General features: G+C 40.5%; 1 protein-coding gene across 27 annotated transcripts; it reads left to right on the forward strand.

Moving 5' to 3' along the window:
- Positions 1–86,608: 86,608 nt before the first annotated feature.
- On the forward strand, positions 86,609–230,179 carry HUWE1 (HECT, UBA and WWE domain containing E3 ubiquitin protein ligase 1). Of its 27 annotated transcripts, XM_089904493.1 has the most exons (85): positions 86,609–86,701; positions 86,901–87,001; positions 92,795–92,931; positions 113,653–113,721; positions 117,841–117,939; positions 118,642–118,848; positions 120,516–120,668; positions 133,660–133,722; positions 135,567–135,644; positions 136,526–136,573; positions 136,654–136,722; positions 137,181–137,280; positions 138,531–138,652; positions 138,948–139,098; positions 139,238–139,365; positions 139,924–140,064; positions 140,279–140,384; positions 141,641–141,766; positions 142,291–142,392; positions 142,851–142,931; positions 152,394–152,500; positions 153,039–153,216; positions 154,074–154,165; positions 154,787–154,998; positions 160,757–160,814; positions 161,820–161,996; positions 165,504–165,749; positions 166,900–167,033; positions 167,795–167,889; positions 173,596–173,787; positions 176,334–176,550; positions 177,137–177,259; positions 178,042–178,279; positions 178,674–178,904; positions 180,188–180,310; positions 180,753–180,848; positions 181,417–181,686; positions 182,909–183,061; positions 184,563–184,690; positions 184,916–184,997; positions 185,680–185,856; positions 186,330–186,489; positions 186,779–187,137; positions 189,993–190,188; positions 191,610–191,777; positions 192,976–193,121; positions 193,535–193,601; positions 195,885–196,099; positions 199,367–199,578; positions 200,061–200,243; positions 202,599–202,771; positions 203,121–203,269; positions 204,025–204,100; positions 204,983–205,081; positions 205,670–205,803; positions 205,992–206,160; positions 207,506–207,734; positions 208,363–208,541; positions 208,825–208,914; positions 209,048–209,229; positions 210,399–210,444; positions 211,954–212,241; positions 213,238–213,493; positions 213,688–213,818; positions 214,348–214,562; positions 214,640–214,928; positions 215,069–215,171; positions 215,978–216,524; positions 217,238–217,841; positions 218,547–218,665; positions 218,779–218,935; positions 220,160–220,292; positions 220,557–220,759; positions 221,362–221,489; positions 222,786–222,882; positions 223,756–223,911; positions 224,321–224,566; positions 224,909–225,026; positions 225,666–225,806; positions 226,788–227,075; positions 227,199–227,304; positions 227,929–228,046; positions 228,345–228,526; positions 228,812–229,002; positions 229,541–230,179. In XM_089904493.1, exons 4-85 carry the CDS (start codon positions 113,677–113,679, stop codon positions 229,641–229,643), a joined length of 13,299 nt encoding a protein of 4,432 aa, XP_089760619.1. In that variant the 5' UTR covers positions 86,609–86,701; positions 86,901–87,001; positions 92,795–92,931; positions 113,653–113,676; the 3' UTR covers positions 229,644–230,179. The 27 variants fall into 27 exon arrangements, with proteins under 27 accessions (XP_089760619.1, XP_089760621.1, XP_089760638.1 ...); XM_089904495.1 differs by lacking the exon at positions 92,795–92,931; XM_089904492.1 differs by lacking the exons at positions 86,609–86,701; positions 86,901–87,001 and adding an exon at positions 89,211–89,397.
- The last annotated feature ends 58,179 nt before the right edge of the window (positions 230,180–288,358 follow it).

Raw genomic sequence — 288,358 nt, forward strand, 5'->3', positions numbered from 1 at the left:
TTTTCCGAAGTCCTGGATCATCTTCACTATCATTATTCTGAATTCTTTTTCTGGAAGGTTGCCTATCTTCACTTAATTTAGTTGTTTTTCTGGGGTTTTATCTTGTTGCTTCATCTGGTACATAGCCCTCTGCCTTTTCATCTTGTCTATATTTCTGTGGTTGTGGTTTTTGTTCCACAGACTGCAGGATTGTAGTTCTTCTTGCTTCTGCATTCCACCCTCTGGTGGATGAGGCTATCTAAGAGGCTTGTGCAAGTTTCCTGATGGGAGGGACTGGTGGTGGGTATAGTTGACTGTTGCTCTGGTGGGCAGAGCTCAGTAAAACTTTAATCTGCTTGACTGCTGATTGGTGGGGCTGGGTTCCCTCCGTGTTGGTTGTTTGGCCTGAGGCAACCCAACAGTGGAACCTACCTGGGCTCTTTGGTGGGGCTAATGGCCGACTCTGAGAGGGCTCATGCCGAGGTGTACTTCCCAGAACTTATGCTGCCAGTTTCCTTTTCCCCATGGTGAGCCACAGCCACCCCCCGCCTCTACAGAAGACCCTCTAACAATAGCAGGTAAGTCTGGTTCAGTCTCCCCTGGGGTCACGACTCCTTCCCTTGGTTCTTGATGCGCACACTACTTTGTGTGTGCCCTCCAGGAGTGGAGTCTCTGTTTTTCCCCGTCCTGTCGAAGTCCTGCAATCAAATCCCACTAGCCTTCAAAGTCTGATTCTCTAGGAATTCCTCTTCCTGTTGCTGGGTCCCCAGGTTGGGATGCCTGACATGGGGCTCAGAACCTTCACTCCAGTGGGTGGACTTCTGTGGTATGTGTTCTCCAGTCTGTGAGTCACCCACCCAGCAGTTGTGGGATTTGATTTTACTGTGATTGCGTCCCTCCTATCAACTCACTGTGGCTTCTCCTTTGCCTTTGGATGTGGGGTGTCTTTTTTTGGTGAGTTCCAGTGTCTTCCTGTCGATGATTGTCCAACAGCTAGTTGTGATTCTGGTGTTCTCACAAGAGGGAGTGAGAGCACATCCTTCTACTCTGCCATCTTGGTTCAGGAGCAGTCTAGACCCATTTTCAAATGTGCTGATTTGTTCTCTTGCCAACACAAATCTGCTATTAAGTCTCTCTAGTGAATTTTTCATTTTAGTTATCATGCCATTAAAATGCAAGAATTTCTATGTGGTTCTGTTTTATAATATCCACCTCTTTACTGATATTCTCTAATTGATGAGATATCATTTTCATACTTTCTTTTAATTCTATAGGCAAGTTTACTTTAGTTCTTTGAACATATTTATAACAGCTGACTTAAAATATTTGTCTTCTATGTCCAACATCTGGGACTCCTTGGGTTGTTGGCTTTTTTTAACCTATGTTTAGGCCCTACTTTCTTGTTTCTTTCTGTGTCCCTTAATTTTCATTTTAAATTGAATATTTTAAATAATATAATGTGGCAGTTCTGGAAATCTGATACCCCTCTCCCCAGAGTTTGTTGCTGTTTTTCCTGCTGTTTTTGCCACTTTATGTTTGTTTAGTGACTTTTATGGACTAATTCTGTAAAGTCTGCATTTTTTGTTGTGTGTAGTTACTGAAGTCTCTTCTCATTTATCTTAGTTGTCAGCTAATGATTGGAAAGATATTTTCTTAAACACACTGAACAAATAAGTGTTCTATTATTTGCCAAGGGGATTTGTATGTGCTGGGACATGCCTTCAACAATCTGGCAGTTTAAAACTATGACTTAGCTTTCACTTCTTTCTTGTTTAGACTCTCAAGGCCAGCAGGGGGTGATTAATATTGGCTTTGTCAGATATTTCCTGGAAACACTCACAGCCCTGGACATGCACTTCACCTTCTAGATTCCTAGGAGTATGTTGGCGCTCTTCAAACCCCTGTATGGACATTTAATTCACTAAATTTTTATTTTAAGGGTTTTGGCTAGCCTCTTATTTGCAACTGGTAACTCATTCTTAGGTGTCTGAAATATTAAACAATTGTCACTAATTATTTTCTAGAAAAGACCTCTGAATAGAGCTTTCCTCATTGAGTGAGCAAGATAAAATCAAGACAAGTCCTGAGAATGAGGCTTTTCCAGGGAGCTGCTAAACAGATCAAATAGTGACAGTTTGTGGGAATGGGGCTTTGAGTACGTGAGGGAAATTATTGGGGGGATAAAAATGTTCTAAAACTAATTTATGGTGATGGTTGCAAACTCAGTAAAGTTACTTAAAATCATTGAACTGTGCAGTTGAAATGGGTGAATTTTATGATATAAAATATAGCTCAATATAAATGTTGAAAATAGTTTAGATTAGCCATTAGAAGAAAAGACATAAGTGTATAACTTCCAAGATTAGAAGGAGAATTGAATTTGGAATGAAAAAATCTTTTTAATCAACCCATAGCAAGGCAAACAACAATAGGAAAAGAATCATTTAAAAGGTGGTTTTGATATGGAGGGAAGGGCTATAACACCTTGAGGTGTAAAAAAGTAAGGAATTGCTCCAAAAATGATGGTGACATGTCAGAAGGACCCAAGAGCAAACTTGAGAGAGCTCCCAATGTCCAAATCAGGGACAATTTGAGAAAAAATAAAAGTATAAATAAATATCCAAGAGTCCATCTTGACATAAATAATTTAATAAACAAAAGATAGGGTAGAAGGGAAAGTTCTTCCTTACAGTAGAATTCCAATTATTAATGTAGACAAAATAATAGAAATAGAAGACCTCCATTTGCCAAATATCACAGGAACAATTGTTTCAGGTAAACATTCTCAGTGAATCTCAGGGGATGCTAAAATTAGTGGGCTTATGATGAGAAACAAGATATTTAGATAGTCTTGAATTATCTTTTCACAAGATATTTATTAATTACAAAGGGGGAACTTTTCAGTAGACAATCCTGGCAGACACTGACTTTAACCAAGTGGTCAGGATAATTAGCTATATGGAGAGCATGTATCCCCTAATAGTGATGTACTGAGAAGGGCATAACATCACTGCTATCACATTCTTGCCATGAGAAAATATCAGACAAACCCAAATTGAGGGGCATTCCACAAAATAAGTGGCCAGCACTCATCAAAAGTATCAAAGTCAGGGCTTCCCTGGTGGCGCAGTGGTTGAGAGTCCGCCAGCCGTTGCAGGGGACATGGGTTTGTGCCCTGGTCCGGAAAGATCCCACATGCCGTGGAGCGGCTGGGCCCGTGAGCCATGGCTGCTGAGCCTGCGTGTCTGGAGCCTGTGCTGTGCAACGGGAGAGGCCACAACAGTGAGAGGCCCGTGTACCACAAAAAACAAAACAAAACAAAACAAGAAAAAAAAACAAAGTCATGATATACAAAGAGAGATTAAGGAACTGTCAAAAACCAGAGGAGATTGACATCTAGGTTGCTTACATGCCCTGGCTATTGTAAATAGTGTTGCCATGAACATTGGGGTGCATGTGTCTTTTCGAATTGTGGTTTTCTCCAGTTATATACCCAGTAGTGGTATTGCTGGGTTATATGGTAGCTCTATTTTTAGTTTTTTAAGGAACCTCCATACTTTTCTCCATAGTAGCTGTACCAATTTACATTCCCACTAACAATGTAGGAGGGTTCCCTTTTCTCTACACCCTCTCTACCATTTACTGTTTGTAGATTCAACAGAGGAATGGATAAAGAAGATGTGGTACATATATATAATGGAATATTACTCGGCCATTAAAAATATGAAATAATGCCATTTGCAGCAACATGGATAGATCTAGAGATTGTCATACTGAGTGAAGTAAGTCAGACAAATAGAAATATCACAGGATATTGCTTATATGTGGAATCTAAAAAAAAAGGGTACAAATGAACTTATCTACAAAACAGAAATAGAGTTACAGATATAGAAAAGAAACTTATGGTTACCATGTGGTAAGAAGAGGGAGGAATAGATTGGGAGATTGGGATTGACATATACTCACTACTATATATAAAATAGATAACTAATAAGGACCTACTGTATAGCACAGGGAACTCTACTCAATACTCTGTAATGGCCTATATGGGAAAACAATCTAAAAAAGAGTGCATATATGTATGTGTATAAGTGATTCACTTTGCTGTACACTGAAAACTAACACAACATTGTAAATCAACTATACTCCAGTAAAATTTTTTAAATAAAAATAAAACAAAAGTAAAAAAAAACAGAGGAGATTAAGGAGACACGACAACTAAACAAAATATGGAATCCTGGATGTCACATTAGTGGGACAATTGACAAAATCTGAATAAGGTCTACAGACTAGTTAATGATATTGTATCAATGTTAATTTCCTGTTTTCCAGAATTGTGTATCAATGTTAATTTCCTGTTTTCCAGAATTGTATTGTGGTTATGTAAGACGTTAACATTTAGGAAAGCCAGGTGAAAAGTATTCACAAATTCTTTGTACTAAATTTTTAACTTTTTCACAAATCTAAAATTATTTCAGAATGAACATTTAATTTGTTAAATAAAAAAATGAAGTAATGGGCTTACACTTCCAGTATAATGGGTGAGTAGGAGCTCTGAGAGGCTCTCTACAAAAACTAGACTCCAGATATGTTACACCGTGCCTCTAACAAAAGGTAGAGGAACTTTCCAGCAATACCCCACACTGCCGCCACCAAGCAATATGAACTGGACATGGGGTAGAATTAGGAAACCTGCAGTCTTGGTGGTAATACTCTGAAGTAGTGGTAATATCCAGGAGTCACCCACTAGGGAACAAAGCCTCAAAGGCAAGAGCTTGGCCAGGACAAAAGTTCCAACATCTGTAGAGCCAGAGTGACAGGGACCAGGGAGGGGTTGAATTTCCATGAAAGCTGAGTCCTCTAGCAACCATTTGTATGGATAATGATTATTGGAATAGCAAGGAAATGGGAAGCTGAGTCTGAGACTCCAACTCAGAGCCAAACCTTGAAGAGAGAGGCTGATGTGATCCTTTCTTTTGGGAAGAAAGTTTTCCCCAAGTTAGGCCTTACACAGATTAAATGGAGGATGATCTCACAAAGATTACCAAACACCAGATCTCATCCATTAGTAAGAATCAGTAGAAATAAGACAAAAGAAAAACACATGTAAATCCTCAAGACAATAGACGTTGGAACAATCTAGTACGTAATAGTTATGTATCAGATGTTTAAAGAAATAAAGGATACAATTACAAAGATAAGCATGCAATAAAAATCAATAAGAAAAGAATAGACGTGAAGAAAATGAGTTGAATTTTGAGCAATGAAAAATGTAATTGTTAAAATTTTAAAACTAAATGCATGGGTTAAACATCAGATTAGAAACAGGTGAAAAGATAATTATTGAATTGAAAGATACATGGGAAGAATTTATTCCAAAAACAACATAGAGAGATATAGAGAATGAAAATGTTAAAGAGGGGTTAAGAGACATGGAGAATAGAATGAGATGATCTAACAAATGTTTGGAGTCTCAGGAGAAAATGGAGAGACAGTGAAAGAGAGACAATATTTTAAAAAAATAATGGCAGGGATTTCCTGGTTGCAGTAATGCCAGGCTAGGCTACTTGGATCAACTGTCTTACAGAAAACTAAAAAGGTTTAAGGTATATATCACACACACACACACATTATATATATATATATATATATATATATATATATATATATAGCATGTATGTAAATGCGTATGCATATAAAAATCTTAGAATACTGAAGAGCTGAAAAAATAGTTGGTAGACTGCCATATTATATTTGGGGGGAGTGGGTGAGGGTGAAGCCAAGCCCAAATCCATAAAGGTAAGGAGAATATTAGAGCATCAGAGAGGCTTTTGCCTTGAGGGTATTTGTCCACAATCACACCTAGCTTCTGTTCAATGGTGAAGGTGATGGAAGTGAAGGCTCGGCTCCTCCTTCTGGGTGGGAGAGATAGAGGAAACTCTCCCCACATTTACTGGGGACTCCAAAGGTCTGCATTGTCTGGATAAGGGCAAACCAAAACTAAATTCCTTTTTTTCAACCCCAGGGTTTTTTGAGGAAGCCATTTTAGTCTGCCAACCTATAATTATATACCCAGCTCTTTCTCATTCAAGAACAATAGGAAATGAAGACATCTTCTCAGAAACAACAGACTTAGAGAGTTCACCATCATCAGGTTCCCACTAAAGAAGATCCTATAGGATGTACTTCTGGAAGAAAGGAAGTGATCCCAAATGGAAAGTCTGAGGTGCAAGAAGGAACAAAGAGCAAAAAGAGTGGTAAATATGTGGGAATATGTAAGTAAATATTAGCCATATTAAAAAGTAATAATAACATCTAGAAGGATTGAATAATTAAAGTACCAGACAATACCATGTGGGTTGGGAGGGAACAAAGGGAAATGTCTGGGATGAGGTTTGATGAACCTTAGACTTTGATCAGATGCAGGGTAACCAGTGAAATAGAAACCAAGGATATTACTTCCAAACTAGTAGAGAGAAAAAAGTGCAGAAATGAAAATATTCAATCTAAAATAAATGAAGGTCTTTTGAGACCTGAGCTTGGAACTGACACACAGCTACAGTATTCCCTTGACTGAAGCAAGTCCCAAGACTGGTCCATATTCCAGAATAGGGAAATTGGCATGACTGACACATCTCTTGATGGTAGTAGCTGCAAAGTCATATTGCAAAGGGATTGATGAAGAATTGAGAACATTTTTGGAATTAAGAATCAAAATGGATTGTTGGCCTGGGACAGTTTGATTGTCCTTGCTAGCTTCAAATATCCTCCATTTTTCTCTAATGAATTAATAGGTAAAATTTAGCCTACTTCTTTTTCTTTCTTAAAAATATTTATTTATTTATTTGTCTGCACCAGGTCTTAGTTGTTGCACGTGGGATCTAGTTCCCTGACCAGGGATCAAACTCAGGACCCCTGCATTGGGAGCATGGAGTCTTAACTGCTGGACCACCAGGGAACTCCCTAGCCTACTTTTGTTTGCCCCAATAATACTAATCCAGGCTGCTCTATTCTCCTCAAGTCTAGCCTTTCTGGATCAGTATTATCTTGTAACCATAAGCACTTCTTTTACTCTATGAAAGGGAGCAGCTAGAAGGGGAAAAAAGAACATATTAGAAATTTGCTTGCTCCTGGAGAAAAGTTAGACTCTTATTCTCAGGTGACCCTCCCCCATTAGGATCCCCCTGCCTTTCTTCCCTCTATCTTTAGTGTGCTGGTATGGCCAGCCCTGTGTATTCACAGGCTCTGCATCTGTGGGTTCAAAAAAAATAAGATAAATAAATAAATAAATAAAATGAAAAGCAAGAAGGGAGAGAAAAAGAAACACAATGGAAGTCTGAAGAGAATGCACAAAATAAGATGGAAGATTTAAACTCCAAATATCAGTAACCATTTCATAGATAAACAGACTTAAATGGTCCAGATAAGAGATAGAGATTATCACACTGGATAAAACAAACAAGCAAAACAACCACAAAAACACCAAAGTCCTTACCTTGATAAACAGTATCTGCAAAAACTTATAGCAAGCATCATACTTAGAGAATTAATGGCACCATTTCATTTAAGTCAAGAAGAGGACAAGAGTTCCTATATCAGGTGGGAGAGCTGAGTTCAGGACATTTGTCCACCTGAGACCTCCCAGCTCCACATAATATCAAATGGCTAAAGCTCTCCCAGACATCTCTATCTCAATGCTAAGACCCAGCTACACTCAACGACCAGCAAGTTACAGTGCTGGACACCCTACGCCAAACAACTAGCAAAACAGGAACACAACCCCACCATTAGCAAAGAGGTTGCCTAAAATCAGAATAAGGTAACAGACACCCCAAAACATACCACCGGATGTGATCCTGCACACAGAAAGACAAGATCCAGCCTCATCCACCAGAACACAGGCACTAGTCCCCTCCACCAGGAAGCCTACACAACCCACTGAACCAACCTTACCAACTGGGGGCAGACATGAAAAACAATGGGACTATTAACCTGCAGCCTTTAAAAAGGAGACCCCAAACACAGTAAGTTAAGCAAAATGAGAAGACAGAGAGACACACAGCAGATGAAGGAGCAAGATAAAAACCCACCAGACCTAACAAATGAAGAGGAAATAGGCAGTCTACCTGAAAAAGAATGCAGAATAATGATAGTAAGGATGATCCGAAATCTTGGAAATAGAATGAACAAAATGCAAGAAACAGTTAACAAGGACCTAGAAGAAATAAAGATGAAACAAGCAGTGATGAACAACACAATAAATGAAATTAAAAGTACTCTAGATGGGATCAATAGCAGAATAACTGAGGCAGAAGAATGGATAAGTGACCTGGAAGATAAAATCGTGGAAATACCTACTGCAGAGCAGAATAAAGAAAAAAAAATGAAAAGAATTGAGGACAGTCTCAGAGACCTCTCGGACAACATTAAATGCAGCAACATTCGAATTATAGGGGTCCCAGAAGAAGAAGAGAAAAAGAAAGGGACTGAGAAAATATTTGAAGAGATTATAGTTGAAAACTTCCCTAATATGGGAAAGGAAATAGTCAATCAAGTCCAGGAAGCACAGAGAGTCCCATCTCATACAGGATAAATCTAAGGAGAAACATGCAAAGACACATATTACTATCAAAAATTATAAATAAAGAAAAAATATTAAAAGCAGCAAGGGAAAAACAACAAATAACATACAAGGGAATCCACATAAGGTTAACAGCTGATCTTTCAGCAAAAACGCTGCAAGCCAGAAGGGGGTGGCAGGACATATTTAAAGTGATGAAAGGGAAAAACCTACAACCAAGATTACTCTACCCGGCAAGGATCTCATTCAGATTTGACAGAGAAATCAGAACCTTTACAGAGAAGCAAAAGCTAAGAGAATTCAGCACCACCAAACCAGCTTTACAACAAATGCTAAAGGAACTTCTCTAGGCAGGAAACACAAGAGAAGGCAAAGAACTACAATAACAAAACTAAAACATTAAGAAAATGGTAATAGGAACATACATACCGATAACTACGTTAAATGTAAATGGATTAAATGCTCCAGCCAAAAGGCATAGACTGGTTGAATGGATACAAAAACACGATGCGTATATATGCTGTCTACAATAGACCCACTTCAGACCTATGGACACATACACACTGAAAGTGAGGGGATGGAAAGATATTCCATGCAAACAGAATCAAAAGAAAGCTGGAGTAGCAATTCTCATATCAGACAAAATAGACTTTATTTTTCTAAAAACATTTTAATTGGAGTATAATTGCTTTACAATGGTGTGTTAGTTTCTGTATTAAAACAAAGTGAATTAGTTATACATATACATATATCCCCATATCTCTTCCCTCTTGTGTCTCCCTCCCTCCCACCCTCCCTATCACACCCTTCTAACTGGTCTCAAAGCACCGAGCTGATCTCCCTGTGTTATGTGGCTGCTTCCCACTAGCTATCTATTTTACATTTGGTAGTGTATATAAGTCCATGCCACTCTCTAACCTTGTCCCAGCTTACCTTTCCCCTCCCCGTGTCCTCAAGTCCATTCTCTAGTAGGTCTGCATCTTGCCCCTGGTTCTTCTGACCATTTTCTTTCTTTTTTTTTTTAGATTCCATATATATGTGTTGGAATAAGGTATTTGTTTTTCTCTTTCTGACTTACTTCACTCTGTATGACAGATTCTAGGTCCATCCACCTCACTACAAATAACTCAGTTTCATTTCTTTTTATGGCTGAGTAATATTCCATTGTGTATATATTCCACATCTTCTTTATCCATTCATCTGTTTTTTAACATCTTTATTGGAGTATAATTGCTTTACAATGGTGTGTTAGTTTCTGCTTTATAACACAGTGAATCAGTTATACATATACATATGTTCCCATATCTCTTGCATCTCCCTGCCTCCCACCCTCCCTATCCCACCCCTCTAGGTGGTCACAAAGCACCGAGCTGATCTCCCTGTGCTATACGGCTGCTTCCCACTACCTATCTATTTTACATTTGGTAGTGTATATATGTCCGTATATACACTACCACTCTCTCACTTTATCCCAGATTACCCTTCCCCCTCCTCGTGTCCTCCAGTCCATTCTCTAGTAGGTCTATCTCTTTACTCCCATCTTGCCCCTGGGCTCTTCATGACCTTTTTTTTTTTTTTTAGATTCCATATATATGTGTTAGCATACAGCACTTGTTTTTATCTTTCTGACTTACTTCACTCTGTATGACAGACTCTAGGTCTATCCACCTCACTACAAATAACTCAATTTTGTTTCTTTTTCTGGCTGAGGAATATTCCATTGTATATATGTGCCACTACTTCTTTATCCATTCATCTGTCAATGGACACTTAGGTTGCTTCCATGTCCTGGCTATTGTAAATAGTGCTGCAATGAACATTGTGCTACATGACACTTTTGGAATTGTGGTTTTCTCAGGGTATATGCCCAGTAGTGGGATTGCTGGGTCGTATGGTAGTTCTATTTTTAGTTTTTTAAGGAAGCTCCATACTATTCTCCATAGTGGTTGTATTAATTTACATTCCCACCAACAGTGTATGAAGATTCCCTTTTCTCCACACCCTCTCCAGCATTTACTGTTTGTAGATTTTTTGATGATGGCCATTCTAACTGGTGTGAGATGATATCGCATTGTAGTTTTGATTTGCATTTCTCTAATGATTAATGATGTTGAGCATTCTTTCATATGTGTTGGCAATCTGTATATCTTCTTTGGAGAAATGTCTATTTTGGCCTTCTGTCCATTTTTGGATTAGGTTGTTTCTTTTTTTGCTATTGAGCTGCATGTGCTGCTTGTAAATTTTAGAGCTTAATCCTTTGTCAGTTGCTTCATTGGCAAATATTTTCTCCCATTCTGAGGGTTGTCTTTTCATCTTGTTTATGGTTTCCTTGTTGTGCAAAAGCTTTTAAGTTTCATTAGGTCCCATTTGTTTATTTTTGTTTTCATTTCCATTTCCCTGGGAGCTGGGTCAAAAAGGATCTTGCTGTGATTTATATAATAGAGTGTTCTGCCTATGTTTTCCTCTAAGAGTTTGATAGTGTCTGGCCATATATTTAAGTCTTTAATCCATTTTGACTTTATTTTTGTGTATGGTGTTAGGGAGTGCTTTAAATTCATCCTTTTATGTGTAGCTGTCCAGTTTTCCCAGCACCACTTATTGAAGAGACTGTCTTTTCTCCATTGTATATTCTTGCCTCCTTTATCAAATATAAGGTGACCAGATATGTATGGGTTTATCTCTGGGCTTTCTATCTTGTTCCATTGATCTATATTTCTGTTTTTGTGCCAGTACCATACTGTCTTGATTACTGTGGCTTTGCAGTATAGTCTGAATTCAGGGAGCCTGATTCCTCCAGCTCTGTTTTTCTGTTTCAATATTGCTTTGGCTATTCAAGGGAATCCCAATCGGAAAAGAAGAAGTAAAGCTGTCACTGTTTGCAGATGACATGATACTATACATAGAGAATCCTAAAGGTACTTCCAGAAAACTACTAGAGCTAATCAATGAATTTGGTAAAGTAGCAGGATACAAAATTAATGCACAGAAATCTCTTGCATTCCTATATACTAATGATGAAAAATCTAAAAGTGAACTTAAGGAAACACTCTCATTTACCACTGCAACAAAAAGAATAAAATACCTAGGAATAAACCTACCTAAGGAGACAAAAGACCTGTATGCAGAAAATTATAAGGTACTGATGAAAGAAATTAAAGATGATACAAATAGATGGAGAGATATACCATGTTCTTGGATTGGAAGAATCAATATTGTGAAAATGACTATACTACCAAAGCAATCTTCAGATACAATGCAATCCCTGTCAAACTATCATGGGCATTTTGCACAGAATTAGAACAAAAAATTTCACAATTTCTATCAAAATAGACTTTAAAATAAAGACTGTTAGAAGAGACAAAGAAGGACACTACATTATGATCAAGGGATCAATCCAAGACAATGTAACAATTGTAGAATGTATATAATAACAATTGTTAATATTTATGCACCCAACAAAGGAGCACTTCAATATATAAAGCAAACGCTAACAGCCATAAAAGGGGAAATCGACAGTAACACAATACTAGTAGGGGACTTTAACACCCCACTTTCACCAATGGACAGATCGTCCAAAATGAAAATAAATAAGGAAACACAAGCTTTAAATGACACATTAAACAAGTTGGGCTTCCTTGATATTTATAGGACATTCCATCCAAAAACAACAGAATACAGTTTCATTTCAAGTGCTCATGGAACATTTTCCAGGATAGATTATATCTTGGTTCACAAATCAAGCCTTGGTAAATTTAAGAAAATTGAAATCGTATCAAGTATCTTTTCCAACAACAATGCTATGAGACTAGATATTAGAAGAAAAAAATCTGTAAAAAATACAGACACATGAGAGCTAAACAATATACTACTAAATAACCAAGAGATCACTGAATCAAAAAATACCTAGACCAGCAATCCCACTACTGTGCATATACCCTAAGAAAACCATAATTCAAAAAGAGTCATGTACCACGATGTTCATTGCAGCTCTGTTTACAATATCCAGGACATGGAAGCAACTTAAGTGTCCATCGACAGATGAATGGATAAAGAAGATGTGGCACATATATACAACCCGATGGTACTCAGCTATAAAAAGAAACGAAATTGAGTTATTTGTAGTGAGGTGGATGTAGTTTGTCATACAGAGTGAAGTAAGTCAGAAAGAGAAAAACAAATACCATATAATTACACACATATATGGAATCTAAAAAAAGAAAAAAAAGTGGTTCTGAAGAACCAGGGGCAGGAAAGGAATAAAGATGCAGATGTAGAGAATGGACTTGAGGACATGGGGAGGGGGAAGGGGAAGTTGGACCGAAGTGAGAGAGTGGCATGGACATACATACACTACCAAATGTAAAATAGATATCCAGTGGGAAGGAGCCACATAGCACAGGAAAATCAGCTCGGTGCTTTGTGACCACCTGGAGGGGTGGGATGGGGAGGATGGGAGGGGGATGCAAGAGGTAGGAGATATAGGGATATATGTATATGTATAGCTGATTCACTTTGTTATAAAGCAGAAACAAACACACCATTGTAAAGCAATTATACTCCAATAAAGATGTTTAAAAAAACTAAAAAAAAAAAAACCTAGAGAAAAATGATAATGGAAACTTGACAACGCAAAACCTATGGGATGCAGCAAAAGCAGTTCTAAGAGGGAAGTTTATAGCAATACAATCCTACATCAAGAAACAAGAAACATCTCAAACAACTTAACCTTACACCTAAAGCAATTAGAGAAAGAAGAACAAAAAAGCCCCAAACTTAGCAGAAGGAAAGAAGTCATAAACATCAGATCAGAAATAAATGAAAAACAAATGAAGGAAACAATAGAAAAGATGAAGAGGACTAAAAGCTGGTTCTTTGAGAAGATAGACAACATTGGTAAACCATTAGCCAGACTCATCAAGAAAATAAAGAAGACTCAAATCAATAGAATTAGAAATGAAAAAGCAGAAGTAACAACTGACACTGCAGAAATACAAAAGATCATGAGAGATTACTACAAGCAACTCTATGCCAATAAAATGGACAACCTGGAAGAAATGGACAAATTCTTAGAAAAGCACAACCTTCTGAGACTGAACCAGGAAGAAATAGGAAATATGAACAGACAAATCACAGGTAATGGAAATGAAACTGATTTTAAATCTTCCAACAAACAAAAGCCCAGGACCAGATGGCTTCACAGAAGAACTCTATCAAACATTTAGAGAAGAGATAACACCTATCCTTCTCAAACTCTTCCAAAATATAGCAGAGGGAGGGACACTCCCAAACTCATTCTGCAAGGCCACCATCATGCTGATACCAAAACCAGACAATGATGTCACAAAGAAAGAAAACTACAGACCAATATCACTGATGAACATGGATGCACAAATCCTCAACAAAACACTAGCAAACAGAATCCAACAGCACATTAAAAGGATAATACACCATGATCAAGTGGAGTTTATCCCAGGAATGCAAGAATTCTTCAATATACACAAATCAATCAATGTGATACACCATATTAACAAATTGAAGGAGAAAAACCATATGATCATCTCAATAGATGCAGAAAAAGCTTTTGATAAAATTCAACCCCCATTTATGATAAAAACCCTGCAGAAAGTAGGCATAGAGGGAACTTACCTCAATATAATAAAGGCCATATATGACAAACCCACAGCCAACATCATTCTCAATGGTGAAAAACTGAAACCATTTCCTCTAAGATCAGGAACAAGACAAGGTTGTGCATGCTCACCACTATTATTCAACATAGTTTTGGAAGTTTTAGCCACAGCAATAAGAGAAGGAAAAGAAATAAAAGGAATCCACATCGGAAAAGGAGAAGCAAAGCTGTCACTGTTGGCAGATGACATGATACTAAATATAGAGAATCCTAAAGATGCTACCAGAAAACTACTAAAGCTAATCAATGAATTTGGTAAAGTAGCAGGATACAAAATTAATGCACAGAAGCCTCTTGCATTCCTATACACTAATGATGAAAAATCTGAAAGTGAAATTAAGGAAACACTCCCATTTACCATTGCAACAAAAAGTATAAAATACCTAGGAATAAACCAGCCTTAGGAGACAAAAGACCTGGATGCGGAAAACAATAAGACACTGATGAAAGAAATTAAACATCATACAAACAGATGGAGAGATATACCATGTTCTTGGATTGGAAAAATCAACGTTGTGAAAATGACTATACTACCCAAAGAATTCTCATTGTCAGTGCAATCCCTATCAAAGTACCAATGGCATTTTTAACAGAACTAGAACAAAAATTTTCCCAATTTGTATGGAAACACAAAAGACCCAAAATTGCCAAAACAATCTTGAGAAAGAAAAACGGAGCAGGAGGAATCAGTCTCCTGGACTTCAGACTATACTACAAAGCTACAGTAATCAAGACAATATGGTACTGGCACAGTCGGTACTATCCTGGTACCATCCTTTCTACAGGATAGAAAGCCCAGAGGTAAACCCACGCACATATGGTCACCTTATTTTTGATAAAGGAGGCAAGAACATACAATGGATGAAAGACAGTCTCTTCAATAAGTTGTGCTGGGAATACTGGACAGCTACATGGAAAAGAATGAAATTAGAGCATGCCCTAACACCATACACAAAAATAAACACAAAATGGATTAAAGACCTAAATGTAAGGCCAGACACTCTAATACTCTTAGAGGAAAACATAGGCAGAACACTCTATGACATAAACCACAGCAAAATCCTTTTTGACCCACCTCCTAGGGAAATGGAAGTAAAAACAAAAGTAAACAAATGGGACCTAATGAAACTTAAAACTTCTGCACAGCAAAGGAAACCATAAAAGTATGAAAAGACAACCTTCAGGATGGGAGAAAATATTTGCAAATGAAGCAACTGACAAAGGATTAATCTCCCAAATTTACAAGCAGCTCATGCCACTCAATATCCAAAAAACAAACAACCCAATCCAAAAATGGGCAGATGACCTAAATAGACATTTCTCCATAGAAGATATACAGATTGCCAACTAACACATGAAAGGATGCTCAACATCACTAATCATTAGAGAAATACGAATCAAAACTACAATGAGGTATCACCTCATGCTGGTCAGAATGGCCATCATCAAAAAATCTACAAACAATAAATGCTGGAAAGGGTGTGGAGAAAAGCGAACCCTCGTACACTGTTGGTGGGAATGTAAATTGATACAGCCATTGTGGAGAACAGTATGGAGGTTCCTTAAAAAACTAAAAATAGAACTACCATACGACCCAGCAATCCCACTACTGGGCATATACCCTGAGAAAACCATAATTCAAAAGGAGTTATGTAACACAAAGTTCATTGCAGCTCTGTTTACAATAGTCAGGACATGGAAGCAACCTCAGTGTCCATTGACAGATGAATGGATAAAGAAGTAGTGGCACATATATACAATGGAATATTACTCAGCCATAAAAAGAAGCGAAATTGAACTATTCGTAATGAGGTGGATGGACCTAGAGTCTCATACAGAGTGAAGTAAGTCAGGAAGAGAAAGACAAATACTGTATGCTAACACATACATATGGAATCTAAAAAAAAATGGTTCTGAAGAACCTAAGGGCAGGACAGGAATAAAGACGCTGGCATAGAGAATGGACTTGAGGACATGGGAAGGGGCAGGGTAAGCTGGGACGAAGTGAGAGAGTGGTATGGACATATATACAGTTCCAAATGTAAAATAGATAGCTGGTGGGAAGCAGCTGCATCACACGGAGAGATCAGTTCTATGCTTTGTGACCACCTATTGGGGTGGGATAGGGAGGGTGGAATGGAGATGCAAGAGGGAGGAGATATGGGGATATATGTATATGTATAGCTGATTCACTTTGTTATAAAATGGAAACTAACACACCGTTGTAAAGCAACTGTACTCCAGTAAATATGTTAAAAAAAAAAGTTCTTATATCTTCTGTCACAATGTTGTGCTAAAGCACTTTATGCAAAAATTCAAAAAAAAAGAGAATTAAGAGGTATAAGAATTTGAACATAAAAGACAAGATTGTCATCATTATTATTCAGTATGATGGTCCACATAGAAAAATCCAAGAAAATCTGCAAATTATTAGATCTAACAAGAGATTAAGAGAGTCACTAGGGTTGCTGGATCCAGGGTTGCTGGATCAACATATAAAAATAGCACTCCTATAACCAGTAATAACCATTTTTAAATGAAATTTTTAAGATAACCCATTCACAGAAAAAAGGAAACAAACCCATTCACCGTATAAAGGGGGGATAAAATGAGATACCTGGTGGATTAATTTTGTATTGCTTCATTGCAATTTATCATAAACTTAGAGGCTAAAACCAACACACATTTATTACCTCACAGTTTCTTTGGCTCACAAATCTTGGCACAGCTTAGCTGGATCCTCCATTCAGGGTGTCAAGCTGAAATCAAGGTGTTGGCAGGGCCTGTCCTCTCATCTTCGGCTCAGGCTTCTCTTCTAACCTTACATCATTGTTGGCAGAATTGTCGTTTTAGTACTGAGGGACTTATTTTCTTGCTGAATGTCAGCCAGGGGCTCGCTCTTAGTTCCTAGAAGCCATCTTCGGGTCCCAGCTACAAGGCCCTCTCACAGCATAGCAGGTGACTTCTTCAAAGCCAGCAGGAGAATCGCATCCCAGTCTGCTATGGTGGAGTCTTGCATAATGTAACATAATCATGGGAATGATTATCCCATCACCTTTGCCTAATCTAATCAAGGGAGCAACTATCCCGTCATATTCATATCCACACTCAAGAGAAGGTGATTATACAGGGCATGCATACCAGACAGCTGAAATCTTGGGCACCATCTTAGAATTCTGCCTATTCACTTAAGAGTAAATATAACAAAAAATGTGCAACATACCTTTGAGAAAAAATATGAAACATTATTGGCTATCAAAGGGAATGTACCTGAATAAAAGGAGATCTATAACAAGTTATTGTATGGTAAGACTCACTATAATAAAGCTATTAACTCTCCCCAGTTAATTTCTAAATTAAATTAAATTCCCAAGCTCAACAGGATTTTTCATGAAATTTGTCAAACTGATTCTAAAATTCATATGAAATAGATTTGTTCAAGAATAATTAATGCAAATCTGAAAAAGAATGGGGGGAGAAGGTGACTTGTTTTACCAGATATCAAGATTTATTTTAAAGCTATAGTAATGAGAACAGTGTGAGTCTGGCTCAGGAATAGACAAATGGATTACTGAAAGAGAATAAAAAAAACCCAGAAACAGGTCCGTGGAACTTAGAATGTTATATAAGTGGCAGTTCAAACACTGGGGAAAAGAATGAATATTCAATAAATATTCAACACCAATAAATGGTGTTAGAACAACACATTTTTACATGGAAAAAAATAAATTAGATCACTACCTTGTATCTAACACAGAAAACAAAGCTAGATGGACTAAAGCTCTAAATGTGAAAAGTAAATTTTTAAACCTATTAGAAGAAAATATAATATTACCTTGGAGTAGGAAAGGTTTTCTTAACCAAGTTACAAAAAGCTCCAACCATAAAGAAAAATAATTAATTTGAATGTATAACTGATTCATTTCGCGGTACACCTGAAACTAATACAATATTGTAAATCAACTATGCTCCAACAAAAATTTTAAAAAAAGAATTAGCTTGACTTCATTAAAACTAAAACCTCTATAAAATAAAAGCTCCATTAACAAATTTATAAGACAGGTGATAACCTGAAAAAAGGTATTTGCAACACACATAACAGACCGCCCCCCAAAACACTGTTGCAAAGAATTCCCACAGCACAATAAGAAAAAGACAAACAAAACTCAACAGAGGAAGAAGCAAAGTATATGAAAAGGTTATTACAGAAAAGGAAAGCCAAATGAAAAGATATTTAACCTCACTAAATATCAAGAAAATATAAGTTAAAACAATGAAAAACTATTTCACATCCATCATATTGGCAAAATTTTTAAGTCTTCTGTTACAGGATATGTGGAACAACAGAAACCCTCGTGTACTGCTGGTGGAAGTGTAAATTGAGACAAGCACTTTGGAGATAATTTTGACTCTGTTTAGTAGTATAAAAGGTGTATTTACCATATTACCCAGTAATTTCACTTCCAATTATTTTCCCTAGAGAAATTCCTCAACGTGTGCACAAGGAGAATGTACTAAGATGTTCATTGCAGCATTGTAATACTGTAAAATTGGACAATGGGTGAACGTCCTTCAGTAAATGAATGAATAAATAAAACGTGGTATAGTCCTATAATCAAATACTACACAGCAGCTAAAAGAAATGAACTGGATTTATGTATTATCAACATTTGAGTAAAAAATAAGTTGTAAAATAAGATATATTATAAATATATATTATGCAATAATATATATTATATATGTATGCATAGTCTGAAACTATTTCTGTAAAATTAAAAAGCTCACAATGCGGAACTTCCCTGGTGGTGCAGTGGTTAAGAATTCGCCTGCCAATGCAGGGGACATGGGTTCAATCCCTGGTCCGGGAAGATCCCACATGCCACAGAGCAACTAACTCCGTGTGCCGCAACTACTGAGCCTGTGCTCTAGAGCCGTGAGCCACAGCTAATTAGCCCACATACTGCAACTACTGGAGGTGGTGCACCTAGAGCCTGTGCTCCGCAACAAGAGAAGCCACCGCAATGAGAAGCTTGCACAATGCAAAGAAGAGTAGCCCCCACTCCCCACAGCTAGAGAAAGCCCGTGCACAGCAGTGAAGACCCAGCGTAGCCAAAAATTAATTAATTAATTAATTTTTTTAAAGTGTGCAATGCAATACTTTATTGCTTATAGAGATATAAATGCTTGTAAATAGTATTAAAACATAAATACCAAATTCACAATAGTGTTTGCATCTGGGTGGAAAGAAGGGAACAGGATTGAGGATGGGTGGAAAAAGGGTACTTCGACTTAACTCCTTAATTGCCATTATCACTTTTAAAAACACAGATTTGAAGTAGATGTAATAAAATGCTAACAATGAAGAATCCTGGATATATGGGTGTTTGTTATATTATTCTTTGTACTTTTCTGTATTTTTAAAATTATAAAATAAAATATGCCATAGAAGGCAAAATTGGAGGCTCTTCCCAAATGATGCTGACAGGGTAACATTTTGGAGCCAATTCCAGGATGTTTGGGCTGAGCAACAACGAAAAGTGTAAGGAGAACGAAAGGAAAAGGAGATGATATGCATAATCACCACACTGTTCCCATGGACACGCTACTCAAGTATTCTTGTCTATTTGTAAATCATATCAGTCCTCCCAAAGCTCAAAACGATACAATGAGATGACTAATACACCATTAATATTCTCATCTGTTCTACAGGTACAAAAGTCTTAGACTCTGAGCAGCAACTGTATAAAATTTCAAATTTCTAGGAAGATAAAATTTATAGGTACAAAATTATTGAAAACCTTGCATATTAAAACAAGACTTCTAAAGAGGAGATTTGGTAGAATAGAAGCCCCCTTACCAAGTGCTATTACAACTGTCATCAGCCAGTGAATGGAAAAAGTTAGTAAAGCAGGGAATCATAGGCATGACACATTAATATAGTAAAACTTTTAAGTTAAAACGTATAAATGGGGGCTTCCCTGGTGGTGCAGTGGTTAAGAATCCACCTGCCAGTGCAGGGCACACGGTTTCGAGCTCTGATCTGGGAAGATCCCACATGCTGCGGAGCAGCTAAGCCCGTGCTCCACAACTACTAAGCCTGCGCTCTAGAGCCCGCATGCCACAACTACTGAAGCCTGTGCACCTAGAGCCCATGCTCTGCAACAAGAGAAGCCACCACAATGAGAAGCCCATGCACCGCAACAAAGGGTAGCCCCTGCTCGCCACAACTAGAGAAAGCCTGCGCACAGCAATGAAGAACCAACGCAGCCAAAAATAAATATATAAATAAATAAATTTATTTTTAAAAAAATATAAATATACATTCATTCACCAATCTTTATTTAAGATCAAGGCCTTTTCTTTCTGTATGCTCCTACCAATTGACCTTCTGTCTCATTTTCCCTACATAAACCGTACTCACAGGGAATTATCTATGAGTTACAGTTTTGGTTTCTTCAAAGTGGAGCAAGAACTTAAAGAGGATTCTGAAGCAATCTGAGAGACAATCCTTTCAGAGTTTTAAGAGCAGGTAATGATATTGAATGTTTTTTGAAATGCTCCTGTCCCATTCCTCCTCAGTGAAACCTCTTCAAGTGTGTTTATTTTTTTATTTTTTAAATTTTCTTTTATTTATTTATTTATTTATTGGCTGTGTTAGGTCTTCGTTGTTGTGTGCAGGGTTTCTCTAGTTGTGGCGAGCGGGGGCTACTCTTCATTGCAGCGTACAGACTTATTATTGCAGTGGCTACACTTGTTGTGGAACATGGGCTCTAGGCTCATGGGCTTTGGTAGTTGTGGCTCACTGGCTCCAGAGCGCAGGCTCAGTAGTTGTGGTACACGGGCTTAGTTGTTGTGCGGCATGTGGGATATTCCCAGACCAGGGATCAAACCTATGCCCCCTGCATTGGCAGGCGGATTCTTAAGCACTGCGCGACCAGGAAAGTACCTCGCCTGCATGTTTTTCTTAAACCTTTATCCCTCTGTTCATTTTTTTTTACATCTTTATTGAAGTATAATTGCTTTACAATGGTGTGTTAGTTTCTGCTTTATAACAAAGTGAATCAGTTATACATACACATATGTTCCCATATCTCTTCCCTCTTGCGTCTCCCTCCCTCCCACCCTACCTATCCCACCCCTCTAGGCGGTCACAAAGCACCGAGCTGATCTCCCTGTGCTATGTGGCTGCTTCCCACTAGCTATCTATTTCACGTTTGGTAGTGTATAAATGTGCATGCCACTCTCTAACTTTGTCACAGCGTACCCTTCCCCTTCCCCTTCCCCATATCCTCAAGTCCATTCTCTAGTAGGTCTGTGTCTTTATTCCTGTCTTACCCCTAGGTTCTTCATGACACTTTTTTCTTAAATTCCATATATATGTGTTAGCATATGGTATTTGTCTTTCTCTTTCTGACTTACTCCACTCTGTATGACAGACTCTATGTCCATCCACCTCATTACAAATGGCTCAATTTCATTTCTTTATATGGCTGAGTAATATTCCATTGTATATATGTGCCGCATCTTCTTTATCCATTCATCCAATGACGGGCACTTAGGTTGTTTCCATCTCCGGGCTATTGTAAATAGAGCTGCAATGAACATTTTGGTGCATGACTCTTTTTGAATTTTGCTTTTCTCAGGATATATGACCAGTAGTGGGATTGCTGGGTCGTATGGTAGTTTTCTTTGTAGTTTTTTAAGGAACCTCCATACTGCTCTCCATAGTGGCTATAGCAATTCACTTTCCCACCAGCAGTGCAAGAGTGTTCCCTTTTCTCCAAACCCTCTCCAGCATTTATTGATTCTAGATTTTTTGATGATGGCCATTCTGACTGGTGTGAGATGATATCTCATTGTAGTTTTGATTTGCATTTCTCTAATGATTAATGATCCTGAGCATTCTTTCATGTGTTTGTTGGCAGTCTGTATATGTTCTTTGGAGAAATGTCTATTTAGGTCTTCTGGCCATTTTGGGATTGGGTTGTTTGTTTTTTTGTTATTGAGCTGCATGAGCTGCTTGTAAATTTTGGAGATTAATTCTTGGTCAGTTGCTGCATTGGCAAAGATTTTCTCACATTCTGAGAGTAGTCTTTTGGTCTTCTTTATGGTTTCCTATGCTTTGCAAAAGCTTTGAAATTTCACTAGGTCCCATTTGTTTATTTTTGTTTTTCTTTTTATTTCTCTACGAGGTGGGTCAAAAAGGATCTTGCTGTGATTGATGTCATAGAGTGCTCTGCCTATGTTTTCCTCTAAGAGTTTGATAGTTTCTGGCCTTAAATTTAGGTCTTTAATCCATTTTGAGCTGATTTTTGTGTATGGTGTTAGGGAGTGATCTAATATCATACTTTTACATGTACCGGTCCAGTTTTCCCAGCACCATTTATTGAAGAGGCTGTCCTTTCTCCACTGTACATTCCTGCCTCCTTTAACAAAGATAAGGTGTCCATATGTGCGTGGGTTTATCTCTGGGCTTTCTATCCTATTCCTTTGATCTATATTTCTGTTCTTGTGCCAGTACAATACTGTTTTGATTACTGTAGCTTTGTAGTATAGTCTGAAGTCAGGGAGCCTGATTCCTCCAGCTCCATTTTTCGTTTGCAAGATTGCTTTGGCTATTCGGGGTCTTTTGTGTTTCCATACAAATTATGAAATTTTTTGCTCTAGTTCTCTGAAAAATGCCAGTGGTAGCTTGATAGGGATTGCACTGAATCTACACATTGCTTTGGGTAGTAGAGTCATTTTCACAATGTTGATTCTTCCAATCCAAGAACATGGTATATCTCTCCATCTATTTGTATCATCTTCAATTTCTTTCATCAGTGTCTTATAATTTTCTGCATACAGGTCTTTTGTCTCCTTAGGTAGGTTTATTCCTAGATATTTTATTCTTTTTGTTGCAGTGGTAAATGGGAGTGTTTTCTTGATTTCACTTTCAGAATTTTCATCATTAGTGTGTAAGAATGCCAGAGATTTCTGTGCATTAATTTTGTATCCTGCTACTTTAACAAATTCATTGATTAGCTCTGTAGTTTTCTGGTACCATCTTTAGGATTCTCTATATATAGTATCATGTCATCTGCAAACAGTGACAGCTTTACTACTTCTTTTCCGATTTGGAATCTTTTTATTTCCTTTTTTTCTCTGATTGCTGTGGCTATAACTTCCAAAACTATGTTGAATAAGAGTGGTGAGAGCGGGCAACCTTGTCTTGTTCCTGATCTTAGCGGAAATGCTTTCAGTTTTTCAGCATTGAGGATGATGTTGGCTGTGCGTTTGTCATTTATGGTATTTATTATGTTGAGGAAAATTCCCTCTATGCCTACTTTCTGCAGGGTTTTTATAATAAATTGGTGTTGAGTTTTGTCAAAAGGTTTCTCTGCATCTATTGAGGTGATCATTTGGTTTTTCTCCTTTAATTTGTTAATATGGTGTATCACGTTGATTGATGTGTGTATATTGAAGAATCCTTGCATTCCTGGAATAAACCCCACTTGATCATGATGTATGATCCTTTTAATGTGCTGTTGGATTCTGTTTGCTAGTATTTTGTTAAGGATTTTTGCTTCTATGTTCATCAGTGATATTGGTCTGTAGTTTTCTTTCTTTGTGACATCCTTTTCTGGTTTTGGTATCAAGGTGATGGTGGCCTCGTAGAAGGAATTTGGGAGTGTTCCCCCCTCTGCTATATTTTGGAAGAGTTTGAGAAGGATAGGTGTTAGCTCTTCTCTAAATGTTTGATAGAATTCGCCTGTGAAGCCATCTGGTCCTGGGCTTTTGTTTGTTGGAAGATTTTTAATCACAGTTTCCATTTCAGTGCTTGTGTTTGGTCTGTTCATATTTTCTATTTCTTCCTGATTCAGTCTTGGCAGGTTGTGCATTTCTAAGGATTTGTCCATTTCTTCCAGATTGTCCATTTTATTGGCATAGAGTTGCTTGTAGTAATCTCTCATGATTTTTTGTATTTCTGCAATGTCAGTTGTTACTTCTCCTTCTTCATTTCAAATTCTACTGATTTGAGTCTTCTCCCTTCTTTTCTTGATGAGTCTGGCTAATGGTTTATCAATTTTGTTTATCTTCTCAAAGAACCAGCTTTTAGTTTTATTGATATTTGCTATCGTTTCCTTCATTTCTTTCTCATTTATTTCTGATCTGAGTTTTATGATTTATTTCCTTCTGCTAACTTTGGGGGTTTTTTGTTCTTCTTTCTCTAATTGCTTTAGGTGCAAGGTTAGGTTGTTTATTCGAGATGTTTCCTGTTTATTAAGGTAGGATTGTATTGCTATAAACTTCCATCTTAGAACTGCTTTTGTTGCATCCCACAGGTTTTGGGTCGTCGTGTCTACATTGTCATTTGTTTCTAGGTATTTTTTTATTTCCTCTTTGATTTCTTCAGTGGTCACTTCGTATTCAGTAGTGTGTTGTTTAGCCTCCATGTGTTTGTATTTTTTATACATCTTTTCCTGTAATTGTTATCTAGTCTCATGGCATTGTGATCGGAGAACATACTTGATACACTTTCAATTTTCTTAAATTTACCAAGGCTTGATTTGTGACCCAAGGTATGATCTATCATGGAGAATGTTTCATGAGCACTTGAGAAAAATGTGCATTCGGTTGTTTTTGGATGGAATACCCTATAAATATAAATTAAGTCCATCTTTTTGAATGTATCATTTGAAGTTTGTGTTTCCTTATTTATTTTCTTTTTGGATGGTCTGTCCATTGGTGAAAGTGGGGTGTTAAAGTCCCCTACTATGAATGTGTTACTGTCAATTTCCCCTTTCATGGCTGTTAGTATTTGCCTTAGGTATTGAAGTGCTCCTATGTTGGGTGCATAAATATTTATAATTGTTATATCTTCTTCTTGGATCGTTCCCTTGATCATTATGTAGTGTCCTTCTTTGTCTCTTGTAACAGTCTTTATTTTAAAGTCTATTTTCTCTGATATGAGAATTGCTACTCCAGTTTTCTTTTGGTTTCCATTTGCATGGAATATCTTTTTCCATCCCCTTACTTTCAGTCTGTATGTGTGTCTAGGTCTGAAGTGGATCTTTTGTAGACAACATATATATGGGTCTTGTTTTTGTATCCATTCAGCCAGTCTGTGTCTTTTGGTGGGAGCATTTAATGCATTTACATTTAAGGTAATTATTGATATGTATGTTCTTATTCCCATTTTCTTAATTCTTTTGGTTTTGTTATTGTAGGTCTTTTCCTTCTTTTGTGTTTCTTGCCTAGAGAAGTTCCTTTAGCATTTGTTGTAAAGCTGGTTTGGTGGTGCTGAACTCTCTCAGCTTTTGCTTGTCTGTAAAGGTTTTAATTTCTCCATCAAATCTGAATGAGATCCTTGCTGGTTAGAATAATCTTGGTGTAAGTTTTTCTCTTTAATCACTTTAAATATGTCCTACCAGTCCCTTCTGGCTTGCAGAGTTTCTGCTGAAAGATCAGCTGTTAACCTTATGGGGATTCCCTTGTGTGTTATTTGTTGTTTTTCCCTTGCTGCTTTTAATATGTTTTCTTTGTGTTTAATTTTTGATAGTTTGATTAATATGTGTCTTGGCGTGTTTCTCCTTGGATTTATCCTGTATGGGACTTTCCGTGCTTCCTGAACCTGATTAACTATTTCTTTTCCCATATTAGGTAAGTTTTCACCTGTAATCTCTTCAACTGTTTTCTCAGTACCTTTCTTTTTCTTTTCCTATTCTGGAACCCCTATAAGTCGAATGTTGGTGCGTTTAAAGTTGTCCCAGAGATCTCTGAGACTGTCCTCAGTTATTTTCATTCTTTTTTCTTTATTCTGCTCTGCAGTAGTTATTTACACTATTTTATCTTCCAGGTCACTTATCCGTTCTTCTGCCTCAGTTATCCTGCTATTGTTCCCATCTAGAGTCTTTTTCATTTCATTTATTGTGTTGCTCATCATTGCTTTTTTCATCTTTAGTTTTTCTAGGCACTTGTTAAATGTTTCTTGCATTTTGTCTATTCTATATCCAAGATTTTGGATCATCTTTACTATCATTATTCTGAATTCTTTTTCAGGTAGACTGCCTATTTCCTCTTCATTTGTTAAGTCTGGTGGGTTTTTATCTTGCTCCTTCATCTGCTTTGTGTTTTTCTGTCTTCTCATTTTGCTTATCTTACTGTGTTTGGGTCTCCTTTTTGCAGGCTGCAGTTCGTAGTTCCCATTGTTTTTGGTGTTATGTGGAGCTGGGAAGTCTCTTGTGGACCAGTGTCCTGAAGTTGACTCTCCCACCTCAGAGGCACAGCACTGACTCCTGGTTGCAACACCAAGAGCCTTTCATCCACACAGCTCAGAATAAAAGGGAGAAAAATTAGAAAGAAAGAAAGAAAGAAAGAATGAAGTAAAGAAAGAAAGAAAGGAAGGAAGGAAGGAAGAAAAGAAACAAGGAAAGAATGAAAAAAAGAAAGAGGATAAAATAAAATAAAGTAAGATAAAATAAAGTTATTAAAATAAAAAATAATTATTAAGATAAAAAATTTTTTAAAAAGAAAAAATAAAAAACAGACGGAGAGAACCCTAGGACAAATGGTGAAAGCAAAGATATACAGACAAAATCTCACACAGAAGCATATGCATACCCACTTACAAAAAGAGGAAAAGGGGAAAAAATAATAAATCTTGCTCTCAAAGTCCACCTCCTCAATTTGGGATGATTCGTTGTCTATTCATGTATAGTCCACATCCTCAATTTGGGATGATTCGTTGTCTATTCATGTATTCCACAGATAAAGGGTACATCAAGTTGATTGTGGAGCTTTAATCTGTTGCTTCTGAGGCTGCTGGGAGAGATTTCCCTTTCTCTTCTTTGTTCTCACAGCTCCCAGGGGCTCAGCTTTGGATTTGACCCCGCCTCTGCATTTAGGTCGCCGGAGGGCGTCTGTTCTTCGCTCAGAGAGGACGGGGTTAAAGGAGCCACTGATTCAGGGTCTCTGGCTCACTCAGGCCGGGGAGAGGGAAGGGTACAGAGTGCTGGGCGAGCCTGCAGCGGCAGAGGCCGGCGGGATGTTGCACCAGCCTGAGGCGCGCCGTGCGTCCTCCCGGGGAAGTTGTCCCTGGATCCCGGGACCCTGGCAGTGGCGGGCTGCACAGGCTCCCTGGAAGGGGTTGTGGATAGTGACCTGTGCTTGCACACAGGCGTTTTGGTTGTGGCAGCAGCAGCCTTAGCATCTCATGCCCGTCTCTAGGGTCCGCGCTTTTAGCCGCGGCTCGCGCCCGTCTCTGGAGCTCCTTTAAGCAGCGGTCTTAATCCCCTCTCCTTGCGCACCAGGAAACAAAGAGGGAAGAAAACGTCTCTTGCCTCTTCGGCAGCTCCAGGCTTTTCCCCGGACTCCCTCCTGGCTAGCCATGGTGCACTAACCCCCTGCAGGCTGTGTTCACAACGCCAACCCCATTCCTCTCCTTCCACTCCGACCGAAGCCGAGCCTCAGCTCCCAGCCCTGCCCGCCCCGGCAGGTGAGCAGACTAGCCTCTCAAGCTGGTGAGTGCCGGTCAGCACTGGTCCTCTGTGCAGGAATCTCCCCGCTTTGCCCTCTGCACCCCTGCTGCTGTGCTCTCCTCTGCGGCTCCGAAGCTTTCCCCTTCCGCCACCCGGAGTCTCTGCCCGCGAAGGGGCTTCCTAGTGTGTGGAAACCTTTCCTCCTTCACAGCTCCCTCCCACTGGTGCAGGTCCTGTCCCTATCCTTTTGTCTCTGTTTATTCTTTTTTTTTTTTTTGCCCTACCCAGGCACGTGGGGAGTTTCTTGCCTTTTGGGAGTTCTGAGGTCTTCTGCCAACGTTCAATTGGTGTTCTGTAGGAGTTGTTCCACGTGTAGATGTATTTCTGGTGTATCTCTGGGGAGGAAGGTGGTCTCCACGTTTTACTCTTCCGCCATCTTCCCCAATCTCCCAAGTGTGTTTAATAACACCTTATTTAATATATATTACTGATTCATTAAATCTGAACTCACAGCCAACAGCGCTATAATTCATGCCTAAATAAAGCTTACCTAACATGTATAATTTCTCTATAAGGCACATCACAGCCTTCTTGTGCTTAGAAATACTAGATAGCACTTCAGCACTATTCTTGGGGGGCATTTTTAACAGTGAAATCACCAACAAAATTCACAAAATGTGAAAAGCATGGCACTAAATACACCACAGAAAGTATACTTGCTTACAGTATGATCATTGAAACAAGAAGACATAATGTCACCTTGTTTGACCTCAACTGGGAACATGCACATTAGGCAACTCAAATTTTTTCACTCTGTTCATGTGCATATCTGCAAATGACTGTGAGAGTACTGTGAGTATTGATTTAGGGTTACAGATAGATTTTAAATAGTAAGTGAATTCACAAATACTAGATCCAAGAATGAGAATTGACTGGTATATCTAAAATCACTCCATCATAAGTTTGGTAAGGATGCTACTCCTGGCATGCCACCACTGTCAATGGACTCTTTTTTTAAAATAAATTTATTTATTTATATTTGACTGTGTTGGGTCTTCATTGCAGTGCATGGGCTTCTCATTGCGGTGGTGGAGCATGGGCTCTAGGCACGCAGGCTTCAGTAGTTGCAGCACATGGGCTCAGTAGTTGTGGCTCGTGAGCTCTAGAGTGCAGGCTCAAGTGTTGTGGCGCACAGGCTTAGTTGCTCCACGGCATGTGGGATCTTCCCAGACCAGGGCTTGAACCCGTGTGCCCTGCATTGGCAGGCAGATTCTTAACCACTGCACCACCAGGGAAATCCCTGTCAATGGACTCTTGATGCTGCTGTAGGTTCTGTGAATAATTTCTCAACAGTCTCTGTACCTCTGCATCACTTTGTTGTACAGCAGAAACTAACACAGCATTGTAAAACAATTATACTCCAGTAAAGATATTTTTGAAAGATTCAATATTGTTATGGAAGCATCTTATGGGAAGAGTCCAAGGTCCTTTCTCTTACTAAGACTCACAATAGGAGATGATACTTGCATAGAAAGTGTGCTCTGATATGATACCCATGATTATAAATTCCCACTGAAGTTTACCAATTTGCTCAAAGTCTACATACACCCTTCTTTCCATTTCACTCTTTGTGCCCCAAACTGCTCCAACCTAAACTCATGCAGCTAAAATTCCTACAGCTGAAAACAGACTCATCCTTTCCTTAAAATGAAGGACATTTCAAAGTCTCATTAGTTACTGCATCTGACTCCAGTTCCAGGATCTCTGGGTAATATTCATCCCTCTTCTAGTTCTGATGCAATACTAACTCAATATTAGGCAACTATGGTGTAAATTGTAAAGTTCACTCTCACTACCAACATCTCCCACATGAAGTAATGGGGGGAAAAAGGAAAAGAAAGAAAAGGGAGATTACTTAAAATATATTAAAACATATATGACTTCATAAAAGTAAATTCAGGTGGAGTCGACAATTCTTGGTTTTACATCTCATAAAAATGTAATTTCTACAAAAATAATGGTACAAATGGGAGGGAGAAACAGGAATATATTGGAGCATATTTTTTATATCATTGAAATTAGGCTGGAATTAATCCCAACTCAAGTGTTTAAAGTAAAGATGTTAATTGTAAACCTCAGCACATTCAATAAGAAAACACCTCAAAATATAGTAAAAGAAACAATAAGACAATAAAAATGGTATACGAGAAAATATCAATTTAACACAAAATCAGGCAGTAATAGAGGAATGGAGGAACACAAAACACATACAGAAAACAAATAATAAAATCCTACCTTGTGAATAATTAAATTAAATGTAAATAGATTGAGCACCCCAATAAAGAAGCAGAGATTGGCAAAGTGGAAGAAAAAAATATGACTCCTACATGCTGTTTACAAGAGACAAACATTAATTCTAAGACACACATAGATTAAAAGCATAAAGATAGAAAAATATATACCATGGAAACTGTACCCAAAAGAGAGCTATAGTGACTATACTAACAGCAGGCAAAATAGACTCAAAGACAAAATCGTTACTAGAGACAAGAAAGGACATTTTATAATGATAAAAGGGTCCATCTGTCAAGAGTATATAACAATTTCAAGCATAGGTACACCAAACAACAGTGCCCAAAAATGTATGAAGCATAAACTGCCAAGATTGAAGGGAGAAACAAACAATTTAATTATACTAATTGGAGACTTCAATCCCCCACTTTCAAAAATAAATAAAACAACTAAGATAAAACAACTAAGCAGAAGATCAACAAGGAAATAAAAGACTTGAACAACTACATACAAACACCACATAAGAGACATCTGGAGAACACTCCACTAACAACAAGAAAATATACATTCATCTCAGGTATGCATGGAACATTCTCCAGAATGGAGCACATTCTAGGCTATAAAACTGGCCTCAATAAATTGAAAATGTTGAAATCATACAAAATATGTTCTCTGAATATAATGGAATGGAATCAGAAATCGGTAACAGAAGGAAGTTTGAGAAATTCACATATGTGTGGAAATTAAACGCTATACTCTTTTTTTTAACATCTTTATTGGAGTATAATTGCTTTACAATGGTGTGTTAGTTTCTGCTTTATAACAAAGTGAATCAGCTATACATATACATATATCCCCATATCTTCTCCCTCTTGCATCTCCCTCCCACCCTCCCTATCCCAACCCCTATAGGTGGTCACAAAGCACCAAGCTGATCTCCCTGTGCTATGCGGCTACTTCCCACTAGCTATCTATTTTACACTTGGTAGTATATATAAGTCCATGCCACCCTCTCACTTTGTCCCAGCTTACCCTTCCCCCTCCCTGTGTCCTCAAGTCCGTTCTCTACGCTTGCGTCTTTATTCCTGTCTTGCCCCTAGGTTCTTCAGAACCTTTTTTTTTTTTAGATTCCATATATATTTGTTACCATACAGTATATATTTTTCTCTTTCTGACTTACTTCACTCTGTATGACAGTCTCTAGGTCCATCCACCTCACTACAAATGACTCAATTTCGTTTGTTTTTATGGCTGAGTAATATTCCATTGTATATATATGCCACATCTTCTTTATCCATTCATCTGTCGATGGACACTTAGGTTGCTTCCATGTCCTGACTATTGTAAATAGAGCTGCAATGAACATTGTGGTACATGACTCTTTTGGAATTATGCTTCTCTCTGGGTATGTGCCCCATAGTGGGATTGCTGGCTTGTATAGTAATTCTATTTTTAGTTTTTTAAGGAACCTCCATACTGCTCTCCATAGTTGCTGTATCAATTTACATTCCCACCAACAGTGCAAGAGGGTTCCCTTTTCTCCACACCCTCTCCAGCATTTACTGTTTGTAGATTTTTTTGATGATAGCCATTCTGACTGGTGAGAGGTGATACCTCATGGTAGTTTTGATTTGCATTTCTCTAATTATTAGTGATGTTGAGCATCCTTTCATTAAACACTATACTCTTACATAACTAATGGTTCAGAGAAGTAGCCATAAGGTAAATTAGAAAATACTTTGGGATGAATGAGAATGAAAACACAACATTCAAAAACTTATAGAATGCAGCTAGAGTATTGCTTATTATAACTTATAATATGGTTATAAATGCCTATATTTTATTTGTTTTGTTTTTTTAATTAATTTTTATTGGAGTATAGTTGCTTTACAATGTTGTATTAGTTTCTGCTGTACAGCAAAGTGAATCAGTTATACGTATACATATATCCACTCTTTTATAGATTTCCCTCCCATTTAGGTCATCACAGAGCATTTAGTAGGGTTCCCCATGCTATACACTAAGTTCTCATTAGTTATCTATTTTATGTATAGTAGTGTATATATGTCAGTCCCACTCTCCTAATTCATCCCACCCTCCCATCCCCCTTTGGTAACCATAAGTTTGTTTTCTACATCTGTGACTCTATTAATGTTTTGCAAATAAGTTGATCTGTACCATTATTTCTAGATACCACATATAAGTGATATTATATGATATATGATATTATATTATGTCTCTCTCTTTCTGACTTACTTCACTCTGTATGACAGTCTCTAGGTCATCCATGTCACTGCAAATGGCATAATTTCATTCCTTTTTATGGCTGAGTAATATTCCATTGTATATATGTACCACATCTTCTTTATCCATTCCTGTGTTGATGGACATTTTGGTTGCTTCCATGTCCTGGCTACTGCCAATAGTGCTGCAATGAACATCTAGATGCATGCCTCTTTTCGAGTAATGGTCTTCTCCCGATATATGCCCAAGAGTGGGATTGCTGGGTCATATAGTAGTTCTACTCTTAGTTTTTTAACAAACCTCCATACTGTTCTCCATAGTGGCTGTACCAATTTACATTCCCACCAACAGTGTAGGAGTGTTCCCTTTTCTCCACACCCTCTCCAGCATTCACGGTTTGTAGATATTTTTTATTGTAATCTATTTTATATTTTGCACATCACTTAACATTTCATCATAAATTTTCCTTCACAATCTTATAGTCTTCAAACATAGAAGTTTTTAACTTTTTATTTTATATTGGAGTATACCTGATTAAAAATGTTGATAGGTTCAGGTGCACTGCCAATGACTCAGCCATGTTTGTAAATTTTTTGGTGATGGCCATTCTGACTGATGTGAGATGATACCTCCTAGTTTTGATTTAAATTTCTCTAATAATTAGTGATGTTGAGCATCTTTTCATGTGTTTCTTGGTCATCTGTATGCCTCCTTTGGAGAAATGTCTATTTAGGTCTTCCGCCCATTTTTTGATTGGGTTGTTTGATTTTTTGCTATTGAGCTGTATGAGCTGTTTGTATATTTTGGAGATTAATCCTTTGTCAGTTGCTTCATTTGCAAATATTTTCTCATGTTCTGAGGGTTGTATTTTCATCTTGTTTATGGTCTCCTTTGCTATGCAAAAGCTTTGAAGTTTCATTAGGTCCCATTTGTTTATTTTTATTTTTATTTCCATTTCTCTAAGAGGTGGGTCAAAAAGAATCTTGCTGTGATTTATGTCATGGAGTGTTCTGCCTATGTTTTTCTCTACGAGTTTTATAGTATCTGGCCTTACATTTAGGTATTTAATCCATTTGGAGTTTATTTTTGTGTATGGTGTTAGGGAGTGTTCTAATTTCATTCTTTTCCATGTAGCTGTCCAGTTTTCCCAGCACCACTTATTGAAGAGACTGTCTTTTCTCCATTGTATATTCTTGCCTCCTTTGTCATAGATTAGGTGGCCATAGGTGCGTAAGTTTGTCTCTGGACTCTTTCTATCCTGTTCCTTTCATATATATTTCTGTTTTGTGCCAGTATCATACTGCCTTGATTACTGTAGCTTTGTAGTATAGTCTGAATTCAGGGAGCATGATTCCTCCAGCTCCATTCTTCTTTCTCAAGATTGCTTTGGCTATTCGGGGTCTTTTGTGTTTCCATACAAATTATGAAATTTTTTATTCTAGTACTGTGAAAAATGTCATTGGTAATTTGATAGGGATTCCATTGAATCTATAGATTGCTTTGGGTAGTATAGTCATTTTCACAATATTGATTCTTCCAATCCAAAAACATGGTATATCTCTCCATCTGTTTGTGTTGTTTTTGATTTCTTCCTTCAGCATCTTACAGTTTTCTGGTGCAGGTCTTTTGCCTCCTTAGATAGGTTTATTCCTAGGTATTTTATTCTTTTTGATGCCATGGTAAATGGGATTGTTTCCTTAATCTCACTTTCTCATCTTTCGTTGTTAGTGTGTAGGAATGCAAGAGATTTCTGTGTATTTTTTTCGTATCCTGCAACTTTACTAAATTCATTGATTAGCTCTAATAGTTTTCTGGTGGCATCTTTAAGATTTTCTATGTATAGTATCATGTCATCTGCAAACAGTGACAGTTTTGCATCTTCTTTTCCAATTTGGATTCCTTTTATTTCTTTTTCTTCTCTGATAGCCATGGCTAAGACTCCCAAAATTATGTTGAATAAAAGTGGAAAGAGTGGACATGCTTATGTTGTTCCTGATCTTAGAGGAAGTGCTATCAGCTTTTCACCACTGAGTATGATGTTAGCTGTAGGTTTGTTGTATATGGCCTTTATTGTGTTGAGGTGTGTTCCCTCTAAGCCCACTTTTTTGGAGAGTTTTTATCATAAATAGGTATTGAACTTTGTCAAAAGCTTTTTTTGCATCTATTGAGATGATCATATGGTTCTTATTCTTCAATTTGTTAATGTGGTGTATCACAATGATTGATTTGTGTATATTGAAGAATCCTTGCATCCCTGGAATAAATCCCACTTGATCAGGGTGTATGATCCTTTTAATGTGCTGTTGGATTCAGTTTGCTAGTATTTTGTTGAGGATTTTTGCGTCTATGTTTTATATCAGCCTGTAATTTTCTTGTGTGTGTGTGTGTGTGTGTGTGTGTGTGTGTGTGTGTGTGAGACATCTTTGTCTGGTTCTAATATCAGGGTGATGGTGGCCTAGTAGAATGAGCTTGGGAGTGTTCCTTCCTCTGCAATATTTTGGAAGAGTTTCAGAAGTGTAGTTGTTAACTCTTCTCTAAATGTTTGATAGAATTTGCCTATGAAGTCATCTGGTCCTGGACTTTTGTTTGTTGGGAGTTTTTAAACCACAGTTTCAATTTCAGGACTTGTGATTGGTCTGCTCAGATTTTCTATTTCTTCCTGGTTCCGTCTTGAAAGGTTGTACCTTTCTAGGAACTTGTTTCTTCTAGGTTGTCCATTTTATTGGTGTATAGTTACTTGTAGTAATATCTTATGATCCTTTGTTTTTCTGTGGTGTCCATTGTAACTTCTCATTTTTCATTTCTAATTTTATTGATCTGAGTCCTCTCCCTTTTTTTCTTGTTGAGTCTGGCTAAAGGTTTATCAATTTTTTTATCTTCTCAAAGAACCAGCTTTTAGTTTCATTGATCTTTGCTATTGTTTTCTTCATCTCTATTTCATTTATTTCTGCTCTGATCTTTATGATTTCTTTCCTTCTACTAAGTCTGGGTTTTATCTGTTGTTCTTTCTCTACTTGTTTCAGATGTAAGGTTAGGTTGTTTATTTGTGATTTTCCTTGTTTCTTAAGGTAAGATTGTATTGCTATAAAATTCCCTCTTAGAACTGCTTTTACTGTGTCCCATAGATTTCGGATTGACGTGTTTTCATTGTCATTTATCTCTAGGTATTTTTTGATTTCCTCTTTGATTTCTTCAGTAACCCTTTGGTTATTTAATAACATATTGTTTGACCTCCATGTGTTTGTGTTTTTTACATTTTTTTTCTGTAATTGATTTCTAATCTCATAGCGTTGTGGTCAGAAAAGATGCTTGATATGATTTCGATTTTCTTAAATTTATTGAGGCTCTATTTGTGACCCAAGGTGTGATCTATCCTGGAGAATGTCTGTGTGCACTTGAGAAGAAAGTGTATTCTGCTGCTTTTGTATGGAATGCCCTATTAAGTCTATTTGGTCTAATGTGTCCTTTAAGGCTTATGTTTCCTTACTAACTTTCTGCCTGGATGATCTGTCCACTGGTGTAAGCAGGGTGTTAAAGTCCCCCACTATTTTTGTGTTGCTGTCGATTTCCCCTTTTATGGCTGTTAGCGTTTGCCTTATATATTGACGTGTTCCTACATTGGGTGCATATATATTTACAATTATTATATCTTCTCCTTGTATTGATCACTTGATCATTATGTAGTGACCTTCCTTGTCTCTTGTAACACTCCTTTTTTTGTGTGTGGTACGCTGGCCTCTCACTGTTGTGGCCTCTCCCGTTGCAGAGCACAGGCTCCAGATGCGCAGGCTCAGTGGCCATGGCTCATGGGCCCATCCGCTCCACGGCATGTGGGATCTTCCCGGACTGAGGCACGAACCCGTATCCCCTGCATTGATAGGCAGACTCTCAACCACTGCGCCACCAGGGAAGCCCTAACAGTCTTTATTTTAAAGTCTATTTTGTCTGATATGAGTATTGCTACTACAGCTTTCTTTTGATTTCCATTTGCATGCAATATCTTTTTCCATCCCCTCACTTTCAGTCTGTACGTGTCCCTAAGTCTGAAGTGGGTCTCTTGTACACAGCGTATGTATGGGTCTTGTTTTTGTATCCATTCAGCCAGTCTGTCTTTTGGTTGGAGCGTTTAATCCATTTACATTTAAGGTAATTATCAATATGTATGTTCCTATTGCCATTTTCTTAAATTTTTTTTGGTTTGTTTTTGTAGGTCTTTTTTCTTCCCTTCCTCTTTTGTTCTCTTCTCTTGTGTTTCCCTCCTAGAGAAGTTCCTTTAGCATTTGTTGTAAAGCAGGTTTGGGGGTGCTAAATTCTCTTAGCTTTTGCTTATCTGTAAAGCTTCTGATTTTTCCATCAAATCTGAATGAGATTCTTGCTCAGTAGAGTAATCTTGCTTGTAGGTTTTTCCTTTTTATTACTTTAAATATACCATGCCACTTCCTTCTGACCTGCAGAGTTTCTGCTGAAGAATCAGCTGGTAACCTTATGGAGACTCCCTTGTATGTTATTTGTTGTTTTTCCTCTGTTGCTTTTAATATTTTTTCTCTGTCTTTAATTTTTATCAGTTTGATTACTGTGTGTCTCAGTGTGTTCCTCCTTGGGTTTATCCTGGAAAGGACTCTCTGCACTTCCTGGACTTGGGTGACTGTTTCTTTTCCCATGGTAGGGAAGTTTTCAACTATAATCTCTTCAAATATTTTCTCAGGCCCTTTCTCTCTCTCTTCTTGTTCTGGGACCTCTATAATTCAAATGTTGGTGCATTTAATGTTGTCCCAGAGGTTTCTGAGACTGTCCTCATTTCTTTTCATTCTTTTCTCTTTATTCTGTTCTGCAGCATTGATTTCCACCATTCTGTCTTCCAGCTCACTTATCCGTTCTTCTGCCTGTTATTCTGCTTTTGATTCCTTATAGAGTGTTTTTCATTTCAGTTATTGTATTGTTCATCACTGTTTGTTTGTTCTTTAGGTCTTCTAGGTCTTTGTTAAACATCTCTTGCATCTTCTCAATCCGTGCCTCCATTCTCTTTTTTTTTTAAGATCTTGGATCATCTTTACTATCTTTATTCTGAATTTCTTTTCAGGTAGATTGCCTATCTCCTCTTCATTTAGTCGTTCTTGTAGGTTTTTATCTTGCTCCTTCTTCTGCAGCATATTTCTCTGTTGTCTCATTTTGTCTAACTTATTGTGTTTGTGGTCTCCTTTCTGCAGGCTGCAGAATTTTTTAAATTAATTTATTTATTTTTGCCTGTGTTGAGTCTTAACCACTGCACCACCAGGGAAGTCCGATTTTTGTATATTAAACCAACCTTGCATTCCTGGATTAAATGCCACTTGGTCAGGGTGTATAATCTTTTTTGTGTCCTGCTAAATTTGATTTGCTAATATTTTGTTGATGACTTTTGCATCTATATATATAGGGGATGTTAATCTTGAGTTTTCATTACTGGTGATGTCTTTGGTTTTGGTATCAGGCCTCATATAAGAAGTGTTACCTCCTATTCTATGTTTTGGAAGAGTTTGTAAGGATTGGTGTTAATTCTTCTTTAAATGTTTGATAGAATTTACCAGTGAAGGCATCTGGTCCTGGGAATTTCTTTGTGGGAAGTTTTTTGATCACTAATTCAATCTCTTTACTTGTTATAGGTATATTCATATATTCTCTCCTTGAGTCAGTTTCAGTAGTTTGTGTTTTTCTACAAATTTGACCATTTTATATAGATTATTAAATTTGTTGACATATTTCCATAGTATTAATCTATAATCCTTTTTATTTCTTTAAGGTTGTGAGTGATGTCTCTTTTCATTTCTGATTTTAGTAATTTGAGTATTTTCTCTTTTTATGTCAGTCTAGCTAAAGATCTGTCAATATTGTGGAACTTTTCAAAGAACCAATTATTGATTTTGTTGATATTCTCTAGTGTTTTCCTGGTCTCTCTTTCTTTCATTTCCTCTCCAGTCTTTATTATATTATCCCTCTGCTTGCTTTGGGTTTAGTTTGCTCTTCTCTGGTTAGTTTCTTAAGGTGGAAGGTTAGGTTATTGAATTGAGATCTCTCTACCTTTTAAAATATAGGCTTTTAGGGACTTCCCTGGTGGTGCAGTGGTTAAGAATCCACCTGACAATGCAGGGGACATGGGTTTGAGCCCTGACTGGGAAGATCCCACATGCCATGGAGCAACTAAGCCTGTGTGCCACAACTACTGAACCTGTGCTCTAGAGCCCACAAGCCACAACTACTGAGCCCGCGTGCTACAACTACTGAAGCCCACGCACCTAGAGCCATGCTCTGCAACAAGAGAAGCCACTGCAATGAGAAGCCCATGCACCGCAATGAAGAGTAGCCCCTGCTCGTTGCAATTAGAGGAAACCTGTGTGCAGCAACAAAGACCAAATGCAGCCAAAAATCAATAAATAAATTTATAAAAAATAAAATATATACAAAAATCAAGTAATGTAACATAGCACAATAATAAAGGAAAAAAACCGTATGGTCATCTCAATGGACACAGAAAAAAAGCATTTGACAAAATACAACGCCCTTTCACAATAAAACTCAGCAAACTAGGAATGAAGTGGAACTTCTTGAACCTGATAAAAGAAGGCCATTTATGAAAAACCTACATCTAATATCATGCTTAATGGTGAAAGACTGAATGTTCCCCCTAGGATCAGAGAGAAAACAATGATGTCCACCCTTGCCCCTTCTATTCAACATTATACTGAAGGTTCTAACCAGTGTAATTAGGCAAGCAAGGAAATAAAAAGCATCTAGATTGTAAAGGAAGAAGTTAAACTACATGTATTCCCAGATGACATGATCTTGTATTTAGAAGATTCTAAATAATCTACAAAAAATTTATTAGAACTTATAAGTGAGTACATCAAGGTCACAATATACAAGACCCATATATAAAAATCAATTGTTTTTCACTGGTAATAAATAATTCAAAAATGAAATCAAGAAAACAATTCCAGTTATGAAAGCATCAAAAGAATAAAATACTTAGAAATAAATTTAACAAAAGAAGTGCAACACTTGTGCACTGAAAACTACAGAGCATCATTGAAAGAAATTTTAAAACTTAAATAAGTGGAGAGAATTCTGTGAAAATTTTAATAAAGAAATCAATTCTCCTAAAATTGGTGTACATACTTAGTGAAATTCTTATCAAAATCCCAGCAAGATGTTTTGTACATATAGGCAAGATTATTCTAAAATTTGTATGGAAAAGCAAAGGAACTATAATAGGTAAAACAATTTTGGGAAAGAATAATAAAGAGGACTCACTCCACTTGATTTCAAAACATAGTGTATAGCTACAATAATCAACACTGTGTGTTATTGGTGGAAGGATAGACACATAGATCAATGGAACAGGTAGAGAACCCAGAAGTAGGTCCACACAAGTCCAGCCAACTGATTTTTGACAAAGATGCAAAATAAATTCAAAGGAGGAAAGAGCCTTTTCAACGAATGGTGCTGGAGCAAATAGAGGAGCCTCAACCTAAACCTCAAACCTTACACAAAAATTAACTAAAAATGGATCATATATTTAAATATAAAATGTACAATTATATTAGAAGAAAACATAGGAGAAAAATCTCCAGAACCTAGGACTTGTTGAAGTGTTCTTAAGCTTGACACCAAAAAGATGATCCAAAAAAGAAAAATATCAACAAATTGGACTTCATCAGTAATTTAAGCCTTTGCTCTGCAAAAGAGTTTGTTAAAATGATGAAAACATAAGCTATATACTAGGAGAATACATTTGCAAACCACATACCTGATAAAGGACCTCTATCTAAAATTTATAAAGAAATCTCAAAACTCAATGGTAAAAAATAGACAATCCAATTAGAAAATAGGCAAAAGATATGAAGAGACATTTCACCAAACAGGACAAGAGGATGGCACATAAGTTTATGAAAAGTTGTTCAACACCATTAGCCATTAGAGAAATGCAAATTAAGATCATAAAGGGATGCCACTACACAACTATTAAAACAGCTAAAATAAAAAATAGTGGCAAACTCAATGCTGGGAAGGATGTGGAGAAACTGGATCTCTTATGCATTGCTGGTGGGAATGTAAAATGGTACAGCCACTCTCAAAAATAGTTTGACAGTTTCTAATAAAACTAACCTACAATGACCCAGGAATTGTACTCTTGGACATTTATCTGAGAAAAATGAAAACTTATGTTTACACAAAAACCTGTACACAAATGTTCATAAGAGCTTTATTCCTAACAGCAAAAATGTTGGCAACAACCAAAATATCTTTCAATGAGTGAATGGCTGAGCAAACTCTGATACATCCATGTAATGGGCTAATACTCAACAATAAAAAAGGAATGAAATATTGATACATACAAAAACTTGGATGGACCTCAAGGACATTATACCAAATGAAAAAAAAGCCAATCCCTAAATATCACACACTGTACAATTCCTTTTATATTACATTCTTCAAAAGACAAAATTATAGACATGGAGAACAGATTAGTGGCTACCAAGGGTTAGAGATGGTAGGGGGTATAGAAGGGATGGATGTAACTATAAAGGCATCAGGGGATCATTGTGGTTATGGAATAGTACTGTATGTTGATTGCAGTGATGGTTACACATATCTAGGTACTTTATACTAATACCTATTAGGGAAACTGGGTGAAGAGTACACTTCACCTCTTTGTACTATCTTTTTACCTTTCTGTGAATCCATAGTTAGTTCAAAATAGTTTCTTTAACAAACAAATCAGGTTGCTTACAAATTAAGCTGACCTTCTCTTAAACACTAAATGCCAAAAAACAAGAGACTTTTGCCTCTATTTTTGAATGGAAATGCTTGTGACCCAGGAATTTTATACTTAGCCAAGTTGTCTCTCATATGTGAAGGAAATATAAATATGTGTTCAACTTCATTCATTTGTTCTACAAGATATTTTGAGCTCCTATTCCATAACAGGGATTGTGCTATGTGTTGCAGATAAAAGAGTGAAAATAAAGATATATTTTCTGCCCTCATGAAACCCCCCAAAAGTACTGTGAAGTAGGTTTAGAATAAATAAGCAAAGAAACAAATGAAGAAATACTTTAAAACTGGGATAGATTCCATAAAGGAAACAAATAGAGTGCCATGATTCAGAATAACATGGGAAAACCTAATTTAGAAGATGTGAACTTGCACTTACACAAGAACTAGTACTTACTATTGGTTTCCTGTTCCAAATCATTCCCAGCCCCTTTATTTGTTGATAGAGACACGTTCTCATCACAGACGCTGAGAGAGCTAAACACCCACTTTCCCAACCTCCCTTGCAACTAAGGGGTGGACATGTGAACCAATCCTGGCCAATGGGACCTGAAAAGTCAGCTGTGAGGCTTCTTGGAAATGTTTCTCTCCCTGATAAAATGCAAAAGAGAACTTTTTCTTTTCTATTTTTTGATGTGGTTGTATGGGAGTTTGATGTCCGAAGCTGTGGCAGCCCCCTGAGGAGACTGGGTTGAAAACAAAAGCCAAAAGTTTTTCTGCTTTAGGCCACTATTTCCCTAGTCCTTTGGCTAGGGGACCAGGCCATTCTTGGAGTTTTTGTGTGTGTGCCTATTGGCAATTCAGGGTTGGAGGTTTCTGCAGTGCCCTGTCCAATTGGGATATATGGGAGGCACTAAGGAAACCCAGGGAACTCACTGCTGTGTTGTTCCTCAAGTCCCAAGGCCCCTAGGCAGTCTATCTTCTTTCCACCTTTCAGAGTCTTCCTTTGATTATTTGCTGTGTTATGTCCAGGGCTTGTTAGTTGTAGGAGGGAAGATGGGAGGAATGGGACTATTCCATCTTGGATAGAAGTGGAAGTCCAAAAATTAGTTTTAAATGTTTCTTCTGGCTGCTCTGTAAGAGTTTGGCTTATATAGAGGCAAAGATAGTATAACATTTATACTTGTTAGGAGACCATTGAGTTGTTCCAGGGCAGAGATGGTAGCTTGGACTAGAGTGATGGCAGTGGAATCAAACAGACACAGATGGATCTGAGATACATGTTGGAAATAGAATTAGATGGACTTGCTATTGGACTGGGTATGAGGAATGAGGAAAAGAAAGGAATCAAACAGAAACTGTTCAATATCTTCGGCATTTTCTGAGATAGAGGAGACAGAGGCAGAGATGGGTTTCAAGGGGAGGAGTGAGGAAAACAGCATTTTCATTTTGGACATGTTGAATTTGAAATGTCTGTATGATATCCTAGCAGAGATGTCATGTAGGCAATTGGATGTATAAATTTAGAGCCTGGAGGAATGGTCTGGGCTAGAGAGTTTAAATTGGGAATCTTCAGGTTAAAGCCATGAGAGTAGACAAAACCACTTAGGGAGGACATGTAGAGAAAGAAAGGGGCCAGGACAAAGTCCTGAGGAGCTCGAATATGTAGAAGAAGAGAAGTCATAAAAGAAATATGGGAAAAGAAAGCCAGTGATAATAGGGGCAAACCTACAAGTCTTCTGTGACTGTGTTGTCACAGAAGATGAGAAAAGAAAATGCTTCAAGAAGGAAAGAATGATAAACTACCAAATTCTGATGAAAGCAGGAATTAGAAGTCAGCAAGGTGGCCATTGGATTTGGCAACGTGGAGTCCATTTGTCATATTGACAAGAGCAGTTTCTGTTAGATTATGAGGGTGGAAGCCCAATTTGAATGGGCTGATGAGTAAAGGGAAATCAAGAGGTGGCAGCAATAAATAAGAGTATAGAGAACCATTTTGAGAAGTGTGGCTGTGAAGGAGAACAGAGATATTCATTCATTCACTCTGCAAGTCATTACTGAATGACTAATATAGGTTAGGCATTATTCTAGGTTCTGGGGATATATCTGTGAACAAGACAGGGCGACACATGTCCTAATGTGGAAAAGTATCTGGATAAGGACTCCAAAGAGGGTTTTTAAGGTTGGATAAACTAGAGTATGTCAGTAATCTAGTGGAAAAGGAAATACTCTTATGCAGCAGAGGGGATGACCCAAGGAGAGAAGTCCTTTAGAAGGCAAAAGATAATGATGGGTTCAAAAATATACATCCTCATTACCTGCTTGTGAAAATTACTTGAATATGATCTCCAAACAAATGATGAAGCAAAGTTTAAGAATTGGCTTCCAGTTTGAAAATAATTATTTTTTAACATTTTATTACGATTTTTTCAAACATATAGAAAAATCATAAGAATTATACAGTGAACACTAACATATCCACCACCTAGATTCCATAATTAATATTTAGCTATATTTGTTTTATGATATATCTATCCATCAACCCATATTACTTTTTGATGCATTTCAAAGTAAGTTAGAGACATCAATATACTTTTTCACTAAGTATTTCAGTATGCATAAAAGATAATGATTTCAGCACATGTGTTTGTCTTTTTCCTTCATAATCCCACTGAAACAACCCAAGAACTATAAAAATAGGACAAAGTCTTTATGAGTTAACAATGAATAGATCATAAACTTTTTAAAACAGCTACAAGACAGTTTGATAAAAGCAGTGAGTAACTACAATTCAATTCAGGCAAAGTAGTAAGAAGTAAGAGAGCTATTCCCCAGAAGAGCTTTGGAAATGTCCAAAGTCGGCATCAGGGCCTGGGAACAGAGGCAGGCCATAGGACAGATGCCAGGGAGAAAATCAAAGGACTGGGGTAACTGTTCCAGCATGCCACATGTGAATGAACTGGCTGAAGTCTGACTCTAGCCTTCATTTGCTGCAGATGGCAAGCAAAGTTGGAGGCATCACCATAGCAAGATTCTAAAATAGGTAGTTGAACCAGTTAGAGAAGGGCTGTTGTGCCCCAACTAGCTTCAGGCTATCACAATAAGCACCGGCACATCAGGAACATTCCTTGTTGTACTGTAGGCTCCCTATTTTCCATGGGCATTTAGACTTATGACCAGTCACAGGAGTTCCAAATCTCAGACAGTAGGAGCCTGAGGTGAAGGGAATGAAAGGTCACTCTAGGGAGAAAATTCGAGTCATGAGAGACATTGGGATATGGTGCTGGCACATGGAATGGTTGGGGGAAACATTGATCATTTTATAAAACAGTTAACTTCCCCAGCATATGATCATCTTTTGGTAGCTCATTCCATCCTCTTCGTGTCCCAGTTGAATTCCCCCAATATAGCAAAATAAAACTAAAGGAAATATAAACGTTCTTTCTTCCCCTTGGTCTTGGATAGCATCTATCCTAGACAGAGGGAACCAATCTCTAACATCAGTAATAGACAAATATAGGCCCCCTCTTCAGAATAAGCAGTCAGAGACAAGTAATGAGCTCACAAAAAGATTCAATAATTTAAGACAGGAGACCATTCTGAGGAACTGTTTACCTTTGATAATAGGTGACAACTTTAGAAAATTGCAAATAGGTATTCTCAATGAGATTTGAGAGGACATTTCAAAAACAAGTCAAGCTTACTTTCAGATGAAAATTTTAATTATCAAATTTGAAAACACAGTGGAGATAGTGAACAGTACATTGGATCCCGCTGCAAACCAGGTCTGTTATTCTTGAAAGAAATTCTTCTATAACCTAAAAAATAAAAAGATGATAATAATGAGTAAAAAGAAAAGCAACATGAAAGAATTTCATGAGTAAGGGAAGAAATCCTATAAGAATCCAGAAAGAAAAAAGCAGGTTAACAGCAAAGGGGGAAAAAAATCATGTCACCCTCAGATTTTCTTTCACACCACAAAATGTGAGAGGACAATTGAGCATTATCTATGGAGCCAAGGTTGTGATGCCAGAATTCTATATCCCACCAAGCTATCACTCACGTATAAGGGCAGAAGAAGAGACATTCCCAGATATGCAGGGACTCAGAAAGTATACACATTCATTTCCTCTATGTCTAATCCTGTTCTGTAGAGAAACTTCCCTGTGCACAGACCATGCAAGGTGGCCCCAGACAACTCGCCACAGCTCTTTGGACCAGTGCTGGACACATGTCCCAAACTGAACCAACCAGGTTATTCTGAGAGCTAGAAATGGGACCCTGAGGTATTGGTCAAAGAGATAACTCTGGGCATTTGAATTGAAAGGTCATTTAGAGTCAGCGTGGGAGTCACCAGCATTGTAGACCCTCAAGCTGAAATTATGGTGGAGCAGTGGGGCTTTGAGAGGGAGGAAGAACCTGATTTGCAGAAGGAAAAGGAGGATGGAGTGGATCCAGAGAGAGAAAGGAAATAAAAACAATGATTTATTTTCCTGTCCTTGATTATCTAAAGAGGCCACCTGTTGTTTTTGTTTTATAAAATCCACTTTTGTCATTTTCATGTTTTATTTCTGTAGTAGTTAATGTTCTTATAGACGCAAGTAACAAAAACAAATTCTAACTTATGCAAGAAAGAGAATACTTTATAAAGATACAAGAGTAGCTAAAGAAATCCAAAGACAGAAACTGGGCCTCAGGAAGGAATCAAATTCTCAAACACCCAGGAAGTCCTCTCTTTCCATCTCTAGTCTCTGCTACTCTACACATATTTGCTTCATTCTTCTCTCTCTTACTGCCAATTGATTCTCGCTGCTTCCTGGTCTACAGGGTGGGAAATGATTATCAACAGCTCGAGAGTTTCCATCTCCTCCATCATTTAAGAGAGTTATCAAACTGAGACTGGAATCTCTTAGTCTCAGTTCCAAGGGCCCCACGGAAAGGGCTTATTGTTTCTGTTTGGATCCGATGCCCACTCCCAGTCCAATCATCTGTGGCCAGAGAACAGGGTCATGTTTACAAACTTGGTGTCTGGAAGCCCACACCTGTGCATCTAGGGTGGTTCCAAAAGTCCTCCTTAGAGGTGTCTACTGTAGATTATTTTAATAACAAAAACGAATACATTGGACAATGACAAATGTTGGTGAGGATGTGGAGAAATCAGAACCCTCATATATCGCTGGTGGGAATGTAAATGGTGCCACTGCTTTGGAAAATTGTTTGGCAGTTCCTCAAATAATAAAACATAGAGTTACCATATCACCCAGAAATTCCACTTCTGTGTATATACTCAAATGAATCGAGAACACATGTCCACATGAATGCTTGTACACAAATGTTCATAGCAACATTATTCATAATAGCCTCAAAGTGGAAATGACTCAAATGTCTATTGGTTGATGAATAGACAAACAAAATGTGGTATATTCATACAATTTAATACTATTCAAGCATAAAAATGAAGTGTTAATGCATGTTACAACATGGAAAACTCTTGAAAACATGCTAAGTAAAAGAAAGCAACATAAAAGGCCACATATTGCATGATTTCATTTATATGAGATGTTCAGAAGAGGCAAATCTATAGAGACTAGAAGTGGTTGCCAGAGGCTGGGGGAAGGAGAAATGGGGAGTGACTGCTAAGGGGCATAGTGTTTCTTCATGAAATGAAGAAAATATTCTAGAATATTCAATACCTAGAATTAGATATTAGTGATGATTTACACAACCTTGTGGACACACCAAAAATCATTGAATTGTACACTTTAAAGGGATGAATTTTTGGTATGTGAATAATAATTCAATAAAATCATTGTATGAGAAAACATAATGAAAGAGACCTTTTAGGACTTCCCTGGTGACACAGTGGTTAAGAATCTGCCTGCCAATGCAGGGGACGGGGGTTCAACCCCTGGTCCGGGAAGATCCCACATGCTGCGGAGCAACTGAGCCCGTGTGCCACAACTACTGAGCTTGCGCTCTAGAGTCCGTGAGCCACAACTACTGAACCCGCATGCTGCAACTTCTGAAGCCTGCACGCCTGGAGCCCGTGCTCCGCAACAAGAGAAGCCACCACAATGAGAAGCCCGCGCACAGCAATGAAGAGTAGCCCTCGCTCGCCACAACTAGAGAAAGCCCACGCGCAGCAATGAAGACCCAACGCAGCCAAAAATAAATAAATAAATAAATATTTTTTTAAAAAATAAAATAAAAGAGACCTTTTTTAACATCTTCATTGGAGTATAATTGCTTTACAGTGGTGTGTTAGTTTCTGCTTTATAACAAAATGAATCAGCTATACATATACATATATCCCCATATCTCCTGGGATAGGGAGGGTGGGAGGGAGAAGCAAGAGGGAGGGGATATGGGGATATATGTATACATATAGCTGATTCACCTTGTTATACAGCAGCAACTAACACAACAATGTAAAGCAATTATACTCCAATAAAGATGTTTTTAAAAAATCATGTTTTTTAAAAAATCTAAACAATAAAGAACTCCACAAAGTAAAAAGTAGAAGTAGTTTCCTTATCACCTCTAAAGAGTAACCACCGTCAATTGGTTACTGTATATTCTTCTAGACCCTTTGTTATGCATATAAAATGTATATATACTCTCCATAAATAGGTTTGGTGAGTTTGTTTTCCTTTTTCACAAAGATCAAATAGATGGAATCATACTGTATGCTGATTTTGAATTTTCTCTGAACCTTGCATGAGTGCTACATTGTGTTAACCAGAGCCTGCATTCAGTGTTAGGGTATGGGGTCAGGGTACTGCTGGACAGAGTACACTCCTAGGTAGTCTTCTGAGGATAGGAGAATTCCTTGCCTTCTGGGGGCATCAGCTGCCTGGATACTACCTTGCCTCTGCAGCCCAGGTGCTTCTCCTCACACAGCTGCCTTTGTTTCATCCTTCAAGCAAACATCTTTGGCTCTCTTTTGCTACAAGTTTCTATTATCTCTAAGCTTGGAACATCTCCTCCTCTAAGATGCCTCTACCTTTTGCAACAATTTTTGCCTGTTTTTGCGATTCAAGGGTTTGGTTTCCTTTGTCTTTCCAATTATATTTGCCTTCCATCTTCCACAGATACCTCATAATTCTGGGTCTACTGGGAGTGCCTTTTCCAGTTTTCAAGCACAATATTTATTTCTTTTTAAAATATATCATTTTTGTCCTTTGCAAATACTTAGAGTAGGAGCAGGATGCTGGAGCATGTGCTTAGTCCTCCGTCTTGATCTACTCTCCTTCATACTGCTTTATGACTTGCCGTTTTCACTCAACAATATATACTGGGGTATTAGTTAGGGTCCCTTGATTGCAAGCAACCAAACCTGATTTATTCTAACAAAAGAACCAAAGGAATTTACTGGAAGAAGAATGAGATAACGCATAGAATTAATGGAAAAAAAACCCAACAACTGAATCTCAGAAAGAACAAGAACCAGGACAACTCCTAGGATCTAGCTAGTCAGTTCTAATTGACCATATGCCATTGTCAAGATGGACCTGCTCCAACGATATTTTTCCTATCTTTGTGTTATTACACAAAGGTTCAAGTTCCTGAGAGAGTCTTACTGACCTAAACTAGATCACATGCTCACCCTTTCACCATGGGAAATAAGAGGACTTAAATGGCAGTTTCATAAAGAGTGTGTGTAGGTACATATATACAATAGAATGTTACTCAGCCATAAAAAAAGAATGAAATAATGCGATTTGCAGCAACATGGATGGACATAGAAGTTATCATACTAAGTGAAGTAAGTCAGAAAAAGAAGACAAGAGTGTGTGTAATTATTGGGGTGGGATAGTTCCCCATAGGAAAAAGGAGGAGTTAGTACTGAAAGAAGGATGCTGCACAGGCACAAACAATTGCTGTCCACCACAGGCCACTCCTTGTCTGCCCAATAGCCACCTTCCTATACTTGTAATTTTAAAAATTGCATAATGCAACCCCTTATATAACACAACAATTCCATGTACAACTGAAAGTACATTTACTCCTTCTTCATAGACAATCAACAAAAGTCTCACCAGTTACTATATCCAGCCCCAAGTCGAGGATCTCTACGTGATGTCTTTCCTTTTCCAGTTCCATCCTGATCTTATAGTCTGTAACCTTCGGAATAAATGATGAAGTTCACCATCACATCCATCACGTCTATATAGAGCAATGGATGAGAGTGAAAGAAAACTAATTAAAAAACATATATAGAGAGGACTGGGGTTGGTGGAGTGAACACAGCCTGCAGGGTGTTAGTACGCCATGGCTAGCCGGGAGGGAGTCCGGGAAAAGGTCTGGAGCTGCCGAAGAGGCAAGAGACTTTTTCTTCCTTCTTTGTTTCCTGGTGCACAAGGAGAGGGGATTAAGAGCGCTGCTTAAAGGAGCTCCAGAGACGGGCGCGAGCCGCGGCTAAAAGCGCGGACGCCAGAGACGGGCAGGAGACGCTAAGGCTGCTACCGCCGCCACCAAGAAGCCTGTGTGCGAACACAGGTCACTATCCACACCTCCCTTCCGGGGAGCCTGTGCAGCCTGCCACTGCCAGGTTCCTGGGATCCAGGGACAACTTCACCGGGAGAACGCACGGTGAGCCCCAGGCTGGTGCAACGTCACGCTGGCCTCTGCCACCGCAGGCTCGCCCCTCACTCCGTGCCCCTCGCTCCCCCCGGCCTCAGTGAGCCAGAGCCCCTGAATCAGCGGCTCCCTTAACCCCATCCTGTCTGAGCAAAAAACAGACGCCCTCCGGCGACCTACACGCAGAGGCAGGGCCAAATCCAAAGCTGAGCCCCTGTGAGCTGTGAGAACAAAGAAGAGAAAGGGAAATCTCTCCCAGCAGCCTCAGAAGCAGCGGATTAAAGCTCCACAATCAACTTGATGTACCTTTATCTGTGGAATACATGAATAGACAACGAATCATCCCAAATTGAGGAGGTGGACTCTGAGAGCAAGATTGATGATTTTTTCCCCTTTTCCTCTTTTTGTGAGTGTGTATGTGTACGCTTCTGTGTGAGATTTTGTCTGTATAGCTTTGCTTCCACCATTTGTCCTACGGTTCTATCCGTCCGTTTTTGCTTCTTTGTTTGTTTTCAATTTTTTTCTTAATAATTATTTTTTATTTTAATAACTTTATTTTATTTTACTTTATCTTCTTTCTTTCCTTCTTTCTTTCTTTCTTTCTTTCTTTCTTTCTTTCTTTCTTTCCTTCCTTCCTTCCCTACTTTAGACAACGAATCATCTGAAATTGAGGAGGTGGACTTTGAGAGCAAGATTTATGATTTTTCCCCCTTTTCCTCTTTCTGTGAGTGTGTATGTGTATGCTTCTTTATGAGATTTTGTCTGTATAGCTTTGCTTCCACCATTAGTCCTAGGGTTCTATCCATCCGTTTTTTGTTTTTGCTTTTTAAATTTTTTTCTTAATAATTATTTTTTTAATTTAATAACTTTATTATATTTTACTTTATTTTATTTTACTTTATCTTCTTTCTTTCTTTTTTCCTTTCTTGCCTCCTTTCTTCCTTCCTTCCTTCCTCCCTCAGTCCCTCCTTCCCTCCCTCCCTTCTTTCTTTCTTTCTTTTCTTCTTTCTTTCTTTCTTTCTTCCTACTTCTACTAATTCTTTCTATCTAATTTTTCTCCCTTTTATTCTGAGCCGTGTGGAAAAAAGGCTCTTGGTGCTGCAGCCAGGAGTCAGTGCTGTGCCTCTGAGGTGGGAGAGCCAACTTCAGGACACTGGTCCACAAGAGACCTCCCAGCTCCACATAATATCAAATGACGAAAATCTCCCAGAGATCTCCATCTCAATGCCAGCACCCAACTTCACTCAACGACCAGCAAGCTACAGTGCTGGACACCTATGCCACAAACTAGCAAGACAGGAACAGAACCCCACCCACTAGCAGAGAGGCTGCCTAAAATCATAATAAGTCCACAGACACCCCAAAACACACCACCAGACATGGACCTGCCCACCAGAAAGACAAGATCCAGCCTCATCCACCAGAACACAGGCACTAGTCCCCTCCACCAGGAAGCCTACACAACCCACTGAACCAACCTTAGCCACTGGGGACAGACAACAAAAACAACGGGAACTACGAACCTGCAGCTGCAAAAAGGAGACCCCAAACACAGTAAGATAAGCAAAATGAGAAGACAGGAAAACACACAGCAGATGAAGGAGCAAGATAAAAACCCACCAGACCTAACACATGAAGAGGAAATAGGCAGTCTACCTGAAAAATAATTCAGAATAATGATAGCAAAGATGATCCAAAATCTTGAAAATAGAATAGAAGCACGAAAACATTTAACAAGGACCTAGAAGAACTAAAGATGAAACAAAAAATGATGAACAACACAATAAATGAAATTAAAAACACTCTAGATGGGGGCTTCCCTGGTGGCGCAGTGGTTGAGAGTCCACCTGCCAATGCAGGGGACACGGGTTCGTGCCCCGGTCTGGGAGGATCCCACATGCCGCGGAGCGGCTAGGCCCGTGAGCCATGGCTGCTGAGCCTGCGCGTCCGGAGCCTGTGCTCCACAACAGGAGAGGCCACAACAGTGAGAGGCCCGCGTACCACAAAAAAAAAAAAAACTCTAAATGGGATCAATAGCAGAATAACTGAGGCAGAAGAATGGATAAGTGACCTGGAAGATAAAATAGTGGAAATAACGACTGCACAGCAGAATAAAGAAAAAAGAATGAAAAGAACTGAGCACAGTCTCAGAGACATCTGGGACAACATTAAACGCACCAACATTCGAATTATAGGGGTTCCAGAAGAAGAAGAGAAAAAGAAAGGGACTGAGAAAATATTTGAAGAGATTATAGTTGAAAACTTCCTTAGTATGGGAAAGGAAATAGTTAATCAAGTCCAGGAAAAACAGAGAGTCCCACACAGGATAAATCTAAGGAGAAATACGCCAAGGCACATATTAATCAAGCTGTCAAAATTTAAATACAAAGAAAACATATTAAAAGCAGCAAGGGAAAAACAACTAGTAACACACAAGGGAATCCCCATAAGGTTAACAGCTGATCTTTCAGCAGAAACTCTGCAAGCCAGAAGGGAGTGGCAGGACATATTTAAAGTGATGAAGGAGAAAAACCTACAGCCAAGATTACTGTACCCAGCAAGGATCTCATTCAGATTTGATGGAGAAATTAAAACCTTTACAGACAAGCAAAAGCTGAGAGAGTTCAGCACCACCAAACCAGCTTTACAACAAATGCTAAAGGAACTTCTCTAGGCAAGAAACACAAGAGAAGGAAAAGACCTACAATAACGAACCCAAAACAAAATAGAAAATGGGAATAGGAACATACATATCGACAATTACCTTAAATGTAAACGGAATAAATGCTCCCACCAAAAGACACAGATTGGCTGAATGGATACAAAAACAAGACCCATATATAGGCTGTCTACAAGAGACACACTTCAGACCTAGAGACACATACAGACTGAAAGTAAGGGGATGGAAAAAGATATTCCATGCAAATGGAAACCAAAAGAAAGCTGGAGTAGCAATTCTCATATCAGACAAAATAGACTTAAAAAAAAACTATTAGAAGAGACAAAGAAGGACACTACATAATGATCAAGGGATCAATACAAGAAGATATAACAAATGTAAATATTTATGCATCCAACATAGGAGCACCCCAATACATAAGGCAAATACTAACAGTCATGAAAGGGGAAATTGACAGTAACACATTCATAGTAGGGGACTTTAACACCCCACTTTCACCAATAGACAGATCATCCAAAATGAAAATAAATAAGGAAACACAAGCTTTAAATGATACATTAAACAAGATGGACTTAATTGATATTTATAGGACACTCCATCCAAAAACAACAGAATACACATTTTTCTCAAGCGCTCACGAAACATTCTCCAGGATACATCATATCTTGGGTCACAAATCAAGCCTTGGTAAATTGTAATTGGTAAATTGCAATTTGGTAAATTGAAATTGTATCAAATATCTTTTCCGACCACAACGCTATGAGACTAAATATCAATTACAGGAAAAGATCTGTAAAAAACACAAACAAATGGAGGCTAAACAATACACTACTTAATAACGAAGTGATCAGTGAAGAAATCAGAGAGGAAATAAAATAATACCTAGAAACAAATGACAGTGGAGACACGACAACCCAAAACCTATGGGATGCAGCAAAAGCAGTTGTAAGAGGGAAGTTTGTAGCAATACAAGCCCACCTTAAGAAACAGGAAACATACTGAATAAACAACCTAACCTTGCACCTAAAGCAATTAGAGAAAGAAGAACAAAAAATCCCCAAAGTTAGCAGAAGGAAAGAAATCATAAAAATCAGATCAGAAATAAATGAAAAAGAAATGAAGGAAGCATTAGCAAAGATCAATACAACTAAAAGCTGGTTCTTTGCAGAGATAAACAAAATAGATAAACCATTAGCCAGACTCATCAAGAAAAAAAGGGAGAAGACTCAAATCAATAGAATTAGAAATGAAAAAGCAGAAGTAACAACTGACACTGCAGAAATACAAAAGATCATGAGAGATTACTACAAGCAACTCTATCCCAATAAAATGGACCACCTGGAAGAAATGGACAAATCCTTAGAAATGCACAACCTGCCAAGACTGAATCAGGAAGAAATAGGAAATATGAACAGACCAAACACAAGCACTGAAATGGAAACTCTGATTAAAAATCTTCCAACAAACAAAAGGCCAGGACCAGATGGCTTCACAGGCGAATTCTCTCACACATTTAGAGAAGAGCTAACACCGATCCTTCTCAAACTCTTCCAAAATATAGCAGAGGGAGGAACACTCCCAAATTCATTCTACGAGGCCACCATCACCGTGATACCAAAACCAGACAAGGATGTCACAAAGAAACAAAACTACAGGCCAGTATCACTGATGAACATAGATGCAAAAATCCTTAACTAAACACTAGCAAACAGAATCCAACAGCACACTAAAAGGATCATACACCATGATCAAGAGGGGTTTATTCCAGGAATGCAAGGATTCTTCAATATACACAAATCAATCAATGTGATACACCATATTAACAAATTGAAGGAGAAAAATCATATGATCATCTCAATAGATGCAGAGAAAGCTTTTCACAAAATTCAACACCCATTTATGATAAAAACCCTGCAGAAAGTAGGCATAGAGGGAACTTTCCTCAACATAATAAAGGCCATATATGAAAAACCCACAGCCAACATCATCCTCAATGGTGAAAAACTGAAAGCATTTCCACTAAGATCAGGAACAAGACAAGGTTGCCCACTCTCACCACTCTTATTCAATATAGTTTTGTAAGTTTTAGCCACTGCAATCAGAGAAGAAAAGGAAATAAAAGGAATCCAAATCGGAAAAGAAGAAGTAAAGCTGTCACTGTTTGCAAATGATACGATACTATACATAGAGAATCCTAAAGATGCTACCAGAAAACTACTAGAGCTAATACAACGAATTTGGTAAAGTTGCAGGATACAAAATTAATGCCCAGAAATCTCTTGCATTCCTATACAATAATGATGAAAAATTTGAAAATGAAATCAAGAAAACACTCCCATTTACCATTGCAACAAAAAGAATAAAATATCTAGGAATAAACCTACCATAGGAGACAAAAGACCTGTATGCAGAGAATTATAAGACACTGATGAAAGAAATTAAAGATGATACAAATAGATGGAGAGATATACCATGTTCTTGGATTGGAAGAATCAACATTGTGAAAATGACTCTACTACCCAAAGCAATCTACAGATTCACTGCAATCCCTATCAAACTACCACTGGCCTTTTTCACAGAACTAGAACAAAAAATTTCCCAATTTGTATGGAAACACAAAAGACCCCAAATAGCCAAAGCAATCTTGAGAGCAAAAAGCAGAGCCGGAGGAATCAGGCTCCCTGACTTCAGACTATACTACTAAGCTACAGTAATCAAGACAGTATGGTACTGGCACAAAAACAGAAAGATAGGTCAATGGAACAGGATAGAAAGCCCAGAGATAAACCCACGCACATATGGTCACCTTGTCTTTGATAAAGGAGGCAGGAATGTACAGTGGAGAAAGGACAGCCTCTTCAATAAGTGGTGCTGGAAAACTGGAGAGGTACATGTAAGAGTATGAGATTAGATCACTCCCTAACACCATACACAAAAATACGCTCAAAATGCATTAAAGACCTAAATGTAAGGACAGAAACTATCAAACTCTTAGAGGAAAACATAGGCAGAACACTCTATGACATAAATCACAGCAAGATCCTTTCTGACCCACCTCCTAGAGAAATGGAAATAAAAACAAAAATAAACAAATGGGACCTAATGAAACTTCAAAGCTTTTTCAAAGCATAGGAAACCGTAAACAAGACCAAAGGACCACCCTCAGAATGTGAGAATATCTTTGCAAATGAAGCAACTGAAAAAGGATTAATCTCCAAAATTTACAAGCAGCTCATGCAGCTCAATAACAAAAAAGCAAACAACCCAAACCAAAAATGGCCAGAAGACATAAATAGACATTTCTCCAAAGAAGATATACAGACTGCCAACAAACACGTGAAAAAATGCTCAACATCATTAATCATTAGAGAAATGCAAATCAAAACTACAATGAGATGTCATCTCACATCAGTCAGAATGGCCATCATCAAAAAATCTAGAAACAATAAATGCTGGAGAGGATGTGGAGAAAAGGGAACACTCCTGCACTGCTGGTGGAAATGTGAATTGGTAGAGCCACTATGGAGAACAATATGGAGGTTCCTTAAAAAACTACACATAGAACTACCATATGACCCAGCAATCCCACTACTGGGCATATACCCTGAGAAAACCATAATTCAAAAAGAGTCATGTACCAAAATGTTCATTGCAGCTCTATTTACGATAGCCAGGAGATGGAAGCAACCTAAGTGTCAATCATCAGATGAATGGATAAGGAAGATGTGGCACATATATACAATGGAATATTACTCAGCCATAAAAAGAAATGAAATTGAGTTATCTGTAGTGAGGTGGATGGACCTAGAGTCTGTCATACAGAGTGAAGTAAGTCAGAAAGAGAAAGACAAATACCATATGCTAACACATATATATGGAATCTAAGAAAAAAAATGTCATGAAGAGCCTAGGGGCAAGGTGGGAATAAAGACACAGACTTACTAGAGAATGGACTTGAGGATATGGGGAGGGGGAAGGGTATGCTGTGACAAAATGAGAGTGGCATGGACATATATACACTACCAAACATAAAATAGATAGCTAGTGGGAAGCAGCCGCATAGCACAGGGAGATCAGCTCGGTGGTTTGTGAGCACCTAGAGAGATGGGATGGGGAGGATGGGAGGGAGGGAGATGCAAGAGGGAAGAGATATGGGAACATATGTATATGTATAACTGATTCACTTTGTTATAAAGGAGAAACCAGCACACCGTTGTAAAGCAATTATACTCCAATAAAGATGTCAAAAAAAAAAGATGTGGCACATATATACAATGGACTATTACTCAGACATAAAAAGGAATGAAACTGAGTTATTTGTAGTGAGATGGTTCGACCTAGAGACTGTCATACAGAGTGAAGTAAGCCAGAAAGAGAAAAACATATACCGTATCCTAGCACATATATATGGAATCTAAAAAAAAAAAAATGGTCAGAAGAACCTAGGGGCAAGACGGGAATAAAGATGCAGACCTACTAGAGAATGGACTTGAGGATACAGGGAGGGGGAAAGGTAAGCTGGGACAAAGTGAGAGAGTGGCATGGACATATATACACTACCAAACCTAAAATAGATAGCTAGTAGGAAGCAGCCACGTAGCACAGGGATATCAGCTCGGTGCTTCGTGACCACTTAGAGGGGTGGGATAGGGAGGGTGGGAGGGAGGGAGATGCAAGAGGGAAGAGTATGGGGAGATGTATATGTATAAGTGATTCACTTTGTTATAAAGCAGAAACTGACACACCACTGTAAAGCAATTATACTCTAATAAAGATGTTAAAAACAAAAAACTCCCATCAAGGAGGAGCACAATTCTCTAATTTTTTTCACAGTAGGAGTGCCCTCTGTGTCATTAAAGTTGCAGCATATTTGTTCCTCATGATTAGGTTATATTTATTTTTCTGTTAATTGATCAGTGTGAAGCATCTATAAGTCAAATATGACTACTTTAATCTATAAAAACAAAACAAAACAAAAACTCAATAATAAAAAAAAAAATTAAGGGACTTCCCTGGTAGTGCAGTGGTTAAGAATCCACCTGCCAATGCAGGGGGCATGGGTTCAAGCCCTGGTCCCGGAAGATCCCACATGCAGTGGAGCAACTAACCCCATGCACCACAACTACTGAGCCTGCACTCTAGAGCCCCTGAGCCACAACTACTGAAGCCCACGCACCCTAGGGTCCATGTGTGGCAACTACAGAGGCTGCGTGCTGCAACTACTGAAGCCCGTGCGCCTAGAGCCTGTGCTCCGTAATAAGAGAAGCCACCGCAATGAGAAGCCCATGCACCGCAACGAAGAGTAGCACCGCTCACCGCAACTAGAGAAAGCCCACATGCTGCAATGAAGACCCAACGAAGCCAAAAAACTTAAAAAATTTAAAAAGAAAAATTTAAATTAAAAACAGGCAAAATATTTGACCAGTCTACCACAGAAGATATATGGATGGCAATAAGCATGTAAAAATGGCACTCAACACCTTTAGTCATTAGGGAAATGAAAATTAAAGCCACAGTGAGATACTACTACTACCATATAGAATGGCTAAAATTTAAAAACTAACCAACCCAACTGTTGGAGTATGTGGAAGAACTGGAACTCTTACACACTGCTAGTGGAATATAAAACGGTCCAGCCACTTTGGAAAACCGTTTAGCAGTTTCGTAAAAGTTAGCTATACATCTGCCATATGCTTCAATCATTCTCCTAGGAATTTATCCAAGGGAAATGAAAGTATATTTTCACACATAAAGACTTGTACAAGAATGTTTATAGCCACTTTATTTTTAAGTCTCCAACTGGAAACAAGCCAAAGGTCCATCAACAGGTGAATTGGATTTAAAAAAATTGTGGTACATCCATACAATGGAATTCTACTCAGCAATAAAAATGAGTGAATTACAATACCACAACACAGATGAATCTCAAACTAAAGTGTGCTGAGTAAAAGAAGCCAGACAAAAATGAGTACATACTGCATGACTCCGTTTATATAAAGGTCTAGAAATTACAGCTAATCTATAGTGACAGAAAGCAGAGCAGTGGTCGCCTGTGGGGGCAGGGGGGCAAGGGTAGGTGAGAGGAATTACAAAGGGGCATAGGGAAATTTGGGGTGGTGATGGATATATTCATTATATTGATTGTGGTGATGATTTCATATATGTATGTGTATATATATGTATATATATATACATATATATGTCAAAACTTATCACAATTGTGCACTCTATATATGTGCAATTTATTACATATCAATTAAATCTCAATAAAAGTATTAAAATAATAAATCTTTGTTTGCTTACACAAGTTCATATGGGTTTTCTATCATTTTTAACTAAAATTTTTAACTGATACAATTGTCATAGTTAGGCAAATTATGTCTAAATGATACATTTAACCAACCTCTAATATACCCAGTTGCACAATGGTGGAAGGAAAACCAGATAATTGAAATTAAAACTAGCATTTGGAAAAGAGGAAAGGAAACAGCACATAGCAGTCAGCTACCAGTCCAAAATCCAGACTCTGCTGGGGTAGCAAAGGTTCCCTTCCTCTGCCAGTAGAATGCATCCCTTGATCAACCAATCTGTCTGTTCCCACCTCTGGGTCTGTCTTGGGAAAATTTCTCCAGCCTGTTGTCCCCCTTGGCCCCATAGAAGAGGATTATTGGGGAGAATTCCTTTTCTTGGGGCTGTATCACTTTAGTGGCCCACTTGTTGTTGGCAGATTCAGTGTTTCTGAAAGTATGATCCCTGATGTGTCTGAATCAGAATCACCTGTTTAAAATGCAGGCTTCTGGGCCTCACTCCTGAACTACTGAATCAGAATAGCTAGGGGCCTAGGAATTTACATTTCACTAAGCATTCTAGGTGATTCTTAGGTATATTGTAGTTAAGAAACATTGGATTAAGCCTTGAATTGTCACTCTCATTTCATACAAAGAAAAGCCCAATTTAGGTTTCAATATTATTTCATCTCATATTGATAATCCCTTCTGAGGTTGTCCTAACCTAATGTTTCTCAAACTAAGTTCCATGGCCTGTGAGGGGTCCAAAAGCATATTCTCAGTTGTCCACATATTCTTCATAAAATATTTTAATTTTGTATTTTTCTTTTGATGTTAATCTAATTACAACAATTATGATTCTAGATTTGGATGATTATCTTATAGTCAAGTCCAGCCAAATAATTTTAATACCCATGTTACCACTGCCTTTGGTACTAAGGTTGATACTAAAACATATTATTTCAGTTGTCAGGTGTATAACAGTGTCTATACCCCTCTGTCCCTAGCTAGTGATATATTAACATGCCCCAGTTCTTGTCTCAAAGAGCTCCTCTCTGACACCTGTAGATGTCCAGGGTGACCAGAAAGCACCCCTTCAAGTGCCATGGCTAAGGGTCCTCACACATTGGCTAGATGATTGTGGTACAAGGTCGTGAGGCACAGACAGGATCTTGTTTCCACTCATGTAATAAGAAGGCAGTGAGAAGGTGAGGTTTGGAGGTACAGGCGGGGCAACAGTTCACTTATGCATATGCTCAGGTGGCAAGATGTCAAAGCACAAATAAGGTGATGTTTCCATTCATGGGATGGATACTCTTGAGACTTAGCTCCCGGACATGGTTCTGGGTTTGGTTCTCCGGTCCAAATCAGTGTTTCTCATGGCAATATCCCTCATCTACTGACCTCGCCTTTCTCAGGCCACTGATCAGCTTTGTAACTACACCCAGTGGCTGGTCTCCATTACCTTAAAAGACAGGTAAATGTTTTTATTTTTTCATGATCTCAGCCTACCCCCAAGAAGGACTTCTTGACACAATATGTGTGCCATGATTTGAGCTCTCATAATCTACTACCCTATGCTCCCAGTGAAAATCTTTATGCCTCCACAAAGAAAACTCACTCTACATCCCACATCCGTCTCCATGAGAAAATGGAAAACATCATTTCTAAAACTGGTTCCAAAATTCCTCCATGGTAGTTTCAGGGTTGATTGATTCAGTAATCAAACGACATCATCAAAGGCACAAGGGCTTCCATTCTTTTTTCTCTGCCTTCCTCTACTGACAGCAGATATTTCCTCCTAGTTGTAAGATGGCTGTAACAGTTCCAGCACTGCATGCAGACATAGCAACATCCTGTTAAAAAAGGGGGGAGTTTCCTCCTATACATCTCCTTTTATTACTGAGGAAAACCATTCCAAAATTCCCCCAGTAGACTTCCCCTCAGGTCCTAGGACTGGGTCACATTCCCATACCTAAACCAGTCACTGGCAAGGAGAATCAGGCCATCAGTGATTGGCATTGACTATTCAAGATTCCACCACCACCGCAACATGGGGCTGGGGTACGACCCATCCCTAAGCACAGGACCACTTCAGGACCATACCAGCAAGGAAGAAGAGGGAGAAATGGATGTAGGCAAACAAACAACTGGCCTTATCAGCTTTACCCACCTACATCCAGATTCCCCACATATGGACTGTTTGGTTCAAAGAGTGCTGCACAGGATTCTCCAAGGCTGTAGGTGGGTGGGCAGCTTGATAGGTGGCTGTCTCCATATTCCCACTTGAATTCACCACCCAACTTCCTCACTCTCTGATGGTTAAGGTGCTGTTTCCTTCAATTTAGTATAAAGCTGAATCCCTCAAAGGATTTGTTCTTGCCTTCTGTTCTGGGTGTGGAAAGATTGTTCCCTGTCTACACTGGGGTATGTGGGGGTAGTTCCTTTATGAGCAATAAGTTATTTTGGTAGATCACTTTATCTGGACTTGCCCCACTTTCTGACTACACTTTGTACACAGCAGAGGGACCCAAGTTTCCTTACCACATGCTAGGAAGTTGCTGCTCACAGGGCAGCCCCAAATTTCACAGCGGCACCCAGGCCCCTTATCCTGTAGTTCCCCTTGCTTTTTCCTCTTGTTCACGGTAAGAGGCAGTAGTGGCTAGCTTACCAGCCACTACTGAGGATACTAACGGTAGATGAACAATGAGTGAAGTTCCCTGTAGCCTTGTCTCCCTCACCCATTCCAAATCAGAGATCAGTGAACAGCCAAGTGTATTTTCCAAACACCAAAAAGCAGCAGCAAAACTTATGGCATTAATTCCTCCTGGTGGCATTTCAGATGTGTGCCAAGAATGCCTCATATTGGTTTCACTGCATTTTCTGATCAGGCCTGAGCATCCCAAATATATTTAATAAAAGTTAGTTAAGGGCTTTCCTGGTGGCGCAGTGGTTGAGAGTCCGCCTGCCGATGCAGGGGATGCAGGTTTGTGCCCCAGTCCGGGAAGATCCCACATGCCGCGGAGCGGCTGGGCCCATGAGCCATGGCCGCTGAGCCTGCGCGTCCGAAGCCTGTGCTCCGCAACAGGAGAGGCCACAACAGTGAGAGGCCCGCATACTGCAAAAAAAAAAAAAAAAAATTAGTTAAACCCCTCTGGTTGTGGGTCTCCCCAGGCACAGTGGGGCTCAGTCCTGAACCTCTGCACCCTAGTTAATTGAAGTACTGTTGTCAGCAAATGTCAATCTAGGGGAGAGTTCGTTCACTGAGAATTTTAGGGCAGGAACTTCCTAAAGCTGTTATGCATAAACCTCTTAGTTTTGGAACCAAATGGCTATAATCAGAACATATACTGGGGTGCCTGATTTTGTCCCTAGGTACGTTCAGGTGCATCTCATCAAAGGATCAACGGCAATGGCTTGCTGATAAAAGTACTCTAAATTCTCTCCCTCCACCCACCACCACCATCCACTTGCTCCCAGATCACCCAAGTCATCAAGCCATGGTCTCTAGACAAGGAAGTTATATATTCTGAGGGTGACACTGATTGCTTCCTCTGCCTTGTACAGGGCACTGAAGCTCGGGATACATCCTCCACCTCCAACGATTAGGCACTTCTCATTCCCTCCAACCTTGCAAGAAAATATTAAAGCCCCAAGGGAAATAGAGCCCTTGTTTCTTTCTTTGATCACTTTCCTCAGCTCAGGGTCAGCCCACTCTGTCTTCCTGTACTCTGCACCCAAATGAGGTAGCAATGACTACTGACTTGGTGCCACGTGACAACAAGCAGCCCCCCAACCGTCAGCCTGTGCTGGATCTTTTGCTACTCTTTCTGGGTGTGCATTTGAACCCACTTCCTCTGGTTAGGGACTTCCCCATCTTACGATTCTTGGAAGGAGGCAGAGCCTGCCTCCCACTACATACTTGAAAATGCCACATTTACTCTCCTTTGCAGCTAGGGTGTTGGCACATAACCTAGACCAGTCACCCTAGATTTTGTCAGAGTTAGAGACAAAGAATCAGGGACACAGGCAGAGTCTCTGTCGTGGGCAGCACTAGCATTCACAGAAAGATAGAGCTCTTTGCAGGGCTACAGTGGTGAAAGCTGCAGACGAGTGCTCAGAGGTGCTGCAGTGGGCTCCTTACCAGGCCAGTTCTGCAGCGTGGTTTGAGTGCTTGTTCCTGTCTGAAACCTGCTTCTCCAGACCACCTGCAGATTCTGGGAGCTGCCCAATAAATATCCTTTTAATGAATTCTTTTCCTGCTTAAATCAACCAGAGTCAAATTCTGTTGCTTACAGTCAAAGATCTGGACTGATAGACAGCTATATCTCCTTCAAGAATTTGTTCTACTTCTGAGAAGCCCCTAAGGGCTTTTTTTGTCCCTAGGGAGAGTTGAAGGGGATTCTTTGTAGATGTCCATTCTGTTATGAGGGCTAAAATTAGAAACAGTAAGTCTACCCACCATTGTCCCACAGTATCTCGTTTAGTATCAGTGAGCATATATGTTCTGAGCAATGTTGGAAAGCCCCTTTTAAAGATATTTTGCCCCAGCAAAAAACTTTACAACGCTTCTTGAAATAATTAGTTTCATGACATCCTTTATATAGTAGACCTGATCTCTGTGAATACATTATTTTGAAATGTGTATTTAAAATGTACTTTGGCAGGAACTAAATATTCAAATATAATGAGTTTAATTGATTATGAGTGTTTCTTTCGAGATGATGCAATAACTGCCTGGCATTGAGTCTGCTGCTCCAGAGTGCACTGGCAGGAAGGCTTTCAAAATTTAGCTTGATACATTTGAAATCTGGTAAGCGATTGGTTCTCTCTCTAAGCTCTGGTACAGAATCTAGCCCTAAATGATAAGGTACTAACATTTCCCTAAAACCTGACCAAAATAGGGCCACCCCTTGCTAAAACTTTGAATTCCAGCCATGTGGGTCTATCTGGGAAGGCTCTGGGGTCCCCCCCCCTCGCATGACTACCAGGACTCACCTTTCGTATTTATCTCCACCTGCTGTGCCCACTTCAGGACGGTCAAAAGTGGGCTGCACTGGGGTTTGTGCCAAAACTGTCTACAAAGGCTCTAAGCATCTGGGGCTTGGGGGGATGCATACCAAGTATATATGTGCTGGTAAAGGAATTTGGGGGGGTAAAGGAACTGTTCTATACCTTGATTGTGGTGGTGGTTATATGACTCTAGGCTCTGCCTAAATTCATAGAAATGTATACTAATAAGAGTAAATTTTATTACATGTAAATTAAAAATGAATTGAAATATTTTAAAGAATATGAGTGCTATAATATCCATTTTCGTGAATTATGGCTGTGCAGTGGCACAGCATGCAGGCACAAGACCACAGTGGAAGACAGTGTCTCCAGCTAATCTGAAAGTACTATGTGGCTATCAGTTCATGCTCAATAGCCACCTCAAACATGAAATTCTAAGACCTGTGAGTGACTGCCCTTTTTAGGGCCAAGAATTCAAATTTGTAAGGAGGGTAATGGGCATGGCTTTTTTTCAGGCTCCTGCGGAAGGCTGAATCTGTTCCTCTTTTGTATTGCTATAGTACTATTTACTCCTAGACCCTAAAAACTGACATCTATGTGCATAATAACAGGCTTGGTAGAATCACTGAATGCCAGGAAAGCAGTTTGCACTGAACAACAGTCCACAGGATCCAAATTCCCAGTAATAGGACCAACTTTCCCTAAATGTTGTATGGAGTGGCTGGATTCCTACCATTCTCTTGCTTTGTTGGTGAAGCCCTGGTTTCATTCATCTCCAGTTGCTGTCCCACACAACTCTTGGTTGACCTCCTATCCTAACAGTTCCCAAACTCTCAACAGTTTAGAATTACCTGACACCAAGGACACCACCCAGACTAACTGGATAAGAATCTTTGGGGTCTGGAGCCCAAATAGCAGTAGTTTTTAAAAGCACTTCACGTGATGTCTATACTTCTAAAAGGGGGTGAGTTTCTATATCATGGACTGACAGGAACAAAGGAAAAAGAATACCACAGACTAAGTGACTTAAACAACAGAAATTTATTTCCTACAGTTCTGAAGGCTGGAAGTCCAAGATCAAGGTATCAGCAGGGTTGGTTTCTCCTGAGACCTCTCTCTTTGGCTTGCTGCCTCTTCACAGGGTCATCCCTCTGTGCTCACTTGCCTCTGGTATCTTTGTGTGTTCTAATCTCCGCTACTTATAAGGACACTATCAGATTGGATTAGGGCCCACCCTAACAGCCTCATTTTAAGTGAATTTCCTTTTTAAAGGCCCTATTTCCAAATATGGTTACATTCTGAGTTACTGTAGGGCTTCAACATATGAATGGAGGGGGTTATAATTCAGCCCATTACAAAGGAGAGGTTCCTCTAAGACTTCTCAACCTTTTTGTTATCTTAACCTCTTGGGTTTAATAGCCAAACCGATGATTCTTTGGGAGTATGGCTGCCTGCATCAGGGGGAGGAACTAGAGTTCAACAGGGCAGTCCAGGTTTCACCTTCACGAGACCATTCTCCCAGTACTAACCCCTGCTCCTCCTAGGACCAATGTTGGGCACCTCTGCTTTGTCTCCAGAAGGCTCCGAAGTGGATCAGAATAGGACATTAATCAAATTAACTCCAAGTTTCCTGCCACATCCTAGGCCATAAGGTCTATCCCTGTTGTATTTTCCCATCCTAAATTAAGCCCAGCCACATTGTCCAATACGGTTCACTGGAAGTTACACATTCAGCCAAAATTATAGCATTAAAATGTCCCAAATAATATATAAATGTCCTAGATTTGAACAATGTGAGATCTCTCCTCTTCTGAAATCCTTGGGAAGAAAATAAATTCCAAAATTACAAAGAAATTTAAGTCCAAAATCATTTCCTCCCCAATTTCTGTCTCTGCTCACTTTCAGCTAGAAGGATCTCACTCTGAGGTATGAGGAGAGTGTAAGTTCCTTTGGCAACTGCAAACTGGGCTGTCATCCACTGGAATAGGTGAAGTTCATACAGGACCTTCAAAAAAAGAATTAATCCAACTCCAAGATTCATATGTCTAAGAGTTCAAAAAGGACACGTAAGATTTTCCCCACACCAATGCCACATGTACAAACTTTAGATGAAAATAATGCAAGGAAGCAATCAGACAAACCCAGTAAGTGGAACACTCTGCAGAACCATTGGCCTGGTATCTTTGGTCAATCAGTATTATTAAAAATGGTGTCTGTGCTAGATTAAAAGAGACTTAAGGGGCATAAGGATCAGATGCAATGCATGGTCTGGATTGGCTACTGTTTTGGATGAAGCAGCTATAAGGGACATTTTTAGGTCATTTGGGGAAATATGAATATGATCTGGGTGTTAGATAAGTTGAAAATTTACTAAAATAGGAAAACAGGTTGATGACTGAAAAAAAGCAGGCTATAGAACAGTATGTGTAGTAAGATCTCAGTTTGGTAATAAAATAAAAGCACGTATACACAAACACACACACACACACGGTGTGTGGGGAGAAACTGCAGGTTACGCACTAGGGTCTTACAGTGGTGATTTCTAGGTAGTGGAAATTTTACATTTTTATCATTTATTATATTTCTGCTTGTCTATATTGTCTAATTTTCTACAATCCATCTGCACTGCTTCTGTATTAATAAAAAGTTATTTAAAAGAAAAAATTCTTAGCCACAAACAAAACTCAGGCCTTGAAGCAGTTATCCCAAGTAGAATTATGTTGCTAGAAACTAGTACATAATAGTGTCCAGACCCACACTGTTGTCAGAAAGCAAGTGTATATCCGAGACAGTGATATCTGGAGGAAAGAAGGGTAACCATAGAAAATGTGAGAGAAAGAGGGGATCATCTTGCTTTCAGCCTCAATAGGAGGCAACTTAGAGTGTGTTAGCTGTCTAGGATAGGGTTCACAACCTCTCAATTTAAACTCTACTGGGATTTATCAAGAGATTAACAATGGCACTCAGTTTACCATACAAGGGAGAGTGGAATTCCATGTATGTTTACTGTTTCCTCTCTTGGAAAGTGGCATTTGGGACAATCCTGTCTTCTTGAAAAGTTAAGAGATATTCTGGGGTGGCACCCCTAATCCTCAGGTCATCATTGTTTCTGTTTGAAACCACTTACATCCCTGTTTAGAACCCCAAGCTCCTGGCATCCCAACATTGCCCTGAGGATGGGCTTGGTGTGGTGACCCAGCCTCCACACTCTTGTGAGCAGCTTCCTCCCTCTAAAGTAAAGTAAGCATAGCTCTGAACCTGGTTCAGAATCTTGCTATAGGAGTTTCCTATTGCTGCCGAAACGAATTACCACAAAATTAGCAGCTTAAAATACACGTGTGGTCTCTTACAGTTCTGGAGGTCAGATGTCCCACACAGGTCTCACTGGCTGATAATCAAGTGTCACCAGGCTTGTTCCTATCTAGAGGCTCCAGGGCAGAATCTGTTCGTTGCTCATTTGAGCTGTTGACACAATTCAGCTCCTTGCAGTTGTTGGACTGAGGTCCCCATTTTCTTGCTGGCTATAAAGTGAGGTTAACTACATTCCTCTTCTTGTGGCCCCTCCTCCACCTTCAAAGTCAGCAACATGGGTCAAGTCCTTCTCATGTCACATCTCTCTATCCCACTCTTCTTCCACGTTTAAAGACTTATGTGATTGTGATTAGAATGGACTCTCTCTGTTGCTGACCCCTGGAGAGCTCCTTTTTTTGTTAGTTTTCAAGTTCAGCTGTCCATTTTTTTTAACTTCAAAAATATTTTATAAAAATGTGGAACAAAGAAATGTGGAACAAATGTTTCAGATTCAAGCAAACTAAAAGATATAACAAAATGCAATGCATGAAACTTGACTGGATCCTGGTTTTTAAAAATGCTATGAAAAGACATTTGGGGGACAACTAGGGAAATCTTAATATGGCTTGGATGATATTAAAATTTTATTGTGAGAATATTATTGTTCATTTCCTTAGGTGTGATAAAGGTGTTATATGTCAATTACACCTCAATAAAACTGGGCAGGGGGAAGAAAGAAATTCTGGATCTGGAAAAGCATCCACAGTTCAACAATTCTTATCTACTTTCACCTCCCAGAATTGGATAATTCCACAACGAAGTATTTTCCCATTAAAATCAATGTCTATTCCAGGCTTAACTCAATCTATTACTGTCTTGCCTCACTCTCTTGTTATGTGTTTCATCTTCCTTGTTTCTTTCTCTTGGCGTCCTAACCCCATACTTGTTCTGAACTTCTGCTCACAAGGACATGTCGTACCTGCTTCTCCACCCATAATTTTTTTGCCTTGAAACTCGTCTAAAATGCTTGAAGTAAAGGTCTCTATAAATGTATAAAATTTGAATAAATATTTTATATTGCTTCTAAGAAAAATAAAATAAAATGCTTGAAGTATTTTATAATGATATTCTTATCTCCCTTTCATAAATCAGTTCAAATGTTTTATATCCATGTAATATTATGGTATATAGTATTTTTCTATTGCTGTTCAACAAATTACCACAAACTTCAAGGCTTAGCAATACGAATTTGTTATCTCACTGTTCTGTAAGTCAGCAGTCTGGATTGGCTCAACTGGTTTCTCTGCTCTGGGTTTCACAAAGCCATAATCAAGATATTGGCCAGCTGGGCTCTTATCAGAGGCTCTGGAATCTGTTTCCAAGTTCATTCAGATTGTTGTTAAAATCTAGTTCTATACTCTGGTAGACTTGAGAACCGTGTTTCCTTGTTGGCTATCATCTGAGGGTAGCCCTTAGCTCCTAAAGGCCCCTTTCCAGTCCTCGCACATGGGCGCCTACATCCTACCCTTGGAATCCCTCTGATTTCTGCCATATCTCTCTTGCTGACAGCCGGGGTAGGTTCACTGCTCTTAAAAGGCTCACATTATTAGATGGGGCCTACCCAAAAAATTCAGGATAATCTTCCTATCTTAAAGTCTGTACCCTTATTTACATCTGCAAAGTCCCTTTTGTCATATAATATATCATATTCACAGGTTCTAGGGATTAGAGTGTGAACATCTTGGGGGGCTATATTTTGCCTATACTATGTGGGGGTTTTTTCCCAGCTGTTCTAAATATACTGTCTAGGGTCAGCTTTTGGAGAACAGTTTTCTGTGGGAATACCTCCTCATAGCATTGTAGATCAGGACTCTTGTTGGTAGAGTAATTCAAGTGCATTTTTTTCTTCTCTATCTCTCCTTAGTTTCTTTGGGACCCAGACAACCTCTCTGACTTACTAACAATTAAAATATCTCTGTTTTCTAGTTACATCTTTAAGAATCTTTAGATCTGAGTGTACCTCCTTTTTCCCTTTCATCTTTGTGTAGTTTGTTCTCCAAGATCACATTTTCCTAAGAAAATCTCTCTTTCTCCAGCTTAAATAGTATATCTTCTTAGATCTTTTTCTTTCACTCTGTCACTGATCTTGTTCTGATAGTAAGATCAAAGCTTATTTTTATTTTTTAATGTTTTATTATGGGAAATTTCAAACATACACAAAATTAGAATACTGTAACAAACCCCTATGAACAATAATGAATCGCTCAGCTTCAATGATTATCAACACTTTGCCAATTTATTTCTTTTTTTTTTTTTTTGTATTTGCTTGTTTAATGTCTAGTACATTCCTTGATAGACTGTTAAATTCCACCAGAGTAGGGACTAAGACTGTCTTGGTCCCTCTCATAATCTCAGCATGTAGTAGGTGCTGACTAAAACGTGTTAAACGGAGGAAAAGCTCTTACCACCTGTACTATAATCTTCTGAGGGTTTCCCTCCGCCAGTAGGGGCTCCTTGCGGGCGAGGACCACATGTGATTCATCGTATCTGACCCATACCCAGCACATATTTAGGAACCAAAAACAATGTTCTGACTTCAAGAAACTCACAGTCTAGCTGGGAAAGAGATTAGTTATCAATCATAGGGCAGGGCAGTAGCATAGTGGCTACGTTACTTATCCCCTCCGAGCCTCGACTCCCCACCTGTTGACGTTACTTCATGGGATCTCTGTGCACCTCAAACGAGCTGATCCACTGAAAGTACTTAGAACACGACTTGGCGCACAGTGAGCACTCGCTGAATGATAGCTTTTATTACAAGCAGAAAGCTCTGTGGCCGGGAATTCTGAGGGGAGTTCAGGGAAAGTGCTCCACTGGTGCTAATTTATAAGGACAATTACAATTTGAGTGTCAGGATCTGCTGACACTCCTTTGCGTCATCTCGTTCTACACATGAAAAAAATCGAGGCTCATCAAAACTGACTCCCGGGCCGACCGCAGAGCCTGATCGGGGCCAGCGGGCTGGGCTGGGGCAAGGGATGGACCGCCATTCAACCCGGGAGGCCTCCGGCCTCAGGCCAGCCCAAAGATCAAACTATAACAATGGCACCCTCCCTGCCTGGGGAAACTTGCCCTTCTCGCGCACCTTCCATGCTGGCCGCAGATATCCCAGGAGAACCCTTTGCCAATTTAAATTCATCTATTCATACATTTTTTCTGGAATATTAAGCTAATCTCAAACATCATGTCATATCACTCACAAATAAATTAGTATGAAGCATTATTTTGAAAGAAATCCAGTACCTCCTTGATTTTGTGAGCAAACTGTATTCCTAGAGAAGGTATTCTTTAAAGTTTTTTGCTTAGCCTTTGGAATTTTAATAATTTTAAGACATGTTTCTCCACCTCAATACAAGAAGATGCTATATCCTATATATGGTAAGGACTCCCATTTCTCTATCTGTACCTTGATAAAAAATCACCTGCTTTCCTAGGTTAAGCCCATAGTCTGGGTGTTTAAAATCCAAAGTCATGGTCGTGGCTCATGTCATTAGTAAATTCAGAGCCAACCTGAGACCATGTGGAGGTGGTGTATGTTTGGTGGGGTAAGTCTAGAAGTCTGTGGATGCGCCACAAAAATTCAAGAAGGCAGCTCCTCCAGAGATTTTCCTTGCCTCTGGGACAGGATGCAATTCAAATCAAGATAGAGAAACAGCACTGATGGAATGCCACCTACTGAATGTAAAGATATAATCTCACTCCTTAGTACTCACCCGGAACTTAGCTACTTTTGCAATTAAAAGCCCCAGCCTATGGTCCTGGCTAAGAAATAGGAAAAGGGGAGCAAAAATTTTTCAGCCCTCTGATGCTGTTTTGAAGCTGCTTTGAGGTGAACCTCAAGAGGTACCAAAATATTATTTTCCTGATACCCTAATCCCTGTCTCTGCCACAAAAGCATGCACAGTCTGTTCTTGCTAGGGTTCACTTGGGCCCACCTGCTTTTAGATACCAGCCACAGTTGTAAGGTCAAAAACCTATGAGGCCTGTGCTTTCTAAAGCTGCTGTCTATTAGAAGCAGTTGTGTGCCTGCAGAGCCAATCATAATATAAACTTCTGCAAACTCCCAAAGTCAATGATGTGCATGGCCAGTGCTTTCTAAGGCCTACCCTTATGAAAAAAAAAAAAAAGCAGCTGCAACACGTGTGCATGCCAGCCACCACACTCCCGCAAGGAGAACTGTCTCCCTCAAATGTTACTCTAGATCTCAAAGGCCAGACACTGTATCCATTTCCAAAGTTTCTTGACCCGACCCATGGGATCTCTCTAAAGGTCCTATAATCAGCCCAATCTCTCCCTTTGAATTCCAAAGTAATTGAGAGATATATATAGGAGTCAAAGAAGGATAGGAATATTGAGATTTACTGTTGACAAGACTGGTTTGGAGAATAAGTCTATGGCCTGCAGTCTGAATCAGGTTTTCAACTTTTTCATCCTAAGCCTAGACTTTTGCACCTTTCTGCAGGAATAGGTGGGTCTGTATAGCAGACCCTCACCCTGCTGAGCTCACCCTAGTGGGGCTGACTACACATAGGGGCAGAGAGGAGGACACAAACATGCTATGAACAAGGGAGCTCTGAAAAATAGAGAGCAGGATGCTCAACAACCCTCGATGACATTTTGGAATCTCACCCAGCAGTCACTGTGGGGAGGAGGTGAAGGCGGGGGTAGTGCAGGGGGTGCTGAGGAGCTCTCTTCCTAATACTTCTGAAAGGGCAAAAGTTTCTAGTTCAGGTACAGATGGGAATACTAGAAAGGGAAATATTACATCATTAATAAATATGGTCAAAGGAGAAGCACCAAGAGAAGGGCTCCCTCCCCAAGAGGGCAGGGCTTTCTCCAGTGGCTTACATCCTCACTTCATGACTGGAACAAACTAGAACACAGTGATATGTAGAAATGGGTGCCCCAGTGCTCAGGAGAAACAGTGTAACATACTGCTTTCATCCCATGAACATCTCTTAAGAGTCGTGCCTGATTACTGTGGCCATCTGGGAGAGAGAGAACTTTAAGGTCAATTTAAGCCCAGTTATTCATGGTGGTTTTTTTCTTTTGCCCCAGATGGCAGAAGACATCAAGTCCAAATGCAAGACAGAGGATAAAAGAGAGCTTAAAACAGAGCTTGCAAACTGGTAGCCTGCTGAACAGACCCAGTCTACAGATGTGTTTGATTTGGCCTATAAGAATTAAAAAATATATTTTAAAGTACTTGCCAGCATATAAAAATTGGTAGAGTTCATATAAAAACTCAGATTTTATGGCTTCTCTGGAAAAGTCGGGAGATTCTGGCTACGTGGATGTGCATTTCTGTATGCCAAAATCAGCTGTACAAAGAAGCCATGCTTCTTTTAGGAAGAGGCACAGTCTCCATGTAGGCTTTTGTGTGACCTGCCTAGCCCTTGCCTACATTTGAGCTTGTGATCGCCGATTTAAACTGACCAGCATCAGATATTGTTTGTGATCTGAAAGACATGCAAATCATCCATCTCCATAATTTTTAATCATGTCAGAGTGAGTATTTGGCAATGTGGAGAGTGCCAGGGAGGTGTGTGGCAAGAATCTGACCATCCATCAGGAGGGGGAAGAATGAGAAGACATCTGTCTATGTAATGAGGATGGAGAGATTGTTATGAAAGGCAGGAGAAAAGGGAGCCACAGCCCACAGTGTGGAGAAGCAGGCTAGGTTGGAGCAGGTGACAGCGGGAGTCAATTACAGCCAAGTGTTGCTAGGGCAACTCAGGCTTCATGAACAGCCTGGAGGGCCTCTGGCCTTCTCACTGCTAAGGCAGCTGATTTAGGAGGCTAGAGCTCTGAGGCCAGGGAAGCTTATGAGGAAAAAGATAAGGTTGCAGAAGCATTGTCCTGAGGTTAGGGCTCAAGTGTTGGTAGTAGATACAGAGGGAGCCACAACGTCCCACACAGAGCCAATGGTGGCCACTCTAAAGGCCTCTGTAATTGAAAACCATTACATCTCCCCCCTTAAGGGCACCTTTTTCCAAACTATAGGTTGTAACACATTGGTGGGCTGTGAAGTTGATTTAGTGGGACGAGATCATAATTTTTTAATGAAAAGAAATAAATACAAGTTTTTAAAAAACAGAGTTGTATTACACACAGTAAATACTGTTTTGTGAAACGCTGGTTTCAGGTATGTGTGTGTGCATGTGTGCGCAGGTGCGTGTATACTGGGTTGTGATGTCGGATATGTTTCTTACTCTGTGAATTGAGCTCAGAAAAGTTTGAGACCCCCTGCCACAGGCTAGAGTGAGTCACTGTGGCCAGCTGACTGTATGTGCCTAATTTGGCAAGTCTAGTGGATTTTTTTTCTCTTTTGTTTTTGTTTTTGCTGTTGTGAGCAAGAATGGCAGATGTAGGCCAATTATACCCTTCTAAAGAGGACTCTCCAGTATCAGAAAAAACACAGGTAATGTTGGGCCAGCTGGGAAACAGGTTTTGGGGTGTGGCTTCTCAGGAGAGGCACAACTCCACCTGGCTGCTCAAGACTCTCCCTCCTGGGAGTGGTAGCACCGCAGGTGAGTATGCAAGTGAAGCCAAAAGGAGAGACTGCTCTGCAGTGCTGGACCCCAAATCTGTTTTTGTCTGGAATTTTCCAGGGTTCTAGGAGCAACATCGTTCTCATCATTTTTTGCATGGCCCGCACTGTTGGTACCCTATCCAATGGCCATCCTTCACTTTACAGTCCCCATTTTTGTGAATATTTAGGGCAACCCTGTGCATCATGGGAGCTGGGATTCTCAAATGAAGACCTACCTACAAAATGCCAGCCCCCAATTTTTATTACATTCAAAAGGCATAACAACTACTCAGTCAACTTGTTATAAAAGTTTCCAAATGATAGACATAGAAGACAAAGGGGGAAAGGAGGGAGGGATAAATCAAGAGTTTGGGATTAACAGATACACACTACTATATATAAAATAGATAACCAACAAGAACCTACTGTATAGCACAGGGAACTATATTCAACATCTTGTCATAACCTATAATGGAAAAGAATCTGAAAATATACATAACTGAAATGTATATAATGGAATCACTTTGCTCTACAAGTGAAACTAACACAACATTGTAAATCAACTATACTTCAATTTTTTAAAAAAAAGTTTCTAAATGTATAATCTCAATTTCTGCACCTAGCTGGTAACCAACAGTTTGCAGACTAGTACCAGGCTAGGGACCATACTGAGAGGGGCACTCGTCTGAGGCAACTAATCATGGTAATTCTATTTACCTTGCCAAATAGTTGGTTTCAGCATGGGCATGAGACATGACTTCTGGCCATTGAGCTAAGAGAGGATGTCTACTGGGGGATCCTGGAAAAAGTTTCTCTTAGTCTTAATAAGGGACACATGACAGTTATGTTCTTTCTTCCAGCCTCTTGATGTTGGTATATGACCATGTGATGACTGAGTAGCTGCAGCCATCTCGGGATCATAAGGTGAAGGACCAATAGGCTGAGGATAGTGGTACAGGATGGAGGTAAAGTGGGTACTTAATGATGTTGTTGAGCTGCTGAATCACCTACTTTTGAATCCCTTCCTCTATGTATATATGGGAGATAATAAAATGGGCTTACTTGTTGATCCACTTTGTGTTGGCTTTGCTGTTACTTGCAACCAAAAGAATTCTAATTGATGCACCTTGCAGGACATGACAGGGTTAACTAGTCTGTTACAGAGTACAGAGGCCTAGCTGTACTTAGGATATTTTATTGTGAGCTTAGAATTCTCAGAAGAAATTGTTCAAATAAAAAATGGTTAAACAAAGCTGCAGTTGTGTATGGACCCACCAGACATAGCAGGTGTCATTCTAATTCTAGCATCATTTTTTTGTATTTTATTTTTTAATTAACATACAGTAAATTTAAATTTTTGTGTATATAGTTCCATTTTAACACATGCATAGATTTGTGTAACCGCCACTGTAATCATGATACAGAACAGTTCCATTGCCCCATAAAACTCTATCATGCTTTTGCTTTGAAGTCACACCCTCCCCTCACTCCTAACCACTGATCTTTTCTCCATTACTATATTTTTATCCTTTCAAAAATGTCATATAAATGGAAGTACACAATATGTAATGTTTCGAGATCATATTCCTTCATTCAGCACAATGCCTTTGAGATTGATTCGAGTTGTTGCATGTTCGTTTCTTTTTATTGTTGAGTAGTATTCCATTGGATGGATGTACCACAGTTTGTTTATCCATTCATTCCACAAAGGATATTTGTTGTTTCCAGATTTTGGTGATTATGAATAGAACACTTTAAGCTTTTATGTACAGGTTCTTTGTGAACATAAGTTTTTATTTCTCCAGGGTAAATACCTAGGACTAGGATTACTTGGTCATATGTTAAGTGTATATTTAACTTTATATGAAACTGCCTAATTCTTTTCCAGGGTGGCTGTACCATTTTTCATGCCTTCCAGCAACATAAGAGAGTTCCAGATGTTTCTGTATGCTTTTTTCTGAAAATTTTATAGTTTTATGATTGATATTCAGATCTATTAGCCACTTTGAGTTAATTTTCATACAAGGTGTGAGGTTTTGTTCAAGTTTCATTTCTTATACATGGATGTCCAATCGTTCTGATATCATTTGTTGAAAAGTCTGTCATTTCTCCATTGAATTCTTTGCACCTTTGTCAAAAATCAATTGACCATATTTGTATGGGTCTATTTCTGTATTCTCTCTTCGGCTACATTGGTCCATATGTCTATCCTTTCTCTAATACCACACTGTCTTGAATACTGTAGCTGTATAGTAAGTCTCAAAATCAGATGGTGTGATTCCTCCAACTTTATCAATATTTTCAGTATCATTTTGGCTATTCTACTTCCTTTGCCTGTCCACATAAATTTTAGAGTCAGCTCATCTGTATATACAACAAATCTTACTGGGATTTTGATAGGAACTGCATTACATCTACAGATCAATCTAGGGAAAACTGACATCTTTAATATGTTGAGAGTTCTAGTCCATAAACATGGTACATTTCTCCAGTTATTTAGGCCTTTGGAGATTTCTTTCATCAGCGTTTTGCAGTTTTCAGCATATAGATCCTGCACATGTTTTGTTTGATTTTTATCTATTTCATTTTTTGGAGCTATTATAAGTAGTATTGTTTATTGCTAGTATATAGAAATGTGATTGATTTCTGTGTGTTGATCTTGTATTCTTGAACCTTGCTAAATTCATTTATTAGTTCCAGGGGGGTGAGTGTGTGTGTGTGTGTGTGTGTGTGTGTATGTGTGTGTTATTTGTGACTGTCTGTGTAGACAATCATGTCATCTCTGAATAGGGACAGTTTTACTCCTCTCCCTTCTTTCCTCTCCTCCCCCTCCCTAACTGCCTAGGATTAAGATGCCTAATTTGGATGAAATATAAGAGTGGAGGATAAGTAGAGTTGTTATAGGTCATCTTCAAATTATTCAAGTTGCTTAGAAGTCATTCTACATGCAGGAGGGAGGGGATATGGGGATACATGTATATGTATAGCTGACTCACTTTGTTATACAGCAGAAACTAACACACCATTGTAAAGCAATTATACTCCAATAAAGATGTTTAAAAAAAAAGAGAAGTCATTCTACAACAAGATAATAGAAATACATATGCAGATGATATCATATACTATGAAAAATGATAAAATAATTAAATTTTTAATAATAAATATTATAAAAATACCAGTACTCCTATGTGCCAGGGACTGCTCTAATAATTGTACATAAATGAACTTATCTAGTAATCACAACGCTATCATATGGGTACTATTTTCCCCATTTTACAGATGCAGAAACTGTAAATGGCAGAGCTGGGTACAAACCCAGGTAGTCTGGCTTCAGCACTTGCATGCTTTACCATTACACAATGCAACATAAGATTCTAGAAGCGGACTCTAAGATATCTGGGAGATTAGCATTTAATAAAGGGGGCATTTCAAATGAATGAGTAAAATGTCAACTATTCAATAATTATGTAGGAACAATTGGATAGCCATTGGGAAAAATTAAAGCTGGAAATCTACATTTGTTCTGTACATCAAAATAAAACCTATATGGGACAAGTATTCAAAGGTAAAAATTAAAAGCATAAAGGTGCTAGAAGAAAACATGGAGAAAGAGTTTTATAATCTTGATGTAGGGAAAGCTTTTCAAAGTACAACACATATGCCAGCTATTATAAATGAAATGAACAATAATTTGATTATATAAAATATTTTAAATTTGTATATTCTAAGAAAAAAGTTTACAAGGTTAAATAACAAACTGAGGAAAATATTTGAGACAGGAAGACAAAGGGTTATTATCCATAATATAAAAAAGAGCTATTTCATTTTAAAATCTGGTTGTTTGAGGTTTTGTTGTTTTTGTATGAATTCTTTATATATTTTGGATATTAGTCCCTTATTGGCTATGTGATTTGCAAATATCTTCTCCCATTCAGTAGGCTGTCTTTTTGTTGTGTTGATGGTTTCCTTTGCTAGGCAAAGCTTTCTAGTTTGATGTAGTCCCATTTGTTTATTTTTGCTTTTGTTTCCCTTGCCTGAGGAGATATATTCAGAAAGATATTGCTAAAATCTATGTCAAAGAGTGCACTGACTCTGTTTTCTTCTAGGAGTTTTATGGTTTCAGGTCTTACAGTTGAGCCTTTAATCCATTTTTAGTTGATTTTTGTGTATGGTATAAAATAATAGTGTAGTTTCTTTTTCTTTTTCTTTTTCTTTTTTTTTTTGCATGTGGCTGTCCAGTTTTAACAACACCATTTAGTGAAGAGACTATCCTTTCTCCATTGTATATTCTTTGCTATTTTGTTGTAAATTAATTGTCCATATATGTGTGGGTTTATTTCTGGACTCTCAATTCTGTTCCATTGATCTATGTATCTGTTTTTCTGCCAATACCATGCTGTTTTGATTATTATAGTTTTGTAACATAGTTTGAAATCAGGGAGTGTGATACCTCCAGCTTTGCTCTTTCTTCTCAGGATTGATTTGGCTATTTGAGGTCTTTGTGGTTCCATATAACTTTTAGAATTTTTTGTTCTGTTTCTGTGAAAATTTTCCTTGGGGTTTTGATAAGGATTTCATTGAATCTGTAGATTGTTTTAGGTAATATGGACATTTTAACAATGTTGATTCTTTCAATCCATGAGCACAAAATATCTTTCCATTTATTTGTGCCACTTTGGAAAACAGTATGGAGATTCCTCAAAAAATTAAGAATAGAACTACCATATGATCCAGCTATTCCACTTCTGGGTATTTATCCAGAGAATATAAAAACACTAATTTGAAAAGATATACGCACCCCTATGTTCATCACAGCATTATTTACAGTAGCCAACATATAGAAACAACCTAAGTGCCCGTCAACAGATGAATGGATAAAGAGGATGTTTTACATATATATATATATATATATATATATATATATATATATATACACACACACACACACACCAGAATACTACTCAGCCATAAAAAAAAATGAAATCTTGCCATTTACAACAACATGGATCAGTCTTGAGGGTATTATGCTAAGTGAAATGTCAGACAAATACTACACGGTTTCATTCATATGTGGAATACAAAAAACAAACAAACAAAACAAAATAAATGAATAAACCAAACAAAACAAAAACAAACATGTATATACGGAACAGAGTAGTAGTTACAAGAGGAGAAGTGGCAGGGGTGAGTGCAAACTGGGTAAAGCGGATCAACTGCAGGGTGGTAAATGGGAAATAAATTTTTGGTGGTGAGCATGCTGGCATGTATTCAGAAGTAGGAATATAATGTAGTATGGATTAAACATATAATGTTATAGATCAATGTCACTGCAATAAAATTTTTTTAAATAAAAATTTAAAAAAGAGAACTATTCATAATCAGTAACAAAATACTAAATTCAATAAAAACATGGGCAAACAACACAAACAGGCTACACATTTGAAAAAGGGAGAAGAATACAAATGGCTAAGAAACAAATGAAAAGGTGCTCAACTTTACCGAAAATCAAAAACAATGAAAGCAATGACATATCACTTTGACATATCAGACTAACAAAGAAAAAATGAATGAAAATGCACAGCTTTGGCAAGGGTACGGGGGAAAATCACTCTCATACTCTGGTACTACAAATATAAATTTGTATAATTTCTTTTAGAGGGCAAGTTGGCAATAGCTATCCAATTGTAAAATGTGCATACCCATTGGAGCAATTCCATTTCCAGCATTTGTCTTACAGAAGTACATACATGTGGGGCTTCCCTGGCGGTGCAGTGGTTAAGAATCTGCCTGCCAATGCAGGGGACGTGAGTTCGAGCCCTGGTCCGGGAAGATCCCACATGCTGCGGAGCAACTAAGCCCGTGTGCCACAACTACTGAGCCTGCACTCTAGAGCCCGCAAGCCACAACTACTGAGCCCACGCGCCACAACTACTGAAGCCCACGCGCCTAGATCCCATGCTCTGCAACAAGAGAAGCCACTGCAATGAGAAGCCCGTGCATCGCAACGAAGAGTAGCCCCCGCTCGCTGCAACCAGAGAAGAGCCTGCACACAGCAACGAAGACCCAACGCAGCCAAAAATAAAATAAAATAATAAAAAAAAAGAATTATACACATGTGCAAAGCTATTTACAAGGATGTTCATTTTAGCACTCTATAATAATGAAAAATCAGTAACAATCCAAAGGAGCACCCACCCCATGCAACTAATTTTTTAGAAAAGGTAAAGTTTTAAGTATTGGTATATTAAGTAACCCATAATCTACTGTTACCTTATCCACTTATTTCTGAGGATCCTCAGGGGATTCTTACAGGGTGACTATTACTTAAATTAGCACAGCTTTGTAACCTGTAGAATGGGCATAATTGTAATAATTGCCTCATAGGGTTGTTTATTCATTCTTTCTTTCAAAAAATATTTATTGAATAGATACAAATGTTAGGTACTGTGCTAGGTGCTGGGGTACAAATATAAACAAAACAGACATAGTCCCTGCTCTCGAGGAGCTCACTGTCCACTATAAGGTGTGTGTGTAGGGTATATGTATGTCTGTGTGTGGTGGGGGGAACAGGCATTAATCACACAGCTGTACAACTGTCTTGGGTGCCTATGGAGTAAAATAGCAGAGTATCATGAAAGTGTATTACAGGCTTCCTTGGTCTAGTTTTTGGGGGGGTGGTGAGGGAAGGTTTCCCTGAAGTGATATTTGAATTAAAAAAAGATAGTGATGGACCAGGCACTTTGTACAAATGCTCACTCCAGAAATTAGTTAAAAAGAATAAGGTAGATGTATATACACTGACATAGAAAGCATGTCAAGAATACATTGTCAATAAAGCAAGTTGTAAAACAGATATAGCATGATTCTCTCCCTTTTTATGATTAAAATATCTATAGTATAATACATATATCTATCAATGTATAGATAGAAAAAGATCTGGAAGAATATATATCATACTAACAGTTGTTAACTCTATTTGAATAATTTGTTTGTCTGACATTCTGTAATCAGAAAAAAACCAATAAAGATGTATATACATAGGAGCAACAGCATTAACATTAGAAATGTTAGTATTCAAGGCAAAAAATTGTAAATAGGGTAAAAGAGATACTAAGATACTATCTACCAAGAATATCTTCTGTCATGAACATATATACCAAATGATATTCCATTAAAATATATAAAGAAATCAGAAAAACAGATAAGTTATATTTTATAAGGTAACTTTTAAAAAAATGCCTATGCAATCCTTGCAAAAGTTGATCATGTACTAAGTCACAAAAGAAAGCATAATATATTTCTAATAGTAGGAATCATAAAAGTCACGCTATTGGACCACAGTGCAATACAACTAACTTCTAACTACAAAAACAGCCAAAAAAAAAAAGTTGTCACTTCAAAAATCAAACAACACTTCTAAATAACTCATGGTCAAAGAGGAAATCAAAACCAAAATAATAGACTAGAAATTAATGAGAATGAAAGTACTACATATTAAGGTCAAACAGAAAAAATTTATAACCTTAAATGATTTTAGAAATAAGTAAGGAAGACTGAAAATGAATAAGCCACATATTTAATGTAAGCCATTTCAAAGGAAACAGCAAAACAAACTTAGAGAGAACTAGAGGAAGATATTAATAAATATAAAAGCTGAAAATAATTTATTAAGTAGAGAATAAGATGGGAGAAAGTGGTAGAATAGGAAAATAAATCCGAGAAATATGGCTTGATGATAGCTATGTGATAAAGTATAGCAAAACATTAATGATAAAATCTATGTTGTGGGTATGCAGGTGTTCACTGTAAAACTCCTTCAACTTTGCTCCATATTTGAAATGTTCATAATTAAATAGATTAAAAACCTATTATCATCCAGAACATGAGTTTGTGAAACACTGCACTAGAAGTTTCACTAAACCAGGAGAAAGACAAAGATGTCCACTGTTGCCTCTACTATTTAAACTTTTTTTCCTAGAAATTCAATAAAACATTATATGTCAAGTAAATGCATATAGGAATTATAAATATGATAAGGAGGGGAAATCATTATCCACCTGGAAAACCAAAGAAAATGAATAGAAAAACTATTAGAACTTATAAGGAAGGTAAGCAGGATGGCCAGTTACAAAAAGACATCCCATTATGCACGAAAAATATAAAGGGCTACTTCTAAATAGAGGTGGTAGTGAAGGGGAAGGGTGGTGAAACACGTCTTTCATGTGTTGCTCCGTGAATGGTACTTCCATAATGTTTGAATCTTTTACAACCAGAATGATTCACGTAGTTGTTTGAAAAGGGGAAAATAAATCTATAGTAGGCAGAATCCTAGAATGCCCCCTCCCTAGATTTCCCACCCTAATTTCTGGACTTTGAATGTGATGAGATACCATGCCTATGATTATGTTACATTACCTGGTAAAAGAGATTTTGCAGATGTATTTAAGGTTCCCCTTAAAATAGGGAGATTATTTTGTCTTATCCCAATAGCCTTAATCTAATCACATAAACCTTTTAAAAGCAGAGGGCTTTGAGAGATTTCAAGCAAAAGAACGATTCAGTGTGCCAGCGCTGGCTTGAAGATGAAAGGGGACACGTAAGGAAAAATGTGAGCAGCCTCTAGAAGTTGGGAGCATGGGGATCTCAGTCCTACAACAGTAAGGAATTAAATCCTGACAACAGCCTGAATGAACCTGAAGTGGATTCTTCTCCAGAGAACTCCAGATAAAAGCCAAGTCTGGGGACACCTTGATATTGGCATTGTATGATCCTAAACAGATAACTTAATCAAGCCCACCAGGACATCTGACCTACAGAACTGTGAGACAATAAGGTGTTGTTTTAAATGGCTAAATTTGTGGTAATTTGTTATGCAGCTATAGAAAACAAATACAAAATACATTACATCAGCAAAACAATGATGTGTCCTCTATCAAATTTTCAAAAGTTCAAAATCTGTTAATGACCCAGTCATAAGGCAGGATAGGGAGATGACATCCCATACACCCCATGGAAATGTAAATCGGGAAAATCTTTCTCAAAGTACACTGAGCTATGCCTATCAACCTCTCCCAAAATGTGGATATGCTGTGCTTATTGAAATTTATTGTAGTTAAATAATTATAGTGGTGAGGAAAGATTTTTCTAAATGTCCTTTACAGAATTGCTTATTAACAGTGGACAATTAGAAACAACATGAATATATGGCAATAGAAGACTAGTTTGTCAAATATAATATCCTACACCCATTTGATGAAATAAGTTTATGCAATATAAAGCCCAATAGGAATTCTTATAGAACTTTACCAGCTAACTTAAAAATTCATCTGGAAAAGAAAATGCACCAGAATAGCCAAGAAATTTGTGGGCAAAAAAGACAGAGGAGCTTGCCCTAGCAGAGATGAAATAATTTAAAACTCAAATGTTTTTAAAAAGTATGACATTGATGCTGGTATGGATTTTAGGACTATTGAACTGATGATTTACATTCAAACCCATATACATACTTAGGAATTTGGTTTTTATTTATTTATTTAGTTTTGGCTGTGTTGGGTCTTCGTTGCTGCGCATGGGCTTTCTCTAGTTGTGGCGAGGGAGCTACCTTTGCTGCGGTGCATGGGCTTCTCATTGCGGTGGCTTCTCTTGTGGAGCATGGGCTCTAGGCACGTGGGCTTCAGTAGTTGTGGCATGTGGGTTCAGTAGTTGTGGCTCACGGGCTCCAGAGAGCAGGTTCGGTAGTTGTGGTGCATGGGCTTAGTTGCTCCATGGCATGTGGGATCTTCCCGGACCAGGGCTCGAACCCGTGTCCCTTGCATTGGCAGGTGGATTCTTAACCACTGCGCCACCAGGGAAGTCCCAGGAATTTGGTTTTTGATAGAGGGAAAGAATGATCTGTTCCATTAATGCTTAGGGCCCTATGAAAAATACTAATAAGTAATTAGTATTACAATGGAATAATATTCACCTATGAAACATACCATTGTTAGAACATTTAATGACTAAGAAAAATGTTTACCAAAAAAATTCCAGAAAATTGAAGAGCTAAATCTATAAAATTCTAAAATATTACAAGGAAATATAGAACAACGCTTCTAATCTTGGAGTAGAAAAGTCTTCTTATACAAGATTCAAAATGCAAAAGCCATAAAAGAAACCATTGATAAATTTGAATACGTCAACATTTAAAACATCTATACTCAAAAAGATCCCATAAGCAAAGTTTAAAAATAAGGAAAAGTCTGCAAAAAAATTTCCCATACCTGCAACAAAGATTTATATCCAGACTACATAATTTAATAAGAAGTCAAAAAATCCCATTGGAAGACAGATAAAAGATATGAACAGGCAAAGTCACCAAACAACAAAAGCAAATGGCCAAAAAATCATATGAAAATATTCCTTAACTTCGATAATAATCAGGGAAACGCAAATAATGAGACATTTTTCAACCATCACATTGGTACAACATTGAAATGATTGGTTAATACCGGCATGGATAAAAATTTAGGGAAATGGTTATTCTTATTCACTCCTGATGTAGGTGTAAACTGGGTCTTTCTGCATGGCAATTTGGCATTGCCTATTAAAATTCCAAAAAGTGCTGTTTGAGCCACCTATTTTACTTCTTCATATTTATCTTACAGAAATATTTTAGCATAGCACTGTTAATAGTAATAAAAAAAAGCACTGTAACAGTATAAGATTGAAAACAATTTTGTATCTATCAATAGGTTACTTATCAATAGTTAACTCTAGTACACTCATTCAATGGAGTACTATGCAGTACGTAAAATGAATGAGGTAGATTTATATATATTGACATGGAAGGATCTTCAAGACATAGTAAGTGAATAAAGCAATTAGAACGATACATAAAATAGGATGCCATTTATATTTTTAAAAAGTAAAAAACACAGCTATGTATTTCTATATGTGTATATAAGAGGAACTTTACATTTTTCTGTTTTGAGTGTTTTGCAATAATGTATTCATTCATGTGTAATTAGGCAAACATTTTTAAAATGAAAAAAGAACAAAAACGAAACTAATTACATGTTAAAGAAAGGAATGCTTGATGTTGCCATTAAAATTGTTACAGGGCTTCCCTGGTGGCGCAGTGGTTGAGAGTCCCCCTGCCAATGCAGGGGACACGGGTTCGTGCCGCGGTCCGGGAGGATCCCGCATACCGCGGAGCGGCTGGGCCTGTGAGCCATGGCCGCTGAGCCTGCGCGTCTGGAGCCTGTGCTCCGCAACGGGAGAGGCCACAACAGTGAGAGGCCCGCGTACTGGAAAAAAAAAAAAATTGTTACAGACTAATATTTAATGGCATGACCAATATCCACTAGGTTATTAAATAATAACATGCTATGATACTGTTTTTGTTTAGAACAATAAATACATATGTAATGCATAGAAAAAGGCTGGGAGGACATAAAACCAAAACATTAAGAGTGGTCCTCTCTATGTGGTAGGATTATAAGTTTTTAATCTTTTGGTATCTTCTTTATGCTTTCATATAATTTCTGAATAGTCTACAATTTAAAAAAATAGAAACAACAGGTGTGTGCATGTGCGTGTAGGGGGATATTAGTTGAAATTAAGACTGCAAAAGGAGTGGAGCTGGCAAGAGAACTAAAGGGTGCTGCAGACTGAAATTAAAACTAGAGTTGTGGGGTATGTGGGATTTTAGAATTAGGAGTTGGGGAACTAGACTTTATGGGGCCTAGTAATTGACAATAGAAATTTAAGGGTTAGAATTAGAAGTAGAGACCATGGATTATTAGAATTAATTCAGATGCTGTGAGAGATTGTAATTAAAATCAAAGTCCGTATTAAAGTAAAAGGTTTTTTGAAAACTATAATGGCAATATCGGTGAGGGTATGGGAATATCTGAATGAACTTGAATTCTCATATATTTCTGGTGGGACCCTAGCTACTTCATTTCTATAAATTTCTCGAGAAAAGTCTCAGAGATATCCAAATATTTAGTTACATCAAATTTCATACCTGTATTATTATTATTTTTTTTTGCGGTACGCGGGCCTCTCACCGCTGTGGCCCCTCCCGCCGCGGAGCACAGGCTCCGGAAGCGCAGGCCCATCAGCCACGGCCCACGGGCCCAGCCGCTCCGCGGCACGTGGGACCCTCCCGGACCCGGGCACGAACCCTCGCCCCCTGCATCGGCAGGCGGATTCCCAACCACTGCGCCACCAGGGAAGCCCTTATACCTGTATTTTTTATAATTGAAAAAGACAAACATCGAGTCTTGGTTAAATAATTAGCATTACAATGGAGTAACATTCACCCATTAAAAATAGCATTGTAAGAATATTTAATGGGTCAATCTACCTCAAAGGGGGCCTCCATAAAACTGAGATTATACACAAAATTTTATGTGTAAATATGTATATATTTGGCAGGCAGTGGATCCATTCATCAGATTCTCAATTTGGGGCATTAACCACTGCTTTGGAGGGCTGGAATTAGAACCGGAGGGTACAATTACAGTTTTTATTTCCTCTATGTCTCAAGAGTACTTCAGATAGTGCTTTTGTCTCTATACTTTACATGCGTTTTGTTAAAAATTCAAACCTTACCGAAGTATCTAGCGTTTCGAGTCAAAGCTCCCTTCTTCTGCACCCCAGAAGAAAAGCACGGTTAATAGTGATAACTCCTACCTGATCTTTTTATTCCTATGCATTCACAGATGTAGATCCTCTATAAGCTCTTTGCCAATCGCACTGTCACCCCAAATAATAGCAAGGAGAAAAAGAGAATGTTTATTGAGGTCTCACTACCTCCCTGAAGTAAGAGTTTTACCTGTGTAAACTCACTATGGTAGGCGCCCCCGTCATCTCCCGCCCTCCACACAGTGTCCCCGCTTGCCCTCTCGCCCCCCATTCTTCGCTAGGCAGCTGGAGAGATTAATTTTTAAACGTTAGTCACATCAAATCACGTCACCCTTCAGAGGTTTCCATCGTGCCTCGAATCAACTCCCAATTCCTTAGTGACCCTACTATCCTCTACGGTTGTGTTTGCTGGGCCTGGAGTACCTCAGGCGCGGTCCCCCGTAGGGAACCCGGCTTCACCGCGGAGGGAGTGCCCTCCCAGGGGGCAGGGGCGGGGCTTCTCGAGCTGGGGGCGGAGCCTCAGAACGAGTATGAGGAGAGCCGGAGGGGGAGGTTTTCGACGGAGGGCGAGCGAGGGGAGCAGGTCTGAAGCAGGGCCGCGGACCCGGCACGCTCCTGCTAGTGCCGCCGAGGTGAGCGTCTTCCTCCCGGCTGGGGGGCGGGCTCTGCTCTCGCGGCCGTCCTCTGCTCCTCGCTGGGGGATGTTCCCACGGGACCCTGCGCTGAGGCGCGGAGGTGGCGGCCTTGGGGAGCCTGCGGAAGAGGCTGGTGAAGGAACCCGGCGGCCTGCCTCAGCCCTCCCTCAACCCCGCCTTCTCTCCCCTCCCCCAGGCCTCGGCCGGCGCCAGTGAAGAGAGCTCGCCGCATCTTCGGGGACAGCCCGGCAGCGGCCGGCAGTGCGGCGAGAGAGCGGCCGACAGTGGGGATGCGAGGTACCGGCATTAGTCGTGGCCAAGTGGCCCTAGAGAGGGAGTAAAGGCCGGGCCTTCGGCGTTTCTCTCAGGGGTTCGAGGAAGGCGGCCTCAGAGGAGGGGGAAGGTGAGGGGCTGGCAGGCAGGCTTCGCGGGTAACTACTTAGGCGTCGTATATGTAGGTTTTGGTATCTAAATGGTACTACACACACACGCGCGCGCGCACACACACACACACACATTCATTTCGGCTAATTGCTTTTTAAAAACTTAACAATATGTCTTGTAGATCTTCCTATATCAGGGAATCTAAATTTATCTCATTTATAAACAGCTGAATTGTATGATTGTACTACAGTTTATTTAACTATTTCCCGATTGATGTACATTGGCTTGTTTCCCTTTTGGGGGAGGGAAGGGGCTATTACAAGCAATGCTATAATGAATGGGCTTGTGTGTGTGTGTGTGTGTGTGTGTATACATATATATATTTCATGTATGAGTATTTCTGTAGGAGAAATTCTTAGAAGAGTAATCGCTGGGTCAAAATGTTTATGCATTTTGAATTTTGATAAATTTATCCAAACTGCCTTCCCAAAAGGCTATACTAATTTACACTCTTCAGTGTGCGAGAATGCCCATTTTTCCACAGTTGTGCCAACACGAATTATCATCAACCTTTGTAATTTTGGCTAATTTAAAGGGCAAAAAATGGTATGTCATTGTTTTCATTTGCATTTCCCTGATTACTTGTGAAGTTGAACATATTTTTTATTTGTACGATTACAAAACTAAATAGGCAAATATCGATAGTTTTCCTATCTATAAGCAGTAAGCATTTCGAAAATTTAACACTAAAAAAACCCCATTCGCAATAGCAAGAAAAAAGAATAAAAATACCTAGAAGTAAACTACAAAACTTTATTGAGGAATATAATGAAAGAACGTTTGCATACGTGAAGAAGGGGATACTGTGCTTCTGTATAAGAAGGCTCAATTTTGTAGTGATGTCCATTTTTTCTGTGTTGATTTATAGTTCATGCAATTTCAATAAATATACCAAGTGTTTGGAACTTAATATGATTCTAAAGTTCATCCAGAAAAAATATGGCTAAGAACAACCGAGAAAATATTTTAAAGATAAGTAAAGATGGGGTACTCGTACTACCAGCTATTAAAATGTACTCTAAAGGAACATTATATAAATTAGAATAGACAGAACAATGCATTAGAATAGGAAAGCCCACAAATCGAGCCAGATTGGCTCCCAAGATTTATTGGAGAAACATTGTTGGCTAGACGTGGAAAAACTGCCATATTAAAAGCTTCAAGCACGCACTCGCCCCCAACCCCCACCCCCGCCTTGGAAGCTTGAATTTTTCCTGAGGGCAGACCTCTTTGTTTGGAGAAAACCACTTTATTGGATCTTTTGGTTATGCCAAGGTAAAGCCTCAGGAGTTAAAATTTGTGGCTTTGGAGCTAGAACTAACGATATGAGCCTTTAGTTAGATTAAGATGGATTCAGTAGCCTGCAGTGCGGCGAGGGAAGGAGTCTGGATATTATCGGTCTTAAAAAATTTTTTTTCCGATCTAATGGGCCAAAAATGTTATGTCATTGTTTTCATTTGCATTTGCGTGCTTATTGTGAGATAGAACGTCTTTTATGTGTTAGTCCAAAATATGTGATTCCTGGAGTCAGGTAACAATGGGAGATCTATTGCTCCTCTTCCAGAATGGAGTTTGGTTAATTGGTACAGCTCTGCCCGGAAGCGTGAGAATAAACAGGTTGACTTTTTAAATTTTCCTCAAGCACTAGGCTCTAGACACCTTAGATCGGGGGCGGAGGCAGTTTTCAGGACATGGCCGAGATTTGGCGCTGAGCTGTGTCATCGCGAGGTTTGGCAGCCAGCTCCGCAGTGGGTCGGAAACCTCGTGGTAGGCGAGATCCCTGCAGGACGGGAGGTTCCTCCCTTCCCCTGAAAACTCCCAGTCATTTTCATGGAGCCCCGCCTCTCTCCTTTTTAGGAGCGTGCCCCAGGTCTCGCGAGATCTCGTATTTCCTAAAGACGAGGCGCGGGCGGCATCCTGCGGTGAAGTCGAAGGTCTCGCGGAGACCAAAACGTATTATCGCGATAGTTCTGACCGCGCATGCGAGAGCCGGCGGCGGTAGAGTGGCTCCGCCCCTTGGCTCTCCGTGAGTTTGTGCGTCATTTGCTTTTTGCTTCGCGTAGGGTGAGAGCTGAGCCGTAGCGACTTCAGCTTTGGTGGGAGGAGGGGTCTGTGAAGGGCTGGGCTCAGGCTGTTCCCGTCGGGTAGAGGTTCTCGCGGGATCACGCGGAGGCGGCTGCGGTTCGGCTACAGACTGCAGTAGCCGCGGAGGCGGCGGCAGCGTCTTCGGCTCATGCTGTTCCTAGCCGGTGAGTTCTCGCGGGAGCGGGGTTACGTTCTCTTGGAATCCGTTGGCGATGGCGGAGGTACCTCGGGTGGGGGGTGGCAGTGACTAGGGTCGGTTCGCCTGCTGTTAAGATGGCGGCGGAAGCTGATGTCTGTCCGGCCAGGACCCGGGACTGAGATGTTGGCTGTCCGCGTTTGTGACACCTCTCAGGTACCCGACGTTAAGGAGGTGACGATTGGCGAAAAGCCGAGGTGCCAATAAGCCGAACCTGAGGCGAAGACCACTCCGTCTCTAGTCGGTTGAGGCGACACCATTTCCCGGGCCTCAGCCGCGTGTGGGCCCGCCTTTACCCCACCAATCGGTCAACGCCTCCGTTGTCGCCGCCGCAGTGGGCGGGTTGGGAGGGGTGGGGGGCGGGAGTCCTGAAGTTCGTTGGGGAGTGGGGTTGGGGGTTAGATTTGGCAGCGGGGGAGATGGGACCAACCTACGATGACTGATTCCCTCCTCCTACCTTTTTGTGGGCTCGCCTCGGTTTTCCGCTCCTTCGGGGCCCAAATGAATCCTCTAGTTTTTCTTGAGGTGGGCTGTACTTCCCCAACTCCCATGGTCTTTGAACTAAGATAGAGCGGGTCAAGCTTTGGTGCCTCTGACGTATTCCTTCCCCATTCTCCCCTAATTCCACCGTCCCTTTGAATCGTCCTCATCTACATGGATATTTGAGGCTCGTATTTAAGAGGGAGAGTCAAAGCTTTTTCCTGTCATCCCCTCCTCGCTCCTGCTAAGGCAGAGCTTAGCCCAAGTCTCCTAATCCGTCCCGCCCCCCCCAGTTGATCCACTTGACAGAGGCATTGACTAGAGACCCTTTCCTGTTCCCTGCAGTTATTCCGTCTTCGTGGATGGAGTCATAGTAGCCTTCAAGCCTGTATGACCCTGATCGGAGCACAGGGCACTGATTTCTCCAACTCTGCTGCTCAACCATTTTTAGGTGGAACAATGAATGGGTTGGTGGTTGGATGATTGCAGTCTTTGTGACCTCTTCGTTCTCGGGGCCGTTAGCCTTTCCTTCCTCATAAACACCCACTCCCCCCAAAAAAGGGGAAAAAAAACTTCTAAAAAGGCTGTAGAGAATAACCCTCCAGTGAACTAACTTTTTGCTCTCCCCCCCCGCCCCGCCCATCCCCTTTGCAAGCTTGGGAACCGCCCCTTTTCCCTGCCTTGCTCTGAGTTCCTGTGGCCTCTTGGTCTGGACATCTTTTTTTGCTGCTAACCACCTCTTACATGTTTCTCATGTAATTGTTAAGGATTTATTACTTCTTCTGTTCCCCGCCCCCCCCATGCTGTTTTTCTGGGAGCTGAATCCCCTAGAGAGAAAGGTAGCCTCCTGTCAGTCTCCACTACACTTACCCCCCCATGTGCTGGAAAATAAAATAGCTTTGATAGATTATGTCTTGCCCCTCAATCATTGCCCTGTTCTACTTTTTTTCTCCCCCCGCCATTCCACGATTACTATAGACAATTCCCTATCATTTGCTTCCTTTTTAGATTACATTGTTTTCTCTTAGCCCCAGAGTTGCGTATATTGAGGCACCAACATTTCCCACTCAAGGGAGGCAGCCTGGTATGGTAGAAATACTGTGTGCTTTGGGTTCATATCAAACTTTGTAACCTTGGGGGAATTACTTTTCGTATTCTCAGTTTTTCATCTGTATAATGGGGATAGTAGCTCTTAATAGTTGTTAGAATTAAACAATTTATAAAGTACCTGGCTTATGGTAGGCATGCAGTAAATTGTGGTTACTTTTTCTTGGTGTAAAAATACGTTGGCAGATGCACCTGTGTCATATGGTAGTTTTATGACCTGGGAAAGGAGATTTTTTAAAGAAACAGTTAAAGAACTGTACATTTTTAGTATATTTCTAGGCCAGTCCTATCATTTTTGTATATTTTCCCCCCTCGTAAGCCAAACTTTTTATCTCCAGTGGTTTATTATGTTTGAATGTGATTCCTACCTATGTTTCTGGTCTAGGAGTTTTAATGCAAAATCACCTTCCTGGAATGACCCCTGGCCATAATGTTCCTGTCAAGAACCACACCCAGGTGTTCTGCCTTTAGGAAGGGATGTTTCGTCCCTTGCCTACTCCCTCCTTCCACTCCTTCAAAGTCGGTCTGTCCTGTCATTCACCCTATGAAAGTAATGAAATTTGGTGCTGTGCTTTTCACAGTAAGAAAGAGAACATCTGCTAGCTAGTTTTTAAGTGTTCATACTGCTTTTCCCCTACCTCCTTTCTTTGGTCCCTCAGATCAGTGTGGGGATCTGTTATTTGGGCTTACCTGAGCAGGATAATTCCTATCTGAGAGGATTTAGAAAGGTTGTTTGGAATACCAAGCTTCTTTTCCAAAGTGAATTACTGACAGTTCTTTAATACACTATCCCCTATTGTGTTTTTGCCATTTTATATTTTCTAATACTCTTTACTAAGTAGAAGTTACTGTATTCAATTTGGATGTTAGTTTTCCTTACTGTTTATATTTTAATTAGACCAATATTAAAATGAGTGCTTTTTTCTAATTACCTTGGATGGATGATGGGGTTTGAAATAGGAATATGATAGTGAAAAGTTTACATAGGATTAAAATTTTACCATGGGTAACCATCTGTTAATTAACTATATGCAGACACTGGTTTTGCGCTTTAGGGTTTGCTTTATTTAGTTTGAAGTGCTTTGGAGGTAATGTAATTTTCCCCCTTTTTCATGGAAGGACAAGAGATCGCTTTCTGTTTTGAGATTTTGCCTTGGTGTTTTTCACAGTGGGTCAAGTAGTGATTAGAAATTAAACCTTAATTTGACTTCTGTCATTCGGAACTAGAATAAATCTGGGAATGATAATCTAGGTGTGACCTAAAAGGTTTAATTTATTCTAGGTGGTCTCTGAGAAGGGAGGAAGGAGTGGCAATACCAGTTAAAAACTGTCTAAGGTTCAGTGGCAGAGTTCAACCTGAGTTTCCAGGGTGTTTATCATTTGTTTCCCAGTATGGCCAAAAAAGCATGTATGAAGGTGAAAAATAATTTATGTGTGCAGTTTTTTTCACAAAAAATTCAACATTGTTTTAGTGTCAATTCACAACAAGGATGTAACTTTGTCTATAAATAATCACTATTCCCTATAATTTCATTGGAATTGAGAGCTGAGTTTTCAGGGATGTTGTCTAAATGTCAGAAGAATTGCTTTAGCTTTGGTTCTGAATTCTTGTTGCTGCTCAAAGCAGGTCCTAAAAAATGAAAATTGTTATGTGAGGGTTATTGCTTAAGAAATAATAACTGTGATTATGTTTGAACGTTGATATAATGGTTAGCTCCCCCACACCCTAATAAATGTGTTGTGTATCTCTCCCCCTCCTTTTTTTTTTTTTTTTGTAGGTCCTCCAGTAGTCTGACCTGAGTGGGTTAGCACTCCAGAGGAACCAGCAGACCAACTTGGTCAGGAAGGTTCAGGAAGCTGTTGGAGCAGTGTTGAGATTTCCTACCAGGATGAGTATGATTGGCTGTGATTTTAGGTTAGTTTTTGTGGATCTTTGTGGGTAGTATTTGTATTATACTTCCTGGAATGGAGATGGTGGGGGTGTATGTATTTCCATTCTGTAATTGAGCTACTTTGGTTTCTTCCATTGTCTGGATCTGATGTGGTACTGGCTGTTTCTTGTGTTTAAATGGAGCTCATTACTAAATTAAAATTTAAATGAATTCTGTCTGTACATGATTTTTTAAGTCACTCTAAGAATCATTCAAAAAATAAAATTGCAAGATACTATGTCTAACCAATTTTTTGGAATTTTTCGAACATATAAAAATTGGATAATATAATGATCCCCCTGTGTACCCATCACCGGCTTTAACAGTTGCCAACTTGCAGCCATTCTTTTTCATCTATACTTCTACCCACTGAGGCCCCTTACTCCCTACCCCTTGGATTATTTTGAAATAAACCCCTACTGTTGTTCTCTTTTTATTTGCAAAATATTTGTATCTAAAAGATAAAGGGCTCTTTTAAACATCAAAACCATTACCACAACTCAGAAAATTAACTGATTTTTTTTTTCTTTTTCTCACTGTATTGCACTGGCTAAGACTTTCAGTATGATAAAAAATTAACTGATTTTTAAAAATATCAAATATGAAGCTAGTGTTCAAATTTTAGTTTGAATCAGGATCCAAAGAAAGTCCATTTATCACAAAGGAATATTGATATCTTTCTTAAATCTATTTTAATCTGCAGGTTCCCTCCCTTTTCTTTTTCTTCCAATTTATTTGTTGAAGAACTTATCCTGTAGAGTTTCCCCCACATTTGGTGATTACATTCTCAAAGTGGTATCTAACCCATTCTTACTAAATTAAAGACCCTGGAGGACCCCATTATAATGGAACAATGGCAGTAATCTCCTATATCCCAGTTGGAGTTGATACTGCTGGCCTAGGCACTATCCCAAAATAACTAGTCATGGGTTCCTTTTTCTGTGGCAGAGTCTGATTTAATTGATACCTGACTTCAGTTCCATGTCTTGGCCCTGCTTACTGCTCCACATGAAAAGTAGGCCTCCTTGTGGAAGAAGCTAATGTTTCCTAGATAATGACCTGATTGTGCCTTTGGGGTTTTTCATCATGGTTTCAATTTCCTTAGGTAGTTTAGTTATTTTTATACTATCTTATAATGTTGCTTTTTATTCTTTTGATGTTGGTATCTCAGCTGCTCTGACCCATAACTTCTAAGCTTTTAAGACTTAGTGATGAGTTCCTCTGGCTGTAATACAGTTTTTGAAATGGCAATACTAAACAATTTTTGAGAGCTTCCACTTAGACATCCTGATTTTCAGCTATTACACACAACTGTAGTTTTCCTGTGGTTATTTATTGTTTCATTTTATTTCTTCTGGAAATGCTGTTCCCCCAACATAGAGTCCTTTAAACTGTTCATTTCTTTCCTTGTTCAGCATTGGCCATCGTAGGATCTACTGCATGTCCCTTCCATGGTCAAAACCTGAGAATGGAAGTTGGGCACATATGCTCCAGTCAGCCTTTGACTTAAGCACACGTTGGAGGCAGAGCAAGGCCACTTGTGCCTACCTTTGAAATGAGAGTGATTACAAGTTGAAGGGGCAGAGAAGGTTAGAGGTCATGAATGAAAGTTTCTGAGGTATTTAGATGAAATATGATTGTGAATCATCAGTGCTATGGATCATGAGTTCAGGCTTTTCAGTTCTTTGTTCATTAATGGAGAAATCAGATCCTTAGTTGTAAATTGACTAGGTATTAAAGAAGTGATTTCTTGGGAATTACAGTGAAATCTATTTGTTCAAGAAAAGAATTTGAGCACATTATGTATAGTGATTAGACATTTACCCTTGTCCTGAGTTTTCTGTAGTTAGGAAGTTTGAACAATATCGCTTAAACCTTGTAATCCTGAGTTTGTGAAACTAGGATAACTAGAGTTTTGGGAGAGAGCTTTACACACAGTAGACATTTCAATATTTGAATTGTTTCCAGAATTACAAGTTTACAATGGAAATCTATTGCTTCTTTTCCCTTTTGTTGTGTGTTTTCAACCGTGGATTCAGAGTATTACTGAAATGCCAGAATTGGTTGCTTTGAAAATATTTGCCTTTCACATTCTATGTTACCTCTCTTGCAGTTTGATTAAATTGTTAAAATCTGATGTGTAGCTGTAATCATATTTGGCTGCTTTACAGTGATCTCACTATCTGTAAAGTTGACAGTAACAAGCAATTGGGTGTTTTGCTATATTGTTCTCTGACTTGTTTCCTCAATGACCGGTTATCAGATGTTTATATGTTAATGTCAGGGATAATTCAGCTCAGATTCTTTGGAAGCTCTCTCATTTGATGTGTCATAAGGGTTGAGTTGCTAAAACTTGATGTACTTGTTGACCAGCTTGGTATAGAAACAATTTCAGATAGTGAAGGAGTGGTTCTCTCTGAGTAAAACAGCTGTAGCTTTTGTTTGAGCTGTTAACCTGAGCATTTTCAACTTTTAGTTAAAAGTTTTAGTCATTTGGCTTTAAAAATTACAGTGGTGACATGGATTAGTTCCAGAATGTGATTTTACAGAAAATTGGAATTTCTTTCAACTTCTTATTAATATATCTTTAAATGGAGATTAGTATTGTAGATTGATTCAGTTTGGATTGCTGACTGGACTAGGTGAATGTGAAAATTCTTTTTCAACTCTGAGATTCTGATTGTATAATTTATCTTAGATATTGAAAGAAAGCAGTTTTTCCTTTTCAGTAATCTTTAAGTAGTGACTGAAAGGGACAAGGAGTAGGGAGATGCAAATTATTCTGGAATGACTTCTTAGTATAATCATTTAGACTTTAAAGATTGGTAAGTGTGAACATACTGCCATGAATTTATGTACCATCTTTAGCATAACACAAATTTTAAGCCCTTATAATTAGGTACCAAGATAATTGCTCTGGAAATACTTGGGTATATTGTATTTGGTGGCTGCTTATATTTTGGAACACATTTGGAAGATTGCTTTAATGATTACTTATTTGCTACAATTATTTTCTTATTTTCCTGTCTTTATAGTGAGGTGTATTTTTCCTGGTCTTTGTTTTTTGTTTGTTTTTCTGGCCACACCGCGCATCCTGCAGGACCTTAGTTCCTTGACAGGGATTGAACTTGGGCCCTTGGCAGTGAAAGCGTGGAGTCCTGCCTAACCACTGGACCACCAGGGAATTCCCGTCTTTGCTTTTTTTGTTTGTTTGTTTTTAAACTTCCCCTACTAATTTTCTATTACTGCATTCTGCTGATTGAATTCTTATAGGTGGAAAGAGCTTTCAGCACAGTGATTAAGAACCCAAACTCCCTGGGTTCAAGTTCCAACTCCATTGCTTATCAGCTGTGTCATCTTGTGAAAATTACTTAACCTATGTGCCACAGTTTTTAATCTATAAAATGGTAATAATAGTGTTACCTACCTCATAGGGTTTTTGAGAAGTTTAGCTGAGTTAATGGATGTAAAGTTCATAGAACAGTAGTCCTGAAACTTTAGGGAACATCAGAATCACCTAGAGGGCTAGCTAAAACACAGATTGATGGGCCCCATCCCCAGAGTTTCTGATTCTGTAGGTCGGGGTGGGGCTAGATTTTGCATTTCCAACAAGTTCCCAAGGAGATGCTGGTGTTAATGGTCAGGGAACCAGTAGAATAGAACAGTGCTTGGCACAAAGTGTTAACTTTTTATTCAGGACTACTTTCCCAGTCCCTAAGTAAAACACTTGACTCTTCAGTGCTGATTAGTACTGCCTTCAGCTAGAAGCAGTTTTGAAATCCTTCGCTGCAGTGGTTCTCAAAATGTGGTCCCCAGATCAGCATCAGCACCATCACCTGGGAACTTGTCAGAAATGCAGATTCTCAGGCTCTACCCCAGTTTTATTTTTAAAGTGTGTCTTGACTTAATTGGGGTGTCTTAGACTTTTATTAACATCTCTATTGAGGTATAGTTCACATACCATACAATCCATCCATTTAAAGTATACAGTGGTTTTTATTTAGTACGTTCATGGTTGTACAACCATTACTACATCAATTTTAGAACATTTTCATCATCTTTAAAGGAAACCCAGTGGCCATTAATCACTCCCCTTCTCCTTTCTCACAACCAACCACTAATCTATTTTATGTCTATAGATTTGCTTATTTGGGGCATTTCATGCAAAATGGAATCTTACCATATGTGGGAAACTTTAATGTGATTAAAATGTTTTCCTTTTATTGTTAAAAAATAGAAAACAAATATGGAAAACTACCCCCAAACAAATTTATGGTTTAATAAATTATCTTAAAGCACTTTTGTTACTACCACCCAAGTCAAGAAATAGAATTTTGCCTGTCACCCTAGAAGTCCCTCCATGTGCCCATCCCCATCACAGTATCCTCCCTCCCTCTGGAAAGTGACTACTGTTCTGACTTTATAGTAGTCACTTCTTTGCGTTCTTTTATGGTTTTAATCATACAAGTGTGCATCCCTGGACAGTGTAATTTGTTCATTTTTAAAAACTCAGTTTGTCTTTTAAGTATCCGTAGCTTCCCTTTCTTCCTTTTCTTTATACTTTGTCTATTGACAAACTCAGGCCATTTGACCTGTAGAATTTCCCAGACTGAATTTTGCTGATTGCATACTCAGTATAGTTCAATATGTTCTTCTGTCCTCTATATTTCCTAATAATTGATAGCTACATCCAGAGGCTTTATAAATTCAGATTCATTCCCTTTGGCGGTGGTGTGTTCATTTACATTTGTTAGGTTGTAGTGGTGTCTTGGATTTTTTTTCTTTTTGATGTTAACAGCCACTGCTGCCCAAAGCTTAGATCCATTATTAATTCATTGAGAGTTGCAAAATGGTGTTTTAACTCTCATTTTCTTTTCATGTATTGGCTGGAATAATTTATAGTTTATATAAGAAAGGCAGAATAAATGCTCGGGTTTTAAATTTTTTTCTGGCAACTTAACTAGTTCTGTCCCTTTGGACAAGTTAACTTAACCTATCAGTTGCTTCATCTGGGAAAAATACCTTATTTATGGGTTTATTGGGGTTAAATGTGAAAATATAAGGTGTTAGTATACTGTAGGTGGTTAAGTATATGGTAATTTCTTTAACATACTATTTCACTTAACCCCTCTGACAGCTCAAATATGGGCAGTCACAGTGGTGAACTGATGGCCAGTTAGCAAAGCCTGTCTGGATCCTTCAAGTCTGTGGTTAAGGAGGAATGGTATTTGTTCTTTGATCATTTGGGGGCTAAGCCTCTGGCCAGTGATAACTGAACGTTCCACCAGAGTAGTTTTTTGCTTTGCCAAGCCTTTGGAGTCACATTCATACCTGCTGAATGGTCCTACCCAGTTCTGTGGTGGTGTGCAGTGCATTGATTGCCTTGATCTCCCACCCTCCAGCTACACAGCCCCCTAGTGTTTTAGTTTGTTCAAGGTTCTCCTGTAACCTTAGTAACCCATGAGTCTTCCTAATGGTTATCAGTATCACCACTATTAACATACTTGAGTAGCACTTTTTAAAAATTTTATTTATTTTTGTTTTTGGCTGTGTTGGGTCTTCGTTGCTGCGTGCGGGCTTTTCTCTGGTTGTGGCGAGCGGGGGCTGCTCTTCGTTGCGGTTCATGGGCTTCTCATTGCGGTGACTTCTCTTGTTGCGGAGCACGGGCTCTAGGTGTGTGGGCTCAGTAGTTGTGGCTCGCAGGCTCTAGAGTGCAGGCTCAGTAGTTGTGGCGCATGGGCTTAGTTGCTCCGTGGCATGTGCGATCCTCCCAGACCCAAGGCTTGAACCCATGTCCCCTGCATTGGCAGGCACATTCTTAACCACTGTGCCACCAGGGAAGCCCTTGAGTAGCACTTTTAACATTTCATATATTGTATAAAATATAGCATATGGCACATAGTAAGGCCTCAATAAACTGGAAACCATTGTTGGTTTTGTTGTTGTTATTGTTGTTAATATTATATCTTCTTTTTCCCTCTCACATCTTACTTCTCTTCAGTTCAACAAGCATTCTCTGAGTGTTTCTAAGTACAAGGAGCTAGGGACATACATTAGTATAAGAGAAGAGTATAAACCTGGATATATCCCGTATCATTGTTATAGATGCCTCTCTCTTTGTATCTATATCTGCTGCCATGTTTTACAGGGACTAGCTTGACTACTCCAGCTTAGAGTGCCTTGCAGCCTGTTGACCTAATCTGGAGCTCCAGTTCCCTGCTTCTCAAATTTCCTTAACTGTCTTGGTGAGGCCAGCCTTAAAAGGAAGTATAGTCTGGAGAGGTATAGATGTCACTTGAATACAACCTTTTACATAGAGGATTTTAGATTTTTGCTTTTTAAAAGTAAAGGCAGACTGCCTGCATGGGTGAATTCACATATCTACCTCTAGCAAAACAAATGACCAGTGGCGGTAGTCTTCTCCATGTCCAACAGAAGAGCTGGATAAGACCCTTATATTTGGTACTGTCTACATCAAACTCCTTATTTTATAGGCACAGGTTTTGGGGAAATGACTTCCCCAAGGTAACATGGCTGCTTAGGGGTGGAGTTGGCCATTGAACCAGGTTATCTAGTTTGGTATGTTTCCACTATGCTGTATCTTTCCTTGAAACTGAATTTATTATCTGTATTTCTAAATATGCCAGCAGGTGTCATCCATAGAAGTGCAAAATAAGTGACCCCCTTCCTATAAGAAAGTTAACCCAAAAAATGGAGGAAATTTAAGGGAGTAGAAAGGTAAATGAGAAAGTCAGAAGTTCAAAGAAGGCTTAGTTTCTTTTGCCCTTTTGACTATGGTTATTACTTTTCAACATAAGGTCAATTTGGAGCTCTTTCATGGGACAATTCGATTTGGTTGCATGTTTTCATGCATATTTATGGATGCTATAAATCTATAGATGTGACTAAATTTCCTGCTTGTAAAACTTTCAAATTAAAGTGATGTTTTCTAAGCTTATCTTTTTTTCCCTTCCTTTTCAACTGTTTTAAATTATAAAAGTAACGTTTGCTATTTAAAAAAAAAAGATTCAAACAAAATAAACATTTCAGTTAAAAATTAGTACCCCCCCACAAATGATGGTCTCCTTTTATATCTGTTAACAATGTGTACATATTCTTTCATAGCTTTTAACGTTTACATACTATGCTTATCCATTTATGTACTATACGTATTTTTATACGTTAGACTATATGGCTGGACTCCATTCTTTTTAATGGTTGCGTTGCATCCCAAAAGCATGAATCTGCTATAATTTCATCATTCCCTGTTGTTGAGCCTTGGAAATAGAATTCATCCTGAGTCAAAGGGTGGTACCCATTTAATTTTTTGACAGGTACTGCCAAAATGACCTCCAGAAAGGCTATATAGAATTGCCATTTCCACCGAAGTGTTTGTGAGTGTCCTTTTCTCCACCTACATTTGCCAAAACAAGATACAGTTGGTCCTTTTAATTTTAACCAGTCTGTTGAGCGAGAAATCACATCTCCTTGTTTTGATTAGCATTTTTGTAGTTACTAATAAAGATAAGCAAATGTTTATATCCTCTGCAAATTACAAGTTCCCTTTTACTTGGTTTTCAATAAGATTGTCTTAGTGAGTTTTGGGTGTTCTTTGTATATTAGAAATATTAACCCTTTATTTTTCCTGTTGCAGATATTTTCTATGGTTTGGAATTTTTATGTAGTCAAATTCTTTTGTTTATGGTTTCTAGGTTGCACATCTTTCTTGGGAGATCTTTTCTTTGCCAAGATTACAAGAATAATTCCCTGCGTTTTATCTTCTAATACTTTTTTTAAATTTTTGCGGTACGCGGGCCTCTCACTGTCGTGGCCTCTCCCGTTGCGGAGCACAGGCTCCGGACACGCAGGCTCAGTGGCCATGGCTCACGGGCCCAGCTGCTCCACGGCATGTGGGATCCTCCCGGACCAGGGCATGAACCCGTGTTCCCTGCATCGGCAGGTGGACTCTAAACCACTGCGCCACCAGGGAAGCCCCTTCTAATACATTTTTTTAAAAACTTTATTTATTTATTTATTTATTTATTTTTGGCTGTGTTGGGTCTTCGTTGCTGCGTGCAGGCTTTCTTTAGCTGCAGCGAGCGCGGGCTGCTCTTCGTTGCAGTGCGCGGGCTTCTCATTGCGGTGGCTTCTCGTTGTGGAGCCTGGGCTCTAGGCACGCGGGCTTCAGTAGTTGTGGCATGTGGTCTCAGTCGCTGTGGCTCATAGGCTCTAGAGCACAGGCTCAGTAGTTGTGGTGCATGGGCTTAGTTGCTCTGTGGCACGTGGGATCTTCCCGGCCCAGGACTCGAACCCGTGTCCCCTGCACTGGCAGGCGGATTCTCACACACTGCGCTATCAGGGAAGCCCCTAATATTTTTTAATAGTTTTTTTTTTAAGTTGGAATTTGGCCAAGTAGCAAACTGGGTTGGTTACTTTTTGCTCTATAGGTTTTGAGAATAATTCAGGTTGTTCATGTTTAATACCTTTAACATTTGTCTTGAACTGAAGGCATAGTGTTATAGACAGTGTTTTAAGGGATCTTATTTATTATATTTCCATTTTACACATGTTTGAGGCCCAGATTGTCCTAAAGTCACAAAGTCAGTTTGTGTCAGGGAACTAGAGTGCCTTTGCATACTATTCTTACATTTTTAGCAAACACCTTTCAGTTATAAATGTTTTAAAGCAGCAGATTGTTCACATTGTCTGGTTTATTTAAAGAACATTGGAAATGACTGTGTGCCGGGCTGTATGTAGTGGTGTTTAAATTTACTCAAACAGAGCCAGTTTAGTCTATATGTTGGGACATAATCTTTTTCTCTAAAGGCTTTGTTTTAAAGCTTTCTTATCAGTGAACTAATTTGATCCTTGTAACAAACCTGTGAAGTTGGAATTGTTTTCAATTCTGAAAGGAGTTTGCTGCCATGTTGATAATTGCTATAAATAACTTATTAACCATGTAAAAGAATCTTTGTTCCTTCCAAATTCATTAAAAGTAGCTCAGAATAGTTGAGGTACACTTAAAATTTTTGATTCTTAAGTGGCATGGCCCGAACGTTATTTAGTAGACTAACCTTTGGAGAACTATAACTAACTTGAGAGTGAGACCTGGAGCTTCCTAATCTTGTCATCAAAGTTAAGTTTATGTCCGTAATTAAGGCAAACAGTTTGGAGATTAATAAATACTTTATGTTCTTCATATGCAGATAACATGTAGAAAGGCTGGGGAAAAAAACAGCTTTTTTTGACTCTTGATCGTGTGTGTGTGTGTGTGTGTGTGTGTGTGTGATACCCTACATAAGATTGCTGCCCTTAGATTAATCTGGAGCTAAAAGAAATAATAATATGGCTTACTCTTTGCCAGGCACAATCCTATGAGATAGACTGTGTTGTTTATTTTACAGAGGTTACTGACTTGGAGTAACTTGTCTGAGATTATACACCTAGTAAGTGGAATTTAAGCCCAGCTTGACTCCCAGGCTTTTCCATTCTGTTGTTGTCCTCTATTTCACTTTTACTTTCTTCCAGTAGTATTCCTCAGTTTCTACTTTTAAATTAAAAAAAATAATAATCCTCATGTATGGTAGCAGATAAATACCAAGTTCTCTCTTCCCGTCATATAGATATATCTTTTGTCAGAATATTTTAAGGCATTAAAACCTAGCTTTTATTTAGAAATATACTTAATCTAACCTTTTTATGAAAGGATTGTGCCTTTTCTACCTGTCTTCAGGATACAGAACTAGAGTATTTTATCCAGGAATACAGAATTCCCCCTTACATAGAGGAGGTTTAATTTTAGAGATGCTGAATATTTCTTTATAAACCTAGGGACATGAGAGAATTGGAGCTGAATAATGCACAAGGGTTGGAATTCTGTTTCTTTGGTTTCCTGTACTGTCTTTATTGTATTTGACAGTGGCCTGTCATGTGGCTTTAAGGGAAATACCGTACGCCTGTGTTTCGTAAATGAAAGTGAAAACACTAGTGGCTAAGCACACAGTGTCTTGGAGATACTTCTGGGGGTGATAGTTCCTAATGTTTTTCAGGTCACAGATCTCTTTAAGAAGCCAATGAAAGCTATCAACTATCTTCTCAGAAAAATACCCACATAGTTGAAAATTTTCCATAGAATTTAGGATTTTTGTGGTGCTCCCTCAATATAGGACACAAAGAAATCTAAAGATTTCTCCAAGTGTCATTAAGAGGATGTCCAAATTGCTGTTGTTTGTGCTTATATTTCCTAGTGTGTGTGTGTGTATTTTTTTTTCCTAGACCAAAGCATTATGCCCAAAGGTGAAAGCTGGGCTAAAATTGTTTCACTTTCGCTAAAGGTGTATACTCTGCTTTATGCAACTTTAATCTCTAAAAATCCAAATTTTTTTAAAAAGCAAGAAGATTATGGTTGGTGTTACATAAGGATTTATCCTATGTAGTGTGTTGATCTTGTAATTGGTTGTGTTTCCAGCTTTGCTTTGACCACTAGGAAGCTGTAATTTGTATGTTTTGTGTACTGGCTTTTTGTTGCTTTTTATATTACCATTGCTTCTAGTCTTCCTTTTTCTCTGATTTACACCTGACCATCTCATAGCACCTATCACAATGCCCTGCATGTAGCATATTAATAACTATTTGTTGAATGAAAGATGAAGATTGAATGAGTTGTATAAATTGGTTTTCTCAGTTGAAAATGTCACTTTAAAAAAGCGTTTAAAGTGATTTGGAATTTTTAGCTTTTTTAAACATTTACTGGGTAGTCATTCATTCATTTATTAATCTACTAAGTGACAGTTCCTATGCTGGCAACAGGAATGCAAAGATAAATAGAATCCCACTCATGCAGAACTCACTCTAGTGGGGAGACTGACATGTAAATAAAGAGAGGTGTGTTGATTGAGGGTATGTGCAGGATACAGTGGGGACACAAAGGAGAGAGTGATCAGTGTTACTCTGGGGGAGGGAATATCTGAAAAGGCTTGACAGAGGAAGTGACATTTAAGCTGAGCTCTAGGGAATATATGCAGGGAGCAGCCATTTTAGCAGAGAGAACAATCTGAGTCAAGGTATCAAAGGTCTTGAATGGTAGGGAAACTGTAAAAACTTGACATGGTTAAAGCGTGGGGAGCCAAGAGGAATATTATGTAATGTCATGGCCCTGGTAAGAGAGGTAAGCAGGCATTAGGTCCTAGAGGTCTTGGATACTGGTTAGGTAAGGAGTTTACACTTGATGTTGTAGGTAGATTTTGAGTTTGAGGGAGATTGCTCTGGGAGCAATGTGGAGGATGGAATGGGGGGATCTAGCAAGATAAAGTCTTAATTTAAAATATTTCTAATTTATGAGATTTTCAAACATACACAAAAGTTTGCAAACAGTATAATGAACCCCCATGTACCTGTTACCCAGCTTCAACAGTTGTCAACACGTGGCTGTACTTATTTATATCCCATTCCCTCCCCCATTATTTTTAAGCATATTCCTAAATGAATCACAGATTGGCAAAGCATAATTAACAATATATAACAAAGTGGCTCTCAAGTCTGACTGTGCAGCCAAATCACCTACACAGCTTGAAAAAAAAAGTTCCCACCTCTTATCTATTGAGTCAGATATTTATATGGCCAGACATTTTTCATTTTCAAAATAAGCTAGGGTTGAGAACTCCAGATTTAATTTTTAAGTAAATTATTTTAAAGATATTTTAAAATTAGCATTGACTTCTGATGGATGTGTTTTCCTGAACTCACTGAATGCTGCCTGTGGCTCTTCTGAGTGAAGATCATCTATTAGATAGTGGCAGGCTTTTGTGTGGTTAAGTTGTTGACAATTCACTAGAGCATATTAGTTTAAAGGCTGATGTCTTAATTTTCTGTTAGAGGTGGGCAAGACTGAGAAGTACTTCCATCTTTGAAATTGGATGTGATGAGATAGGGAATAATCCATCATTGTTACAATTGATCTTTTGCACCAAATCCAGCCACAAGTAAAGATGGGGATGGGGGAGACAGAGCATTCTTAAAGGGTAGACTAAGATTATTCCAGAGCACCAATTTAAAATGTGTAGACAAGGAGTCTCTTCCTCTCCTCCTTAATAAGCATAACTTTCACACAGGCATTGCTGTTTTTATTTTTTTTTCTTAGGAATGCTAGGAAGGGAGGTCTCCTTGGCATGCTGCCATTTCCTCTCTGCTGGCAAAACTGATTTACAACTTTGGTGAGCCCTATTTGTTGCCTGAATTCTTTTGATGCCAGTTTCTCTCTCTAAGTAATTGGGAGTAATGACCAGAAGGATAACTCCTGGATCTGCAGCTTCCCAGGACTGTAGGGTAGAGGACGTGTAGGGGATGACTTCTCAGATGCCATTCTCACCTCCAAAGTCAGTGTTGGAGGTTTCAGATTCTTCCTCCTCGGTATCCCTGCCCTTATTTTGAGTATACTGCAGTGCAGAAAAGCACCAAGAGCAAGCATGAAAACTTATCTGAGGTATAGTGTTTTCAGATTTTGAGGGAGAGACCCTGTCGACGTATTTCTGCAGATAATTTCCAGATTTGTCTTGGGTGAGTAAAGGCTATACCTCATTTGCTTTATTATTACATCTTACTATCAAATGTCCAATAAAATCTAGGTCAGCAGTTCTCAGGGTCATATTTTATGTGGCCAAGGACAGGGATATCGGTGTCTGTAGGAGGGGTGTAGCAGGGTGGACTGCATACAGACATTTTGTGTACTGTAGAGTTGTGGAGCAAATTTGGTTTGAATCTAGGTTCTACCACTTACTGGGTATGTGGCTACTCTTGGCCTCAGTAAACCAGGAATGATCTTCATCTCCAAGGTGTTATAAGGATTAGAGATAATACATAATAGGTGGTCAGTAAATGTCATCTGTTGTTGTTATGGTGATAAATGGATTCTCAGAATATTTGGTGGGTATTAATGTAAATAATCAGAAACTAGACTGGATGGAAAGGCCTGATAATCAGGTGGTGTCCCCTTGTCCCCTTTTACAAATCAGTCAGTGTGATGTCTCTGTCTCTAATCAAATGGTCAATCGCAGGCTGGGTTTCAAGATTCAGCTTGCTGTTTCCTGACATGATGGACGGTCTGGGCATTTCTCACCCGAATTTACTTTCAGAGACTGCAGAGAGGCAAAAGGCAAATAAAATTAAGTATTTTGCTTTGTAGGACGTTGGAGTTTAGTATTCTCTAAAGCATTACTTTAAAACCACCATAATGCTTTTCCATGATTTCAGTGGGAATTTTAGGCTGATTTTTTTGTTTTTCATTTAATTAGCCAATATTTATTGTTTCCTGTAGGAGCTTAGTGTATAGCTAAGCTGTGAACAAAACAATCAAATAGGGAAAATGCCTTCATGGAGCAGACATTCCCATGGGTAGGCTGACTCTGATTCATCCACACTCCCATACATGTGTGCAGCATTTCTTAACCTACCAATAATAAACCAAATCAATAAATACTGAATGCTTGCTGTGTGCCATACTTCAGGATTAACCAGCAAGAGGTATAGGAAAGAGGCTCCAAGAGCCAACAGCAGCCAATCCAAGACATTTGTTTAGAGAATATTTTTCTTAATTTGATGCATGCCCTTTGGCTCAGGGGCCACTGTTTTCTACCTTAAGAAAAATTGTACAAAAGAAAAATTCTCATTATAAATGGATACATGATTATAGAAAATTTTGAAGGCTCGGAAAAGCATGAAGCATAAATAAAACTGTGTTATCCTGCCACCTAGAGGCAACCACTGATAATGTTGTATATTTCTTTCCTTCCCAAGGTTTGTTGGTTGGTTGGTTGGTTGGTTGGTTGGTTGGTTTTCTTCCTCACCCTGTGGCATACATTTTCTCATTAATGTCAGGGAGTGATAGGTACAGGGTATAGTGTGAGCATGTAGGAGGGAAACTCAGTCAAGTTTTAAGAGATTAAGAAGAGGATTGTCCTAATTCTGGTTAGTACTATTTCTGCTGTTGAAAACCCACGTAAGTGTTCACTATGTTAAGGTGAAATAGTGAGATTCTAAATAGTCCCCTACCCTCAACTTTCTTAGGTATTTTCTTTCCATTATCTCCTTTTTCTCTCCCTTACCCTCTGCCTTTCAGTGAGACCCCATAATTTTCTGCTTGTATTTACAATCAGCCTTTTCAAGAGTGTTCTACACATGCCATCTATATTGCCTCACTTCCTATTGATTCCTTGACTCATTCCAGTTTGACTTCCTTTCCAACCACGCCACTGGAACTAATGCTTGTCAAGTTATCTCTAGTCCCAACTTCAATGGACATTTTTCTGGACATACCTCATTTTGACATTTGACCCAGTTGATCAGCATTGCCATCTTGTGTCTTTCATGATGCCGTGATGAACTAGTTTTGCTTCTACCTCACCAGCCTCTCCTTTGCTGGATTCTCCTCCCATGGCTTCAAGTACTGTCTATATGCTTACAATCACAGATTTTTTTTGTCAGTGCATACTTCTTTCCTGAACTCAATTCTATAAATACTTACATATCTATCACATGGAAGATGCTGTGCTAGATGCTGAGAGCTTAACACCGTAGAAAATCAAACCAGTTACACTAATTGATATTTGCGATGAGAGAAATAAGTAGGGTTACTATCATAAAAAAAATAACAGACAGCTTTAGGCAGGTTGCCTTGGGAAGCCGCTTTGGGTCTTAGTTTAAAGTCAACTTATCAAATAGAACTAGCTGTGGGAAGAATGAGTGTGGAGCAGAAGCATTCCAGTAGGAATAGCACCTGTAACGGTCTAGAGGCCAGAAACAATTTAGAGTGTTCCAGAAACTAAACGGAAAGACTAATGTGGTTGTGCAGAGAGGAGATTGGAGAGAGTTCCAGGAGCCAAATCATGCCAGGGCCCTCTGGGTCATGGTTAGAATTTGGAAATAATTGTAGGGAAAATGTTGAAAGGTTTTAAGCAAGGAAGTAACGTGAGCTGATATATGTTTTAAGATTACTTTTGCTGCTGTCTGGAGAATGGATTGGATGAAAGTGAGTATGGAAGTGGGGAGATCCATTATCCATATTTCACAGTTGAGAAAACAGAAGTGCACATACGCTGATTTGTCCATGCTCATACAGTGAGTAAGTTGATAATAGCAGGGATTCTAACCTGGGTTTCCTGGTTTGGAGCCTGTGTTATAATCTGGTGCTTCTCGAACTTTAATATATGATCTTATTAAAATACAGATTGATTCTTCATGTCTGGGTGGGGCCTGAGATTTTGCATTTTTAATAACTCCCAGGTGATATCAGTGCCGCTGATCCTTCAACCATACTCTGAATAGTAAGGCTAGTCCACCACTGTACTCAACTGCTGTTGACCCAGATTTGGAACTATAGGTGTCCTCTGCCCTTAAGCTAATTTCAATATTGAAAGTCATTCTAAATTTGATCAACCGGAGGTGATTACTACAGAGTGAGTTACCCTTTAAAGAGTGACTTCCCTCAGTGTATTTTAATTGTACCCTCTTGTCTTGATGTAAACCCTATAAAACCAAGATTCAGACTTCAAAGATAAGTGAAGTTGGGGGGAATGAAGGAGTGAAAAAAGAAATGGTTAATTAAATGGAAGTATTTAAGTGTAATGGTAATCGCTACAGATGGTGATTCATAATAATTTATTAGTTTTCTGAAAGTTGATCTTTCTAACCTGAGTTTAGGAAGAAATATTTATTATGTGTAGAGATTGCTTGGTGCACAGAGTTCTGGTCTGACCCAACAAAGGCAGTAGGCTATTTCCAGGGATTTGTTTAGAATTAACTTCTTTTTGTTAGAGACTTGTTTATGTAATGGGATTTTCATCTGTTTAATTTCTAAGCATTAGGTAGAACTCATTCTCTAGTTACTGTTCCATCATTAGTGAGATTGATAATATCTCAGCTTTTCACCTTGTGTCCCAGCTTCCTCTCTTACAATATTTTTTTGAACAATAGGATCCAACAGTGTAGAGGAATTTATCACAAATTTGTATTTTCATCTGAAAGCATTTATTGTTGTAAAACTAGTAAATAAAGTGAACAGCATGTTATTGAAGCATGGACTTGGGAGTCAGAAGGGCCTGGAGTTAGATCTTGGAGCCAACATTCACTAACCAGGCAAGGTTCTGAATTTCTCTGAGCCTCAGTTTTCTATCTGTAAATGGGGAAAGAACTTGGCTTGAATGGTAAGGATTGTAGGAAAGACAAATATGAGGCCCCTGAGCAGCATGTCTCAAAGTGTATTCTTTGGGATTCTTAAATTGGACTTTCAATAGATACCATCTGGAGGGAAAATGTTTCTGTGTCCTATTAAGTTTCCTTTACCCGGGATTTCTTGGAGCTGTTAGTAATGTCAGTCAGCCATGTGACTGTCCTAAAGGAAGAGAAATTTGTAACATTTCCTAAATTACTGGAACCTAGTCTTCATGGAGCAAGATGCTCTAGAATGCTTTGAGAAACACCAGCCTAAGTATTATCTGGTTTGTAGTGGGCAATCAAAAAGTATTCTCCCTTCCTACTGTGAAACCAGCTTAGAAATAGAACAGGAACAAAAAAGACTTGAATTTTCTTAATTGATGTCTCACAGGCAGTGATATCTTTCTTTTTTAAACTATAGGTATTTCTTGCAACAAAATTATAGAGGCCAGGTTAACATTGTACTTGTTATGGGAACGTGTGCTTGATCATTCATTTGTTTTGGCTTGTTTTTTTTATTTGGGTGTCTATCATCTGAATCTGTTTATGAAAAGTTTGGAACCTGAACAATGTGGAAACTGAAAAAGCCAAATGCACTTGCTCTCCCAGAACCTTGACAGCTAGAGCATAGGCATGGGACCTCAGCTTGACCAATCAGATGCTCACACTTGGGACAGTGCATCTAGAGCCACTGATGCAAATACCTGAGACCATTTAGAAATCATACTGCCACCAGCAGTAGCTTCTAGGCATCCAGAGTCCGGTGTTGGCAGCATAGGCACCCCCAACTAAGCTGTGTCTGTGGGAGGTCTTTGGCTGTAGTTCCAGGATGCCTAGCTTCCTTGGTTCTGTTTTCTGAATGTGGATCTCTAAGCTTTCCTGTTGATTGCGTGAGCTATCAGTTACCCTTCCCAGTAAATCACATTTTTGCTTTAGTTAGCCAGAGTCTATTGTTTTCAACCCAGACCCTTGAATGGTACAGAATAAGTCAAAATAGCTTTAGTTAAAGTGAGATACATATTTGTGTGAAGATTTGCCAGTGACTTCATCTACATTTTTTTAAGCCAGTAAAATCGTTGTGAGTTGGTTATTTGCACAAGTTTTAGTCTGTGCTCTTGGTCTGGAGGATTTTTTTTTTATTGTTGGGTTTCAAGAGTTCTTTATATATTCTAGATAGTATGTATGGTTTGCAAATATTTTCTCCCAGTAGATTTTATAGTTTTACATTTAAGTCCATCATCCTTTTTTTTTCTTTTTTGAGATGTAATTGGCATTTAACATTATATTAGTTTCAGGTATACAACATAATGATTCCATATTTGTATATATTGTGAAATGATCACAATAAGTCTAGTTAACACCCTACACCATAGTAACAATTTTTTTTCTTGTGATAAGAACTCTTAAGGTCTGCTCTTAGCAACTTTCAAACATATAATACAGTATTAACTATAGTCATCATGCTGCACGTTATATCCTCATGACTTTGTTTTATAACTGGAAGTTTGTGCCTTTTGACTACCTTCATCTGTTTCACCCACCCCACCCCCCAGCCCCTGCCTCTGGCAAACACCAATCTGTTTCATGTATCTATAAGTTTTGTATTTTTGGTTTTTGAGGGTTTTGTTTGTTTGAGATTCCACATATAAGTGAGATCATACAGAATTTGTCTTTTCTCTGTTTGGCTTATTTCGCCTAGCATAATGCCCTCAAGGTCCATTCATGTTATCGCAGATGACAAGATTTCCTTCTTTTTTGTAAGACTGAATAATATTACATTTTATATATCTTCAATATATATAAAAACATAAAATGTGGTGTACATTTTATCTGTCTACAGCCACATTTTCTCTATTCATCCATCAGTGGACACTTAGGTTGCTTCCATGTCTTAGCTATTTTAAATAATGCTGCAGTAAACATGGGAGTGCATATATCTTTTCAAGTTAGTTTTTTTCATTACCTTTGGATAAATATCCAGAAGTGGAATTGATGGATCATATATTTAATCTTTTGAGGAACCTCCTTACTGTTTTCCGTAGTGGCTGCACCAATTTACATTCCCACCAGCAGTGCACAAGAGTTCCCTTTTCTGCACATCCTTGCCACATGATCCATTTTGAGTTAATTTTTATATAAAATATGAGACTGAGGTCAGAGTTCATCTTTTTGCCTATAGATGTCTACTTGGTCTGGCACCATTTGTTGATAAAAATATCATTTGATTGTCTTGCTTTTTCGCCTTTGTCAAAAATCAGTTGGGCATATTTGTGTGGGTCTATTTCTTGGTTCTCTATTCTGGTCCATTGGCATATGTGTCTATCCCTCCTCTATTACTGTGTATACAGTCTTGACTACTGTAGCTCTGTGTGTGTGTGTGTGTGTCTTAAAATTGGATAGAATGATTCCCTCTCCTTTTTCAAAATTGTTTGAGCTATTGTAGTTCCATTGTCTTTAATATGAGTCTTCTTAGTCCATGAACATAGTGTATCACTTCATATTTTTAGGTCTTGATTTTCTAAATCAACATATTGTGGTTTTTAGCATACAAGGCCTGTACATGCTTTGTTATTTTTACGCCTAAGTATTTCAATTTTTTTTTGAGCAATTATGAGCGGTGTTGTAAAGTTTTGAGTCCACATGTCCATTGCCAGTATACAGAAATATGATTGATCTGTGTACGTTTACCTTGTATCCTACAACTTTGCTGAGATCACTTGTTAGTTCTGGAGAGTTTTTTGTAGACTCCTTGGGATTTTATACTTAGATAATCCTTTGTTACCTGCAAATAAGGACAGTTTTATTTCTTTCTGATTTGTATACCTGTTACTTCCCTTTTTTTACCTTATTTCAGTGGCTAGAACTTCCAACACTGTGTTGAATGAAACTGGAGAGAGCAGACCTTCTTTGCTCCTAATTTTGGAGGGAGAGAATTCAGTGATTCGGTTTGTATGGTGTTGGGGCTAACTGCTACTTCCTGTAGCTGAGGCAATGTAATAGCCTTCCACAAATGACTACAGCCACAATGATGTGACAGTCACTTGCTCTAAGTAATTGGTGTGAGGTTTTGTGAGACAAAGCAAACCTGAGAGTAAGTGTACAAGTAGCTCACTTATAGTTTCCACTACATGTATCAAATTGTTGCCAGGATCCTGTTGGCCTCATTTTAGATATTTGGAAGTTGTTGGCAGAAGGCATCTTGCTTATTTTCTCTTAGATGCTGAGGTAATTTTTTTAAAAAGTAATCTGGAATCACATACCTTAAATGTGAACTTTAGAGGGGAAACATCTTTTTTTCTTCAGGAATGATCCCTACAGCAACATTTTAGAACATATTCTGGATTTTGTACCAACTCTTTCTGAATGCCCATTGGTTGAATGGATGCCAGCCATACAGACAAATACATGTTATTTCCAAAATACCGAGCATGTTGGACTAACTCTAGACCAAAAGCTGCCTAAAATTTATACTTGTGCTTGGTCAGCTTTATATTATGTCAGCCTTCTTGGAGGAGGGACATTGACCCTCAGTGACTACTGTATAGCAAATACATTATTATAGGTAAAGAGCCCTGCAGTTCACCTCTTCCTTTGCATATGTGCTAGTTGCTAATGGGGGAAACCTTTATTCCTTCCTGTGCCTTGGCCGGAGCATCTTAATGGACCTTAGTAAAATGATTGTGTTCTGTGCTCAGGATATTTCTAGTGGGAGTCTTATACCTCATTTTCTAATGAAAAAAAAAGTATTTTGTTTCCTTTGTTCTTATGACATAATATATCTTTATGGGTTAAAACAGTAAAAGATACAGAAAAGCACAGGTAAAACAATTCATACATAATCCTTTTGGTTAGATTAAATTAACATTTTGATGCATACCCCTTCTAAGCTGTTTTCTTTACACATGGGTTTATACTATTTATTCTGTTTTGTAACCTTTCTATTTCACCAGGAACAGCTTTGCTGTTATGTAATTGTGTGCAGTGTTTTTAACAGCTGTGTAATAGTCTGTTTTAAACCAACCCTATTTTGGATATTTGATCCTTTTCACTTCTTCACTGTTATACATGGTCATGCAGTATGGATTCTTGTGATTAAATATTTATATACATTCTTATGATTTTCTTTGGGTAAATTCCCGGAAGTGGAATTGCTGAGTTTTCCAAAAAGCTGCAGGATATGGTGAATTTTTCCATCCTGAGGTGTGTTAAAACATTTTACTCTTACTTTCAAGTATGAGTTTGAGAGGTCAGGGTGGGGGGCATTTTAATTTTGGCTTAAATTGGTTACAGGCTTGTGTAACTTGAATGTGGGCCAGTTTTATTTGGAGAGATTGTTTACCACTCCTTACCTGGTATCTGTGCCTCTGAGTTGGCCTGCATCATAACTCCAATTTTACTTTAAACATTTTGCATGCTCTTTGTTCTATATTGTCTATGTCCAAGCATGTAGAGCTCAAGCTTGCAGCTTTAAGTCTCACTTTTTGGGAATTTCTTTTCAGATCATAAAACAGAAAATCGAAAACATGAAAGTAGACAGGACTAAACTGAAAAAGACACCTACTGAGGCTGTAAGTATCCAAAAGTTTGCCTGTTTTTTCATTTCAGAAAAAAATCTTTGCCGTCAGTGCACTCATATTGATCTTACAAATATATCATCACTTATATACACACAGTGCAGTAAAATAGCAACTTGTCTTGAAACAGTCAAATTTTCTTTTGAACTTCCCTTGGTTAAAAAGGTGAATAAGCTAGTGATCAATGGAGAGTGAGCACTAAACAGTTTATAGCTATATGTACCTGAAGTAGGCTGTCTGGCTGCTGTTTCTGTGCATTGAAAGGCAGCATGGTATAATGGAAAGAGCAAGTATGGATTCAAATTCTGTCTGTATTTGCGGGATCTTTCTCAATTTTGTTATCTAGAAAATTAAAGTGGTAACACCTTTCTCACTAGATTTCTTGTGAGGCCAGTGTTTTAGCTTTCTTTATTACTGATTCTTAATCATACAGTTCAGCTTAACCTATATTAACCTGTGTATTGGGTGGCCATGTCAGTTGATCCTCTGTCAGCAGTAGAAATCCCAGCTTCTGTCCAATATTCTATTGGCCTGCTTAAACTGCATTCTGAAATAAAGACAGTATTGTATTGTTATGACACTCCCATAGACCCCATGTGCTGTAGTTCAAGGAGCACAAGCTTTGGAATTAGATATGGGTTTGAATCTTACTAGATTTTTGTGTCTGAGAGTTAACTTGCCTGGTTTCCACAGCTGTAAAATGGGGTTGAAAATTCCTCCCTCCTTGATGTGAGGCAGCTGCTCAGCAAAGTATCTGGCACATAATTAGTTGGTTCATTTTCTAAATACAGGCCACTTGGTTTTTTAAAAACTGTAACTACCTGGCAAGTATCACCCAAGGGTATCACAATTGATATTTATTCCAGTATTGCATGGGCAGTTCTCCTGCCCTTTTCATTCAGTGTTATACTAATGAGTATGAGAAGTGCTGTCTTCGTACATCCTCTCCAGCATTGCAGATTATCTTTTAAATTTTTGTTAATAGGTGGAGAAAAAATATTTCACTGTTCTGATTTGCATGCATTAATACATATATTTCCACATTTATTGGCCTTATATTAGTTGTCTGCTCATGCTGTTTTATTTTGTATTTGACGTTGTAACGTCAGTTTCTTATTGAATACGCCATACATATTGAGTATATTCATTTTACATACCTGTTCATTTCCTTTTCATTTTGTTTTTGATATGTTTTGGCATCTAGAATTTTTGACAGTTAACATACTCAAATTTTTCGGAAACTGAAGAGCAAAAAGAAAACTTGCCTGAAGTCATTTAACTTCCAGGATAATTCAACCTTGTAGATAATCAGAGAAATTCAATTTCTTTTTCTTTTACCTAGTAGATTGTTATAGATTTGTTGTTGGAGTCACACTTATGTACAGATTCCTGGCTTATTTCAGTTAGCATAATGCCCTCAAGGTTCATGCATATTGTCACAAATGACAAGATTTCATTCTTTTTTTATGGCTGAATAGTATTCCATTGTATATATGTACCACATCTTCTTATCCATTCATCGATGGACACTTGGGTGTTTCCATATATTGGCTATTATAAATAATGCTGCAATGAGCATGGGGGTTCATATATCCTTTCAAGTTAGTGTTTTCATTTTCTTTAGATGAATACCCAGAAGTGGAATTGCTAGATCATATGGTAGTTCTGTTTTTAATTTTTTGAGGAGCCTTCATACTGTTTTCCATAGTGACTGCACAAGAAAGATATTTATTGATCACTTTATGTATCGGCAGCTGTGCAGAGGATTTTTTTCCTAGATTTGACATCTTTATTGGAGCAAATCAATATAAACCATGGCAGTTGGTATGCAGCCATTGAACTGGCAAGTGCTTTGTTTTGCACTACCATGAGTAAGGAAAATCACACTCAGTTTGCATTTATGCAGCAGGGACAAGACGGTAAAGATATACTTTTGTCCCTGGTGCCTTCTGCAGACTACAAAGTCCATAGGGATCTTGATACTCCTGATAAAACAACGCGGTGCTGGTACGTTAAATTGATGCTGTTATGCTAACTGGGGCTTGTGAACAGAAAGCACAAACACTTTAGATGCCTTAGACATGTGTGCCAGAGAGTGCCCTTTGAAGGTTGAGGGCCTGCCACGTCAGGAAATTTTCTAGGGGTTCAGAGCTCTGGGAAGTGTCAAAATTTCCCTTCTAAAGTGAGAGACATGTTTTTGCACCTTGTACCACACACCATGAAGAAAGAGGAACAGTGTATGGGGTGCCTCTTTGGATTTTGGAGCCAGCATGTATTACATTTAGGCATGCTGTTTTGATCCACTTACTGGATAACTTCTAAAGTGATAGTAGTGTTTGGATCTAGAGAAGACTGCAGAAGGTTCAGGCTATGATGTAAGCTGCCCTACTCCGTGGACATTATGGCCTAGTAGATCCAGGTGTCTGACTTAAGTGTCAGCCAAAGATGCTGTGGGATGCCTCTGGCAAGCCCCAATAGGAGAATCACAGCTTAAGACCTAGGGGGTAGAGTTTGGCCGTGCTATTCTCTGCCAACAGCTATTCTGACATTCAGAAAAGCAGCTTCTGGCTTGCTACTGGACCTTGATAAAGACTGAATGCCTGATGATGAGATACCAAATGATTACAGGACCCAAATGTTTGTCATGAACTGGGTGTTATCTAACCCACAGAATCATAAAATTGGATCTGCATCGTTGCAGTCCATTAGAAATTGAAGTGGTATATTTGATAGTAGGCCCAGGTAGGTCCAGAAGGCACAAGTGAACTGCATGAGCAGGTGGTTCACACTCCTTTGTTATCTGTTTCTACTACTTCACTACCTCTCCCTCAACCTGTATGACTTCAAGGAGAGGAAGAAAAAGTGCAGGTCTGGTTTGTTGAAGGGTTTTATGCCAAGAATTTTGCATGCCTTTAATTACCACAGAAATTTGAGATAGATCTTAATAATGCTTACTTTAGAGAGAGAAAAGTTTTCAGACTTAGCTTTAAAAAAAATTTGCCCTTAAGCCCCTATTGTTCCACGTTGCATTTTGGCTGCTGAAAATGCCCCTAGTTTAAATCTCACAACATTGCTGGGTAAATAGGTCACGTTAAGTTCATTTTGCAGTAGAGGATACTGAATTTCAAAGAGGTAGCTTACCAACTACCTAATTCTAAAGTCCATGCTCTTTGTAATAGTAAGCTGTCTTTCAGTATTTAAGCTCCTATTATGTGAGATAAGTGCTTTATGCAAACACTTGAGCTTCACATTTCCAAGGTGGTTCTTAGGTCTTTTTTCTGGTAAGAAAACTGTGGCTAAGAGGTTGGATTTGCTCATGATCAAACAACTTTGTAAACATCAAGCGAAAAACTGAACCCAGATTTGGTTGGTTCCAAATCTAGGCCCATTCCTAGGATACCATACTGCTTTACAGAGTCAAAGAGCAAGTGTAATCACTTCCAGCTGCCATCCATTAGTAGCAGCATCTCTGTCCCAGTCTCTATCCCCCCCGCCACCAGCTCCACTTTTGGAAACTTACTGTGAACTCTGAATCCACACCTTGTTACCTGACAAACAGGCCCTTTCATCAGTAAAACAGAGCAGGAATATATGGAAATGGAAACCCCAAGTAAGAATGGAGTCCTAGTTTTACACAGTTCAGAAATTCTTTGCCTCCTATAATTGGACGGTTTAATGTTGCAGAAAAATATAGCTAGTGCTAATCTTCACCTTTGTGAATTCACTAGGGCTCCTCAGTGTTCCTCTAATTGAACATTTCTTATCAGGCATTCTGTTTAACTTTCAGACTATGATACAGATTCCTTCATTTTGTTTTTATTGATATTTAGCTTGTTTCCTTTATTTCTGTTGTCTGTACACTTCCAAGTAGTTTGTCTCCATCTACAGGTTCATCCAGGTTTTAAAAAAATACACAGATGGATTGTTTCGTTATAAGATTTCTGTATTAATCTCAAGTGATCATCTGGCAAATTTCCACTTAAGTAGTGCGTTCTATCAAAAGTTAAATCATTGAGTGTGTTGACATAAGGGTTTTTTTTTCCTATTCTTCCTTGTTGTGTCTCCCTCATACTCCAAAACACCCTTTTGTGAATACCTGTTTGTTTTTCTCAGCCTGCAGACTGCAGAGCCTTAATAGACAAACTCAAAGTTTGTAATGATGAGCAGCTCCTCTTGGAACTGCAGCAGATCAAAACATGGAACATTGGAAAGGTATGTAAACCCATACTCCCAAAAGAGAAACCAAAATGAGGTAGCCTCATTCAGCAATTACTTAATAAGCATCTAGTGTGTGTCTGGCACAGCTCTAGACCAGTAATTTTTAGCCTGTGAATGGTTGCCAAGGAAATTTTGAAAGAAATGTAAAAGGAAAATTTTGCTAGCCAAGGATGAAGAATGTTTATACAGGTGATGATAAAGAATCTCAACCACAAAATTCCTTTAGTTTGACTGACAGTATGAGTTTGAGATAGTCTCAGGATTTTTACTCTTAGCTTAAAAGACTCTTCTTTAGATAACTCTAAAAATGAGCACTTCAGATAAAGTGGATTCTGGCAGGGAAAGTCCTTGTGTTTTTAGACCTCAGAGGTAGCCAGAATTCTCCTTTTGAAGACCTAGCTGTAGGGGTTTTGTGGTGTCTCCTGGTGTTAGCACATGTATGTTTTGTGTTTTTTGTTTTTTGTGGTACGCGGGCCTCTCACTGTTGTGGCCTCTCACATTGCGGAGCACAGGCTCCGGACACGCAGGCTCAGCGGCCATGGCTCACGGGCCCAGCCGCTCTGCAGCATGTGGGATCCTCCCGGACCGGGGCACGAACCCGTGTCCCCTGCACCGGCAGGCGGACTCTCAACCACTGCACCACCAGGGAAGCCCTACCTTATTCTTATATCTTCCTCTTTCTCCTCCCCTCTCCAGTGCGAGTTATATCACTGGGTGGATCTGTTGGACCGCTTTGATGGAATTCTGGCAGACGCTGGACAGACAGTGGAGAATATGTCATGGATGCTCGTGTGTGATAGGCCAGAAAGAGAACAACTGAAGATGCTTCTCTTGGCTGTGTTGAACTTCACAGCCTTGCTCATTGAGTACAGCTTTTCCCGGCATCTGTATAGTTCCATAGAGGTAGGAGAGGTTCAAGCCTATGTGATCTGTTCTTAACTAGAATTGTTCACGTCCAGAATAAGGAAATTGTTCTTTCTTTCTGATGAGTCTTTCTTTTTCATTATGGAGTTCTGGGGTTTTCAATGTCAAAGACAATGGTAGGATGTTTCTTGGCTAAAGATACCCTTCATAGGGTTGATGGGAAGGTTCTTTACTGTCACCTTCACCTTGCCTTTTAAGATTTAAGGAATTAATGAGAATGTAATATATGTATTGATGTATTCTTGGGAATTTACAGGAATTGATCTTGGTCCCAGGTTATCAGAGCAGCCCCAAATTACTTTTAAAATATTAGACATAATTTGATTTCCTTGACACATTACTGCACTTATTGCTTTTCTAAGTTTTAGTGTGCTGCTTTTTAATTTCTTCTCCCCCTCCCCAAAATGTATATTAATAGCATGCTATGTATTCTTTTTTTTTTAACATCTTTATTGGGGTATAATTGTTCTACAATGGTGTGTTAGTTTCTGCTTTATAACAAAGTGAATCAGTTATACATACACATACGTTCCCACATCTCTTCCCTCCTGTGTCTCCCTCCCTCCCACCCTCCCTATCCCACCCCTCCAGGCAGTCACAAAGCACCGAGCTGATCTCCCTGCGCTATGCGGCTGCTTCCCACTAGCTATCTACCTTACGTTTGGTAGTGTATATATGTCCATGCCTCTCTCTTGCTTCATGCTATGTATTCTTAAAAAGTAAAGTGGGCACGGGAATTAGTGAACTTTTGAATTGGTCAAAAATCAGTATAAGAAGAAACTCTCTTCCTTTAGCCTAACTTTAGAGTTTTTATCACTTGATTTACTGCCCTGTTGTTATGTGTTACTTTTCCTAAGTCTTCATTAAAGAAACAGAATCAGAACAAACAGAAAGTAAATGGCTTAAGAAGAGAAGTGGAATAACTGAATTAAAGACCTAGTGCCTAAAGTTTTAAGTAGGGGATGGCTAAGCAGTCTGTTGAAGATGAAATAGATAAGCTGCAAAAGGAAATCCATAGCCTTCTGTGGATAATCAGCAACCAGAAATACTTTGGTTCATTTCCAGCTAAATTACATACTGATTTTAACACTAACCAAATGTTTCAATATATTGGTGAATTTTGATTGTATTAAAAAGCAAAAATAGTTACTCTTGGGTTATTGTTACATACACTGTATTGTAACAGTCATAGGTGCCACCAGCTGTTGTTATTTTTAGTTTCTATATGAAGAGCCCTGTGTTTTAATTAATTCTAATTTTGTATTTGTTGTAAAGGATACAGAAGGAGCATAAAATTATCTTAGTCTATACTTTTAGTCTAGTTGGAAGCTTAATGTTCTTGAGTTCTGCTATGTATTAGAATATATTACATTTGTCTCTTTTGTAATCTGTTTCTTCCTGTGGAGACACCTATGTAATTTTGAACTGTTCACATTTTTTTAACTTAAATTGGACTTTCTGGCTTGCTGCCAGATTGTAAGCTGCTTGGGCATAAGGTTACATGTTGTAGGTGCTCAAATATTTATAAATTTTTTTTGTATTGTTAAACTTCTTGATAGCTTTATAAATCCATGGCATTTCAAGTTTTCAAGGTCTTGTATGCCTGATACCATGAACTTGCCCCCCCCCATTTTTGTCCCCTGTAGCATTTGACAACTTTATTGGCTTCTTCTGATATGCAAGTGGTGCTGGCAGTCCTCAACCTTCTGTACGTATTTAGCAAAAGATCAAATTATATCACACGCCTTGGATCTGACAAGAGAACCCCACTGCTAACCCGGCTGCAGCATTTGGCAGAGGTGAGTCATGGGTGAAGAGTTGGAAGGACACAGAAGTTGGACCCTGTTATTCCTTTTCACAGGTGTTTCTTGCAGTGTCAAAATGAATAGGAATCCGTAAGTTAACTTTACTGGCCTAATTGAGTAGAACTATTGGGGCCCATTTAACTAAGTTACCCCCAAATCCTAGGAAGTATTCTCAATTTTATGAAGTAATTTTGAGGGATTTCATGAATCTCTGCTCACAAAGAGAATCTCTCTTTGTTCAAAAATGGCCCCTTCTCTTCTGGAAAGAAAGTTTAGAATCCAATTCTACTTGGAGGGAAATATTAGCTGCAATAAAAGATCTGGATTTTGAGTCCTGGCCTACCTTATTAGCTCTGATAGCAGTTTTCTCATCCGAGAATTTAGTTATATCTACCTTAAGAGTATTTTCAGAATAAAATAAAATGTAGGGTTCTTAGTGCTGTGCTCAGTAATTGGTCTGTGGTGGTAATGATTGTTAATTGAAGGCAAAAAAGCTCATGTTAAATTCAGCTTAGTCAAACTATTGTCCAGTGTTTGTAGAGGCAAACTGATAATGCATACTCAGGTTTGAGAGAGGTAGCCATTGCTAGAAAGCTTTCTTGGAAGAAAGTTGGTAGGGCTAACTTTTTAAAAGCTGAATAATAAATGGTTACCTCACAAGTCATACAACTCAAGTTTCAGGCTATTTTTAGGTGCATGGTACTTTAAAATCATTTTTGTGTGATTATAAGTGTAACATGTATTGCAAAAATTCTAGGATGTATAGGAAAGTATAAAGAGAATGTTAATCACCTGTTATTCATCCAGATGGAGCCTCCCTTAAAATTTGAGCATATTTTCTTGGATTTGCAAATACAAGATTTTTTTTTTTTTTTTTGCGGTACGCAGGCCTCTCACTGTCGTGGCCTCTCCCGTTGCGGAGCACAGGCTCCGGACGTGCAGGCTCAGCGGCCATGGCTCACGGGCCTAGCCTCTCCGCAGCATGTGGGATCTTCTCGGACCGGGGCACGAACCCGTGTTCCCTGCATCAGCAGGCGGACTCTCAACCACTGCGCCCACCAGGGAAGCCCCAAGATTATTTTTAATTTTTTTTTTATTTTTCGGTACGCGGGCCTCTCACTGCTGTGGCCTCTCCCGTTGCGGAGCACAGGCTCCGGACGCGCAGGCTCAGCGGCCATGGTTCACGGGCCCAGCCGCTCCGCGGCATGTGGGATCTTCCCGGATCGGGGCACGAACCCGTGTCCCCTGCATCGGCAGGCGGACTCTCAACCACTGTGCCACCAGGGAAGCCCCCAAGATTATTTTTAACCATTTTCTCATGATAGTTTTTTAGTGACTCAGTTAACCCAGTGATGTGAGCCAGTTGTGACTATGCACAGATATTAGTGAACTGCAAATATAGCAGAAGTTCTCCAGGAAGACTTGAATCAGTTAAAAGCCAGTTTGGTTGATTTTTGTGAGGGTCTGGGACACTGGCTCTCAAACTCGAGCATGCATGAGAAAGAGTCGATTTATTAAAGCATAGATTAGTCTCCCTCCCCTGTCTGCTCATACCCCTTTACCTCAATTCCTGCAACCCCCATTTCTGATTCAGTAGGCCTAGGGCAGAGCCCAGTAATGTGCATTGCTAATAAGTTTCCAGGGGATGTTGAGGCTGCTGGTCCAGAGATCATACTTTGAGAACCATTGGTTTAATCTATCCTATTGGGCAAAGTTACAAAATCTTACCAGATTCTTATAGTTCCATCTCAAAGGCATCAAGACCTTTTCCCTGATATCTGAATACATACCCATTCTTGAGCAAATCCCATCTAGTGAGATGGTGTCAAATATGACATGGTTGATATAAATGTTATTTATTGGGTGTCTACTTAATTGCCAGGATCATATGGTAACTGTGGAGTAGGTGAGGACGATGAGATTCAGAAGTTATATTATTTTTAGGAAAAGCCCATGGGCTTTTAGCCCCGATAAAGTGTAAAATGTGATAACTGCTGTTTGTAGAGTTGATTAAGCATGGTTTATGTTCCAAACCTGGGTGTCAGCCTGAGACCCAGCTCCTTGAATCCACACCCAACTCTTCCACTTGATAACATTCAAGAAGTATATGGCTAATCCTGTGCTGGATATAGTATAAAACATGTTCTTTTCTTTAAAAAGCTCACATAGTAGTTGAGAAAGTGATATAGGGGCATACTTAAAAGGACAACTAGTTATTCTTAGTACTAACTAATAAGTACCCTTGAATCTTAAACATTCCATAGGTTTATCTTGTTGGCTGCAAAACAAACATAAAAATATGTGCTTAATATTTAAAAATTTTGGAAATGTACAGAAGAAAATTTATCATAATTATGTGTCTACTCTTCACATTTTGGTACATTTTCTTAGTCTTTATGCATATTTACATAGCTGAATGCATATAGTATATGTAACTTGATATCCTACTTTATTTACTTAACATACTAGCATCAGTGTTTTCCCATATTAACTTTACATAATTTTGTAAGAAATGTTTCTTTGTATTTAATAATGGTAATATTTCAGAAATGTCACAACATCACAGACTTTCATGAATCAAGTTTGGCTTGACATGGTCTTTTAAGGATCCCAGCTTACCACAACTTTCTTATCGTAGGCACTTGAGTTTTATTAGATTACAAAAGATAGATTTAGTGGTGATAGTAATAGTTGAACTATTCTAAAAAACAATTAGTTGTGACAACAGAAGAAACAAAAGGAAAATAATTGTGAAGATACATAGCCTTTCGAGCTTATTCTGCCTTGCAAATTCAGATCCTTGGTTTGACTTACCTGTCACCCCTATGTGGCATCAAGTATTTATATATCCCTTGTCCTCACAGTTTTCAGCAAATTCCATGTTTCTTCACTGGAAGTCCTGGGAATAGCCAAGAAAATATTGAAAATGAAATGAGGAAGTACTCTTCCTATTGGGTATTAACTTTTTTTATAAAGCTAAAAGTAATTAAAATAGTGTGGTAATAACAGTGGAAAATTTCCAGAAATGGATCCAATGTGTAAGAATCACTAAGCTTAATCATTTTTAGCTTTTGATACAAAGTGAGAGATGTGCAATTAACTGTTCCTTTTACTTGAATACTTAGAGGCCCTTGTAAGTTTATTAATTGGCCTAATTTCAGTATTATTGTGTCTCAGGGAACAGAGAGGCCTGAGGAGAGGGAGAGATATGGTAGAACAGCCAGTCAGTGGAGCAGTCAGAACACATTTTTTTTTCCATTAAATTTGCCATCTTGTATGGGCATGGTTCATGGCACCCCAAAATAATGACAATAGTAATAACAATGATCACTGATCACAGATCATCATAACAAATATAATAATGATGAAAAGGTTTGAAATATTGCAAGAATTACCAAAATGTGACACAGTGACATGAAGTGAGCAAATGCTGTTGGAAAAATGAAAAAACCAGTAGACTTGGTCAATGCAGGGTTGCCACAAACCTTCAGTTAAAAAAGCAGTATCTGCAAAGCACAGTAAAATAAGGTATGCCCCTGTGCATAGGCTCAATTTTGAGGTAAAGATCAGAGAAATCAAGTAACTTGTTCTGGGCGTTATTGAAGATGAACAGAATAGCTGTCTTAAATCTTTCCCTTTTCACTGGTTCCTCCTATATGTATATTTTAAAAGAACAAGCTTGAGAGAGCAAGAACATACTTTTTTTTTGGTCAGTGTAGCTAAAGGTTTGTCTATTTTTGTTGATATCTTCAAAGAAACAAATTTGGTTTAGCTGATTCTGTTTTTCTATTTTGTTTCATTTATCTCTGCTCCAGTTTTACTGTTTCCTTCTTTATGTTTGCTTTGGGTTTAGTTTGCTGCTGTTTTTCTAGTTCCCTAAAGTAGACTGTTAGGTTACTGATTTGAGATCTTTCTTTTTTAAATGTAGGCAATTAACAGCTGTAAATTTTCCTTTAAGCACTGCTTTATCCCATAAATGTATCCCATGAGTTTTGATATGAAGTGTTTTCATTTTCATTCATCTTAAGAAATTTTCTAATTTCCCTTTTGATTTCTTCTTTTACCCATTGGTTGTTAACAGTATATTGTTTAATTTCCATGTGTTCGTGAATTTTCCAGATTTCCTTCTGTTACGGATTTCTAATTTCTTTCTGTTGTTGGATATGATACTTTGTATGATTTTATTCTTTTTTAGAAGTTTCTTAAAGTTTGTTTTGTGGCCTAACATATGGTCTATATGGGAGACTGTTTTGTATGTACTTGAGAAGAATGTATATTCTGTTGTGGGGTGGATTGTTCTATATATATGTATGTATCTGTTAGGTCTAGTTGATTTAATGTTCAAGTCTTAGTTTTCTTGTTTTTTGTCTAGTTATTAATGTTTTCCCTGTGTATTACAACTGACATCTTCATTAATGAAAAGTTAGTTCAAATTAATACCAACTTAGTTTTAAGAGTAGACAAAAACTTTCCTCCTATATAGCACTTTCCTCCCACTGTATGTTGTTGCCACAAATTACATCTTTATATATTGTGTGCCCATTCAACATAGATGTAGAATTTACTTTTTTATGTAGTTGTCTTTTAAAACACTCAGAAAAAAAGGAGTTACAAACCAAAAATACATTAATAATGCCTTTTATATTTACCTATGAAATTAACTTACTGGTGTTCTGAATTTCTTCATATGGAGTCAGGTTACTGTGGCGTGTCCTTTCATTTCAGCCTGAAGGACTCCCGTTTAGCGTTTCTTATAGGCAGGTCTACTAGCAACAAGTTCTTTCAGCTTTTATCTGAGAAAGTGTTAATTTCTCCTACATTTATGAAAGATAACTGTGCCAGATATAGAATCTGATTGGCAGTTATTTTCTTTTAGCACTTTGAATATGTCTTCCCACTGCATTCTGGCCTCCATCGTTTCTGATGAAAAATCAGCTGTGAGGATCCCTTGTACATAACAAGTCACATTTCTCCTTCTGCTTTCAAGATTATTCTCGCTATCTTGGCCTTTGACGATTTGATTATAATGTGTCTTTCTGTGGATCTGTGTTGTTTTATCTTGTTGAATTTCATTGAGCTTCTTGGATTTATAGATTCATGTCTTTTGTCAAATTTGATGTTTTGGCCATTATTTCTTTAAATAATCTCTTTGCCCCTTTTTCTGTCTCTTCCCCTTGGACTCCCATTATGTATATGTTGGTATACTTGGTGTAGTCCCACAGATCTCTTAACCTCTGTTTACTTTTTTTTTCCTCTATCTGCTCTTCAGACTGGGTAATCTCAGTTGACCTGTCTTCAGGTTCATTGATTCTTTTTTTTTTCCCACCTTCCAATATTTATTTTCAAATAAATTTGTCAGAATTTTTATAAAAGTGATGCATGTTCAGTGTTGAAAATTAAGAAAATACAAAAAAGTATAAAGAAGAAAATAATAATAATCCTCAACCACCACCATGTAGAAAAAATAACTAACATTGTGTTTCATATGCTGCTCCCCCCCCCCCCATGTAACCTATGGTGAGTATTTTCCCACAGCATTAAATAGCCTTTGAAAATACCATTTTTAAAGTCTTAGCTTCTAAACCACCCTCCTAGTCCTCCATTGTTGCCCTTCTATGTCTGCTTGACTGGTGCCTCCTCTTCTGCTGCCTCTGAGTGTTAGAGTGGCCCAGGGCTCCACCCCAGGCTCTGTGTCTTATCCAGCTATCAATACATTTTGCCTAGGTGATCTGATCCAATTTCATGGTTTTAAGGACCATTGACTCCAAAAATTGTATGTTTTCCTTGAACCTCAAACTTGTATATTTACTGCCTTCTCAGAATCTCTGCTGGATATCAATTGTAATGTATATAAAATCAAACTTTGACCTCACCTCACATTTCTTTCCCCTAGGCTCAGTCCATTCCAGATAACTGGCACCCTTGCTTTCCTGGACAGTGGCAGGCACACTCTTGCTGCAGGGCCTCTGCACAGCTACATCCCCAGTTGTCTCTATGGCTTGCTCCCTTATCTTCTCTAAGTCTTAAGAGCCACCATCTCAGTGAAGTCTTCCCTACCATCCTGTTTTAAAATTAGAACACCTACCGTACTCCCTATTACACTTTTCATTTTTTTCTGTAGCACATATTACCACCTAATGTTATATATATTTAATTAAGTTCATTGATTCATTTTTCTCCCTGCTTACATCTGCTGTTGAACCACTCTAGTGAAATTTTCATTTCTGTTATTGTGCTTTTTCAGCTCCAGAATTTCTATTTGCTTCCTTTTTTATAACCTCTGACTTTTTATTGACATTCTTTGTTTGATGAGACATCATTCTCATGGTTTCCTTTAGTTCTTTTTATATGATTTCATTTAGCTCTTTAAGCATATTTAAAATAGATGATTTAAAATCTTTGCCTACTAAATCCAGTGTCTGGACTTGCTCAGGAATGGTTTCTATTAATTAATTTTTTCTGGTTTTATGGGGATATAATTGAATTAAAGCATTGTGTAACTTAAAGGTATACAACATGATGATTTGATACACTTAATATATTGCAAAGTGATTACCACAGTAGAAGTTTGTGTGATTTGACCAACATCTCCACATTTCCCCCAATCCCCGGTCCCTGGCAACCACCATTCTAACCTCTATTTCTATGTGTTGAGCTTTTTTAGATTCCATGTATAAATGATACCATACAGTAATTGTCTTTCTCTGTCTGATTTATTCACTTATTAGAATGCCCTCAAGGTCCATGCATGTTGTCACATAAGGGGAGATTTCCTTCTTTCTTGTGGCTGAACAATATTTCATTTTGTGTGTGTGTATGTGTATGTACAGCACATCTTCTTTATCCTTTCATCCATAGACAGACACTTAAGTTGTTTCCATACCTTGGCTAGTGTGAATAACTTTATAGTAAATATGGGAGTGCAGATATCTCTTTGTCCTGATTTCCTTTCTTTTGGATAGATAGCCAGAACTGGGATTGCTGGATCATATAATAGTTCCTTTTTTGAGGCACCTCCATACTGTTTGTCTTCTGTAGTGGCTATACCAATTTATATTCCCACCAACAGCGCACAAGGGTCCCCTTTTCTCCAAATACTCACCAATACTTGTTATCTCTTGTCTTCTTGAAAATGGCCATTCTATCAGGTGTGAAGTGATATATCATTGTGGCTATGATTCGCATTTCCCTGATGTCTAGTGATACTGAGAACCATTTCATGTAACTGTTGGCCATTTGTATATTGTCTTTGGAAAAATGTCTATTCAGTTCCTCTGCCCATTTTAAAATCAGATGGTTGGCTTTTGTTATTGTTATTCAGTTATATCAACATGAGTTCTTTATATTTTGGATAGTAATTTCTTATAAGATATAATGGTTTGCAGATATTTTCTCCTATTTTGCAGGTCGTCTTTTCATTTTGTTGATTGTTTCTTTTGCTGTGCAGAAGTGTTTTAGTTTGATGCAGTTTGCCTTTGTTGCTTTTGGTGTCATGTCCAAAGAATTGTCACCAAGACCAATGTTGGGGTGCTTTTACCCTGTGTTTTCTTTTAGGAGCTTTATGGTTTCAGGTCTTACGTTGAAGTCTTTAATTTAGGTTAATTTTTTTTTTTTTTGCGGTACACGGTCCTCTCACTGCTGTGGCCTCTCCTGTTGAGGAGCACAGGCTCCAGACGTGCAGGCTCAGCGGCCATGGCTCACGGGCCCAGCCTCTCCGCGGCATGTGGGATCTTCCCGGACCAGGGCACGAACCCGTGTCCCCTGCATCGGCAGGCGGACTCTCAACCACTGCTCCACCAGGGAAGCCCCAAATTTAGGTTAATTTTTTGAATGGTATAAGATAGGGGGTCAAATTTCATTTTTCTGTGTGTTATCCAGAAAACTGGTTATCCAGTTTTCCCAGCACCATTTATTGAAGAGAGTATATTTTCCCCATTAATTATTGTCTCCCTTTCAAATATTAGTTGACTATGTGAAGATTTACTTCTGGGCTCTTGATTATGTTCTGTTGGTCTGTGTGTGTTTTTAATATGCTAATACCATACTGTTTTGATTACTATAGCTTTGTAATGATGTTTGAAATCAGGAAGTATGATACCTGTAGCTTTGTTCTTTCTCAGGATTGCTTTAGTTATTTGGGGTCTTCTTGGTTCCATATAAATTTAAGGATTGTTTTTCCTATTTCTGGGGAAAATGTCATTGAAATTTTGATAGTAATTAAAATCTGTAGATTGCTTTTGGTACTGTGGACATTTTGACAGTATTAATTCTTCCAATCCATGAACATAGGATGTTTGTGTCTTCTTTAATGCCTTTCATCAGTGTTTTATAGTTTTCAGTGTACAGATTTTTACCTCCTTGGTAAAATTTATTTCTAAGTATTATACTGTTTTTTATGCTATTGTAAATGGGAATGTTTTATTTCTTTTTCAGATAGTGTATGGAGATGTGACTGATTTCTGTATGTTGATTTTGTATCCTGCAACTTTACTGAATTTAATTCTAACAGTTTTTTGGTGGAGCCTTGAGGGTTTTCTATATATAAGATCATATCATTTGCAAATGGAAATAGTTTTACTTCTTCCTTTCTGAATTGTATGCCTTTTATTTCTTTTTCTTGCCTAATTGGCTCTGGCTAGTATTTCCAATACTGTGTTGAATAGGAATGGTTAGAGTGGGCACCCTTGTCTTGTTCCTGATCTTAGAGGGAAAGGGCTCACCCTTTCATCCTTGAGTATGCTGTTAGCTGTGGGCTTGTCATATGTGGCCTTTATCATGTTGAGGTATGTTCCTTCTATACCCCATTTTTGAGTTTTTATTATGAAAGGATGTTGAATTTTGTCATTGCCTTTTCTGCAGCATTTGAGATGATCATGTGATTTTTGTCTTTCATTCTCTTAATGTGGTATCACACTTACTGATTTGCATGTGTTGAAACATCTTTGCATCCCAGGGATAAATCCCACTTAAATCGTGGTGTATGTTCCTTTTAATATGCTGTTGAACTTGGTTTGCTGGTAATTTGCTGAGGACTTTTGCAAGTTTGTTCATCAGGGATACTGGCCTGTAGTTTTCTGTTCTTGTAGTGTCCTTATCTGGCTTTGTTATCAGGGTAATTTTGGCCAAACAATGGTAACTTTTCAAGCAATGAGTTTGGAAGTGTTCCTTCCTCTTCAATTTTTTGGTAAAAGTTTGAGAAGGATTGGTTATTCTTTAAATGTTTGGAGAAATTCACCAAGGAAACCATTTGGTCCTGGAATTTTCTTTTTGGGGTATTTTTTGATTACTGATTCAGTCTGCTTACTCATTATTGGTATATTCATATTTTCTATTTCTCCATGATTTTGTTTTGTTAGATTATATATTTCTAGGAATTTATCCAATTCTTCTAGGTTATCCAATTTGTTGACAGTTTGTTCATAGTAGTCTCTTGATGATCCTTTGTATCTGTGGTATCAGTTATAATGTCTCTTCTTTTGTTTCTCATTTTATTTATTTGAGTCTTCAGCCTTTTTTTCTCAGTGTAGCTAAAGTTTTGTCTATTTTGTTGAGTAGTTTTTTTTTTAAAAGAGCTCTTATTTTCATCTTTTCTGTGTTTTTTCTAGTCTCATTCATTTCTGTTCTGATCTTTGTTATTTCCTTTCTTCTGCTAACTTTAGGCTTAGTTTATTCTTCTTTTTCAAGTTTCAAGTTGAGGTATAAAATTAGGTTTATTTGAGATCTTGTTTCTTAATGTAGGCATTTATTCCTATAAACTTCCCTCTTAGAACTGCTTTTAGTGCATCTCATTCGTTTTCATGTGTTTTGTTTTCATTTTCATTTGTCTCAAGATGTTTTTAATTTGCCTTTTGATTTCTTTTGACCCATTGGTTGTTCAGTAGTGTATTGTTTAATTTCCACATCTTTGTGAATTTTTCCAGTTTTCTTCCTGTTACTGATTTCCAGTTTCATACTATTGGGGTCCAGAAAGATACTTGGTATGATTTCTGTCTTAAATTTGCTAAGACTTGTCTTGTGACCTATCATATAATCTATGTAGGCAATGTTCCATGTGGGTTTGAGAAGAGTGTGTATTCTGCTGTTAAATAAAATGTTATACATATGCCTGCTAGGTCCATTGGTCTAAAGTATAGTTCAAATCCAATGTTTCCTTCTTGATTTTTCTCTCAGTACAATCTAGCCATTGTTGAAAGTGAGATGTTGACATCTCCTACTATTATTGTATTCTCTGTTTCTCCCTTCATATCTATTAGTATTTGCTTAATACATTTAGATGCTCCAACATTATGTCCATATAATTTACAATTGTTATATCCTCTTTGAATTGACCCCTTGATCATTCTATAATGACCTTAATTGTCTCCCATTACAGGTTATGAGTTAAAGCCTGTTTTTTCTGATATAAGTAGCTATCCCTGCTCTTTTGGTTTCCACTTGTGTAAAATATCTTTTTCCATCCCTTTACTTTGAGCCTATGTGTGTCCTTAAAGCCGAGGTGAGTCTTGTAGGTAGCATATAGTTGGGTCTTGTTTTTTTTTCCATCCAGCTACTCTATGCCTTTTGATTAGAAAATCAGTCCATCTACATTTGGAGTAATTATTGATAGGCAGGGACTTAGTAATGCCATCTTACTAGTTCTTTTTTTGTTGTTTTGTATTTCCCTTGTCCCTTTCTTCTCTTGCTGCCTTTCTTTGTGAATGATGGTTTTTCATAGTAGTATGCTTTCATCCCCTACTGTTCGTCTTTTGTTGTTTTGTACTTCCCTTGTCCCTTTCTCCTCTTGCTGCCTTTCTTTGTGAATGATGTTTTTCATAGTAGTATGCTTTCATCCCCTACTGTTCATCTTTTGTGTATCTAATCTAGGTTTTTGCTTTGTGGTTACCATGAACCTTACATAAAACATAGATATAATAGTTTTGGGACTTCCCCTGGTAGTGCAGTAGTTAAGAATCCACCTGCCAATGCAGGGGACACGGGTTCGACCCCTGGTCCAGGAAGATCCCACATGCCGCAGAGCAACTAAGCCCGTGTGCCACAACTACTGAGCCTGCACTCTAGAGCCTGCAAGCCACAACTACTGAGCCCACGTGCCACAACTACTGAAGCCCACGTGCCTAGAGCCCATGCTCCTCAACAAGAGAAGCCACCACAGTGAGAAGCCCACGCACCGCAACGAAGAGTAGCCCCCACTCACTGCAACTAGAGAAAGCCCGAGCGCAGCAGCAAAGACCCAATGCAGCCAAAAATAAATAAATAAATTTATTTTTTAGAAAAAGATATAATCATTTTATTTTAACACTGATAACAACTTAACTTTGCATCTGAAAAACTTTACTCTTTTATTCCCGTTCCATTTTATGTTTTTGATGTCACAGTTTACCTCTTTTTATATTGTGTATTCATTAACATTATTTTAGCTCTTATTTTTAAAAATTTTGTCCTTTAACCTTTATCATCCATGGATGATTGTTTAAGACAGTGTTCTCCTCGGGCTCTCAAACAGCTGCTGAGAGTGGCTACAGCTGGTTCACAGGCCACTGCAGGGTCCACAGCTGGGACTGAGGTCTGTATGCCTCCTCCCAGGTCCCTTTGCATATGAGGCTGGTTTCCACCGCTCCCATAAAGGCACTTTTCTCCATGAATGGATGCCAAATTATTGCAGGGGTGGGGGGTGCAGTGAGAGACATCTTATTTGGCCATCTTGCTGGCATCACTCCTTATGTTGCTATAATGGGCATTTTGGATGTTATATGTGGCAACTCTGGAAATCAGATTCTCACCCCTCCCCAGGGTTTGTTGTTATGATTTGTCGTTGTTTGTTTAGACTTTTCTGAACTGACTTTGTAATTCTTTGTTTTGTGTGGTCATTGAGGTCTCTATTCTATTAGCTTAGTGGTCAGCTAGTGATTTGCTTTAAACTCCTGGAACCGAAATATCTCCGTCTTTGCCGGTGGGGTCTGTGTGTATGTTGGTATCTTCAACGTGAATACTCACTGTCTTCAGTACTCAGCCAGGAAGTTTACAACTCTGACTTAGCCTTCACTTCTGGCTTGCATAGAGCCTGATGTCAGCCAGAGATGTGGGAACTTAGTGCTTTCTCAGGTCTTTTCTGAGAATGTGCCCAACCTTGGGCATACATGTGGCCTTCTAGATTCCCAGGAGTGTGTGGAAAGGGCTTTTCAAAGCCCTTATTCCCTAAAGCATTGCACGGCCCAGCCTTTCTTCCCAAGCTTTTCAGTTTGTCTGTTATTTACCCCAGTTGTATGCCTCTCCCAGGGGACTAATGCACTTACTCTTGAATGTTTTCAACAAGTGCCCACCCCACGCCTGGGAGAGTTCAGAATTAGGCAAAAATGATGGATATCTCAAACGCTGTTGAAAATGCAGGCTAGTTTTTAAGCAAGATTGTATGGCTGAGGTTTTGGATTTGGAAGTCAATAATAGTGTACAGTTGAGCCATTCTCCCCTATTACCTTAAGGGCTAGTACTTGTTGATGAGTTTTTTAGACTTTGTGGTGGCAGAGTACAGTAGTAGTAAGCAATGCAGAATCTTCTACTTTGCACTTTGGCTCATGTCAAAAAGTAAGAAACTGGAGAGCATGTAATTCCACCCTATGTGAGAGGTGAGCAGGCTGAGCATGGAAAGCACAGTACAGTACTGAAGACCCAATGGATCAAGACTGACCTTTCAGCAAGCCTGACTGCAGGCATATAAAATACATTTGCTTGCAGGAGCTGTTCATGTTCTCAGTAGCATCCTCACAGAATAATGAAATTGATCTCATTGGAGAAATCACCTTTAGGCAGACCATCTTGCCTTGAGTCTTACTGAAGTTCTTGCTTCTCTTTGCTCCCTCTTTTTGTTTGACTTTAACATTGGATGTCTTCTCAACACTGTGTTCCAGGCAGCCACATACTCATAAATATTTTATACACAAAGCTACCTTAGGCACTGTTTTAACACTGTCTTTTCTCTTTTTCCAAGAGCTGGGGTGGAAAGGAGAATGGCTTTGGACTTGCAGAATGTTGCAGAGACTTGCATATGATGGTAAGTGACTCTTTGGGATATGGGTGTCTTTTGACAGAGCTGTGCGTGATCTCTTTTTGAGCCTTACTTTACAATGAATATATGGTATTTAAAGTTGCCACTTCACATCAGGACTTTTGAGGAACCTGAGATCAATTGAGATATAGCATAGCTTTTCTAGAAATGCTTGGGCTCTCAATGTACTGGTGGTAAATGAAGAATCTCAGAAACAAAGTATATGATCATACCCATCTCTTGAGTAAGAAACTGCGTTTGGTGAGTCAGTTTGAAAGTGATGAAAAATCCCAGAAAGTACACTTCCTTGTACTTTTTCACTGGAACTATCAGAACTCTGGGCAGTCTGGCATGATTTAAGAATGGCTGCTTGGAGAACAGTTCTGCCATTTTGGTTATTGAGAACTTGTAGTGTTCTGTGTGTTTTCCATGTTTACCCCTCATGCCTGTCCTGCTCATACCTTTAACCCATGTTTAGACTATGAACTCAGGCCATCCTCCCCTCTGCTTTGATACGTTGCTGTAGAACCACAAAGCACAACTGGATTATTATGATACAATTCCATGCCAAGAAGCAGCTGTATTTTCCAACAGATGTACTGCTTCTTTTATCAATTTGTCATGTATAGGACAAATGGCTGCAGTGAAATTTAGTATATTCATCTTAACAAGCCTTTTTACCCCTAGGAGAATGGTTCTTTTTCTGGTCACAGAAAACTACAAATAGAACAAATTACTTTCCCACCTTAGCTGGTATACTTTCTTTAGTGTACATTATATGAGTGGATATTGGGTAATATGAGAGGTGAATGTTGTCTGTTTTAATAATCAAAGCTATATAAATCTTAAAGGGTATTCAGTTTGGAATTCTAATTCTGAGAAAATTATTTTTCACCTTAAAGTTTAGTTGATTAATTCTGAGACTCCTTATGTATATCAAGCTTGTTCTTGGCCACTTGAGCAAAACAGTATGATATACTCTACTAGGCTTGCGTGATGTCTGTTACCCATCTTGGTCTCAGCCTATATTAAGAAATCATGCATTCTTTTATTTATTGATATTTGGCATGTCATAGGACTTTGAAAACTTTGTGTGCTTTGAAAGGAAGCAATACATATACATGTTAAAAAATTCTAAGAGTATAAAGGGGTATACAATAATTCTCCATAGCCAGAGGCAACCACTGCTACCGGTTTCTTTCAAAGATACGCTTTAATGGGCATGCTCTTGCAGTCTTACTTTGTTTTTCATGTTGCTTTTCTAGAGTTAAATAGGATTTGTTGTCAGGGTCTGGTTTATATTGACTTGGTATCTACCTGTGCAGAAAAGCAGTTGGATATCATGAGAAATGATGTAGGATGGTATGGAAAGGAGTATTTAAAGAATTATGAAGGTAGGCCCATGAGGCATAGTTTGAATAAAATATTTCAAAAGGTGATTATATTCACTGAGATTTCCATAAGAGTGTTCTTTTCCATTCTTGAACTGGTACCTAGACCCTTGTATTTGTCCTTCATCCTTGGATTCTTATTAATTATTGGGGGCAGACTTGTCTCTCTTTTTCCTCTTGAGAATAGCTGCAGTCAAAATTGATCTCTTGAAAGAAAGAACAACTGATAACTTGAGTTATCAAGTAAGGAATATGAAAACTTTTAGAGCTCTGGGCTCCACCCTCCTGATTCTGTGTTGTTACAAGACATCTGAGCTCTGCTAAAACAAGGAGTGAAGGCACTGTAGCTGCTGACGACACTGCTCATTCTGCTGTCACACTGAGTTGGACAAGTGGCTAAGTCCGAGGGAAGATTTAAGAGAAGATGGTATCTCATTCTTTCATGTGCTTTATACACAGAAATACCCACCCAGTGCAACTACACTACACTTTGAATTCTATGCAGACCCTGGGGCCGAGGTCAAAATCGAGAGAAGGGTGAGTCTCATTCACACTTGTTCTAATAAAGTCAGTAATCCGTAGCTGGGGTCAACTTTTCTAGGACTCCTCAGTAAAAAGAGGGAATGATGTTGAGCTACGTTGCTGCCCTTCCAAGCTAAATATATCCAGCAGCTTCTCAGGAATAAGTGTTCATTGTTTGCCCAGCTCTGATAGGTTTGAATCTTACTTACGTTGGAACTGCCAAAAGACAGGACTCTGTTTATGTGGCACTGTTAGGACTGGTGTATTTTTCTCAGTCTCAGTGGAGAATTCCACTGTTCAGTATAATAGTCTAGGTAGTGATCGGCTGAACTTTCTCTACTTAAGCCAGCCTGCAAGAAGTCTATGTATTGCTTACAAGGTCCTGCTTCAATTATCTGGACATTGCATATTCTTTGAGGAGATAGCAAAATTCACTTTGGTTTAGAAGTGGCCTAGTGAACAAGATCTTTCTTTTTTCCTTTCTACTTAAAATATATAATAATAATAAATAATCTTTCTAGATTATTGGTGCCTTGAGAACAGCTCTAATGCATATTTAGAAAGAAACCATTTACATGGATTCACTCTACTGTGAATACAGAGGCTGTAGGTATTAAGTCAATACAGGTTAAAAAGGGATAAGGAAGAACATGAAATGTATCTGGCTATGTCCGTTATATATTTAATCTACTGGTTTCAAAGAAGCTTTGCTGAAAATATATAAAATGAACATTTGGGGGGATTCTAAAGAATATTTTGATTTTTGAGAGCATTCAGTTGAGACTTCAACCTAGGGGGTGACATCTTGTTTTTCAGATAGCTCTTGCAGTCCTATGGCAGGGGGAAGCTAAGGTATACAGTGACTCCTAACAACTCTCCTATCTTTTTAATTTCAGACATCTAGTAACACACTACATTATATTCACATAGAGCAACTTGACAAGGTAAGAGGAATCTTTGACTATGGGTTAGTTCTTAACATTTGGTTCACTTTTTGTTCCTAACAGTTTTTTTTCTAATGTAGATTTCAGAAAGCCCTTCTGAAATCATGGAATCTCTTACCAAAATGTACAGCATTCCTAAGGATAAGCAGGTATGATATGTCTTAAAAATATCTAAAGGGTGTGGTTGTTATCCATATAGATCAGTGATATGTGCTGGGGCTGGGATATAGCATAGCAGAAAGAATGGAGTCAGATAGTGGGCAAATTAGCCTCCGTGGGCCTTAGTTTCCTCATCTTTTATGAGGCCAGTACTTAAACTGACTTCCTAGGTCCTGGTGAGACTTTGAGGAAAACAGAAGCAGCCTTATTCACCATGAATATCTAATAAGTGGTGGTAGCTCAACACTTTGGATACCAAAGAAGAAAACGTTTAGTTGTGTTATTTTTTTCTGCTCATTGTAATGGTGATCAAATATTTGATTTGATTGATAACAATCAGAACTCTTGCCAAATGTCAAGTAGCCCAGTGAGTAAGATTTAGCCCTTCCTCAGAAAGTATAGTCACCTTTTCCATTGGTTTCCTAATTTAGGTCTTATGTCTCTACAGATGCTGTTATTTACACACATACGGCTGGCCCATGGCTTTTCTAATCACAGGAAGCGATTGCAAGCTGTTCAGGCCAGGCTGCATGCAATATCTATATTAGGTAAGAGAATAACACCCTATAATTAACAGGCCCTGGTTAGGCAGTTTAGACTTGATTTCCTTTGAACTTCATCTGTCTTTGTTGCTATGGGGCTTATTGTAGTTACCTAGGTGGCAAGTTAAATTGTAAAATTGCCAGCATTCCTAGTGTTCACTGTATTCATCATCCTTGGGCTCCTTAATGTTGGATCAGAAGAGGATATGATTGACATATATCACATAGGTTTAGTCTTTATTTGGGTGGGGGGTTTTTGTTTTGGTTTTCTTAATGAGTGTTCAGATAGTCGTCTTCCTCTGGGCCCTATTTTTCCTCTTGCCATTTCATCTTCCTCTTCTTTGGGAGTATAATTTTGAAATTCATTAAATAGTACTGTGCATTTTACTTTTAACTGTAGGGTGGTATAGTGGAAAGCACACTGGTTTTGAAATCAGTCCTGGGCTTTCGCCCTGACTGCAGTTTATTAGGCACCTGTTTATCCTTTTGGCCTCAGCTTCCTCATTTAATAAGTATTTTGTAAGCTGATCTGAGGATTAAATGAAAACCTGTAAAGTACCTAGCACAGGCCAGGCACATAGGTATAAAATGGTAGCTCCTGTTAATATTACCATCCTTCATTATGTAATTACTTGTTTTTCTACTCTTTAAAACTATGAGTTCCTTGAAATGAAATTCCTACTATTCTGTTTGTATTCATACCTAGCATAACTTCTGGTATGTTAGTGGGTACCCAGGAAATGTTTGTTGAAAACTGAATGTGCTCAGATCCCATTAGTTTGCACTTCAGGAGACTGTTCAGTATTACCTTTGTGTGGGATTTATTGGAAGTAGATTACATGCATTCTCTCAAGTTTTACTACAGTGTCATACAAGTTTCTGATTTAGTCTGCAGTAGTCCATAAATCCTGTTCTTTACAGTTTGTATAAGTGTTTCTAGTGTAAAACAGAAACACATGAAGAGACTAAAATGGAAGTCCAGGGTGTAATAGAGTTATCAAGTAGTGATGTTATAAAATATTAATTCTTCATTCTCTTTTGATTCCTGAAAATCTTTGCCCAAGACAATATCATTAATCGGAGAATCTGTCAGTTTGGTGGGTATTTAGAGCTTATCACTGTGTTTGATCCAGTCCTCTAGAATTCAGTGATTCTGCCCTCCATTGCTGGTGGGAAGGGAGTCCTTCCCCAGAACCAGTAGGTGCCAAAAGGTTTGTCATTGGGCAGTGGCTTGACCACTGCCTTCTTGCCTAAAGTGTTTATTTCTCCTTTTGCAGTGTATTCCAACGCCTTGCAGGAGTCCGCAAACAGTATCTTGTATAATGGGTTGATAGAAGAGTTGGTAGATGTCCTTCAAATAACAGATAAGCAGCTTATGGTAAGTATTTATTAATATTTTCCTGTGTATATCAGGCTCATATGTATTTATCTGGTTTTTGGTTTTTCCCAGAGGTTAAAATGAACCCCAAGAGGGAAGCTTAGCCCTTTCCTCTTTGGATATTTCGCTGCAAATTTAACAAACGCAGGATTTTCAATGTTATTCTCAACAGACCTCCATCTATTCCAAGCAATTACCAGTAGAATAACTTAAATTTTAGAGTGGGTATTAGCAACTTGGTTCAGTCATCTACTTCTTATTTAACACATCCCATGTTTACTTTCTGTTTTCAAAGGAGATTAAAGCTGCTTCTTTACGAACATTAACATCAATTGTCCACCTGGAGAGAACTCCCAAGCTCAGCAGTATTATTGACTGTACTGGAACTGCCTCCTACCATGGATTTTTGCCTGTACTTGTGCGGAACTGTATCCAGGCCATGATTGGTAAAGTTTTGGTGGTTATTGTCCTAGCCACCAAGAGGAACCCTACCCTTTGCTTTGTCTGCCTTTGTTTAGCATCCTGCCAACTTAACATCAAATTCTGAGCTTGTTCTTTCTCTCCCTCTCTCCACTTCCCTTGTAGATCCTTCCATGGATCCATACCCTCACCAGTTTGCCACTGCTCTCTTCTCTTTTTTATATCATCTGGCCAGCTACGATGCTGGTGGCGAAGCCTTGGTCTCCTGTGGAATGATGGAAGCCTTATTGAAGGTGCTCTACTTATTTTAAAAAATACATTTGTGGGGAAATCAACTAAGAGGGTACAGAGTTGTGAATGGTTTGCAGTGAGAACAGTTAGCATAAGAAAGCTTAACCCAGAAAATGTTATACTTAATTTCTCAGGTTTGGCCTTCTAGTTATCTCATTAACAACTTTTAAGAGCAGCTATTTCCATTATTAAGAATTGCTCATAGTCCAGCATGATGTGATAGGAGGCCCTGGGTACTGATTAAGATATTGCCACATCTTATCGTGACCTTAGGCATGATAGGCTTTGCCATGTGCTGGGCACTGGGCACCAGCTCTTTTCTCCCTGAATATTTTATTTAATCCTGAAAGGTAATTTATGTCCCTATCACCTCAGGAGGTTGAGTCTCAGAAGTGATAGAGCTATCATTTGGCAAGCACCAAAAATCAAACATATATTTTTTTCCTTCTATACCATGTTGCCTCTCTGAAACCCTAGACTGCATGTTTCCAGAAGAGCACATTATTTACAGCTTTGTGTCTTTTCATTTGATTGGTTTTACCTTTTTCTCTCCCTAATAGGTCATAAAGTTTCTTGGTGATGAACAGGACCAGATAACATTTGTCACCAGAGCTGTCAGAGTGGTTGACCTCATCACCAATCTGGACATGGCAGCTTTTCAATCCCATAGTGGACTTTCTATCTTCATTTATAGACTTGAGGTATACAAGGAGCACTTCGGAGCACTTTGCATATACTTGTATGTAGTGAGAGCTGAGCCTAGGAACTATCCTTATAACCCTAAAGAGCCATTTTATCCCTCTATTGTTTTTAGAAACCAGTTCTGTAATCTGCCTGTGATATTCTTTTGTTATAAATATTTTTAATCTCCGTTATTTATGTAGGATTATCTTACTGTTTTCCCCTTGATCGTAGCATGAAGTGGATTTGTGCCGAAAAGAATGTCCTTTTGTGATCAAGCCAAAGATCCAGAGACCCAGTACTACACAAGAAGGAGAAGAAATGGAAACTGATATGGATGGTAATTAACAGTTACTATAAGTATTGGTTCATTATCTTCTTTTTCCCAATAAAGTGTGAGCTCCGTGAGATCAGGTTACTGTTTTGTTCACTGCTGTAATCTCCAGTAGTGCCTGATATGTATATCATAAGTGTTTAAATATGTGTTAGGGAAAGATAAGGAGAATGTAGACACTAAAATGGGACCCTGTGAAACTACCTGGCCATTTTGAGAAGGAAAGGGAGAGGTGAAAAAGTTGTTGGGTAGGGAACAAGTTTTAAATCATAAAATCTGAAAGATAGAAGACAAGGTATTCTTAATCTTGGGGTGCATCAGGTAAGTCCATTTTTAAAACTTCCCCCAGTTCGTAGCTCTTAATAGTACCAAAAATAAAAAACTTCCACAAAACAGCTTTCTTAGAATTTAATCTTATCTTGACCCAGGATGTCATTACATATATCTGTTATCATGCTAATAATAAAGGTATTAGAATTTTTATAATGCTTTCATTCTTTACACTAAATATACCTAAGTTTTCATTCCTTTTTTTCCCGAACACAATTAACTATGTGCATTGCTGCCCCTAGAAGACCCTTTACCCAATTTCTATCTCTAGTCTACAGTGGGTGACTTGGCATTTGAGGTAATGGGTGTGGTCATGTGGTCCTGAGTGCTGATTAAAATGTGACATCTCCTAAATGTGGTGGTGTAGAAGACAATTTAAAGACTCACTGTTCACTATAAATCAGTGGTTGTCAAACTTTAGTAAGCATAAGAATAAATTAAAGTGCTTGCTAAAATAAAGATTTAGTGCAATGCTTGATTTAGTAAGTAAGACCAGGAAATCTACATTTTTAAAAACTAATCTTGGTGATTATGATATACTCGTAGAGAAAATTGTATATTCACTGAAAAGCAGGTTAGAAAACATGAGTTTGTGTTTCCTGTGTATAAGTAGGCACATGTATGTATGTTTGTGTATGTATAAAAAAGATTAGAAGAAAAATCCACAGTTGGTTGAATCCGCAGATGTGGAACCTCGGATATGTAGGGCTGACTATAAAGTTATATGCAGATTTTTGACTATATGGAGGGTTGGGGCCCCAACGTTTGTGTTGTTCAAAGGTCAACTGTATTTTCATTTTGGGTTTCAATTTTCTAATCCTTCTCCATTTTGATATCATTCATCTCACCTTACGGAAAAAAATTGTTCTCAAATAACCTTCTCTTTGGTGGTGCCTTTTATTCTAATTTCTTTATCATAACTTTTACTTTAGTTGCAGATGTGACTATGGAAAGTAGTCCCGGCTCATCCATCCCTATGGAGCACCGGCTGGATGTTGAATTAAGGGCATCAAGTTCCAGCAGCACTAGCATCTCCTCTGGCCCTGGCCCTCGTCCTGGTATGTAGACATAGAGAGACACAGCCGATAACAGTGATTGAATTACTAAACTAGTGAAACAAGGTGCTTTGGGGGAGCTTAAGCAGTACATTTGGAGGTTTGCTTCTTACGACTGTGACTGTTACTTTGCCATTCTGGTATTCATTTTCTCGTATTAACATTTATTTCATAGCATTTTATAATTTTCCAACTATTCATACTTTGATTATTTTATCAAAACATCCATGTTTGAGGGCAGATAATATTCAAAATAGTAACTGAGGATCAGAGTTAATCTTTTTACTTTGTAATTTTTCTTTTTTACTTTAGACTTTTAATTTTAATATAGGTTTTGTGTAGTCCTTGGTGATTTATTTTTTCCAGTTTTAAAGCTTAGGTAAATGTTCTTCCCAACATCCAGAGATTTCACTTCGCGTGTCTGCTAGTGTTGCTATAGTGCATGTGGATCTCCTAAAAATTTGTTTTATGTACCTGCTCATTGTACATAATGGTGAACCAGTATAATCCTCTTTCTCCCTTGCCAGGAGTCCAGTGTATTCCACAACGAGCCGCACTTCTGAAATCCATGTTGAATTTCCTCAAGAAGGCCATTCAAGACCCTGCTTTCTCAGATGGCATACGACATGGTATTTGATTCTAGATACTTTCTGGAGGGGTGTTTGACTCTCTCAAAAATTGGTCCTTCTCATACTTTTTAGGAAAAGGCCATGCCATTTTGAATAGCTTTTAGTCCTTTAGTGTCACTTTTCCTAGACCTAAGGATTGTTCGTTCAACTATTTAATAATGATTCATCTATTTTTTTCCCTTTTCCAGCTTTTGAATCTGTGTTCACTTCCAGCCTGCTACCCCACTCTGTCTCTCAGTGTCTGTATTCTTTTATTCTTTGACCTACTGTTAAAAGGTTATTGCATGGACAAGGAATAAATAATAGAATATTAGGAGGAGACAAGTGGAGGCCATTAAATTGGAATCAACATAGACTTTGCCACCGTGTGGTATATGTAATATATTGATCCATCATCCCCACCCATCAAACTACTACTGGTCTCATCATATTCTTCTTGATGTTTGCTTTTCTCTTAGTGATGGATGGTTCTCTGCCTACCTCTCTGAAACACATCATCAGCAATGCAGAATATTATGGCCCATCACTTTTTCTCCTAGGTAAGTGGAGTTGAATTTGTTCATACCAAGCTGGAATAACCTAGCAGTGTTCTCTGTGTGTTTTATATCCTTGTAGAATTTTACTATCCACATTTGTCCACTGTGTGATTATGTATCTTTCTAGTTGGTGATGAAATAGAGAAAGGTCAGAGTCCAGTTTCAAATAAATATCCATTTGCAGTGTATTGTGTCAGGCAAATGTGATAACTACTACACTACAGAACTCTTTTTTGCAGTGTATTGTGAATCATTTGTAATCAGTAGTATTATTGTACACTTGGATTTTTGTGCTACACTTACATTGCAGGTGTGATAGGAAACATGTCTTTATTCAATGGTTATTCCCTAACCTTGGTCTAAAAAGCCCAATCAGAATGGTTTCCATTCTCAGAATTAAATGTCAGACCTGTAAGCTATAGTATAGAAAATTGTTTCTTACTGTAGAAAATTGTTTTGGAACCTGTGGGTACTTTGTATTTACTTATAGAAAATGTCCTTGCATTTTGACATCACCACTACTTTGAGTATTGCTGTTGTTAAAACCTCATATTTATTAACTGGCATTTATTGAGTGCCATACATATTCAGGACAATACACGAGATATATATGCTTCTAGAATTCTCCTTAAAACTGCAAAGGAATTTAGTGGGAGGTGTAGAAATAGAGAAGGCCTCCTTGTACCAGTAGCACACATATTTTAATACTTTGGGGTGTCTAGAGGGGGAAGTTTTGGCTACTACAGACTCAGATGCTTAACTACCTTGCCAAAGCAATTTAGGGGTTTTTTTGTTTATTAACTTTGTATCCTGTGACTCTGCTAAATGCTTTTTATTTTATTTTATTTTATTTTTTTGTTCCTGAACTCAGAGGGGAAAGCATTCAGTCAGTATTTCACCATTAAGTTTGAGGTTAGCCAAAAAAAAAAGTTTGAGGCTAGCAGAAGATTTTGTGTTGACTGTTTTGTTCCTCTTGATCAGGTTGAGGAAGTGTTCCCTTGTGTTACAGCAACTCCATTTTGACATGGAGAGGCTCCCTCCCAAGGTTAGTTTCAGGTGGAAAAACTCCTGACAGTAGTCCTTTGGTATGATCAAAAAAGGATTTGTTAACACAGTTGGAGAAGTCCCAGGTCAAGGGACAGGGAAGGATGGCTCTCTTTGGGAGAAAGCCCCAGAACAGAGAGAAGCAAGTGCACAGGCCTTTATTTATAAAGGGGAAGTTTAAAAGGCAGCAAGAGGATACATGTGCTTGTGGGTTGGGGTGGGGAGCAGGTGAGCCCTCTCAAGATGATGAAGGAAGCAGTAAATGAGACTTAGAGCATAAAAGCAAACGTCAGTGTAGGTCAAAATTCCTTCTTTAAAGTCTTGATTGATCCCTGGCGTTTGAATTAGCATAACAACCTCCCAGGTTCCCTGTAAATAAACTTGTATTTGAAAGGGACCAGATTTGCAAAGCCAGCCCAAAGTAATTAGTCCGGCAGTTATTTTAGCTCCACAAATAATAGTGTAGAGCCTTTCACCCCAGGCAGAAGGAGATGGCCAGGAAAAGAAATTAATGGGGGGTTGAGAATCTCTTGGAGTATTTTAGTAATATAATTGGCTGTTTTGGTTTGTTATTTTATTTGTTGAACTATTCTGGATATCTTTCCTATATTATTAACCCACATGCAACAGGAGGTCCCCTTCAAGACACAAGCTCCACTTCGAAATACCAGTAGGTAGTTTAATGTAATGTATTATCAATTGTCATAGCAAATAGATTGCTTTGTCCCTCATTAAGGGCTTCTAAGACCTGAGTTGTTTGGTTTATGTGGTCGGCCAGGAGTTATGCCATTATCTGGGTAGCCTCTATGAGATGAATCTGTTACAGAATTAAAAAGACCTAAACACCTTGTGTCTATTACACCAAAGCTGGTGATGAGGCCCAATATAATAGGTAAAAAGATGTCTCAGTGCTCCCTTTTGTAGCCAGTTGATGTTGCAGCCTAGGGGGAGGGCATGAAGGGGAAGTCAATGAGGAAGCACCTGGTGAGGTTGTGGTGTCCTGCTGCAACAATTCCATGCTAAAACCCACCAAATAAAGATTCTGACTCCTTTCATATCCTACCTCTGGCTCTTCTACCCCACTTTTATACCCAGTTGTGTCCCCTTTAACTTCCTCAACTGCCTTTTCTTCTCTCTCACCTCCTGTCTTAGCCTTGCCACATTTTAATCTGTTCAAGTCTGCATATGCTCTGTTCCTAGCCTAGCTGACACTAGTACCAACATGGTTATTGTGGACTCCTTAACTGGAGAGGGTGACAGGTAGTCAGTATGAATATTGAAGACCTCCAGAGCAGCAAGAGTTATTTGTATAAGTGGTTGCGTCTCCTGGGGCACCTGGTAACATTGCTGGAGGTTTAGTGCTCAAGTGACATTCTCTGTTACTATTACAAAAAATGTTGTCCATCAAGTTGAGGAAGAAGGAAATGTGGGGTCGTGATAGGGGAATAATAGAGAGTGAAGTATGAGACTGTCCGATGAGGGGAAATCAGCTCATGGGGCCATGGAGTTGTGATGAGTATAGCAGCAGATATGGGACCAGTTAACATTTGAGGGTGTCAGCATCGAGTCTGGGACTATCAATTATGCTGAAATCATTATCTAGGATGCTGGGTTGATGGGAGTCCTGGCCTAGCCCCAAAACTTCGATGGAAAGTTTTATACATTGGAGAAGTACTTAGAGAAGTGACTGAATATCAGTATTCCTTTGTCCCCAGGAGTTATAATGTAATTTCTTACAGGAAAACTGTGGACTGATTGAATACCCCAAACAAGTGAAGTCACAGCATAGACAAGAAAGGGCCCAAGGAGTTTGGCATTGAGCTGGAGTGGTAGAATCCCAGACCCAGGCCAGCCAAATGAGGCATTGCCAGGCCAACCAGAGTCTGGCATAATATTATGCTAGAATGTTGCATAATATTTTCAACCCTGTGGTCTCTGGGCCTTGGCATGCTAGAGGTGCCTATATATTATAGTGGCCACGGGCATTGTTATCCAGATTATGTAGTGGTTTCTCAGTCAGTATCTCCGTAATAGCATGGATTCAGAGCTAGCATCCTATTTAAGAGTGTTGGTACTGGGAACTAATTTAAGATCTTCCTTTCCTCTTTGGAAGAACCATAAAGTTGTAGACGTGGGGCCAGCCAGGCACCAAGACCTCCATTTCCTGCAAAGAGGGATCTCCAGTTAGTGAACCTTTAAAACTATTGGGTTAGCCAAAAAGTTACTTCAGTTTTTAAGTAAAAATAAAAGACACATTTTTCATTTTCACCAAGAACTTTATTGAACAATGTATTCACCCTTTTGTTCTACTACCTTCTGCCATTTTTCAGGCAACTTCATAATTCCATCTTCCCAAAACATTTTATCTTTTTGAGCAAAGAACTGTTCCAGGTGCCTTTTACGGTCTTCCAGAGAACTGAAATTTTTCCATTAACAGAATTTTGTAAAGACCAAAATAAATCCGAAGGTGCAGTATCTGGTGAATACGGCAGATGAATCAGAACCAGCCAAGCTGTAACAATTTTTGCCTGATCATCAAAGAAACATGCAGTCTTGCATTATCCTGATGGAAGATTATGCATTTTCTGTTGACTAATTCCGGATGCTTTTCGTCGAGTGCTGCTTTCAGTTGGTGTAATTGAGAGCAGTACTTGTTGGAATCAATCGTTTGGTTTTCCTGAAGGAGCTCATAATAGAAGACTCCCTTCCAACCCCACGATATACACAACATCACCTTCTTTGGATGAAGACCGGTCTTTGGTGTGGTTGGTGGTGGTTCATTTCGCTTACCCCACGATCTCTTCCGTTCCACGTTATTGTAAAATGTCTACTTTCATCGCCCGTCACAATTTGTTTAAAAACAGAACATTTTTGTTAGTTTAAGTAGAGAATCGCATGCAGAAATACAGTCAAGAATTGTTTTTTTGCTTAACTTATGTGGAACCCAAGCATCAAAGCGATTCACATAACCAAGCTGGTGCAAGTGAATGTCAGTGCTTGATTTGGATATTTTGAGTGTGTTGGCTATCTCCCGTGTGGTATAACATTGATTGTTCTCAATTAATGTCTCGATTTGATCTCTATCAACTTCAACTGGTCTACCCGACCATGGAGCATTCTCCAGCGAGAAATCTCCAGCATGAAACTTTGCAAACCACTTTTGACACGTTCAATCAGTCACGGCACCTTCTCCATAAACTGCACAAATCTTTTTTTGCATTTCAGTTGCGTTTTTACCTTTCTTGAAATAATAAAGCATAATATGCCGAAAACATTGCTTTTTTTCCTCCCATCTTCAATATTAAAATGGCTACACAAAAATTCACCAATTTTGATAAGGTTTTTTTTTTAATGCATGCTGATAGGACAGCTGTCACAATACAGTCTAACAAAATTGTTTCGAATTAAGTTAAAGACAGCTACGCTACTAGAGCCATCTTAACGGAAGAAAAACTGAACGAACTTTTTTGCCAACCCAATATATTGGGCAAGGTCTTTGGCAGAGACCTTTCTCGTGGCATACAGAATAGTCTGGGAGTGTGAGGGCCCTCAATTTCCAGTGAATCCCAGTCTGTTATCCACTCTCTGTGTAAGTGCCAGTCTATAGATTGCACCAGGATCAAAAAGGGAAGGGGTCTTTAAGTGAGGGGGGATTTTCTTCGGGATCATAGATTCATATATGGGGAATGTCCCCTTTTGTGGCCAGAAAAGGGAATGGAGAGGTCCTCATTGCGTTTCATTAGGATGCCCTATGAATTAAAAGGTTAAGAGTTCAGAATAAAGTGGGCAAAAGAGAGACCCATTTAGGAGACCATTGTCCATTTTGTAAATTTAAGAGAGCATCCTTGAGTAGGCCATTATGTTTCTCTGTTAGCCTGCTGTCTGCTAACAGTAAGACAGATTGGAAGCTCAAGTGATGCCTTGTTTTTACAGCCCATGTCCAGACTGAATGAGCAGTAAAATATGTACCCTCATCAGAGTCAGTGTTACCAGGAAGCCTAAAGGGAACTAACATTTTGTGAGGCTTATAATAATACTACTGTTAGCAGTAGCATGGCAGGAAGGATAAACCAAGATCAGGCCTGTCTTAACAATCAATCTTTGTTGAGGGCATAGCAATTTGCACCCGCATATTGAGGCAGTGGCTTAACAAAATGAATTTGCCAGTCAGAGAAGGGGTGTTCATTCCTTGGTATGGATTTCCATTGGCCATAATGCCAATGACAGGACAGGACACAGAGATCACAATGAGAGGCCATAGTTTGGGCTAAGGCCAGTGTCATGGGGATGCCATGGTGTTTAGCCCATATTTAAGGGTCTGGGGACTGCAGTGACTGGACATCTCATGGACCCACTGAACCAAGGACAGGTAGTAATATCTGAGCTTATTTAAAAAGTGTGAGCAAGTTAGTCAGCTGTGGCATTAAAATGAACTTCTTCTCTGGTGGCCTTAGCATGAGTTGAGACACGAAACTTCAATTGTAATATGCAAAGTATGAGCAGTAATATATCCCCAATGTGGAAGGCCCCATAGGGCATGATCCTGAATGGGATAATTACTTTGAGCCCATTGACCAGAAATAAACAGTGAGGCCATTAGCTACCACCCAGGAATCTATAAACATATGGAAAATGGACATAACCATTATTGAAGTGTGTTCTCCAGTGCCAAAATGACTACAGTCAGCTCTCAAGTTGAGTTGACTCTTAAGTCCCATCCTTTATCAAGAGTGACGCAGTCAAGGGGTGGAAAGCAGCAACTCTCCAGCAGGCTCTATCACGTGTGATTGCCATCCATAATATAAATGAAATCCCCTTTTTACTGGATTTTCTACTCAACAAAGGTATGTCCCTGTGCTTTTATGTCCTATTCCAAGTACCCTAAACAGTCTTGAAAACCAAGGTCACTTGGTTAGGTAAATTATCTGCAGGACAAAAGCCTGAGGCTCTAAATTCTTGGTGCTTTTTTCATATTCTGAATCTTAATTTTCTTACTCCTCTTTTTTTGTAATTGCTATCCTTATATTGTTTTTATCGACATCTAAACTTTTAAAATTTCTTGTTCTATCCTCTGCCAAAATGGACAAAATAAGACCGTTAGCTTGCCTTAACTTCACTTCTTTTTCAGCATTCTCTTTGTTTTCTTTTTAGTAACCCTTGGCTTTCCCTCTCTTCGATGCATTTTTTAATTTTGTTAGAGTACATCTTTGGGTAATTTTTAGGGTGTTATACTTACTTTAAGAAGTTTGTGGACGTTTCTCCACTGTCTTATGTTACATATTGTAAATAACCATGTTGTTAAACTGGTTCTTGTTCCTTTGTAGGTAACTTCATTTTCTCTTTACCCTTGAAGTTCACAAACTTTACCAAGATGTATTTATTTTATAAATTTACTTATTTTTTTGTTTTTTTGTGGGTTTTTTGGCGGGGGGGTTGGTTGGCTGTGTTGGGTCTTCATTGCTGTGTTCAGGCTTTCTCTAGTTGCAGCGAGCGGGAGCTCCTCTTCGTTGTGGTACGCAGGCTTCAGTAGCTGTGGCACACGGGCTTAGTTGCTCCGCGGCATGTGGGGTCTTCCCAGGCCAGGGATGCAACCCGTGTCCCCTGCATTGGCAGGCGGATTCTAAACCACTGCACCACCAGGGAAGTCCCTACCCAAGGACTCTTAACATTGCTGATGGTATTTTTAAATTGCTGAAAGGGCTTTTTAGAAGACATTTTGTCCATTTTGTGTCCATTATTAACCACTGCGCCAACAGGGAAGCCCTACCAGGATGTATTTAGTTCTATTTCTTTTCATTGTTCCCTCGTAGCACTTGGTTAGGCTCTTTTAAAAATCTAAATATTTTTTCCTGCTTCAGGGAAATTCCTTTGGTTCCTTTTAACTTACATGTTCTCTCCTGGAAACCCTATGGTTTAGCTAATTAGACTACCATATTGATCTCATGTCACTTACTTTCTGAGAGAATTTCTTTATAATCTTTCAAGATGCCTATTGCATTATCAAATCTTTAATTCCTTACAAATGTTTTTGATCGCCAACTATTACCTTATTTTTAAGAGACCCTTTGTCTTAGATTATTGCTGTTTTATGGGTTTTGTGGTTTCTAGAATTTGAATTTTTTTTTTTTTGCGGTACGCGGGCCTCTCACTGCTGCGGCCTCTCTCGTTGCGGAGCACAGGTTCCAGACGCGCAGGCTCAGCGGCCATGGCTAACGGGCCCAGCCGCTCCGCGGCATGTGGGATCCTCCCAGACCGGGGCACGAACCCGCGTCCCCTGCATCGGCAGGCGGACTCTCAACCACTGCGCCACCAGGGAAGCCCTAGAATTTGATTTTAATCATAAATTTTTTAAGAGTTATTTCTTTTAGGAGTTAGTTGCTTGGTTCCATCTGGAACTAATTGGTTTTAGTGTGTTCATTCGAATTCTTAATCATCTGTTAATTCTAAAAGAGGGCTTAAACTGTCCCCGTTGCACAGTAGCATTATGACATAGCATTATATTAAATAGTTAGACCTCCTTAAAATAACAGACTTGATGTCTTAGTAACCTCTAATAGAACACTAATTTTAGTTTATGAATACTCAATTTTAATAGCTCCTTAGAATTTAGACATTTGTACGAATGGAAGTCTATTGAAGGGTCTATCATACACCAATAGAAACCCAAAAAAAAGGACTTAAATTTTCCATAAGTTTATAGCTCATCAGAAATACCAAAGGCCATTGACAACTGTTGGTCCCAGTAATTGTCATATATCTGCCATTTCAATAGCATTTGATGAGAGGTGCTCTGTTGACCCATCATGAACTGAAAATCCTCTGGTTTCTTTTAGATCTCAGGCATCAGCAATTATGAGTTTGTTTTATACATGGTTTATGGATATTGTATGTGCATGTGCCTTCCTTGTCAGGTTTTAAAATGAAACTTTTAAAAATCTCATTAAATGAGTTAGGAAGCCTTGTTTTAATTGCTCCTAGAAGGTTTAATAACACTCACATCTAAAATTGTTGGCTTGGTTCCTTTCTGTTACTTGGTAGTATTTTTAAAAATTCTTGTAATGGTCTAGTCTGCTTTGCTGTCATTTCTTGATAGTCGATTTTTATGACATTTTCTTACAAAAGCATTGCACTTCATTGTTAACACGCAGTTTGTAAAATTTTATTTGTTCTGAATCCAGTTAAATCTCTTTTTTTCATTGCTAATATATATTGCTCTCTTTATTAGATTTCCCTTAAGTTTGTAAGCTTTTTCAGTCTTTTCAGAGGGCTGGTTATTGGTTTTAATTATTTGTGCATTTTGCTTGCAATTTCACTAAATTCTACTTTCTTCTGTTTTTTCTAGTTTCTCTTTTGTTTACTTTTTAATGAATGCATTAATGCTGTACTGTTTTCTCTTGCATAGAGTTTTTTCCATATTCTTTTTGCCATATTTGCATTAATAGTAGTCTTAAGGCACGTTTCTATATGCTGTCAAAAATTGGTCAGATTAATACGCAAGGACTCTTTTTTTTCCGCGGCATGTGGGATCTTCCCGGACCAGGGATCGAACCCGTGTCCCCTGCATTGGCAGGCGGATTCTAAACCACTGCACCACCAGGGAAGTCCCTACCCAAGGATTCTTAACATTGCTGATGGTATTTTTAAATTGCTGAAAGGGCTTTTTAGAAGACATTTTGTCCATTTTCATCAGTAAGTTTACATTCACTTTAACCCAGCAAACACACACCGCCATCTTACATTTTTTCCTGCTTAAGCAGACAAAAAAGGGTATATTTTTAGGTTTATCAATTCTCACCATTATGGACTGGTTTATATGCATGGTGGTACATGTATTTAGTAGAACAGTATGCAGCCATTCAAATTGAATGAGTTGTAGTGACGTGGGAAAGATAAAGGAGATTATATGGTGCCTATTACAATTGAAAAAACAAGCTAACCTCATTCTTATCAAAATATGCTCATAAAAATCTTGAAATTTTCAGGTTTTATTTATATATTTTTTTCTTAAATTTTATATATTTAAGGTGTACAACATAATCTGATATACATAGTGAAATGATTTCTACAGTCAAGCATTATCTCCTCACATAGTTTCCCTTTTTTGTGTGATGAGAGCACCTGAAATCTACTCTCTTAGCATATTTCCACTATTCATTACAATATTACTAACTATAACTGTCATGCCTATACATTGCCCCATAAAAATCTTGAAGAGTAGTCACTAAATTCCTAATGGTGATCCATCTCTGATGGGCAATACTAGAACTTTTACTAAGCTCATGCACGCGATTAAATTGTTGTACATTGAGCTCTGGGTTTGTTTTCTTTTTTGTTATTTTGTTTTGTTTGAGCCTTTGAAGTTTTGCTTTTAATACCTGTGAAGAATCTCTCGGTTTCTTATATCTTTCATCCTTTTTTTAGCTACTGAAGTGGTGACTGTGTTTGTATTTCAAGAACCATCACTGCTCTCCTCACTCCAGGACAATGGATTGACAGATGTCATGCTGCATGCACTGCTGATCAAAGACGTGAGACCTTTCTGCTGATCTGTAAAGAATGCTCCATGCATACCCCTTTCCATAAAATATACAGACATATACACACACACACTTGAAAAGCAGTCTTATGGCATGAAAATCCTATCTTTTGTTTTCTATATGTAGTATTGAAACTATTGGAGGGTGGGGGGAAGGGATAGTTAGGGAGTGTGGGATTGACATGTACACACTGCTGTATTTAAAATGGATAACCAATAAGGGCCTACTGTATAACAGGGAACTCTGCTCAATATTCTGTAACAACCTAAATGGGAAAAGAATTTGAAAAAGAATAGATACATGTATATGTATAACTGAATCACTTTGCTGTACACCTGCAAACTATCACAACACTGTTAATCAACTATACTCCAATGTAAAATTAAAAGTTTTTAAAAAAGAAAGAAACCTTTGGACCTGGTCATCAAGATCCCTTTGATCTCTCTGTGTAGTACCCCTGGCCAAAGTTTCCTAACTTTGTACCTGGACTCTTTCAGATGTCTTCAAGCTCACTTTATTTTCTCTCTAGGTTCCTGCTACCCGTGAAGTCCTTGGCTCCCTCCCAAATGTATTCAGTGCACTCTGCTTGAATGCCCGAGGTCTTCAGTCATTTGTACAGTGTCAGCCTTTTGAACGTCTCTTCAAAGTTCTTCTGTCTCCAGATTACCTCCCAGCCATGCGGAGGAGGAGGAGTTCTGATCCTCTAGGTAAGTAAGGATTTGCCTTAAAATAAATAATTGGTTGGCTTTTGTGCCAAGAGTTAGGTGATTATCAAGCCACCAGTTGGCAAGGAAACCCTTCCTTGACCTCACTTCATCATGTGTCTGGCTAGGTGTGCTAAGCTTAATGGGAATTATCACCATATAGTCTATTGCAGGGAGAAAAGAATACTTCATCCTTAACCTCTGCTTATAATATTTCCATGCTTCTCAACAGTTCACTGTTAAATGTACTGTTACAATGCTGGTGAGAAATAGGTCTTAGAAAACCAGCAGTAGATTTTCAGGTCCACCATCTAGTCTTCAGCAACAGGACATCCTGGTAATCTTCTGTTCTAATATCCAAGTCCCTAAGATAGTCACAAATTAATAGATTTCCTTCTCAGTGTATTTGAGACCAGATCATTGAGGTGTAGCAAGAAGGAAGGGTTCCAGAAAGAATCCAGTTTTCAAAAATGTGCTTTGTGCTTTGTCACCACTGTAGCATTTTAGCCACTACCATTCTTTACCGGGTCAGTCAGGGTTAATGGTTTATGGTTCTTTCGTTTCTCGTTCTCTCTTCACCCTACAATACTAGTTCAGACCTTGACAGTAGAGATTACTACGGTAGAATGTAGCATACATGGTTACTTTAAAATGTGTTTACTAGACTGATAAATTTCTTTCCTCCTCCCCAGTGATTTGGTTGCAGAGGTTGGTGTGAATTCATTTGAGAAAGCATGGCATTAGAAAATCACAACAACCAGCTCAGTTTCTTCTTTCCTCCTTATATTGGCACCAAAAAAAAAAATAGCCCAAGCTCTATTTTCTTCAGTCTTTCTAACAATTCCATTTTTGACTTTAAGGGGATACTGCCTCCAACCTCGGGAGTGCTGTTGATGAGCTCATGAGACATCAGCCAACCCTCAAAACAGATGCAACGACTGCGATCATCAAGGTGGGAAGTGATACGGCTGTGACCATGGGCATGAGAGAGCAGTGAAGTGGGAGTTTTTAGGAAAAGGCAAGACCTACTGGAGGTCATTTGGACTCTTAGACTGTGCCTATAAGAGGATTATTCTGCCTCATTTTCTCCAAGTCCTTGGGTTGGTCCTTTACCCCACCCCCCAAAAAAGTCACTTAAGTATTGCTTTCTTATACAAGATACTAAGAAGTTGCCAAGGCTTAGCTTCTGTTTGTAAAAGCATATTACCCTTTCTAATCTTTGTTGCTTGGTTTTTGTTTTGGGTTTTTTTTTTTTCCCACATTTACTAGCCCTGCCCGTTGCCTCTTAGGATTGTTGAAACTGGTAAATGAGTTACTGGTGGTTGGTGAATTAGAACATGGGGTCACATCAGTCAGTCAGTCACTTAACAGCCATGTGACCCTGAAGAAGTTAACTTCATAGGACTTCAGTTTCCTTGTTTGTAAAATGAAATTAATGACTATATTCCAGGAATAGTGTATATAAAGTGTTTTGGCACTTCTGTATATAGCACATAGAAAGTGCTCCAAAAATGTTAGTCATCTCCCCATTCCTTAATTACTAATAAGTAATCTTGTTTCCTTTGCCTTTCAGTTACTTGAAGAAATCTGTAACCTTGGAAGAGACCCTAAATACATCTGTCAGAAGCCATCAATCCAGAAGGCAGATGGCACTGCCACTGCTCCTCCCCCAAGATCTAATCATGCTGCAGAAGAGGCCTCTAGTGAGGATGAGGAGGAAGAGGAAGTACAGGCCATGCAGAGCTTTAATTCTACCCAGCAGAATGAAACTGAGCCTAATCAGCAGTAAGTGTTCACAAGACAGGTTCTCTAGCCTTGTGATCTTGAGCATGTTGTTTTCATCTGTAAAAATGAGGGAGTTGGATTAGATCCAGTTATAAGGTTCTTTCGGCCCTAAATGTCTGTAATTTATCTTTCTTTGACCCTTGTGTGTCGTTTGTGCTTTGGTGTTTGTTTTGGTTGCTTTAGCAAGCTTTCTTTTTTAAACGCTGTTCATGAAATTCAATCAGAATTCAGTATATCAAATTAAAAGGCCTTCTTCAGAGGATTTCCCTTTGTTGATTTGGTATTCCATGTCATTGGCTGCTTGATTGTTTTCCATAAGTGAGCATACATTAAACACATTGCACTTTTGAAGCCTATCTCCTAAGAAGTTCTTAAGAGTTACAGGGATTTGTTGTTGGTTGGTCTCTGTTTTTGTTTATTTCATCTGTTCATTCCAGATACATCAGAAGGCTTTGGAATGTACTATATGATTGTAACTAGGCACAGTAGATTTTCCTTCTATTTATTTGAGGTTTGTTCTACATGAAAATTGATTACCTGGATGGTGAGATGGGGATGGGGGGGTGAGCTTAAAGACTGCTGGTAGACCTGGTTCTTCGAGCTTACAGTGTTCGCATGCAAGGGATGAAAAGCAACTGCTGTAGCTGTAACTCTTAATCACCTTCATGCTCGAAATGGGCATGATCCCTCTGGACAGTCATGCATTCTTTAATAAGTGCTCTTTTGGTGTATATATAGAAGTAGTTCTGAGAAAAGCATGAGCATTTTATTTAGGTGTGGATTTGAATGGGTTTGAGCTCATCTCAAAGGGTGGCTTGGGACTTAAGAGAAGATTATGGTGGAGTAGACAGCAGAAGCGAAGGTCTAGAATCCAAAACAGGTATGCCCTCTTGGAACTCTAGAAAGTAATGAGCCTGTTGGTGTGAATTTTTTGGAGGGGAGGCATTACGTTTTAAGTATGTTGCTTTCTTGGGCAGATATATTTTCATTGTCTGAGAAGGCAACCCTGCCTTCATCTAGCACCATCTTCTGTTTTGATTAAAATGTTGTCTTTCTGAGAGGAGGTGTTTTAGAGTGCTGGTAGTAACATAGTGAGTTCAATTTGTATAAAACTGTCAAGCTGTTCACTTAAGTTTGTGCACCTTTTGCTTGTATGTTGTGTGTCAATAAAATGTTTACACGCGCACACACAAAAAATGTTCTCTTTCTGGAAAAGGAGGATACCCTAAAAGAAAGCAGGACTTTATTTGCAAAGGAGTCGGAATCTTAGTGCTTTTTTGCCACATCCTTGATTGTCAGCCATCCTGCTGGTATAGGATTCCTGTTCCTGGCTACAAACTAGGGATGGATTTCTTGAATGTTAGTAATGGTGGTGGTTTTGAGTCAAGCTGTGTACATTCATCTGCATATAACTTTTCTACCTGGATTTCTTAATACCTTTTGTCTAACATGCCCAGGTTTTAAGCTGCCTTGGTAAATTGACATTTTCTCAAGCCCTCATATGTCTTCACTCTCCATGCTTTTCTTGGAATATCATGAGTCACTGTATATTCTATTCATATTTATCCCCATCCCCAAATTATCTTATCTCCTTCTTTTCCATCTACCAAATTCCTACAAGTCTAGCTCAAATGTCTTACTCTTGTTTTTTTTTTTTAAGTTTATTTATTTATTATTTTGGGGTGTGTTGGGTCTTCGTTTCTGTGCGAGGGCTTTCTCTAGTTGCGGCGAGCGGAGGCCACTCTTCATCACGGTGCACGGGCCTCTCACTGTCGCAGCCTCTCTTGTTGCGGGGCACAGGCTCCAGATGCGCAGGCTCAGTAGTTGTGGCCCACGGGCCTAGTTGCCCTGCGGCATGTGGGATCTTCCCAGACCAGGGCTCGAACCCTTGTCCCCTGCATTGGCAGGCAGATTCTCAACCACTGCGCCACCAGGGAAGCCCAAATGTCTTATTCTTAAAAGAACTTTTTTTAACCTCTAAATAGGAAGTTGATCTTTTGTGTTCTCCCAACAGTTTTGTTAAAATCATTTATATATTCTAATGGTTTCCCCCACTAATCTATATAGTTCTCCAAGGCAGGAACAATGTCTCATTCAACAGTGTATCCCGATCACTTTGTTTATAGTAGGTAATCAGTTAATAACTGTTTATTTATTGAGTTGATAAAATGAATCAAGAGTATTAGATTAAGGAGTCCCTGAGTCTTAAATGCCAAGAGAGCTGGGCCTAATGAAACATGAACAAGAATGAAGAAATAGTTAAAATCTAGACCCACAACATTAATACTGTATCATAGTATTAGTCATATGTAGCTTCTAAGCTGCAAAGGACTCTAATAGTTGCTGTTCCGTGGTATTGATGTTCTTCTGCATGGTCTGGGTGTTCATTAGCACCTCATTCACATAACATATCTAAGAATCTCACAAATATTGACACATGTACTTTTCCACTTCTGCCACCTTCACAAGCTTCAATTGGGTCATTACATGGATTATTAGGGCTGGAAGGGAACACAAAAGACTATCTAAACTCAACCTACATTTTGAAAGCCACTACCTATTATAGGTAAAATTCTTTTATCTCCTTATCCCAGGTAGTTGTTATGGTGGGAGTTGCTATGTACTTTCTGCCAATATGGGAAAGTGGCTTTGAAAAATTTGCACTGTATGCCACCCCTCTCCCCAAAAGTCTTGTTTGTATCCTTCCCCCACCCAACGCAAAATTCTTCAATGGGACTCCCGAACAAATTCTGGTCTCCCATGCCCACATCTGTTTTCCAATGCCTTAAATACACGCATGAGTAATTTTTTCCATTAATTTTAATTGAGGTATAATTCCTATACAGTAAACGGTACAGATTTTAAGTTTCCTATTTCCCTACCCTAAAATGGGGCAGCTACCTATCTTATTTCTCTCATTCATAGAATAAGTTTGCCTGTTCTGGAACATCGTATAAATAGAATAAACGGAGTCTTATATGTATATCATATCTAATGTATGTACTTTCTTGTTTCTGGCTTTTGTTGCATAACGTATTTTTGAGATTCATCCATGTTGTGTCTATCAGTATGTTGTTTTTGTTGCTGAATAGTATTCCACTGTATGAATATACTACAGCATTTATCCACTCACCTGTTGACGAAGTTTTGAGTTTGTTTTTTTTTCCAGACTAAGACAGTGTTCTTTTCCCTTGGTTTTGTCCCCAAAATCAGCAGCTAGCATTGAATAAAATGATTGATTGTATTTGATCTTGAGACACGTGGTTTTGTGCTACAAATCTGCAATAAGGAAACTTAGGCATTACAGTCTACCCCAAATACATGGAGTTCTGTTGTACATTCAAAGGCATTCACCACAAGTAGTTCTAAATACTTGGCTTTTGGCCTCTTTCTTCTGCCTTCTGAATTGTTTGAGCTCAGCAAAACTGATATTGCTGGGGGTGAATATACTTGCCAGTAAGTAACCAAGGTTTTCAGTTGGGGCACCATGGTTTATTTTTGTGATTGATTCCATTTATTTTGCCTAACTTAACCACCTACCCTGAACAACTTGAAAGAAATGGGTTATATATATCCATGTGGTCTTTGGAACTTGAATAGCAACTGTCTGGGCTTTAAAGGCATCAAATGCAGAGAAGCAGTTGTTCCCTGAATCGTGGCCCACTGGGAGGGCTCTTTTGCCAAAGGCAGCTGTGTCTCCTCAGGAGTGGTAAGAGAGACCTGATTTTCCTCCCTCCACCCCACCCCACCCCCGAAAAACCCCAAAACATGAGATCTGTTGTCCTGTACCCGTGTACTATGACACTCAATTGGAATCCTTCTCCTCCACATCTGATTAAGGGCTCCAACATCATAAATACCCATGTAAAAGTGACTAGAGTTAAAATTAAGTTTGGGAATGTGTGTCTGTTTTGGAGAAGGCGGCGAGGCAGCAGTTTTTGATTTGACAGTTAAGATAAATTTGTTTCATTCTTCATGGAAATGCAGTCTTTCATTGTTTCAAAGATGCTGTGGGTCAAAGTTTCATATCAGGTTAGGATTAGAATGACTTTTCTTAAAACCAGTGGTAGGGGGATTTCTACTGAAGAAAGTTGATCATTTTTACTATTCCTATATGATGCCCGGAACCTAGATGCCTAGAAGCCTAGAAGCCAAAAAGGGGAGAAAAGTGGTTACTGAACAAGTTCATTCCTGGAGTTGATCATTTTTACTATTCCTATATGATGCCCGGAGCCTAGATGCCTAGAAGCCTAGAAGCCAAAAAGGGGAGAAAAGTGGTTACTGAACAAGTTCATTCCTGGAGTTTAAGAACCACTGTTGGTTTGTTTTCTCTCTTGTTCCCTCCAACTTCCATCTAGCAAATGAAGAAAGTACATTTCATGATGGTGCTTTGGGTCTTTACCATTATATTTGGCTTCTGCAAAGAGGCAGGTATCTCCCTGGGCTTAGAGCCATACCTGTACTTCTTAGCTGTAGAGATGGATCTCTTGAGTTCTTCCCAAGGAGGTGCAGTCAAGCTGGGGCGGATAATTGGTGTAAGTAGCAGGGAATGTGGCAGTGGTTCTGCGGAGGAAGTTTATAGTCAGGAAAGGGTTTGCAATCTTCCCATGGAATCATTTCACTCCTGGCTTATGTATAGGTCCTCCCTTTGTACAAAGTTCTTCCCCAGATTCTTCATTGAGTATGTTCACAACATCCTACCCAAGCCCTAGCTCGAGATATTTTAGCTCTAAAGCCATTCGTCATGCCTCTCCACTCTCTTTGCCTATTGCCTAGTCTCCGTTTTGCTACCACATATCCCCATGCCTGGCAAATCTTTGTTCACATTTTATCTTGCTCAGAGACGAAATTATTTCTTGCCAATTTTTCTGCCTTCTCCCCCTACCTCTCCCTTCTTCTATCTCTGCCCTTTTCTCCCAAATTTCTCCCAAGGGCCTATATCTAAAATGTTCTTATTCAACTCAAGTTTTGTCCTTTTCTAGGGTTTATCTTTTAGGTAGATTTTGTTTCATTTCAATATACTTTGTGGGGTTTTTCCCTCTGTTTATTTCTTACAAAAGCCAAGGTGTAGCCATTGGTCTAAAGGCTGCATTTTCTGCAGCTATGGCATTATTGCAGCCTTCTTGTCTTCAGTGCAACATTGAAGCATCTGAAGCAGAAGGACCTGATCACAATTTTTGGGTAGTTCAGGAAAAGGTTGTTAGAGAAGGAGACGTTGGGTGTTGCCTTCATCTTTGACCAACTTTGACTTTTCTGAATGGTTTACCAATCTAAGCATGGAATCTTGACCAAAATTAAATTCCATTTCCTGCTCTCTATAACATTAAATCTGATGCAAGAACACGGTAAGATGTTTATGTATTTGTTTCTTTGCCTAGCTCCTTTCTTCAAGCAAATATTTAAATAGTCTCTTAATTGAACATGCTTATTTTTAGTATTTTCATATTGATGAATTCCTCCTATAGTAGTTTGCCTAAAATAGAATAATTTCTTTTGAGATATGTATAAGTGCTGAGTTTGTGAAAGCTTGGTTTTTCCTTTTGTGCTCTCAACCTACTCAGGCTAGGAAAGCTACCTTCAGAATTGATTTCAGCTCTTTTCTTTTTCCTTCTTTTTTTTTTTTTCTGTGCTATATACTAAAGGCTGTAAGTCTAACTGAGAGAAAGGACTAGAATTGCACGGTTTCCTTTTCTTCGCTTTGTTCTCTTGCATTGGTATTATGAATTTCTGTGAAACTCACTCTTTTCTCCCTTAACAGGGTTGTTGGTACAGAGGAACGTATTCCTATTCCCCTCATGGATTACATCCTTAATGTGGTAAGATTAATGGTAGGGCAATCTGAGTAAAGGTGTGTGCTCTTCTGGAAAATGTGTGGGGTTACCAAATAGTCTGATGACTTGTGTTTATTTTCACTGGGGCCCTTAAAGTGCAGAGAGCAGCGGGGAAAGATGTGTAAACCTTGTTCTGTGTGATTTGCCAAAAATTAGCTAACAGTCCCTTTTTGAATATTCCCAATTTTCTGTTCATTCCCCTTTGGAATCCAAACAGGAGGAGAATGGGCTTTGTTAGGCCAGTCCAGTATTATGTTCTTTGAGTGCATCCCAGCATATTTTTTTCCCGTTACTTGCCATTTTTTTCCCATTAACTTCTCTTTTACCAATAATAATAATAATAATGTGGTGTTTTATTTAAACTTCTGTGTGTCTCACAGGAAAAAAGGAAGAGTTTGAATTTTCCCAGAGTTATTTACCTATAAGGGGAAGCCCATTTAGCATTTGTTCTAGCCCAGTAAGCACTTCCAGACTTCCAGAGATGGTTTCTCTTTTGCCTGTGTGTTTGTTTCCCGTATTTTACTTTCTTACCCTTACAAAATGCTCTGTTTAGTCTGAATCACTTCCAGAGTTCTAGGTTTCATTTGCATTATGAGCACATTTGAAGAAAAGTATCCGTGATGTTTGCTTCTAGGGGAGAGGCAACACATTATCTTTAAGAAGCACTAAATGAGCAAATTAAGAGATTAGACCTGATTCTGCCACTAATTCATGGTGTGGCCCTGAGCAAGTCATTTAACCTCTCTGTGCTTCTCAGATTATGTGACTTTAGGTGTGGCTGAAAAGATACATTGGGAAGAAGTTGTAATTCCTTATTTTCTGGATGTTTAGGGGTCATTTCATATACCTATTACTGCTTACCTGAGGTTTTGATATTCTAGAAAATACTGATTTCATGACTATAAGGTTACCCCTGTCCTAATTCCAAGCTGGCATTTTAGTTCCAAGTGTCAGGCTCTAACTTTTTTTTTTTTAATTTTTATTGCCTAGATGAAATTTGTGGAATCTATTCTGAGCAACAATACAACCGATGACCACTGCCAGGAATTTGTGAATCAGAAAGGACTCTTGCCTTTGGTTACCATTTTGGGTCTTCCCAATCTGCCCATTGACTTTCCCACATCTGCAGCCTGTCAGGCTGTTGCAGGTGTCTGCAAATCCATATTGGTAAGAAGCATCTGGCCGAATATTTTCATTTCTTTTAGAAATCAATTTTGCAATACTTCTGTATACGTGTTTTTACTGTGGTCTCCCCTTCAACTAAAACATAATGAAGAAATTGGCGGTTATGTACTGTAAGTGGATTTTGTGACTAATAATAGTGTGCCACGTTATTTCTCATTGAAAAGTCAAAGTGTTTGTTCTTTGTTCCTGAGTTTGGTATATAGTTCTAACATATGAGTTTTTTGGAAGGGAAAATAAATCTGCAAGAAAGCTTTGGAAGTGGGTTTTAACACAGTCTGGTTTGTTTAGCCATGTATTTTTTTTTCCTTTCTCAGGCTTGATAGTTGTGTATTTTAAGCATGATTGACCTATAGTTCATTGCTCAAATTTTGCCCCAAAATGAAGTTGCTTTATTTAAGTAGTGGTAAAAGAGATATAACATGATATTTACCGCTTTAACCATTTTTGAGTGTATAGTTTAATAGTGTTTAGTACATCACATTGTTGTGAAACCCATCTCCAGAACTCTCTTCCTCTTGTAAAACTGAAATTCTGCACCCATTAAACAACAACTTTCAATTCCCCTCTCCCTACCAGCCCCTGGTAACCACCATTCTACTTTCTGTCTGAATTTTGACTGTTCGAGGTATGTCATGTAAGTTGAATTCATGAAGTACTTGTCTTTCTATGACTGGCTTAATTTGCTTAGCATAATTTTCTCAAGATTCAAACATGTTGTAGCATATGTCAGAATTTTCCTTTTTTAAGGCTGAATAGTCCAGTGTATGTTTAAACTGCATTTTGTTTATCCATCCATTCATTCATTGATAGACATTTTGGTTGCTTCCACTTCTTATGAATAGTGCTGCTACGAACATGGGTGTGTTCTCCAGACCCTGCTTTTTTGTATGGTGAAAACACTTAAGATCTACTCTCTTAGCAAATTTCTAGTATATAATACAGTATTATTAATTATAGTCACCACGCTATACATTAGATCCCCAGAACTTATTCATCTTATAACTGAAAGTTTATACCTTTTGACCAACATCTCCGCAACTTCCCCCAGCCCCTGGCAACCACCGTTCTACTCTCTGGTTCTGAGTTTGACTTGAAAGTGAGATCATACTCAAGACTCTGCTTTCAGATATTTTGGTTATCTACCCAGAAGTAGGATTTGCTAGATCATTTGGTAGTTCTGTTTTTAATTTTTTGAGGAACTGCTATACTGTATTATTCACAACATCTCTACCATTTCACATTCCAACCAGCAAAGCACAAGGGTTGATTTCTCTGCGTCCTCACCAATACTTGTTATTTTCTAGTTTTTTCATACTAGCCAACCTAATGGGTGTGAAATGAGATCTCGTGGTTTTCGTTTGCATTTCTCTGTTGATTAGCGATGTTGAGCATCTTTTCATGTGCCTGTTGGCCATCTGTATGTCTTCTTTAGAAAAATGTCTGTTCAGGGCCTTTGCCCATCTTTTTTTTCCGGAACAGTACATTTTATTTGACAACAAACTCCCCAATTTGTCTCAGTTGTGACATATAGATGGCTTTAGATTGCTTTTTTGGTGGTCACCCATGCTGAACAAGATTTTTCAATCTTCCAAACAACCAAGGCTCAGAGATTCTGCGTGTCACTTCAGTTCACAAATCCAAGTGTGTCCTCCATTCATTGGAGCATTTTGGCATAGATTCCCTTTGAGGTAGAAGGGTAGAGATGAAGCCGTTCCTCCAAGTTTAAAGAAGTAAGGTGTTGCTGGCTGGTGCTTCTCAGAAGGCTGGCACATCTGTGTGTTTCTTGCCTAATTCTTCTCATTGGCCTGGAGCCTCTCTTCACTCTTCTCTAGATAGCCTGGCACTATTTTTTCCCCTCAATTGCCTGATGCTTTCCTTCTCTCATCAGCCTAGAGCTTCTGAGGAAAAGGGAGAGCCCATTTTTTAATAGGATTGTCTGTTTTTGTTGTTGAGTTGTAAGAATCCTTAATATATTTTGGATATTAATCCTTTATCAGATAAATTATTTGCAGATTATTTTCTCCCATTCCATGAGTTGCTTTTCACTCTGTTGATAGTGTCATTTGATGTGAAAAAAGGTTTTAATTTTGATGAAGTCCAGTTTGTTTTTTGTGGGGGGTTTTTTGTTGTTTAGTTTTTGCTTTTTACTTTTCATTGCCTGCGCTTTTCATGTCATACCTAAGAAATCACTGCCAAATCGGTGTCGTGCAGCTTTTATCCTATGGCTTTTTCTAGGTATTTTATAGTTTTAGCTCTTATATTTAGGTGTTTGATCTATTTTGAGTTAATTTTTTGTATGGTGTAAGGTAAGGTTCAGTTTCATTCTTTTGCATGTGGGTATCTAGTTTTCCCAACACTATTTGTTGAAAAGATTGTCCTTTCCCTATTGTACCCTTGTTTTGGCAACCTTGTCAAAAATCATTTGACCATATATGCAAGGGTTTATTTTGGGGCTCTCTCTTCTGTTGGTGTTGATGTCTATCTTTATGCCAGTACTACACTTTTGATTACTGTAGCTTTGTGGTAAGTTTGCAAATCTGGGGATGTGAGACCTCTAACTTTGTTCTCTTTTAAGATAGCTATATCTATTTGGGGTCCCTAGAGATTCTGTATGAATTTTAAGAGAGATATTTCTGTTTGTGCAAAAAAAAAGCCATTGGGATTTTTATAGGAATTGGATTAAATCTGTGAAGCTTATTTATTAGCTGAGTTGTGCAATGATAAGTAATTTCTGCTAAAAATCAGAAATCCAATTTCTTGCGGACTTGGAAAGATCCATAATTGTGACATCTGCATTTGATATTTTATTCTGCTTTCCTTTTTGCAAATATTTAATTAAGTGCTATTTATGAGAGGGGGGGGAAGGGCTGCTCCATCTTTATCCTACCTGTAAGATACCGTGTGAGGGTGGATAGATTTATTTAAAGCCATAGGAAAAGCACATAAGTTCTCCTATCTCTGAATGGCAAGTGGTAGTGTTCACTGTCAAGATTTTTCTTCTTACTCAGAAAGAAATTGCAGGGGCCATATAATCCTTGAGTTGTCTCCAAAATAAAATGCCTAGCTGATGCCTATCCTAGAATTGTCTCTCTTATTGTGGTAAGAAAAAAACATTTGTAATAGTGGTTCATTTCCATGCTTTGGAACCTTGCCTAACATTGCTCCCTGTTGTGCAAAATTTGGATTTAATCTTAGAGCATGGAGTCCTTGCTGTAACAGTAGTCCAGTTTGGCCATCACAATCTTTTAAATTTGATTGGCCTACCACCTTTGAAAGCCTCTCATTCAAGAGAAGTAATGTGTTGCTCTAAAAGGCGTTTAGGTATGTCATACCTTTGTTCATGTTTTGGCTCCACCATTTACCAGGTGTAAGACCATGGCCAGGTCTGAAATTTGTGAGACTTGTCTTCCACTTCTTTCACTGTGACTATTAAGACATGCATATGAAGTTCATTGTACATTAATGCTTTAATTATTCTTCTTATTTCAGACACTGTCACATGAACCCAAAGTCCTTCAGGAGGGTCTCCTTCAGTTGGACTCCATTCTTTCCTCCTTGGAGCCCTTACACCGCCCAATAGAATCCCCTGGGGGCTCAGTGTTGTTGCGAGAACTGGCTTGTGCTGGCAATGTCGCTGATGCTACCCTCTCAGCTCAAGCCACACCTCTACTGCATGCGCTCACTGCTGCCCACGCCTACATCATGATGTTTGTTCATACTTGTAGAGTTGGACAGGTAAGAATTATGTTAGGTGTGAACATGTTGGCTTAAAGTCGGTAAAATACCTAGGGTATATACGTGGCATCTTAGTGTACTTAGAAGCAGTTCTACGTAGGCGAGCTGCTGAAAGAACAGTTTTAGGGTGAGTTCTTTTGGGTGGATGACTTAAGTTTATGCTTCAAGTTGCTGTCTAGTTTCACTTCCCCTTAGTACTTTTTTCATTGGAAGTTGGGTGACCATATAACTTGTTTTGTGAACTGGACCTTCTTGAGAGTGAAAGAGATTGAGATAAATACAGGTATTAATAGATCTGTAGCATCCATATAGGCCTTAGGGATGTATAGTCACCCCTTTTAGCAGACAAGGCTCAGTTGGGTGCTCATCTGACCGTATTACTTCCTAATATTTCTACAAATGCCTGTAGGCTTGATAATAAGATGGCAAGAAGGAAATTTGACCACAGAACATTTAAGTTAATGGTGATTAACAGATTGCTAAAGATTTCCTAAATATCAAACCTTATGTTTGCACTCCATGTGAGGATCCTCTTATGGTTCCAGAAAGTTGAAGTTTGGGGGTGGGGGGGTTTATTTGTTTTTTGAGTGCTCACAGTTTTGCCACCCTTAGTTGTCAAGTAATCAAGTCTAAAGATTATTGGTGTCATATTTTTAGCAGCACTGTTTTATGCTGTTGAGCTAGGAGTGTGTTCTTTGGATCAAATTAAGTGAAAAGCACAATTATAAACTATTTAGAAAATAATTAAATTACACAGAAAAGCTTTAGGGACTGATTTGATTGATTGATTGAAATAAAGAAATAAACAGGAAATAACAAGCCCCCTCACCATCTAAAAAAGTTAGTAAGCTGCCAATGAGTCTATAAAACTGTTTCTTCCATTTAGAAGAACAGAGTTGCCTGTGACTCCTGTTTTTCACTTTACAAAGAAATGAGAAGGGATGTTAGAGACATATTGTAAATATTGTACAAGAATATCCTCTGGAACTATGATCTCTTAAGTGTGGGAATTTTGATGAAGTACACAACTCTGAGAATAGTAAGGAAGGAAAAGTAGAATCCCTTATCCTTTGTAAATAACTAAAAGTTGATTTTGAATATAAATGTTCAGAGGGCATCCCAAAGATCACCTTTTTTACTTTGGCTACAGAGTGAAATTCGTTCCATCTCCGTAAACCAGTGGGGCTCTCAGTTGGGTCTGAGTGTTCTGAGCAAGCTGAGCCAGTTATACTGTTCCCTGGTGTGGGAAAGCACTGTCCTTCTCTCCCTGTGTACCCCAAACAGGTAAGGAAATGGTCATCTCTTTTACTATCTCTGTTGTCTTTCCTAACAGAAAAACTAAGCTTAGTGAGCCTGGGGTATTACTTTGGTCAAGGATAGAAAGGTAAAGAGTTCAGAGGCCTCCTTGTCTGTCTTAGTTCATTCGGGCTGCTATAACAAAATCCACAGATTGGGTCCTTATAAACAACAGAAGTTTATTGCTCAGAGTTCTGGAGGCTGGAAGTCTGCATGGTTGGGTGAGGGCTGTCTTCCACATTGCAGACTTCTCATTGTATCCTCACATGGCAAAAGGGACTAGGAATCTCTCTGGAGCCTCTTTTATAAGGCAGTAGTTCCATTCATGAGGGTTCTACTCTTAAGACTTAAGCACCTACCAAAGGCCTTACTACTAATACATCTCATCAGACATTAGGATTTCAGCATTTGAATTTTGAGGAGACACACATTTAACCAATAGCATTGTCCTTCCCACTTATAAGCCAAAGGACTTCCTTACAAGTGTGTCATCTTTGACCTGATATCTCAATTATGCTGTGTCAGCATGGTGGGTGTTTACAGTTTGGTCCTGTTAGCCAGATATAAAGAGTTGAGTTGGAAACCTGTTGAGTACTACCTCAGGAATTCCATCATTGCAGATGTTTTATTAGGTTAACTTACCTGCTATAGGAGGGGGATAGTGTCAGCCAAGCAGGTCAGAGACCAAGCACAACATTAAAAAGATGAGTTATCAGAGGTTTTTTTGCTCACTGTTTCTCTTCTTGCAGCCTGCCATCTGGGTGTGAATTTGGTCAGGCGGACATGCAGAAACTGGTTCCAAAGGATGAGAAGGCAGGTACGACCCAGGGCGGAAAAAGATCAGGTAACTCCAAGAAACTAAAATCCTAGCCATTAATTCTCTTAAGTTCTGTCTGTCTCTGTCTTTATAGGTCTATTGTGAAATTTTAGTAGGTCTATCATCTGTAGTCTTCAGTTTTTTCCATTCATTAATTTTTAATTATTTATTTTAAAATTAAACTATTTTCAGTTATTTTTTCTATTAAAAAAATACATACCCACAATGATAAAAATTAGAAAATGTAGTAGAAAGAAGAATCACCGATATTTATACCACAAAAAATATTTTGGAAGTATCTGCTAATCTTTTTCCCTGAAGGTATGTTTTATTAACATAGTTGTGATTATCTTAGACATAATATTTTACAGGTCTCTTTTCACTTAATATTAAGTGCCATGTAAAGGTACCATGAATTAACCATTCCCTGTTAAGTTTCTAGTGTACTATTTTGAAAACTGAACATCTTTATATGTAGTTTTTTTGAGAATGTAAGATTGATTCTTAGAAATTACAGTAACAAAGATTATGGTGGGTCTTTAATTTTTTGTATGCTTATTTTTCAGAAGCTTAATTTCTTACGTTAAAATGGTAAATGACTATTCTAAGTGGCTGTGGAGCACTTTAGAGCCACACTGTCCAATATGGTAGCCACCAGCCACGTGTAATGTGGCTATTTTACATTACTACTTGTAATGTGGCTAGTACAACTAAAAAACTGAATTTTCTTTCTTCTTTGCTCCCTCGCTCTCCCTCCTTCCTTCCTCCTGTCCTTGTGTGTGCTGCCTCACACTCCCCCCCACCTCCACCCACCACCCACCCCTGTCTGTCTGTCTGTCTGTCTCTCTTTCTCTCTCTCTCCCCTCTTAAGTGGAGGGTGTTATGGGTTGAATTGTGTGCCTGCCCCCAAAAATTATATGTTGGAATACTAACCCCCAGCACCTCATAATGTGACCTTATTTGGAAATAGGGTTGTTGAAGATGTAGTTAAGATGAAGTCATAGGTTGGATGGAGAAAACTGAATTTTTAATTTTTATTAATTTTTGTTGTTGTGTTTGGGGTTTTTGTTTGTTTTTTGCGGTACGCGGGCGTCTCACTGCTGTGGCCTCTCCCATTGCGGAGCACAGGCTCCGGGTGCGCAGGCTCAGCGGCCATGGCTCACGGGCCCAGCCGCTCCACGGTATGTGGGATCTTCCCGGACCAGGGCACGAACCCATGTCCCCTGCATCGGTAGGTGGACTCTCAACCACTGCGCCACCAGGGAAGCCCCTATTAATTTAAATACAACAACTATTAACTCTATTCAGTTGTTGGAGGACTTTTAAGTATGTTTGGAAAACTTGGGTATGTGAATCTTTTTTTCCCCAGTAAATCATATGAAATATAAATATAGATCGATTAATGAAAACTTAATGTCTGTATTGAGATGCTCTGTAAGCATAACAATGATACCTGTTTTTTTAAATACTTAATATAAAAATGTATGCTCAGTCATTTTTATATTTGATTACATGTTAAAATAATTTTTATTATATTGGGTTAAATGTATTAAAAATTATAGCTGTTTTTTACTTTTTAAGTGGTTACTAGAGATTTTTTAATTACATATGTGGTTCACATTATATTTCTCTTGGACAGTGCCGTTTTATAAAATAGCTTTTATATTATATTACAATAGAAGTTGCAAAATGCAGTAAGCAGAAATTATATTGGTTGGGCCAAAGAGTGCCTTCGTTTTTTGTTTTAAGTAAAAATACAAGACACATTTTTCATTTTCACCAAGAACTTTTTTGAACAACGTATTCACCCTTTTGTTCCACTACCTTCTGCCATTTTTCATGCAACTTCATAATTCCATCTTCCCAAAACTTTTTATCTCTTTGAGCAAAGAACTTGTTCCAGGTGCCTTTTACAGTCTTCCAGGGAATTGAAATTTTTTCCATTAAGAGGATTTTGTAAAGACCGAAATAAATGGAAATCCGAAGGTGCAATGTCTGGTGAATACGGCAGATGAATCAGAACTTCCCAGCCAAGCTGTAACAGCTTTTACCTGGTCATCAAAGAAACATATGGTCTTGGATTACGTTGATGGAAGATTATGCGTTTTCTGTTGACTAATTCTGGACACTTTTCGTCGAGTGCCGCTTTCAGTTGATCTAATTGGGAGGAATACTTGTTGGAATCAATCATTTGGTTTTCCAGAAGGAGCTCATAATAGAGCACTCCCTTCCAGTCCCACCATATACACATCACCTTCTTTGGATGAAGACCGGTATTTGGTGTGGTTGGTGGTGGTTCATTTCGCTTGCCCCCACGATCTCTTCCATCCCACATTATTGTACAATATCCACTTTCATCACCCGTCACAATTTGTTTAAAAATGGAACATTTTTGTTACGTTTAAGTAGAGAATCGCATGCAGAAATACAGTCAAGAATTGTTTTTTTCGCTTAACTTACGTGGAACCCAAACATCAAAGCGATTCACATAACCAAGCTGGTGCAAATGAATGTCAGTGCTTGATTTGGATATTTTGAGTATGTTGGCTATCTCCCGCGTGGTATAACGTTGATTGTTCTCAATTAATATCTTGGTTTGATCGCTGTCAACTTCAACTGCTCTGCCCGACAGTGGAGCATCATCCAGTGAGAAATCTCCAACATGAAACTTTGCAAACCACTTTTGACACGTTCAATCAGTCACAGCACCTTCTCCATACACCGCACAAATCGTTTTGTGCATTTCAGTTGCGTTTTTACCTTTCTTGAAATAATAAAGCATAATATGCTGAAAATGTTGCTTTTTCCCCCTCCCATCTTCAGTATTAAAATGGCTACACAGAAATTCACCAATTTTGATAAGTCTTTTTTTAAATGTGTGCTGATATGACAGCTGTCACATAAAATCTAACAAAATTGTTTTGAAGGAAGTTAAAGACAACTAAGTGCTACTGGAGGCATCTTATGGGAAAAAACGAACGAACCTTTTGGCCCACTCAATACAATCTTCTGACCGTAATGCAGCAAACCTAAAATTAATAAAAGTAGCTATTCTAGAAAGTTTTTTTCTCCTATACTCTGCATCAAGGAGAAAATGAATTTGATAAACTATTAAGAAAACAGTGAAGATAATTCTGTGTATAAAAACCTATCACAGAGCTAAACCCATGCACATATGGTCACCTTATCTTTGATAAAGGAGGCAAGAATATACAATGGAGAAAAGACAGTCTCTTCAATAAGTGGTGCTGGGAAAACTGGATAGCTACATGGAGAAGAACGGAATTAGAACACTCCCTAAGACCATACACAAAAATAAACTCAAAATGGATTAAAGACCTAAATGAAAGGCCAGACACTATAAAACTCTTAGAGGAAAACATAGGCAGAACACTCTATGACATAAATCACAGCAAGATCCTTTTTGACCCCACCTCCTATGAGAAATGGAAATAAAAACAAAAATAACCAAATGGGACCTAATGAAACTTAAAAGCTTTTGCATAGCAAAGGAGAACCATAAACAAGATGAAAAGACAACCCTCAGAATGGGAGAAAATATTTGCAAACGAAGCAACTGACAAAGAATTGATCTCCAAAATATACACGCAGCTCATGCAGCTCAATATCCAGAAAACAAATAACCCAATCCAAAAATGGGCAGAAGACCTAAATAGATATTTTTCCAAAGAAGATACACAGATTGCCAACAAACACATGAAAGAATGCTCATTAATCATTAGAGAAATGCAAATCAAAATTACAATGAGGTATCACCTCATACCAGTCAGAATGGCCATCATCAGAAAGTCTACAAACAGGGCTTCCCTGGTGGCGCAGTGGTTGAGAGTCCGCCTGCCGATGCAGGGGACGTGGGTTCGTGCCCCCGTCCGGGAAGATCCCACATGCCACGGAGCGGCTGGGCCCGTGAGCCATGGCCACTGAGCCTGCGCGTCCGGAGCCTGTGCTCCGCAACGGGAGAGGCCGCAACAGTGAGAGGCCCGCGTACCACAAAAAAAATCTACAAACAATAAATGCTGGAGAGGGCGTGGAGAAAAGGGAACCCTCTTGCAGTGTTGGTGGGAATGTAAACTGATACAGCCACTATGGAGAACAGTATGGAGGTTCCTTAAAAAACTAAAAATAGAACTACCATATGACCCAGCAATCCTACTATTGGGCATATACCTTGAGAAAACCATAATTCAAAAAGAGTCACGTACCACAGTGTTCATTGCAGCTCTATTTACAATAGCCAGGACATGGAAGCAACCTAAGTGTCCATCGACAGATGAATGGATAAAGAAGATGTGGCACATATATACAATGGAATATTACTCAGCCATGAAAAGAAATGAAACTGAGTTATTTGTAGTGAGGTGGATGGACCTAGAGACTGTCATACAGAGTGAAGTAAGTCAGAAAGAGCAAAACAAATACCGTATGCTAACACATATATATAGAATCTAAAAAAAAAATGGTCTTGAAGAACCTAGGGACAGGACAGGAATAAAGACACTGACGTAGAGAATGGGCTTGAGGACACGGGGAGGGGGAAGGGTAAGCTGGGATGAACTGAGAGAGCGGCATTGACATATACGCACTACCAAATAGATAGCTAGTGGGAAGTAGCCACATAGCACAGGGAGATCAGCTCGGTGCTTTGTGACCACCTAGAGGGGTGGGATAGGGAGGGTGGGAGGGAGGGAGACACAAGAGGGAAGAGATATGGGAACATATGTATATGTATAACTGATTCACTTTGTTATAAAGCAGAAACTTACACACCATTGTAAAGCAATTATACTCCAATAAAGATGTTAAAAAAAAGGTATGCTTAAAAATTGTATTGAGATTGCTAAAGATAGAGAAAATGATAAGGAACTAATAAAAAAAGCAGACATAAGTTTTGAAACAACAAATAAGGATTATATGACAGCTAATTATTGTATTGTGGAGGAAGGGGACAGAATTAATAAAATATACATGAAAATGGATGAAACCAAATGTTAGAATCTCAAATTTTGTCAGAGTCTTAAATATACCAACTTTAAGTCAAGGAAAGAATAAAATAATTTACTAAAAACCAAGAACGAAATTAGACTCGCAGTCAAAGAATTGCCTTGCATAACAATTTAGATACATTTTTTCCCAGCAGTTTCTTTCACACATTTAACAAAGGTGTCTTCATTTCCATAGGTTTTCCAGAGTATTACACAGAAAATTTGATGTGTTTTATAGTTTGCCTAATGCTGATTCTTAGGTCAAGAGCACACGCCCCCCCCCAGAAAAGACTCATCTCACATTCATACAAAAATCTTAAATTCTAGGAAATATATTTCTCCAGTGGTAATCTGTGATGTCCAAATTGAGTTTATTAATGAGCTCTAAAATTCTAGCGGGGTGTGTGCCTTGAGTGCATGGGGTCACCACACACACTGTAGTTTATGTGAAGTTTCTGGGTCATGCAGTGTGTCTACAGTCTTCCAAGGTAGCCCTTGAAAGTTAAGAGTTTTAACATGCTCTCATTGGAAGATGTCAGTGTTAGCTACTTAGAAGGACTCCAGGGAAAGAAGTACAGTTTTGTGGTTTTTTCTTTTCAGATTTAGGAAGTTGTGGACACTTAAAGAGTAACAAGCACTATAGATAGCTCTTTCTTCGGACTCTTCAGAACAAGGAACCAGGTGAGTGCTGGCTCAACATGGTCTTATTGCTCCCCTCTTATGTCTACAGATGGGGAACAGGATGGAACCACTGGAAGTATGGATGCTTCTACCCAGGGCTTGTTGGAAGGCATTGGGCTTGATGGTGACACGCTGGCTCCTATGGAGACAGATGAACCTACTGCTTCAGACTCTAAGGGCAAATCTAAAATTACACCTGCCATGGCTGCCAGAATCAAGCAAATCAAGCCGTTATTGTCAGGTGAGTGATTCTCTTCCTTCTGCTCCCTGGTATGGCTGTATTGTTTCCTTTAAGGAAGTTTTAAACTTGGTGGCTCATTTTCAGGTGTCTGCCATGTGACAGGCTCTGTACTAACTGTTAGGGATACAGAGATGAGAGAATCGCTTTCTGAAAGCTAAGTCTACCCCTCCTTTTCTTCCTGCTCACTCTTCTACTACTGCAAATAACCTCTGCTCCTACCGTTTCCCTGAAATGTCTCACCAAGGTATCTGTAACCTCCTTGTTGCTAAGTCCATTGGATACTTTTCAGTCCACTTCTCACTTTTCCGCAGCATGATGGTTGACCTATCACCTCCTTCTCAAAATACTCCTTTCTTGGCTTTTGTGGTATTAATATTAAGCCCTCCTGCTTTCCTGTTACCTGTCTGGCTACTGCACTCAGTCTCCTTTTCCTTTCTCTGTCCCTCAGATGTAGCTAGCAAGTGACATAGTTGATCTGTGTTTTAGTAGTTACTTTGCCAGCTCTGTGGAGACTACAGTAATATGATGCAAGACCACATTAAAGATGTGCACTGGGGACTTCCCTGGCGGTCCAGTGGTTGAGACTCTGCACTTCCACTGTGGGGGGTGCAGGTTCAATCCCTGGTCAGGGAACTAGGATTCCGTGTGCTGTGTGGTGCAACCAAAACAGTGAATAAAGATGTGCACTGATCTGTCTTTGCCATCTTTTGCCCCTTAATGTAAAATCAGTGGGGAGCCTATTTTCTATGTTCTGTACCTCTACCAATTTTGTACATTTGCCACTTTCTGACACCTTAATGTGAAGGAAAATGTAGACAACTCCTGGGAATTGGGGGCTCTGCCCAAAAGCAAGCAAAACTTGGCCTTTGGTGTTTCCATTTGTTACTTTAAACCCCCTTGAATTTTATGTTCTGTTTTAACTTGTTTAATTCTGCTCCTTTGTTTTAATTTGAAAGTCTACTGCCACTTTCCCCAAATTGAAGGAAGATTGACCATCCAAGAAGATGCTAATGTTTATCTCCCCTTTCTTTGTTAGACCTCTGTGACCTTGGCACATTCTGGGGTTTCTGTGTGGGCCCAGCCCATGCTTTTGATGTCTGTTTCTCTGTGGTTACTGGCCTTTTGTTTTTCTCTTTTATCCTTGCTGACTACCTTTGAGCCACTTTGCTGTCTATTCACCTGAAAACGGTGGTGGAAAAGTACAAACTTAATGTGTACATGCATTAGGCTTTCAGAGTCTAGGCCCATCCAACCTCCAGCCAGGCAGTGCGAGTATCTGTAGCCTGATCCCTCATTAGGATTGGGAGATCCTAATTTGGGTGGATTGGGAAAAAGAAGAGACCTGTTCCTTTCTTCTTATGCTGTATATCTCAGAGCTTACTGAGTTTTTGGGGTACGATATGTGGCACCAGTTCAAGTAGAGCCTGTTTGTTTACAGTGGGTTCATATATACATGTGTATAATTAAGAGATGTGCTTTGATTCTAACCTGAATCGTGATGAAATAATGTTTATTTCAGGCATTCTGTGACAGTGTTTTCATTTGTGATTTTAAGAGTAATAAATATTCACTATAGAAAAAGTACAGAGAAATGTTTTAAGGAAAGCAAGGAAATTACCCAAATATAATGTGTTTAGATATATTTTCTTTCCCTTTTTCTGTATATCTCCTTTACATGTTTATATTTGGATTCTGCTTTTTTTTTTTTTTCTTTTTTTCGTTACGCGGGCCTCTCACTGTTGTGGCCTCTCCCGTTGCGGAGCACAGGCTCCGGACACGCAGGCTCAGCGTCCATGGTTCACGGGCCCAGCCTCTCCGCGGCATGTGGGATCTTCCCGGACCAGGGCACGAACCCATGTCCCCTGCATCGGCAGGCGGACTCTCAACCACTGCGCCACCAGGGAAGCCCCAGGATTCTGCTTTTTTGGTTCAGCAGTATCTACCAAAAAGCATCCTACAAAGATGAAAATTTGAAATACTTGTAATCTACCTAACACCTTACAAGATTTTTATAAGAAGGCCGCTTTTTAAGTTTTTATGCTTTTCCTAACAATTTTTTTCCTTTGGGGACCATACATTTAATGTTGTGATGAGACGTTACTAGTATATAACAGATGTTCTTTTCTGGTCTAAGTTGTTAGCATTTTTGCCATTTTTAAAGTTCTCTGTAGGCATTTTAAGTGACTCCATAATTCAATACATAGATATATCATTTACTTAAATAGTTCATATTGTGTATTGCTTTCTACAAAGGTGGTTTCAGTTTATATCTCCTAACAGTGTGAGTGCTTATCTTGTTTGTTTTTCATATTTATTATATATTGAATGCCAACATACTTCTCTGTCTCCTGCCTTCAAAAGAGGCATTTATTCCCTGTGGAGCTTCCTTTTCAGATATCATATGTAGAGACAAGTCCAGGTGTTTCATAGAATGTTTGAGTGGGAGGGAGTAGTCAGTCATTAAAAGGTATTAACAGTAATGTGTCTGTTATAATGAAACCATTCTGAAAGTACTATACAGCCTTATTCTGACTTTTGGGTTCCAGCTTCCTCTAGATTAGGCAGAGCACTGGCTGAGCTATTTGGACTCCTTGTTAAACTTTGTGTGGGGTCTCCTGTCCGCCAGAGAAGGAGCCATCATGCTGCCAGCACCACCACAGCACCAACACCCGCTGCTCGATCAACGGCCTCAGCTCTCACTAAGCTCCTCACAAAGGGCTTATCTTGGCAGCCTCCACCATATACACCTACTCCACGCTTCAGGTGAGGTTCCGCTTGAGATGCAGAATCTAATTGGTTCCTTCTCCACTTGAATGTAGAGTGAGCCACTGAATTAGAGGACTTGGAGGTCCCTTGTTTTACTCTTAAATGTGTACCCCAAATACTGTTTAAGCTACTTGTTTTGGTTCTGCCTAGTCTAAGATATAGAAATTTTAAAAGCATTTGTAATCAAACTGCATTCCAATAACCTCGTATTTACTAGTAGGTGGGAACTGTCACCCTTTTTTGCCTTAGAAATTTTTTTTTTTTTTTTTTTGCGGTACACGGGCCTCTCACTGTTGTGGCCTCTCCTGTTGCGGAGCACAGGCTCAGCGGCCATGGCTCACGGGCCCAGCCACTCCGCGGCATGTGGGATCTTCCCGGACCAGGGCACGAACCCGTGTCCCCTGCATCAGCAGGCGGACTCTCAACCACTGCGCCACCAGGGAAGCCCTGCCTTAGAAATTTTAATATCCAGACTAGTCACCCAGTGCAATATTAAATTTTACTTTTGACTTTTACTTGAATTTCCCATTGCTTCTGTGTCTGCCTCAGAGAAGGTTAACTTTTTGCTTTTTCCCTCTTCCAGGCTGACATTCTTCATCTGTTCAGTTGGTTTTACATCCCCAATGCTGTTCGATGAGAGGAAGTATCCCTACCACCTCATGCTGCAGAAGTTTCTCTGCTCTGGAGGCCACAATGCTCTTTTTGAGTAAGGATCATGGTGCTTTACAGAGAAGCATTGTTTGGAGTTTGGTCTTTTCTGTGTGCCTTAGCAGCCCACAACTTTCTAAGCCACCTGTCCTGTGACAGTGAGATACATAGAGACAGCCATTGGGTATACCCTTTCACGTTTCAGGAACTAACTGTATGTATCTCCATCTTCCTGGAGGGTGTGATTCAGCCTGTCCTAGGAATGTTTGTAAGGGTCTCTGTTTTTCTTCATTTGGCTTGTAATGTCTGGTACATATTTTCTAATAGACTTGTCCTTTGCTGCTGTTTCTCTGAATATGATCATTTTTCTGCTTCTTTTGATCAGAAGATTCTAAGCTAAGTTTCACTTTGGGGTTTTTGTTTGTTTTGGCTTTAAAAGTAAAGCTAGAAGCGGTAGTAATTTTGCCATATATGCATATAACAAATATATGTCAATAATATATCAATAAAGCTGGAATAAAAACCCAAATAAAAGGTAAAGCTCTGTATTCAACATCTTGTAATTACCTATAAGGAAAAAGAAGTTTATATATATATATATATATATATATATATAAAACTGAATTGCTGTATACCAGAAACTAACACAACATTGTAAACCAGCTATACTTAAAGTAAAAAAAGGGGGGGGAGGGGTAAAGCTAATAAATGTTGGACAGACTGGAAGCAATAGCTCCAAGAGGAGGGACTGGGAAGCTTTCGAATGTGTCCCTTTCTCTCCCCATCCCCAATCTAAAATACTAATATTCTATCTCTATACTTTCTCTTATTTGAATTTAGAACATTCAATTGGGCTCTGTCCATGGGAGGCAAAGTTCCTGTTGCAGAGGGATTAGAACATTCAGACTTACCTGATGGCACAGGAGAATTCCTAGATGCCTGGCTAATGCTGGTGGAAAAGATGGTGAATCCCACCACGGTGCTTGAATCTCCACATTCACTGCCTGCCAAATTGCCTGGAGGTGTTCAGAACTTTCCACAATTCAGTGCCCTCCGCTTCCTTGTGGTAACTCAGAAAGTGAGTAGTCAGCATTCTAAAACCAAGAGCAATTTCTCATGCCAACTGGGTAGCTCCCACTCTGTTTTGTCCTCCTTAGTGAAATAACTCGATTGGTAGAGAACCACTGGCTCCTACTCCCAGATAGGGCTGCCTTGCAGAATGGGATAGAGACCACTTGATAATTTTCTGTGGTGTAAACATTTGAACTGTAAACTTCAGATTGGTACTTCCAGGTTGGGTTAAATGCCCCTTCTCTGTACTTCCTTGGGCCCCCCCCAACCTCAGTACTGCCTAGGATTTTGTTGTTGGCACTGACTGTGGAAGGACCGTCTCATAAGTCTTTGACTTATTCTTCCTGGGGTTTTGAATTGAGACAAAATGATCTTTACACAGCCTTTCAAATGACTTACAGGCAGCCTTTACTTGCATCAAGAACCTGTGGAACCGGAAACCCTTGAAGGTGTATGGTGGGCGAATGGCTGAGTCCATGCTGGCCATCCTGTGCCACATCCTCCGAGGAGAACCTGTCATTCGAGAGAGACTGAGCAAAGAGAAGGAGGGGTCTCGAGGAGAAGAGGATACAGGACAAGAGGAAGGTGGCTCCCGCCGGGAACCTCAAGTCAACCAGCAACAACTACAACAGGTGGGGTTCTGGCCTCACACTCCAGGATCAAGACTTTGCACTGGAGAGTATACTGCTTGTGGGGTTTCTAAGTTTCTTAATGCCTGGTCCTGTTAGGGGATAGGTTTAAATTTGTTCCCTCTTTTACTCTTTATTTTTTTCTCTTGAGAAAGCTGGAGAATAGTTTCAGTACTCCTAATAGGTAAAAGATTTGTGTCCTCCCAAGCATATTGTTTAGTATTGGAAGTCTTTTACGTATTCTCAGTAGGCTGTGGTTGCCATGTTCTTTGGAGGCAAACTGTCCTCAGCTACTTTCTCATTAATCTATAAAGAGAAGGGATATTGTGGCCCAAATTTATTTTCCATCAAGAGCTTTCGGAAACCTTAGTCACCTACAAAACTTTTGTTTTCATTTTTAAATTTTAAAATATTGGAGGCTAGAAGTGGGGGGGGTGCACTTAGATCCTCACATTTCAGTCTCAAACAGCATTTAGCATACTCCTCTTGCAATTTGTGTGTATGTATATGTGTTCTCTTTATATCTAGAGTCCTGTTCAAATATGTCTTCTATATGTACATGCAACTTTTTTTATTATAATAGTTAAAAGTGCTCACTTAAAGAAAAGTTAGAAATATAGCAAAATACATTTTAAAGGCATTCTTAATATCACCACACAGAATAGTCATGTCCTTTTTTTCATCACTTAGTTCTATGCCTAATTTTTACATAGTAACATCATACAGTATGTAAGCTTATACTGCTGTCGTTAAGAAAATGGGTCTTTTTTACTTCTTAATCATTCTTTTATTGCTGGATATGTTGATTTTCTTATTATTTGATGTTGTAAAGCTCTGATGTATAGTTTCTTTTTCTACAAATTTTTCTGTGCATCTCATGATTATTTCCTAGTTGTAGATTTCCTGGGTCAGTTTTTCAGGCTCTTGTTCTGTTGCCAGTTTGTCTTCAAGAAAAGTGGGACCAAGTTTTGCTTCTGTGTGTGAGTCTCAGTCTTTGAATTAGAATAATCTTCCTAATGATAATAACCATCTAGGTGAATTTTCTTAAAGGATGGAACTGAGAATCACCTTGGCTCCTTGCCTCAATGTGTAGCTCTGTGTAAATAGTATGGAGGCACCAGGCAGAAAGGATCATTCACGTTATCTAACTGCCTTACCTTATAAATGTTCTCAGTTCATATGAAGTTAGGAAAACTTGTTTACATCTTAAAAGGATTCCTTTCTTTTTAAAATGCATTTGGATTTCTCTTTTACCATGGTTCTGAGATCCTGCCTTCTTTTTGTAGCTCATGGACATGGGCTTCACAAGGGAACATGCCATGGAGGCCCTGTTGAACACCAGCACCATGGAGCAGGCCACAGAGTACCTTCTAACCCACCCTCCCCCGATCATGGGAGGAGTTGTTCGGGTGAGTTGGCTCAGGGGCTCTAATCTTTCATGGCATTGGTTTGGCTGCTGATGTGCTTTACTTCTCTGTGCCGAAATTTTCTTTATATGCTAACTCTTATAGCTCTAGAATATAAGGAGCAGAAGCTTTCTGTCTCCTATTCATGCAAATTACTGGACTTTGCAGAGGAACTCTTAAATTATGCATAATCAGAAAGTAATAGGAAGGCTCTCTTTTGTGAGATGCCAAATAGGTGGTCACATTGAAACTCCTTTCCTATATTTAATTTTGTTGTGATTTTTCCCTCTCGTTCTCGTAAGTGACCAGGTAAGCCTAATTGAGTTTGACTCTAGAGAGCAGCATTCAGAGCCCCTTCTCTTCCTCTCTAAAGCTTGAACACAGGATGTCTGGTTCCTTATGAGTTGTGTGTGTAGTTGCTGGAATTTCTGTTGTTGCTCTTTAGGATCTGAGTATGTCTGAAGAGGACCAGATGATGAGAGCAATTGCCATGTCTCTGGGACAGGATATCCCAATGGATCAAAGGGCAGAGTCACCTGAGGTAACTAGGAAACGCGGCTTCCAAGAGGGTCTGACACATTAATCTTAGTATTTCTGTGAACATTCTGCTACTACTGCAGAGTAATTGGTCGAATTAAAGTGTAAACAAAGACATGTGTGAATACTCATTCATCCCAACCTTGCCATCACTAATCTACATTACATTGACCTGAAACTTTAAGTGAAACAGATGAAGCATTAATATTTATTGTCAAATAAGAGGCCCAAAATGTCCTTGGTAGTACCCATTAGGCCAAACTTGGCTGTCTTTATTACCTAGGAATCTAGGTAATAATTACTTCAGTTTACCATACCTGCAGAGAATGCAGCACAATGTCTACAAATGCTATTTGTGGGGGGTGATGTAGGATGATGCACATAAGTTGCCAGTGCTTTGAGGATTGGAGGTGTCCTTCCCCTGTCTTGCCTTAGCCTGTGTGGCTGCCCTCATACTCATTGCCACACTCTAACGAATGTATCACCTGCTTGAGGAGAAGGTAGAGAATATTCATATGGTAGGGCAGATACATTTTTAGAGTCTTCTCACTTTTTTCCTTCCCTGCCTCCAGGAAGTTGCTTGCCGGAAGGAGGAGGAGGAACGGAAAGCTCGGGAAAAGCAGGAAGAGGAAGAGGCTAAATGTCTAGAGAAGTTCCAGGATGCTGATCCATTGGAGCAAGATGAACTCCACACTTTCACAGATACCATGTTGCCAGGCTGCTTTCACCTTCTTGATGAGCTCCCAGACACAGTGTACCGGGTGTGTGATCTGATCATGACAGCAATCAAACGTAATGGAGCAGACTATCGAGACATGATTCTGAAGCAAGTAGTCAATCAGGTAAGTAAGTTCTCCAGGGGCCAGAAGAGGGGAGTATGTAAAATGGTTTTCCTGCCATCTATCAAAACCTGGTTTCTTTTTTTATTTTTTTAATCAGTATCTTTGCATTTTATCTGATATGGATGTATTCTTTCTTTGAATTCTGTAGATCTAGTAATCTAGCTCTTTCTTGAGTGTTTTCCTGCAAAACATGAATTAACTGCTTCACGCACAAAATATCTTTGAAAGAAAAAAACAAAGCTCTCTTTTTCTAGGTATCTCTTCTTAGGTTCGTCAAAAATGTCTCTCACTCTTGAGCCAAGTTAGGCCCCCTGGCCTAAATAAATGTTTTTCCCTCTCCTCCTATGCAACAACCATTTTGACAGATGAGTCCCCATCCTAATGAGTAGTTGTGACCTATTGTCTTTTTTTAAGCAGTGTTTTTCCTCATTATGAAATTAATGTATGCTAGTTGTTGAAGTAGAATAAGAAATAAATTGCCCTAAATTCCCACATAGCCAGTTAGCATTTTGGTTTTATTTCCTTTACTATTTTTTATGATTTATGTATTTAAATCATTGGAATCTTGTTTTATATATTTTTTTAAGTTTAGAGACAGAGGAAGAAAGTAAGTGTTGTATGTAAACATAGCTTTAGTGTATGGAAACATCACAAGAGTAAAAGGCAAACTGAATAAACCTTTTTTCTTCCCCCCACAAGATATCACCAATGCTTAGTTATCTTTAATCTATATTAAGAGCTTATAGAAGTGATTCTAAGCAAACTAAAACCTTAATAGACAAGGGCAATTACATAAAATTCATTACAAGAAATTTTTAACATGCATACTAAAGCAAGACCAATGTTTCTAACTGGGATTTTTGTTTTCTGTTTTTAATGATAATTCTGGGGCAGGTGTAGTGAAAGATTTTAAGTTGGTAGAACCTTTGTGGGATTGACTCTATATATGCACCAGAAAATTTTTAAAAATATTCATTTTCTTTAACTTCTAATTTAGACTTCTTGTAATCTAGCCTAAGAAAATAATTTTTTAGAGGCGCTCCTTTAGTAGCGTACATCTTTTGATACAGACACCCTATAGTAAATATGTTAATATTTACCCCCCTCCTTCAGTGAATGTATTAGAGGTGGAGGGAGTATTTTACAAGGTTGAGAATGTTTTGACATACCTCATCATACTCAATCTACAGTTTTTGACTTGGCCACTTTTCTGCTTTCGTAGGTGTGGGAAGCTGCTGATGTATTGATCAAGGCCGCTCTTCCCCTGACAACGAGTGACACAAAAACTGTGTCAGAGTGGATCAGTCAGATGGCCACCCTGCCCCAGGCCTCCAATTTGGCTACTAGAATCTTGCTTTTAACACTGCTTTTTGAGGTAAGATTTAGACCTTTTGGTCCTTGTGATTCATTCATCAAAGAATCATCAAACACTTACCATTTGAGACATTGAAGAAGGTAGAGAGAAATGTAGGACAAGTCTGCATTTCATAGCCTACAGCTTCTAATAGACTGTAATGTACACAATTAAGTACAAAATACAGCATTCTATGCCACATGAATGGCATAAACAGTTTTATCTGAGTTCGGGGGGGGCAGTATGCATCACTTCTGGATAATGAGAGAAGGGCTTCTCAGAACAAATGTTAATTGAATTGGGTCTTAGAGGATTGGGGGATGGGGTGTAATTATAAGACCGTACTTAGAATGACTATTAGCAGTTAAGTTGTGGAATATTTTTGGCTTCTCTGAGGAAAACTAACAAGCAGCTAAAGAATGGGGTAGGATGTGGAAATTTGGTAATAGGTGTCAGATAGAATCTGACTCTTCTTTCCTACCTGGTCAGTCAGCAGATTATTTGAGGTAAAGCATGGCTTGGCCAGGACATGTTCTTGTTCCAGCCATCATAGGAATTAGGAGGCACCTAACCTTGAACAAGTGGTTCTTCATTCTTATCTTATCATGTTTAATGGTAAAACCTGGATTTAATGGAGTAAACCCTTATAGCAACTCAGGAGTTAAGTCCAATATATGTGTCAGTCTGTGTGTGTACAGTCTCAGGGCTTTCCTTTGTGTTAAAAGTGGTGATTCTTATTATATAGCACTTGTGAATAGATACTTGTGGGAAATGTTGCAAAGTACTGAATGCTGGGGGTCCCCCAAAACATTACAATATAAAGAAATCACTCATGAGCCCCCCTTTTTTAAAAAATCACAAATGACAGCCTAACATTTTTCTTCTAGTCTTTTTTTCTGTACATTTAAACAGTTGGGATCAGAGTATTTAGAAAGTTTTGTATTCTTTTCTCTCAGTATTATGTTACAAATATTTTCCCACGTCATGTATATATTATTCCATTTTTTTGAGGTCCCCTAGTTTAAATAACTACCTATTGTCGGCCATTTAAATTACTTCCAGTGATTTCCTGTTACATCAGTAACACTTTATGTAGCCCTTGTAAGGGGAACCATTAAGTATGTTGCTGTGTTTAATTATTCCATCTTCCTTGGAAGATTATAAAGGTTCTCTGTAAATCAGAAGCTTTTCAACTAGTGTAGGTAACAGTTCTTAATGATATTAATGATACTAGTAACAGTTTCCATATTAAGCACATACTAATGTACCAGCCACTGTTTTGGCACAGTGTATCACAATTACCTTGGAGATAGAAATTATTCCCTTTGACCCTTGAGGAAACCAAGGCCTAGAGAATTTAAGTAACTAATCTCGGACCACATAGCTGGTAAGTGGTGGAAATGGAATTTGAATTCAACCAATTCTATTAGCGTTCGCTCTTATGTTCTATACCATGCTAATCCTTGATACTGAGTAGAAGCTGGTATTTGTTTTATTTTTTTTCCTTTGATTAATCAATCAGGAGTTGAAGCTACCTTGTGCTTGGGTGGTTGAATCTAGTGGCATCCTTAATGTCCTAATCAAACTCTTGGAAGTGGTTCAGCCCTGCCTACAGGCCGCCAAGGAACAAAAGGAGGTCCAGACCCCAAAGTGAGTGACCCTGTAATCTCTCTTGTTTTCATTTCTGTTGCCCTGGGGATTTGGGCCCTCAAGCTTAGGGCTTGAATCAGGGAGTTTTCTGGGTCATGTACGGGCCAAATCTTGGATACCTTTTGTGGCTTGAAAATTGTGAGGTACCTGATGAAATCAAGATAAATTTTCCCATGTTGTGCAGGTTTCTGGCTTGCCCAGAGTAAATCATTTCTCCTGTTTTAGGTGGATCACCCCAGTGTTGCTTCTGATTGATTTCTATGAAAAGACAGCCATCTCCTCAAAAAGGAGAGCCCAAATGACTAAGGTACGTAATATGGTGTATGTGGTGAGCAGAACAGCTCAGCTTCTTGAGGCAAGAATAGACCAGAAGAGAATGTGGGATAGTGGTAAAAGAAAAAAATGTAAAGCTCTCTGATCAAGGCATAAATCTCTTGAGGGATCTTGATAGCTAGAGTTTTCTTTTGAATTGGGAGTTAGAATTTTTTTTTTTTTTTTATGGAGCTGCTGGCTAAAGGGTCTAAGAACTTACCCTGGAAGTAAATGTTAAAGAAGTGTTCTGTCTCCAGAGGAGGAGTGGCTCTTCTTTTATGTGAAGGACTGAGTGTGCAAGGATTCCTCCAAAAGCAAGTGCTCCTTATACGAAAATTATATACGCCACATCATCTTAGTACCTTCCCAGAAACAGAAGTTTTGTTCCAGTACATCTAAAATGTTTACCTTTTGTGGAAAATAGTTGGAAACAAAAGGAAAGCAGAGCATCACAGGATAAGGGTATTTATAGAGTGTTTTGTGCCTATGGAGAGGCTCAGGAATGCGAGGGTTAAGGTATATAAAAACTTCTCTCTTGGTTTGCAAAACATTTAAAATGTCCAATATATTTCTTTTTCCTGGGTTAGCTTTAGCAATGAACACTGATGAAATTACTATTTCTTCTAACAATCAACCTTGTAAGGAAGTACAGTGAAACTTTGTGTTCTTGTATTTAGTACCTACAGTCCAACAACAACAACTGGCGCTGGTTTGATGACCGCTCTGGACGTTGGTGTAGTTACAGTGCAAGCAACAATAGCACTATTGATTCCGCCTGGAAATCTGGAGAGACAAGTGTGCGTTTCACAGCAGGCCGAAGAAGATACACTGTCCAGTTCACTACAATGGTGCAGGTACATGCTCACTCAATGCCATAAACTTGGTTGAAAAGAGGGGAAGGTGCTGAGTATGCCTTTCCGTTTGCTTCTTCCTGAACCAGCAGTCCTGTTATAAGAACAGTATTACCACTCCTAAATGGGGTATAGTTTTCAGAGAACTGAGTCTTCTTACAGCCATGTGTTAGGCCATGAGTCTGTGGCAATTTGATACTGTCCCACCCGGAAATGATTTTAAGTGTTCAGTCAAGGATTAGGGAGTGGTTGGGGATGGAGTCTGCTCTATTGCAAAGTTTATAATTTGCTGTAGGGTCTTGTGTATGCCACTTTCCTTCTGAGGACCCTCAGGCTTTCTCTCTGTAAATGATAGGGGTGGGATAAATTGCCAAGGTTCCTTCCTGTTACAGCATTTTGCTACAGAGTTCCAGCTCTCCCACCCCCCTTACAATTCTTTTTTCAGTAGAGATGTTTTTGTCTGCTTGAATTCCTAGGTTAATGAGGAAACAGGGAACCGGCGCCCGGTGATGCTGACACTCCTGAGGGTACCACGGCTGAATAAAAATTCTAAAAACAGCAATGGACAAGAACTAGAGAAGACATTGGAAGAAAGCAAAGAAATGGATATCAAACGTAAAGAAAATAAAGCCAATGGTATGTACTTTTAGTTGTGAATCTTTCAAGGAGTGTCTTACACAAAGCTAGTGTGCCTTTATGGCTTAAATTCTGGCCAGATTTCATCATGAGTGATTTCTTATCCATCAGATTGCTTGGTGACTTAAAGATACACAGTCCTCTTTATGTGCCTTTTCATCTGGCCTTTGAATTGGTATTTGGTCTGTTTCTCTTAATAGGACCCAAGTGTTTGACTGGTTACTTAAGAGGGAGAGGATGGGAGGAAATGTCAAGTTAACTGTCTGAACACTTACTTTCCCATTTATAGATACCCCCTTGGCCCTAGACAGTACAAATACTGAAAAGGAGACAAGCCTGGAAGAAACAAAAATTGGGGAGATCCTGATCCAGGGCCTGACAGAGGATATGGTGACTGTTTTAATCCGGGCCTGTGTGAGCATGCTAGGGGTCCCTGTGGACCCAGACACTTTGCATGCCACCCTTCGCCTCTGCCTGAGGCTCACCCGAGACCACAAATATGCCATGATGTTTGCAGAGCTGAAGAGTACCCGCATGATCTTGAATTTGACCCAGAGTTCAGGCTTCAATGGGTTTACTCCCCTGGTCACCCTTCTCTTAAGACACATTATTGAGGACCCCTGCACCCTCCGCCATACCATGGAAAAGGTGAGTCTTTCTGGTGTCCGATGCTGGTTTAGCTTTACATAATACCTTGTTCTCCTTGCTCTCAGAGCAGATAGACTTCCAGTTCTTCATCAAGTATATAGCTAGGTGTTACAGATGATATGCTCTGCCCAGCAAAACTTCCCAACTGTGTGCTCAGGTGCTTGCTTAGGTATGGTAGGTCACTCATTATCCCATTGAGTGACATTTAAAAGGTACTAGAAAATACATTTTTTACCCTTAAATTTACTATAGTGATAGCTCTTATCTAGAAAGTCCTCTCTAGCAATATAGGTTTCTTGAACCAAAACTTTTTTTTAACATCTTTATTGGAGTATAATTGCTTTACAATGGTGTGTTAGTTTCTGCTTTATAACAAAGTGAATCAGCTATACATATATCCCCATATCTCTTCCCTCTTGCCTCTCCCTCCCTCCCACCCTCCCTATCCCACCCCTCTAGGTGGTCACAAAGCACTGAGCTGATATCCCTGTGCTATGTGGCTGCTTCCCACTAGCTACCTGTTTTACATTTGGTAGTGTATATGTGTCCATGCCACTCTCTCACTTCATCCCAGCTTACCCTTCCCACTCCCCGTGTCCTCCAAAACTTGTTAATAAGGAACTAGGATACCCTCTACCAAGTTCATGTTTTAAAGGTCATTCTCTTATAGGAGTACTTCACCCAAGAGCCTGTTTTCCAAACGTTGTGTTTTGGGGTTGTAAAAGTACAGTTGACTCTTGAATAACACAGGTTTGAATTGCACAGTTCCACTTATATGTAGATTTTTTTTCCAATAGTAAACACTATAGTACTACCACAATCCACAGTGGGTTGAATCCACAGATAAAGAACCTCAGATGTGGAGGGCCACTGTAAGTTATTCGTGGATTTTCGACAGCATGGAGGGTTGGTGCCCCAACCCCCATGTTGTTCAAGGGTCAGCCGTAGTAAAATTTTTGGAATGTTTATGACTGTGATAAGCTCTTTACAAATATGCATTGTGCACATGAGAAAACTGAGGTCTATTTGTTTATTTTAGGAAACATATAAAGCAGTAGAAGAAATAACAAAGCAGTTAGAAAAATAAAAACCTTTATGTCATCAACTTTAAGACATCAGCAGAGGGGTTGGGGGCTAACATCTCACCAATAAGGCTTTTTCTCCACAGTACTTTTACAAACTCTTTCCTACTTCTTTCTCAGCAATCATCAGGTGAATGCTACTGACTTCACTTTCAATTTCCTCTCTTGGAACATCGTTTCCCACGTTGATATATAGTGTTGCTATTTGTATTTTTGTGCATAGCTTTGTCACATTTAAGGTCGTTTTTCTTATAAATGCTTAGAAATTGGATCAAAAGGTATATATTGTTTTTTAGCTTGCTTGCCAGAAAGGTGGTGCCACTTCATACTTCTATGCGTATATGAGTATATATCTCACATTCTTCAGACAGTTCTTCTTTAGCCAGCCTGTTTGATTTCACCTGACATGAGCAAAACCAAAAGAAGGCTGTTAAAGACAGCATGTACACTGATCCAGGGTCAGGAGACAGCCCAACAGAGAAGAAACAACTATATACAGACAGGATTCTGACTTAAAAACAAACATACTTAAAATGTTTAAAGCTTATACAACTTTTTAAAATGCTATGAAAAAATGTAGGTTCTTTTTGGATGACAGAAAACTTTGTAAGCTTAAAGGCAATTTTATTTGGGGGTGTGGGAAACAAAGGAAGATCAGTGGCAGGTTTAACGTATCAAGTAGCAAAATGTAAATGCTTGATAATGTCCATTGCAGGTACGGGTGTGAAGAACCAGGCATACTCTTACTTTTGGTAGGAGTGGAAATTGGTGCAACCACATTGGAGGGCAATTTGGTACTGTCAGTTTAAGATATCCTTTGACCTAGAAATTCTGTGGCTAAGAATTTATCTGATAACTAAAGTCAAGTATGCCAAGTACATATACAAGAATGTTCACTGTAGAATTACTTGTAATATCAAGACTAGAGATCTAATGTCCAACAGAGGACTGAATAAACGATGGCACATAGTGGAATTACACTTTTCTGTATTTAAAAAATGGGAGTTATTTTACGATTGCAGCCTGGCAGGCAAGATGTAGAAGTTGTTAGGCTAAACTGAAGAGCATGACCAATTTGGTAAGAAAAGCATTGAGTCCAAAAGATTTTTACCTTTATGAACATAATTTACAAAGCAATAGATCGTGGAAAATACAGTAGAACTATTTTCTTTATACTTTCCTATACTTTCCATGATTTAACAAGTCATTTTATGAGAACAAAAGCATGACAATGTCTAAGCCCTGTGGTATCAAAGCAAACAGTCCATAAGTAGTTTGGTATCTCCTGGCTGTCATTATCCAAGACTGATTATTGACTTTGAAACATAAAGAAAGCATTTAATTTTGTTCTTATACACTAAGTGGATGTCAGTATTACATATTTTTAGAGTTTGAACCATTCTGGTTTAAAATCAGGATGGCATTTGGGAAGGCTAGGAGCTGGCACTTAAATTTGGGAGCCATAATCTGGATGATCAATGATCTGTATAAGTTACCCATTTTATATAAAGGTCACGTATCATCTAGTCTAATAGTTGATAATTTTGGGGGTATGCTGAATGCTGTAACTTTTTTGTAAGCCACATTTTTTGAATTGGGAAGGAATAGGACTTGAAAGACCAAGTGTATCTTTCTCCCAAAGATCAAAGGCTGTCATCCGCTGTCTTGAGGCAGAACTTGGTTGGTATTTTAATCCTTGGTAGCTCTTCCTTGAATGCAGTTGTGTTTTAGAAAGTGGTCTTTAATCAGCAGTGTTCTCCCTTTCTTTACTAGGTTGTTCGCTCAGCAGCTACAAGTGGAGCTGGTAGCACTACCTCTGGTGTTGTATCTGGCAGCCTCGGCTCTCGGGAGATCAACTACATCCTTCGTGTCCTTGGGCCAGCCGCATGCCGCAATCCAGACATTTTCACAGAAGTGGCCAACTGCTGTATCCGCATTGCCCTTCCAGCCCCTCGAGGCTCAGGAACTGGTAAGTTTACCCTTCTCTTAGCCTTTGAGACATTGAGGTCTGTGGCTTAGTATAACTCCAAAAATTTTCTGTGAGGAAGCCTATAACTTGGAAAACCTCCTTAGGCAAGCATTGGGACATTGGCTGGTTGATCAAGTGGGTCAATTCAAGGGTAGTTCAGTAGCTTCTCTGGTCCTTACCCTGTGGTAATTCCTGCCAGAGATTCCAAGGACTCATTCAGTCTAGTCCTTGCCTTCAAATAACTTAGCTTGATGTGACAATAGTGAATGTAAACAGTGAATGGTTTGCAGATAGAGTGATAATTGAGGGACAAATGGACATGTGACTTATGTGATACAGTAGGAAGAATCACAGTGTATTCTTGCCAAAAATGTTTGACCTATAATTATGAGGAAACAATTAGATAAGTACAAATTGTGAGGCATTCCATAAAAAAACTGACCTAGACTCTTCCAAAATATTAATGTCGTGAAAGGGGAAAATGCAAGGATCTCCTAGATAAAAGGAGGTGAGAGAAAACCACCAACCTTGATGGGATGCTGAATCTAGATAAAGGAGATTTGGAGAAGTTAGAACAGTTACTATATATTAGATAATATAATTGTATCTGTTAAATTTCTTGGGTATTATGGTATTCTGGCTATGTAGAAAAATATCCTTGATCTTAGATGCAGGTAGACATATTTAGGGGTGGACAAATGGTGATTCTAGATGAAAAGTATATGGATTTTTTTGTACTAACCTTTCAACTTTTCTGTGGGGTCGTGGGGCTTTGGGGGTTTTTTTGTTTGTTGGTTTGTTTTTTTTTTAAATTAAAAGTTGGGAAAGGGGGCTTCCCTGGTGGCGCAGTGGTTGAGAGTCCACCTGCCGATGCAGGGGACACGGGTTCGTGCCCCGGTCCGGGAAGATCCCACATGCCACGGAGTGGCTGGGCCCGTGAGCCATGGCCACTGAGCCTGCGTGTCCGGAGCCTGTGCTCTGCAATGGAAGAGGCCACAACAGTGAGAGGCCCGCGTACCGCAAAAAAAAAAAAAAAAAAAAGTTGGGAAAGGGACTACTTATTTTGGCAGCCCCACCCTGGCTCTGTGCTGGGCATTTCTCATGTATGGTCTCCTTTTATCCTCAAATTTTCAAGAATGAGAAAATTGAGGTTTGTTGAAATAATTTGGCCATGATCTTATAACAGAACTGGATTTCAAAACCAAATGTCCCCAACTCCAAAGCCTATACTCTTTTTTTACTATTTGATATTGCTGTATGAAATCCTGTGGGATTTAGGGAAGGTAAAAGCCAGATTTTCTAGTAGACTACTTGAACATTGTTTGGAAGTGGCCCCCCCCCGCTTCTGAGTCTTTATCAGTAACCAAATGTAGGTACCCGTTCATTATTAACTAATTTTTCCCTGTCTCACTTTGGCTTAGCTTCAGATGATGAATTTGAGAATCTTAGAATTAAAGGCCCTAATGCCGTACAGCTGGTGAAGACAACCCCTTTGAAGCCCTCACCTCTGCCTGTCATTCCTGATACTATCAAGGAAGTGATCTATGACATGCTAAATGCCTTGGCTGCATACCATGCTCCAGAGGAAGGTATGTAACTAGCCCACCTGAGGAGGCTGGGCACTTTGTTTAGGTCACTTCAGCTAACTCATGGCTTAGCGAGTACTCAAGTATTTGCCCACTCTCTGGGAATCAAGATGAATAAGACACATAGCCACTTCTCTGAAGAAGTTAATAGTCATACAGTATGAATGATAAGGATAAGGAGATTGCCAGAATCTTTTGTATGAGAGTACATCCCATACAGAGGGAAGAATGAACAAAGATTAAAAAGGAGAGGGCTTCCCTGGTGGCGCAGTGGTTGAGAGTCCGCCTGCCGATGCAGGGGACACGGGTTCGTGCCCCGGTCCGGGAGGATCCCACGTGCCGCGGAGCGGCTGGGCCCGTGGGCCATGGCCTCTGGGCCTGCGCGTCCGGAGCCTGTGCTCCACAACGGGAGAGGCCACAACAGTGAGAGGCCCGCGTACCACAAAAAAAAAAAGGAGATAATAAGCAGGTTGAGCAGGTTGAAAATAGAATACCAAGAAGTCTCCAATGTTTTCACTCTCAGAAACAAAACATAGTTGTTGCCCAAAGATCTGGGAACAATATTAGAAGGTGTGGCTAGGCTTCCTGACCTCTGAGACCACCATCCCTATCTTTTGTCCTTAGTTAGGGTGCTGCTTTTAAGTATTGGGAAAGTCATGAATGAATTGCCTGGAACTCAAGTTCCATTCCAGTCAGATCCTTCTGGATTTTATTCAGGACATACTTATTTGATAGGTCCCACAGAATTGCCAAAAGTTGATGAATAGTGCATTTAACAAGTCAAGAAAATCTGAGTCTTTACTTTAGTGCTTTTCATCCATACATCACTCTAATCCTTATAGAGCTCCTTGCTTTACCCCACCTCCTAAACCCTCCTCCCCCCCCAAAATAATAATAATAATTTAGCTATATATAGCAACCATTTATTGACCTCTCACTGTACTAGGCAAAATGTCAGGTATGTTCATTTAAGCTTAGTAGTGACAACTAAGGACAGTGAGGAGAGTAAATTGCCTGTGGTCACAAAACTAGTTATGGAATGAGGCTTTCAACCATGCTCTCTCTACATTTCTCATTCTTAAATCAAAGCCTCGCAATATTACCTTGTAAACACTTGCAGCAACTTGGAGCAAAATTGACCAGGCTACCAGATGGTCATTAACATTGCACAGTCTAAAGAGTTTTGTTTTTATTTTTCTAGCAGACAAATCTGATCCTAAACCTGGGGGTATGACTCAAGAGGTTGGCCAGCTCCTGCAAGACATGGGTGATGATGTATACCAGCAGTACCGGTCACTTACCCGTCAGAGCAGTGACTTTGACACACAGCCAGGATTTTCCATTAATGTAAGTCAGCTCCAGCCTTCTATCTGCCTTCTCCCTTTTCAGTACCTACTACGGGATATAGGGTTATGCCAGGGATATTTCAAAGGTATTAATTTTGATGTATCTATAAATTATCTGTTGCCTAAAAATGAAGATCGGGTTGTCCCTGGGATTTTCTTTTTTCTCCTTGGATTAGAAATGTTTCTTTAATTCATTTTTCATTCTCATCTTCCCCCGTTCCCTTTCCCCTCAAGCTTCCAGTCGCTGTTTATAATGATGGCTTCCCACGGATTATAGTATACAGAAGGAAAAGGTGGTTAAAAGATAAAGAGAGTCTATAACATTTACAGCCAGTACCCTGAAAAGGAGTCCTGCCATTTGGGGACAACTCTCTTTGAAATTAATAATGGCTCAGGAGTTTTCTTCCTCCATAGAGTCAGGTCTTTGCTGCAGATGGTGCCTCCACTGAGACTTCCACATCTGGGACAGCCCAAGGAGAAGGTAATGGTTTGCTTTTCTCTTTTGTTCTTATTTCTTGAGAAGACAGCTTGAAGAAACGGAGTGTCCTGGGCAGACAATAGGGGAATACAGGCATAATTGTCACGTTTACTTGCGTAAGTGAACTTTCTCGGGGGTGAGCTCAGCGTTCTGTAAACAAAAGGTCCATCCCAGTTATCTGAGACCAGATTAGGTCTTTATATTCTTCAGGAATTCAGGAATACATGCAGATCTCCTTAGAGCTAGCAGCTCAGGACTGTAGGCCCCATTGCTACCAGCTCTAGAAATTACAATGCTTTCTTTAGGGTCTTTAGAAGACTGCCATTTGATTGCCCCAGTGAGAGCTGGTGCTATAGGCACAACAGTGATGTTAAAGAGTGTCCATTAATGACCCAGAGCCAAGTAAATCAAAGACCCTGGGCCCAAAAGCCAGCTTTCTATATCAACATTTCACGCGTGCCTACGTTTTCTTATTGGGATCTATTCCATTTCATAGTATATGGCATCCTGGCCCTGCACCCACTCCTCATTATATGCTAAAGTTAATGGAACTTGCCATTAAAAAGAATGAAATTTGCAGCAACATGGATGGGCTTTGAGGGCATTATGCTAAGTGAAATAAGTCAGACAGAGAAAGACAAATACTGTATGGTATCACTTATACATGGAATCTAAAAAAATAAACTAGTAGGACTTTGCTGGTGGCGCAGTGGTTAAGAATCCTCCTGCCAGTGTGGGGGACATGGGTTCGATCCCTGGTCCAGGAAGATCCCACATGTCGCAGAGCAACTAAGCCCATGTACCACAACTACTGAGCTTGCACTCTAGAGCCCGCGAGCCGCAACTACTGAGCTTGCACACCACAACTACTAAAGCCTGCGCGCCGCAACTACTGAGCCTGCGTGCCTAGAGCCCGTGCTCCACAACAAGAGAAGCCACCGCAATGAGAAGCCTATGCACCACAACAAAGAGTAGACACCACTCGCTGTAACTATAGAAAACCTGCGTGCAGCAATGAAGACCCAACGCAGCCAAAAAATAAATAAATTTGTAAATATATGTGTATATCTTTAAAAAACTAGTAAATATAACAAAAGAGGCAGACTCAACAGATACAGAGAACAAACTAGTGGTTACCAGTGGGGAGAAGGAAGAGGGGAGGGATGGTAGAGGATTAAGAAGTACAAACTATTAGTTATAAAATAAGCTACAAGGATATATTGTACAACATGGGGAATATAGAATAAATAAAGTTTTAATGGAACTGTAACTTAACTAACCCAGTAGTGGTTGCTGTGGTAACATCCTTTAGTTCTACTCTTTAAACCTCTCCGTATATTTCTTTTGGTAGCTTCCATGCTAGCTTATAGAACTTTGGTGCCAGTGACACTATTCTGGCTACAAGATTTATATGGTGGATTCTTACTTTCTAGCAGTTTCAACAGAGCCCATTGGCTACTTGCCAAGAATTAGAGAAATGTCATATGGAAGCAATTCTAATGAGACCTTTCAAGAGCTCCTTCTCCTTGACAGGAAGGATCTTTGAAATCTAAGTTGAGATGTACTTAATGCCAGTTTAGTCCCTGGAGGATAAGCTTAAAAGGCTAATAATTAGTAAAATACTGGTTAACTCATTTTGGTGGACTTACTGCTCATATGTAGTGTATAGTATGGGTGATGGTAGTATCATTCAAGGGAAGCATCATTGCCCACTATGTGGCAGACTATAGTAGACACCAAAATGAATCAGGTTCATTCCCTGCACTTAAAGAATTTTGTCTAGTGAGGGTGACATGCAGTGCTTTTAGTACAAGATAACTGCTGGAATGGAGGCGTGCTGGGATAAGATATAGTGGGCACATGATAATGATAGCATGTCAGTATGCCTGGATGAAGCAGGAAAGCATTTTATAGAGGAGATCATCTTTTGAGCTTAGCTAGATTAAGTAAATGTGTGCCACACAGACATGTGGGAAGAAGAGGTAAAAGTGTATACAAGGCATGTTTGGAGAACTACTATTAGTACAGTATTTCTGGAACATAAAATGTATAAGAGGAGGGAAATGGCGGAAGATGTGTGAACCAGTTGGGTAAAGCCTGTGTGTTGTAACTATATCCGTAGAGCACATCTGAGACCTGTGTCATATTAGCTATCTGTCTTTCCACTGCAGTAGGAGGAGGGCATTCAGTTTGTACTAGTGGCCTGAAGTATCCTTTCCACCTAAGACTTGATTTTGCCAATATTCCAGTGTGGAATTGAACCAGTGTTTGGCTCTTTCTCAACAGCTTCAACTCCGGAGGAGTCTCGGGATGGGAAGAAAGATAAAGAAGGGGACCGGGCGTCTGAGGAAGGCAAGCAGAAAGGCAAGGGCAGCAAACCGTTAATGCCCACCTCCACTATTCTTCGGCTTCTGGCAGAGTTGGTGAGATCCTACGTTGGTATTGCTACCCTGATTGCCAACTACAGCTATACTGTGGGCCAGTCTGAGCTGATCAAAGAGGTAAGATTTCTAATTTCTGCTTAATATTTTATACTGTTATCATTTGGATACCTGCTATGTGTTGGATGTTTTGCTAGGAGCCCGTGCATGCTAACCCAGTGATGAGAGAGGCAGAGGCCTCTTAAGACACATTAAAGAGCTAGGCCTTTTTTTCCATGATGTGGAGCCATCAGGCTCATTTGCAGGTAGTGAGTTGATGTAGTTTGTTAATTTGTTTTGTAGAAAATCACTTGGTCTGCCTTATTAGAGACTGCAAAAGGCAAGGTTTGAGTCAGAGAGACCAGTCAGGACGCTGATATAGTAGTCTAGGTAATACAGGACCTTGATGAAGTTGGTGGGGGAAATGAATGAGTTGAAGAGATGTTTTAACAGTAGAAATGGACGAGATTGGATTTGGAGGATAAAGGTGAAATCAAGGACTCGAGAGATGTTTCTTGTTTTGTTTTTTTTATTCCTTTTGTTAGAAGAGGAAATGGTTTGAAGAGAAAATATAGAATTTGAGAGGTATCTGTGGATCACCTAGGTAAAGGTATCTAGGAGACAGGAGAATAAATGAAGTACACAGTATTGGAGCTTATCTTCCAGATGTACTCACACCTGTGCAAAGACACCTGATGTGGTAACAGTATTGGTAATAAATAGAATATAAGAAAAGCCTAAATGTTCATCAGTAGAGCATGGGAAAGAATGAAGTCATATTTTATATGTCCTGATACAGAATTATCTTCAGGTTGGATTTTTCAAGTGAAAGGACACTTTAAGAAACCATATCATGTTCCCATATATGTAAAAGGGGTACCCAAGGAGGTTTTTTTCATAAAGGAGACCTTGTTTTGGAGGTCACATAGTTATTTTATGGTTAGTAAGCAGTAAAGGGTGTGAGAATGGAACAGGGGCAATAATATTGCAGAAAAAGAACCTATGACAGCAGCTGCCATTTTTTAAGCTATTTTTATCTTAATGCAAGCTTTCAAAATGCATACAAAAATACACAACTCCTAAGTGATTCACCAGTTAATTTTTCTTGGATGACTACCACTAAATTCAACATTAGAAACTCCACAAAAGCTAATCCCACTCACACCTTTGCACATCTCCCCTTCCCCTTTGAACTTCCATAAGGTCACCATTATCTTGTGTTCCTGAATTGGGTTTGTGCTTTATATAAGTGGAATCTTATAGTATGTCCTGTGTCTGGCTTCTTTTGCTTAACATGTTTGCAACTACATCTTTGTGTGTAGTTTTAGTTTATTTTCATTGCTGTATAGAATTCCATTGTGTGAATGTAACACAGTCTTATCCATTCTAGTGCTTATTGACAGTTGGCTAGTTTTCCTTTTGGAAGTATTAAAAGTAGTGCTGCTACAGTCACTCTCATACAAATGTCTTGGTGAACATACATAAGTTCGTGTCTGTGTGTGTATTTATACACACACACTCACACACGTTCATACGTAAGTTCATATATTTCTGTTGGTTGCTATGTGCCTAGGAGTGGAGTTGCTGGTCTGTTCAGCTTTAGCAACTGATAACAAGTTTTCCAGAGCAGTTGTGTCAATTTATATTATCACCAGCACAGCATATGGGTGTTTGGATTATTTCACCTCCATGCCAATACTTAGTATTCCTGTTTTTCATTTTAACCATTCTAGTAGGTTCATACTGGTATTGCATTGTGGTTAAAATTTCCCTGTCTTTATTGGCCATTGGTATATTCTTTTTTGTGAAGTGTCCAAGTCTTTTATTCTTATTTTCTACTGAGTTCTTTATATATTCTGGATATAAGCCCTTTATGGAATGTGTGTATTAAGTATACATTAGGCGTTTATTTCAAAGCTTATACTCATTTATGCCAGTTGTAGTTATAATAGCATACTTATGGAATAAGACACTTAATTGCAAATTTATTAAGTATCTGCTTTAATATGCGTCAAGTCACCCACTTACTGGTACTGGGTACTCATAGGTGCTTTACAGATACTATTGATAATCCTCACCTCAGCACTGCAAGGTTGTTGGTATTGCTCCCCTTAACAGAGAGGAGGCTCAGAGAGGTCAGTAACTTGCCCAAGGCCACACTTCAGAGTAGCAAGACTAGGATTAGAGCCCAGGTCTCTGGTTTCAAATCCAGATTCCTTCCACTCAGTCATGGTTGCACGAATCCACTCAGTTGCCCAAATTGCAAGGCTTTTTTTTTTTTCAGTTTTTACTGGTAATGTTACACTTCTTTTCAGAAAACTGTTTTAACTTTGTATTTTATTCACTACTGGGAAATTTTTATTTCTAATAGTTAACAGGGTCACCTTATCTTATTACCCAGAGCCTAGAATTCTTCAATGCATTTTTTAAAAATATTTATTTATTTATTTGGCTGCACCGGGTCTTTGTTGCAGCACACGGGCTCTTTTAGTTGCAGCATGTGGGCTCTTGGTTGCAGCATGCAGGATCTAGTTCCCTGACCAGGGCTCGAACCCAGGCCCCCTGCATTGGGAGCTCGGAGTCTTAACCACTTGACCACCAGGGAGGTCCCTTCAATGCATTTTTTAAATTGAGGTAAAATGCACATAAATCTAAGTATCTTAAAGTATACAGTTGAGCATAATTCAGTGTCGTGCAACCATCATCTCTATCTAGTTCCAAAATCGCCACTGCATTTTGATCCAAAATCTACTTGAATGACAACAGAACTAAGTTTCTTTCTAAGATAAAGAATTATCAGGGCAGAAATCATTTTTAGAGGGGGAGGGAAAGTCTGACTTAATTTCCTTCCCTGTTATTGGGCCTTTTTTGATATTTTAAGTAACCCTGCATTAACTATTTCTGCATATCCATATCTGTGACTGTGCTGTGTGTTTCTCATTCAACCCCTGCCAATTTTTAGCCCAGGGTCCTGGGCACATTGTAGGTTTCAGTAAATACTACAATTTAATTAGAAACTGGAGTGATTGTAGCACTGAATTAGGGATCAAGGTTTGAATCATCGCCATTGACTTAAGTTCTTTGGCAAGCCACATTTCTTTAGGCCTCAGATTAATGAAGATGTGTAAGCTTGTGAAAAATGAATGGAATTTGGAAGCATAAACTCGAGATTTGTTACTCACTTGGCTTGCACCTTTAAGTCTTGGTTCTTTCGTCTATAAAGTGGGCCTGATAATCATTGACTGGATGACTCCAAGGATCAGTTCTGTATGCGTGTACCTTGTTGATGTGCAAACAGTATGGCGTAATTGTGCTTGTGAGTAAATGTCACGATTAATGACTTTTCAGGACTGCAGTGTGCTAGCTTTTGTCCTGGACCACCTCCTCCCACATACCCAGAATGCAGAAGACAAGGATACACCTGCCCTGGCCCGCCTATTCCTCGCAAGCCTGGCTGCCGCAGGGAGTGGCACAGATGCCCAGGTGGCCCTTGTGAATGAAGTAAAAGCAGCCCTGGGAAGGGCACTGGCTATGGCTGAGAGTACAGAGAAACATGCCAGGTAAAATCTGTGCCTGACTTAGTGCTACGTGCCTGACTTAGTGCTAATAACCAGTAGCATCCCCTAACTTCATTCTTGTCCCATGGATTCCTTGCATTTGAACAAGAGTTCTGGTCATACTGGCACTGTACATTCTCTGGTTCTCTCAGATAGTTCTAGCGCTACCAAATACCCAAAGCACTAATGACACTTGGAGGAGGTGGGTAAACGGCTTAGAGAAAACAAAGGGATGTTTTCATTATATTTCTAGGGTCTTCAAGTAAGAAGTTGAGGGGGTTATTCAACTTTACTTTTTCAAATTATGTTTAAAGAAAATGAAGAATGCCTCCACCCAGGGAGTGAGTTCTTTCTTACCTGTTTAGATGTTACTTCCAGAAGGAAACACAGAAGAAACCAGGAGGGTTATCTGAGGCAAGTTAGTGAAGACGTGGCCTAAGAATGGGCTGTATTCACATGATAGAGATGTCAAACTTCTCTCCTAGGCTTCAGGCAGTGATGTGTATCATCAGTACTATCATGGAGTCCTGCCCCTCCACCTCCAGTTTCTACAGCAGTGCAACAGCCAAGACCCAACACAATGGCATGAACAACATCATTCGACTCTTCCTGAAGAAGGGACTGGTTAATGACCTGGCCAGAGTGCCTCACAGCCTGGACCTGTCCAGGTAAAATTATTCCTGACCTCCAGCACCAGGCTTTTGCCCTCTTCTTAATCGTGCTTCATACTTGTCCATTTGCCTAGTATTTCATGTATCCTTGCCAGATAAGTAATTAGCAGCCAGTGTGATAGGAAGAGTTTGGATGTAGGCGGGAACCTGAGTTCTTAGTATTGTTGCTTTTAAGCAAGGCACTTTCCTTTCTTTGGGCCTTAGTTCTCTCATTTGCCGCAAACTCATGAGTTGGTCTGTATCAGTAGTTTTTTCCCAAGCTTCCCCCCTCTTAATTATTGTAAGAAGATTATTATGGACCTTGTATTACACCTGGTTATGTCCTCTGAGTCTCTGTTATTCTAATACAGGTCCTTAATTTTTTTAATCTTCATTTTATTGCTGTTGTTCATGAACGAATTTATTGAAGTGATCAGACCTGTAGAATGTTTTCCTAGATTTGGTCCACTTGGTTCCATGCAGTGTAGTTTAACTTGTTGCTTTTACTCCCTGTTTGCTGTAAGCTTAGAGGTAGAGGCTTAATGGAGCAATTTAAACATTATTTGGCTAGGATATATCATAGATGATGATGTACATTTCATATTGTATCATGGGGAAATGCATCTCTTTGAACTACCATTAATCATGATAAGATTGACCACTAGGGTAGAGTGATAATCATCATTGTACTGTTATATTTTCCTCCTTACCAGAAAATAACAGTGTTATTACTTCAGCACTGTACAAATGTCTAGTTCCCTATCAACCATATACCTAATTAATGGTCTTAATACCAGTTGATAATCCTTGCCTGTGTCTTTTAATTTCTTAGAGGGTTATCGATGACAACTTTGTAATTTCTGTCATTCCTTCTACATTATTAGCTGCTATATTTCTGTGATTCTAGCTCCAGTTCAAGAGGGAAAGTTGGTTACCCTATAATACAGTTCCTACTAAAAAGCCAGGATAAAAACTTAATTTTTTCCCTTCAGTCACCAATTTTCAGAGTAAAGTCAAAAATGGATTAAACTCCACCTCAAATACGAGCTCTGGCTTTCTATTTTCTGTGTAGTATTATGGACTCATGAATTTTCCTTGATTTTTAAAATCTGATTGAATTACTTGGATCACTACAGTTATCCTTCTTTTCATGCTCATCCTTCATGTTCTTTTTCATTACACCTTTGGGCTTGTGGGACCTCTTCAAACTGACTTCTTTGTTCTTTTGATAACAACCTCATCAGTTTTTTTAAATGTTTAAAAATTTTGAGCTCACAGTATAATGAGCACTGTATGTCTCACCTAGATTAACCAGTGGTTAGCATTCTGTCCTATTTGCCTTAGTTCCCCCCGCTCCTCTTTTCGTGAGGTAAATCATTTGAAATTTGTTATAAACGTGATGCTTAACCTCTGAATACTTAAGCATGTGTCTCCTAAGAACAAACATTCCATTACATAGCTAAAATACCGTCATCACCTCTAAGAAGCTTACCATTAATATAATAATACTATGTACTTCATATTCATCTATCTCCAATTATTCCAAGAATGTCTTTATATCCCGGGGGAGAGTGTGTTGATCCAGGATCCAGAGAGCATCATTCACTGCATTTGATTGCCACGTGTCTCTTATTTTTTTGACATTTGACTGTTTTGAAGAGTCCAGAAGGTCGAATGTCTTATAGAACATCCCATAGCCTGGATTTGTCTAATTGCTTACTTATGGTTAGGTTCAGGGTAAATTTTTTTTGGCAAGAATACTACATAGGTGATGTTTGCCTTTCTCAGTGCATCACATCAGGAGACGCATAATGCCACTTGGTCCCATTATTGGGTGATGCTAAGTTTGATCACATAGTTAACGGTTAGAGTTCCACTTTGTATTAACAAATTATCCGTGAGGTGATGCTTTAAGTTCACGTGAAGATCACGTGAATATCCTATGCCCTGAAGATTTTTAACTCAGTAGTTTTAGCATTCACTAGTGGTCTTTACCTAGATCACTTAACATTGCTGGTTGCAGTGATAGTTTTCTGATTCTCTCATTCCTGTTTATTAGCTGGCGTTCTTATATAATGAAGACCTTTTTCTGCCTGCATTTACATCCCTGTGGCTGCAGATTATATTTAATGTGTTATAATCTATTACCATCATTATTCTTTTTGATGCTAAGGTTTGGCCTGTGGTAATGACCCCATTAATTCTTTAAAGCCTTCTTGCTTTTGAAGGCCTTCTGGCACAACAAGATGTCTCAGGCTCACCTTGTACCTTCCATGTCCCATTCCTGGGATCAGTTGTTACTCTGATGAGCCTTGGTTCCTTTTAGTATGGATTTCTGTGCTCAGTTCATCTCTGTATCTTCCTTTATCTCAGTCCCAACATGGCCAACACAGTCAATGCTGCTCTGAAGCCTTTGGAAACACTTTCCCGGATTGTGAACCAGCCCAGTAGCCTTTTTGGCAGCAAGAGTGCTTCTAGCAAGAGCAAGTCTGAGCAGGATGCCCAAGGAGCTGCTCAGGACTCTAATAGCAACCAACAGGATCCAGGTAGGGAATCAGCCAACGGACTGGAGAGCTGGCCGGGTGGGTGTAGTTATTTTATGGGCATGGCATCACAACTGTTCTAGCTTGGTATTGTTTCCCTGGGAACTTGCTGGCCTTCCACAGATCTGTCATAGTGGCGTGGGAATCTGCCCCACAAAGAATTCCTTAAAATTGCAGCCTTATTTGGCTATCCTCACACGTAGCCTTGTCTTTTCCTTTGTCACCCATTCATTTATTCTCTGAGAACTTGTAAATTTGCCCAGGGAAGGGACCTTACTGTCTTACGCTTGTCTCATAGTGCCCTGCACATAGGCACCCTTTGATTATTTTGCTGGTTGGTTGATTGTTTCAGGCGAGCCTGGGGAAGCAGAAGTGCAGGAGGAGGATCATGATGTCACTCAGACAGAGGTGGCAGATGGGGATATCATGGATGGGGAGGCTGAAACCGACTCAGTGGTGATTGCTGGGCAGCCTGAGGTGCTCAGTTCACAAGAGATGCAGGTAGGGAGGCAGCTCACCCAGCATACCCCTGTTGTGGTGCTGAACCAAACCCCCAAGTGGTGTGGGTGGGTGAGTACTTTAGATCCTTGCCTAAATTCATTTGTCTATTTTGCAGAGGAGCACAGATGATAATGCTTAGTAGATGCTCAGTAAATGTGTTTGAATTGTATTAAATGAGGGGTGGGTGCAGAGCCAGGATGCCATATACTATCTATAAAATGGAGTAGATCCCAACAAGAAAACATAGGCACGGGTGAAATGTTGATATAGAAAGCTGGCCTGAGCCCTTTGGGCCTAGGGTCTTTGATTTACTTGGTTCTGGTCATTAATGGACGCTCCTTAACATCACTGTTGTGCCTATAGCACCAGCTCTCACTGGGGCATTCAAATGGCAGTCTTCTACAGACCCTAAAGAAAGCATTGTAATTTCTGGAGCTGGTAGCAATGGTAAGAAATGGGGCCTACAGTCCTGAGCTGCTAGCTCTAAGGAGATCTGCGTGTATTCCTGAAGAGTATAAAGACTTAATCTGGTCTCAGATACCTGGGATGGACCCATTTGAAGGGCAGTCTGAGTGTGGATTGGCAGCATGTGGTAGTTGCTGTGCTCTTAGCACCAAGTGTGTGGTGTTTCTGTAACATCCTCTGTCACATATTATCCTAGAAATATATGCTCCCTTGCTGGCTTTTTTTAGGGTTGAGCACCAGCACAATGATAGACTTGTGTGCATCCATATATATGTTCTATTTCTCTCCAGGTTGAGAATGAGCTGGAGGACCTGATAGATGAGTTGCTTGAGAGGGATGGCGGATCTGGGAACAGTACAATTATAGGTGAGAGCCCCAGAACTGAGTATAGCCTCTTCCTTTGCCTCAGTCTCTCTCGGGAGGACCCTTTTTCTCATCATCTGCTTGCTCAGCTCTGCCTAAGGGCTCATAGCCAGCCTAGATTGCTGCTTGTCTTGATGTTGACAGTCTTACAGATGAGAAATTCACAAGCCATCTACAGACCTGTGGCTGGTCTGAAGTGTTGCCTGTGTGGGGGAGGTGGAGGGGGTGGCCATCAGTATAGATAATACATCAGGCACATCATGGAGGCCTAGAGGAGGCTACAGGCACATCAAGAGAGTTTATTCATGGAGGCCTAGAGGAGGCTATGGAGGCTGTAGGGTGAGAAAGTACTTTCCTTTCAGTTCTTCAGTGAATCCAGGAGCTTTCTGCCTCTAAGTCTCAGTAGTGTAAAAAGAATGATCATTCCCTAAGGATCTTTTACAACTTTTACAGCTGAGTTGTAAAAAAGTTGCTTTTTACAACTCAGGAAAAACAGCAAAGGTACTCTACTGTCACCTGGCTCCAAGGGTATATGTTACTTGTTTTTATTTTATTGATGAAGAAAATCAAAGGATAAACAGAAGTAGACATGTATTCTTAAACTTGACAAGGCTTTTTCACACCCATTATCCTCTGTGGTTTCACAGTTAGTGGGATTGGCAGGGCAGATGTGATCATCCCATTTTACGTATGAGGAAACTGAGACTCAGACAGGTAAAGTGACTGGCCAAGCTCACCTAGCTAGTCAACAGCAGAGACCCCAGGTCTTCCTCATCCAGAAAAATAGTGGATATCTGCTGGGTGTACATAGCTACTTTAGGCCCACCCAATCTGGAAAGGGAAGTCCTCTGTTGTTCAGTGAAGGCTCTGCTCTGTAACCTTCAGTGAGCAGAAGTGGAGAGGATGAATCACAAGAGGACGTGCTGATGGATGAAGCTCCTTCCAACCTCAGCCAAGCTTCCACCTTGCAGGCCAACCGAGAAGGTGAGAGTGCCGAGGCCGGAAAGGCCTCCCTTCTTGCCCTGCACGTCTGACAGACACTATACTAGGGTTTTCCTGGAGGCAGCTGCCCACATGTGCAGAATAAGGAAGCATCTGTCTGCATGCGCTGACATACACCATCCACTTTATCCTCAGCCAGTTTTTCAAATAACATGTTAACTACTGCTTGCCCAAAAGTTTGTCACTTCTTACTTGGTTCGCTTTCTTCTCACCCACCTGCTATCATCGCTCCAGATTCCTTCTTACCAACAGGATGCAGTCAGTAGCAAAGTAGGGCTGGAAAGGCAAGGGGGCACCAACAGACTTGGCCAAGTCCTAGACCATGGCTCCTCAAGCACCACCCTATAGCCAGCCTCCACATCCAGCCGCATGGCTCAGCATATTGATGCATTGGTTGGCACTCTCAGGAAATCGGGGCTGGCTCACTAAGTCTGTACATCACCCCAGATCTGGTTCTTCCTCTCCTAGAGTCAAATACCCCATCGCCTTCCCACTCAATCTGCTGGCCTGCACAGTAGCCTGTTTTCTAGCTACTCAGTATAGTCCTCCAATGTGCTCCCTTTGTTTTAGATTCCATGAATATCCTGGACCCTGAGGATGAGGAGGAGCACACTCAGGAAGAGGACAGCAGTGGCAGTAACGAGGATGAGGATGATAGTCAGGATGAAGAGGAGGAGGAGGAGGAAGATGAGGAAGATGATCAGGTGAGGGGGGACTGTGTTTTGGGTTGGTTCAGACATCCTCTTCCATGGGAACACACAGCTGGAGAAAACCAACAGTCTGGGTTGCTAGCCTCAGCGCCTCCCTCCCTCATGTGCAAATGTGGCCATGACACCAGACTTCAGAAAATCCTTACCTCCAGCAATTCTCCATCTCCTATTTTCCCCTTAAGGAGGATGATGAAGGTGAAGAGGGAGATGAAGACGATGACGACGATGGCTCTGAAATGGAATTGGATGAGGATTACCCTGATATGAACGCTTCTCCCTTGGTCCGATTTGAGCGCTTTGACCGGGAGGATGATCTCATCATTGAGTTTGACAACATGTTCTCCAGTGCTAGTAAGACACAGGGGCTCAGCTGGGTTTTATCTCTTGCTTCTTATACCCTGAACTAGAGCAGCTATCAATCTGATACAGAAAGCACCTCTTTTCTTATGCCAACTTCCTGGGGCAAGGGATATCTGAATCCATCTCTCTCAGTAAGTGTATACCTAGAAGGAGGAACTGTGAGAGGCTCCTTTTGTTCTCTCCACCTCAGTAAACAGGCAGCCAGCCATTTTAGAGCCTGGACAACTTGATGATTTGCTTGAATTAAAAAAAAAGTGAGACCAAGGCTGACTGCATCAGGCACCCATGTGTACGCTACAGTGATAGGGCAATCACTAATCCTTATGTCTGTAACACTGGATCTTGAGAGTTTGGGTAGACACCTTTGAGCTTGGCATTGGGGAGTAGATTTGAACACATTCACTCTGTTCATCAAAAATGCATCTTTTCGGAGGAGAGAGTGAATCTCTTCTCTCTTCCCCCATCAACATCAGAGTTCCCTTTTAGCATCCAGTTCTTAAAACCAAGCTGTCTTGAGAAGGCAGGTCTTTACTCCCAAATCACAAGCATGATATAGCAGAAAACACTGAACTGTTCTGGTCTGTTGTCTTGGCCAAGTAGTCTCTTACCTCTTTGAGCCTCAGTTTGTCACCTTTGAGCCTCAGTTTGTCACCTGTAAATGAAAAATGTGAAAAGAAAAAAAAATGGGGTGGATTACATAATTTTCAAGATACTTTCTATTTTGTGATCTTCTTTGCATTTTTGTGATTTCCATCAATCTTCCTTATTAAGTTGAGCCTCTGTCCATTCGGCAAATTGAACAAATATTTGAGGAGTGCCTACTGTGTCCTAGGTGCTAGGGATACGGCAATAAAAAAGAAAACAATCCTTTTCCCTCATAGGAGCTTATGGTCTATTAGGAATTATGAGTCAGCAGGCATTACATTGTAGTATGGTAAGAAAGCACAGAGTAAAGGGTTTTTAGGCCCATTTGTAGAATCAGAAAAAGTGATATCTAGGCCAAGAACAAAAGTGCAGGTGAAGAAGGGGGAGAGGAGTCGTCAAGGTGGAGAGAACAGCATGTTTCTGAGGGGCCTACAAGCATCACTGTGGCTTAGTATAGAGAATGGATTGGGAGAAAGTACTATTTAGGAGGCTGTCGCAGTATCTAGGTGAGAGATGGTGGCATAAGCCATGGTAGTGTCAGTGATCGTAGATAAGGCATGGGAATGAGGGAGAAAGGACAAAGCTCAGGTTTCCGTGTGAGGAAGTAAGGCCCAGGAGACATGGTTCTGCTTGAACAACCACAGAAGAAATTTCTTTTTGGCACTGACCCCTTCGCATACTGTCCTTGCAGCAGACATCCCCCCATCCCCAGGAAATATCCCTACCACCCACCCACTGATGGTACGCCATGCAGACCACAGTTCCCTGACGCTGGGCAGTGGCTCTTCTACAACGCGTCTCACCCAGGGCATTGGGCGCAGTCAGAGGACCCTGAGGCAGCTGACGGCCAACACAGGCCACACCATTCACGTTCACTACCCTGGGAATCGTCAGCCCAATCCTCCTCTTATACTCCAGAGGTGAGTTACAAGGAAGATTGTTGGGCTCAGTGAGCTTCAGCATTGTCTTGACCTGGGGGGATAATGCTCTTGTCACACACAGATAATGTATTTGTCATGTTTCTTTGTGGATTATATGTGCAGCCTTTGGGAGAATACCAAATTGTATAACATGTTTTTCTGCTTAAGTGTCCTGTACATACAGTCAGCAGTCACTAAGCATCTCATACGCCAAACACTTAGCACTTAAGATATGGTCAGGACAGGATCCCTGCCCTTTAGCTTAGAGTTTCTCCCACTAGGGAGAAACAATTTTAGAAGTGAAAGGAAGGAATATAGTTATCATAATGGTCAATGCACAGACGGTAGTGGGTGTACAAGAGAGATATTATACCCTAACACAGTGCCTGATATTATCAGTGACGCTCACTCTGTTCCAGGAACTATGGAGTAATACGCAACCTTAACCCAAAACAAGTTTGCAAACTGATGGAGTAGTTAGAAAAGTAACTAAGACTTATGTGCAATATGATCAGGTCCATAATAATGTCATGCATTTCGTAGAGGACACAGAAAGGATCTCACAATAACAGTTTGCAGTGTCCCTGTGGATGTACAGTGACCATGGTACCCCACCGTCACCCTACAGGTTGCTTGGTCCCTCTGCTGCTGCTGACATCCTTCAGCTGAGCAGCAGCCTTCCCCTACAAAGCCGAGGCCGGGCCCGCCTCCTAGTGGGCAACGATGACGTCCACATCATCGCCCGGTCTGACGATGAACTACTGGATGACTTTTTCCATGATCAGAGTACAGCTACCAGCCAAGCAGGCAAGTTTATGTGGTGAAAGAGAGGGTAAAGTTTGTCTGGTTCTTTTTCCCTGCTGAGGGAAAGCAGAACAGTATCTGCCCTGCCTGGAGAAATCCCATTTTATAGGAGCCAGAACCACTCGGTGATTTAGCCAAGGGCAATAAAAACCGTATTACATCTGGATACCTATGATGTTGCAAACCTTGTGATAGACATTGGGTCCTGTTAGGGAAATACTGCAATTTTTGGATCAATTGATGCATGACAATGCCAAGAGTCTCACTCTCCTTTGTTTCTCTACAGGGACCCTGTCCAGCATCCCCACAGCCCTGACCCGTTGGACAGAGGAATGCAAAGTTCTTGATGCTGAGAGCATGCATGACTGTGTTTCAGGTGTGTGGCAGTTTGGTTATCAGGGCAGTAGTGAGTCTTCCAGGGCTGGGACAGTGCATGGAAAGTTGTTTCCCTGGTTCTCTGTGGCCCCAAGCTCTGCCTCTTGGCTTTCTCCCCCACCTCCCCTGAGCAGCCTCCGATCTTTGCTTCTTTGGTCCAGTTGTTAAAGTGCCCATTGTCAATCACCTGGAATTCCTGAGGGATGAGGAGCTGGAAGAAAGGCGGGAGAAACGCAGGAAACAACTAGCTGAGGAAGAAACAAAGATAACCGACAAAGGCAAAGAAGATAAGGAGAACAGGGATCAGAGTGCACAGGTGATTCCCAAGAGCTGGGAGGATTCATCTTTGGCTATGTCTGCCTTAACTTACCCACGGTTTTAGCATACATGTGGCTGGCCCCAAGAGTCATTGAAGATTCTAGACGTTCACACTGAAACTGAGAAATGATCCACTTCAAATTCACTGTACACTTGAATGGTTTTTAGGGGAAAAGAAATCAAACCCAGAGGGAAAATTGTTTCTCTGGTGTTTTGCTGGGGAAAACTGGAGCCAGAACCAGCGCAGCTCCTGACTCACCAGTTACACTATACAGTCTCTACTTTCAGTGACTACAGCTAGACAAGAACAATGACCTTGACTAAGCCCATGCTCTTAATGGTTCAATTCTGTTTCGGTGGATTACCTTCTTAAGTGTCAGGGAAACCTTACCAATATGATTCCATTCCAACATTTGAATAAGTTGGGCTTAGGCTTCAGATCAGAGAAAGTGTTCCTACCCTGAACCCCATGACCACATGTCATTTTCTAGGGCTCAATTTGTGAAATCTCTAACATGATTTTGGTTTTTCTGAAACTTCTGGAACCTTGAATAGTATAGCTTTGAAATAAATGAAGTAAATGCTGATAAAAATACGAGGAAACTAAAAAAACTTGAGTGAAAGACTTTATTATACCTCACTCAACAGGGCATCAGATTTAAAAGGATATTGTAATGTTCAATTAATGATAACAAGCTTGATCTAACAAATATCTTTGTATAGAACTTTTGCCTAATAAATAGTAACATTGTTTCAAGCACATGTAAAGGGATAGGAAATAAGCCTGGCATATGATTGAAAAAGCCAGAGTGTACAAAATGAGCTCAAGGAAGGGAAATATATACAGATGAAACTTTTAAGAATTTCTTGCTTGTCTCAACGATTGTGTTCAGGTCATGTCCTATGTCCGAGCCCATCTCCAATGTGGTTTTTATTATCCTTTCCTCTCATTGTTTAGTCACCCCCCTGACAGTTTCTCCCTTGTCCCCAAGCAATCCTTGAGCATGAGTATGTATTAGAGAAATTGGAGGTATGTTTGCATGCTAAAGTGCCCATCTTCCATCCAGGTCATATGTGTCATATGTGGGAGATGGCAACTGTTTTAAAGTTGACCTCTATCTCATGTGCTTGCAAAGTCCCACATTGGTCTGTCCCTTTTCTTTGCAGTGTACTACATCTAAGACAAATGACTCCACTGAACAGAACCTCTCAGGTAACTCTCCCTCCCTTTTCCCCTTCTTGCTAATTGATTGGTTTTTTATCCTGACCCAAATAGCTGGCCCAAGTGGGCTGAAGATGAACACTGGTGCTCTGTGGGATGAGGTAGTAGATTGTATAGTTTTAGGGTCATACCCCATCTTGGAGATAACTATACAGTCTACTGTCTTTCCCACGGTGGTGCACTTTCCCTCCGATGTGCTGTGTTTTTAGGTTCTCATTCTGATTATGCTGTACTGCGTTCTGGCATGTGTAGTGATGCCATGTGTCCTGTCCCCTTTACTGACCCCCATGGTGTGGTGCTTAATGAGAACACCTGATGACAGTGGTTCCTAAATGCTAGTCCTCAGTGGAAATGAACAGAATAAGGGAGGTTTAATGAGTTTTTCAAAAAGCCGAGTTTGTTCAATTTAAAGGACTATTATAAATTACAGAGATATGTATTTCCTACTTTTTTGGTATCAAAATATTTTTATTAAGTGATATTAATGGGATTTTTTTTCTTGGCTAAATTAAAAGTTGGTGATCCTGTGTTAGTCTCTTGTCTCTTTATTTTTTCCTTTTTCTATAAATTTCATGAGTCTGTGGAATCTAAAAGTCTAATAATGTTGCCTTGAGCAATCTGCTTTTGGGGAAGGTAGCTCGGTGGGCTAAATGGTATTACTACTATATGCTTTCTATTTCTCCTAATTTTCCTAACGTCAGTAGCCATTTTGTGATTCTAATAACTGGTCCATATGGTATTATATGTCTCCCCCACCCCTATTTCCTCAGAGCTTTCTTCTGCTTCCCTATACCTTCTGTCTCCTTTGGCACTTGAGTTGGGAAATGATTGTACCAAAGCCTACACAGTATTTTTTAAAGCAGTGAAAGAGGGTAGGTGTCCTGGTGCCCTGAATCTGGTAGAAGGTCTTTGAAAGGGTCTGTCATCAGGTAAAATGGCCTTTTGCCTACTGCCCTTGCTAGAGGATTCTGTTCATGCCGGGGTGAGGTAGTAAGTTGTATTGTTGTGGGGTAGGGATTTTAAGCCCCAATTAGAAGATAACTATACAACTTACTACTTTCCCTGGTGTGTTGCATATTCACATTTAGTCTTAACACCATTGCCTCCATCAGACAGAGTTGTAGATGTTCCTTGGATAATCAGGACTGCAAGAAAAGGGAGGTGGAAGGGGACAGGTGGTATTTAGGGTGAGGCAAGTATTATAAAGTGACTTGAACTCTCCCCCTTCCACCCAGGGCACAGAATGGATTTAATTCATAGGGATCTACAAAGAGTCAGATCTTTTGGTTCTTGGGACTAAGATAGCACTGTGCCTTAGCCCTCATCCTGAGTATACCAGAACAGCCATGAGCTGTTCCTAGGAGCAGTTGGTGACTGAGGGGAATCCTGCATCACTGACTGAGTGGGATACTTGTCATGCCACATGTGCTGATTGAGTGGCTCCCCCGGTCCTTGGCTGATTGCCTTTTAACAACCCCATTGTCGTTCTTTCCGAGAAAGATGGGACTCCCATGCCTGAAAGCTACCCAACAACCCCATCTTCAACTGATGCAGCTACATCTGAGCCCAAGGAGACCCTTGTCACTCTGCAGCCCTCACAACAGCAACCAACACTCCCACCCCCACCAGCCTTGGGAGAGATTCCTCAAGAGCTGCAGTCCCCGACTGGAGAAGCGGGAAGCTCTACCCAGCTATTGATGCCTGTAGAGCCAGAGGAATTGGGTCCCACAAGGCCAGGTGGAGAAGCAGAAACAACTCAGATGGAGCTATCCCCAGCTCCCACTATAAGTGAGTAGAATTTCAAGGTTTGCGGGTAGGGGTAGAACAGGGGGGAAGAATGGACATCTTTGTAGTTTCTCTTTACTCTCTTACTTTAGAGAATTTCTAAAGTAGAAGCTCAAGCCCTCATAGTAGGGTCTCATATTGCACATTACCTTTTTAGCTAAAGTTGAGGTTTCTTCTCTGTGTCCTCAAGTGATTATATATACATCGGAGTGTCTTAATGATACTAGTGATGGTGCCAACAGTTTGAGGTGATCACTCTGTTCCTGGCTATCATGCCATGCTTATTTTATTATTTAACTTCTTTAAAAAACAATCATCCAAAGTAGAGGGTGTTATCTCCATGAATAAACTGAAACTCAGAAGTGAAATAATTAGCCCAAGGTCACTCAGTAAGTGGTTGAGCTGTGATTAAAATCCAGATCTGTGTAACTCTGAAGCTTGCTTTTCTTCAACATTTCCAGGAATGGGCAAGCACGTGACCGCACACTTAGCAGCTCTCCCATCCTGGCAACACCATTTATCTCATGGCACTATTTCCCACTGGTTTGAAATGGGGCCTCAAAATTCTTCTCAGCAGTGTTCCAACAGGGTAAACAAGCCTGTTTGCCGTTCCTGCTCTTTACTATACTGCCTGTGACGTGCTCTGGAAAAACCTTAGGGTGTAGGGGGTTTTGCCTTAAAGGAACCTTGTTTGTTTAGACGAACAGAACCAAAGAGCTTATGTAAATGATGCCTGCAGGAAATCTGAAAGTGACAGGATCCCTTACCTCGGGTGCCTAGAGAAGATGTTTCACAGGCATGCTTGGAACACCATAAATGTTCAACAGATAATAGAAAGGGCTTGAGATGAGTTTTTTAAAGCAAATGAGATTGAGGGGGGAGCATCAGGCCAGCGTGAAGTGAAGGTGAAGAAGTGAGAAGTCTGATCTGGCTGCTTCTTAATTCAGCCTCCCCCTCTTTGAAGCAGAGATCTAACCTCTCCATGTGACTTCCTCCTAGCCTCTCTTTCCCCAGAGAGAGCTGAAGATTCTGATGCTCTGACAGCTGTCAGCAGTCAACTGGAAGGCTCTCCCATGGACACCAGCAGCCTGGCTTCCTGCACCCTGGAGGAAGCTGTGGGTGACACCTCAGCACCTGGCAGTTCTGAGCAGCCCACAGCAGGCAGCTCCACTCCTGGGGATGCCCCACCAGTTGTGACAGAAGTGCAAGGCAGGAGTGATGGGTCAGGGGAACCTACCCAGCCCCCTGAGGACAGGTAAGCACTGTGTGAGTGAGAGGAGGGCAGGGTGTGTTGGTGGGTATTTCAAGCCACGTTCATACTTAGTAACCAGTACACATGCTTTGTATACTGGGGAAATCAACTTGGCTTCTGTGAGAAAGGGGGTACTATAGGAATATTTTATAAGTGGGAAAATATAATACAGAGAACCTGAAAATTATTTCCTTTAGCTCTACTCCTGCATCCTCTGAGAGTTCTTCCACCAGAGATTCTGCCGTGGCCATTTCTGGAGCAGATTCCCGGGGAATCCTAGAAGAACCACTGCCTTCAACAAGCAGTGAAGAAGAAGATCCTCTAGCAGGTGAGCTCCATGTGTGCTCAGGCCATCCTGGGGCTGTTTAGGCTTCTAGTAACCCTTGGCATGGAAATGCCCACCAGTCGGAACCATTCCATCCAGATGGCGGGTGGCATATATATGCGGGGCGGGGGGGCCTGCAGTAAGGGGAAGCTGATGCTACACAATTGAATGAGCCCAGGCCTTTGGAGTCAGACTGATCTTAGCTCAAATCCCTTCTCTGCCACCTCCTACTTTTAGGACCTGGAGCCATTAACTTCTCTGATCCTCATTGATACTGAGAGGGTGATGATAGCTACCTGGTGGGGTCTTGAAGGTTAAGTGACAGTGCACACACAGAACTTGGCATATAACAGCTGTTCTGAGCCTAGGGAAGGGTGGGTGGGCCTTCTCTGTGTCCCCTGTGTCCTTGGCATGAAATGAGGACAGAGAAAGCTGGTCTCCCTCATCCAAGGCCATGGGTTTCTTTGATCCAAGTACATCTTTAGGCTTCAGTAGAAGTGAGAGTCCCTTCACATCTTGCATATCCCCTCAGGTATTAGTCTTCCCGAAGGCGTGGACCCCTCTTTTCTGGCCGCTCTCCCTGATGACATTCGCCGAGAAGTTCTACAGAACCAGCTGGGCATTCGTCCACCAACGCGGACTGCCCCCTCGACAAATAGCTCAGCTCCTGCAGTGGTGGGGAATCCTGGTGTGACCGAAGTGAGCCCTGAGTTCCTGGCTGCCCTGCCTCCAGCCATCCAGGAGGAAGTATGTGAGCGGGGGGGCTGGTGGTGCCAGGCTACCTGGCTGTGGGTATGCCCCCATTGACTCCTCCTGCTCTGTAGGTACTGGCACAGCAGAGAGCTGAGCAACAGCGACGGGAACTGGCACAGAATGCCAGCTCAGACACCCCCATGGACCCTGTGACCTTCATCCAGACTCTGCCCTCAGACCTGCGCCGTAGTGTCCTAGAGGACATGGAGGACAGCGTGTTGGCCGTGATGCCACCTGACATTGCAGCTGAGGCTCAAGCCCTGAGGCGAGAGCAAGAAGCCCGGCAGAGGCAGCTCATGCATGAGCGGCTTTTTGGGCACAGCAGCACCTCTGCACTCTCTGCCATTCTTCGAAGCCCGGGTACAGAGGGAGGCAAGTGGGAGGGCTCTGGAATGTCTGGCTTTGGCCACATGAGACTCTTTGTTCCCCTTTGTATTACTTGGACCCAGCTCAGCACACACCCCCTCCCCAATTTCAGTTTCCTTTTTCTTTCCTTCCAGCCTTCACCAGTCGCCTGAGTGGCAACCGTGGGGTCCAATACACTCGGCTTGCCGTGCAGAGAGGCGGCACCTTCCAGATGGGGGGTAGCAGCAGCCATAATAGGTACCCTTTGCCTGTCTTTTTTTCCTTGCCATACCACCTTCCATGTCTACTACTAGTCCAACTCCCTTTATTTATAGGTGGAGAGGCTGAATGACCTCTCTAGGATGTTTACTTGAATGAATTGGGGAAGCCAGATCTTTGGACTCCCCCTTCAGAAAGTCACACTTCTGGTTAATGTAGCTACTGTAGACCATAATCACAAAGTAAGGTAGGCAGGCAGCAGGCTCTAGCTGTGGTTACAACAAGGAAAGCCACCTGCCTCCCACACAAATAGGAAAACAGTGAGAATCGCTTGCCTTGAGATTACAACATCTAGGCTGCAGAAGAGTTCATTATTAACGAGGCCAGAGCGTGGAGTGATCAGTCCCTATTCAGCAGGCAACCTCCTGGTAGTCTATGGAAAGCCAAAGTAAGCATTGTGTCCTAGGACTTTATGGGCAGTCCAATTTTAGCAGTTGATACAGACCTGGGCTGCAATCTCTGCTCTCTTCTCAATCGTTGTGTGATGTAGGACAAGTCACTTAACCTATTTGAGCCTCTTGCTCATCATCTCAAAATTGGGTGGTTCTCTAGTCTTTACAGGAGCCCCGTGAGGAAGCTGTTACAGATATTGTAGGGTGTCTGGAACATAGTAGGCACTCAAGGAGACAGCTGTTGTTACTATTAAGAATACTTAAGAGTCCTTGGACTGGACACCCTCCCGCTCGAGCCTCCTGGATGTATCCAGCTCATCCCCCTCCCTTAGGCCTATGCCTGATCCCAGAGCTCTAGCCGAAGTATTACCCAGAAACCATGCTCTGTTCCAGGCCTTCTGGCAGTAATGTGGACACTCTCCTACGCCTCCGAGGACGGCTCCTCCTGGATCACGAAGCCCTCTCTTGTCTCCTGGTCCTACTTTTTGTGGATGAGCCAAAGCTCAATACTAGCCGTCTACATCGAGTACTGAGAAATCTCTGCTACCATGCCCAGACCCGCCACTGGGTCATCCGAAGCCTGCTCTCCATCTTGCAGCGCAGCAGTGAGAGTGAGCTTTGCATTGAAACACCCAGGCTCTCCTCAAGTGAGGAAAAGGGCAAAAAGTCAAGCAAGAGCTGCGGGTCAAGCAGCCATGAGAACCGGCCCCTGGACCTGCTACACAAGATGGAGTCTAAGAGCTCCAACCAGCTTTCCTGGCTCTCAGTATCCATGGATGCAGCCCTAGGCTGCAGGACTAATATATTCCAGATCCAGCGTTCAGGGGGGCGCAAACATACTGAGAAGCATGCAAGTAGTGGCTCCACTGTCCACATCCACCCCCAGGCTGCTCCTGTTGTCTGCAGACACGTTCTGGATACACTCATTCAATTAGCCAAGGTGAGGAGCTTGGAGGAACCCAACTCCTGGGGATGGAAGATGGTTGTCAGCCATAGTGTAGTGAAATCTGAACTCTGAGGGAGCTACCAGGTCCTCATCATTGGTGCTGAGGCCTGTATTGTTTCTGGGAGGTTGTCCAGTAAATAATTTTGTGGGGTTTTTGTGTTCACTCTTCACAATTTTTATGCATTGTCTCATTCAGCCATCAAACAACCCTCAGTGGTCTGCATGGTTCCCATTTTACAGATGAAGAAGCTGGGATACAGAAATCTTTAGTGGCTTTGTCATGTGGCTAGTAAGTGATGGAGCTGGCTGGACCTAGAACTTAATTCAGTCCTTTTTTATCTTTTTTTTTTTTTCAGTCCTCTTTTTCATAAGCTTTGCTGCCATTTGTTGAGGGCCTGCCTTATACCAGGCACTATGCAAAATGCCTGGTAATCTCAACAATTTTGCACAGCCATGTAGGTATCCTCCCCATTTTGTAAGTATAGAGATAGATGCTCAGAAAAGTTTGCTAATCGTCTGTCTCCCTACAGAGCTTTATCTAGGCTGCTTCACAACATCAGTTGGATAAAACTCCTATGTTACATCTCTCCAGTGTTACTAAAGCTGTCCAAAGGAGTGGAGAGTCTAGGAGCCAGTTTTCTTTCCTTGTCACAAGACATTTTCTGTGTAGACCTCCTAGACCAAGCCTGTCCTTCTTTTCCTGGCAGGTGTTTCCCAGCCACTTCACACAGCAGCGGACCAAAGAAACAAACTGTGAGAGTGATCGGGAGAGGGGCAGTAAGCAGGCCTGCAGCCCATGCTCTTCACAGTCCACGAGCAGTGGCATTTGCACAGACTTCTGGGACTTACTGGTAAAACTGGACAACATGAATGTCAGCCGGAAAGGCAAGAACTCCGTGAAGTCAGTGCCAGTGAGCGCTGGTGGTGAGGGGGAAACTTCCCCATACAGCCTCGAGGCCTCTCCACTGGGGCAGCTCATGAACATGTTGTCACACCCAGTCATCCGCCGGAGCTCTCTCTTAACTGAGAAGCTCCTCAGACTCCTTTCTCTCATATCAATTGCTCTCCCAGAAAACAAAGTGTCGGAAGCACAGGCTAATTCTGGCAACAGTGCTTCCTCCACCACTGCTGCCACCTCAACCACATCTACCACCACTACCACTGCTGCCTCCAGCACACCCACTCCCCCTGCTGCAACCACCCCTGTCACTTCTGTTCCGTCCCTGGTTGCTGCCACGACTATATCCACCATTGCTGTAGCCGCTTCAACCACAGTGACTACCCCCACGACTTCTACCACTACTGTTTCAAGTAAGTGTGGATATAGGCTGGGAGCTGTGGGGTGTGTACACCCACCTCACCCCCAACTCTGCCCCACCCAGGTATTCCTCCCTAAATGACAGCAATCAGCTTGGTTTGTGTTTGTGAGAACCAAATGTGTTAATTCTCACCCTCATTGGTCCAAGTTCTCTCTCTCCATTTTCCCCTCCCTCCCCCCTCCACCACCCCTGTGGAGACCACTGAATGTGGCTTCCCCTAGCTAAGCTCAAAAAGGAGGAGGGGGAGAAAGTCCCTGTCTTTAAAGAATCTTCAGTCTTTCTAGCCTGGTTGAGGGAGCCAGTTCTCAGAGGAAGCAGTTCAAGAGCAGGCAGGATACAGTGGGAATCAGGGTAGAATCAAGTAGCCAGGCCACCCCAGGAAGTGAAGGGAATGAGCCCTGTGGCATACTAATAAGAATCATTTGAAGAAACAGATTTTGAAGGAAGGGGGCTTTCAGAGGGCCCTCTGATGGTAGGGGAACAGTTGTGAGAAATATCTGGGATTCTTTGTCACTTTAGAAGGTACAGTCATAAGAGTCCTTGGTATCCCAAGTCATTTGGATTTGGCTATGTGGGGTGGATCTTCATTTTCACTACTTTTCCATTTTGAAGCCCTGGGCAATGCAGCGATTGGCTCTGCTACTTAAGTCTCTGGCATGTGAGTTTCAGAGGCTTACAGTGTTCTGTTTCCTCAAAGCTTCTACTACTACTAAGGCCAGCAAATCTCCAGCGAAGGTGGGTGATATCGGCAGCAGCACAGACTTTAAGATGGTATCCTCTGGCCTCACTGAAAATCAGCTCCAGCTCTCTGTGGAGGTGAGTCCAAGCTCTTCTGACCTCCCTCTGGTTGGGGGAGAAAGAGTTGACTGGGGTAGATAATGTTTTAGTTCTCAAGTTGGGGCTCACCCCATCTCCTTTCTTTTTCCCAGGTGTTGACATCCCATTCTTGTTCTGAAGAAGGCCTAGAGGATGCAGCCAATGTGTTACTGCAGCTCTCTCGGGGGGACCCTGGGACCCGGGACACTGTTTTGAAGCTGCTACTGAATGGAGCCCGCCATCTGGGTTATACCCTTTGTAAACAGATAGGTAATAATAGGAGTAAAGCACCCTGTTTTTCTGAAACCTTCCACTTAGGTGTCACCTCTTTATGGAAGCCTTCCCTGAACCCCCAGGCTGAATCAAACTCCTCTATGCATCTGTAGCACAGCCCCATGAGCTCTTCTGTCATAGCACTGAAACTACTAGGTTGTCATCTGTTTTCCTCTGCCCAGTTCTCTGAGAGCAGGGCTGGTCTTCTCTGTACATTCCCAATCCCTGGCACACAGCTGGTAATTGGTGCTTAGTGAAGGAAAATGAGCACTCATAGGGCCGACATTGCTTTTCCATTCTGGGCACTCATAAGAGCCCTATGATGAGCCTGCTGAGGCAGTTCGCCACCTCAGAGATGCACCTATGCTACATTCAGGCTCGGGAATTGAAAGAATAATACCCTCTGCCTTTGTGCAGTTTTGAGGGTACAAAAATTCTAAGAATACTTACAAATTATCTAGTTTCAGTCTTCCTGTTTTACCAAGAAGAAAACTAAAACCCAGATGATGGGGTGACTGAATCAAGGAGTGGGGCCAGATTTGCTTTCAGCATAGAGACTCTCTTTGCTCTCTCCCACCCCCCATCCCACTCATGGGTCTCGCTAGATCTCAACCACCTGTGTAGTTATCTCCTTCTCACAAACATCCCTGGGGCTGAGGTGATAAGAGTCAATTAAACTGTGTGACCTAGGATCTTCTTTGTTGCATGAGAATTACAGAGTTCTTCCAAAAGAGGCCTCTGATCTTTCTTGACTGCCACCATTTATTCAACATCCATAGGTTAGGCAGTATCTTAGGCACTCTGCTAGACAGTTATCTCCTAATTCTCAAAGCAGCCTTGTGAGGTTAGGCAGTATGAGCCCCATTATTAAGATGGGTAAGCAAATTGGGAAAGAGGTTAAGCAATTTGCCTGAGATTACCACAAAAACCTACGAAGTTTGAGAGGTATACGGGCTTCAAAAGAGATACTTTTTCCCCTCTGCACTGAGCTGTTATTTCTTGTAGATTCAGCAAATTCTCAAGGCCAGATAAACCAGTGGCCCCTGAGCAGTTAGTTGATCTGTGAGCACACATAGTAAAATGAACAGAGCAAAATTTCTGCTTACTCCAGGTTCAGTGCAGCTGAGCAAAGCACCTAGGAAGTTTTCTTGGAAAGGTTTGGCTTTTCACTGCTTCATTAGGGAAGTCTCTGAACACTTGCTGGCTTCTCTGCCTGCCCAGGAACCCTTCTGGCTGAACTACGGGAATACAATCTGGAACAGCAGCGGCGAGCCCAGTGTGAGACCCTCTCCCCTGATGGCCTGCCTGAGGAGCAGCCACAGACCACCAAGCTGAAAGGCAAAATGCAGAGCAGGTAGGTGGCAGCTGCCCATTTGGCTGTGGGGTTGGGATCAGGGCCATTCTGAACAGTGGCTCTTCCTGGCTTCCTGGTTATTTTTTCCCTCTTCACTGGACAGACTTTGTTTCTGTCCTGTACACACTCGGCCCTATTTTTCCTACTTGTGTGATTTTCTTCTGAGATTCCTTACCCCCTGCTTGACACAAGAAAGCCATGCCTGCTCTGGGTGTTGATGCTTTGATGCTCTCAGTATACGCAAGCCACCTCTACACTCTCCAGGTTTGACATGGCTGAGAATGTGGTAATCGTGGCATCTCAGAAGCGACCTCTGGGTGGCCGGGAGCTCCAGTTGCCTTCTATGTCCATGTTGACATCCAAGACATCTACCCAGAAGTTCTTCTTGAGGGTACTGCAGGTCATCATCCAGCTCCGGGACGACACACGCCGAGCTAACAAGAAAGCCAAGCAGACAGGCAGGCTAGGTATGGAACTGGGGTGTCCAGTTGAGGGGCAAGGTTGGTGGTGGAAAAACAAGAGACCCTGGAGGGCAGGACTTAATGTCATGTCTCCTTCCTGTTTGATCTTTTCTAAGGAAAATGATGATCCTATCTTAAAATGTTGGTGGCTGCATTCTGTATCTCACTCAAGCCGTCTACATAGGAAATTTCACTAGGGCAAGTGGGAATTAAAGGGGAGTGGAAATCTGGCAAGGAAATTGGGGACAGATCTTTTGGTGAACAAGATTTAACTCACTTGAGTTTGTCTCCTCTCTGCTTCCTTGAACACTCTTGGCTAAAATATTGTAGCCATGTTGCCTCAGCTATGGCATGCCAAATCCAATGTCTTTCCCCCTGTCCCGCAGAACTCTCTCACCTGCCACCATCCGTCTGCCCAGCCCCATGTCACCTGCCCTTATCTGTAAAGGTAGTTCTTAGTGCCTTACGATGAGCATTTTGAGGCTGCCTGAGCTTAAAGCTCAAAGACTTCAGCAGGGTGCCCTGTGGTGGCCCAGGAGATGGGAGAGAATATTGAGCATTCTCTCTTTCTACAGTTTACATCTTACCTTCTTTTTTCTTTCTCCCAGGTTCTTCCGGTTTAGGCTCAGCTAGCAGCATCCAGGCAGCTGTTCGGCAGCTGGAGGCTGAGGCTGATGCCATTATACAAATGGTACGTGAGGGTCAAAGGGCGCGGAGACAGCAACAAGCAGCAACGGTTAGCATGATGCCTGTGGCCCCTCATTCATTTGCCTCTCCTCCCTCCCCCACCACATCATCAGTGGGGTTTCATTGCCCTTACCTTGTATGCTTTTGCATTAAGTTTGCTATATGAATGCTTCTGGGCAACAGGGTTACTTTCTCTTGGTGCTTTCTTTACTGTTTGTTTATTGGTTTGGTTTGGTTTGATTTAAAGCTTGGCCATCATACCCCACTCCCAGCTATCCAGTCAACAGTGGCGCTTTTGCAAACTGCATAATGCTAAGTGTCTGGGTTCTGAGGGGATTCATGATAAAAGATTTTTCAGTCTCATGGAACAATGCAAGTACCTCAGAGACACGTCAGGAATCCTGCCCTTGAAAGTCCCCCAAGCTTGGTACACATCCCAAACAGCCTCTTCTGGCTATGGCTGATCCCTCCACCCTGGTCTCTGCCTCTATTCTTCATACTCCTTTGGCACCCAGGCACTTGGGCACTTTTAGGAGGAAGCCTTTTCAGGTTCCTAGGTAGTCAGTTCATTGTTGGGATCTCAGCACAGAGTGGCTGTAGGGAAAGCCTGGCATCATGTATATATGCTGTGGCACTCATTGTTTTCCTGTCCTTGTAACAACATGCAAGTTGCCTTCCCAAGATCCAGGAAATAAGGATATCTTGAGGCCTATTTTTTCTTTGTCTGTAATTACTATTATACAGTGTGATTTCATTGAGCATGCTGGGAACAGCCTAGAATTTAAGGGCTGTAGCTCCGGCAGGGTAGAAAGGGATAGAGAACTATTATTCTGGAGTATTTTTTCTGCCCAGTCTCTTTCCCACACCTGATAGGACAGATGTTGGCTTTTTTAAAAAGCCAATCCCACCCATCAAAGATTGCACTAATTCATTGCCGTTATTTCCCCTTTTGTGAGCAAAAAGGAACAAAGAGTAAACCTACCTTCTGCCCATCTGAGTTTTATATATAGGTATATATACGTGTGTAAACTGTCCCTAGAAGTCTTGAAGTCCAGGAGGATGGTGCCTGACTGGACACAGGCCTGGAATAGAATGGAGGCAAATGGGGCATCCAGGGAGCTCTTTGCAAAAGCTTGCTAGCTCAGGGTGGAGGACAGCAAAGGAGGTGGGAAGGCCATTCTTTTGTCCTGGAGAGCTACCTAAGGAAACTTCTTTCCATATGGGAAGACATGGGAGGCTTCTTTCCAAGCTTATGATATGTGAGAGATTGTAGGACAGCCTCTCGCCTGTCCCTGAGGAAAGCAGAGTTGCACCCTTTATGTGACTTTGTCTCCCTTTTATCCAGTCGGAGTCAAGCCAGTCAGAGGCATCTGTCCGAAGGGAGGAATCACCCATGGATGTGGACCAGCCATCTCCCAGTGCTCAAGATACTCAGTCCATTGGTCAGTACTACTTCCCATTTCCAGCCCAACAAAAGGGAGAACCAGTCTTCATGGAATGACTGCTGGATCCCCTCCTTCCAACATACATAAGCTCAGTGTTTTCCAGTTTGTTCAAGTGAACCCTGGTTTCTGTATGTTGATAGGCCCGTACCAATCAACTAAGATCACTAACCATCACCACCTGGTCCTCATTGGAGAATCATAGCACACACTGCAATTTCTGTAGTAAAGAAACAAGAAACTATGATGATACTGTGTGGAGACAGCATACGTTTGAGTCTTGTCTCCCCATTTACTATCTCTGGGACCTGAGGCAAACCTCTCTGTTTCCTCATTTAAAATAGGGATATTCATAGTTAGGATTGAGTTAACACGTGTATATATAGCATTTAGAGCAGTACCTGGCACACAGTGGATGCTATTATTAGCAGCATTTCTCAAGGTTAATTTCATATAGAATGCTTTTTGGCACCCTTTTAACACATTCCTGTGGGATAGTGTTGTCATAGGACATCCAGTTTTTAAAATATATTAAATCATTTAATAATCCATAGGTTTTCTGGGAGCTAGTAAGGCAATGAGAAGACCAATGCTGTCTGGTAGAATTTTCCTGCAGTAGCTGTTAGCTACATGTAGCTATTGAGCACTTGAAAAGTGTCTAGTGCAACTAGACAAACTTTTTCTTGTATTAATTTTATTCAGTTTAAGTTTAAATGCCATCCAGTATAGGACTAGAGCTTGCTTTCAGATGTCACTCAATTACTCAGTGGCCAGTGGACCAATTTACTTGATCTGTCTAATGGCCTGTGCATTTGGTCTGAATGAAGGAAAAGCCTCAGGGGCTTCCCAGTCTCTCCTCTCTGTGCCCACTAGGCTCAGATGGAACTCCACAGGGGGAGAAGGAGAAGGAGGAGAGGCCACCTGAGTTACCCCTGCTCAGCGAGCAACTGAGCTTAGATGAGCTGTGGGACATGCTGGGAGAGTGCCTAAAGGAACTGGAGGAATCCCATGACCAGCATGCGGTGCTAGGTGAGTTGTGGCCTGAGGGAGGGCCCAGGTCCGCTGATCTACTCTGGGGCCCTTTCTGCCAGCTTAATTTTCTTCCTTCCAGATTACTCCTCTCCGTCGGATCTCCATAATAGGAGTTTAAAGAAGAGGATTTTTTTTCTCTGACTTCATTGTCAGAAAAAAGACTAGCCTTCTCTTTTGGTAGCTGGTACCTTTTACTTTTTAGACTGGGGGAATCTTTATAACTGGTTGCCTATCCCATTTTTCTCTGGAAGCTCTGACTTCCTCTGTGGCACCATTATATTTCTCCTGCAAGTTTTCATTACTTTTTCATGTAGTACTTTTGAAATTTGATTATGAGGGGGGGAAGAGGTTTATATGTTGAAGTTTATAAAGTAAATTGTCACTATCCTATCGTTCCTACCCCCAGTACTACAGCCTGCCGTCGAGGCCTTCTTTCTGGTCCATGCCACAGAGCGGGAGAGCAAGCCTCCTGTCCGAGACACCCGTGAGAGCCAGCTGGCACACATCAAGGACGAGCCTCCTCCACTCTCCCCTGCCCCCTTAACCCCAGCCACTCCTTCCTCCCTTGACCCATTCTTCTCCCGGGAGCCCTCGTCTATGCACATCTCATCAAGCCTGCCCCCTGACACACAGAAGTTTCTTCGCTTTGCAGGTACAGGGAACTCTTAGGCCCCCAAATGTAGAAGGCTTCATTTTTTTTACAGGGTCAATTCATACATTTTGTTCTTAGCTGATTTGCAGGGTGAGAGAGAGAGTGAGAGAGAGAGAGTGTGTGAGTGAGTGAGTGTGTGTGTGTGTGTGTGTGTGTGTGTGTGTGTGTGTGTGTGTTGGAAAGTGAGGCTAGTGAGGTAAGGACTGGGTCTGGAAGTCCTTGTGTGCCACACTACGTTTTTTTCCCCTGAAACAAGGAAGAGAGAGTTGCTGGCTGGTTGGCTTTCATTCATTCTTCTGAGACCCATGATGTGCTGATTCCTGCTGTCCTTTCTCCCCCCAGAGACTCATCGCACTGTGTTAAACCAGATCCTACGGCAGTCCACCACCCACCTCGCTGACGGGCCTTTTGCTGTCCTGGTAGACTACATTCGTGTCCTCGACTTTGATGTCAAGCGCAAGTATGTGCCCTGGTGTTGGGGGGATGGGAACTCTTTAAATGGTATCTCCTCTCCCAGAGAGGAGCCAAAATTTCTCCTGGGATGATGTTTTCAGGGAAAGAAGTTTCCCTTGGTGGCAGCCCTTAGAATGGTGCTGGGGGGTCGGGGGGCGGGGAGAGACTCATCTGTGCCACGGACAATCATTGTACCTAAATACTCCTTGGCCTTCTCCAACGCAGTCTGCATTCTTCATCAGAGAAATGCAAGCCTTTGTTTAATCACATGATTTCTAAAGTCCCGGTCCTTCCTTTGGGGTAATACAGGAGGTGTAGGTAGCCACAGCAGGGCTCGTGGGGGGGCGAGCCTCCACAACACTCCTGTCATTTTTTACTCTTCTCTTCCTTCCTGTGCACCTACACATGCACCTGTGCACCTGCTTATTGCAGAAATTCCATGCCATAATGTCTGTGGGCCCCTATTCGATGGAGATGGGAAAAATTTAGAGTTGGTAGTGAATGACCTGCCTCTCCCAAACACTGGAGGGATCAAAGTGTCTGGAGGATGAGGGGAACATCACTGCGGATCTTCATCCTAATCAGGCAAACAAAAGTTTACTCTGCCACCCCTAATCTTACTTTCTTTCCTTTCCTACCTCCCAAGATATTTCCGCCAAGAGCTGGAGCGTTTGGACGAGGGGCTCCGGAAAGAAGACATGGCTGTGCACGTCCGCCGTGACCATGTGTTTGAAGACTCCTATCGTGAGCTGCACCGGAAATCCCCTGAAGAAATGAAGAATCGATTGTAAGAGCCCAGAGCAGAGAATAAATAGGATGGGAGGGTTGGGACCCTCCCTACATGGTAGTGAAGGCTTACTTGGGGCCCAAATGTGCAGGGGAACTTAGGGAGGTGCTGCCCTCCCCAGTAGGAATTCCTAAGAGGAATCCAGCTTAGATTATCTCACTGAACTGTCACCCGTCTTCTCCACCCAGTCTCATGAGACTGGTCTTCTGCTGGCCATCTGGCCCTTGGGCTGAGCTATCCAACAATTCCTATACAGACCGGAGAGTCTTTCGCATTTACAAAGGTACACCTGATGGCTTCGCAAAGAGAGCTTCCTCCATTGTTGCACTAGGAACGGGAACCTTGCTGAGCAAATGGTACCCTGGGTTTAGGGAGACCATAGTTGCAAGAGTGGCCCCCCACCAAATTGGTAATCCCTCACTAGTGATTCTGGCGCCACCTAGAGGAGATTGGCAGTTTGCAGTACCACGTGTCATGGGAGCCATTGAGATGATAGACCTATTGATGTAGTTTGATCCTCCTGAACTCAGGAACTTGATTCCTCCCTTCCCTTATGGCATGGGCTCACTATCCATGTAGTCACACAGGAAGTCAGAGAGGCTTCCAAGACAGACTGAACCCTACTCCTCCACCACCAAATCCTTATAGACGTCAGACTCTGAGCTCAGCTCTCTTTGATGCCACTTGATGATTCCTCCCTGCTTTCTTATTAGGCCTTTATACCTTTCCTATTATTGTTTTCTGGAATATGGGTGAGGCTTTACTGATACTTCGGGACATCTCTTCCATCAATGATGCCCTTTTTTTGTCCCAGATCCCCACCACTCCTCTGGGCTCTCCTGGCACTCTGCATTTACCACTGTCCTCTGACCCTGCACTCCCCAGCTACTCCTTCACAATCGCTCACTCAGGTCATGCTGTGCAAAAGAATGGATTTGTCCTGGGCTTTCTGCACATCCCTGTTTCTGCTCTCTTATACAGGTATATAGTGTTTGAAGGAGAAGAAGGGCAAGATGCTGGAGGGCTCCTGCGGGAGTGGTATATGATCATCTCTCGGGAGATGTTTAACCCTATGTATGCCTTGTTCCGTACCTCACCTGGTGATCGGGTCACATACACCATCAATCCATCTTCCCACTGCAACCCCAACCACCTTAGCTACTTCAAGTTTGTCGGACGCATCGTGGCCAAAGCTGTATATGACAACCGCCTCCTGGAGTGCTACTTTACTCGGTCCTTCTACAAACACATCTTGGGCAAGTCTGTCAGGTGAGGATGTGGCACAAACCTGGGACTGTCTTCAGTCCTGGAAATCTGGTCCCTTTTCTTGTGTCCCATCACTAGGCTGCCTGTCCTCTACCCCAACCCATGGCCCTAATTTTGTTTATCTAGATATACGGACATGGAGAGCGAAGATTACCACTTTTACCAGGGCCTGGTTTATCTGCTGGAAAATGATGTCTCCACACTAGGCTACGACCTCACCTTCAGCACTGAGGTAGGTCAGGAGATCCTGACCATAGCACATCCCAGCTAGTCTAGGAAACCCATTATGGGGTTGTCCTTGAACTGGCATTGGATAACCTCTAATGCTTCTAAGGAAGCATCTTGATGTCTTAAGTCACATTCCCCGTTCCCCATCTGGCAGAGAACAGTGGGTATTTGCATGAGATGGCACAAACAGAAAAACCAGAATTTGTAAAACAATCCAGGCTGTTTCCTAGTTTCCTCTATATTTTGAAAAAATGCTCTAGTACATTATTCTTCATTCCCAAAGTTCACTCTAGAAAAATTGTACAAATAGACATAAATGAAAAACAAATTTCAAGGTTACTCTTCGCCCAAATTGCTTTCCATAAAGATTCTGTTGTGTTACATTATGTATGTTATCCATGCCCTTTTCCCTTTTACTATTGATAGTTTCCGTATGTTTTAGGACCAAACCCTTGGCCTTTCCCTATTAGGGATTTATGAGCTCATGAGAAAAGTCACTGTTTTTTATGACCTTGCTTCATCTCCTTGCCCAGGATTCAGCAAAGAGTTTAGGGTGTGTTTCCAGGTATCTATGTAAGTTCCATCCTAGACCAAGCCTGATTCATATTATTGGTTTTGGGTATTCTAGGTCCAAGAGTTTGGAGTGTGTGAAGTTCGTGACCTCAAACCCAATGGGGCCAACATCTTGGTAACAGAGGAGAATAAGAAGGAGTATGTACACCTGGTGTGCCAGATGAGAATGACAGGTAGGGGAAATGTCCGTTAGACCCCCTAGTTGCTCAGTATGGGGCAAGGTCAGGCCTCACTCATTTCACAGACATTGTTTCTTCTCTTCCCCTATGCCAGCCACAAATGCCTTGCATAAAAGGAGTCCAAAAACGTGACCAAAAAATATTTCCCTTCATCCACCCTCATATGGGGGCCTAGAAACAGAGTGGTAGGTGAGGTAGGCAGATCAGTCAGCATCCTGCCAGATTGGGGATCTCTGACCTCTAACAGTTGTATGAGTTCAGATGCCACGTGGCTTGTTGGTTCTCTCCCCAGGAGCCATCCGCAAACAGCTGGCAGCTTTCTTAGAAGGTTTCTATGAGATCATTCCAAAGCGCCTCATTTCCATCTTCACTGAGCAGGAGTTAGAGCTGCTCATATCAGGACTGCCCACAATCGACATTGACGATTTGAAATCCAACACTGAATACCACAAGTACCAGTCCAACTCTATTCAGGTGAGCTGCTGCTGGCATCCCTTCCTGTATCCTTAAGCAGTGTTAGTTTATATGACACCAAATAAACCAGTACTCTTAGGGGAAGGGAGTTTTGAGTGACAGCTTACCTGTACCTAACTCTTCACTCTTCTGGAGTTTCAGTTTTCAGGTGATCTCCTTGCTCATCTTGTGAATGGAGGAACTGAAACCTGTCTCACAGAAGGGACTTGCCTAACATTCCAAATCCCATCCCCCTTTCTTCGAAGAACTCTACCTAACACTGGCTTCTTATGTTCATTCCTGTAGATCCAGTGGTTCTGGAGAGCATTGCGTTCCTTCGATCAAGCTGACCGTGCCAAGTTCCTCCAGTTTGTCACGGGTACTTCCAAGGTGCCCCTGCAAGGTTTTGCTGCCCTTGAAGGCATGAATGGCATTCAGAAGTTTCAGATCCATCGAGATGACAGGTCCACAGACCGCCTGCCTTCAGCTCACACATGGTAAGAGGAAGGGTTTGTTCTCCTTTTCAGCATTTAGATTGAATTTGCATATTTGCTACTTCTAGGCCCCTACCAGCGCAAATCTGGCCCCGGGTACCCTGGACCTGGGGTAACTCACAATTTGGTGGGTTTTGTGGAGAAGATGATATTTGAGATGAGAAGCTGGCCCAGACTCACAGTGGGACTGGGGTGACATTGCAGGTGAACACTGCCATGTGAGAACAAGGTGTATTCCAGGGCTCAACGTAGCCAGAGCAAGGAGTTGCAGGGAGCAGAATGCTAAAGAACTCGGCAGGGGTGACCAGTGACCCTGAATGCCTCCTTGGAGCTTTCATGTAGGGCCGTGGTGTTTAAGGAGGAGTGACAGGGTCAGATTATGTTTTAGGTGCCTGGTGGCCAGTATTGGGGCCAGATTAGAGGAGGGCAGACAAGGCTAGGACAGGATTGGGAGTCTACAAGCAGAAGTCAAGTGGGCACCATGGGAACACGGATTTGGTTATCATCTTTTGTCATGAATTGATCTTTCTTCTTTCCCTAGTTTTAATCAGCTGGACCTGCCTGCCTATGAGAGCTTTGAGAAGCTCCGCCACATGCTACTATTGGCCATCCAGGAGTGCTCTGAAGGCTTTGGGCTGGCCTAATAAGGCCCCGCCCACCACTGTGGGGTTTTTCTACCATTGTTGGACCTGGGAAGGGGGGGAAATGAAATAATGAAAACAAAAAAGAACCAGAAAGAAAATGTCAAAAACCAATAAGTGAAAATCCACCAACTCACCATGTGTGTGTCCCAGCTGCCCCATCTTCCCCAGCGCATACCCGTTCCCCCTTTCCTGCTCATTCTCTCCCCCCGCTCCCTTTTTCTCACCTCCTCCCCCCGTTCCATGCCGTCCAGGATCCCTCACCCATGTATTGAAAAGGCAATAGCCTTTACAGGGACCCGTTTGTCCCAACTGTTTGAACAGTGTGCTCCTCAGATTCTGTGTTCAGAAGGATTTGCTGCATTGAGACTTGAAACCTTTGGATAGGGGAAAAAATTATATATATATATATTTTTTTGTTCTGTTTGCATTTCTTAATTTGTGCTTGGAATGTGTTGATGTGCACAGCTAATGATTCAATGCGAGACAAGATTGGCGTCTGTGTTGTGGAGGTTTCAAATAAAGAGCACTCTTCATAACTCACTTTTCACAATGGAGTTTTTTTCAAGTTTAAAAAGAAATAAACACCTTGAGCACATGTTAGATGGCTGGAGAGGAAATCCAGTGGACTCTCCAGAAAGCCATCTCTGTCACCACATGGGTGCATCCTCCTCCTTCAGAGTCATTAGGAACTGGGGGGATCTTTTTCAGAATGGGATCTGCACTTGGGGGTGGTGATGGTGTTAGAGATTGCAGCCAAGGACAAAGCATCGCCTTGCTCTAGGGGAACAAACCAGCAGGTTGTAAGAGAATTCACTCAACCCAACCGAAGGTTCTATTTCCTGAGCCTTTATAACAGTTTCAAGCCTGGAGCTCAGTTTAAAATTTTGATTTCATTTATTAATGTTTTAGTTTATTTCTAACATTTTCATAAGCAAATAATTTGACTAGTTCCCCAGAACAGTCTTTCCATCCTTTTTGGTTTGGTTTTGTCATCTGCTTGTTTGCCAGTCTGTTCACAGATCGCCCAACAGTCTTTTGTGGTTTTTTTTACTCCATCCAGCACTTAAAGTTGATCTAAGGACTTTGATGGTTCCAGCCTTCAAAGAAAAAAGTAATAAAAGTTCAGTTAGAAAAATAACCTCAAGTGGTACTTGCTTTGTGTGGTTTTTCTCATTCTCCAAGGCTCTACTTCTCTTTTCCCCTTGACCATGTCCCAAAGTGTGAATCTAGGAAAGCAGTGGTGTGTCTGTCCTTAACCTGATCCCTTTGTCCTGATGCAAATGGCAGCTAATCTTTTTTTTTTTTCTTCCAATGTTCGCACTTGTCTGTTCCTGGCCCTCCTGACCACTGAGAAGACAGATGAATCAACCCTGTCCGTCCTATTGAGCTTCTAGTCAAGGGGTGGAGACAGATCAGTTCTGAAGGGGATCTGGGTGCCCAGCACAAGTACCTGGTCTAGCCTGGGAGATCAGGAAAGGCTTTCTATTGTCAGTGGCATTTGGGTTGAATCATAAGTCTGTGTGAGAGTGAAGATTAAGAAGAACAGGGTAATCTAGCTCAATGCAGCAAGAGTCCAGTTGATAGGGCAAGGCTTGAGCAAGGCTTGAGCAAAGGATAGTGGCCTGAGATGAGGCTGGGAGTCCACCAGGGCTTTAAAATAAAAGGAACAAATAAGCAGAAATGTAGTAGAATTGATCAATACACTTAAGAACTGGTTCTTTGAGAAATCAAAGAATAAAGCTCTGACCATTTAAATTTGAAAGGGGTGCAAGGGTTGGGAGTCGGGTGTGGAAGTTCGGAGTACAGATGGAGTAATCCTGAAGGAAATAAATGAATCTAACTCAATGGCGTACCACAAAAACCTAATATGACTAAGTATGATTTGCCTATGGGATATTCATCACCTCAATGTCAAAAGAGAAAAACCTTTTGACAGTAGATGCAAGGCATTTGCCAACAGTAACTATTCCTGGTAACTTGTAAAGATACTACCTTGATAAGGTAGCATCAGACCAACAGTCAACATCACACTGCAAGCATAAAGTGGTCAATTATCACCATTAACACTGTTCTGCAAGTTCTAGCCATTTCCATAAAGCAGGAAACAAGGTATAGCTGTTGAAGAGAAACTATTTTGCTAAACCAAGAGAATCAAAAATTATTGGAGCTTAAGTGAGTCCAGCAAGAGGCCTGGTTATAATGAACAAAACATTCGTGTAAACATTTATTGTCCAACAAGTATAATCTGATAAATTAATATAAAGAAATCCTATACAATAGTAAAAATATCCATTGCATATGTCAACATACACAATCTCAAAGATAAGCAAAAATGTATGAGACCTGCCTGTTTAAAAATTGCAAAACAATACTACATACATGTGTACCAAGAACATGAAAAACCACATGTATGAAGAGTATGGAAGCCCATGCATAAGTATGACAGTACTGCATGATGTTCAGGATGAGCTATGGGGGACAAAAGGGGATGCAGTTGGGAAGAGGTACATTACCCAGAGGGCTTAAATTAAATGTTTTATTAAGCTGGGTGGTGCTGGGTACATAAGTATTTCTTATAATACTATAATACTTTATAACTTTTCTACACCTGAGGCATTTCAAAGTAAGTTTTTTGAGATGGACAATTTAATAGTTCCAAATGAATTTGAGGCAGGTATCAGGGAAGTCAATAACAGGCCTAATTCTACGTGAAGACTAATTAATAGCGGCTTTCATGATATGATTAAACATGTCTCTTTTTGCCCCCTAATAATTCCCTCCACTGATGTGTGTGTTACAATTACTACTGGTTATCTCCTTATTAAAATAGTCCCCTTTTCTTATAATTAGGGTGACCATATAACTTATCATCCAAAGTTGGGCAAATTTTAAAATAAAAAGGGTGTTATTAATTATGCTGTGGGACTTCCCTGGTGGTCCAGTGGTTAGTACTCCATGCTTCCATTGCTGGGGGCGCGGGTTCAATCCCTGGTCAGGGAACTAAGATTCCTACATGCCACATGGCACAGCCACCAAAAAAAAAAAATTATGCTGGGCCACAAGTGCAAACAAACCCAGATAAACTGGGATGTATGGCTCTATACTTATGAAACATAATATGTCTTGGCTGGAGAAACAATTATTACCCAACATAAACATTTTTACTGACCGCTTACCATGTACTGACAACACTGAGAAGTCACTGCTTTCCAAAAACCCACTGAAGGGAAGGGGTTAGGTGTTGGGAAAGTTCAGGGAGCAATGGATACACAAATACTCGATAGGCAGGGGTAGCAGGATTAAACATTTTCTCAAATACAAGCAATGACCAGTTAGAAAACAACAGGAAATAGATTCCCTTCACAACAGTAACATAAAATACCTAGGAATAATCTTAAGAAGCAGTGTTTGGGATCCATGTGAAGAAGGATGCTGCAAAACTCGTGTGAGAAGCATAAAAAGAGGCAAATAAATGAACAGGCTTACTGTCTTCATTTGCAAGTATAGCTGGCCTTGAGACTTTGGAAAACAGACATGCTAAGCAAGGTGGAAGCTGAAATGAGCAGACCTGACAGAGAATGGCTTCAAGCCATGACTATTCAGTGTGCTATGGTCTACTGTAAAGAGAAAATGAAGCACCAAGAGCCAGTTGGGGAAGGAATAGCTTTGTCAATGTTAAGTTTGGGAAACTTGCCTAAGTATTGGAAGGGGGAGAAATAGAAAGTTTGCTCTGCAATTCACACTAAATAAATTCCAAATGGAAGATTCAAGTGTGAAAAACGTGAACTTAATTTTGGGGGCAAATAACAAGTGATCTGGGATATGGAAAATCTAACACTAAAAACTACAAAAGACATTATAATGGAAAAGACTGATATATTTGACTACTAAAACATTGGCAACACCACGAGAAGAATTAAAAAGCAACGGCAATCTAGGAAAAAATACATCTCTAACAGGCAATGGGTTAATACTTACTGTATATATATTTTTTTATTTACAAATCACTAAGAGACAAACTCCCCAACAGAAAAACATCCAAGGACATGAAAAGGCAATTCAGAAAAGAAGAAACACAAATGACAGATGGCCAACAAACACATGAAAAGATGCTCAACATCACTATTATAGAAATGCAAATCAAAACTACAATGAGGTATCACCTAACACCGGTCAGAATGGCCATCATTAAAAAATCTACAGGAACTTCCCTTGGTGGCTCACTGGTTAAGAATCTGCCGGCCAATGCAGGGGACACGGGTTCAATCCCTGCTCTGGGAAGATCCCACATGCCGTGGAGCAATGAAGCCTGTGAGCCACAACTACTGAGCCTGCGCTCTAGAGCCCGCGAGCCACAACTACTGAGCCTGTGTGCCACAACTACTGAAGCCCGCGTGCCTAGAGCCCGTACTCCACAAGAGAAGCCAGCACAATGAGAAGCCTGCACACCACAACGAAGAGTAGCCCCCACTCACCGCAATAAGAGAAAGCCTGCACGCAGCAACGAAGACCCAACGCAGCCAAAAGTAAATAAATAAATAAATTTATTAAAATAAATAAATAAATAATAAAAATTCTACAAACAGAGACTTCCCTGGTGGTCCAGTGGTAAAGAATCTACCTTGCAATGCAGGGGATGCGGGTTCAATCCCTGTTCAGGGAACTAAGATCCCACATGCCTCGCGGCTACTAAGCCCACCCACCACAACTACTGAGCTCGTAAGCCTCAACTAGAGAGCCTGCGTGCCACAAACTACAGAGCCCATGCGCTCTGGAGCCTGCACGCCACAACTAGAGAAGAGAAAACCTGTATGCCACAACTAGAGAGAAGCCCGCGCGCCGCAACAAAAGATCCCACATGCCTCAACGAAGATCCTGTGTGCCGCAACTAAGACCTGATGCAGCCAAAAATAAACAAAAACATTTTGTTTAAATCTACAAACAATAAATGCTGGAGAGGGTGTGGAGAAAAGGGAACCTTCTTGCACTGTTGGTGGGAATGTAAATTGATACAGCTACTATAGAGAACAGTATGGAGGTTCCTTAAAAAACTAAAAATAGAAAAACCATATAACCTAGCAATCCCACTACTGGGCATGTACCCAGAGAAAACTATAATTCAAAAGGATACATGCACCCCAGTGTTCATTTCAGCACTATTTACAATAGCCAGGACAAGGAAGAAACCTAAATGTCCATCAACAGATGAATGGATAAAGAAGATGTGGTACATGTATACAATGGAATATTACTCAGCCATAAAAAAGAACGAAATAACACCATTTGCAGCAACATGGATGGACCTAGAGGGTATTATGCTAAGTGAAATAAATCAGAGAGAAAGGCAAATATCGTGTGATTTCACCTATATGTAGAATCTCAGAAACAAAACAGACAAGCAAAACAAAACAGAAACAGGGACTTCTCTGGTGGTCCAGCGGTTAAGACACCATGCTTCCACTGCAGGGGGCACAGGTTCGATCCCTGGTCGGGGAACTAAGATCCTGCATGCCTCACAGCGTGGTCAAAAAATAGGAAAACAAAAAACAGAAACAGACTTACAGATAACAGAGAGCAAACTGGTGGTTGCCAGAGGGAAGGGGGGTGGGGGTGGGGGTTGGGCGAAATAGGTGAAGGGGATTAAGAGATACAAACTTCAACCTAGAAAAATAAGTCACAGGAAACTAACATACAGCATAGGGAATATAGTCAGTAATACTGTAATAACTTTGTATAGTGACAGATGGTAACTAGACTTAACATGATGGTCATTTTGTAATGTATTTTAGTTCCTGACCAGGGATTGAACCTGGGCCCTCAGCAGTGAGAGCTCAGGGTCCTAACCACTGGACCACCAGGGAATTCCCTATCTGTATTATTATTATTGTGGTGATGGTGGCGGCGCTGGCGGAGGCAGTAGCAGCATTTTTGCTGTCTTTTTCATGGTGAGCATGTATTTCCACAATTAAAAATAAACAGCCTCGTCAAGAATATACAACGGAGAAAAGACAGCCTCTTCAATAAGTGGTGCTGGGGTCTTCCCTGGTGGCGCAGTGGTTGAGAGTCCTCCTGCCAATGCAGGGGACACGGGTTCGTGCCCCGGTCTGGGAAGATCCCACATGCCGCGGAGCGGCTGGGCCCGTGAGCCATGGCCGCTGAGCCTGTGCGTTGGAGCCTGTGCTGTGCAGCGGGAGAGGCCACAACAGTGAGAGGCCCGCATACCACAAAAAAAAAAAAAGTGGTGCTGGGAAAACTGGACAGCTACATGGAGAAGAATGAAATTAGAACACTCCCTAACACCATACACAAAAATAAACTCCAAATGGATTAAAGGCCTAAATGTAAGGCCAGAAACTATAAAACTCTTAGAGGAAAACATAGGCAGAACGCTCTATGACATCAATCACAGCAAGATCCTTTTTGACCCACCGCCTAGAGAAATGGAAATAAAAACAAAAATAAACAAATGGGACCTAATGAAATTTAAAAGCTTTTGCACAGCAAAGGAAAACATAAACAAGATGAAAAGACAACCTTCAGAATGGGAGAAAATATTTGCAAACGAAGCCACTGACAAAGGATTAATCCCCAAAATTAACAAGAAGCTCATGCAGCTCAATATCGAAAAAAAACCAAACAACCCAATCCAAAAATGGGCAAAAGACCTAAATAGACATTTCTCCAAAGAAGATATACACATTGCCAACAAACGCATGAAAGAATGCTCAACATCATTAATCATTAGAGAAATACAAATAAAAATTACAATGAGGTATCACCTCACACCGGTCAGAATGGCCATCATCAAAAAATCTACAAACAATAAATGCTGGAGAGGGTGTGGAGAAAAGGGAACCCTCTTGCGCTGTTGGTGGGAATGTAAATTGGTACAGCCACTATGGAGAACAGCATGGAGGTTCCTTAAAAAACTAAAAATAGAACTACCATACGACCCAGCAATCACACTACTGGGCATATACTCAGAGAAAACCATAATTCAAAAAGACACATGCACCCCAATGCTCATTGCAGCACTATGTACAATAGCCAGGTCATGGAAACAACCTAAGTGTCCATTGACAGATGAATGGATAAAGAAGATGTGGCACATATATACAATGGAATATTAGCCGTAAAAAGAAACGAAATTGAGTTATTTGTAGTGAGGTGGATGGACCTAGAGACTGTCATACAGAGTGAAGTAAGTCAGAAAGAGAAAAACAAATACCGTACGCTCACACATATGTATGGAATCTAAAAAAAAAAATGGTTCTGACTAACCTAGGGGCAGGACAGGAATAAAGATGCAGATGTTGAGAATGGACTTGAGGATACGGGGAGAGGGAAGGGTAAGGTGGGACGAAGTGAGAGAGTGGCATGGACTTATAGACACTACCAAATGTAAAATAGATAGCTAGTGGGAAGCAGCCACATAGCACAGGGAGATCAGCTCGGTGCTTTCTGACCACCTAGAGAGGTGGGATAGGGAAGGTGGGAGGGAGACGCAAGAGGGAAGAGATATGAGAATATATGTATATGTACAGCTGATTCACTTTGTTATAAAGCAGAAACGAACACACCATTGTAAAGCAATTATACTCCAATAAAGATGTTAAAAATATATAAATAAATATAAATAAATAAATAAACAGCTTTGGGACTTCCCTGGTGGTCCAGTGGTAAAGAATCCGCCTTGCAATGCAAGGGATGCGGGTTCGATCCCTGGTCGGGGAACTAAGATCCCACATGCCACGGGGCAACTAAGCCCGCAGGCCACAACTACTGAGCACACACCTCAACTAGAGGCTGTGTGCCGCAAACTACAGAGCCCACGCACCCTGGAGCCTGCACACCACAACTAGAGAGAGACAACCTGCATGTCACTAGAGAGAAGCCTGCACTCCACAATGAAGAGCCCTGTGCCCCAATGAAAGATCCCGCATGCCTCAAAGAAAATCCCACATGCTGCAACTAAGACCCGATGCAGCCAAAAATAAATAAATTAAAGTAAATAATAAAAAAAACTTAAAAAAAAAAAAAACAGCCTAGGGAATTCCCTGGCGGTCCAGTGGTTAAGACTTGGTGCTCTCACTGCAGGGGCCCAGGTTCAATCCCTGGTCAGGGAAAACTAAGATCCCGCAGCCTAACCTACAAGGACCTACTGTATAACACAAGGAACTCTGCTCAATATTCTGTAATAATCTAAATGGGAAAAATTTGAAAAAAATATATATGCATGAATATGTATAACTGAATCACTTTGCTGTACACCTGAAACTAACACAACACTATTAATCAACTATACTCCAATACAGTATAAAATTAAAATTAAACAACATACCACCTAGTGGGAGAGCAGCCTGAGGGCCTGGCCCCGTGGACTTGGCCAGAGCCGCGCAGCCCCAGGTAAGCGGGCATCAGGAAGGGAAGGAGGGAAGGAGGGAAGGAAGGAAAGAAGGGAGGGAGGGAGGAGGAGAGGAAGGAAGGAAGGATTAAAGCATCCCATCCATATGATATTACTTATATGTGGAATCTAAAATATGACACAAATGAACTTATCTATGAAACAGAAACAGGCTTACAGACATAGAGAACAGACTTGTGGTTGCCAAGGTGGGGGGATGGATTGGGAGTTTGGGATTAGCAGATGCAAACTATTATATATAGAATGGATAAACAAGGTCCTACTGTACAGCCTAGAGAACTATATTCAATATTCTGTGATAAACCATGATGGAAAAGAATATTAAAAAAAGAATATATATATATATATAAAACTGAATCACTTTGCTGTACAGCAGAAATTAACACATTGTAAATCAACTATATTTCAATTAAAAAAAAAGAATGAGGGAGTTCCCTGATGGTCCAGTGGTTAGGACTCAGCACTTTCACTGCCGTGGCCCCAAGTTTAATCCCTGGTCAGGGAACTAAGATCCTGCAAGCCACGCGGCATGGCCAAAAAAAAAAAAGAATGAAATTAGCTGTAGTTTTTATGTAGGTGCCCTTTATCAGATTAAAGCAGCCCCCAAATTCCTAAATTTCTAAGAGATTGTTTATTGCTTCTTTTTTATTTTATTTTATCAGAAATGGATGTTGGATTTTGTCAAATGCTTTACTGGCATCAATCAAGATGATCATATGGTTTTTCTTTATTAGTTCATTAATATGGTGAATTACATTGATTGGTTTTCAAGTGCTAAGCTAACCTTGTATTCCTGGGATTAAAACCCACTTCGTCATTATGTATTATCTTTTTCATATATTGTGTTGGATTTGATTTGCTCAAATTTTCTTAAAAACTCATGTATCTGTGGGGGTTTTTTCAGCTTTATTGAGGTATAATTGACAAATAAAATTGTAATGTATTTAAAGTGTACAATATGATGATTTTATATCTATATACATTGTGAAAGGATTCCCACAACTGTCTACTCCTCTCTTTTTTTTTGAAGTAACATTGGTTTATAACATTATGTAATTTTCATGTGTACAACATTACAATTTGACTTCTGTATACCCTAGAGCATGCTCACCACCAAAAGTCTAGGCTCTATCCATCACCATACAATTGACCCCCATTACCCAATTCTCCCTCTCCCCACAACCTGTTCCCCTCTGGTAACCACCAATCTGTTCTCTGTATCTATGAGTTTGTTCTTGTTTTGTTTGTTCATTTATTTTGTTTTTTTAAAATATTCCACATATGAGTGAAATCATACAGTATATGTCTTTCTCTTTCTGACTTATTTCACTTAGCATAATACCCTCATCCATGTTGTCACAAATGGCAAGATTTCATTCTTTTTTAAGGCTGAGTAGTATTCCATTGTAAATATATATACCACATCTGTTTTTATCCATTCATTTGTGTATCTATGTTTATGAGGGATATTGATCTGTAGTTTTCTTTGATTTTTTTTTATTTTTAGAGCAATTTTAGATTCATAGCAAAATTGAGAGGAAGGTACAGAGATTTCCCATATACACCCTGCCCCCACACATGCATAGCCTCCCCCATTAACAACATCCTGCACCAGAGGGGTACATTTGTTACCATTGATGAACCTACATTAGCACATCATAATCACTCAAAGTCCATAGCTTACATTAGAGTTCACTCTTCGTGCTGTGTACACTCTGTGGGTTTGGACAAATATGTAATGACGTGTATCCATTACAGTATCATACAAAGTATTTTCACTTCTCTAAAAATCCTCTGTGCTCTTCCTCTTTATCCCTCACTCCTTCCCCCTAGCCCCTGGCAACCACTGATCTTTTTATTGTCTCCATAGTTTTGTCTTTTCCAGAATGTCATATAGTTGGAATCATACCTTTTCAGATCAGCTTCTTTAACTTAGTAATACACATTTAAAGTTCCTCCATATCTTTTCATGGCTTGATAGCTCATTTCTATTTAGCACTGAACAGTATTTCGTTATCTGGATGTACCACAGTTTACAAATCTATTCACCCACTGAAGGACATCTTGGTTGCTTCCAAGTTTTGGTAATTTCCACGTGCAGTTTTTTGTATGGACATAAGTTTTCAATCCCTTTGGGTAAATACCAAGGAGTGTGATTGCCAGATGATGTGGTAAGAGTATCTTTAGCTTTGTAAGAAACTACCAAACTGTCTTCCAAAGTTCTTGTACCATTTTCCATTCCCACCAGCAATGAATGAGAGTTCCTGTTGCTCTGCATCTTAGCCAGCATTTGGTGTTGTCAGCATTCTGGATTTAGGCCATTCTGATAGGTGGTAGTGGCATCCCATTACTGTTTTCATTTGCATTTCCCTAATGACATAGGATGTGGATCATCTTTTCATATGCTTATTTGCCATTTGTATGTCTTCTTTGGTGAGGTGTCTGTTAAGGTTTTTGGCTCATTTTTTAATTGGGTTGTTCATTTCTTACTGTTGAGTTTTAAGAATTCTTTGTGTATTTAGGATAACAGTCCTTTACCAGATATCTCTTTTTCAAATATTTTCTCCCAGTTTGCGACTGGTTTTTTCATTCTCCTGACAGTGTCTTTCACAGAGCAGAAATTTTTAATTTTAATGAAGTCCAGCTTGTCAATTCTTTCTTACATGGGTCATGCATTTGTTGTTTTATCTAAAAAGTCATTGCCAAACCCAAAGTCGTCTAGATTTTTCTCCTATGGTATCTTCTAGGAGTTCTATAGTTTTGCATTTTACATTTGGGTCTGAGTTAATTTTTGTGAACGGTGTAAGTTCTGTGTCTAGATTACTTTTTTGGCATGTGAATTTCCAGTTGTTTCAGCACAATTTATTTTATTGTGATAAGAACTCTTTAACATGAGATCTACCCCATTAACAAATTTTTAAGTGTAAAAATTATTATTGCTGACTATATAGGTACAATGTTGCACAGTAGCTCTCTAAAGATTATTCATCTTGTTTGACTGAAACTTTACGCCCATTGATTAGTAACTCTCCATTGCCCCCTCACCCCAGCCCTTGACAACCACCATTCCATTCCTTGATTCTATGAATTTGACTACTTAAGATACCTCATATGAGTAGATTCATGCAGTATTTGTCTTACTGTGACTGGCTTATTTCATTTAGCATAATGTCCTCAGAGTTCATCCATGTTGTTGCATATTGCAGTTTTCTTCTTTTTAAAGGCTCAATAGTATTCCATTGTATGTAAAATATTTATTTAGGCTGCACCAGGTCTTAGTTGCGGCACGCCAGGATCTTCACTGCGGCATGTGGGATCTTGGTTGAGGCATGCGAACTCTTAGTTGCGGCATGCATGCAGGATCTAGTTCCCTGACCAGGGATCAATCCCAGGCCCCCTGCATTGGGAGCTTGGAGTCTTACCCACTGGACCACAAGGGACGTCCCTCCATTGTATGTATATACCATGTTTTCTTTATCCATTCACCTGTCAGTGGACATTTAGGCTTTTCACACATCTTGGCTTTTATGAATAGTGCTACAATGAACATAGGAGTGCTTATATCTCTTTGAGATACTGATTTCAATTCTTTCAGATAAATAACCAGAAGTGGGATTCTTGGATCCTATGATAGTTCTATTTTTAATTTTTGAGAACCTGCCATACCATTTTTCCATAGTAGTTGCACCATTTTGCATTTCCACCAACAGTGTGCAAGGGTTCTAATTCCTCCCTATTCTCACCAACACTTGTTGTCTTTTGTCATTGTTGTTGCTGTTGTTTTTGATAATTACCATCCTGACAGGTGTCAACAGCCTGTTGAAAAGACTATCTTTGCTCCATTGTTATCTTTGCTCCTTTGTCAAAGATCAGTTGACTACATTTATGTGAGTCTATTTCTGGTCTCTCTCCTCTGTTCTATTGATCTGTTTGTCTATTCTTTTGCCAATACCACACTGTCTTAATTACTGTAGCTTTATAGTAAGCCTTGAAATCGGGTAGCATCAGTCCTCCAATTCTGTTCTTTACCTTCAGTATTGACTTGGCTATTCTAGATCTTTTGCCTCTCCATTATACATTTTAGAATCAGTTTGTTGATATCCATAAAATAACTTGCTAGGATTTCTTTGTCTGGTTTTGATATAAGATCAGGGTGATACTGAACTCATAGAATATGTTGGGAAGTATGCCTTCCTTGTGGTAGGCAGAATTCTAAGACAGCCCCTAAGATTTCCAGCCCCTGGTGTACACATACTTTCTCCCAGTTATTTAATTAAACATGAATCTAGTTACTGCTGTGAAGGGATTTTGCAGATGTAATAAAGGTCCAAAATCAGAAGGACAAAAAGTATTTGACACACTGTTGATGTCCCAAAGACAGAGGGGGGCCACATGGCAAAGAATGTGGGCGGCCTCTAGGAGATAAAAGCAGCCCCAGATGATGGTCAGCAAGGAAGTGAGATCCTCAGTCCTACAAATGCAAGGAACTGGATTTTGCCAACAACAAGAATGAGCTTGGGAGCATATTTTTCACCAGAGCCTCTAGACAAGATCTTGGCTTGGCCAACACTTTGATTTCAGCCTTGTTATACTGAGCAGAGTCATGTTATACTGGACTTTTAAAAATTTTTTATTTTATATTGGACAGTGTTGTGTTATACTGGACTTCTGACCTACAGAAACTGAGATAATAAATGGATATTGATTTAAGCCACTAAGTTTGTAGTCATTTATTATGCAGCAATAGAAAATTAACACATGACTCTTCTATCCCCTGGAAGAGTTTGTGTACAACTGCTATTATTTCTTCTTTAACTGTTTGGTCAAATTCACCAGTGAAGCCATCAGGGCATGGGGTTTTCTTTGTAGGAAGGTTTTAAACTATGAAATAAATTTCTTTAAAGACATATGGTTAAGGATCCACCTGCCAATGCAGGGAACACGGGTTCGAGCCCTGGTTCAGAAAGATCCCACATGCCGCGGAGCAATTAAGCCCATGTGCCACAACTACTGAGCCTGTGCTCTAGAACCCGCGAGCCACAACTACTGAGCCCATGTGCCACAACTACTGAAGCTCATGTGCCGAGAGCCCGTGCGCCGCCACAAGAGAAGGCACCACAATGAGAAGTTTGCACACCGCAATGAAGAGAAGCCCCCACTCGCCACAACTAGAGAAAGCCCGCGCGCCACAACGAAGACCCAATGCAGCCAAAAATAAATTAAAAAAAAAAAAGACGTAGCTATTCAGATTGTCTTTTTCTGGAGTGAGCTCAGTAGCTTGTGTCTTTTAAGGAATGTCTCTATTTTATCTAAATTGTCAAATTTATGAGCATAAAGCTCTTCATGACATTCCTTCAACATAAATCGTACCAATGTTTTCTTAGGTCAGTCTCCCAAAGGCAATAGAAATAAAAACAAAAATAAACAAATGGGACCTAATCAAACTTACAAGATTTTGCACAGCAAAAGAAACCATAAACAAACCAAAAAGACAACCTTCAGAATGGGAGAAAACATTTGCAAATGATGAGACCAACAAGGGCTTAATTTCCAAACTATACAAACAGTTCATACAACTCTACAACAAAAAAACAAACAACCCGATCTAAAAATGGGCAGAAGACCTAAATAGACATTTCTCCAAAGGAGACATACAGATTGCCAATAGGCACATGAAAAGATGCTCAACATCGCTAATTATTAGAGAAATGTAAATCAAAACTACAATGAGGTATCACCTCACACCAGTCAGAATGGCCATCATTAAAAAGTCTACAAAGGACAAATGCTGGAGAGGGTGTGGAGGAAAGAGAGCCCTCTTACACTGTTGGTAGGAATGTAAATTGGTGCAGCCACTACGGAAAATTGTATGGAGGTTCCTCAAAAAACTAAAAATAGGGGCTTCCCTTGTGGCGCAGTGGTTGAGAGTCCGCCTGCCGATGCAGGGGACACGGGTTCGTGACCCGGTCCAGGAAGATCCCACATGCCGTGGAGCGGCTGGGCCCGTGAGCCATGGCCGCTGAGCCTGCGCATCCGGAGCCTGTGCTCCGCAACGGGAGAGGGCACAGCAGTGAGAGGCCCGTGTACCGCAAAAACAAACAAACAAACAACAAAAACTAAAAATAGAGTTGCCATATGATCCAGCAATCCCACTCTTGGGCATATACCCAGACAAAACTATAATTCAAATGGATACATGCACCGCTATGTTCACAGCAGCACTATTTACAATAGCCAAGACATGAAAACAACTTAAATGTCCACTGACAGATGAATGGATAAAGAAGATGTGGTACACGTACACAATGGACTATTACTCAGCCATCAAAAAGAATGAAATAATGCCATTTGCATCAACATGGATGGACCTAGAGATTATCATACTAAGTGAAGTGAGTCAGAAAAAGAAAGACAAATACCATAGGATATCACTTATATGTGGAATTTAAAATACGACACAAATCAACGTATCTTTAAAACAAAAACAGACTCACAGATATAGAGAACATACTTGTGGTTGCCAGGGCAGGGGGGCGGTAGGGGAGGGAAGGAATGGGAGTTTGGGATTAGCAGAGGCAAACTATTATATATAGGATGGATAAACAACAAGGTCATTCTGTATAGCACAGGGGAACTATATTCAATATTCTGTGACAAACCATAATGGAAAAGAATACATATATATATATATATATATATATATATATATATACACATATATATATATATATATATATAACTGAGTCACTTTGCTGTACACAACAAATTAACACAACATTGTAAATCAACTATACTTTAATAAAATTTAAAAAATAAATAATATCGCTTTATTATTATCTTAATTTCTGTAGGATCTGTAGTGTTGTCCAAAATTTCACTCCTAATATTAGGCATTTGGGTCTTCTCTCTTTTTTCCCTCATCAATCTGGCTAGAGGCTTATCAGTTTTATTGATCTTCCCAAAAAGCCAACTATTGGTTTCTTTGCTTTTCTCTATTTTTTTTTGTTTTCTACTTCAGTGATTTCTGCTCTTGATTATTTTCTTTCTTCTGCTTACTTTAGGTTTGATTTCCTCTTTTTATCATAATTTCTTAAGGTAGAAGCTGAGGTCATTGGTTTGAGACTACTCTTCTAATATAAGCATATAATTTTCTTTCTAAGCACTGCTTTTGCTGCATTCCATATATTTTGATACATTATATTTTCACTTTAATTTCATTCAAAATACTTTCTAATTTTTCTTAGGATTTCTTGTTTGACCCATGGTGTGGTGGTTATCAATTTATTGCCTCTCAACTTCAAATTCACCCTTTCTGCCTCTTCTGTGATAATGAAGCAATTTTAACTATTTTTCCTTTGACAGCTGGCACTGAAACTTTCTCAGTAGAGGGTGCTAGAGAGATATTGCAAGAGGAAAAGGGGTTTCCTTCCTGACTCCTGCATGTTCGCTTGACAGGCTCCTTCTGCATGGCTTTTTCTAGAATCAGACTCCTGCAGTGCTCACAACCCTTCCAGTGCCTGATTTCTACCATGCGTGGTGGTCAGTAGTACCCAGTGATCAGCAGCTTTCCTCTCCCTCCAGAACTCACCCTCAGGCAGTTTGGTAGCAAGAAGAATGCTTCTGGAGCTTGATGCACTCACAGCTTCCCCAGGGCCTGGCTCTTGCGGTGCACAGAGGCCAGCAGCACTCAGTGAACAGCTTTCTCCTGCCTCCCAGCAGGCAGATTTCTGGAAAGTTCCACCAATGCAGCACCACAATGACTTCTCTGCCCTGCAGTGAACTACAGTCATGCCTCTCCAACAAGATCTGGATCTCAGCCCCAGGGGCATTCTATGCCAGCCTAGGGATAGTGACTAATTCCTTTGCCACACTGCATGGCTTATTGGATCTTAGTTCCCCGACCAGGGATCGAACCCGGCCCTCGGCAATGAAAGTGCCGAGTCCTAACCACTGGACCACCAGGGAATTCCCTTGTGACTACTTCTTATATCTGCTATTTCTATATTCTTTCGAATTCTCTTCACATCTCACTAACCAATCCCTCATTATTCCAATCCCCTGTTATAGGTAATTCCTTATATTAACTTTCCCTGTTCAAATTACTGTGTTACTCCTCTCTCCAGATAGGACTCAGACTGATACAGAATTGTTACCAGGAGTGGTGCCAGGAAAGAGATCTGCAAAGATGGGACTTTGAGATTGGTTTATTCACACCTCTGGCTTATGCACGGTGCTGAACTCCTTGCCAATGAGAGATGGATGCTAGTAATCCATGGCATGCCGTTGCATCACAATTAATCAACCTATGGTTGATTGTGATGAAGTGCCAACTGAAGCACATTCCCTGGAAGCTGAAATGGCTGCTGCACTTGACTATTATGGCCATGATCATGACTATGAAGACCGTGATGGGGGATAGATTATTTTGAATGCACTTGTGCGCTTACAAAGAGAAAAATAACAAGCTTGGGTCTGTTAATTTCTCAGCTCAAGTCACAGCCTAAGAACCAGAGAACTTTCATGATGCCTAGCAGCAGGGCTAATATTGCTGAACATCAGACACAACATTTAATTGTATAAGTTGTTGAATTACAACGACAGTTGAATTCACAGTCTTGACAATTTTCCATGTGAAAGTTATGGTATTGACTGTTAAAGAATGGGATCCTGAAACTTGGAATGGGGACATCTGTTTGGTCCCAAATGAAACTCACAGTCTTGAACTACCAAGTCACTCTGAGCCTTCCTTACTAATGGAAGTAGCTTGCCCTTCAGTGTCTGAAACTAACCTTTCTCTCCTTGAAAATGCTGTGATAAACTCACCTGGTCCAGGTGCCTTGAAAAGGGATACTCATTCTCCTCAAGACCCACCACAACCACCCCTACTGCTGATAGACACATGACTGAGGTCAAATCTCAGCATGGTCCAGGGGAACAAGTGCACACTATGACCAAGTTGGAAATTGCTTATACACCAAAATAATCACAAGACTTTGCTAATATATATTGGCAAACATCTGGGGAATATATGCAAAAGAGGACTCTAAGGGTGTTAGATGAAGGAGGGCAGAATATAACTCTAGATTAGGCAGAATTCATTGATATAGGTACACTTACTAGAGATTCTGGATTTAATGTGTCAGCACATGCTCTAAGGGTTTACTTGGTTGGCTAACTGAAACTGAGACTCAGTTGTGGCCTACAGTTAATGAGGTTGAGATGCCAGAGGTGTCCTGGCATGATATGGAGGAGGGAATCCAAAGGCTTTGGGTAATGGGAATGTTGGACAGAACTTATCATGTATGACTTGAATGCAATCCCCAACTATGTTCCATGACAAGGCTCAGAAGACGCTACTTTCACCGAGACATTGAGAAAGCATTAGTGAGAAGCGCCCCTGCAAACTTGGGAAGCTCTGTGGTTGCTCTCTTCTGTAGGCCAGGAATGACGTAAGGGAAGAATGACCCTGAAGACAATCCAGAGATCATCAAGGCTGCCCTTCTGATCACAGGCCCAGAGTGCAAGGGCCCTGGGGGCAGAGTAATTTCAAAGGAGGAGCCGCTGGCACACTGCCCGGCACCGCCTCATGTGGTGGTGGGTTCTGCTACTGCACTCGGCACTGGGCTCCCCAACTGCCCCAGGTGCAGCTCCGGCGGCCTGGGGTGGTATGGGCTACATCCAGCAGAACCAAGGGGACATGGTGCCTCCACCTTGATTTCAAAGGACTGGGCCTCCTGGCAGAGCTGCAGGCTCAGGACTCCAGATGCAAGAGCCATGGGGCTGTGGCACAGAACAACCTGGGAACTGGCTGTCTGAAGCCTTGCGGGCCCAGCCCTTGCCCAGCAAAGCCACACCATTGTGCTTCACCCCAGTGTATCTGGAAGGTGGGCCTCCACCCCAGTGGGCCTGGAGAGCAGAGCACCTGGCCAAAGAAGACTTGCTCAGGCCCTTGTCACTCCTTTCTTCTCTCCTATTTCTCCATTTTGGAATAGGAATGTCTACCTTATGCCTGTCCTAACACTGTATTTTGGAAGCACATAACTTGTTGGGTTCACAGCTGGAGGGCAATTTTCCTCAGGATGAATTGTACTTTGAGTCTCACCCATATCTGATTTAGATGATATTTAGATGAGACTTTGGAATTTAGACTTTAGAGTTGATGCTGGAATGAATTAAGACTTTTCAGGCTCTTGGGATGGAATGAATGTATTTTGCATGTGAGAAGGACGTGAATTTTGGGGGGCCAGGGGCAGAATGCTATATACTGAATATGTCTCCCCCACCCCGAGTTCATATGCTGAAACCTAATCCCCAATGTGATAGTATTTGGAGATGGGGGCCTTTGGAAGGTGATTAGGTCATGAGAGTGGAGCCCTCATGAATGGGATTAGTGCCCTTATAAAAGAGGCTCCAGAGAGATCTCTAGCCCTTGTCACCATGTGAGGACACAGGAAGAAGACATCCATCTATGAACGAGGAAGCAGGCCCTCACTGAATCTGCCAGTGCTTTGATCTTGGACTTCCCAGCCTCCAAAACTGTGAGAAGTAAATTTCTGTTGTTAATAAGCCACCAGTCTATGATATTCTGTTATAGCAGCCAGAAAAGGCTAAGATAGGCTTCCTGGCTTCAATGGTGATGATGGAAACCCAGAGAAGCTGAGGCCAAGTAGCAGCACTTAACTGCCAAAGACAAAGTGGGCACATCTGTAAAGGGCAGCATGGATGTACAGGCAAATTGATCATGATGTCCCTAGGAATAAAATAGATAGATAAAATAATAAAATAAAATAGATAAAATAAATAGCCTACTAGATTATCACTCAATCTATATGATAGGAAAAGTTCTAGATCTAGTGGCTAAAAATCTGACTCAAGTCACCACAGTGGAGAGTCAGCTTCTCACTGTTTTCAGAAGTCAGTTCACTGACCCAGAGCCCCTTGATTGAAGGAGATGCCAGGTCCACTCGAGGAAGGAGCCTGTACCATTGCTGTAAGAACATACTGTAAATCTTCCTCCAAGCCTTCCCCAGAGGGACCTGTGGCCATTTAATAGAGTGAGTGAGCATTGGGGAAAAGGAAATACCCAGACCTTATGAGGATTACTAAATAGTGGCTCTGATTTGACACTAATTTCTGGGGACCTGAAATGCTACTGTGGCCCAACAGTGAAAGTGGGGGGCTTTAGGATGGTCAGGTGATTGAGTCTTAGCTCAGATCTGATTCCCATTGAGCCCAGTTGGTCCATTAACCCACCTTGTAGTTATTTCTCCAATTCCTGAATTTATCCCTGGAATAAACATACTTAGAAACTGGCATAATCCCCACATCAGCTTGCTGATAATAATGAGAACCATTATGGTAAGAAGAGCTAAATGGAAGTGAATTTCCACTCCCTTCAAAGTTAGTAAACCAGAAGTGGTAACACATCCCTAGGGGAATGCAGAGATTAATGGCCCTGTAGAAGAAGTTAAAGAAGTAGATGTGCTGACACCTCCCACATCTCCATTTAACTCACCAGTTTGGCCTGTGTAGAAGTCAGATGAATCTTGCATAATGACCATAGACTATGATAAATTTAATCAGATGGTGACTCCAATTGTAGCTGCTGTTCCAGCTATAGTATATTTACTGAAACAAATCAACATAACCCCTGGAACTCGGTATGCAGGTATTGGCCTGGCTAATGACTCTTCCTCCATGCCAATTTTCAAGGACTTCCAGAAACCATTTGCTTTTACCTGATAAGAACAACAGTATAACTTCAAGGTGTTGCCTCAGGGCTATGTCAAATCTCTCGATCTCTGCCATAATACAGTCTGCAGAGATCTCCATAACATTGACACTCAACAAAACATCACACTGGGCTACTACATTGATGACATGTTGATTGGATCTGGTGAGCAGGAAGTAACAAATACTTAAGATGCCTTAGTAAGAATGAAAGTGTTGGTTAACTTTAAGGGTCAATATGGCTGGGCCAGTGCCCAGATATTTGGTCCAACGTTATTGTGGATGTTTCTGTGAAGGTGATTTTTTTGGATGAGATTAACATTTAAATTGGTGGGGAGTTCCCTGGTTGTCCAGTGGTTAGGACTCCATGCTTCCACTACAGGGGGCACAGGTTCGATCCCTGGTGGGGGAACTAAGATCCCGCATGCTGCGTGGCGTGGCCAAAAAAAAAAAAATTGGTTGACTTTTTAATTTTTTTTTGACTTTTAATAAAGCAGATCATCCTCCACAATGTGGGTGGGCCTCATCCAATCAGCTGAAGAACTAACCTTCCCGAGCTAGAAGGAATTCTGCCAGCAGATGGCCCTCATACTTGAACTTCAACATTGGCTTTTCCCTGGGTCTCCAGCCTGACAGCCCACCCTGCAGATTTTAGACTTGGTAGCCTCCATAATCATATGAGTCAATTCCTCAAGATAAAGCTCTCTCTAATATATACACATCCTATTTGTTCTGTTTTCCTGGAGAAGCCTGATGAATACAGTTGTATATAAACGCTGCAAAAATTTAGGGGCCTGCTGCCTCAATGAAGTCTCTAGGAATAAATGGCCTAGAGCATGTTGAAAAATTCCCTCCAAGGGGAAAGACAAGCTGCCACACTTCACACCTTCTACCACAAAGAGGTATAATTCTTGTGCTATAGTCTGAATGTTTGTGTCCCCCAAAAAATTCGTATGTTGAAATCCTAATTCCCAGTGTGACAGTATTAGGAGGTGCTTTGGAATGTACTTAGGTCATGAGGATGGAGCCCTCATGAATGGGACTAGTGCTCTTATGAAAAAGACCCCACAGAGCTCTCTCACTCCTTCTACCATGTGAGGTTACAGCGAGAAGATGGCTGTCAATGACGAAGCGGGCTGTTACCAGACACTGAATCTGCCAGCGCCGTGATCTTGGACTTCTGGCCTCCAGAACTGTGAGAAATAAGTGTTTGTTCTTTTTTTTATATAAATTTATTTATTTTATTTATTTTACTTTTGGCTGCATTGGGTCTTCGTTGCTGTGCACGGGCTTTCTTAGTTGCAGAGAGCGGGGGCTACTCTTCGTTGCTGTGCGTGGGCTTCTCTTTGCGGTGGCTTCTCTTGTTGCGGAGCACAGGCTCTAGGCATGCAGGCTTCAGTAGCTGTGGCACGTGGGCTCAGTAGTTGTGGCTCGTGGGCTCTAGAGCGCAGGCTCAGTAGTTGTGGCACACGGGCTTAGTTGCTCCACGGCATGTGGGATCTTCCTGGACCAGGGCTTGAACCCATGTCCCCTGCATTGGCAGGTGGATTCTTAACCACTGTGCCACCAGGGAAGCCCCTAAGTGTTTGTTCTTTATAAGCCACCCAATCTGTGGTATTTTGTTATAGCAGCCTGAACGGACTAAGATACTTTTGCAGGCTTCTTTGGATTTTGGAAGCAACATTTGAGTGTGTTACTTTGAACCTATCTACAGAGTTGCCCACAAGCTTTCCAGTTTTGAATGGGGCCAGAACAAGCTAAAGCTCTGCAGTTCAGGCTGCAGGACAAGCTGCTCTTCACGTTGGACCTTATGATCCAGCAGATCCAACGATACTCGAAGTGTCTATGACAAAGTAGAATGCCGTATGACATTTCTGGTAAGCACTAATGAAAGAATCACAGTGTTGGCCTCCAGGATTTTAGAGCAATTTGAGCCCTCTTTTGCAGATAACTATTCTCCTTTTGAGAAACAGCTGCTGGCTTAGTACTGGACCTTGGCAGAGACTGAACACCTAACCATGAGATAGCAGGTAACCATACAGCCTAAGATCCCCACGTAGGTGTCTTGTGTGACCCACACAGCCATAGGGCCATAAATAAGCCATGTGTAGCAGCAATCTAATATCAAATGAAAATGGTACAGAAGAGACCAAGTTGGGCAGGTCCAGAAGGTCCAAGTAAGTTGCCTGAGCAAGTGGCTCAGACTCTTGACACCAACTCCTGTTGTATTGCCTCCTCTCCTTCAGTTGATGTCTATGCTGTTATGGGGCATTCCTTATGACCAGTTAACTGAGGATGAAGAGACTCAAGCCTGACTTACATACGCATCTGCATGATATGCTGGTACCATCTGAAAATGGACAGATGCACATCACAGCTCTACTCAGGGGTGACCCTGAATGACCGTAGTGAAGGAAAATCCTCTCCAGTGAGCAGAACACAGAGCAGTATATTCATTGTCCACTGTGTCTAGAGTGAGAGATGGCCAAAAGTATAGATCTGTGCTGATGTGTGGTCAGGGACTTGGAAGGAACAGGACTGGAATATTAGTGACAAGGAAGTCTAGTGAGGAGAGAGGTGAACAGACCTCTGAGTGGACACAGACAGTAGAGATATTTGTGTCCCGTGCGAATGCCCACAAAAAGGCACACATGCAGAGGAGACTCTTAATAATTGGGTGGATAAAATGATGTGCTCTCTGCCTATCAATCAGCCTTTTTCACCATCCTCTCCAGTGTTTGGTAAAAGAAACAATGGGCCCATGTGTATTAGTCTGCTCAGGCGACCATAACAGAAGTATCATAGACGGGGTGGCTTAAACATCAGAAACGTATTTCTCACACTTCTGGAGGCTGGGAAGTTCCACCATCTGGGTGCAGGCCGATCTGGTTTGTGGTGAGATCCCTCTTCCTGACTTACAGGTAACCATCTCCTTGCTGCGTCTTCACATAGTGGACAGAAAGGGCTCTCTCATGTCTCTTCTTATAAAGACACTAATCTCAAAGTCTTCAAAGCCATTCCACCTCTCAGTTAGGCTAGCTGCTTCTAGATGATGTTGTATGTGGTAAGACCAGTTAATTCCATAGGCATGAACACTTTGCTACACGTCCTTTGCTGTGAACTGAGTTTCTGGATTAGCTTTGAAGACTCAGTTATGATGCTAGTTGGGAAACAACACCCTAAAAGGATGGGATTCTGTTTTATAGGATGCAGTATATACTTTGAATCAGAGACCGTTATATGGTGCTGTCTCCCCCCATAGCCAGTATAAATGGGTCCTGAAATCAAGGGGTAGAATTAGGAGTGGTCCCTCTAAGTAGTACACCTTATAACTCACTCACAGAATTTTTGTTTCCCATCTTGGCAACTTTGATCTCTGCTAGTTTGTATATCTAAGTCCCTCTGATTCTTTTAAAACATTTTTATTGGCGTATAATTGCTTTACAATGGTGTGTTAGTTTCTACTTTATGACAAAGTAAATTAGTTATACATATACATATATCCCCATATCTCTTCCCTCTTGCGTCTCCCTCCCTCCCACCCTTCTAGCTGGTCACAAAGCACCGAGCTGATCTCCCTGTGCTATGCGACTGCTTCCCACTAGCTATCTATTTTACATTTGGTAGTGTATATATGTCCATATATACACTACCACTCTCTCACTTTGTCCCAGCTTACCCTTCCCCCTCCCCATGTCCTCAAGTCCATTCTCTAGTAGGTATGCATCTTTATTCCCGTCTTCCCCTTAGGTCCTTCATGACTATATATATATATATATATATATATATATATATATATATATTAGATTCCATATATATGTGTTAGCATACGGTATTTGTTTTTCTCTTTCTGACTTACTTCACTCTGTATGACAGGCTCTAGGTCCATCCACCTCACTACAAATAACTCAATTTCGTTTCTTTATATGGCTGAGTAATATTCCATTGTATATATATGTGCCACATTTTCTTTATCCATTCATCTGTCAGTGGACACTTAGGTTGCTTCCAAGTCCTGGCTATTGTAAATAGAGCTGCAATGAACATTGTGGTACATGACTCTTTATGAATTATGGTTTTCTCTGGGTATATGCCCAGTAGTGGGATTGCTGGGTCGTATGGTAGTTCTATTTTTAGTTTTTTAAGGAACCTCCATACTGTTCTCCACAGTGGCTGTATCAATTTACATTCCCACCAACAGTGCAGGAGGGTTCCCTTTTCTCCACACCCTCTCCAGCATTTATTGTTTGTAGATTTTTGGATGATGGCCATTCTGACCTGTGTGAGATGATATCGCATTGTAGTTTTGATCTGCATTTCTCTAATGATGTTGCGCATTCTTTCATGTGTTTGTTGGCAATCTGTATATCTTCTTTGGAGAAATGTCTATTTAGGTCTTCTGCCCATTTTTGGATTGGTTTTTTTTTTTTTTTTTTTTTTTTGCGGTATGTGGGCCTCTCACTGTTGTGGCCTCTCCCGTTGCAGAGCACAGGCTCCGGATTCACAGGCTCAGTGGCCATGGTTCACGGGCCTAGCCACTCTGCGGCATGTGGGATCTTCCCGGACCGGGGCACGAACCCGTGTCCCCTGCATCAGCAGGTGGACTCTCAACCACTGCACCACCAGGGAAGCCCGAGCTGTTTGTTTTTTGATATGGAGCTGCATGAGCTGCTTGTAAATTTTTGAGATTAATCCTTTGTCAGTTGCTTCATTTGTAAATATTTTCTCCTATTCTGAGGGTTGTCTTTTCATCTTGTTTATGGTTTCCTTTGCTGTGCAAAAGCTTTTAAGTTTCATTAGGTCCCATTTGTTTATTTTTGTTTTTATTTCCATTTCTGTAGGAGGTGGGTCAAAAAGGATCTTACTGTGATTTATGTCATAGAGTGTTCCGCCTATGTTTTCCTCTAAGAGTTTTATAGTGTCTGGTCTTACATTTAAGCCTTTAATCCATTTTGAGTTTATTTTTGTGTATGGTGTTAGGGAGTGTTCTAATTTCATTCTTTTCCATGTAGCTGTCCAGTTTTCCCAGCACCACTTATTGAAGAGGCTGTCTTTTCTCCATTGTATATTCTTGCCTCCTTTATCAAAGATAAGGTGACCATATGTGTGTGGGTTTATCTCTGGGCTTTCTATCCTGTTCCATTGATCTATATTTCTGTTTTTGTGCCAGTACCATACTGTCTTGATTTCTGTAGCTTTGTAGTATAGTCTGAAGTCAGGAAGCCTGATTCCTCCAGCTCCGTTTTTCTTTCTCAAGATTGCTTTGGCTGTTCTGGGTCTCTTGTGTTTCCATACAAATTGTGAAATTTTTTGTTCTAGTTCTGTGAAAAATGCCAGTGGTAGTTTGATAGGGATTGCATTGATCTGTAGATTGTTTTGGGTAGTAGAGTCATTTTCACAATGTTGATTCCTCCAATCCAAGAACATGGTATATCTCTCCATCTATTTGTATCATCTTTAATTTCTTTCATCAGTGTCTTATAATTTTCTGCATACAGGTCTTTTGTGTCCTTAGGTAGGTTTATTCCTAGGTATTTTATTCTTTTTGTTGCAATGGTAAATGGGAGTGTTTTCTTAATTTCACTTTCAAGTCCCTCTGATTTTTGTGTGTCAAATTGACAGGGCCATGGAGTGCCCAGATAGTTGGTTAAATATTATTCTGAGTATGCCTTTGAGACTGTTTCTGGATGAGATTAACATTTGACTTGGTAGACTGAGTAAAGCAGATTGCCCTCCCCAATGTGAGTTGGCCTCATCCAGTCAACTGAAATCTTGAATAGAACAAGAAGGCTGAGTGATGGAGAATTCACTCCCTCACTGCCTGACTATCTTTGAGCTGGGATCAGTCTTCTGCTGAAAAATCAAATGCAGAATCTCATCCTGTGACTGGCTGAATTACAATGCAAATTGAATTCCTAGCCTCTGAGGGTGTCTACTATTAAACTGAGGGCACTGATGGGGAAGGAATAGGATCCTGTAAGATAGAATGGGTACATGTGGGAAGACCCTAATGAAGCTGGGGGCATTGTGCCCTAAATTCTGATGAGTCTTCTCTGCCAGTGGGAGAGGCCTCTACCAGGAGGCACATCAATGGGTCCACTGAATGGGAAGGTGAGACATTTTAGGCTCTATGCCAATGAAACTACAGGCAAAAAAAATGGGGGGAAGCGGAGTTAATTTACTGGCTGGAATGATTGATCTTCATTACCAAGGGGAAATTGGTTTGCTGCTATACAACACAGGCAAGGAGGACTATGTCTGCAACCCAGAGGATTATTAGTGTGCCTCATAGTACTTCCTGTAGTGTGCCTCTTAGTACTTACATGCCCAATAGTAAAAAGTAATAGAGAACTACAGCAACTAAAAACTGGCAGGATGATTGAGGACTCAGGAATAAAAGTTTGAGTCACTCCATCAGGTGAAAAAGCATCTAAGGTTCTGGGAGAAGGCAGGGGGAAATACAGAATGGATAGTGGAAGAAAGAAGAAGGATGCCATCGATGGTGATTACAGCCTCATGATCAAATACAGAAATGAGTACTATTGTAGCTTTGCCAACTTTCTTTTTGCTTGTTATATTTATGTATTTATTTTTATATGCTAGCCATTTTCTTTTTCTCTCTCCTTCCCGTCTTTATTTTATATCATTTTTATTTTATGTACAAATAGTTGTTGGAAGTTAATTTTACAATTTAGTCTTTAGATAATAGAATATAGTGGAACTGTGACTAAATTTGAGGAATAATTAACAGCCAGTAATGGATACAATGACTTTTGCAACTGTGTGGTGTCTCCTCATTTGGGGGAGAGAGTGATAACTTCCTCTCTTACGAGAAGAATAGTTATATCTTGTTAGGAAGAAATAAAATTGTTTTGTTGTGCAAGAATTCAAAAAGGGTGCACACAGAAGCTGAGTAGTCAAAGGGGTAGACTGTGCCACTTACTGATTTTTGCCTCTTGGCTTCAAATCCACTCCTTATGCCTGCTCTGCGCAAATGGATCTGGTCCATTTAAATATCTTTTCCTTTGCCAGCCCGCACTGAAGCTTTGCCAGTAGAGGGCGCTAGAGAGGCATTGCAAGGTGGAAAATGGTTTTGCTTACTGGTTCTGGGGTGCCCATTCAGCAGGGTCCTGCAGCACACACAGCTTTCTCCAGCACCGGGGGCCTGAAGCACCCACACATTTTCCAGTGCCTGGCTCCTGCAGTGCGTGGTGACCGCCAGCACCCAGTGGCCAGCAGCTCCTCCCTGGAATCAGCCAGCTCACTAGCAGTTTGCCTCCGGCTTCTGAAGCACTCACACAGCATCTTCATTCTCCAGTTCTTGCAACGCACATGCATAACAACCAGAAGTGCCTAGTGGCCGGCCACTCCCTCCACCCCACCCCCCACCCCCGCACCCTCCCTCAGGTAGTTTTGTATCAGAGTGCCTCTGATGACACACCTCCCCATGAACAACCTTCTTTGGCAACCTAGAGGGTGGATTTCTGGCAAGTTCCAGAAAGCAGATTTCCAGCAAGTTCCACCATTCAGAGAACCACGACCATATTATCTCCAACAAGGACTGGATCTCAGTTTGGGAGGAGCAAGGGCAGAGTAAGGTCTTCCTTGGGTGCTGTATTTCAGCCCTGCTCATGCTCTCCTCTACCTTCTTGAACGTATGGATTATATTTGTAATAGCTGTTTTAGTGTCCTTTTGTCTATTGGTTCTCTCATCTGGGTCATTTTCTATGAATTCTTTTTCTCCTCATTATGGGTGTATTTTCCTGCTTCTTTGTTTTTTTTTCGGTACGCGGGTCTCTCACTGCTGCGGCCTCTCCCGTTGCGGAGCACAGGCTCCGGACGCGCAGGCTCAGCGGCCATGGCTCACGGGCCCAGCCGCTCCGCGGCATGTGGGATCTTGCCGGACCGGGGCACGAACCCGTGTCCCCTGCATCGGCAGGCGGACTCTCAACCACTGCACCACCAGGGAAGCCCTGCTTCTTTGTTTTATTGGATGTCAGACATTGTAAATTTTACCTTGCTGAATGCTTTTTTAAAATTTTTGGTACTTAAAAAATTGGGGGACGGGGGTGGGCTTTGTTCTAGGACACAGTTAATCAATTTAATCCTTTTGAGGCTTGCTTTTAAGCTTTTTTAGGCAGGACCTGAAGAGCCTTTAGTCCAGGGCTAATTTGACTGTTAGTCTAGCGCTACTTTAGTACTGAGGCAATACGTTTCTGAGGAGGTTTTTCCACTCAGGCTGATTTGGAAATGAACTATTCCTGCCTCTGAGGACTGTTCCTCCAGATCCTTTTCAGTGGCCTTTCCTTGGCCTCAGGCAGTTTTATCACATAGGCGTGCTGATCGGTACTTGGTTGAAGACTTGAAGGGAACCGTCTGTAGGTCTCCACAGCTTTCTCTCTGTGCGCAGCTCTCTCTTCCATAGCACTCTGACCTGTCCTGCAAATTCTAGCTGCTGTGACCTCCACAAACTCTTAACTGTGTCTTCTAAACTCAGGGAGACCACCAGGCTCCTTTTGAGTCCTCCCCGCCACATCCTTGCACTGCACATGGAAATTCTCTCCAGGTAATCATATGGTTTATTCATGTTTCCCTTCTCTGAGGAAACATGGTCCCATGTTTCCTGTTGTCTCATATCTATAAACCATCATTCCATATTATTTTATCTGGTTTTTTAGTTGTTTAAGGCAAGAAACTAACTCTAGTCCCTGTTCCTGCATCATGGCTGGAAACAGAAGTCCCCAAACTCTCTTTTCTGACCCATCTCCTGAGATGTTGCCTTCTGGAACTCACACTTAGTCATCAGCAGAATCCCTCCATCCTCAACCTCTTCTCTGAAGGTTGAGTTTGCCTTCTCACTCCAGTGGGAACATGAATCTTCCTGGACAATAGTGCAGTCCTCTTGAGCAGTGAATTCTCTCCCACAGCTCTCAGACCACTGATCTAGGAGGCATAAATGTCCTTGCACTTCACACACAGCCCCCAGATCATGTTCCCTTCCTACTCAGGAAGTCCTCTAGCTCCTCCTGCAGACTGAGGCACAAGCTTCAGTCTACAAGGCCTTCTCTGCATCTTTGTTACAGTCATCTACCACACCCCTCATCACTCCTCTTTAGGTTTTGAGGGTTTTTTCCCCTGGCTCACTGTCACTCTCTCCAGTTCCTCTCTTGTTCAGAACCTTGGTGATTTCAAAATCTACATGATGTTAGGTATTCAAAATACACATTCCAAACCTCTGGCTTCTCTGTTCCATGAACTCTTCTTCTCCATTAATATTGTGCCCACCCTCCTTCAGCCACCCACTCCCATCATTATACCCTAACCTGTATGGATAACATTAAGTGCAGCCTCTCTACAATATCAATTTCAAGGTTCTCACTCTTTGGGACTTCCCTGGCGGTCCAGTGGTAAAGAATCCGCCTTACAGCGCAGGAGACGTGGGTTCGATCCCTGGCCGGGGAACTAAGATCCCACATGCCACGGGGCAATTAAGCCCGCACGCCACAACTACTGAGCTTGCACGCCTCAACTAGAGAAGAGAAAACCTGCATGGCACAACTAGAGAGAAGCCTGCGCACCACAATGAAGAGCCAGTGCGCCGCAACGAAAGATCCCATATGCCTCAACGAAGATCCTGCATGCCGCAACTAAGACCTGACGCAGCCATAAGTAAATAAATAAATAAATAAACAAACAATAAATCTTTAAAAAAAAAAAAAAGGCTCTCACTCTTTGACCACCACCTCTTCTTCCAACTCACTTTCCTTTTGTATTAGTCAGGGTTCTCCAGAGAAACAGAACGAATAGGATTTATATAGAGGGATTTATGATAAGAAATTGGCCTATGCAATTATGGAGGCTGACAAGTCCCAAGATCTTCACGGTGGTGACTCAGCAATCTGGAGAGCCAGGGGAGCCAATAGTGTAGTTCCAGTACAAACCTGAAGTCCTGAGAACCAGGAGAACTGTTGGTGTAGTTTCAGTTCAAAGGCCAGCAAGCTCAAGACCCAGGAAGAGTAGATATTTCAGTTCACAGCCAAAGGCAGGGAAAGGTGATGTCCCACTTCAAAGGCAGTCAGGCAGGAGGATTTCTTTTTTACCTGTGGGGAGAGTCAGCCTTTTTGTTCTATTCAGGCCTTCAATGGATTAGATGAGGCCCACTCACATCAGAGAGGGCAATCTGCTTTACTCAGTCTACTGATTTAAATGTTAATCTCATCCAAAAACACCCTCAAAGAAACACCTAGAATAATGTGTCACTAAATATCTGGGTACCCCATGGCCCAGTCAATTTGACATATAAAATTAACCATCACAAGTCCACCCCTTGTCAACTTGACACACATACACATCTCCTTAAGTCATACTTAATCTCCAAATGAAGGTAATAACAAGGTTATCCTTCTACCTAACATGATTCAGCTATCCTGCGTACACCAAAAATGCACTAACTCCTTCCCCAAAAGAGGAGGTAAAGTCCTTGGGTGATGTTTAATCTTCTCCTTGATATCCCATAACTTAAATACTATGATGTAAAGTTAACGATACTTAAATACTGTGATATAAAGTGAATACATCTTATGTTCCATGATAAGAGAATACAAGCGGGAAGAAAAGGATATTTCACACACACACACACACACGTTCATAACAAAATGTCTTATTCCATTTGGGCTGCTATAACAAAAATACCATAGCCTGGGTGGTTTACAAACAATATTTACTTCTTACAGTTCTGGAGGCTGGAAGGTCCAAGATGAAGGTGCTGGTAGATTTAGTGTCCAGTGAGGACCTGCTTCCTGGTTTATGGATGTTCATCTTCTCACTGTGTCCTCACATGGTGGAAGGGGCAAGGGAGCTCTCTGGAGTTTCGTTTATAAGGCCACTGATCCCATCCCTTTCATAAGAGCTCCACCCTCATGACCTAATTACCTCCCAAAGGCCCCACATCCAAAGTCCAACACACTGGGGAGAATGAACTTATGGTTACCAGTGGGGAAGGGTGGCGGGGAGGGATAGATTGGGGGTTTGGGACTGACATGTACACCCTGCTGTATTTAAAATAGATAACCAACAAGGACCTACTGTATAGCACAGGAAACTCTACTCAGTACTCTGTAATAACCTAAATGGGAAAAGAATTTGAAAAAGAATAGATACATGTATATGTATAAGTGAATCACTTTGCTGTACACCTGAAACTAACACAACATTGTTAATCAGCTATATTCCAATATAAAATTTAAAAATTATTTTAAAAATAAATAAAATTTCAAAAAAAAGTCCAACACATTGGGGATTATGGTTGCAACATATGAATTTTGAGGGGCACAAAAATTCAGTATAGCACAAAATAAGGAGGAAGTACTCACAATTACAGTCGTCATTTCTGTAACTGATCATGCGCTTGTAGCTGGTATTCATAACCACCTTCTTCCACAACACATCCCATATTCCTTTTGTTTTTAGCAAGGACCTCAGCTTGTTGTGGTTCTTTACCTTCATTCTTGAAGGATCTGGGCCATTAGTGGCCCTGCCTGAATTGGGTTGTTGTAGTTTTCCATTGTCCTCAATCGCAGGGCATGGTAATACTAAGGGATCACCTGTATTCCAGACATACTCTTTCTTACCTCCATTGTGAAGTAGTTGTCCAATGTCCCCTTGGTAGTGAGGATTCACGCCAGCCAGCACAGTAATTCCCTTCTTTGACTGTTGATTCAGAGACACAAAAGGACCAAAGAGGTGGGGCAGCAGTCTTAACTTTCATTTCAATGGAATTACTGTTGCATCTCCTTGTGGAAGCATTCCTCCCTTTTGAGCTAAGGCCTCTGGGCCAGCAGAGCACACGGTGTGGGAACAGGAAGCACCCCATGGTCCAGTCAAGTTGACACATAAAATTAACCATCACACCCTTCAACCCCATTAGGACCCAGAATTTATTGATGCCACTACCTTTTTCCTGTTCCAGACCTCTCTCATGTCCTCACTTTCCTCCTTACCCAGCTTAAATTCTATGGTCCATAATTATGTTTGATTGTACCTCTCTTACTTCATTGGATTCACTACAGCCTATCTCCTAATGAAAATATAGATCCAGGCAGTGATCACTAATGATTGCCACATCCCAAAAAGAGACATACTGGATATCACCAGATGTGAAAACTATATTCCATTCTGTGTACCTGTGTCTGACAGTGTGTTTTAGGAAAATTTCTATGGCTACTTCTGGGTGTGTGTGACCCCAGTCTGCATGCCCCTTTGTTTCTCAGCACCTTTGCTTGTGTATGTACCTGTATGACTGTGTCTGTATAGGTTTGGTTTGGCATTGCTGTGTGTTAGCCTGCATGGGCTCTGCTCATACCTGTGCTCACGGGCTGTGTGTCCACATGGCATGTGGGTCTCTATGGGATTTGTGTCTCTTTGTGAGTGACTAATGGTCACTATACTGAGTGTCTCTGGGTGACTGTATCTGCAGGTGTCTGTGTTTGCTGTTGCCATGTGCCAGAGTGTGTGTGCCTATGTCTGGGTTTGCGTGCCGTGGGTGTGTGAGCAACGCATGGTCACTGTACGTGGGTGTGTCTGGGTCACTCAGGGGGCTGTGTCTGTACCTCTGACTGAAAGAGAGAGAGAGCAAGAAGATTGTGATCTAGAATCTTCTCCCCTCCCACTCCTATAGGCCAAGGCATGCACTGCAAGAGTCAGGTGATCCACTGGGTGGGAAGCACCTGCCACCTGTGATAAACCATAATGGAAAAGAATATGAAAAAGAATGTATAGGGAGTTCCCTGGTTGCCTAGTGGTTAGGATTCTGGGCTTTCACTGCCATGGCCCGGGTTCAATCCCTGGTTGGGGAAGATCCTGCAAGCTGCGTGGTGCAGCCAAAAAACCCCAAAAAACAGAAAGTATATATATATATATCTGAATCATTTTGCTGTACAGCAGAAATTAACATGTAAATCAACTATACTTCAATAAAAATTCTTTTAAAAAAAGAAAATGAATTCTTAGGTATAACACCAAAATTACAGACAACAAAAGAAAAAATAGATGAATTGGGTTTCATAAACATTAAAAACTTTTGTGGATCAAAGACCATTATCAAGAAAGTGAAAAGACAACCTACGGAATAGGAGAAAGTGTTTGCAAATCATATGTCTGATAAGGGTCTAGTACCCAGAATATACTTTTTAAAAGTCTTACAAGTCAACAACAACAACAACAAAATCTGATTTTTAAAATGGGCAAAGGACTTGAATAGACATTTCTCCAAAGAAGATATTCAAATGGCTAGAAAGCACACGAAAAGATGCTCAACATCTTTCATCATTAGGAAAATGCAAATCAAACCCACAATGAGGTACCATTCCCAATATGACTGGTATAATTTTAAAAAAACAAACAAAAAAACAGAAAATAAATGTTAGTGAGGATGTGGAGAAATTGGAACCCCTGTACACTGCTAGTGGAAATGTAAAATGGTTCAGCCATGGTGGAAAAAGTTTGGCAGTTCCTCAAAAAGCTAAACAAACAAACAAAAAAGCTAAATATAGAATTACCACCTGATCCAGCAATCCCACTTCTAGGTAGACACACAAAAGAACTGAAAACTCGTACTCAACAAATAGATATGCATACATGTTAATAGCATAATTATTCACAGTACCCAAAATATGGAAACAGCCCATATATTCACCAACAGATGAATGGATAAACAAAATGTGGTATATACATACAAAGGAATATTATTCAGTCATAAAAAGTTATGAAGTACATACTATATATGTTACAACGTGGATGAATCTTGAAAACAGTATGCTATGTGAAAGAAGCCAGACATAAAAGGTCACATATTGTATGATTCTACAATGGGTAAATACACAGAGATAGAACACAGATTGGTGGTTGTCAGGGGTTGGGAGGGTAGCAGGGATGGAATGGGGAGCAGCTGCTTAATGGGTACAAAGTTTACTTATGAGGGTGATGAAAATGTTTTGGAACTAGATAGAGGTGGTGGCTGCATAATATTGTGAATACACTAGTTGTCACTGAATTGCTCACTTTATAATAGTTAATTTTATGTTATGTGAACTTCACCTCAATTTAAAAAAGCAAAAAAAGAGGGAAGGAGGAGGAGGAGGAAAGAAGGGGAAGGAGGAGGGAATCTAACTCTCTGGTGGGGCCTGGGGGAGTGGGTTTTCCTTCAGACATTTTTTCCAGCTTTACTGAGATGTAACTGACATACAATATTGTGTAAGTTTAAGAAGTACAATGTGATGGTTTGATACACCTATATATTGTGAAATGCTTATCACAATAAGGTTAGTTAATGCATCCTTTACCTCACATGATGACCATTTTGTTGTTGTTATGGTGAGAACATAAAAACTACTCTCATAGCAACTTTCGAGTATACAGTACAGTATTGTTAAGTATAGTCATTTCGCTGTACATTATATCCCCAGAATTTACTCATAAGTGAAATTTTGTACCCTTCGACCTTCAGACATTTTCATCACAGTAATTCATGAGCATGGGAATAAGTCCCACAGTCCTGAGGGACTTTTGGTGAAAAACAAGGTTTCTGCGTGACCCTGCTCACCCCATATTTCAGGCCCAGAGACAACCATTTATACCTCTTCAACCTCTTTCTGGTTTTAGTTCTTCCAGTGCTTTCTCCCATAACTCTAGAGCAGCACTGTCCAATAAAACATTCTGAATGATGGAAGTGTTCTATTTTTACACTGTCCAATATAGCAGCCACTAGCCATATATGGCTATTGAGGACTTAAATGTGGCAAGTGTGACTGAGGAACTGAATTCTTACTTTAATTTTTTTATTGTGGTAAAATATACAAAATAACATAAAATTTACCATCTTAACCATTTTTAAGTGTACATTTGAGTAGTATTAAGTACATTCGCATTGCTGTGCAACCATCACTACCATCCGTCTCCTGAACTCTTTTCCTCTTGCAAAACTGAAACTCTGTACCTATTAAACAATCACTCCCCATTGCCCTCTCCCCCAGCGCCTGGCAACCATCATTCTACTTTCTGTCTCTATGAATTTGACCACTGTAGGTACTTCATATAAGTGGAATCATACAGTATTTGTCCTTTTGTGACTGACTTATTGCACTTAGCATAATTTCCTCAAGATTCATCCATGTTGTAGCATGTGTCAAATACTTTTAATTAATTTTAATTAATTTATTTGCAAATAGACACATGTAGCTAGTGGCTACCATATTAGACAGTGCAGCTGTAGATAATATTCTTCCATCACTTTGTCTCAAACTCGATATAAACTGTTCTAGAGTAGAGAAAAAGGAAATTCCCCAATGGACTTGTTGTGGCTCAAGTAACTCTATGTACTAGGAATTCACCTAAAGAATGTTGATAGAATTTTTTTTATTTAATCCAAATCATTTATTTAATCCAAAATTAAAATAAATTGGTGGTAAGGAAATAGATGGTTACATGACACAAGATAAAAAGCCTAATTCTATATTTTAAAAAAAATTAAACCTTTTGATAGTATTGAAAAATACCATCACCTCGTGTTGTGTGCATGAGCACCATAGGGTCAGGGATGCAGCAGCTGTCAGGTGGGCAGGGAGGAGGCCGAGGCCTCAGCTTGAGGGACCCCGCAGCCCCTCTGTGCCTATGTCTGGCAGAACTGGTGTGAGATGAAGAGGCAACCCTTCCCAGCAGCCCGGATAATCAAGAGTTTGGGCCGGACCTTTGAGCACACACCAAGATAGTGAGGAGTCAGACAAAAGGCACAGACTATGGCGCTGAAACGAATTAATAAGGAACTTAGTGATTTGGCCCACGACCCTCCGGCACAATGTTCTGTAGGTCCAGTTGGGGATGATGCTTCATTGACAAGTCACAATTATGGGACCTAATGACAACCCATATCAATGTGGTGTATTCTTCTTGACAATTCATCTTCCTACAGACTACCCCTTCGAACCAGGTTGCATTTACCATAAGAATTTATCATACAAATATCAACAGGAATGGCTACATTTGTCTCGATATTCTAAGATCACAGGGGTCACCTGCTTTAACTACTTTTAAAGTTGTTGATAGAATTTTATTCCACACCTACCCCCACTCCAGGAAAAGAGAAGCAGAAGTTATATTTATTGTGTTAGGATTGAGGAAGTATGTTTTATGACAAAAGGTACAATAGCCTTTGAAGATGAGCTGTGAGCCCACATCTGCCTTAACATCCTTGGGGTGGGGAGAAGGGCCTTTTGATGAACAGAAAGCAGGTGGGAGAATTATCACGAGCGCTGAGCTGGGCTAGAACTACTGCTCTGATGCTCTGCCAGATCCATTCATTCATGCATGCATGTACATCACAAATGCTTATGCATTGCTTAACTCTGTACCCGGCCATGTTCTGGCTGCTGGGGACACACAACACAGTAACCAGACAAAGCCCCTGCCTTCATGAATGTCACTTTCTCACAAGACAGAGACAAATAATAAATGAGCAATAAAAATAAGAAACTCAGATGATGATACTGAGTGCAAATCAGAGCAAAGGGAGAGCGAGTGCCGGGTCGTTGAGATAGGGAGGGCTTGTTATTTTATATGACATGGTCAGGGCAGATCTCACTGAAGAGGTGACATTCAAGCGGAGACCTGAAGGAAGCCTGGATTATTAGGCTGACTGCTTCCTATGGTCTAGTTTAACATGTTCTTCTGACACCTGGAGATCTATAAACTGGTAGTTGGATCTAGAAATTGACCTTCTACATGTTCAGTTTTGGGGCAAGAATCCTTCATAGGTGGTGCTGTGAGGTCTTCCATCAGGAGGCATGTACGTCCGGTTCTCTCTTGTGATGCTGTGGCCCTAGATAGTCATTGCCTGGATCCACCGCTTCATTAGTGGTGTGCAAAGTGATGAGAGTCCATCATTCCTTCTTCAGTATAAGAGTTATTTTTAAAATCCTTGTTACACAGAGATTACTTTCAAACAATTCTGCCTCCCTTTGTCCTAAAGCCCCTCAGTTCAAAAAAAATTTTTTTTATTGAATGAAAGATTCTTTAAATTCTATAGTGCTTTATAATTTTCAAAAGTTTCACACAGGGACTTCCCTGGTGGCGCAGTGGTTAAGAATCCACCTGCCAATACAGGGGACACGGGTTCGATCCCTGGTCCAGGAAGATCCCACATGCCACGGAGCAACAAAGTCCGTGCACCACAATTACTGAGCCTGCACTCTAGAGCCTGCAAGCCACAACTACTGAAGCCCGCGCACCTAGAGCCCACGCACTGCAACAAAGAGTAGCCCCCGCTCGCCGCAACTAGAGAAAGCCTGCACGCAGCAACAAAGACCCAATGCAGCCAAAAATAAAAATAAATAAATTTGTATAAAAAGAAGTTTCACAGACATAATTTCATATAATCCCATAATAACCCTTTTTTTCCCCTACCCCTATATTATCCCTCCCCCCAAAGCCCCTCAGTTTCAATGCTCATGTTACAAGAGTCCCAATTTGGTCAAAGTCATCTACCAACTCTCATTTCTCTGGAATTTTAGCTCCTAGATTGCTATGCCTCTCTCCAATATCACCCCTCCCTTGAACCTTACTGATTTCATTTCCATTTAAATGACCCTTCCATTTCCACACAGAGACCTGGCCTCTCTTCCTTGACTTTCTCTCCTCCAGTGATCTTCTCAGTCACTCACTCCCACAGAAATAACCTTGACATCATCACCCAAACTGGAAAATGTACAATATTAAGTTCATGCATCCCACTCTCAGACAACTTCTTCCCATTGCTTCAGCTCATTCCCTCTAGTACCCCAACCAATCACGCTAAAAAACAGACGCCAAAACATCTTAAAGACTTTGCACCCATGGATACAGACACCTAGGCATATCAGAGACAAGTCACCATGAAAACATTCCCCCAAATCTTTATGACTTCAAATCCTGACAAAGATCCGTGAAAATCTCAGAAACCTCCCACATGGACTGAACCCCCAAAATTCATAACCCCCTAATCCCCCAGGTGCCTCACACCCTGGGACAAAGACCCACCCAAAAGTACAGGAATTTCAGACCATCTGGGGTACAGACCACCAATAGCACAGACCTCATCCTCCAAAACACACCAGCAAACAACTTAGATACCTCATACATTAGACACATAGTCCCCAAGAGTTCTGAGACCTCCAACCCTGACACAAGCCTGCCTGTTTAAACCTCAGAGGCCCCAATCACCTCTGACACCTCACACATCAGACACAAATCCTCAGAGAGCTCAGAGGTATCTCACACCAGTGATCTTCTCAGTTGGTGATCTATCCCAAACAACTTAGAAACTACACACCCTGAAACACAGATCCACCAAAAGCTCATAGGCCACATATGGTGGGCACAGACCCCAAGCCTACACATCTCATACCATGGACACAGAATCCCAAACAGATTTGAGACCTTACGCCTTGGGACACAGAAACCCTGAAAGAACACAAACATCAGATCTTAAGACAGAAAACTTAAATCAGTTCAAAGATCCTCATTACGTGGCCCATCTCCACAAAAGCATCATAGAGAACTTAACACCCAGAGACACAGCCCTAGAAAGAGTACAGAGACAGCACATCCTGGAAACAGATCCCAAACAGAGGAGAGACATCTCATTCTATGACAAAATCCCCCAAACACCTGTAGATGCCACACATCCAAGGATACAGACCCACAAACTGCTTGGGCACTATCATCTTGAACAGAAACCCAGACAGCTGAGTGACCTCACATTCTGGACATAGGTACTAAATCAGCACAGCTCAGAGGCCTGAAACATACCTCTGAACAGGAACCAGGAATGAAAACCTTAAAATCAGAGCCTGCATACTCAGGGACACAGACCCACCGAATATCGAAACCTTACCATCAGGGAGAGTCTCACAAAAGTTTAGAGTCCCCACACCCTGGATAGCAAAAGCACAAAGGGCTCAGAGGCCTCAAACCCAGGTAGAAAATGGACAATCAGCTTGAAGAATTCACAACCTAGAAAACAGGACACCAGGGATTCCCTGGCGGTCCAGTGGTTAAGACTCCGTGCTTCCAGTGCAGGGGGCACGGGTTCTAACCCTGGTCGGGGAACTAAGATCTCACGCGCTGCTCAGCGTGGTCAAGAAAAGAGAAAAAAAAAAAAAAAGAAAACAGGACACCAAACAACTTAGAGACCTCGTACTTAGGACACAGATCCCCAAAAAGCCCAGAGACCTCACACCTGACACAGAAGAGCTCAGAGATTTCACTCTGTAGAACAAAGACGCAAGTAACTCAGATACCACACACCATGGTATTGAGACTCTACATATCAAACTATAGATTAGGGACTTCCCTGGTGGTCCAGTGGCTAAGACTTCGCGCTCCCAATGCAGGGAGTCCGGGTTCGATCCCTGGTCAGGGAACTAGATCCCACATGCCACAACTAAGAGTTCGCATGCCACACTAAGAGTTCGCATGCTGCAACTAAAGATCCCACATGCCAAGACTGAAGATCCCGCACACGGCAATGAAGATCCTGCGTGCCAAAACTAAGACCCAGCACAGCCAAATAAATAAATAAGTATTAAAAAAATAAAATAAACTACAGATTAAAGATATCATGACGTAGACGAAGGCCCTCAAGCTGCTCACACCCTGGGACACAGAGCCCCTAAACACCTAGTATCACCGTATGATAAAATGCCCCCATCAGCATTTGAGATTTCACAACTTGGAAGACAGACTCCCAAAATTACTTGTACATTTAACATCCTGCAAAGAGACTAAAAAGCTTATTGACCTCACATTTTGGACATAATTGCTAAATCGGCTCAGAAACCTGACACATGGCTAAACACCACATTGGAACAGCAACGTGGCCTCAAATTCAAGGAGAGAACCTCAAAAATACAGAGATGTTTATAGTCAGGAACGCCAAGCCTCAAAATATCAAACACCTCACAACCATGGAAATGGACCCATAAAGACTTCAGAGAACTCATGCCATGGTCAAAAACAAATCAGCTCAGAGACTGCATAAGCTAGGAAGTGTGAGATGTCACACGTTGAGAAGTAGAACCCCAAAGGGTTCAGAGGCCTCACAGCCTGAGATACAGCCTAGAGACCTCACACTCTCAGACACAGACCCCCCAGGCATCCCAAGGAATTCACAGCCTGAGACAGAGAAACACAAATATCTCAGTGACCTCACATCCTGTGACAATGACTCCCAAACATCTCAGAACCTCAGACTGTGGGTCAGCAACCTCCAAATACTTCAGAGGGCTCATACCCTGGACATATAGACCAAAGTACTCAAAGTCTTCACGTACTGAGAAGCAGAGCCCCAAACAGTTCATGGACCCTGCGCCCTAGGACACAGATCCCCAAAGAACTAAGAGATCTCACACCTGGGACACTGCCCCTTAGCCAGTCTAGAAGCCTTACTCTGTCCCCTGCAGGTAAAGGGACAGTGTAGTTGGTCTGGTGTTGTGGCTGCTGTCTCCCTCCTCCCGCCATGGGGCCAGGGAGGGAACTTTCTCCAGATTCTCCCTTATCCTTCCGATGAGAGTTTGGTGGGGTTCCTGAGGTAAAAACCTGCACTTCAGCCCCCAGAAGCTTCACACTCTCTCCCTAGCCTGCACTCAGCCTCCAGCAAACTGTCAAAATTTCTGGTTTAATGTTCCTCTCAGCTCATATAGCTTCCAGTGGCTTCTGCCCCAGGTGAGCAAATGCTCTGGTCCTGTGTCTCCCTGCAGGCACTAGTTTCTCTCCAGATTTCAGGATGACCATCTGTCCTGTGATCTCAGTTCTCTGATGAGTTCACACTGTTGTTAATTTGCTCTCTGTCCAACTTATTTCTTGTTGTAAGGATGGGAGCTTCTTTTCTTCAGTTCCTTACATGTCCAAGTTGAAACCAGAAGTCTTTTCATTTATTTATTTATTTATTTTACTTTTGGCTGCGTTAGGTCTTCGTTGCTACGCGCAGGCTTTCTCTAGTTGTGGCGAGGGGGGGCTACTCTTCGTTGCAGTGGGCAGGCTTCTCATTGCGGTGGCCTCTCCTGTTGGTGGAGCACGGGCTCCAGGCACACGGGCTTCAGTAGTTGTGGCACATGGGCTTAGTTGCTCTGTGGCATGTGGGATCTTCCCGGACCAGGGCTCGAACCCATGTCCCCTGCATTGGCAGGCGGATTCTTACCCACTGCGCCACCAGGGAAGTCCCTTTTTCATTTATTTTTTATCTTAACAGCTTTCCTCTTTTTCATCTATTTCTCTTAAGCCATTATCTGTTGTGTTTATTTGTTCTTACATTCCTTCTAGTTTAGTCTTTGTTTCTGAAACGAGTTTCTGTTTTGTTTCTAATTCTTTAATTCTATCACTTCATTTCTGAATTTTTCTCTTTTTTAATATTTATTTATTTATTTACTTTTGGTTGCGTTGGGTCTTCATTGCTGCACACGGGCTCTCTCTAGTTGCGGCGAGCAGGGGCTACTCTTCATTGCGGTGGCTTCTCTTGTTGCAGAGCATGGGCTCTAGGTGCGCGGGCTTCAGTAGCTGTGGCACGGAGGCTCAGTAGTTGTGGCGCACGGGCTTAGTTGCTCCGCGGCATGTGGGATCTTCCCGGACCAGGGCTCAAGCCCATGTCCCCTGCATTGGCAGGCGGATTCTTAACCACTGCACCACCAGGGAAGTCCGATTGCTGGACTTTTCACGTTCTGATTTATGCTGCTTTTTCATATCTTGTATCACTTGTTAATCTCTTAGCTCATTTGGAAATACCAGTATGGAATTTTCATTGGTTTCGTAGGCATGTCTTTCTGGCATTCTCTCATTATCCATAGGGATGTTATTCTGCTCCTTATCCTCTTTTTTCTTATAATAACATTATATGGGATTTGACCTCCTCTCTTTTATATGAAATCAATTTTCTTGAATGTTTAGAAGGGAAGCATGGTTCAGGATGGCTTTTTTAACTTCATGGCTCTATAGCTCCCTCTTCTATTTTTTGTGAAGAGCTCAAAACTATGGGTACTTGCTCTCTGAGATATTGGGGTTTCTGTTCTTCTCCCTCACTTTTATCTGGACCTTCTTTTTCCTTTAACACTATGTTCCTCCTACTCACATTGGATTCTATTCCCAGTGTTTCCAGTGTGGTTGTTTTGACAGTTCATAGGACCCAGACTGTTCCTCCTTTTCAGAATTATTCTTTATCTTTGTGTATGTATGAAAGTTCTATTAATAAATTTTTTTAAATCCCTATGAGAGAGAGAGAGTTGGGGCGGGGTGTGTGTGGTGAGAGAATGAAAACACTAGAATATTATTAATAAAGAATAATGTTAGGGAATACCCTGGTGGTCCAGTGGTTAGGACTCCACACTCTCAGTGCCAAGGGCCCAGGTTCAATCCCTGGTCAGGGAATTAAGATCCCACAAGCCTTGTGGCAAAAAAAAAAAAAGAATAATGTTAATGTTGGGGAAGGTGGACATCGGGTAGATGGACAGTGATGGCAGGAAGTTTTCCACTGCACACCATTTTTTTTTTTTGCCACACCGTGTGGCATACAGGATCTTAGTTCCCTGACCAGGGATCAAACCTGTACCCCTGCATTGGGAGCACAGATTCTTAACCACTGGACCACCAGGGAAGTTCGTCCACTGCACACCTTTTAATCTTCATTTTTGAAGTAAATGCATATCACCTATTCCAAATTTAAGTAATTCTTTAAATTGTGCCTACAAAAAAAAAAAAGGCCTCAACCCATAAGGACAAAAAGAATTATAGAAGAAAATTCTGGAATGTATTTTGGTATGTGGGAGGCATATGGATGAGTGGTAATAGATATAGCAGACCAGAGAAAGCAAAATTATATACTAGCAGTTGGGAGGATAAAAATCAGCATAATATTGAAAGTGGAATCACCAAAAGACTCCAAAATTAACAGTATCAGGTACCTCTGGAAGTAGGAGTGCATCCAAAAACACGAAAAAATGCTCGACATTGTTAGTCATTAGAGACATGCAAATCAAAACCACAATGAGATTTCACCTCACACCTGTCAGAATGGCTATCATCAAAAACAAACCACAAATAACAAATGTTGGTTAGGATGTAGAGAAAAGGGAAACCTTGTACACTGTTGTTGGGAATATAAATTGGTGCAGTCATTATGGAAAACAGCATGGAGCTTTCTCAAAAAAACAAAAATAGAACTATCACATGACTCAGCAATTCCACTCCTGGGTATTTAACTGAAAAAAAAAGCAAAAACACTAATTAGAAAAGATACATGCACCCCAATGTTCATAGCAGCATTATTTGCAATAGCCAAGATATGGAAGCAATCTAAGTGTCCATCAACAGATGAATGGATAAAGAAGATGTGGTGCATATATACAATGGAATACTACTCAGCCATAAAAAAGAATGAAATTCTGCCATTTGCAACAACATGGAGAGACTTGGAGGGTATTATGAAGTGAAATGTCAGACAAAGAAAGACAAATGCTGTATGATATCACTTACATGTAGAATCTAAAAAATAAAACAACTAGTAAATATAACAAAAAAGAAAAAGACTCACAGATACAGAGAACAAACTAGTGGTTACCAGTGGATAGAGGGAAGGGGAGGCAAGAGAGGGGTAGGGGATTAAGAGGTAGAAACTACTATGTATAAAATAAATAAGCTACAAGGATATATTGTACAGCACAGGGAATGTAGCCAATATTTTATAATAACTATAAATGGGGTATAACCTTTAAAATTTTTGAATCACTGTGTTGTACACCTGAAACTTACATTGTACATCAACTATACTTCAATATAAAAAATAAGAACTTAGACCCAAACATCTCCAGTTCCACTCCATGAATCTGGAAGGATATAAAATACCTGAACAACTATTAATAATTGACATAGGGACTTCCCTGATGGCGCAGTGGTTAAGAATCTGCCTGCCAATGCAGGGGACATGGGTTCAAGCCCTGGTCCAGGAAGATCCCACATGCCGCGGAGCAGCTAAGCCCGTGTGCCACAACTACTGAGCCTGCGCTCTAGAGCCCGCGAGCCACAACTACTGAGCCCACATGCCACAACTACTGAAGCCCGTGTGCCCTAGAGCCCTCGTGCCACAACTACTGAGCCCACAAACCACAACTACTGAAGCCCGTGAGCCTAGGGCCCGTGCTCCACAGCAAGAGAAGCCACCGCTCGCCTCAACTAGAGAAAGCCCACACGCAGCAATGAAGACCCAACACAGCCAAAAAATAAATAAAATTAAAAGAAGAAAAACACCCACCTTTAAAAGAAAAATTTGACATATACAGGACACCAGAGCCAATGAAAACAGAATAAACTTTTTGAAATGCATATAGAACATTTACCAAAATTAGCCATATCCAGAGCTATAGAGTAAGCTTAATAAATTTTAAAGTATTGAAATAATTCAGAGCACATTCTCTGATCATAGTAGAAATATGTGATATCATAAATAACAATATGATAACTAGAAAATCCAGAACTGCTGGGAAATTAAGTAGTACATCACTAAATAACAGAAGGGTCAATGTAGAAATCAAATTAGAAATTAGAAAACTAGGGGGTACAGCCAAAGCGGTCCTTAAAGAAATTTTTATAATCTTGAGTGCATATGTTGGGAAAAGAAAAGCCTGAAATTCCAAGGCAGTAGCAAAAAAAAAAAAAGGAAGTACAGAAAACAAACACATAGAAAACAAATGTACAAAAATATATATTAATAACCAAGAGTTGGTTGTTAGAAAACTTATTTTAAAAATTGATAAGGGCTTCCCTGGTGGTGCAGTGGTTAAGAATCCGCCTACCAGTGCAGGCAACACAGGTTCAAGCCCTGGTCTGGGAAGATCCCACATGCCACAGAGCAACTAAGCCCGTGTGCCACAACTACTGAGCCTGTGCTCTAGAGCCCGCAAGCCACAACTACTGAGCCCACGTGCCACAACTACTGAAGCCCGGGTGCCTAGAGCCCATGCTCCGCAACAAGAGAAGCCACTGCAATGAGAAGCCCGCGCACCTCAATGAAGAGTAGCCCCTGCTCGCCGCGACTAGAGAAAGCCCACGCAAAGCAACAAAGACCCAACACAGCCAAAAATAAAATAAATTAAAAAATAAAAAAAATTGATAAAGACCTAGAAAAACTAATCAAGAATAAAGAGAGAAGATATTAATAACAAATATCGGGAATAAAAAGGACATCCCTACAGGGGACCGCCCTGGCAGTCCAGTGGTTAAAACTCCATGCTTCCAGTGCAGGGGGCACAGGTTCGATCCCTGGTCAGAGAGCTAAGATCCTGCATGCCGCGCAGTGTGGCCAAAAAAATAATAATAGATAAATAAATTTTTTTTTAAAAAGGACCTCACTACAGATCTTATAGACATTGCAAGTATTAAAACATGGTTATGAACAATTTTATGCAAATAAATTTCACAATTTAGATTAAAATAGGTAAATTCCTTGAAAAACACAGCTCTCCAAATGAACATGAGAAGGTATAGACAATCAAGTTTTGGTCACAGTAAGCTGAAATAAAATGAGGTAAGATATATCCCCTTATTCTCCATTTTCTGTAAATGACCATGGAGGATTGATATTTCCTCCTTAAATGTTAGATAGCATTCACTGGTGAAGCCATCTAGGCCTAGAGTTTTTTGTGGGGGAATGTTGTTGAATCCAACTTCTTTAACAGTTATAGAACAATTAAGAGTTTCTATTTCTTCTAATGTCAATCTTAGTCATTTTATTTTCGGGGAACTTGCCCATTTTATGTAAGATATCAAATTGTTCAAGTTGTTTATTGTATTTACTTATTATCCTTCATATATCTGTAGGATATGTAGTGATATCCTAATTTTTTAGCTGGTGTTAGTAATTTGAATTCTCACTTCTTTCTCTTGATCAGTCCTGCTAGAAAATTTTCAATTTTTTTGACCTTTGAAATGATTAGTAAAACTTATTTCATGAAAAAAAATGTGCCTACATACGGTCATACACTGCAGGTAGGAATGCAAAATAATACAGGACCTATGGAGAAAAATTTGGCAGTATTCATTGAAATTACAAATGCACATATACCCCTTGACCCAGCAATTTCATTTCTGGAAATGTACAAAACAATGCATATGTGATTATTCATGACAGCATTTTGATAGTTAGAAACAGAGGACAACTCAAGAATAAGTAAATTATGGTACATCCACACAAAGAAATGCTCAGGAACTGTAAAAAGAGAATGAGAAAGTTCTCTATGTATTGATTTGTAAAGATTTCCAGGATATATGGTTAATAAAGCAAGATGCAAAACAGTGTATCTAGTATGCTACCTTTTGTGTAAGAAAGGGGGAGTATGTATTCATACTTGTTTGTACATGCATAAAGGTATTCTGGGCAGATACTCACTAAACTAATAAAGATGGTTACAGAAGAAAACCCAAGCTCTTTGGCCTGGAATACAAATCCTTCTAGGATATGCTTTGAAGCCAGATTGCCTGCCACTTACTTTGGTCAAATTATTCTTTCTTCACCTGCAACACAGGATAATAGTACCTATCCTCATAGGGTTATGAGGATAAAATGGACTAATGGAGTGTCTGGTGCATAGTTAACTTTCAATAAACGTTAGCTCATTTATCATCACAAGTATCTGGCTCTAGCCTACCTTCCTACCCATGTCCTCAACAACTTCCCTACAGCTGTGGCTTTCAAGCCCAACTGTGTATTAGGATCACAGGGATTTTTAAAAAAATACTGAGGCCTGGGCCCCACCCCCACCCCAGACCATATAAATCAGAATCTCTAGGGAAGTGGGTTAGTGGAGCCCAGGCATTGACATTTTTAAACGACACCCCAGATGATTGTGATCATGCCTACCAGATTATGGATTCCCTCAATGCACCTGACACACGTCAGGCTCATTCCTGCCTCCACACCTTTGCTCACACTATTCCCTGTCCCACTCCCACCCCGACTTGGGAAACCTTCTTCTCCATCCCACATCCCTGCCTGTTGAATTTCTGCTCATATTCCAAGACCTAATTTAGATGCCCTCGCCTCCATAAGGACCTTGCTTTTCTCTGCACACTCCTCCATTTGATGATTTCCTGCTGCCTACAGGATAAAGTTCTCCCCCACCACATATTTATTCCCTGTGCTTGTACCATACCAAACTATTTGCCCTCCTGCAGCCGCACTTATGCCTCAGCCTTTGCAATGCTCTTCCAAACCCCCAGCCTCAACCACACACTTAACCAACTCCTACTCATCCTTCAAGACCCAGCTCATGCAGCACTCCTGTGAAGCCTACTCTGAGCCCCTCTGCTAGTCTCCCTGATGTAGAGTTAGGTATTCTCTGCCCTCTGTTCTCTCACACTTTGGACTTATTTCTAACACTCAGCACATTGTGTTAATTGTCGTATATTTGTCTGGGTTGCCAGTTAGTCTGAGCTTCTGGAGGGCAAGGATTGTGATTTTTCCATCTCTCTTACTTCCCTATAGCACAGACCCTGAACAAAGGAAGTACTTAGAGAATGTTTGACGAATTCTAATACTCTGTGGGGGTATTCATTCTGAAAATTGCTGGTCTTCCCTTCCTTCAAGTTAAAGCCCTGATAACTGAACAAAATAATCTAAGACTAGTATGAACATCACTGAGGAAACTGGTTTATATCACCTATTTCATTTTAGCCCATTTCTGTCCATAGACTCTAGGGCTAAGATCTCAATACCTTATTTACATTGTATTATCAAGCCAGGCTTTGAGGTCTAAGATCTTATTAAGGTTAACAAGCCAGCCTTTCAGTACCACCCCCTCAACCAATTCACTGCCTGACAAATTGCTTTGCTTAGTCAATTGTCCTCACCTAGGCTATACATTAAAAAATCAGCTGGAGAGCTTTTCAACATCCTGCTGCTCAGGACGCCTGGCAGGCTGGTTACATTAGAATCTCTGGGGGAGGGTTCCAAGCATCAGTGTTTCTTGAAGCTCCCCAGGCGATCCCAAAGAGTGGTCAAGGTTGAGAGCCACTGGTAGATTTAAAGCCATACAGCTCTCGCCACCGGCTCTGCCCTTTTATTTTTTCCTCCTTCCTACCCTTGTCTCCACGCTCCTCTCCTCTCCCTCTCACTGGCTTGTTCTCCAGTCGTTCATACTTATTGCGTTGATACGACCCGCATGGCAACTGAGTAGTGGAAACCGCACTGAGCTGGGAAAGCCTGCAGCGAGCCTGGACCTCTGCCCCTTTGTGGTTTTGGCCCTTCACTCTGGATCTTTGTTTCCTCTTGAGTCGAATTGGGGATCATAACACTTGTTCTGCCTTCTTAAGAGGCTTGTGTGAGGAGCACAGGAAATATTGGACCCTAAAGTTCTTTGGGTGCTAGAGAGCTCTGTGGAGATGTAGGGAATATCTAGAGCTGCACGACCAGCATAGGGGCCACACAGTGTTAATACCACTCATGCGAAACAAGACTATATCAGGAATTCCCTGGTGATCTAGTGGTTAGGACTCTGAGCTTCCACTACAGGGGGCACAGGTTCGATCCCTGTTCGGGGAACTAAAATCCTGCAAGCTGCGCAGTACAGCCAAAAAAAAAAAAAGACTATATCATGTTTGCAAAATAATGAGACATGCATGGACATGAAAAATTCCTAATTCAGGACAGTGGTCACTGGGGGAAGAAGGGGATGCGCCTGGGGAATTGCTGAGGGGGATTCAACTGTACTGTTAATGCTGTCTTTAAAAAACCAAATCTGGGGAGTTCCCTGGTGGTCCAGTGGTTAGGATTCGGTGCTTTCAGTGCCGTTCAATCCCTAGTCGGGGAACTGAGATCACGCAAGCCGAGGGGCGTGGCCAAAAGGAAAAATAATAAAATTAAATAGATAAAAAATTAAAAGCTAAATCTGAACTAACTATGACAAAATGTGAAGGTTTGATAAAACTGGGGGTGTTTTCTACCAAATGTAAAATAGCTAGTGGGAAGCAGCCACATAGCACAGGGAGATCAGCTCAGTGCTTTGTGACCACCTAGAGGGGTGGGTTAGGGAGGGTGGGAGGGAGATGCAAGAGGGAGGGGATATGGGGATATATGTATACGTATAGCTGATTCACTTTGTTATACAGCAGAAACTAACACACCATTGTAAAGCAATTATACTGCAATAAAGATGTTAAAAAAAACTGGGGGTGTTTTATACTATTCTTTACTTTTCTGCACATTTGAAAAGAAGATAATAAAATAACTATACAACAGAAAGATATAAACATTTTTAAAGCAAAATAAAATACATTTTCTCAACTAGAGAAAGCCCATGCACAGCAATGAAGACCGAATGCAGCCAAAATAAATAAATAAACAAATAATTAATAAAAATAAAAAACTATTAAAAAAAAGAAGCCATTTTATCACACCAGTCAGAATGGCCATTGTTAAAAGGTCTACAAATAACAAATGCTGAAGAGGGTGGAGGAAAGAGAACCCTCTTACACTGTTGGTGGGAATGTAAATTTGTGCAGCCACTATGGAAAATATGGAGGTTCCTTAAAAAACTAAAAAGAGCTCTCACCTTCTGAGATGGCCTACTCTGTCTATGGAGTATGTATTTCCCTGAATAAATCTGCTTTCACTCAAAAAACAAAAAACTAAAAAGAGATGCCATATGATCCAGTAATCCCACTCCTGGGCATATATTCAGAGAAATAGCAGCACTATTTACTATTGCCAAGACATGGAAGCAACGTAAATGTCCATCTACAGATGAATGGACAAAAAAGATGTGGTATATGTATACAATGGAATATTACTCAGCCATAAAAAAGAATGAAATAATGCCATTTGCAGCAACATGGATGGACCTAGAGATTATCATACTAAGTGAAGTAAATCAAGAAAGAGAAAGACAGGGAATTCCCTGGCAGTCCAGTGGTTAGGACTCGGCACTTTCACTGCCGAGGGCCCAGGTTCAATCCCTGGTCGGGGAATTAAGATCCCTCGAGCCATGCAGCATGCCAAAAAGAGAGAGAGAGAGAGAAAGACAAATACCATGTGATATCACTTATATGTGGAATCTAAAATATGACACAAATGAACTTATCTATGAAACAGAAACAGACTCACAGATGTAGAGAACAGACTTGTGGTTGCCAAGGGGGAGGAGAGGTGGGGGAAGGAAGGACTAGGAGTTTGGGATTAGCAGATGCAAACTATTATATATAGGATGGATAAACAACAGGTCCTACTGTATAGCACAGGGAGCTATAGTCAATATTCTGTAATAAACCATAATGGAAAAGAATATGAAAAAAATATATATGTATGTATAACTGAATCACTTTGCTGTACACCGGAAACTAACACAACATTGTAAATCAACTATACTTCAAATAAAAAAAGAGAGAGAGAAGCCATTTTAGGCCTAAACCATTTTGTGATCTAAGCCTGGCCACAATGCTTGCCCTTGAACAGGTCTCAGTAATAATGATCTTAAGGGAACAAAAGAACAAACTGTTGTAAGGCAAGAGAAGTAATAATAGCAAAGATAATAAATCAGTTGTAAAGACTCCCAGTTCTGTTTCCAGGGTAAAGATTAGCCTGAAGCACCTTCTTGAGCTGTTTTGCAGAATTCAAACCCCCTCGAGTGCTCAACCACCAGATCAACTGGAACCTAAAGGATGATGATGCTGACCTTTGCTGACGTCATGACTTCAACTATAGCTTGGACTCTGACAACCTTTGCCCCAATTCTATGCTGAAATCTCCTCTGCTCAAGCCCCTCTATGTGTATGCATACACCGCCCAATCCCCTTCATGAATATGCATGCACCCTTAGCTTAAAACTTCCCCAATTTTGCTGTTCGGGGAGATTCCGCTTTGGAAAAAATCCCCAGTGTTCTCCTTATTTGCTGCAAGTAATAAATCCTTCCTTCTCCTGCTCTTTGACTTGGTTGTATCTTTTGGCTTGACACCCACCAAGAGGCGAACCTAGTTTTTGAGCAACATAATTGCTCTTACACTGACCAACCCTCTTACCTGCTTTTTGTAATTTTTCACTTCCCTCACTCTACTTGAGCCCCTGCTTCCTCCTCCTCCCTCCTCTCTCATTCTCCCTTTAAAACACCCTGCACAAATTGGAACGGAGCTCAGCTCTTTCCCCTACTGTCAGTAGTTACTGAACAAAATCTGTTTTTCACTGCTTTAACTAAAGTCCAACTTTGTTGATCTTTGACACTCTCCACCATCACCCTCCCTCAGAGACTCAGGGACAGAGACCACGTCTGTTTTGTTCACTGCTGAATCCTAAGTGTCTCCAAGAATGACAGGCACAACAAACATTTGCTGAATGAACAAATAAATGTTTGTTAAAATGCATATAGTAAAAAGACCCTGTTGGGCTGCACCCCGCAGACCTATAAGCCCTGTGCTTGCCCAGCTTCAAGACTGAAGAAAGAGCCCAGAGTCTGAGACAGGGACATCAGTGGTTTAATGGATGGGGGGATCTTACATGTCTGAAGCAAGGTCCTGGAGCGACATCCCACCGTGTGCTGCGGATGGCGGGCAGGACATAGCTGCAATCTTTGCTCCGGGGGAAGGGGAGATTGCCAGTTATAGGGGGAATTGACGTCAGGTTGGCTCATCGGTTACCAGGGAAACTAGCAGAGGAGCATGCCCCTCATTGCCCCACTGATAAGAACATTCGTCAGTAGCTGGGGCCTGGGGCAAGTATGTAGGAAGATCAGTCATGTGAGTAGGGGATAGGTGAAGCAGGCACTGGTCGAGCAGGGGACGTACGGAGAGCAAGAGAACAGCCATCTTCAGTGGTCTGACCATACAGACCCCAAGATTGTGAGACAGGAGACCTAGATTTTAGTCTCATAATTTGTCTTGGTTAACTTGTTACTTGAATCAAGTTTCTTCATCAGGACTTCCCTGGTGGCGCAGTGGTTAAGAATCCGCCTGCCAATGCAGGGGACACACGTTTGAGCCCTGGTCCGGGAAGATCCCACATGCCATGGAGCAACTAAGCCCGCGAGCCACAACTACTGAGCCTGCGCTCTAGAGCCCGTGAGCCACAACTACTGAGCCCACGTGCCACAACTACTGAAGCCCGCGCAGCCCGTGCTCCGCAACAAGAGAAGCCACCACAAGAAGCCCATGCACTGCAACATAGAGTAGCCTCCGCTCGCTGCAACTAGAAGAAAGCCCGCGCGCAGCAACGAAGACCCAACGCAGCCATAAATAAATTAATTAATTAAAGAAAGAAAGAAAGAATCTGCCTGCCATTGCAGGGGACATGGGTTTGATCCCTGGTCCAGGAAGATCCCACATGCCACGGAGCAACTAAGCCTGTGCACCACAACTACTGAGCCCACATGCCACAACTACTGAAGCCTGCGTGCCTAGAGCCCGCGCTCCACGAGAGAAGCCACTGCAATGAGAAGCCCGCGCACCACAACAAAGAGTAGCCCCCTCTTGACGCAACTAGAGAAAGCCCACACACAGCAACAAAGACCCAACGCAACCAAAAATATGTAAATAAATAAATGAAAAGGTGTTTCATTAAAAAAAAAGTTGCTTCATCAACTTGGTCCAACTACTATCTGTGTAATCTGGGGCAGGATATGGAACCTCTCTTTTTCTCCGTTACCAAGCAATTCCTTCTTCACAGGATTGTTGCGAAGACTAAAATGGTGTGAGAGAAACACAGTAGTGTGAGAGAAGGTGCTCAGGAAACGAGTTCCAAACTTGACCTTTTACTGGGTCTCTATTATCTGGCCTCTTACCCAGAGCCTATAGCTTGTGCTCTTAGGAGTGCAGACTCTGGAGCCAGACTGCCTTGAGTTTCAAGTCCTGCTTTGCTCCTTACTAGTTATGTGACTTTGGAAAGTGGCTTAACTTCTCAGCACTCTCTTCATCTGTAAACTGGGGATGATTGTAATCCCTACCTCATAGCGCTGTTGTGAGGACTAACAGAGTAAATACACTCACTTTGAGTGTATTTACTCTGTTAGTCCTCACGACAACACACACAACACCATATATAACGTCATATATAAATGATAAATAGTGTGACCGGGCCTAGGGATCCTCATTCATAAGCATCAGGCTTCAAGGTCCCTGGAGCCTCGGTGACTTCACACCTGCAGCCGGAGCAGCCGAAGGCTTCCTTCCCTTTCCTTACAGGGGTCTGGGGGTCAGAGGTCAGAGTCATTAACCCAGTCTCCCACTGGGCCATTTGAATCTCCTTCAGTCTTCACTGCCTGATCGGTGGTCTGAAGTCACTCCTCTAGGCGCTGGCTGGTCGTATCTGGGATCTTCCTCGACCTCAGTGGCCAGTGAGGAAGAAGCGGTTTTCCTAGGCCACAGAGACGACTCCACAGCAATTTTCAACCCTGCCCTGCCCCAGGGACCCCCTTTTCGACTCAAAGTCCCCCAGAGGATGGTGTGAGCCCCTGGAACTGACCGAAAGACTGGGGGTGGGATCCGGCGCGGTTACTGTCCAAATTTAGCTTTTCTTCGGGGGGATGATCTGGGGTCCACTGGACCTAAGATTGAGTCCCTTCTAGGGCATGGAGATGTGAGGACGGGATCGAGAGGGCTTTCCTCCGGGTCTAACACACCCACCCCCTTCCGTCTTCTGGTTTTCTGCCTCCCCAGGGGCCCGCAAATTGCAATCCGGGAGAAAGGAGCAACCACTAGTGCCTGTCTACCCCTGAGGGCTCTGCGCCTGCCTAAACCGCCCCGAGCGGCCGCACTTCTCCTCCTCCTCTCTCTGTGACCTGTCGCTGTCACACGCCGCTTTGTCCACATCTCCTAACAGCCACCCCCTATGAGTTGGGCCGCAATCCTCCCCTCAATCGCACCTCCAGCTCCTCAAGGGACTCTCCGACCCCACTGGGAGCACATGAGCGGGCCGCGCATGCGCGGACAGCACCTCCACGGAGGCCAGCTCGACCCCGCTGGAGGGCGGGGTGGGGGGGGATAGCGCATGAGCAGATGCTGTGCACCGCTCCAGAAGGGAAGATGGGCTGAGTGGGTGGTGGCGAAGCTATACTTGTCCATCTCCGAGCCCCCTGCCGCCCTCCTTCCTCTCCCTGGGTCCGGTCTTCCCACACTCAGTCAGGACTATAGGACAGCCCCGTATTGGAATCTTAGTGTGAATCCTTCCGTTTAGCTAGCTAGCAACCCCTCTAATAAAGAAGAAGAATGAGTAACAAGCATATTGAATCTGTTCACTTGCTTAGAGTGGGTGCAGCCTGTACATCGCCATCCAATACTTGGTTCCAGAGCAGGCGACTCTTCTTCCCCACCTGGGAGTGGCAGAAATAAAAGGGGAACTTGTCCCCTGCCGATCCCCTTCGCTGGACTCTTTGGGTTCCCTCCTAACGAGCCCCTTCGCCAGTCTCTTTGGGGGCCTGAGCCACCTTTGGGCTACCTGTGCCTACGGATCAGGGTCTCCCCCATTGTGTCCCATATCCCCGCCAATGGGACAGTCTCACATGGCGCAGGTGGCCTAGGGTGGAGGGCACAAGCACTAAGCACGACAGTTACTACTGACTGACACCTTTTATACCAGACATGATACACTAGGATAAAGCGAGTATTTGTATTCCCACTTGATTGCGGAGGAAACTGAGGCCGGAAGACGAAGAAGACTCGACCCAGATCCCACAGCCTCCAGCCGCCCCTTCAGTGGGTGCATGGTCAAGACTTATCACAGACAGGGCCTCTAAAGTCTCGCACCCGGAATGGGCACCCCTGCCCCCGCGGGCCCCCCACTTCTGGGTGTCGCCCAGTCACACTGGCGGGGGTTTCACTGGCACTGCCGCCCCGCCCGGGCTGACTCATCTCCCTCACACCCTTTATTGTTCCAAGTCTTTCCTAACTCGACCCGGGCGGGCGCGGAGGGGATTTGGGGGCCGGCAGAGTTGTTGGAGAAACTAGTCTAAGTCCTTAGCGGAGAGCTGGGAGGCCCTGAGAGGGCCAGCCCCTGTGTTCGCCTCTGACCAGGAGTGGGGCGGGGGTGTTCCGCGCAGCCTGGAGGAGGGATGATGAGGAGCCCGGAGGGAGAAGAACGCTTCCACCCGCATTGCCGGAGCCTCCCTCCTCCCGGCTCCCGCCCCCTGCGGGCGGCGGCTGTCACTGCTCGCTCCGGCGCCAGCTGGCCCCTGGTTCTCCTGGTTCTTCATGCGTACTTGCTCGCTTTCCTGCCTTCCCACCGGCTGTCCACATCCCTTTCCCTTCCTTCCCCACTTCCTCCCTTGCTCCCGTCCTCTTTGCCTTCCTCGACCTCCATATTGCCAGAATACTGTTGTCTCCCTCCCACTCCTCCCCTCCAAACAAACAAAAAACAAACCCAACTGGTCATGTAATGGCTTCACTAAACCTGCAGATGACTCCCAGCTTTTTAGCTCGCCTGCTGGGTGGATATGTAAACCATGAGGTAATTCTTCCAAGTCTGTGAAGGGAAGGTAGCTACAAGTGGAACTGATGGTGTGTACTGATCACAACACATCGATTCCACCAAATGATGCAGGTTTATTGGGATGTCACACATATGCATTCATTCACTCAGCAAACTGCCGTCTGTTCTGCGCCAGGCCCTGTATGGCAAATGAAGGTTAAAGAGATAAGAATACATCCCTGATCTCTCAGGAGGGTAAGTATTGTATTGGTTCAGAGGTGGGCATAGAGAGCCGTGGGAGCCTGAAGAGGAATATCTCACCATCCTGGAGGTTATCTGTGGGGTAGGGGTGCCATATTTAGCAACTAAAAATAGAGGATTCCCACTCAGATATGAATTTCAGATAAATAACAAATAATTTTAATTATTAACAAATAATATTAGTATATGTATGTCCCAAATATTGCATGGGAGATACTTATGCTAAAAATTATTTTTTGTTTATGTGAAATTCAAATTTCATTACTGAGCATCTTGTATCTCATCTGGCAGCACTACTGTGGGGGGTATCAAGTCACTCGTCATTGCTGGAAAGTACAGTGTTATACAGGCTGAAGTCAGACAGTCAGGATGCAGCAACTTATGGAGAGCCCTAAAAGTGGGGGAGAACCACTCAAAGGGTTTAAAGCAAGGAGGGGGTAACATAATTAAATTTTAGTTTTAGGAAGAGGTTTCTTCTGGCTTCTTGGAGGATCCTTTCAAGAGTGACAACAGTGGGATCTCACTAGTTATAATAGTACAGGCAAGAGATTTTGGACAGTGATAGTAGGAAGATGGGAGAGAGGAAGTGCCAGATTTAAGACGTATGTAGGAGTTAGATCAACAGGATTTGGCAATTGATTAGATGGAGTGAAGAGGGCATCATTCCCAGCGTCCAGCTTTGGAGTCTGGAAAGATGGTATTGCTACCAACTGAGACAGAACAGATGTTGGAGGCAAGGACTGAGTTTAGTTTAGGACATGTGTTGGAGGTGCCTAAGGGACATCTGGTGTAGGGGGCCAGCAAATAATTGGCTATCTCATTCTGAAATTTGGTGGAAAAGGTAAGCCTGGAGATTAGGAAGTCTTCAGCAGAGAGGCAATATTGAAACCAGGAGATGGATGAGCTCCCCAGAAAAGGAACTCAGGCAGAAGGCCAAGAAGAAGCAGGAGGAACCAGGAAAGTGAGGTGTTATGGAAGCCAAGGGGTGGTTTCTAGGAGGGGGAAGTGATCAACCATGTCAGATGCAGCCAGAAAGTCCTGATTACACAAAGGTTGAACAATGACCATTGATTTGGGCAAAGGTAAAGTCATCATGACCTTAGGCTGGCATCAAACAGGCTCATTTAGACATCAGACCCATTTATTCAAATGATAAACATTCAGCTAGCATGGGTCTTCAGCATGCTCTCAGATAAACATCACAGTCATTCTCACATCCCACACACTCCTTCAGAATTTAAACCATTCATTTGAATTGTGCCCCAACTCACTCAGAAATTACAGGCACACCTTCAGATGCTCTCCATACTCATCAGCTGGGGGCCTTTATATTTGCCAATGTCACCTCAGAGTCGGAGCTAGTGCAGCTCTGCCTTTGCAGGGATAACTGCAGGCACCCACGAGGGTTAAATGGGCTATCCTGTGGTTTTTATCTCCCAGGAGTGAAGACCACCGTTGTTCTTCGCTCACCTCCTGGTAGAGCTAATACCCCCTGGGTAATGCTGGATGTTGCTGGTTCTGGTGTCCCTGACATGACTCTTTGCTCACCTCTGGCCCTCATGCACCCTAACTGATGAATGTGTGCAAAAGTTGAGTTTGCTCTGTTTCCTTTTTTTTTTTTTTTTTTTTGGCGGCGCCACGTGGTGCAGCACGTGGGATCTTAGCTCCCCGACCAGGGATCGAACCCATGCCCCTGCAGTGGAACCGTGGAGTCTTAACCACTGGACCACCAGGGAAGTCCTGTTCCCTATTTTCTAATTATCTTCAGACAGAGGCGCGAACAATAAGAGAGGGGATGCTCAATGGCACAAATCCCCAAGGAAGTGGGAGGGGTTGGGATCCAGAGCCCAGTGGGAAGGGCAAGCCTCAGACAGGACCTCTCTTCCCTGAGACCCAAGGAAAGAAGAGTGTGGGTAGAGACAAGGTTGGAGGTGAAAAGAGAGGAAGTGTTCACCCAATAGCCTCTGTTTGCTTTAAATGCAGTAGTTCTTAACCCAGGGTCCACAGCCTTTTCAGAGTCTGTAGAGAGAATTCAAGGAGCCCATGGACTTGGAGGTGGGAGTGGGAATTGCATCTTTATTTTCACTATCACCAACAGATATATAGTATGTCCTTCTAGGGCATGTGCGTAACGAACTACAGTAGTATTAGCAGTACCTGTGGCTTTGTCACCAATAGAAATCAGATTTTCATAGCATATCATGGCTGTTGCAGATCTCTCAAAATTACATCACTATTTGAAATCATGGTAGTCACTAGACCTGTTGATAGAGTTTGGTATTTAATGTATTAATAAAGAAGCACTTATATAACTACATTACAGATGTCTTTCTTATTTTGGTAATAGTCTTTCTTTTGTAATCTTTATTTATCTCATGCATGCATTATTCTGGGAAGGGGTTCCTTAGACTTCACCAGATTGCCAGAAGTGTTCTTAGCATAAAAAAGGCTAAGAGACACTGCTCTGAAGAGTAACAGTAGCTAACATTTACATAGCTCTTCCTAAAGGCCCTGTACTGTTTTAAGTACCTTTTTCTTTTCCTTATGTAGTTGTTAACTCATTTATTCCTAACAATCCTACAAGGGAGGTGCTTTGATTACACTCATTTTATGGAAGAGGATAATGAGGCACAACAGTAAAGTAGCTTGCCCAAGGTCATCCAGCTAGTAAATGATGAAGCTGAGATTCAAACCCAGACCTCTGGCTTCAGAGCCTTTGTTGAAAAGTCAAGGAGGTGAATTGGTAGAATGCCAAGGGGTAAATGGGTTGAGGGCACTGGTGAGAATGGTAAAGAGAGAGGAGGAATGAGAGAGGGTCTACACTGTCCAGAAGAAAAGTAGGAAGA

Source organism: Delphinapterus leucas, chromosome X (genome assembly GCF_059928025.1).
Source record: "Delphinapterus leucas isolate spDelLeu-1000000601 "Yukka" chromosome X, BTC_Dleu_Yukka2, whole genome shotgun sequence".
NCBI classification, from domain to species: domain Eukaryota; kingdom Metazoa; phylum Chordata; class Mammalia; order Artiodactyla; family Monodontidae; genus Delphinapterus; species Delphinapterus leucas.

What these genes read in the sequence shown, in the direction of transcription:
- HUWE1 (XM_089904493.1), top strand. Translation starts at nt 113,677, where the DNA reads ATGAAAGTAGACAGGACTAAACTGAAAAAGACACCTACTGAGGCT. An exon ending in TCTTCATTTATAGACTTGAG is followed by an intron (nt 140,065 to 140,278) that starts GTATACAAGGAG and finishes CCTTGATCGTAG; the next exon opens with CATGAAGTGGATTTGTGCCG. An exon ending in ACAGGGATCAGAGTGCACAG is followed by an intron (nt 209,230 to 210,398) that starts GTGATTCCCAAG and finishes TTTTCTTTGCAG; the next exon opens with TGTACTACATCTAAGACAAA.